The following is a 288,358-nucleotide window of genomic DNA, read 5'->3' as shown; positions in this document are numbered from 1 at the left end:
TCATGCTCAGTCTCTATGCTTCTTTTTTATTCTAGTTTTCTGTAGCTCTCTTGCCCCTGTGGTTCCAATGCAAATAAAATTTCCTATATCCTTAACCAATTCTGTATCTGAGAATCTTCTGTGTGCCCTCATAGGCATTTCAAACTCAACATGGCCAACAATGAGCTTCTAGTATCCTTTTGCCCATGCCACCCCTGTAAACATGTGTCTCTGCCATTGACTGGTTCAGTTGGTGATACTGCCACCCATCCAGCTGACTACCCTTCTCCCTCATCCAACATCTTACCTATCAAATCCTGTAGGATTTACTCTCAAAATACTGCATGTGTCAGAAGAGAAGGCATGAGAATTTAAAATAGAGCCCCCTGGCTTTTTCAACTGGGAGATGATCTTCCCTCAAACTCAACCATTTTTTGAGGGGGGCAAATTTAATAGTCAAATGTCTATATTTAAATTATTAATTTAATTGCACATGTATATTTAAAATAGCACTTAAGATATAAGATATTAATTTAGAAACTAACATCCTCACTCATATTTCCTGAAAGAGTTTTATTCAAACTCCTCACGTGCAATTTTGACATCAGGGTTTCTTTCCTCGCTGGAGTATAGAATTAAGATGGTTTTCTAGAGAAAAAATCATGGTTAATTTTGTGTTGTTTGAGTCACAGCATTTTTAGAATCTGAATGTGGTTCTGTCGCTGGAAACATTTCCTAAAGTCACAAGAACCCATCAAACAGCTGGGTTTTTTTCAACTGTGTATTGTAATCCTCACTATGTAATCACTTAATATATTCATTTAAAAGTAATCTTTCAAATGCTTGTTTATAACACCATGCAACACTTGTAATTCTGAAGTCATTGTCCCAGGAAAAATTATTGCATCTCAATTAATTGCCTTTGCTCTTTTTTTTTTTTGACTGAATCAGTCAGGAGGCCTCTCTAACACCCCAAACCAGCATTAACTCAAGCCATCTCAGGCCAGTGTGCCTTCTCCAAACATAGGGTGAACATATGCTCAGTTGGCCGGGGGCAGTCCTGGTTTACCAGGTTGTCCCTGTGTAATTATCAATAGGACCATCTCAAAAGTGCCTCAGCTTTGACCACTAGTCATATCAAGTACCAGTCTGTTGTTCCAACTAAAGTAATTGAAAGAACTCCCTAGTAAGGATTTATAAAAATTCAAATATAAGGTCCGTTTATCTTTTCTGTAGGATTTTGTGGTGATGGGGAAGCACTTTGTCTAATATTTAAGCATAAGCAGTGTTTCCCATCAATCTTCACAGGAGCTTCCCAAGTGGTTTCTCTGCTTCCAGCAAGGGTGCCCCTTGGTCCAGCTTCTGCTGCGCTGTCTCTCCCCTGCTTATGATCCTTCAATGGCTCCCCACTGACTACAGGATTATAGCCAAGCTCCTCGCATGGCTTACAGTACCCTCTTTTTCTGGATTGCCTTTCTCTTCCTAAAACTCATTTCCTGCTTTTCCCTATGTGATAGACTGAGTCACAGCCTCCCAAGTATGTTCACATCTGAATCCCTGGAACCTGTCAATATTATCTTATAAAAAGGGACTTTGCAGCTGTGATTAAATTAAATCTCGAGATGGGGAGATTATCCTAAAATTTCCTGGGTGGATCTGATCTACTTACAGTGGTCCTTATGAGAGGGAGGCAAGAAGGTCAACGGGGAAGTAGGGAAAGGGAGGGAAGGCAGAATCACAGAAAAAGGCGGTATGATAACAGAAGCAGAGATTGGAGTCATTGAAGATGGACAAAGAAGGAGCCACAAGCCAAGGAATGCAGACCAACAGCAGACAGTGAAAAGGACAAGGGAGCAGGTTCTCTCCTGAGCTTCCAGAAGGGATCAGTCCTGCCGACACCTAGACATTAGTCCTGTGAGACTGAATTTAGACTTCTGACCTCCAAAGCTGTAAACGAAACAAATTTATGTTGTTTTAAGCCACTGCGTTTGTGGCACTGTGTCACAGCAGCCATAGGAAACACTACATCCTACTTAGTGCTTTACGTTCCAGCAACTCCAGTCTGTCTGATGCTCACCACCCACATCAAGCTCTTTCCTGCTTCTGCTGTTTTGCTGCCATCCCTCCTGCCTGGAATACCCTTTCCCTCCCACCCATGTTTCTTTTTCACTCCAGCCCCTATTTGCTTGGTTAAATCCTACCTACCTATATGACTCAGGGTGGGTATTCCCATCACTGACCTCCACACCTACATCCACCTAGGTGGGGTCAGCACCCTTCCTCTGGCTCCCATGATTCATTCACATTCCTCTAGCATTTATTTTTCCATAGTTCCTTAAAACTGTATATCTGACTGTGCTCTCCAACACTTCCAAGAAACGGCTGTGTGAAGATAGTGTGTCATATTTATTTTTCTATCTCCATATTCAGTAGGTGCTCAATAATTTTTTTTTTTTTAATTTTTGGCTGCCTTGGGTCTTTGTCGCTGCAGGCGGTCTTTCTGTAGTTGTGGCGAGCAGGGGCTACTCTTCGTTACGGTACACAGCCTTCTCCTTACGGTGGCTTCTCTTGTTGTAGAGCATGGGCTCTAGGCTTGTGAAGGCTTCAGTACTTGCAACATGCAGGCTCAGTAGTTGTGGGACACAGGCTTAGTTGCTCTGCGGCACGTGGGATCTTCCTGGATCAGGGATCGAAATCATGTCCCCCGCACTGGCATGCGGATTCTTAACCACTGCGCCACCAGGGAAGTCCCAATAATTGTTTGCTGAATAATTGAAAAAAAGAATTTAAAGAACTTAACGAATATTTCTTATAAGAAATATTGGGTTCTTCTTTGCCCATTTCCAAGTGATTTGAGGAAGACCTACCTATGTTCGATATTCTATTAGGTACCATCCTAGAAGAAATTGTGATTGCTGCCAACTGGAGAAATTCTAGGGATCAAAATGGAAGAGTTCCAGGTCTCTTTCAGCCCTCACAGAGAGGGCTGTCTGGAATCCTGGCCCAGGGATAGATGTTTAGTGTATCAGAGGAAGCTTTCCCCTCAGATGAACTTGTTCGTCAGGGTCCACGGGCCCAGTCTCTAAGCTCCGTTGGGTAATGGGGGCCTCAGTTTAAATGGCTCAGTGCCAGAAATGTCTCCTCCCACACTTTAGCCCAATGGGACTGCGCTTCTCCTTGGGCAGGTCTTTCCATCTCTACACATTTTCTTACTCTATTTCTCCTCTTGGAATGCTCTTCTCTCTCACGTTTCATGTTTCCATATTTCAACCTACTCATCCATTGATGTTCAGCTTCTAAATCGATCCCAACTCCTAGTTGGCCATTTCGCAGTTCAGATGAGAAAGTATGAATAATTCAGCCCAATCCATCACTACCAATAAAGATGAAGATCAAGTTTCTCTAAGATGGAGCCAACAACATCTTTCCCTACTAAAGAGAGCACATTTTCAGAGGAAAGCAAGCATATCTTTCCAATGGTGGCAAAATCTGCCATATAGGCCTCTGAGCATCCTCTTGTGTATATTCTGTGGCCCATTACGGTAATTTCCTCTCCTCTTTACCTTCCTTGTAACTGGACGATTATACGGCAGATCCCTGGGTGTTATCATTTGCATTGCAATATGAGGCTCCATTTGATGCTTGCAAATTATGGGCCCAGGGCTGAAGCTCTGATGTGGGACTTGCTTCCACGTAAGTCAGAAGAAGTTGTGTATACATGAGTGTGGCTCTGGGAATAAAGAACCTTTCTTCATCATCACAATTTAATATTTAAAAATAAAATCTCAGTTACAGAAAAATAATAGGAGCAGGCCCACCATAAAAGGAGCAGGAGAACTGAAATGAAGTACTCTCATAAAAGTTTCATAAAATACAACCACACACATATGACACACTTGGGAGAAATGCCATAAAATTTCTACACATAAAGAGGCAATGTTCCCTTGATCTCCTTTGCTGCTCAACAAGGATTTGTTCTGAATTCTGAAATCCCTACAGGTAAGTGTTCACAGGCATGGCAGCATTTCGGAGGAAAAAAGTTACAATCACTGGGTTGGGAAGATGGGAAAAGAGAAATGAGCTCCATCCAGGGAAATAACAGGGTATTGGTACCAGAGGACAAGGATTTTCATACAGATGTGTTCTTCCTAATTCAGGTTTTACAAGAAATACGTAGTTTCTGTTTTTGTAGAATTCAGGAGAATTCAACAAAAAGAAAACATGGAGAAGGAAAACGTGGTGTGTTGAGGAAGAGCAGTTTCCCTCAAGGTAAGAAAACCTGAGTTCCAGTCTCATTTCACCTTCTAACCCTTTACAAGACCTTAGTTTCTTCTTCTATTTGTCATGGAGGTTGAATGAGGATATTTTCAAGGTTCCTTCTACTGTAATGTTTTAGTTCTTGTAGTTGAATATTCTATTTCTGTCACCCAGTGGTCATTGGTGTGTGAGGGCTAGTTTAATGAGGGTCACAGTCTATAGCCACTGAGGCAAAATCTTTTCCTGGAGAATGTTTTTCCCAGCATTTATCTACATAAAGAACTTAGTGAGACACCAGATCTAGAGGCTGGTAATTGACTCCTGTCTGTTTTGTTGATCTGAGAAAAACACATTCTATTCTGCCCCAAATATCTTCTATGCAGAGTTAGTTTCTCTGTAGAAGACGTGTGTGTGTGTGTGTGTGTGTGTGTGTGTGTGTGTGTGTGTGTGTGTGTAAGAGACAGAGACAGAGGAAGAGAGAGATAGAGAGCTGTGCTCTGAGAAGCACAATGTTGAAAGGTTACATGCACCCCAATGTTCATTGCAGTGTTGTTTACAATTGCCAATACATGCAAGCAGCCTAAATGTCCCTCAACAGAGGAATGGATAAAGATGTGGTACACACAGTGGAATATTACTCAGCCATTAAAAAGAGAGAAATAATGCCATTTGCAGCAACATGGGTGGACCTGGAGATTATCATACTAGGTGAAGTAAGTCAGACAGAGAAAGACAAATATCATATGATATCCCTTATATGTGAAATCTACAAAAGGTGATACGAAATGAACTTATTTACAAAACAGAAACAGACTTATAGACTTAGAGAATGAACTTATGGTTACTAAAGGGGAAACATGGGGTGGGGATAAATCAGGAGCTCAGGATGAACACACACACACACTGCTATATGTAAGATAGATAACCAACAAGGACCTACTGTACAGCACAGGGAACTCTGCTCAACCTAAATGGGAAAAGAATTTGAAAAAGAATAGATACAAGTATATGTACAATTGAATCACTTTGCTGTACACCTGAAGCTAACACAACAATGTTAATCAACTATACTCCAATATAAAATAAAATTTTTAAAAAAGAGCAGAAGAAGAATTTCATGGAATTGACAAAATCATGGATGGAGAAGTGAGGCAGTCCTGAGCCAGAGTCTGCAAGCAGAAAAATAGCAACAGAAAAGTATCCTTAATCGTAAATGATACTCAAATTATACTCTATCCTCTGCTTTAGCTATAGCTCTGTGTTTAAATGAGATTTATATGGAGTAAAGCAATTTCGGGCCCTAAGAAATTTATTAAATGAAATTATTTATTCGTTTAAAAATTGCATATGATAAAATCCTCCCATTTTCAATTAAGGTCTACTTATTTCAAAAAATAGCCAACATAATAAATTATGACACAAATTCCAAGGTTCTCTTGAATTTCATTATTATAAAATTTGACCCATTTGGAGTTTTACATAAAATAAACTGGTGGAAACTATCTACAATAACAATTCTGAACTTAAATCTTCTTTTTCTAGCCATTTGACCTATTTGGAGGCAGCATGGTAGAAGGCAAAGAGTTCAGGTTTTGGAGTCAGGCAATTCTTGGCTCAAATCCTGGCATTGCCACTTCTGTGTGACCTTGGGTGAGTTCTACCATCTGTCTAAACTTCAGTTTCCTCATCTATCAAATAGAAATAGTATCTTAGGGAATGGTTGTGCAAATTGGAGATAATATATTTAAGTACACAGTGACTAGTGTTTGATAGGAGCTCAGTAACAGTAGTTACTGTTATTCCATTTAATGGACCTGGCCTGTTATAACACTCCCAGCTGCAGTCTGCATGCAGGATGAGAAAGCACCCATATATCCAGGATGTGGACAGGAGAGCAGGCTCACTACTCACTGAGATAAAGGATCCTGGAGGAAGCCCTGTTAATACAAACATATGTGAAAACTACTCTCAGGCAGTCACACCCTGATTTCCCATTGTCATGGCGACAGGGGTAGGATGGGCTCCCTCACTCCTTTTCTAGCCACACTATCGCTGTAAATGTCCTCCTCCCCCACAACTTTTTGTACCCTCATTGAATGGCCCCTTTTGAGGGAACTTCTTACTGCATGAAATGGGAAGCTGGACTGTAGGTGTCTAGGGTCACCTCAAGCAACACATAGAATTTACAGAGAGCCCAGCCTGGAAGAAGTGCTAACAAAATGTGCCATTGCAAAAGCCCTGGCAGCTAAAAAGAGGAGCTGTCTCTCCCTGGCTCAGAAACACTCCAACAGCCTGGCATCATTAACAAACAACAACAACACAACAGAACAGAGAGAGAAATGAACATGCCTCCGTATAGTCTATACAGTCCGACAGGATCTAGCCCCTGCCATGGTATTTCCCACCGTTTTCTCCTCACTCTGCTTTGGCTCCACTGGTCCTGCTCGGATCTTTGCACGGCTAACTCCCTTGCTACCTTCAGGCGTCTGTTCAAGGAGGCCTCCTGGGCAGCTCCGGGTAATAGAGCACCCCCCATCCTTCTTCCTTTCCTCCTTCTCTGTCTCTACCTCCTTCCCTTTCCCCCTATCTCTGCCTCCTATTCTGCTGCTGCTTCTTCTCTGCACTTACCGCTCCTGGACATTTATTTATTTATTTTTCCTTATTTTCTCATCTTTCCTGCCCACTAGAATTTAGTGACATGAGAGTGAGGGATTTGTGTGTCTTGTTCATTACTGCATCTCAAGTGTTTACAACAGTGCCTGGCATGTGGCAGGTGCTCAATCAATATTTGCTATGTGAGTGAATAAATAAACAGAGGAGCAAGAGAAGGAAGAGACTCGATTTTCTCTCTTACTAGGTGATGACTTTCCACCTCTAAGAGGCTGCGAATATTTTCCAAGTACAGTTAGAGCTGGAGTTTGAATGAATTTCTGTTTTCAGTCTACACAAGGACATGAGCACTTAAACCAGTTCCTTTTTAGAAGCAGTATAGTCATTTAGTAGTAATATGTTTTCTTCTAATTGAAGGTGCTCTAGTCTTAAAGCAAGTGTATCTTTAGGTTGGTGGTAAAATCGTCATATAGGTCTCTTTGTATATTCTCTTGTGTATTTTCTGTGGCCATTATGGTCACATCTTCTCTTTACCTTTTTTTTTTTTTGGCTATACCATGTGCCTTTTGGCATCTTAATTCTCTGACCAAAGATCGAACCCATGCCCCCTGCAGTGGAAGTGTGGACTCCTAACCACTGGACTGCCGGGGAATTCCCTCTTTACCTTCTTCATAGCTGGGTGAGTCTTAAAACTGCCGAAGTACTTGCGTTGTCTACTGCAATAAAACCAGCAGCCCTGTGAATAAGGGATATTTAAGCCCAAGACTGTACCCTCAAGAAGGACAGGAACCATGTCTGTTTCTCAGCACAGTGCTTGGCACATAATTTGTTGAGAAACTTAACAGATGTGACTAACTAAATAGACGTAACTCTTGTTTTTCTTGGACGCTTTAGCATTGTAGACAACGAATGAGACTATTGTTGCCTTAACCTTTGCATCTAAGTACCCACCTAGTAAAATTACTAAGGCACTGATTCCTGATTACCTGCTCTTCTTCCCTTGATGGGATGGATCTTCACTCTCCCTGGTAGCCATTAAATTTTTCCTGCTGTCTTCATGCTTGGTGGCTTCGTTCAGTGGATGTTGCTTCTACAGCTCCCACTGTTTGTGTCTTTGTCCCCATCTGCTGCTACTTTGTGCTTGAGGTTTGACTCTAATCTCCACAAGCACCTCTGATGATGGAGGATGCTTACGTCTCAACTCATGGACCAAGCTTTCTCAGCCCATCCCTAGATGGCACTGCCTCATGGTAACCTGAGATCTTTGTCAAGTGTCCCATACGTAGTCCGAACCTTCAATGTGACAGCACTCCTTTGAGGACTCAGAGTAACTTATCCAAGACTGTACGAGAAGATGAATGAAGGCACCACATGACTCATCCTGACTTCACTAAGTATCCCCCAAAACGCACGTCATTTGATTCTCTCCTACCTTAGGGTGATTTCACTGTCTCCCTGATCTGGGACGTCCCTATCCTACCACAGGTGCTGGGCAACCTTATCCTCCCATCCTGGTCTTAAAAGTTCTCTTTAACATCTATTCTTAATGCCCTAGAGGCAGTCTCCTGCAAATAAGACCACTATAGATCTGGAGTTAGAGGCAGGTATAGATTAATTCCCTACTTAGATTTTTCTTATGAACTATACTTTGTTGACCAATATCTAAATAGGAAAAAGTCAAAAGTGGAGAACTTTACTACAGTTCTAGCAATTGTTTTCCAAACCTTTCTAAGTCAATATTTACTTACTTAAAAATACTTTCAGGCTCTCCTCTCCTTAAAGGAGTAACAAGCCAAAGTAAATTTTGCTTTATTACCGTTTGCTTTATGTATCATCGAAACTCTGAAATTCAAGGAGGGGCCTTGATTTTTACTTTATTTAATGTTTTCCTTATTTAGCGTAAGAGTTCAATGACTTCTGAATGATATTCCACAATAGCCATATTCCTGAACTTACCTGCCTCTCTGAAGGTAAGAATTGCCATCACTGCTTCAAAAAGTCATTCTCGGCTAAGAACATCTCTCTATCCACCAGCAGACACCCACTCATGAGCAGAAGACCCAAGTTCTTTATAGAATATGGGCTTTTAACTCATCTTTTTATTATGCAGGACCAAATAGAAAATTTTATTATTAACATATAAGCTAAATTTTTTCCAGCCCGGGATAAAAAGTGGACTTCATGGGAAAAAAATAGATCATATGGGCCCTAAAATATTTTAATAGAAAAATATTTGTTTATTGAGTGCCTACTGTGTGCCAGAGAGTGTAAGTATTGTCGATTCAAAGACAATTAACTATGTTCTATGCCCTTAAGGAGTGCAGAGTCTAGTAGAATAGACAGGATTAGTTATGTTAGGTTTAAAGGAATAATTTCCTGCTGAATATAATTGATTTGTTTCAGACCTCTAATGGAACTGGGAGGATGGAAGGGCCTCCTTGCTTGCTCTGGTCTGTGGGAGGGACCAGACATCCTTAGGGGAGATGGATCAGACATTGAGAATCAAGAGAGAGCACTTCCCTACCCACTCCTCCTCCCTTCCATCTTTTCTTCTTTCCTTCTTTCCTTCCTTCCTTCTTTCCTCACAAAACCCCTCCTTTGCCCTCTGCCAACCCTTTCTTCCCATCTCCCCACCAATGTCTACTCTTCATTTTCTTTCTCAAGCCGGTGGTGTAAGGGAGGGAAGACTCTTCTTTGGAACTTTTGTCCCCAAATAGAAAAAATAACACCCAAGTCTCTCAGCTTCTTTAAGCTATTTGGTCTCAAAAGCATTTTTACAACAGCCCTTCCAAGGGCCACTCCCCTGCCTGCTGAAGGTAAGTGATGCTCAGGAGCTGAGACGCCCTTCTTTGCCACAGGAGGAGAGGGGATTGTTTTTCACACACTTGGAGGACTGCCAGTGTGTTTGTGGAGTTTATGGCAAGCCTGCTTTCGGGTACTGTTGGCTCATTAAACTCAGTTTCATAATGTACAAGAAACTTGATAAGACCTGATAAGACCATCTGGACTATATTAGAGGCAATGCTAGCTCTTGATACCTCCAAATTACCTACACTTTAAAATAAAATGGCCAGTTTCACTGTGACTAATTAAGTCATATCTCCACCAGGAAATAGGCAAAACAGTTTCTTAGTAGTTTCCTGATCTCCTTTTGCACTGTTGGCCATGAAACATGATAGTCTTAGATTTTTATATCATATATTTATACAAAGTAACTTAAAACTGTAACTGATATTTATGTTAATAAAATCAACTATATACTGATTACCTGGTTTGAGCCATTAGTACATTCTAAGTGCATTATAGCCATTTTATACACATCATTTTCATTTCAAACTACAGCCATGCAAGACAGGCAGTATTATCAGAAAAGGTAAGTATCTTTCTCAAAGCCATACAGCTAGTAAGTGGCAAAGCCAAGATTTAAGCATAGATGTGTATATTAACACTATCATATGTATATATTTACATGTGTCAGTAAATTATATGATAAATCACCTTCATGTTTATCTTTTCAAGAATGGTTATAATTAAAATACAAGCGTTTCCTTTTCCATTTAAAAAGCTGGTTTTGGGGAGAGGAGATGACAATTGATAACAGGTCAACAAATGTTTAGAACTGAGAAAGGAGGTTTTATTTGTCATAAAATGTGAACACAGAATATTTATTTAATTAATAACAATGTAATAAAACTGGATTAGGATGATAGGAGATAGACAATGTCTGGAGGATAAGGAGAGGCCTACTTCCTCATCACCCACAGTAGAAAGTCAATAGAAAAAAATGGGAATATCAAGAAAAAGTTTAAACCCAAGTTAGAACCATGGAGATAAATATCAGAAGACACAAAGAGTTGAAAGTAGTCACTCGTGTAGCAGGAGTTGAGGGTGGGGAGGATTGGAGACATAGTATACTTGACTTTTGAAATTAAAGTTGAGTATTATCCTGAAGCAAAATCAAATAAAGCAAATGCATGCACATTGTAGATAACTTAGAAAATATAGGTTAATACAGGAAGAACAAAGATCGTCTCTGAATAATTTCAGCACTCACTCAACCATTATTAGTGTGTTGTCCCTCAATAAATGTGTTTGTACAAACTGAATATATTTAAATATGTTCACACACATATTAAGAAGAATTGTGCTTTTAAAATACTTAGTATAAGAGTATTCTTTTATGTGATAAAAATTGTTTTCCTAATTTTTTCGCATGATATTCAGTTGTTTGAACCTTATGTAATTAGCCATTTTCTTGCTGTTGAACATTTAACTTTTAAAATGGATCACTTCATTTAGTCATTACAATAGCATTTTGAGTTACTTATTATAATCTTTTTCTTTTTTTAAAAAAAAAGACCTTGAAAATGTTACATAATGTTATGTTGAAGTCCTAATCCTCAGTACCTCAGAATGTGACCGTATTTGGAGAGAAGACCTTTAATAAGGTAATTAAATTAAGATGAAGTCATTAGGGAAGGCTCTAGTCCAATATGACTGGTGTCCTTATAAAAGGAAATTAGGACACAAACAGGTGCAGAGGGAAGTCCACGTGAAGGCACAGGGAAAATAATGGTCATCTACAAGGCCTCAAAAGAAACCAGCTCTGATAACCCTTTGATCTTGGACTTCTAGCCTCCAAAGGTGTGAGAAAATAAATTTCTGTTAGTTCAGCCACCCAGTCTGTGATGTTTTATTTTGGCAGCCCTAGCAAACTAACACATGTACTGTGGTCATGTCCCCAGAGAAAGCTAAAGCTGGGTTTAAAATACAGGTGTTTTGAATCCAGATAATTAGATCCCAAGCTCATTGCCTCATACTCTGCACACATGCACACACGCACCTACATATGGACACACGTGCATTAGGCTTCCCTGAAACTTACCATCTATCTCACCGCACACAAGTTGATGCTGCCATTTTCTCTCTTTGCTTTTATTTCCATTTTTCTCTTTGTCTCTTCGTGTAATGTTTCCATTTTCTCCTTCTCCTTCTTCCTTTCTTTCTATGGAAATGTTTGGGCAGTTTGTTTTTTTTTTTCATTGTAAACATCTGTTTTGGAATAGCCACAGATCTTTTTATATCCTGACTTGCATGTCTGTAACCATCTTATGCTCTGTTTCCTCAATTTATTCTTCAAGGCACATCTGGTTAGAACATGATGTCACCCAGGGCTCTCAGGTGTGAATTGGGATTGACACAGCAACAGACTCCACAGTGTGATGTAATCTGTGATATGAACTGAGATTTGATGGGATCAAAGGAAAAGAATACAGTCATTGGCTTGGGATATTCTTGATTTGCAACTACCATAGTTTTACCTAGTTTCTCCTGTCACACTCTCAGGGCATTATTTCCTCCTCCCTCTAAAATCCCACCTTCTTCTCGAGGATCCTATGATCAACAAAAATAAGCAACATTCTTTGTTTGGAGCAATTCTTGTCTTTATTTGAGCAGGTGCTAAATAATTATAGACACACTTAGCATTTAAAGGGTGTATTTTCTTTTAAGTCCTTAAAGCACATGTTCACATTCATGTTTCCAATGTAAAAACAAATTTCAAACAGAAGAAACAAACAGAACAATAAAATTTGAAAATCTCAAATCTTGACTAGTTCTGCTAAATAGAAATAGGACAGGTGGTTTCATTTTCCTAAAATCAGTATTCTATTCTCGAAAGAATGGAAGTCATTCTGGCTTAGAACCCCTTTAGAAATGATGAGGGCTTTGAGTTCTTTTTTTTTTTTACAGTGCAAATATGAGTTATGTATAGTTTCTGGGGAGTCATGCAATTGGCAAATGTGTTGACATCCACAGACTCGTTGTGTCATGAATCTATTTTCCAGGCTCACAGATTTAAAATATCTTGACAATGACAATGAGAGTTGATGATGCAGGTTGCTAGACACTGAAGTTTTTTTGGAGTTATTATTTTTATGTCCTAGAATCTACTTTCTTGAAAGTTTTTAAAAATTTGATAGCATCTCATATTTCCCCACTTCTGCCTAAAGGCAGAGAAATGGATTTAAGTGGCCTTTCAAGTATCCTTCGAGCCCTATTGGGTCTGCGTTTGCCACCTGTCCTGCAGGCCACCAGATGGTGTTAACCATTAACCACAGGAAGTTCTATGGCCCCATGAAAATAGTAATTAATGAGAGGCGTACCTAAAGTTGTTATGGGATAAGTTCATCTTTTTTTTTCATAAGATACCTTAAATGTGTTAGAATCAAGTTGAAGGATGCCTATACTATCCAGAGAATGGATCCACGAATGCTCTAAAGAGGATATCATTATTCTCTCATCTCTTCAGTTGTACAATTTCTAGTGAAGGTAAGTCTGTGGAGATTCATTGATGTGATCTAAAGAGCTGTAAATGCAGGAACTTAAACCTTCTTAATCTCAAGTATGAGTAAAAAACCACCACCAAATTAGGAGAGTGCCATTCTCCTTCTTTTAGCTGTATAGACAAAATGTAATCCAGTAGACTTTTCCTTAGTACCCGTCTGGATGCACAGGAAAAGTAATATGAAACACCCAAAATGTGCATGGGTATATAAAATAATGAGCATGTTTTGATGTGTTTCAATGAAGTTAAATTTTTCACTCCATGTGTGTGAAAGTAAATTTTGACCTGGAAAATATTTCTGGATTATATTAGGACTGCCTTTTTTTTTTTTTTTTCTGATAAGGCTCCATCTTTTAAAAAATTGCAATTGTATAAAGGTGCAGAGAATTGAAATTTGCATTGCAGTAAATCTGAGCAATTGTATGATTAAACAGTTTCCTCCTTCTCTAAAGACATGTGAATAATAAAAATAGCCCTTGGAATCATTTAATGTAACCTTTGTTCATTCAGACATTCAATTGTGGTTGAGTTTGTTAACATATTATTTATGCTATCCTAATTTTACTTCCACCTTTAGGTTGTAAGTATTATATGAACAATTAAAAGCTTACGGAAGTACTATTTGTGAAATTTAAAGTAAACTCTCTTCTAACATTTTTAAAATAAAGCACAAAGTTGTACTATTTTAACATTTTATTCTCCTGTTGTTCTATTTGCTATCATTTTTATCCACATGACCTCAAGTCCACACTGTGTGGGTAAAAGGTAATTCAACATCCTCGGACATTCTCTTTGTATTGAACTTCATGTTAGAGTACCTAGAGGGGATACAGATGATGTTGAAAGCCCTCTAGTGCTTACCAGTTGGCCAAAATTAATTTTATTCTGTATGTTTCTGGTTTGGATATATTGAGTTTTCAGTGGGCAAAAAAGTGTTGGTAATACTCAAGGTTTGGGCTTCCTAGGTGGTGCAGTGGTTAAGAATCTGCCTGCCAATGCAGGGGACACAGGTTCCATCCCTGCTCCAGGAAGATCCCACATGCCACGGAGCAACTAAGCCCGTGTGCCAAACAAACAAACAAACAAACAAAATACTCAAGGTTTTACATTTTATTCTCTAGGCTGGTCCAGTTTAGAAAATGGAATCCTCTAATGTAGTAAGTGGAGATGCAAAAGCTTTCAGTTGCCTCTATGTTATTGAAATCTTGAGATAAAATACCATAATTCTGCCTTTTGATTATGTTCTCTTAAACCCTTGTGTTTCATGTGTGTCAAGCCTTGTCCTCTCTATAAACTTGAACATTTGAGGTCAGAGATTTGCCTCCTGTTTCTTTTGTGTTCTTCTCTTTAAGTCCCTAATAGGTGTCCAAAAATACTCAAATGACATAAACTATTAATATTTAATGGCAATTACCACTGTCAAACAGTTGGGTATTAGAGTTAGTGACACTGAGTCATCTTGACCATCTGTACCTCCCTAAAGCAATTCCTGAAACCCCAAAGCAATTCCTAAAGCCCCTAATTATTTTATGTGGTAAGGCAATTCATTCAATTGCTCTCAAGCAATTCACTTTTAGTTTTTTAAATCAAGTAGAACTCTATATTTGTCTTATTTTCTCTATGTTCGCAATTCTTCCCAAATCTCTGTCTGTATCTTTGTATACATCTACATCTTCTCGAACTTCTGTATTCCAAACTTCCCTATCTTCCCAAATATTTGAACCTTTGACCTTCAGAGGGTATTGCCTTCATTCCTCCAAAACAGTTGCTGAGTACTGTGTACTCATTTGTCTGGAGTTCCTGAGCACGATGAAGCCACTTGGATTTGTCTTGAACGCCTAGTGGCCCAGATCAACGTGATTATTATCTTTATTCCCACCTGAGTATACCTTGCGGAGGTGAGAATTGGGGGACTATATTCATCCTCATGTGTATTCAGTAAAATCAGAGAAATTGCTGCTGAACTTCGCCTGATCAAAAAGGGGAAATTATTGGAAGGACCCAGGACAGGTTTCAGAGAGGAAGAACTGTGTAAACCAGGAGTCAGATTACTCCTGGGGTATCAGGTCTAGAATCAGGGGCTCGGTAACATCGGGTACCCTCTCCTTCCCACATTTTTTCTCCATTTCCTTTCTACATGAGTTTAATTCTTCCCTTCTATCTACAGGCTTTCGACATGTAGTAAAAACACGTGATAAAAATATGGCTGTTTCAGATTCATAGCCTTCCAGTAGTATAAACGGCAAGATCCTGCTCTTAAAAAGTTAGAACCCAGAGAGGGAAACCCTAGTGGCTTAATTTGATGTAGTTGTTCATCTGTGGGCTAATTACTAGTGTCAGAGGGATGGAGTACTATCACAGGCCCCGCCTTGGTCACATGTCCACTCCTATGGCCAGGGCAGGTCGTGCAGCCCTGTGATAGACAGACCCCACCAGAACCGCAGGGTGAGAGCGAGGGAGCAGTTCTGCCCTCAAACAGGGATTAACGGACTGAATTGTGTCCTCCTCAAATGCATAATTTGAAGCTCTGTTCCCTAATGTGACTGTATTTGGACATAGGGCCTTTAAAAAAGTAATAAAGGTAAATGAGATTGTAAGGGTGACCCTAATCCAATATGACTGGTGTCCTTAGACTAAAAGAGAGAGAAATACCAGGGATGCGAGCACACAGGAAAAAGGCCACGTGAAGATGCAGCCAGAAGGTAGTGATGGCAGCGCTAGCAGACTAATACACTGTCCCAGCTTAACAAACAGTACCCACTACGTGGTACCTACCATACCCAGCTCCACCTCACTCTGAAATTGTCTTACAAAAGGAAGGTCTGGGCTCAGGAAATTAGTCAGCTAGCATTATAAAGAGATGCTCACAGATTGGATGAGGTAGTCACCTGACCCAAGGGCCGCCGGCTCCTAGGCTGGCTGGGAACCCTGTGTGTGTATGTGTGTGTGTGGGGCAAGGGGAGGGGTTGGGCAAAGATTATTAGCTAAATCATTCAGATTAGCTCTTCCTAAAATTTGGATCCTTTACTCCTAGCAAGAAGACAGCAGAGAAGACTCTTCTGAAGAGAAAGAATTGCCATGAAACAGAGAAATGGAGAGTAACAACTTTCTCCCGTGACCTCAGATCCTGACAGCTTTCCACTGGGGGTGACCAACTTGTCTGAGTTTTCCTGGCACTTCCCTGGTTTTGACTCTGAGAGTCCCATGTCCTGGTGGGTTTTCTAGTTTCTTATGGTGGCTAAGTCAGCCTCTCTTCTTTGAACACTAAATCCAATTATGATTACACCTGTTAAAGTTTTTTCTGACTGTTATCCTGGGGAAATTGATTATAAGATTTTTGTTTAAAACAAAATAGTGTTCTCTGTGAGTGAGTGAACTTGATGGTATCTAACCCTGGAGAAGCAGAGGAGGAGAGGAGAGGAGAGGAGAGGAGAGGAGAGAAGCACAGGATGTGAATGCACGGCCATGTGTGGTGGTGGGGGTGGGGCGGGGTGGGGTGAGGTGTTTGTGGTGGGGGAGACCAGTGAGGGAGTGGGAGTTGGTGATGTAGAGCGAGATATGATTAGAGAGAAGAAATATAAAATGGAATTAGAGGCCAAAATGAGCTCTTTGAATATCGCCCCAGCGTTCAGTGTCTGTGGGTAAACATGGGGGCTAGTTTGCCATAGCTGTGGACCAGTGGGTACAGAAGAGTCACCTGCCTCTCTTTCCCCTGGATTCACCCTTACTTAATTCAAAAAGAAATTCAGATTAAATAAAATCATCTTCTACATATGGCTACATAAAATTTCTTTTGTCACCCTGTGTTTCAGTTTTGTTAAACTTTTCATCTTTAAAAGATGTCTATAGTTGTTACACTTATTTTTAAAAAATCTACTTCTTGACTCTTTTCCGTCTAGCTTCTCCTTTCACCAACACCTCTGAAATCATCTTGCCTGTCTTTATGATGACCTCCTAATTAGTAATTTGTACAGTTCCTTCTCCAACTGATCTTCCTTTCATCATCCTTTCTAAGATTTCACACTGCTGTTTTCACATTTTTGAAACTCGCTCTTCCTGTGGCTTCTAAGATACCACTTTCTCATGGTCCTCTCTCTGTGTGCCTTTGGTGACTCCTTTCTCCTCTTTCCTGTAAATATTGACACTGTCAAGGGTCTTTTGATCTTTTTCTTTTGACATTCTCTAGATTCTATTTGAGTGAACTCACCTTTACTCTTAAATCACAATGATTTCCAAATATTCAGCTCTAGGATATTTTTTTGCTCCTGCTCTTCAGATCCATTTTTTCAACAACCATTGGACAACTGCATTTTTATAGTCTCTAACCCCTGAAATTTGACATGACACAAACCAAGTTCTTTCTCTTTGTCTCCACGTCTTCCTTCTTTCCTATCTGGTTCAGTGACAGCATCATCCAATGATCAGAGGGGCAGAGCTGCTGCTGTCTCCCATTATCTATTCTCCCTTCCTTCCATGGTAATACAATTCCATATTTCCAGCTGGATGAAAGGCCATTCAGAATAAAGTCTACTTCCCCAATCTCTCTGTAGCTAAATTTTGGCTGAAGGAAAATGCAAATTGATGTCATGTGGCAGCTTTTGGAAACCTTTAAAATATTGGCAGCATCTTTCCTTTGCCCTTATCTTCTTTGTCCCTTCCTCCATCCTGCTACCTGAAATGTGAATGTGATGACTGGCACTTGATCTGCCATCTTGGACCACAAAACGGAGGTCACACCTTAGAAATACTGAAGTTTGTGCAGGAAGGAGCCTGGGTCTCTGAGGGCTTCAAGGAGCCGAGCTGTTCTAATCCTACGTTGACAACTTCTGTACTTACACATGAAATTAAGCATCGGTTTTCTCTAGACTTTGCTATTTTTGTCTTTATTACTCACAGCCAAGCCTACTCCTGATATATAGCCAAACCAAAATCCTAGAGTAATGTTAGACTATCCCCTCTCCTCCAAGACCCACATCCAATCAGTCATCAAGTCCTGTTGAGTCTACCCCTCTGGTATCTTTCTCTCTTCTTGTAAGCCTTTATTTTTCCAATCCTATCCTTCATCCTTATCCAGCATATGCTCCACACTGCCACTGCAATGATCTTTCTAAAATAGATCAAATCCCTGATTAATCTCCTGCAATTATTGCATTTATTCCACTGTCTATAATCTTTAGGATGGAAAACGCTTCATGATCTGTGTGTCTCACAATTCATTTCCCACTGCTCCGCCATGTTCATGATCTCCAAACTATTTATAGTGCAGGACCATTCCACCCTATTTCATATCTCTGTGCCTTTACATGTGCTGATTCTACCATTGGGCATGTCTAGTCCTTTTTCTCCCTCAGCATTCATCTAGAACCTTTATAAAAATCTTTCCTAATTCCCAAAGAGAAGAAGGAGACGGACAACTTCTCCCTTTGTGGCAGGAATGAGCCTTACATGTACATCCCTATTGCAGTGTTTACTCCCTTCTATAATTACTTGTTTGTATGTTTCTCTCTTTTAGACTGTGTGCTTTTTGATGATAGGAACCATATCTTTTCTCCTTTCATCATCAGCATCTAACCCAGTGTCTGGCACACAGTAAGTGCCTGGTGATTAAACTATCTGCTTCCTCCTTTGCATCACATCTCTATTAGTTTCTTATTGCTGCTACAATAAATTAGCACAAGCTTAGTGGCTTCAAATAAAACAAATTTATGATCTCATTTCTGGAGATGAGAAATCTAAAATATGTTGGAAGGATGCATTCCTTTTAGAGGTTCTAGGAAAGAGTCCATTTCCTTGCCCTTTCCAGCTTCTGAGCTGCCTGATTTCTTGGCTCACGGCCCCCTTCCATCCTCAAAGCCAGCAATGATGGTCAAGTCTTTGACATTGCCTCACCCTTGACTCTCCTGTCTCCCTCTTTCACTTATAATAAGGATTCTTGTGGTTACATTGGGACTACCCAGATGATCCACGATAACCTCTCTATTTCTTCCCAACTGACTAGCAACCTTAATTCCATTTGCAACCTTAATTCCCTTTTGCCAGGTGACATAGCATATTCAAATGTTCCATGGACATTACTCTGCCCGCCACACCATGTCAAGTCTAGTCTTACCACAGCAGCCTCAGAATGGTCCATTAAAAACATATGTTAAGTAACATCACAGCTCTGCTTGAAACCTGCCCAAAACTTCTGATCTCATTTGGGGTCTATCTAGATCCTCGTGATAATACCTCCTGTGCCTACATCATGTGACCCTCTTCTTTCTCCTGGATCTCTGAACATACCAAGGAAAATCTTGCCTAGGGGCTTTTTCCTCAGATATTCACATGGCTAACTCCCCCACCAACTGCAGAAATCTGATCAGACCTCAATTTAGTGAATTTCTTGACAAAATTATATAAGATAGCAATTCCCATTCTTCTGACAATTCCTCTCACCTTATTCTATTTTCCCTACAATCCTTATCTTTATATGACCTACTATGTATTCACTGCTGTCCTTTTTAACTTTGTCTTACCCATGTCATCCAGGATGAGAGTAGGATTTGTTGGTGTTGTTCACTGTTGTATATCCAGATCTTAGAAAAGTGCCTGGCACATAGAGAACTTTCAGTAACTATTTAGTGAATGAAATCAATGGATGCATGCATGAAGCACTCTTGCTCATTCCATGGCTACAGAGGTTTATGAGGTGAAAGAAAATGGAAGACTGCTGTTAGAGTGCATGGATTTATCACAAATCTATCTATCTATCTATCATCTATCTATCTATCTATCTATCTATCTATCTATCTATCTATCTATCTATCATCTATCTATTTATCATCTATCTATCTAGCTATCTATTGCCATGCTGCACAGCTTGCAAGATCTTATTTCCCAAGCCAGGGATTGAACCTGGGCCACCGCAGTGAAAGCACCGAGTCCTAACCACTGGACTGCCAGAGAATTCTCACAAACCTACTTAAATAAATAAATAAATAAATAAATAAATAAATAAATAAATTTATTTATTTTTTATTCATTTTTGGCTGCATTGGGTCTTTGTTGCTGTGGGCAGGCTTTCTCTAGTTGCAGTGAGCGGGGGCTCCTCTTCGTTGCAGTGTGCAGGCTTCTCATTGAGGTGGCTTCTCTTGCTGCAGAGCATGGGTTCTAGGTATGTCAGCTTCAGTAGTTGTGGCATGCAGGCTCAGTAGTTGTGGCTCTCAGGCTCTAGAGCACAGGCTCTGTAGTTGTGGTGCACGGGCTTAGTTGCTCTGAGGCATGTGGGAACTTCCCGGACCAGGGATTGAACTCGTGTCTCCTGCATTGACAGGCAGATTCTCAACCTCTGCACCACCAAGGAAGCCCCAAACCTATTTTTTAATGAATGGAATTTTCTCATCTTTATCAATAAATGAAAAGGCCCACATCAGCCTCTAAAGACAGTTCCTAAGTCAACATGACTAGTTTTTCAGGAAGTTATAAGAAGTTGCTTTAAAAGTACTTCAGGAGATGAGGGCATCCCACAGACACACTCTGTGAGCCTCAGAGCCCACACAAGAGAGGATAATGTCTGAAGACTGGTATATATATATTTGGCTGCACCATACTGCATGCGGGATCTTAGTTCCCCGACCAGAGATGGAACCCGTGCACCCTGCAGTGGAAGCATGGAGTCTTAACCACTGGACCACCAGGGAAGTCCCAAGACTGATATATTTTAAATGCTCCCCCATTAACTTTTTTTTTCAGTAGCTTTCTCTCTTTTTCCCTGAAATCTTGAAAATAGCTTACCCCACTGGATTAGCACATCAATGTTCCTGACAGAAATCCTACGTAATACAGATATTTAAGTGGTAAAATCTATAGAATCAAAAAACCCCCCAAAGAAATAGTTTATTCAGAAAGTCTTAATCTCAAGTGAAATATGCAGGGTCAATAGAATTTTCCAAGTGGAAGCCTAGTAGTAATTTATTGAAAGTAGCCCAAATTTCATGCACAATGTGTCCTGATGTTGGTTGACAGCTCTTCCTGAGGCACAGTGAAGACCCTGGTGCAGAAACTACCTTCTCCTTTTCTGGGCCCCAAATCATTTTCTATGTCTGAATCTATTTCTTACTTCCATCCCTTCTAAAACTTTCACCTTAGCTGTAAGTTTCTTTATATAATGTTGAAATTGGAAAGGAAAAACACCCAAAGAACCAAAAAAGGTGTAAAGTTTTGTTTTTCTGCATTTTTATCCTTGAAGCAGAAAAAGAAACAGCTGATACAATCTAGTGTCCTTTAATGTTTATCCAGCATCTGTTTTTCAGGTGCACTAATTTTATATATAACTTTCTGAGTGGTGGATGTGCTCACTTTCTTATTCTGGTCATGGTTTCAAGGTAGATGCAAATGTCAAAACATCAAAATGTGCACTTTAAACATATGCAATTTATTAATAATTTTTTTTTTACCAATTATACCTCAATAAAGGTGTTTAAAAATGTTTTTTAAATGCACACACATGCATGCCTGCATGCACATACAGCTCTACTTTTTTTTTAAGAACTTTTATTGAGATACAGTTAACAGACAAGAAACAGCATATATTTAGAGTGTACAATTTGGTATCCCAATCTCCCAGTTCATTCCCCCACAACCCTCCCTGCTTTCCCCGCTTGGTGTCCATATGTTTGTTCTCTACATCTGTGTCTCTATTTCTGCCTTGCATTTCCTCTTTCATAGTTGTTAGCATTTGCCTTATGGATTGAGGTGCTCCTATATTGGGTGCATATATATTTATAATTGTTATCTCCTCTTCTTGGATGGATCCCTTGATCTTTATGTAGTGTCCTTTCTTGTCTCTTGTAACACTTTTTATTTTAAAGTCTATTTTATCTGATATGAGTATTGCTACTCCAGCTTTCTTTTGATTTCCATTTGCATGGAATATCTTTTTCCATCCCCTCACTTTCAGTCTATATGTGTCTCTAGGTCTGAAGTGGGTCTCTTGTAGACAGCATATATATGGGTCTTATTTTGTTATCCATTCAGCCAGTCTGTGTCTTTTGGTTGGTGCATTTAGTCCATTCACATTCAAGGTAATTATCGATATGTATGTCCCTATTACCATTTTCTTAATTGTTTTGTTGTTGTTTTTGTAGGTCTTTTTCTTCTCTTCTGTTTCCTGCTTAGAGAAGTTCCTTTAGCATTTGTTGTAGGGCTGGTTTGGTGGTGCTGAATTCTCTTAGCTGTTGCTTGTCTGGAAAGCTTTTGATTTCTCCATCAAATCTGAATGAGATCCTTGCTGGGTAGAGTATTCTTGTTTGTGGGTTCTTCCCTGTCATCCCTTGAAATATATCATGCCACTCCCTCCTGGCTTGCAGAGTTTCTGCTGAGAAATCAGCTGTTACCCTTATGGGAGTTCCCTTGTATGTTGTTTGTCATTTTTCCCTTGTTGCTTTTAATAACATTTCTTGTCTTTAATTTTTGTCAATTTAACTACTATATGTCTTGGCATGTTTCTCCTTGGGTTTATCCTGCCTGGGACTCTCTGCACTCCCTGAACTTGGGTAGCTGTTTCCTTTCCCATGTTAGGGAAGTTTTCAACTAGAATCTCTTCCAATATTTTCTCAGGTCCTTTCTCTCTCTCTTCTCCTTCTGGGACCCCTATAATGCGAATGTTGGTGTGTTTAACATTGTCCCAGAGGCCTCTTAGGCTGTCTTCAGTTCTTTTCATTCTTTTTTCTTTATTCTTTTCCACATCAGTGATTATCACCATTCTGTCTTCTAGGTCACTTATTCACCTTTCTGCCTCAGTTAATCTGCTATTGGTTCCTTCTAGTGTATTTTTCATTTCAGTTATTGTGTTGCATATCTCTGTTTGCTTGCTCTTTAATTCTTTTAGGTCTTTGGTAAACTTTTCAATCTTTGCATCCAGTCTTTTTTCAAAGTCCTAGATCATCTTCACCATCATTATTCTGAATTCTTTTTCTGGCAGGGTGCCTATCTCCTCCTCATTTAGTTGTTTTTCTGGGGGTTTTATCCTGTCCCTTCATCTGGTACAAAGTCCTCTGCTTTTTCATTTTCTCTATCTTTCTGTGGCTGTGGTTTTCAGTTCCACAAGATGAAATACTGCTGATACTGCCTGATACTGCTGTCTGTTCTCTTGTGGAGGAAGCTGTCTAGGACTCTCGTGCATGTTTCCTGATGGGAGGGACTGATGATGGGTAGGGCTGGGTGGGCGGAGCTCAGTAAAACTTTAATCTGCTTGTCTGCTAATGGGTGGGGCTGTGTTCACACGTTGTGGTTGTTTGGCCTGAGGCTGCCTAGCACTGGAGACTACAGGCTCTTTGGTGGGGCTAATGGTGGACTCTGGGAGGGCTCACGCCAATGCACACTTCCCAGAACCCTTGCTGCCAGTGTCCCTGTCTCCTTGGTGAGCCACAGCTGCCCCCCACCTCTGCAGGCAACCCTCTAATACCAGCAGGTAAGTCTGGTTCAGTCTCCTATGTGGTCACTGCTCCTTCCCTCTGCGTCCTGGTGAGCACAATATTTTGTGTGCCCTCCAAAAGTGGAGTTTCTGTTTCTCCTAGTCCTGTGGAGGTCCTGCAATCAAATCCCTCTGGCTTTCAAAGTCTGATTCTCTGGGGATTCCTCCTCCAGTTGCTGGACTTCCAGGTTGGGAAGCCTGATGTGGGGCTCAGAACCCTCACTTCAGTGGGTGGACTTCTGCAGTATAACTATTCTCCAGTTTGTGAGTCACCCACCGAGCATTTATGGGATTTGATTTTAACGTGATTGCGCCCCTCCTACTGTCTCACTGTGGCTTCTCCTTTGTCTCTGGATGTGGGGTGTGTTTTTTGGTGAGTTCCAGTGTCTTTCTGTCAATGATTATTCAGCAGTTAGTTGTAATTCTGGTGTTCTTGCAAGAGGGAGTGAGCACACTCTACAACTCTACTTCTAAAGCTACACTGTCTAATAAACTCCCTTGCCTATTTCAGTTAATTAAAATGAAAGAAAATTAGAAATACAATTCCTTAGTTGCACTAGACTCATTTCAAGTGCTCAGGAGCCACATATGGCTAGTGGCTCCCACACCAGACAGTGTAGACATAAAACATTGCCATCATGGCAGAAAGTTCTCCTGGACGGCATTGCTGTAAATAATTCTCCCGTTCACCCCTCATTCTCATATCCATGCCCTACCTTCCTTATTTTACCAGGGCAGTGGTCTCGTGCTTTCAGCCTCCACCCTGAAACTAAGGTAACCTTTTAAAAATGCAAATCTGCTCACTACTCCCCTTTGAAATCCAAGGTCCTGTGAATGGAGGCTCTGGAAAGACCCTCCATCCTCATTTCTTACCTTCTCTCTCTCCCTCCCTCTTTATGTGCCTGGCTCTGAGAAACATTGGTTCATTTACCCCCTTTGTCTAGAAAGTTCTCTGTTTGCATCTCTACTTGGTATGTTTATGCTTATATTTGTAAGTTTAAAACAGTGATCATATCTGTGAATTTTTCCAGCTAATTTGGACAAACAGGTAGCTACTATTTTTTTTGCCTCTAGCCTATTTGTTTTAGGGATTTATGGAGACTTTTTTCAGTGGGTTAATATATAGTTGATTCTATCAGTGTTGTATATGGGCTTGAAAAAGAGGGTAAAACCTTTTTTTGTAGAAAGTTTGATATGTATATTTTATATCAACCATATTGATGGCATTTTGCAATATGAACTGCATTTTATCTGCTCATACCTAGTCTAGAATATAATATACATTTATATATATAGATATATAATATGATTATATTTTTAATAAAATATTTTTAAGGCTTTAAACCTAAATTTCTTTGACTGTCATAATAAATTGTATATATGAACCCCCTCAATTAGAGATAAAGAATTCAATACAGTTTTTCTCTCATTCTCACCCAAACACTTTACTGTTTTTTAATCTCAGGGTTCAGGTCAGGTAATTATGTGATTTATTCTGTCTGTCTCTGTGTGTATGTATGTGTGTGTATGTGTGTGTATGTGTGTGTATATGTGTGTGTGTGTGTGTATATGTATGTGTGTAGAGTGTCTATCTACCTATCATCTATCTATCTATCTATCTATCTATCTATCTATCTATCTATCATCTATCTATCTATCTGTCTATCTATCTATCTATCTATCATCTAGCTATCTCTCATGGGGTGGAGCCCTCATGAATAGGATTAGCGCCCTTCTAAGAAGAGACATGGGAATCCTCCCTATGTTCTCCACTATGTGAGGATACAATGAGAACATGGCCTTCTGCAAGCCAGGAAGAGCACTCTCAACAGACACTGGATCTGTCAACACCTTGATCTTAGACCTCCCAGCTTCCAGAACTGAGAGAAATAAAAGCTTGTGGTGTAAGCCATGGTATTTGTTATAGCAGCCTGAATAAGATAATTGTGGAGAGGGCCATGGGACTAACTAAAACTATGTATCTATGTACAGTACACACACACACACACACACACATACACACACAAAACTAGAAATCCTGAATGCTGAGACACTCCTCCTCCACCACTCATCTTCCTTGTTTGACTCCCAGAGCACTGGCAGTTAAGCTTACAGGCAGGAGCTTGAAAGGGTCTTCTCAGGGCATCTAATCAGTCAAAGAAGAACGACCTACAGATGGTGAAATTGGAGAGCATCAAGCTGTCCAGATAAATCCTCAAATGGATTGACAATCCTCCCCACCTTCTTAGATATACAAATTGACTTTTTAACATCTCTCTCATAAACATGAATGGACAACCAAGAACTTTCTTGCTTCTGGGGAAAGCTCTAAAATGAAAGAGAGACAACCAAATAAAAAAGCAGCAAATGCAGCATGTAGTCAACAAAAACTATATAGAAAGGAATAATATACTTAAAGCATTATCAATAACCTCAAGAAATAAGAGAAGAGATTGCATCCAGAAAATAAAAAATAAGATGCTATAAAATAGAAATATTCAGGAAACATAAAAAGAGCTTTTGGAAATTAAAAACATGTTAGCAGTTGAAAGGCTCAATTGAAGGGTTGGAAGATAAAATAAGCAAATTCCCAAGAAAGTAGGGCAAACAAAAACGCAAAGAGATAAATGATTAGAGGAAAGATTGGTGAATTAGAGGACTGGTCCAGACTGTCCAACATCTGAATAACAGGATTTCCAGACACAAAGAACAGGGGAAAATGAAGGGAATAAATTACCAATAAATAATTCACAATATTCTCTAGGCCTGAAAAACATCAGTATCTTGATTAAAAGGGATTTGAAAGGACTCTCTGCCAAGCATTATAAATGAAAAAGATGCATTCCAAGGCATGTCACAATAGAATTTAGCAATATTGAGGATGAAAAAAAGATTCTACAAATAGAGGATCTCTGATGTGTGTCAGACACAAAGTATCAGGAGTCAGAAAGGTTTTGGACTTCTCAAAGCAACAATGAGGCTAAAAGACAGTAGACCTAGAAGATGATAGAATTCTGAAGGAAAATTCTTTCTGACCCAGAATTCTATGCTGACTCAGGCTATTCACTCAAATGTGAAGATAAAATAAAATTTCTGCTTGCAGATGTACAAGGTCTCAAAACATTTCCACTTATCATATCTTATGAAGCTAGTAGAAGATACAGCAATTACAAAATGGGAGCAAACCAAGAAAAAAGAACTATGGGATATGGTAGAAGAAATGGAAGATCCAGCGCTGGAGAGGCAGGGTGGGGTGGGGGGGTGCCCCTCAGGACACGAGGCAAGGGTACTCAGCAGCGGGTGTGACTCAGGAGACTGGCGTCACCATGACACCTTAGTCCATTGTCTGTATGTTTAATCTGATAATGCCAGAGTGCACCAGTCCGGATTCTGATTTGCATTTGGCTTGTCTGAATCATGGGCTGATGAGTTTTCTCTCTTCTTTCCATGTTCTGCTTCTGGATCAGCTGAGGATTCTCTTTCCTCCACTTTGAATTACTCCCTGCAGCTAGAGATTGGCCATGGTAGAATCAGAGAGTACAGAGAGGCCCCAGCATCTGGTTTACACTAGACCCCTGCCGGATGCTCTGATTACGATTAACCTCATTTTTTCCAGAACTTCCTAATGGCCATGCCCACTGAGTGCCCCATAAGGGCCTCTTCGATTTGCTCAAAGAAGCTGACATCTATGGCCTAGAGACTCTTGAGCCTCATTTTTTTTTTTTTTTTTTGGCACACGGGCTTAGTTGTTCCGCGGCATGTGGGATCTTCCTGGAGCTGGGATAGAACCCGTGACCTCTGCATTGGCAGGCGGATTCTTAACCACTGCGCCACCTAGGAAGCCCTTGAGTCTCATTTTACAATGCAATATAATTGGCTTTTTCCTTACACAGCTAAGTTTGTGCTTTTGCTACTCTTTTTTATTAATCTAATTTCAGTTTTATTAATATGTATAATTATTAAGAGTAAAATATTTGAGGGGAAAAATAATTTTTTTGTCCTTGGGCCTTGATTGGTTCTTGCAGGCAACACAAAAGCTGAGGACATAGTTGTATGGAGGGATCAAAAAGATGGCCTTGACTTGTAGATGATTAGACTGAAGACCACCTGAAAGAGATGGACGATAGAAGTGGATATGGTCAGTGGCTGGCTATCGCTGAGAGTTGTCTAAGATCATGAGGCTGAGGCGAGCATCCTTGTGAACTTCTCCACAATTATCTTATTCAGAGCTCATTCCAGTTTTCCCTTTGATAGGATTCCGATAGCTATTAGGGCAGAAGGTTAAGATGCAGGCCAATTTCAAATGTAGTCACAGACTTTGTCCTCCTGAATGTAATTTTCCACTATCTCTGAACTTTAAGGGTGATAAAGACAATACCGGAATGGCTGTACATAAACAATTTTGATTTCTTAAAGTTCAGCAAATGTTCTGTGTCCTTTACAGCATCTTGAATCCTTTCTCAGTGTTCATAAATGTCTCGTCTCTTACAATGGCTACTGTCTATAACATTGGTCTTTTCCTGAACTATATTGTTATTTATCTTTTCTTCATGTTTTTCTTTGATTAGACTGTGAGCTCCTGAAGGGCAGCAAATGCCTTTCACTTCTAATTAACTCTTTAGTGTCTGCCACATTTCATTGGGAAAGTAGGACGGCCTTGCATCTCTTGAGTCCTTGTTACAAGCTAGGTCAAGCCCGTTATAACTGTCTCAGTGCATGTGTACAGCAGCTCAGTGAGGAAGAGCAGATTATCATCCGCCCAGATGAGAACACTGAGGCTTAGAGGGCTGAATAAAGAGGTCCTTCAGCGAGGGAACGGCCCAGCTGGGAACCAAAGCCGCGCCTGTCCGATTCTGCAGCTTGAGAGCCTAGGCACTATGCTATTGGAGCTCACCATTCATTTCCTTTTTGTTTCAGACAGAATAGTTTTCTTTCAGTCTTAGGAAGGTAAACTCGGGAATTTGTCACAAAAGGCCATGAATGTTGTTTTTCTGTTCATTTCTGCCCTTTCTTTTCTATTACAATTGTTCCTTTTCACTAACTGAAGGGGCCGTGGCTGGGACAGCGACAGAAATGAGGGAATGCCGAAGGATCTTGGGGAGATCCAGAGTTTGGGGTCTGTGGCAACAATCAATATGCTAATCCCTTAACAATCCCCAAAGAATTTACCAGGAGTACGTCCAGCGTCCTGGGACCCCCACCCTTTCCATCTCTATTCCCACGCGGTGGGGGACACAAAAGCACTGTGTTCAGGTTAGCAGGGGGCCTGGCAGAATCCCAGCCCCACTCCGTCCCCACATCCACACCCTCGTCTCAGGCCCCCTCGCCTGTCTTTTTTTTGGATAAAAGGGAACAAGCCTCCCAGTGGTGGGGAATGCTCACCACTCCCTGTTGAGGTTGTGAAATCTGCTGTCTCAAGGAAGGATAAAGAACGAAAGTTGCTGGGGCGGGGGGCAATGTGGACAGGAATAAAGAGAAGGGGCTGAAGGCTGATAAATGGGCAAAAATAATGAGCTAAGAAATGGCCTTGCTAGCAAATGGTCAGAAATCTGGGAAAAGGAGGAGGAGGGTCCCTGTGGAGAATGGGGGTGGGCCAGAGACAGGAGAGAAGGAATGGGCCACAGCCACCTCCAAATTATTTTTCCTATATCATTGTTTTAAATGTTTAAATATTTGATACATACAGGGGAATATGTAAATATCCCAGGTTATTTTTAACTGTTAGAATTTTCATGTCTCAATAAAGTGTGAGAAAGCACACAGTAGGTAAAACAAGTTCTATTCCTGGGTGAGAATGCAAGAAGGGGACATATGTCTTTACCTAGAGTGGAACATTGAAAAATTTCTCCTTAACTGCTTGAAAGAGTAAATTGCAGGGGAAAAAAAAAGTATTTTTAGGGAAGCAAACAGCTTTGCCCTGTTTTCAGGGCTCCCATTAACATCCCCTCCACAGCTGAATTGGAGAGATGTTTTACATTCAAGCCCTCCTGCAGGGAAACTCTCTTTTCTCTTAGTCGTAGTCTTAATTGATATTAAAATAACTCTTCTTAAAATTTAGATCCTGTGACAAGAGGTTAACTCAGGGAATAATGTTGCAAAATTCCAGTAACTCTAAAACTTAGAACATCTGTCAAGATCAATTTGCCTGAAAATAATCCTGACTAGGATTTGCCCCCACTGGGTGATGGTTCCTCATGGGTGACAACCCAAGTGTTTTCTGCTCTTATTTATCGGATTTCTTCCCCTGATCTCTGGGACTCTTTGCTCCAGCCCAGATAACAAAAATGGAAGCACACAGGAAGCTAAGAATAAGAATGTCAAGTTCTTGGTTTCTATGTGCAAACATCCTCAGCCCAAATATGAGATAGGAGTGGTTTGGGAGAAGATGCAGTTGGGCATCACTAGTCCCTGTCATAAGCAGATGAAGAACCTCTAAGCTGGAGAAGGGGAGAGAGTTTAAGAAAGATCGAGAAAGTTAGATCCCAGAACTGGGGGCCTTGCAGCCTGCGTCCCGGGTTGAGCCAAGTCATTGGTGAGATAGTGGAGGATGAGAGAAAAGCCCAGGAATTCAGAGGTTGCTCCAGGGGAGACATCCCAATGTCTGGCTTTTGTTCTGGAATTCTCTCCAGCAGGAATATACTCATTAATGCAATGGATTTAAACAGAAACACGCCATTTTTGTTCCTTTTTAATGGGGATTGTGGAAGTAGAATTTGGAATGATCTCTGTGTTCATGTGACGAAACCATACAGATAGCACATCTGTATGTGAAGGTGCATGTTTTACAAATCCTAATATGATAATGTGACTCATTTGACTACGTTAGAGAAAAAAGTAACTAGTAATCTAGGCTCTTCATTGAAAAATATCACAAAAACCAAATGTGAGTCAAAAAAGGCAAGGAAAAAGTAGCATAGAGGTGATGTGGGCAATTAATGACTAAGAATATGTGTTACTTTTCCAGATTTTCTGTGTGTGGTATTTGTCAGCTTTGTAAAATTAGCGATTTACTGTGAATAAATGTTCATGTTTGTATCTGATTTTTAGTGTGTAATTTTGTATTGCATACTTTTTCTTAAAAAGGGCCTCCAGGGACTTCCTTCCAATGCAGGGGACATGTGTTCGATTCCTGGTCCGGGAAGATCCCACATGCCTTGAAGCAACTAAGCCAGTATTGAGCCTGCGCTCTAGAGCCCGTGAGTCACAACTACTGAGCCTGTGTGCTGCAACTACTGAAGCCCATGTGCCTCGAGCCTGTGCTCCACAACAAGAGAAGTGCAACAAGCCACCGCAATGAGGAGCCTGCACACCACAATGAAGAGTAGCCCCCTGCTTGCTGCAACTAGAGAAAGGCTGTGTGCAGCAATAAAGACCCAATGCAGCCAAAAATAAATAAATAAATAAATAAATAAATATTTTTTAAAAAAGGGCCTTCAGTCTGCTGTCCCACATAATTGTATTTGTTCCTGATTCACTTATGGGGGAAAAATAAGGAATAGCAATCTTTGCACAGTGAACTCATGACTCCAAAATATACTCATGAGCATCTCAATATACAAAATAAATGTTATTTTGCTGTTAGTGGAAATAGTGTTTAAAATTTTTCTTACTCTTTTTCTAACAGTGTTAAATGCAGTTTCCCTCAATGAAATTAGCTATTCTTTCCAGAAGACACTGTGGTATGAGGAAAGAAATGTGGTCTGGAGACAGACAGGAAAATATTTGGATCCCAGCTCTGCTGCTGACCAGGGGCGGGTCCTTGAGAATGTTCCTGGTCTTCCCTGAGCCTCAGTTCTGGAATGAGGCATAGTTAAGCACACAATCATGAATTGGCCCATCTCCAGGACCCGGGCTCTCTATTTCAGAAGGCTCTGTCACCCAAATCCTTCTGCCAGACACAAAATGCTTTCAAGAATGGATATTTAATTTTGTCAAATTTGTTTCCTGCATCTATTCAGATTATCACACCATTTTCTCTTCTATTTGGCTAAAATGGTGAATTGATGGATTTTTTTAATGTTAAACAAACCTTGTATTACTGGAGTTAAACTCCATTGAATCGTGATGCATTATCTTTTTTATAAATTGCTTGATTTAGCTTGCTAATGTTCTGTAAAGAATTTTTGTCTTTAAGATCTTGAGGGATACTGGTCTGTAAGTTTCTTTTGTGTGATGTGTTTGGTTTGGTATTAGCAGGAGGGCCCCTAGATTATGTGAAGCTCCAGGCAATTTTTTTTTTGCCAGGCCTTGGTCTACATAAACAATTTGATTAAAAATATATTACAAAATCCATGGGCCTGTGTGAGGCGTAGGTAGAAAAGAGGTGTTCATGTATTTGTTTATTGCCTAATTGGTGTACATAGAGTTTCTTTGTGGCATCCACCTCTTCCTATTTAAGTCCAGGAACTGTTTCTTTCAGTTCTTTATTATCAAATGCAACATTTCTGGCTTCTTATCTTGCAACCAGAGATGATGTAGCAATGCTAGCATTACTCATAAAACTGAAATCTGTTTGCACTGTTTGCAAAATTACCTCTGCAATTCTCTACTACTTTTGATTTAATGCTGATCACACCATTACTCATGATGTCACATTGCTCATCTGCCACGCATGAGTACTGGCTTCCAATGAGACATAACAGAAATTGTTACTATGCTTTCTTGATGTGACTGCGAAGCCACGTCTCAACCCAAGTGTGCAGGGAAATGTGAATATTTCTTTTTCTGTTCATGTTCAATGTACTGTTTGGAATTTTAGAGTGTGGATGTAGAAGTCTTTAGACTATAATCACTGCATTTCTAGCATGCAATTTTTCTTAACGTTGATCACACCGCTGCTTTCCAGACACTACTGCTGGCCAGGAAAAGACATGGGAGCTTGTGAGAGCATGAAGGGCAGTCCCATTTGTACAAGGAATGTCCCTGACCATTTGGCATGACTTAAAACCATCCTTGGATAGCACGGCCACACCAATCAGAGGCGAGAGGGAAAAATCAATCAGAAAGGCAATGAGTGTGCTGAGCATTGATTTTAAAGCCCCCAGAGGGGACAGGCACAATCACTTTCAGGGGACTGCCTGACGTGGCATATGGAGACTGCAGAAGGGTTTGGGTGACCAACCTGGAGGCCAGAGTGGGCAGTGAGAAAGGTAAAGCATTCTTGCCACCACAGGGAAAAGATGCCTGCTGCCTTCAGGGGCTGGGCTCGTGGGCAGCACAGCTGTCAGAACGTAGTGGGTGAGAGTCAAGGCATGGGTCCAAATACGTGGTTCAAATCCAGGGGTTGGCAGTGAACTCTGAGCAGCCCAGAGACCTAAACTTGGTATGTGTCTGACGTAAGTCACTCAAAATCAGCACATCAGGTCCATGCTAGAGGCCCAATCTTTCGTGACCCCTCAAAAGCAATGTTGTGTTAGTCAGAGAGAGCAATCTGCTTGACAGGCCTCCTTCCTGGAACTGGAAACTTGCCTTGGGGTCTTGGGTTGACCCTGCTTTCTTGAGCAAACAGAGGCACGTGGTTGAGCCCAGGTGAAGGATAGAGGGTCAGATAAGAAAGAATATGGGACCAGGACTTACGAGGGTCCCAGTCCAAACTCAAGGCACCCTGCTCAGATGTCATTGCTAGCCTCAACTCATCCCAGGCACCAGAGGAGACAAAGAAAACCTTAAGGCGTGCACTCCAAGTACGGGCCTCCCTGAGGCTTAAGGGTCCAGAGTGAGGACCCTGCTTACTTGGGTCTAAGGCAGTATTGCCCATGAGGGTGATGCTGGCCTCACAGAATGAGCTGGGAAGTGTTCCTCCCTCCTTTGTGGTCTATAAGTGTTAATGCAGGATTGGTATTATTTCTTCTTTAAATATTTTCCCCCAGTTTTATTAAGATATAATTGACATATAACACTATGAGTTTAAGGTGTACAGCATAATGATATGATATATGTATATACTGCAGAATAACTAGCATAAGTTAATATCCACCACCACACAGAATTACAACTTTCTTATAATAAGAACTTTGAAGATTTACTCTCTTAACTTTCAAATATACAAGAGTATTGTTAACTATAGCTACCATGTTGTACATTACCTCCCCCAAACTGATCTTAAAACTGGAAGTTGGTAACTTTCGCCCACTTTCACCTATTTCCTGCACCCCCCTCTCCCCACTTCTGGCAACCCCCACTCTGTGAGAGACACCCCCCTGACTTTAGTGCCTTCGTTATATGATTTAGTACCCCAAACATCCCCTTCATGCGTTGGCGTTCTTGATCCTCTCCAGGCTCAATGTCATTGTCTATAATCCTTCCTTACCTGGTGCAGGGGGTGGGGGGGGGGGGGAGGGGGGGTTCCTTCATGTTCCCAATTTATACCTTCATTCATTCTTCCCTACAACAAATATTAAAGCTGCCTCGTGCCAGGCACGCTAAGGACCCCAGGACACAGTCAAAACACGGTGGATGCAGCCCGGCCTTCCAGGAGGACATTGAACCACTAAACACAGAGCTACCCCACTTTTAGCCCTACTGTGCGGGCCAGTGAGGACCCACGCGGTGCCCCGCTCGCTGAGGCAGCTCCCTGGGCCTTCGCCAGCTCCTGGTCCCACACAGGGACAGGGTTGCCCACCGGGACTGCCCAAGGCTCGGGGTCGCACCACCCACGTGTCAAGCAAAGCTGGTTCCGCTCCTTGCGAGGGGGCCCTGGGTGTAGCCGGAGATTTTGGAGGTGGTTTGGCCACAGCCCCAGGCTCCCCAGCTGCTCAGCTCACCGCCTGCGCCCGGTGGATGCGGGCAGGTTTCCCCGTCCTGGCGGCCCGTGCCCCACCCCGGGCCGGAACTGTGTGAGAGGCTTCTTGAAAGCAGGCATTGCATTATTTCTTAAGTGTTTCATAGAATTTTCCAGTGACGTCTTCTGGGCCTGGAATTATCTTAGTGAGAGTTGAATTAGGAATTAAATGTATTCAATTTTCATAGGGTGTTCAGGTTTTCTCTTTCTTCTTGAGCCCATTTTGGTAATTTTTGCTTTTCAAGGAATTTGTCTATTTTATCTAAACTTAAATTATTAGCATAAATTTGTTCATAATACTCTCTTATGACCCTTTTAATGTCTGTAGGATTTCTACTGTAGTGTAGAATTTCCCTTCTTTCTTTCCTAATATTGGTGAATATATATCTAATTTTTTTTCTTGATCAGTTTAGCTAGAAGTTTATCAATTTTATTGATAATTTCAAAGAACCATTTTTGGTTTCTTTGACTTTATTGTTTGTTCATTTCCTGTTTTGTTGATTTTTGTTCTTATTATTTCCTTCTGTCTTGGACTTCAGGTTTGTTTTGATTTCTTCATCTGCCTGTTAAGGTAGAATATTAGAACATTGGTTTTAGACTTTTTTTTTCCTAAAATAAGTACCAGTAGCTATAAATTTTCTCCTAAGCACTATTTTAGTTGTAGCACACAAATTTTGATATGTCGAATTTTCAATGTCAGTTCATTTTAATCCCATTGTAGCTGAAGTATATACTTTAGATGATTTCAATGCTTTTAAGTAGTTGACATTGTATTGCTCAGTATATGGTCTGCTTTGTTGTATGTCCTGTGTGTACTTGAAAAGAATGTGTATCCTGCAGTTGTTACTAGGAGTGGTCTCTAATTGTCAATTAGGTTAAGTTGGTTTATAGTATTACTTAAGTTTCTATATCTTTACTGATATCTTGTTTAATTATTCTATCAATTACTGAGTATTGGACTATCCAATTACAATTATGGATTTGCCAATTTCTTTTTCGAAGCTATGAGTTTTTTCCTTATATATTTTGAAACAATTGTTAGTTGCACATTTAGGATTGTTATGTCTTTTTGATGAATTAGTTCTTTTATCATTATAACATGTTCTTTATTATGGTAGTATTCTTTGTCGTGAAGTTTATTTTGTCTGTTATTAATTTAGCTATCCCAGCTTTCTTATGACTAGTGGTGCATGGTATATATTTTTAAACCTTTTAATTTTAACCCATAACTTTATTTTAAAAATGAATTTCTTATAGGCAGAATACAGTTTGGTCTTGCCTTTCTACTCAGCCAGAAGATTCCTGTCTCTTATTGAAATATTTAGATTCATGTAATTATTGAATGGTTGAGTTTAAATCTAAAATCTTATAATTTATTTTCTATTTGTTCCATGTGTTTTATGGTTCTTCTCCCCTTTTCTTGCTTTCCATTAGATTATTTTCACAAACTTTATTGAGAAATAATTCATGTACAATAAATTGCATTCTCTTAAAATGTAAATTTGAGGAGTTTTGATAGTTGTATACACATATTGAATCACTGTGACAATCAAGATGCAGAACACTTCAATAATCGGGCATTTTTTTTTTAAAGATTTATTATTTTATTTATTTATTTATTTTATTTTTGTCTGTGTTGGGTCTTTGTTGCTGTGCTCTGGCTTCCTCTAGTTGTGGTGAGCTTGAGCTACTTTTCCTTGCAGTGCACAGGCTTCTCAGTGCAGTGGCTTCTCTTGTGGAGCACAGGCTCTAGGTGTGCCGGTTTCAGCAGTTGCAGCATGTGGGCTCAGTAGTTGTGGCATATGGGCTTGGTTGCTCTGCAGCATGTGGGATCTTCCCAGACCAGGGATTGAACCCATGTCTCCTGCATTGGCAGGCGGATTCTTTACCACCAGGGAAGTCCCTATAATTGGGCATTTTTAGTATTCCATTTTATCTCCACAATTGATTTATTAGCCATATCTCCCATTTTTAGTAGTTGCTTTTGGATTTACAAATTACATCTTTAATTTATGACAGTTTGTTTTCAAAAAAACTACCAATTTCTGAATTATGGGAGAACTTTACAAAGTTTCCTCCTCCCATTCTTTGTTTTACAAGTTTTCATACATTTTACTCCTACGTGTTTTAAACCTCACAAGGTACTGTTTTATTTTTGCTTTAAACATTCATTATATTTTAAAGAGATAATCACATGAGAAAAATGACATATACTTACCCACAAATTTACCATTTTTAAGGTTCTTCATTCTGTATGGACACCCAAGTTCCCATCCGGTTTCATCTGCCTTCCGTCCGTACTGCAGGTGTAGAGCTGATGAAAGGGTCTCTCAATTTTTGTTTGTCTCAAAAAAATCTCTATTTAGCTTTAATTTTGGAAATACATTTCTCTGGGTACGTAACTTTAGGTTGACAGTTATTTTCTCTCAGTACTTTAACGATGTCATTACATTTCTTTGGACTTGCATAATTTCTGAGAAGAAATCTATGATTCTTACCTTTATCCATTTTCATATAATCTGTCTTTTTTCTATGGACAGTTTTAAGATTTTCTCTTTATGACTTGCTTTCAGTAAGATGATTATTATTTCTCTTGATGTAATTTTCTTTGTTTTTATCCTGCATAGGATCTGTTGAGCTCAGATTTGTGGATTTATAGTTTTCAACAAATTTGGAAAATTTTCTGCGATTATGCATTCAAATATTATTTTTTGCCTCCTCCCCTTCTCTTTTTTTTAAAGAAAAAATAGGACTCCAATTACATGTGTATTGTTCCACAAGTCCCTGAGACTGTGTTCCATTTTAACCCCCAGTCTTTCTATTCTCTATATTTCAGGGTAGATAATTTCTATTGCAATGTCTTCACATTCACAGATCCTTTCCTCCTACGTTCTCTAATCTTCTGTTAATCCCACTCAGTATATTATTCATATGTAAAGGTTTTGTTTGCATTTTTAACATCTTCCCTTTGTCTCCCAGTCATGTTAACTTTCCCTCTGCCTTCTTGACATATGAAGTATATTTATAATAGTTGCCTTAATGTCCTTTTCAGTTAATTTCATCTCTTTATCTTGATCAGTTTTGAGTCTGTTTTTATTGACTGACTTTTCCTTTGGTTTTGGGTCAAGTTCTCCTGCATCTTGGCAGGTCTAGAAATTTTGGTTGGACACCAGGCATGATGAATTTTGTCTTCAGTGCTAGGTTTTTATTTTGTTTTGTTCTTTCTTAAACTTTTTCTCTCAGGCAGTGAAGTTTCTGAGGATCAGTTTAATAATTTTGAAGCTACTTTTAAAGAGTGGGACTTGAGTAACCTTTACTCAAGAACTGTGACTCATACCTGACCCTTTGTGCTCTTTCTGTTCAGTGAGGTCTCTTTACTCTGGCTAGTGGGAACATGAACTATTCCTGGCCTTAAATGGGCTCTTGGATTTATTCAGTTTATAGACCTAAGTAATTGTTCTTTTCCTCAAACTGTAGAGCTTCATCCTATTCATATGAAGACAGATATTCAGCCAAAGACTAGAAGGGGCTCTATGCAGATTTTTGGAGCCCCTTCTCTTCAGAGCTCCCTTACGTCCAGTACTCTCTCCGCAGATTCTCCCTCAACTCTGGGCTCCTTAACTCAGTGAGACTCCCAGGGCTTTGTTTGAGGTTCCCCTCCCAGTGCTATGGTCTGGGAATTGCCTCCAGGCAGAAAGCCAAGGCAAGCGCAAGCACACATAGTTAATTCCCCTTTCTTTAGAGATCACAGCCTTCAGCAGCTCTGTTGACCAATGTCTGAAAAGTAGTACTTTTATTATAGTTTAACAATTTTTTTTCTAGTTTACAGTTGTGGGGGAGATAGTTCCAGACATTATCACTTCTTCATGGCAGAAGTGGCAATTCCCTAGACACAATATACTTTCTTTCAACTTTTCCTTAACATTCTACTTTGAGTGCAGAACACATGCTGCAAATTGTCAGGTTCTAAGTCACAGGTTCTCAAGTGCAAACTCTATTTATTCTTGGACTTCCTCCCCTCATCCCTACCACCCTCAGTTCTTAGAAACGTTTATCCCAGACTTTCAACTAGGCTTTTGAAATCGATATAAGAACTTCCTAAATTATAACTGACTAATGCCAAGATTATAGTCTCAAGTTGAGCCAGTTTAAGTGGAAAACTCACTGCTTAGAGGTACAATGTTTTAAGGGGTCTGTCTTTGGAAAACCATTTTGTAATATAAAAATTCCAAAATTACTGATATATACATATAAAATTCTTTATATATATAAAATATATATAAAAAGAGTGGTAAAATGGTGACAAAAGACATTTGTGCTTCCTTGGAACTGCCAACCAGAATCCGTGGTTCAGGATAAAGCCTGCCAACTATATCACTTTTTCAGTTCAAAGAACTGCCTTCTTGATGCCAGTCCCACATTGTGAGATTTGCTAACAGAAGGAATCCAGCAGAACCAGTTTCTTAAACCCCACTACTTTGGTCTTTATAGAATAAAGAACACAGAGGGGGCAATGGTATTAGACCTCTGAAGAAAGGTTCATGAAATATTAACAATGCCTTTTCCTTCCTTCCCTTGCTGGAGAGCCTGGGAGTCAGAAAGCAGGGAAATTCCTATTTGTTCCACCCTTTTCTGTTGATATCTGTGTTTCCCAAGCTCCCTCCACCCTCAGTAGGAGCTGTGGGGTTGGGGGTAGGGTTGTGTGTCACGGAGCTGACAGAGCATTTGGTGCTCTGCTGATGGAGCTGTAAGAGAGGATGCCCTAGGGCAGCCTGGGTTTGCACACTTGGCTTGGCAAGGATTGAAGAGTGCCTGCCATGGAGGGTAGCCGGGGCTGGACAGAAGCAGAGACTTCTGGGTGGATTTCTTGTTGCCTTGGAAATAGGGGAGCAGAGGACAGGGGAACTGTGAGAGGGTGGGCCCTCATGGAGCTCCCTAAAGAGCTAACAATTTCATCCCTACTCAAAAGCCAGAGCCAACACTTGATTCCAGCCCCTTGGTGTTGGCCTGAGAGGCAGAGAAGGGACTTGCCAGCTCTGATGTCATTTGCTGTGTAAGCAGAGGTCCTTCCCCTCTTCCCTAGGCACAGGGAAGGGGGGGGAGGGGAAGTTTTGACATTTTGGGTTTCAGAAAGCACAGAATTAAAGATTAAACCTGAGTGGGACGAAGAAATAAGGTGTCTGGCTCAGGCAGGATGTAGGGTTGAGGGCCCAGAATATTTAGCACTGCTTGAAAATGAATGAATTTCATTCTTGCAAATATCTGTGTTGAAACTATTTTATCAAACTTATTAATGTGCTTGTGCGTGTATGTAAAACTGGAGATAGCAGTAAAAAAGCTTTTACGTTGTGTTTGATTTTACACACTTGCAAAATTCCCTTGAGAGAATATTACTGCATGGGTTGATTTGGCTGGGGCTTTAAAAATGTATATTTTCAATAAGGCTTGGACATAAGATGGCTACCCCTCTCTCCCTGTCAGATCTCCCTGTAGCAAACATAGGTGTTTGTTATTACTCCAAAATCCTTTGAATTGTACTTGAAATTAGGGTCACCTGTCTCAAAAATTTTCATTGCTTAGTTGATGAGGAGGCAAAGCTTCCAAATGTCTTTGGATGTTTCCATGGGGACTTCTTCAATGATCCTCAGCACTTCCATTTCAATAAATCAGAGTCTGAATGACTTTGACAGGCTTGTCAGCACTGGGTAATTGGTTTGGCTTAGTGAAGGACAACAGTGTTGGTCACTCAGTGATTAGAAAGTCACAAATATGGGTTTTAGATATTACTGTGTGGCTGTTACCCTGTGTGTGTGTGTGTGTGTGTGTGTGTGTGTGTGTGTAGCATAGTACCAGACTAGCCCACATAAACATATAAAAATGCTTAATGATAACATATGTTTATTATTGCTGTTGTAAAAAATTATCACAACTTAGTGGCTTAAAACTCAAATTTATTACCTAACAGTTCTGGAGGTCAGAAGTCCTAAAGTCTAGGTGCTAATAAGGATAGTATTGAGGCTCTGGGGGAGAGTCTGTTTCTTTGCCTTTTTAAGCCTCTAGAGGCTACCTGCAATCTTTGGCTTGTGGTGTCTCCCTTGTATCACTCCGACTTCTGTTACCATGGTCACAGGTCTTGCAATCACTGTGAGACTCCTGCTCCCTCTTACGAGGACCTTTGTAATTACACTGGATACACTGGATAATCCAGGGTAACTCCCACATCTCAAAATCCTTACTTTAATTCTATGTCAAAGTCCCCTTTGCCATGAAAGGTAAGACACTCAAAGGCTCTGGTGATTAGAGGACGTGGACATCTTTGGGGGATATTACTACCACATCATATTAACTAAAAAAGCAAAAAATCGTATGATCCCATGCACCCGTAAAATGTTAAATTCCAACAGTTAATTTACAATCACGACTTACTGTCTATTGCCCCCTCATTTCACTGTCTTCCAGCCTTACTGAGACTGCCAATTTCTGGACCGTTTTACTGTGTGTTCCAATGTTGGTCCTTTGTCTTTCTTTCCCTCTCAGTTCCTTCGAGACCCCAGGGTTCATCCTTCCAACAGTCTTGCCAATGCCCTTGGCTCTCACCTGCTCATTCTTTTGTGGCACCTACTCTTGTAAACCAAACTTTCAACTTCTTTATGATGCCTGGCCTGTTGAAGACTCTGGAGGAATTTACCTTGTTATCACCAAGGTCAATTTCTGATCTTCGGGGGCCCTCAGTGTGAGCTTGAAAGCTTTCTATGCTTTCATAGCCTAGGCTACTCTTTTCAGGGTACAGTATAAACTCCAACCCCATTCTCTGTTCTCTCACTCTCTTCAGACAATTCTTTGAGGAAAAAATTGCAGCCATCAAAGCCACCAAAAAGAAGTCCATGAACTTTGCCCTTTGTCCTGCAAACTCACTTTCAAGGGTTTTTGTCTCTTTCCTCTTTTTTGTGACAGTGGGAAAGGTGTTTCCTCCTAAGGCTAACCCGGAATAGTTACAAACCAGGAATACCCACAATAGATTCCTATTCTTCTCTCAGACTATGTTCTATAGGTATAAGTTCTGCTTTCAAAATGGCATTCCTGGGACTTCCCTGGAGACCCAGTGATTAAGACTCTGCGCTTCCGCTGTAGGGGGCACAGCTTTGGTCCCTGCTTGGGGAACTAAGGTCCTGCATGCCGCAGGGCAAGGCCAAAAAAAAAAAAAAAATGGCATTCTGTAATTGCTAGCTCTACTTCATTACCATCCACTAATGCCAGTGACTCCTCAATTCTCTGGAGTCTAGATTCTGTCCCTACAGTTTTGCTGAATTGGCACCTGAGCTACATACAGAAAAATCCAAACTCAAGTTCATCATCAAACCCAGACCAGCCTAATTCTTCTCCAGGCTTCTTATTTAAGGAAATGGTGCTCTCATTATCTTGATAGCATCTTAGATGGTATTCTCTCAATTACCCCACAGTATATCAACTTTAAGACCTGAAGATCTAATTTTTTAATATATATGATATATTCAATTTCCTCATATATATTATATATAATATTCAATTTCCTAATATCTATATTATGCATCAATACTTTATACATTATTATACATATAATATACATGTTATATATAGCATATACATACTTTTTCCATACCTCTATTGAAGGATCAGATGCTCATCTATATTTTCTTACATTTTTTACACCTTTTAAAAAATTTCATTGTTTAATCTATCTGAAATTATATGTGTGTACGTTTTGTGTGTCTGTGTGTGTGTTTTAAGGGAGGAATCTAGCTTTTTTCTTTTTTTACTGAATGGTTATTCATTTGTTGCAGCACCTTTCAATCATTTATTATGCCCTCCCTGATTTGAAGTGCTATCTTTATTATTTACTAAATGTATATGTATACTAGGATCTGTTTCTGGGTTTGCTTTCTATTTTGTTGATATTTCTCTCTATTCTTGAGCCATACCACACTAATTTAATTATTGCATTTCTATAATATGTTTTAACAGCACAAGTATGCTTTAATTGTGTGTCCTTTTCAAGAATTTTCAGTTGTTTTTACTTGTTTATTCTTCTGTTAAATGAAAAAAATATTTGTCAACTTTAGAATGGAATTATATGGTACTTAGGAATTATTTGGAGGAAGAAATAACCTTTTTTAAGAATAGAGTCTTCTGGACTTCCTAGGTGGTGCAGTGGTTAAGAATCTGCCTGCCGATGCAGGGGACACGGGTTCGAGCCTGCTCTGGGAAGATTCCACATGCTGTGGAGCAGCTAAGCCCATGTGCCACAACTGTTGAGCCTGTGCTCTAGAGCCTGTGAGCCACAACTATTGAGCCTGTGTGCTGCAACTATTGAAGCCCACGCGCATAGAGCCCGTGCTCTGCATCGAGACGCCAGTACAATGAGGAGCCAGTGCACCACAATGAAGAGTAGCCCCTGCTCGCAGCAACTAGAGGAAGCCCATGTGAAGCAACGAAAACCCGATGCAGCCAATAAATAAATAAAATAAATGAATAAATTAAAAAAAAAAAGAATTGAGTCTTCTTTTCCAGAATTTAGCCTGTCTTTCCATCTTTTTGTCTTTTTAAAAGGTTCCTCAGGAGAAAAATCTACATCATTTGGTCATGAAAAATTACTGTTTTATTATAGTGTTAGATTTAGGTTGCTAGTATTTTATCTATGAAAAGCAAAATTTTGTGCTTTTTTGGTTTTATTTTGAGGGGGTATTAAGTCTGAAAAATAATTTGAGAAGCTTTTCATTGTTCTGCATTTTGGGTACAGTTTCTTGTTAAATGTTTGCCTATTAATTTGCATTAGTTAATTATTAATTTTCTTGTTCCAGAAGTGGAGCTAGAAGCACGTTCCTCCTCCCCACCCTCCTCCTCGAGAATGTGGATGGTGGTTTGGCCTTTACACTGGCACACAGAGCAGAGGGTAAAGCATGACGATCCTCTTGAGCACCAGTGGGGTTAAGCCGGAGGTTCCAAACCAAAGGGAGAAACTGCAGGTAATTTTTTTCTCACCACTCGGTGATTATAGAGCAAATAGGAGAGTCATCCCGGTGGATTCTGCTCCAGGGCAAGCCTGGAGTTTCTGCAAAGGGTCAGTGGGTGCCTTGGCAGCACCTGGGCTGGGTGGGCGTGTTTTAGCACATTCCCTGTCTCTGGAGAGACAGCCCTGGGCATCTTGCCAGAAGTGTGGCCAGAGTTCAGGGCCTGGGGTTCCCAAAGCAGAAATGATCCACCATGGGAAAACCAAACCAAACCCCAAATCTGATTGCATAATCGTATTTCAAACCTAGCAGTGATGTATAAATCCAACATGCTGCAATGTGAGTTGAATCAGCCTTAGGTCTAAAGTCCCACAAGCGTCAACTTCTTTAGGTGGTGGTTTGGTGGTTAGTTAAAAAGTAAAGTGTTATTTGCTAAAGAAGAGGGGTAGCAACAGGGCTTCACAGGAATTGTCCCAGAAAGTCCTTAAAAATATTCCTTTCCTTGAGGTTTCTTCATTCTGAGAGTCAACTGGAGAAATAGTTTACTTTTAAATGGTGGTTTTGCTCCTTTCCTGTTTTTTTTTTTTTACACAACATTTAATTTTCTTTTCTGTTAATATTATCAATTCTATAGTTACATAAGACTTTTTTAAAAACATAAAACGTTTTCAGTTCAGGTCAAAATATAACTTATTTGATGCTAGATAAAACACACAAACACCTCAGAAAAATAACAGTAACACTGTCATAGACATCTTTATCTGATTTCTGACCTTAAAATGTAATACCTTTGGTATTTGAGACGACTATTCCCTCTCGTGATATGAGATATTTTTATATTACTAATGGTATTATCAGAAATAAATGTTAAAATTTCTCAAATGCCTTAGAGCAACTATAAGAGAATCATATGATTTTTCTTTGTGCACTGATATAATGTTTTTAACAAAAATCCTAGTATGAGGCCATTCTTGAATTTTTAGGAATAAATCTTAGTTTTAAAAAATGATTTCTATAGTGTTGGGTTTTTGTTGCTGATATTTTATTTTATTAATTTTTTTATTTTTATTTTTTTCTTTTAAAAAGGGTTTTATTGAGATATAATTGACATACAATAAACCACATATATTTAAAGTGTATGTTGCTGATATTTTAGTTAAAGCAAGTAAAAAAAATTTTTTTGCTATGTTGGCTTTGTTTTGAAGGTTTTATTAAGTTTGAAAAATAATTTGGGAAGTGTTTCATCATTCTGTAATCTTGGAACAATTTAATAAACATGAAAATTGTTACTTGAAAGTTTTCAAAACTTGCTCATAAAATACTCTGGACCCAACTCCTCTTTTGGAGATAGTTAGTTGAACATTAAAAAAAATGTCTTTCTTGGATATCAATCTATTACAGTCTTCTAATTCTTATTGAATCTGTTTCCCTTGAAAATTGCACATTTCATTGGGTTCTAAGAATTTGTTGCCATAGAGCTATAAAACATATTTTTATAATTAAAAATTTGTTCACATCTGTGCTTGTATTGCCAAGTATTTTGTATTTGTCTCTTTTCAGTTAACATATCAGTAGTTTGCAAATTTTAATGCTATTTGTATACATGAGATACTGCATTTATTAATTTATTTATCAATTCTGCTATTTTTTTCTCACTGCCTTACTTAATGTCTGCTTTTATTTTTATTTGCTCCTTCCTTATATTTCTCTAAGATTTATCTGTATGCCTTTTCTACTACCTATTTGGCATCAGTATTATTTAAAAATCATTATGGTCAAAGACTTTATAAATTAGCTTTTTTTTCCCAACAAAATTATTCTTTTTGGATTTATCAAAAAGATACATATTTTTAAATTTAAAAACTTGCAAGAACCAGGCTCAGTAAACCCATTTTCAACAGGTAATAGAAACAAAATGAGAAAGGAAACACCAGTGTTGTTAGGGTTTTGAGATGCACATCAGGCTAGGGGTTGCTTGCTCTTTATTAAAGTTATAGTTTGCATCTAGGGAATGTTTCACAAGATTAAATCATGAGATCCAAATACATTCAGGGTTTTAACTAAATCAATGCAATCACTACTAATATTGCCTGTTTCAGGCAACTGTGACATTATTGCAATAGGGAACACCCATCTCCTTTCCTCCAGGCTTATGCTTACATTATTCAGCCTTCTGTCTGACTAAATACGTACACGAATGCTTTGCTTCACATCTGCTCCTTTGATTTTCACATATTTCTCAACAAGAGACACAATAGGATTCTATTCTTCCTTGATTAAATGGAATTACAATTGCAAAAATTAAAATCCAAACACCAATTTTAGTTTTAAAAACTAGAAGAGGCAAAAAAATAAGACAAAAGGATTTCATTATCAGTAATGAATTTGGAAAGAATTCTTTAAAACACAATTGAGGGTAAGTAATTTTGGAAATATCTGTATTCTATTCTTATATATATTTCCCCATAAAAGGTGTTCCTTCCCACGGAGGCAGGGAGGTGGAGGTGGATTCCACTGCTTTCCTTGAAGCTTCCCCTCCTGTATTACCAATGCCCAGGGGGTAAGAGTCTTCACTGGTGGTTCCATCCTGCTCTTCCGTTCAGACTTAGATCTCATTCCAATTTAGGCTTCTCTTTCTCTTCTTCCATACCTAGAAATACAGGCAAAGTACTTTATTTGGATATCAGATTAAACTAGGAGCAGGTTTACCAAAGCTGCTTTAAAAGAACTCTCATCTCTGCACACTTCTCCCCACCTACCCTCCACTCCCATCCCTTTTCTCCTAGCTAAGAAGGAAAGTCATTTACAACTTTCTCCAGAAACTTCTTCAGTGACCTCCCTCCCCACTTTTCCCCCAAATCAGGACATAACATCTCTGAGACACACCCAGCTCTTACGGCCTCTGGGAGTGAGGGACGCAAGTTAGTTCTTGACTCATTGAGTTTGCACAGAAATCCCAACCAGACTGCCTTGTAACCAGCTTCTAGCAACAGGAGGTGTGGAGCTGATGAGTTTCAAAGAGACCTCATTTATTTTTATTTTACTCCTGTCCCTTTCCAAGGCAAGGACTCTGGATTTTCAAAAGTCAAATCTTTTTTTGTTTGTTTTTTTGTTTGTGTTGTTTTTAAGGCTCGTAGAGAGCTTATTAGCCACAAGAACTATTTATTTCCATACCTGTGGTGCTTAAACTCAAATTCTCCCCCTGTTCAACCCAAGTCTGGTAGAACTATGTTTTCCTTCCTGAGAGACTCATGTGTACCAGACTGGTAAGACCTCGCCTGTTGTCTATAATGAATAGTTAGTGATATTTCCTTTTCCTGAAGATGAAAATGTTTAAGTCATTCTCATAAATTAAAGTTAAACCTGGCAAATGCTCCCCACTTCTTTTTTCTTTTGCTTCTGCTTAAACACTTTTCTCCCAACACCAAATTCTCACAGCCATTTCGCTGGGAGAACCCCAGATATTGCATTGCGGGTTCTGTTGATATTCTTTTGTAAGTTGCAGGCTCTCTGAGGGCAGAGCCCTTAACTGTTTTGTTCTCGATTACATCCCGAGCACCTAACACAGGGCCTGTCTCACGGTAGGAGCTCAGTTAATCTTTGTGGAATACATTAATACACAATGAATACAGAGCAGGCTGAACTAGTGGAAAAGCAGTAGAATGAACCATGGAGGGTCATCATGACAGGGCTTACAGCAGGAGAGACACCCCCCACCCGCCCCTTCCCAGCTCCTAGCACCATGTGTTTGTGTGGTCAGGGCGGTGGCAGTGGAATGCGGGTAACATGCTCAGAACAGGTGTCCTTAGACAGTCTTTAAGGTTTGGTTTTCCTGACTAAGGAACTGGCAGAGATCTATAACACTTTTTCCAAAGTATTTCTCAGAAATCATGTTAAGGAAAACTTCAAATTGAAGAGGAAGGACGTCTGAAGGGAGGAGGAATAGGGTTGAGGGGGAGAAGGCAGGAGATGGCTTAGTTGTTGGGTAACCAAGGCAAAGGCAGAAAAACACAACATAGATTCTGTTCAAACAGCACACATGACTTGGTCCCAACTCTGTCCCATAGTCCCTCTCCTGTGGAGAAGCTAATAACTGCTTGCTTTTCTTTTCAAAGTCTCTCCCCTCCTAAGTGTTCTCCTGCAGATGGGTTCCGTTGGCAGCAACAGTGGAATCTTCAAAAGCGGGGGTGGAGAACAGGGGGTGTTCATTGACCCAGACAGGGAAAACGGCTCCCCACCTACTTTCGTTTGGCAGCTTTGAGGCGGAGGGAAAAAATTAGACAGCTGTAAATAATATCTGGAAGAACCAGAGGTATAATTTCCACACAACGAGCAGAAAGAAACCTGTCACAAAGCTGAGGCAGGATGTTCTTTCAGAAATGTAGAGGAAGAGCTGATTGATCCTGAGAGAGTCAGTCACACGTGGTTCCCCAGGCTGGGAGAGGGGCCTGGAGGGCAGCCCTGGGACCCGGGAGGCCTGAGTGGGCCTGTGTGGGACCTGAGCTGGACGGCAAGCTGGGGGAGAAGAAAGGTGGAGGTTTCTGTCCCATGGGCCTGGCTCTAACCTCTCTCTTTTTCTCTTTCACCTGCTTTCTCCTCCTTCACCCCAAACTTTCACTTTTGGACACTTTCAATTCTCACTGTATAAAAGTTGACTTTAATAAGACTGGTCACCCCAGTCAGACACGCTGGAATTAGAAGAACGTTTTAGCTTAATAAGCACAGAATGTTTCAGCTGTTACAAGCTGAATTGTGTCTGCCTCAAATACGTATGTAGAAGTCCTAATGCCCAGGACCTGAGAATGTGAGAGAAGGTCAAGGGTGTTTCTGGACAGCCACTTGCTAAAGAGATAAGACATGTGACCCATGGATCCAATTAACCACCTCAGCAGGAGCCAGGAAAGACCTGCGGGGGACCCTCTCATCGGATGAAGTGGACCCCCACGAATTACATGGGAGAATTTTGTACCAGCAGAAACATAGCCAGCCTGGACTGAAAGGGACAGAGACAGGAGGAAATGAAGGAAGGATGACTCTGAAGGTGGTGCAGGGGTCGGCTCCTCCTTGGCCCCAGGGGGCTGGCTGCCACCCCGTGCCAAGAGGGCAGCGCCGCAGCCCCTTCCTGATGACTCCTGAGGGCGCAGCGTTTGGCCCAAGAGGATTATTCTCGAGCTTTAAACGCGCATGCAATGTGCCCTGCTAGCTGTCAAGCGTGGTTGAGAACTGTGACCCCTTTCTCCCTATGATGCTCCTTTTTGGAAAGGGGGTGCATGGTCTATGCCTGGTCCACCACTGTATTTTGGAAGTAGATAAATTTCTGTCTGGTTTCACAGGTTTACAACTGGAGAGCAGTTTTGTGTCAAGACGAATCATCCCCTGGGTCTTACCCATACCTGATTTAGATGATATTTAAGATGAGATTTTGAGATTTGGGACTTGAGTTAATGCTGGAAATACTCTGGGGGTTGTTGGGAATGTATTTTGCATGAATGAAGGACACGAACATTGGGGGGCAGAAAGCAGAATGTTATGGGGTAAATTGTGTCTTCCCAAACCTAACCCCTCGTGCCTCAGAACGTGATTGTATTTGGAGATGGGGTCTTTTCTAAGTTCAAGTGAAGTTGTCAGGGTGAGCCCTAATCAAATATGGTTGCTGTCTTTATAAAAAGCCTTACATGTAGGGGAGAATGCCATGAGAACATGAAGACAGCCATCTACAAGCCAAGGAGAGAAGCCTGGGACAGATCCTCCCACACAGTCCTCAGAAGCAATCAATCCTGCCAATCCCCCGATTTTGGACTTCTGGCCTCCAAAACTGTGGGACATTACATTTCTATTGTTTAAGCTGACTAGTTAATGGTCCTTTATTGTAGCTGCCCCAGCAAACCAATATAACATCCACAAAGCCATCTTGAGTTACTTTCTTTTAAAAAGAACAAATGCTTCATTATTAATTTAGCCTATTTTAAGGGCGTTTTATTCACAGTTCATATCAGGTTGATCTATTTTGTTATTTTATGAGCTAGATCCGTGATTCTGAGTGACGTTTCTGAGCTCTCATGAGTCTGGGTTTCCAGTGGTGACATTCTGATGGTTTACTAGAAATAACAATGAATTGAACATCAGGCAGAAGGTGTTGACTCTGCAACCACCTATTTTTGTGGGTCACTTATTTCTGGGCTTCAGCTGCCTCATAGTAAAAAAAAAAAATGGCTTAGATGATTTCTAATCTAATTTTTGATTCTAGGATTCTGTAATAATGTGATTTTTATTTTGAAGTTGAAGCCAACATAACCAAGTAGAGGAACCTGAGCCATTAAAAATCCATAATGATGGATCCAAGGCAGGGGGCTCAAAGGTGGTGTTCCTGTTCCTGGTGGTGGTGGGGGGGGCTTGTGTGGAGTGTGGTAAACATCCTCAGGATTGGAATACTCTACTTGGTTGTACGCAATTCCTTCTAATACACACACACACACACACACACACAACTGCTTTTAATCAACAGTTTCAAACTCAACTACCTACAGAACCAGGCTGCTGTGAGGGAGCAAAATGGCCCAGTGAGAACTGGGGAAATTAAAGGGCCATCTAACAGGGGCAACTGATATTCAGTTCTAATCCGTTGTTGCCAGAACAGTGGGCTTGGTGTGGCCAGATGTTAAAATACCTGATTAGTTGAGAAATCTGGCCTTTATGTGAAATCTGCCAATTTTTAAATGTTGGTTCAAAAACAAAAGTCCTATGTAGGCCTAACAACTTTTTGGTAGGTAAAATTTGGAGGAGGCCATCAGTGTGCAATCACTCTCATAAACAAAAAGATGCCCACTTGACACAAAACATCTGCCTCTGGGGAATTAACTAGATGGTTCCATGTAGATAAAATTAATCTCTGCATCTGGAATGCGTTACAGAATATTAGTCAACCTTAACTCATGTTACTTAAGAGAATGGCGCAAATTAAATTGGATAGATCATTAAAAAAAACAACAACCACCTTAGCTTCACTATTCGTTTTTAACTTCTAACTTAAAGCTGCTAATAAGCACTATTCTATTAATCTAGACTGGATTTTTTCTCTCCTCATTTTCAGGCCATCTTCTCTTAGAAGTAGTAGAACAATGGCCAAATGAAGGTTGGAATCGAGATAATCAAGGGGAAACAGGAGTCATACGTACTTCCTGAATAACAGAGATTGGACACATTAGCTTAAATTTAAACATGGCCTTTCTCCCAAGAAGCTGAGAAAAATTTATATTTTGTTTTCAAAATATTTTTATAAGTTACTAAATATTTTTATAAGTTATCTAATAGAGAAAGATTATAATTCCTATTGAACAGAGAAGAAAATTATTAAAAGATTAATTTCTGGGCCCCCAAGGTGTATCCTGAACTGAATAAAAATATTTGACACTTTTTCTCATAGACCACTGCCTACAATCAAGCCAGCTGCTGCAAAAGGAAACCCTCACATTCCTCTGGGCCATTTAACATTGGCTAGCACCTTGACGCGTACAGTCTTAGAAGATCCACGCACAAAAGAAGTCCAATTCAATAAGGCGCAATGAATGCGTTTTATTTGTCTAATTAAATCAACTTCCTGGCATAGTATTTGGCAGAAGGTAGGGTGCTCAATGTTTGTGAAACAGAGATCATTTACAGGTGACGTCTACAATGTTGTGACTGTATCAGAGGAGATGCCCAGAGCTCTCTAAAATCGTCAAACCATCTTGCCTTTTGATGTATTTTCATGCAGGACTCAGATCACTACATATCTGTGCTGTCATTTTTTCCACCTTCTCATTTTTACGTTATCTGACATACACTTTGGACAAGTTTTGCACAGCTGGGGTAAGATTATGTGCCTGGCCAAGATGGAGGCTCTGCCATAAATAGAAACGAGAGAAATCAAACCATAAGTTAAGAGAGTATTTGGAGCTATGAAATATTACCCTTTACTGCCCATCCCTCTTTGCCACTTTCAAGTCTTGACTATGACAGTCACTGGTGAATCACACTTGCCAGAGGCATTCTGCACTGCTGGGTGTTCTAGCAGAATGGTGGCAAGACCTCCTGGAAGCTCCGGCACCCACGCAAAGGATGACGTAAAAAGTGGAGATCTAGGTGATTTCTAATGAGGCTGTTTGGTTACATCGAATCATTTGCCTATTTCATCGGGGGTCCCTTTAGCTAAGGCAGGATTTTGTTAATCAGAGTGAACTTCCTGAATTTTTTTTTCTGCTAACACTACATTTCTCCCTATAAAATTTTATAGACATGCTTCTTTTCTCTTAGATTTGGATGTTTTACTAGCTAATATGACAAAGTGAGTAATAAACCTTTCAGGTAACTGCCAGCAGCTCTTAAATTAATATGGTAGTTACAAAAATGAAACTCTTCATAAGGGATCCTGTGCTACAGTGGAATTTTCCATCTGTCTCTGCACACGCTCTTTTAGGCAGCAATTCTTTCATTTTATGCTCCCCTAAACAATACTTACTTCTCTGTGTATCCCAGATATAGCTGTTCAGAACTTCTCCCAGCAGGTACAAAAAGTTCATTAAGATGGTTGTAGACCCAAAGAAGAGGATTCTGGCTCCTGGGCCAATGTGTTCCAGGAAAGGGTACACCCACATCCCGGTTACATGATGCACCCAACACACCCTGCAGTGGAATTGGAAAGGAAACAGAGACAGGAGTTACTCTTGTGTCAGATCTTAAAGCTGCTGATATTACAAATACAGACCCCCTAATCCAATCATTTTTCAGCAATGCCAGTCACTGTTTGCTTCTGACACTCAGCAGCTACCAGAACTTTGATGTTGTTGTTTGTTTGTTTCCTTTTACTTTTTATTTGAAAATAATTTTAGGCTCATAGGAGAGTTGCAAATATGGTACCAAGAATTCCAGTATGCCCTTTCCTTAGCTTCCCTGAATCTTAGCATCTTGTCTAACCATGGTGCGGTTGCTAAAATGAAGCAGTTAACATTGGTACAGTACTACTAACCAAACTGCAGACTTTATTTGGAATTCACCAGTTTTCCCATTAATGTTCTTTATCTGGTTCAGGATTCCATGTTGTACTTAGTGGTCATGTCTCTTTAGTCTCCTACAATCTGGCACTTTCTCATTCTCTCCTTGTCTCTCCTGACACTTGAAGGGTCTGGTCAGGTATTTGAAACTGCTGTTTTTCTAAGTAATGTTATGTAATTGTCTTAATCTCTTCTTTATGTAATGAAACAACACAGCATTAGGTAATGACACTATCATAACACCTAGGTGAGAATGTTCCAGGAATCTTGCCATATTGCCTTCCAACTAGGTACCAATATGTATTCCATATGCTGACAGAACCATCCAGTAACCTCACTGACACTTGGCTTCCCACAACCTGATCTTTGGACCACTTTTTGTTTCTTTATCTTTTTTTTATTCCTGTTTTACATAATCTTTGCTTGTAATTATTCTATTTGTGTTTTGGAGATATTTTAGGCTCAGTGGGAATACATCATTAATCTCCACCATTTTCAAAAGTTTAGTTAGAATATCTGCTTCATTAGTTTGGTCCTTACACAACTGCTGAGAGCTATTTTCCAAAACGCTCTTGGGTTCATTACTTTATCAACTGTTGTCAATTTTGAAGACCAAATAAAATACAAGTTACTTTATTGTATGGGGAATAAAAATTACTTTAAACATTTATGCGTTTGGGGTCATTTTCCTTATCATCCATGGCTTCCGTCCTCTTTAAGCAGTTTATCTATGTGTATATATTACCTACCCATAAACCTCACCTGAGACAAGAAACCTCCCTTTACCTTAGAGCTTGTAGTCTCATTGAGGGTGCTATTACTCCCCCCTCAAGGAAGTAAAGATTGGTTCTGCAAGAGTGGCGAAGAAATATTACACTTTTAATGTATAAAGTAGAGCTACATATATATACTGAACATAAACAGATATATGGGACTTTCCTGGTGGCACAGTGGTCAAGAACCTACCTGCCAATGCAGGGGACATGGGTTCGATCCCTGGGCCAGGAAGATCCCACATGCCTCGGAGCAACTAAGCCTGTGCGACACAACTACTGAGCCTGTGCTCTAGAGCCTGTGAGCCACAACTACTGAGCTTGCATGCCACAACTACTGAAGCCCATGTGCCTAGAGCCTGTGCTCCACAACAAGAGAAGCCACCGCAATGAGAGGCTGTGCACGTCGCAGTGAAGAGTAGCCCCCCTCGCCGCAACTAGAGAAAGCCCACGTGCAACAAGGAAGACCCAACACAGCCAAGAACAAACAAACAAACAAACAAAAACCCAGAAAACAAACAAACAAAAACATGCCTCTTCTCACAAAAAGCAAAAAACCAAAACCCCCCCGATATACAGTTTATCTGTGGTATTAAAGTTTCCATGGGCCCAGCAATTCCACTCCTAGGTATATATCTAAAGGAACTGAAGCAGGGACACAAACAGATATTTGTACACCAATGTTCATAGCAGCATTATTCACCACAGACAAAAGGTGGAAACATCCCAAGTGTCCGTCAGCAATAAATGGATGAACAGAATGCTGTGTACACGTAAAATGGAATATTATTCAGCCGTGAAGGGGAATGAAATTTTGATACATGCTACAACATGGACGAGCCTTGAAAACATGATGCTAAGTGAAATAAGCCAGACACAGAAGGATAAATATTGAATGATTCTATTTATATAAGATATATAAGCAAATTCATAGGGACGAAATGTAGAACAGAGGTTACCAGGGGCTGGGGGTTGGGGAATAGGGTATGATTATATATGGTTCAGAGCTTAAGTTGGGAATAATGAAAATATTTTGGGTATAGACAGTGGTGATGATTATATAACATTGAGAATGGATTCAGTGACACTCAACTGTACACTTATAAACGGTTAAAATGATAAACATTATGTTATGCTATGCATATTTTACCCCAATAAAACATTTTCATGGAGTGGAAGTTAGGAAAAAAATACCTAAAAAGGTTCGTTGGTGGAAGGAGTCAATAATGAAAGATGGAGAAACATTGCCTTAAAGGAAAGGGGTGCTCATTAAGCCCATCTAGGTCAGCCTGAATAACAGTCTAAACGAAAAGATTTTTACCAAAAGAGGAAGCCAAGCTAGTCACAATTTTTAAAAGAGAACTGAAGCTTTTGTGACAATCAGCAGAAATTAAATTGTTTGAACTAACCTACGGGATTTTGATGCATCGTATTTTGTCTGTTCACATGTTACAGGCAGTTTTATTTTCCTAATCTTGTCTTAACTAGTGTAAGGAGGTGTCATGCGCCCATCAAAGGGCTTATTAATTTCTATGGAGATAATATGCAATATCCCCAAAATGTAATATCGTAGAGCTGTAATTGATTTTGCAAACCAACGTAGAAAATTATAATCTGACTCACTGTAAACTGTTTCCTCAATTAGGCAAATTAGGAGCAATTCTAATCATGAATGCTACTTATATTTTTATACTTGTTCCTGGCTTTCTACTTGCTTCTGGTGGAACGAAACTTTCTTTTGCAGCTTTTGGTAATGTCTCTGATGCCAGGCCTCTATTCCTCAGATGTTGTTTGCAGTGCACTTTTGGTCATTGTACTGATTGGTATGGAATCATCCTGTAATACTGAATAGATATAACAACCATAGCCACATCCCATCTGTCTATAGAGGACTCCTAAATTCATGTCTCCAGCCTGGGTCTCGCCTGATCTCCAGAGTTCCATACTCAATTGCCCGCTGCACATCTCCCCTTGGAGGATGCATCTCCGGGTTAACGTTTCCATGGTGTCCTCATCATTCTTGCATCCTATTTCCTGCATATCTGCCCCTCCCTCTGTCATCCAATAGCAAACATATTCCTCCCACATTCTTCATTTCTCAAATCAGTGATGACTACTTTATCCCAGCAGTAGCTTGGGGTAGAAAATATGCTCATTTTTGACTTTTTCTTAAAATCCACATCCAATTAATCCATCCTTAGGTCCTATTGGCTCTACTTCCCAAATATGCCCCAAATATCTACTTCTCACCATTGCCACCACTGCCATCTGGGCTTAAGCCATTATCACTTCTCACCGGCACCACTGCAATCGCTTCCTGACTCGGCTTTCCCCTTGCTTCAATCTATTTTATAGCCCATTCTCATTGGAGCATCCAGGCTGATCTGGTCTAAAGTTAGGTCTTGCCATTACTTTGCTCAAAGTAGCTTTCCTCTTGCTCTTAGAGTAAAAGCAAGTGTCACAGGATGGTTCTTCAAGGCCCTGCCTAAGCTTGCTGGGCCCTTTTCTGACTTTTCTCCTACTAATCTCCCCCTCACTCACTCCACTCCAGCCACAGTGACTCCCTGCTAATCCCTGAGCACACGAACCACGCTGTATTTGTTCCTATGCCCAGAACTTTACTTCTTACCTCTGTCTCCCCCAGTTTTCCCAGGGCTCCCTTGTGTCTTTTTGGTTTTCCTCTATGCCCTTTGTCTGCAAACCTTTTCTGTAAAGAACCAGGTAGTAAATATTCTCAGTTTTGAAGGCCTTACTGTCCCTGTCCCAAATCTCAGCTCTGCCATTGTAGTGTAAGAGCAGCTAGCTGTAGGCTGTATGTAACGAAAGTGTGGTTGTGTTCCAATAAAACTTTATTTATACACATTAAAATTTGAATTTCATATAATTTTTATGTCATGAAATATTCATCTTCTTTTGATTTTTTCCCTAATCATTAAAAAATGTAAAAACTACTCTTAGCTGGGTCATAAAAGAACAAAAAATGAAAAACAGATGGTGGGTGGGCTGGATTTGGCTCATTGGCTATAGTTTGCTGCCCCTAATTTAAGAAGTTCTTTGTATAATGGCCAACAGGCACATGAAGAGGTGCTCAACATCACTAATCATCAGGGAAATGCAAGTTGAAACCACAATGAGATATCATCTCATACCTGTCAGAATGGTTACACTCATGAAGACAAGAAATAATAAGTGTTGTTGAAAATGTAGCGAAAAGAGAGCCCTAGTAGACCACTGGTGGGAATGCAAGTTGGTGCAGCCACTATGGAAAACAGTATGGCAATTCCTCAAGAAATTAAAAATAGAACTACAATATGATCCAGCAATGCCACTCTGAGTATATACCTGAAAAAGTGAAAACACTAATTCATAGAGGTATATGCACCCCAATGTACAAAGTGGCATTATTTGCAAGATATGAAAACAATCTTCAGTGTACATCAGCAGTTGAATGGATAAAAAGAAGATGCAGTATATTTACACAATTAACAATTACTCAGCCATAAAAAAGAATGAAATTTTACCATTCGCAGCAACATGGATGGACCTGGAGGGTATTATGCTTAGTATCAGACAGAGAAAGACAAATACTGCATGCTATCACGCATATGTGCAATCTAAAAAATAAAACAAATGAATGAATATAATCAAACAGAGAGAGACTCACAGAGCACGAACTAGTGGCTACCAGAGGGGAGAAGGGTGAGGGGAGAGGAAAGACAGGTGAAGGGGATTAAGAGGTACAAATTACTAGGTAGGAAATAAACTACAAGGATGTAATGTAAAACATAGGGAATGTAGCCACTATTTTATAAGACGTTTATATAGAATGTGATCTATAAAAATATTGAGTCACTATGTTGTACATCTGAAACTAATGTAATATTGTAAGTCCACTATACTTCAGTTAAAAAAAAAAAAGCAGTTCTTCTTATTTCACGAAGGACCTTCACGCACATAATCTTATTTAGTCTTGTCAGCAATCCCAGACATAGCATGTCATCCTTGTCCTACTGAGGTAAAAATCTGAATTTATAGAGTATAATGAGACTTCCTCAGAACTGACGATGGAAATGTAAAATTCTCAGGTTGGGGAAGTGGATAGCTATTCTGAGTATGGTGCTCTGCTATGGTATGTAATCCCCTTACCTTATTCAACCACCCTCTGAGGTATGAACATCCCCATTTCACAGATACAGAAACTGAGGCTGGATTAAATAATTTATCTTTAAAAATGGCAAAGCCAGGAAAGGAATGCACATCTGATTTCTCTTCTCCTGCATGGACTTGCTTCCTTATATGAGGCATTTAATATTGTTTCCAAATCAAAGAGAAGGTTTTCTTTTTTTTTTTTTTTAAGTTTTTTGACTTAGTAGGTCATCAAACCATCTCAGATATAGGAGTCTTGTTATGTGGGGTTTCACCCAGATTGGTGTGAATGATGCATCCACTTGTCCTAACAGGTTGTGTGCTTTCACCATTTGTTTCCTTGATATAATCAGGGCTCATTTTTCTGCACAAAAATGACTCATGGCCTTGCTCATCTATTTGGAGAGCTCTCAGTTCTTGGTTGACTTTTAATTTCTATCTCATTCTAGGGCCTTCTTGTCTTAGTGCCCAAACCACTTATGCTTAAGGTAATGATGCCAATTTAAATCTTAGTCTAAAAAAATTGATAACCACTGTGTGTGTTTGCGTGTGTGCATATATATATCTGCATATGCTATAGTATTGTGAGACTTCTGGGAGTGACTATTTTATTAAATGTAATTCCAATTTCATTCACTTGAATGTGCAATTAAGAATGACATTTATTAATGCCTCCTATCTGAATATTGTGTGGCACACTAGGGACACAGAAGCAAACAAGGCAAAGGTGATTCTTGTTCTCATGCAGTAACGAGGCGCACAGATATTCACGGAGAAACTACAAGTGTGGTCAGAATTAGGGTAAGTGTAGGAGTGTCACGGGTGCAAGGGATCATTCTCTGCTTTTCTGTGATGCTTACACTTCCTATTAGGCTTTCTTCCTCACCTGTCTTCACCTTTCTTCAAACCAATTTTTTCATACCTGATGAATATGCCCAAACGCTTTTCAATCAAACACAATCAAAAAGTTTCCATCAATTTCACAAATACTGCTCGATCTCTCTTTCTCTTCAAAGACAAACTTCTCCAGTGAATCTACACTCATTGAGCCCAGATCTGTACTTTACACTCTTCCTCCACCAACAGTCTGGCTTTTTTTCTTAATACTCCACCAAAATATACTGGTTCTTTGATCTCAGTTTCTCCTGTTTTCTTCCTACCTTTTTGGCTGCTCTTCTTGGTTTCCTTCCTAAGTTCACCCTTTACTCCAGCCATTAAATTTTGAATTTCCTTAAGGACTGGTTTTTAAACCTTCTTCTCATATTTTGTCTTCTCAGTTGATGAGTTCTCTCTTGTTCAGTGCTGCATGTCTGCTACCTATACAGATATTCCACAAATCTATGTCCTAATCCAGATCTCTCCACTGTTCCAGAACAGTTTATCAAATAGTCCTCAACACATCTCATTTTACACATCTTAAAGGTACCTCAAACTCGATATAGCTACATCCAAAGTCATGTTTTTTTTCAATAAACCTGGTCCTCCTCGGTTATTCCATTCTGTGAAGGGCACTATCATTCATTTAGTTTTGTAACTCAAGCCTGGGGGTCATCTTTGCTGTGTCCATCTCTTTCACCACATGTAGTCAGTCCATATCTTGTCTTGTTAAGATTATCTCACACTTCTCTCTAATAGGTCGATTTTTCCCCCATTTCCATGACCAACATCTTTTTCTTTTTACAACATAAAAATCAAGTTTCTTTATTTTTTTTGCAAAAAATAGAAAATTATAAGCATGGCAAATAGAACAAGTCCCCTACATACGAATCTTCAAGTTGCAAACTTTCAAAGATGCAAATGTGCATTCACATGTCCAATCACATAAGTTAGTTCACATGTCTGGTGTACATTACCACGTGCGTGTATTCTCTACAAGTGGTTGTGCTTTTGTGTACTTTACTGTGCAGTACTGTATAGTATACAGTAGCATAGTATCTTTATTTCAGTATGACTAACATCTTAATTTGTGTAATGATCATCTCTGTTTGGAGTAGTGTAATAGTTTCTAATCTATCTCCATATTTACTTTTGCCGCCTTCCAATTCATCCTCATAACTGCCAGAGTGAATGTTTCAAACCAGAAATCTGAACACATTATATCCCCACTTCAGATATGTCAATGGCCTTCCACTGTCCTTTTTCAAAGACCCCAATTTTTAATGAAGTCTAGAGTACCCTTCATAGAGTTGGCTTCTACCTGTCTCATACCCCTACCTCCTATGTTGCTTCTGTTACACTGGCTTTCATTTGGTTCCTTGATTTTACCATGTTCCTTCCTGCCATGTGGATTTACACACGCTTCTGTTTCTGCCTATGCTGTTAGTTACTCACCTCTTAGACTCATTACATTTCTCCTTTATATCTTGGCTCAACTATTACAACTAACCAGTCATCACACAGGAAAGTTTTCCCTGATCTACTAGAGTAGGTCAGATTTTATACACTCTTATAGGACCATGAATCGCTTTTCTTTTTAAGCTCTTCTTTTATTAGTATTTAAATTTGAATCTTTTTGTTTGCATAATACTTCTCCCCCTCTAGCAATCTAAGTTACGTGAGGTGAGGGACTGCATCTATTACTACATATCACTGTATCCTCAGCACTTACCATAATGCCTGTTACATAGTAGCAGAAGGAATAAATGAATAAGGTAGCATTTAAGCTGTGATGGGAAGGATGAGTAAGAGTCAGCTGAACAAAGATTGGGAGGCAAGAACTTTCCAGCCAAATGGAACAGTATGTTCAAAGACATGAAAACAAGGGAGAACTCCCAGATGTTCAAGAAGAAACCATTCTTATTGAAATCAAGGGAGAGGGCATGAGGGGCAGACAGGTGCCGAACTGTGGGTGACTTTTTAAGCCATGGTAGGAATTGTAGACTCTGTCCTACTGTGGACAACAGGAAGTCTTTGAAGGGTATTAAATAAATACAAAACAGATCAGATTGACCTGGAAACCAGTTGTATCAGAAATGGTGGTGGCCAGGTCTGGAGTGGTAGCGCTGGGAATGGAAATTAGTTGGTAGATTTAAGAGCTATTACAACCAGTGTCCATCAAAAACTGTAGGTCACAAGAAATTGCATGCTGTATATAGTCAGGAGAGCTGGTATCTTTAGGATGTTTGCAAGCTTGTTGGTTGGTGGCTTAAATTCAACCATAGTGGGAGTATTTATACCAAAAACTGTCAAATGCTACACATCAGGCTCCCTTCTCTCGCCTCCAGAAGAGCTGGTTGTTAAACGCTTGCCAGTAACCCACTGGTTACTAGCATTTTAAAATGCAACAACAGAAGAAAATATAACAGAAAATATCAGAAAGCCTTGCCTATAACGATGATAAAAATTTTTTTGTGAAATTTCTATTTCACTTGTGTGTGTGTGCGTGCACCCATGATGCAAAAGATGTTTCATTTATTTACAGTAAAATTAGTTTGAAAGGCACTGATTTAGGAAATAGAATTAAGAGAACTTGGCGATTGATTGGATTTAGGCAATGAGGGAGCTGAGATGAGTTAAGGATTAATCATAGATTCCTGGCTTGATTAACTGGGTGGAGAGTGCTGCCATTTCCTGAGATAGGGAACGCTGTCAGGGGGCTGGTTTGAGGGGATGGCGAGTTCAGTTTGGACACATTGAGTTTGAGGCATCAGTAAGATATCCAAGTGGAGATATCCTGAAGGCAGTCACATGGGTTTGGGTTGTAGAGAAAGGACTGATGTGGCAATACAGATATTGGGCTCATTGGCAAAAAGATGGTGGTTGAGGCCATCAGAAGAGATTAAGGTAGCATTCACAGTATGAAGACAGTAAGTCCATAAGAGAGCCCTGAAAAAGCTCAAGATTTAACGGGTAGTTCAAGGAGGATGCATCTAAAAAAGAGACCGAAAAAGGTGGGCTAAAGACATGGAAGAAAGACAGAAGTGTAGTGTCTTGAAGCCAACGGACTAGTGGTTCCAGAGTAGAGTAGACATCTATTAGCACAGTATCTTTGAAAACTGAGAATAATTAGAAAACTGACTTTCCATCTACAAAGAAGAAGCAAGAAAATTTTCAGATTCCAAGTGGTATGTGTATCATTCAAATCTACTTTGGATGTTGACTGGGTATAAATGGTAAATAGTAAGTAAAGAAAGATTGACCTTGTTAAGCTCAGTAGCTCTTTCTTCCCCATGGCCAAATTTCATCCTATCACATAAACCATGAATGGTAGTGGCCACTGGAGCCCTTGAGGAGCTGTAGTAAGGGAGAAATATCATCCTTTCCTTTTTGGCTCTGTCACGCTTGGTTATCCTAGATCAACACATGTACCTATCTTACTGTTGATAACTTTTCACTTCTTAAGATTAGTTTATTTTAAATAGGATTTAAAAACTGATTTTATTATTCACATTTAGATAAGGAGCAAGGCTTTTTGACAGCTCAGCTACTGGCTCAAGAGACACAGGACATTTGGTAGTGTATATGTTTAAATTCAGCTGATTCACTTTGTTGTACAGCAGAAACTGGCACAACAGTTTCCAATATAGAGCTCAAAAAAAAATTATACTCCAATAAAGAGCTCAAAAAAAAATAAAAATAAAAAAAAAAGACAACACAGACTCATACACAGTAACAGCTAATAGCTAACGGTGTTGAATTCTTAATGACAGGCATGGTGCTAAATGTTTTATGGGAGCAACTCTTTGGGGAAGGGATTATATTAGCACCATTTTATAGATGAAGACACCGAAGCCCTGAGGGGGTCAATAAGTGGAGAAGCAGAGATATCCACTTGAGCCGTTTAGCGCTTAGCCTGTATGCCAGGCTCCTCTAGTGCTCTGACGACTAGGATACGATGGACGGGAACAGCTGTTAATGTACTCGGAACCAAAAAAATGATCCAAGTTTGAACTCTTTGTGTAAATTTTCTTCTTTTTTTTCCCCCACTGACTACAAAAGCAACTCATGCTCAGAGTAGAAAATGTGTGAGATATAGACATTTTACAAGATGTAAGATAAATCAGTTTTGGTGAAGTTTTAACACAAGACTGAGTCTTTTATAGAACTCAGAAATCGAATTTTACAACTTCTCCTAAGGGGAGAAAAGCCACTGCAGGGATAAAGTGATAAACACTTCCTTCAGAGACGGCTTTGACTTACCTCTTAATAAATAGTCATATCACACGTGTGGTTAGCCTACTGGAATTTGCGACTCTGCTTGGCAGGCAATGAGCCTATGCCCCAAGGTCGGGCTGAGACAATGTGCATCAGCTTCTTGCCCAGTGGATTCTGTGCGTCTCACATGGTACCTCCAAACTGATGCTTCTGGAGGACTTTTCAAGCACAGTTTTGACTTTTGGCTCAAATGCTGTCTTTAGACTTAGCCCTCTCTTTAGATCTAATTGTCTCATTTTAGGGCCATTCTAAAGGCTCCTTGGACATCTCCTGAGTATTGATTGCATGGAGACTGGTTCTTGCTACATTTCTGAGAATCCAGAATTCTGAAGTGTTCTGGAGTTCGTGTCCTCACTCATTTATTCAACAAACATTTCTTGAGTCCCTACTGTGTGCCAGGTGGGGCGAGCAGCAGTGGAGGTGCAAAGGTGTGCCCTTGAGGAGATCAATGTGGAGGGCTGCCAAGTTTTCCACTGAAAAGGCTCTAGGTTCCAGGGAGTATGACAAAGGACATTTGTCTACAAGAGAACAGGGCTCTGAAAACAGTTCTCCACGGTGACGTGTAGAGCAGTGCTAGAGAAATAATGCATCAATTCACAGGCAATAGCAAATGCAAGCAGCCCATCTGAAGCAGTGTTGAAACAGCTTCTAGGTCAGTTGCAGAGATAATTTTAGAAGTTACTGATATAACTATATAATTCTTCATTTACTTCATTTAATAGAGTATTCTTCAAGGCAAGCTTTTAAGGTACAGTCATAATTTAAGATTCATCAAAGTCTTCTCAATTTTTTCATTAGCGCTAGCCCAAATATATAGAACCTGGGATGTATCTATACACGGGGCCAGTGTTATGGGCGCAGTCACATGGGGCCCTGTGCTCAGAAGGGCCTCACAGTTGGCTTAATGCTCTGCTGTCACCATCTTGAAATTCATAATAATTTTTGAACAAGGGGTTCTACACTTTTATTTTGCTCTGGGCCCCACAAATTATGTAGCGGGTCCTGTTTATGTAGTTGTGTCATTTATACTTCAGATCGTGTGGTAGTTAGGTCACCTTGGATATTATTGACCTTCTTGAGCCTCGGTTTCCCCTTTGGTAAAGGGGTATAAAGAGTGCTGCCTCCTTTAGAGATGTAGTCATCAGCTAATACAAAGTTCTTCGCACAGTCAACTTGGGTTAGACACAAAAACAAGCAAACAAAACAAACAGGTAAGCTTTCCACTGCTTCTCTTTACGGAGAAATATATAATATTTTCCTGTACTTCTCATACACAAAGATGTTTTCAAGGTTGCTAGTTCCTCCACCCATTCCTGAGGAAAGAGGCAAATTGTGTGTGCCTCCCAAAATGAATTCCTGCAATGCGCTAATGAGAGGATGTGTTTTCTTCCCGATTCTAAGTCACAGATATCAGAGTAATTTATCCACAAAGGCAGGTCAATAATCTACTTCAGAATATTTTCCCCCAACACACATCCTGGCACAGGTCTAAACTGGTTTCAAATGACTGGCTTCCTTTGGGTTCCACTTTCTGTAGCCTACCTGGTCTTATGGTGATGTTGCCCTGAGGAGAATTCAATTCAAATTTCCCTTAATAAAATGCATGACTGGTTTTGCTTAATTTTAATCATTTGGATGGACCTTCTCAAAGCATACAGGTGCCAAACATCAAGTTAACACATTTCTGAACACTGTGGGGAACATGCGTTCCTTCCAGAGGGAGGTGCGAAGTGTGGTCAGCAAGGGAGTGCTATGGCCCAAGCACGCATCAGCACTGGCTGCAGGACTAAGAAATCCATGCGTTTCAACGGCTACCTCTGGAAAAGGAGGAGGAAGAACATCCTAAATCCCACAAGGAAAACCATAATTTTCCATATTTTGCAGGAATGATCTCTAGTGTCTCTCTAGCACATTTGATGCATCTCCCTCTGCTAGATTCTTATTTTTAGGATTACAAACAACGTGAGGGTTATCCCTGCCATAATCACCTCTTCTTTGATCCTCCTTGGATGACCAGCCTCTCTCTAATTGCCAACCTTCTTTAATAAACAGCGACATCTCCAGATGTTTCTTGAGCTCTTGCTCTGTGCCAGTGCCCAGTGTCACGCGACACTGAGCTATCTCTGTATTATTTGTCACATTTGTCCTCTGTGTGCTGCTTCTACAACTGCTAGATGTTCCTTTTATGTTTTTCATTCAGCTAATACGTATCAGTGCCTAGAATGTCAGACATGTGAATATAGCAGGATGTGAAGTAGATGTGGTTCCTGCCCTTGTGATGGGTCCCCAGTCTAACAAGTAATACAGACATTAGATAACACCTTAGCATTACGCCCTTACTAGTGCGAGGGAGAAGTAATGGAGTCAATCACTATTTTTTTCAAGTTGAGTTGTAGGGTTCATTTTTCAACTTCATTTTCATTTTTATCCAAATTAAACCATCAAAAGTTCTGTAAAGCTTAAGTTGAAAAAGCAGAAACTCCCTGCCCCATCCAACTTCAGCCCTTAGTGTCCTTCCCATGCCCCATTCGGCTCCCCGGAGGAAGTCACATTCAATAATATCAGCTGTTTCATTTATCTTTTATATCCATGTTTCTTAAAAATACCCACATATTGTTGTTTCTTGATTTATTAGTTTTAGTTATCTCCTGACTTCCTAAGATGAAAGATACGGGTTCAGCTCTCTTACAACCTCTTTTCTCTTTTTTTCCTATCACTTACCCAATAAATACATTTGTAACATATTTTGGGAAGCTTAGTAAATTTTCAGGATTTTTTCGCTTATGCTTTGGTGTTGTATCTAAAACCCAAATTCCGTGTGTTTTCTTCTGGGAGTTGATGGTATTGAGTTTTACATTTAGATTATGATGCATTTTGAGTTTTTTTTTGTGAAAGGTATACGGTTTGTGTCTAGATTCATTTTTTTTTCCCATAAGGACTTCCAATTGTTTCAGTACCATTTGTTGAAAAGATATCATTTCTTCATTGAATTACCTTTGCTCCTTTGTCAAGTATCAGTTGCCTATATTTCTACTTCTGGGCTCTCTATTCTGTTTCATTGATCTCTGTGTATATTCTTTCACCAAGACCACAGTGTCTTGATTACTGTAGCTTTATGTTAAGTCTTGACATCGGGTGGTGTCAGTTCTCCAATTTTCTTCTTTTTCAACATTGCATTGGCTATTCTGGGTCTTTTGGCTTTCAATATAAACTTTAGATTCAGTTTGTTATATCCACAAAATAACTTGCTGGGATTTTAACTGGGCTTGTGTTGAATCTATAGGTCAAGCTGGTAAGAACTGACATCTTAACAATATTGGGTCTTCCGATTCATGAACACAGACTCTCCCTCTGCTTATTTATATCTTATTTACTTCTTTCACAAGTGTTTTATAGTTTTTGTATATAGATGTTGTACTTATTTTGTTAGATTTTTATCTAAGTATTGCACTTTTTTCTGATGCTATTGTAAATGGTATTGTTTTCAATTTCAAATACCAATTGTTCATTGCTGGTATACGGGAAATCAATGGACTTTCGTATATTAACCTTGTATTCAGTGACTAATTAGTTCCAGGAGTTTCTTTTCCATTAATTCTTTGGGATTGTTTACATAGACCATGATGTCACCTGTGAATGAAAACAGTTTTTATTCTTTCCCTTAATCTATATCTACTTTCTACCTTACTTTCTTATTGCTCTAGCTAGGAACGATGCACCAGGACTTCAGGAATGATGGGAGGAGACATCCTTGCCTTGTTCCCAATATTAAAGAGAAAGCATCCAGTTTTTCACCATTAAGTATGATGTTAGCTGTGGGTTTTTTGATAGAGGTTCTTTATCAACCTCAGAAAATTCTCTATTCATACTTAGGTGAGTTTTCTCTTCCTTTTTCTTTTTCTTTCTTTCTTTCTTTCTTTCTTTCTTTCTTTCTTTCTTTCTTCTTTTTCTTTCTTTTCTTTCAAATCATGAATGGGTGTTGGGCTTTGTCGAATTCTTTTTCTGCATCTATTAATTTTTCCTGTTTAGTCTGTTGATGTGGTGGATTACATTAATTGATTTTTCAATGTTGACTGCCCTTGCATATCTGGAATAAATTCCACTGGGTCTTGATGAATAAATCTTTTAATACACGGTTAGATTGGATTTGCTATTATTTTTTGAGAAGTTCTGCATCTATATTCAAGAGAGATATGTGTCTGTAAGTTTCCTTCTTGCAATGTTTTTCTCTAGTATTGCTATTGATGGCCTCACAGAATGAGTTAGAGGGTGTTTGCTTCTATTTTCTGAAAGAGATTGTGAAGAATTGGTATCATTTCCTCCTTAAATGTTTGTAGAATTCACCAGTAAAAACCCTTTGGGCCTGAAGCCTTCTGTTTTAGAAGGTTACTAAAAATTGATTTAATTTCTTTAATAGATATAGGCCTATTCAGATTGTCCATTTTTCCTGTGTGAGTTTTGGTAAATTGGTCTATTTCATCTAGTTATTATCAAGTTTGTGGGCACAAAGCTGTTCTTAATACTCCTTAATTATTCTTTTAATGTCCATGGGATCAGTAGTGAGACTCCTCTTCTATTTCTTTTTTTTTTTTTTTTTTTTTTTTTTAATTTTAACCTTCTGTTGAAAGCATTTATTTGTTCTCAGAACATTACTCTCGCAGGATCTGGTATTTGCCCTTCTGATTCCCCGGTACCACCAGTACCTAAAGCAAACATTGTACTTGTTTAAAAGATAACCTAAACTATTATTTCCCTGTCGCTGCCAGATCAAAAACTTTGGACCTTAAAATAGTACTCCATCCTGCTGACAATTTCCGGTTAAGGCCACTCTCCAGCTTTCCAATGGCAAGTACAAACACCACTGTATGTCATGGCCAACTAATATTCTAAAATTCTTAGAAATTTACAAACCACGTGCTTCCGTTGGTTGTTCCTGAAGAAATGTTCTTGCCTGTGTGGAAGAATTCAAGGTGCTGAGTAAGTGTCACTTTAGGGTCTGGTACCACACTGCAGCATGTCACCTGTTCCCAAAGGACGGTGGCTCCTTCCAAGAGAGACCTCCAGACTGCAGACGGAATCATCTAACACCTGAATATGAAGATTTTGGGGATTTTCAATCCCTATACTCATGCCTAGAGCTCTGATAAGACCCCAGGCCAGGTACATATTCATGTTTTAAGCAGTCTTTAACAACATCTGCAATAGACATATATCTTCACATATAAACTTAAAAAAATACTTTAACATAATACACTGTACTGCACAAAACTAGAATTCAACATATTACAGTGCTACAATAGTCATAAATATCACATATGGATGGATTCACTGCACTAGAAAAATTCACCTATTAGGCTATTAAAGACCAGTATCAGCAAAGCCCAAAGAAAAACCACTTTAACAGTAGGAAAACTAAATAACTATGAGGTTTATATGCAAGTGGTGGGAAAGAGAACAGGCACAATCTGAAATACAGGTTTACGTTTGCAGTGTATAAAAATACTTTTCAAAACAATACTTTTGATAGGTATAGTACCACTTTAAAAAAAACCCAGCTGTGTAGTTATTCCATTTGAGGACCTACCAAAACAATTCAATTTACTGCTCTCAGCAAGCTCTGCGAGCACCAGCCTACAAAACAAGTTCCTCACACATGGAGGGAGGCACACCACACACACACAGGCGCACACACACACACAGCCTCCTACATCTCTGGTGAATACTGATGAGTCTCTGATAAGCATCGATCTCACACAAGGCATGAAATGATGTCTGGAGCTTGTTTCAGTTCCAGGTTTGGCATGGATGAGCAAGGAGGCCAAAGTAAGGTGGATTCTGTGTGTATCTGGTTTCTCTTCCACTTGTGGGCACACTCCAGAAGCCGAGTTTAATCTGGCATGTCAATATTTAACTTGGGAGGTGGGGGAACATATTTCCCAGGGCTCTGGGTTATCACCACCCTGGCCTTCTTTCCAAACATCGGAGCGATTTTAGGAGCTTCTGGAGCCGATGTTTCTTCAACATCTTCACTATCTTCATGATGTAGATCATAGGAAATGTTCCCATATTCTCTTAAAAATGGGAAAATTTCGAGCAGAAACTGACAGAAATCTCTGCGAATACCAAACCACCAATGGTTGCCCCCTTTCCGCCTAAAGGTTGTGGCCATCAATGTGATTAACGAGAGCCAAAGGGGGACGAATATGGAGATGTAGGAGAAGGCGTTATGGCCATCCAGCCTGTGCACCAGCAGAACCTCAAAGGTGAGTAGGGGCACCACGATGGTAATCCAGCTGATGGCCATGGTCACGTGCGTTCTTCGTTGTTCAGCAACCACATCCAGGGAGCGCAGGAACAGGAGGGACCAGACAATGTAACAGAGGACCACCAGGCAGAGGAACGACATGAGGATCCAGAGCGGCACAAACACCACCAGCCACGGCCAGTGGATGATCCGGTCCAGCCTCAGGGCGATGAAGATGAATTGCAGGATGTTGACGGAGCACAGGATCTCCAGCTCCAGGGACCGGTCGTGTCGGAAGCCCCACACACAGGCAGCCACGGACACGGGGGACACGAAGAAGAGCGGCATGAAGACCAGCAGCCAGAAGTGGGTCCCCCGCTCCACTCTGTCGCAGACCAGGACCTCGAACATGAGCAGCAGCAGGTGGATGCCCACGGCGATCAGCATGGCCTTGAACTCCACGCAGGCCTCCCCCTCGGTGCGGTAGCGCGGGTTCCGCGCCCAAACGCCCGCGCCCACCGAGGCGCCCGCGAGGACCAGGAGCTTCCACAGCCAGATGGGGGCGAACACGGCCCAGTAGCTCCAATGGATGACGCCGTCCAGGCGGAGGGGCAGCAGCACGGAGAAGAGCAGCAGGCAGGCGTAGATGAGAAACTTACTCGGGTTGAAGTCCTGGAACAGGCCCCTGGGGTTCATGGCGAGGCCGCTGTCTGCCCCCCGGCGCGCGCCGCTTCCGCCCCCTCCCCGGGCCCGCTGCCTCCCAGGCCAGCCCGCGGCGACTCTCAGTGAGCAGCAGCCGGGCGCCGGTCAGAGTAACTTCCGGCCAGCGGCGCTGAGGCCGGAACACGTGCGCGCGCGGTCACGTGACCCGCCGGAAGCGCGGTGGGCCGGGATGCGGGGAGTCTGCGAGTGGGGGCGCCGGGTCCGCCCTGTCGCCCGCCTTCACTCCGTACCCATTTGGAAAGGAGCTACTCCATGTGGCGCCGGGAAGGTCGGGGCGGGCGACTCAGGCTGGGTGCCTGGCGAGCTGCCGTCTCCCCGGCTGGCCAGTTGTCAGCGAGCGGGCCGCGACCTCAGGCGGACACTTCCTGGCGGCGGCGGGAGCAGGGAGGCGAGAGTGAGCTCACATCCTCCAGGCCGGCTGGGGGCGGGGCCCAGGCAGGAGGCCTCCTCTTCTATTTCTAATATTAGTAATGTATGTCTTCTCTGTTCTTTTCCTGGTTAGCCTGGCTAGAGCTTAATCAATTTTACTGATCTTTTCAAAGAATTAGTTTTTGGTTTTATCAACTTCCTGTTTTCAATTTCATTGATTTCTGCTCTAATTTTTATTATTTTCTTTCTTATGCTTGATTTTGGTTTAAATTGCTCTTCTTTCTCTAGTCTCTAAAAGCGGAAACTTAGATTATTGGTTTTAGATCTATTTCTTTTCTAACATATGCATTTAATTAACCTCTGAAGACTGCATTCTCTGAATTCTATAAATTTTGATAAGTTGTATCTTCATTTTCTTTCATTTCAAAATATTTTAAATTTCTCTTGATACTTCTTTGAGCTGTGTAATTTATTAGCATGTTAATTAAACTCCAAATATTTTGGGATCTTTTAGATATCTTTCTGTTTTTAATTTCTAGTTTAATTCCACTGTGAACTATGAACATATTTTGTATGATTTCTATTCTTCTAAATTTAAGGTGTGTTTTATGGCTCAGAATATTATCTGTCTTGGTGAATGTTCCATGGGAGCTTGAGTAGAATGTGTACTCTGCTCTTGTTGAATAGAGTATTCTATACATGCCAATTAGATCAAGTTGATTGATGGTGCTGTTCAGGCCAACTATATCTTTACTAAATTTTGCCTGCTTGATCTATCAATTACTGAAAAACAGTTGTAATCTCCAACTATAATAGCGGATTTGAATCTGTCTTCTTGTAGTTCTATCAGTTTTTCCCTCACATAGTTTGATGTGCTGTTGTTAGAAGCACACACTAAAGGTCATTATGTCTTCCTGGAGAATTAATCCCTTTATCATTATATAATGATTCTCTTTATCTGCGATGATATTGTTTGTTTTGAACTGTGCTTTGCCTGAAATATAGCTAAATCATTTTAATTTTGGTTAATATTAGCCTATTAAATCTTTCTCTATCCCTTTACACTTGGCCTATCTGTCTTTATATTTAAGTGGGTTTCTTGTAGGTAATACATATTTGGTTATTGTTATTTTATATTTGTGACAATCTTTGTCTTTTAATTGATGGATTTAAACTATTTACTTTTTTAAAAATAAATTTATTTATTTATTTATTTTATTGGCTGTGTTGGGTCTTTGTTGCTGCACACGGGCTTTCTCCAGTTGCGGCGAGCGGGGGCTACTCTTCGTTGTGGTGCATGGGCTTCTCATTGCGGTGGTCTTTCTTGTTGCAGAGCATGGGCTCTAGGCACGTGGGCTTCAGTAGTTGCGGCACATGGGCTCAATAGTTGTGGCTCATGGGCTCTAGAGTGCAAGCTCAATAGTTGTGGTGCACGGGCTTAGTTGCTTTGCAGCATGTGGTATCTTCCTGGGGCAGGGCTCGAACCCATGTCCCTTGCATTGGCAGGTGGATTCTTACCCATTGCGCCACCTAGGAAGTCCCTAAATCATTTACATTTAAAGTGATTATTGATATAGTTGGACTAGTAACTGTTTACAGTATCCATTTATTTGTACTTATTTTTTGTTTCTTTTTTTCTTCTCCCTCTTTTCTGTTTCCTCTGGTTTTAATTAAGTATTTTATATGCTTCCATTTTCTCTTCTTTCTTAGAATATCAATTGTACTTCTTTTAGCAAATTTTTTCTAGTGTTTCCCTAAAGTTGTAATACATGTTCGTAACTAAGTCCACTTTCAAATACTGATTCATAGGTAGTGCAGATACCTAATAACAGGGTATTCTCACTTCCTCCTTTTCTTCCATTATAACTTCATTGCCATCCATTTCATCTATCCACATACACTGTTACTATTTATCATTTATCTACATACTTTGTTACTATTGTAATTTTGAAGAACACTTCTCTAACAGATCAATAAAGAATAAGAAAAATAAAATATTTTTTTTCCATCTTTACTCTTTTTACTACATTATTCCTTTCTTTATGTAGATCCAAGTTTCTGACCTTTATGATTTTCTTTCTCCCTAAAGAATATCTTTTAATATTTCTTCTAGGGCAGGTTTGCAGACAATGAATTCCCTCAGGTTTTTTTCTGTCCAAGAAAATCTTTATTTTTCCTTCATATTTGAAGGATAATTTTGCTGGATAAAGAATTCTAGGTTGATGGTTCTTCCTTTGACACTTTGTAAACTAAATGAATTCTAAATAAATCAACAGAAACTACAGATAAATGAACACAGACCTCAAAATTTTTTTCTATTGCAAAACCTTAGCTGCCTGCCCCAGCTTCTTCTCCTTCTGTTATTCAGTAAGTACCCCCAGTTTCTAGTCCTGCTGACTTTGAATCTCTCCCTTGGACTCATTCTTGTCCATCCATTGGGGAAGCTGACATTTCCTCCATCATCTACCCCATCTGAAAGGTAAATGGATGCTTCCCAACAACTTCAAGTTGGAAACCTTCAACCCTTGATGCAGTTTAAATTTCTTCCATCTCAGTCCTGGGTCCTTTCCATTTCTCTCTCACCAGCCACATTCTTATCTAATTCTCTAGTAATTTCTGTTCTCCATCTCACTGAAGTTTTCTTTTTAAAATATTTTAAGGGGCTTCCTAGGTGGCGCAGTGGTTGAGAATCTACCTGCCAATGCAGGGGACACGGGTTCGATCCCTGCTCCAGGAAGATCCCACATGCTGCAGAGCAACTAAGCCTGTGTGCCACAACTACTGAGCCTGCACTTTAGAGGCTGTGAGTCACAACTACTGAGCCCATGTGCTGCAACTACTGAAGCCCACGCACCTAGAGCCCGTGCTCCGCAACAAGAGAGGCCACGACAATGAGGAGCCTGCACACCACAACAAAGAGTAGCCCCCGCTCACTGCAACTAAAAAGAAAGCCCACGCGCAGCAAAAAAGACCCAACACAGCCAATAAAATAAATAAATAAATAAATTTATAAAAAAAATAAAGTATTTTAAAATATTTTTAATGTCTGGCATAACTTTACATACCTCCACGTATTTTACACTTACTTGAGCCATTTATGATGAAAGGCTAGTACTACAAGGGAAAGCCTTACTGTGTCCTGTGGAGATTTCATGAATTAAAGAAGCTAAAATTGAAGTACTCATGTCTTACCAGTTCATAAACATTTTCGGATCTCCTAGCCTCGGGGAAGGAGAAAAATAAATTAAGAGTTACAGTTTTTACTCTCTCTTGGGTAAGTGGCAGAAATGATGTTTTGGGAGGACTGAACAGAAACATAATGTTAGGCCTTAGTAAATTCTTCTCTCTATTTGAATGACTGAGTACCAGTTGACTTCTCTGGCGATCTCTGTTAGAACCAGCCAGGCTGCATCACAGAACTTCCATGTGCTGCTGTGAGCTCCAATAATTGATTAACAACCAATGGGAATGACACTTTCCAGCTACATTTATTTTTAGATAACAAAGGCAACGGGCAAATGCAGGTGTTGAGTCACTAGGAAAGATGAAGAACTACAAGAACACAACAAAAATCCGAAAGTGATTCTTTCCTCAGTGTTATCCTCTATATGTTGAAAAGTTGATTTTTTTTTCTTCCCATTGCACTCTTAGGTACAATCACGAACTTGTCTTTCGTAAGATTCAGCACTATCCTAGTCATCCTTTAGCTCTATTTGTCCCTAGAGCAATGCTATGAGGCTACTGAAGGTCATTAATAGAACATAATATAATAAGATCAAAGGGACACTAGTCCCGCTTCGTAGACAGCTGCTTAAAAGAAAACCTGAGGGGACAGCATGTCCTCTTTTGGTGTTGCGCCCAAAGACCAGCTTCCTGATTCTACTGGCATTATCAATATTCTATTTCTTTTCATTAAGCAGTGACACGGTGAGTATTTGGATACTGTCTATGTTACAAATTGGAATAACCAAAGAAGGGTTGCTACCATGGAAACCCACCTGATGGCCTTTGTGGTGAGCTCCTTGTTACTTGAATACAAGCAAACTCCACACAATAAAGGGCCGATCAACATTAGGCATAAAGCTTCTATGCAAGAGCACTGATTATTAACTTTAATGAATGCCTTGAACATTGCAATCCGAGGCAGTATTACTCTTGTCCAACCTCATTATTAGATAAGCACAGGGGAACTTGCATTAAGATATACTTTGGATTGCAAAGCAAGAGTCAATTTAAGGTCATCTCCCACTATTTGTCTCTTGTAAAAACAAGCTACATAGTTAGTTCAAAGATGTATGCACTTAGAAATAAACTATTAAAAGCAAACTAAGAAGCTGGATCGTTGCCAGCTATATTTCAATAGATCAACCCTACTTAATTCGTATGTGCCAGATATTGCTTCCTCTGCACAGTGCCTTCCTCAAAGGAAAATTAACTCAAAGGCTTGGCGCGTACAGTGTTTTAAATGTAGCTGAATTTTATATGTGTAGATATTTTAAAGGGTTTATTCATTAAGTTCAGGGACTATTCCTATTAACTCAATGTGCTAGTAAAATTTTTAATTTTCCATAATATTTAATATTTTTGGGGGGTATACATAGCCGAAACTTTGAGTTAAAAGCAATAAAAAATTAAGTCCATCAACAGATGAATGGATAAGGACGTGGCACATGTATACAATGGCATATTACTCAGCCATAAGAAGGAACAAAACTGAGTTATTTGTAGTGAGGTGGATGGACCTAGAGTCTGTCCTACAGAGTGAAGTATGTCAGAAAGAGAAAAACAAATATTGTATGCTAATGCATATATATGGAATCTAGAAAAACGGTACAGATGAACCTAGTGGCAGGACAGGAATAAAGATGCAGACATAAAAAATGGACTTGAGGACATGGCAGGGGAAGAGGAAGCTGGGACGAAATGAAATCGTAGCACTGACATATATACACTACGAAATGTAAAAGGGATGGCTAGTGGGAAGCTGCTGCATAGCACAGGGAGATTAGCTTGGTGCTTTGTGAGGACTGGGAGGGGTGGGATAGGGAGGAGGGTGGGAGGAGGTTCAAGAGGGAGGGGATATGCAGATATATGTATAAATACAGCTGATTCACTTTGTTACACAGCAGAAACTAACACAATATTGTAAAGCAATTATATTCCAATAAAGATCTGAAAAAGAATTGATTTAACAAAACTGATGGTAGTAGGTGGCATATCACTAGTAGCTGTCTTTCTTTTGAAAAAGCACTTTCACCCTCTCCAGTATCAATTAAGAGTCTAGCTCTCTAATGCTAGATTCCATTTGAAATCCTGGCTAGTATTCTATTCTTCTTTACCTGTTTCCACCTGGGTAAACAGCCTCTTGCCACTTTCGATTTATATTCTAGAAACTTTCACTCAAGAATGGAATACCAAATGTAGACAAAGAAAGAAAATAGAAGAATTGATGAGCTATTTCTGAAATATTTATTTTCAACTTTAATGGAAAACTTGTTCAGAAATACAAATAAATATGTTTTGAAAACCATTAATCATTCTAGTTCTCACTTATCAAGAGTGTGAAAATTTATCTCTGAGGAATTGCAACCATCAGTGTGTTGGAAAGACAGCCACATTACTATCCTATCCTAGTTCTTAGCATCTTTGACTCTCGTGGATTCATGGTTTGGGAAGTATGCATCACTCATTCATTCATTTATTCCTTCAAAATGTACTCAGCCCTGATTATGTACCAGGCATTGCCTCAGGCACTGGGGATCACATGGAGAATGTCATAGTAGTTACTGCCCACCAGCCTGGCAGTGTGCAGGGATGAGATTGCAGAGCAGTGCTGTGAGTGCTTTGATGGGTGACTGAGGGATACCATGGGAGGACTGGAAAGGGGCACCTAACACCAACCCAGAGGGTCAGGGATGGTTTGCTGGAGGAAGTGACATCTGATCTGACTCAAAATAGACTGCATGTGGGAGTGAAGCTTGGAATAAAATGGTCCCCATGGAGAGAATACTGCAAATGCCAGAGGGAAAAGAGATTAAGGGAGGTTTGGGGAACTCCAAGAAGATTAGTAGAACTGGCAGGTACAGTTTTGGAGAAGAGGCAGAGCTCATATTTAAAGGATTTTGTGTGTCGTAAAGTTACCTGCCTGTGCAGCATTATTTTTAGTCTCAATTCAAACGGGCCCTCTCTGTGGCCTGACATCCTTCTGCTTCCCTGTTAGCTCTCTCCCTTTAACTATGTGGATATTTTATACCTTCACATTTCCATCTTCAGTCAAAAAAGTGGAAATCATCTAAAAATGTCCATCACTTGGTAAATGGATAAATGAATTCTGGTATATCCATACAATGACATATTATTTGGCTAAAAAAAAAAATGTTTGAAGTATGGGGATTTCCCTGGTGGTGCAGTGGTTAAGAATCCACCTGCCAATGCAGGGGACCTGGGTTCGATCCCTGGTCCGGGAAGACCCCACATGCCGCAGAGCAACAAAGCCTGTGTGCCACAACCACTAAGCCTGAGCCTGCGAGCTCATAACTACTGTCTGAGTGCCACAAGTACGGAAGCCCGCGCACCTAGAGGCCGTGCTCTGCAGTAAGGGAAGCCACCACAATGAGAAGCCTGTGCACCGCAACGAAGAGTAGCCCTGGCTCGCCGCAAATAGAGAAAGCCCATGCAGAGCAATGAAGACCCAACGCAGCCAGAAAAAGAAAAGAAAAGAAAAGAAAAGGTTTGAAGCATGAATTCATACTACAGCATGGATGAACCTTGAAGTCATTATAAGTGAAAGAAACCAGCATATAAGATCACATATTGTATGATACCATTTACATGAAATGTCCAGAACAGGCAAATGCATATAGACGGAAAGTAGGTGAGTCACTGCCTGGGTCTGGGGGAAGAGGGGACAGGACAGTGATTGCTTAAAGGGTACAGGGATTCTTTTGGGGGTAATAAAAATGTTCCGGAATTAGGGTAACGGTTGCACAACTTTGTGAATATTCTAAAAATCGCTGGATTGTACACTTTAAAAGGGTGAATTCTACAGTATGTAAATTATATCTCTGTAAAAAAACAAGGTAGAGGTGTAGGTGAAACAAGTTTGGCAATATATTGATAATTGTTGAAGCTAGGTGATGGATAAGAGGGGTATATTATATTATTCTTTCTTTAGAAAACAAAACGAAACAAAACAAAAAACCCCTTCCACGTCACTCACATCACAAAGAAAACAGAAATCAAGAGATAACTTAATCAGCTTGCGGTCACCAAACCTCTGTAACATTTGCTTACAGCCTCTCCTCACTAATTCATTTCTGTGTTTGACAAATGCTTTGTACAAACATTCTGCTAGGAGGTGGGGATACAGAAATGAACAGAAGAGGCCTAGTTCCCACCCTCAGGACATCTCCATCCAGTAGGAAAGCCAAATATTCAAGGAGTCATTCCAAATAAGCAAGAAGCAGGAAGGAAGAAGCAGCACAGACCTCAACTAGATGAGGAATCAGGGAAGGTTTCTTGGAAGAAGTGATGTTTAAGGTAAAAATCCAAGGGCGGGTAGGTAATCTATCAGTAGGTTAAGGGGTTGGGTTGGAAATCAAGTGACTAGTGAGGGAAGAGCATGTGTGAATGTCTTGAGCCAAGAAATAGCATGGCTGCTCTGAGGGATGGAAAGAAGGAGAGTGTGGCTGGAGGGCAGAGGGTGAGTGGCAAGGAGGGGAGGAGAAGGTAGCACATGTAGCCAGGGGCAAGTTATTACAGGGCCTCTAGAGAAGTCCAAAAATTTTCAGTAGTGCTCTATTCAGATCTGATCAGGCCCCAGAGGGGTGAACAGCTCTCAAGAAATTGTTGGTTGGCTGAAGAGCCATCAGATCAGGCCAAGTCCCCTCCATAGACACCTAGTGTCCCTTGGTTACACAAGATCTCCAACCAGTTGTGCTAAACGTCAATTCAAACGTATGTACAGAATTTTAGAAAACGTTATAAATAGTTAACTTGAGTATCGTGTGAAATGGTGCTATCACTGCTCACGGTCAGTTCTTCTCCATCTATATCTGTGGAAATTAAAGTCACAGGAAGAATCAGGAAATCACTGCTCTTCCCCTCAACAATGGCTCAGGCATGAGCAAAGGGGTCTCTGCTGGGAACGATCACCCCTGGGCCTGGTTGCCTTCTGTTATTTATTGCCCAAGATCACAGGACTCATGGTAGGTATGGGGCAGGAGGAGAACCGTACGGATGATGAACCCAGAACAAGAGAGGTGTCTGTCGGAGAAGAAGGCTGTTGCACGTGGCTCTGTCCCTACTGGGTGAGGTAGAGAATCTGGCGTCACACCTGCCTGCTGCTCTTGAGAAACACCAGGTTCTCCTTAGTGAAGCTCCCTTGAACCTCAAGGCCACCTGTCACAGCTCCTGTTTGACCCCTTCAGTAGCCAGCCACGCATGCTGCTCTTCCAGCCGTGCTGTCCCCGGGTGCCTCTGGTCATACACTGCTGGGTGTATAGACGTGGACGATGCTCTCACCCACACCGCACCCATCTATGAGGGTTACCCATGCTCCATGTTCCCTTATTTCTGGACCCAGCTAGCTCACACTGGGAAGAATATTTCTAAACGTTGTGAGAAAGAGATGTTACAGCTTCACCACCACAGCAGACATTGTACAACATCAAGGAGAAGAGGTGCCACCCTATCCTGGATGTCAAACAGGAGCTAGTGCGGCTTACCGTCCTCCCTGGAGAAGAGAGCTGAGCTCCCTGACGTCGGCTGCGGCTCTCCGGCAGTGAGAGGCTCTTAGGTCTGGGACCTCTCTCCAGCCATTCTTCTTAGGCGTGCAACCCTGGCATTCACGGGAACACGTCCAACTCAACCTTAAGATGTGATGCTGATATTGGAAAGGACCTATATGCCGACACGGTGTGCACCGTGTGATCTGGTGGCATCACCAAGTGTCCTGGTGTTACCAACTTTAGAACACAATCAGATGCACAGCCCCGGAACCAACCACAATGACAGTTAAGACGATCACTCCTTTGAACGCAAATACAGTGCCTGGCTATTCCAGCTGATGTGGACTAGCAAGCAGGACTCTGATGAGTTTGGCCTGTCCATTGGCCACTGCAAATACTTTTAAATGGAATGCTGGCAGATATACTGACTTTCTGTATGAGTTAGTTCACAAGTACAAGTTCACCCTGGCAGAGGTACACATCTTATGTTAGACTCATCTACCTGAACATACCTTTTTTAAAAAGATACCTGTCCTTGCTTGATAGGCAGGCAAATAGCACCTTTCCATATTGTACTCAAGTTAACTATTTAGAACATGTTTTCTGAAATCCTGTACATACGTTTGGCGTTTGGTTTAAAGCTTAGTATATCTGGTTGGAGGTTTTGGGTAACCAAGGGAGGCCAGGGGTAATGTGTCTATGGAAAGGACTTGGCCTGAGGTGATGGCTCTTCAGCCGACTGACAATTTCTTGTGAGCTGTGCACCCCTCTGGGGCCTAATCAGATCTAAACAGAGCACTAATGACACTTTCTGGGTTTCTCTAGAGGCTGGCAAGAATTTATGAATGAATTGTGACTTCTTTCTTGCAGTCTTCCATCACAGCTAAGAAATATAGCTAATCCAAGCCTTCAGACTCCATTTTCTTTCTTATCCAATGTTTTTCCAGCAGAATATCACGGGGCTAAATTACTCACTGTAGTCGCAAAATGATTTGTATTTGTACCTGCAAATTTATGCACTGTTTTAATTTATGTAAGATTCTTGTACGTAATTCTCAGCTTTTAAGGATGACTTACACATCTTGTTTTTCTGCTGTCAGGTGAGAATATCATGGCCCAAGGATACGTCATGGTATAAGGAAAAATAAAAGTGCTACCAAAAAAGAAAAAAAAAAAAAAAAACCCTCCCAAATTGGGAAAAAACAAACTCCTGAAGAGTTTTAAGGAGAAGGATTGACATGATCAAATTTGCATTTTAAAATAATCTCTGGTCAAGAAGTAGAAAGTGGATGGGAGGCCGTGGGAGAAAGCTTGCTCAGAGGGCTTGAGTGTTAGGGAGTGAGCAGATGAATGCGGCTGGCCAAGGAGGCTGAGACGGAGCAGCCCCAGACAGCCTAGCATCTTAGGAAATGGGCACATCCATCAACCAACCAACCAACCAACCAAACAAAAACCCAATTCAAAGAAGGATGTTGTGGAGAGGTAAAATAAAAGAAGTTTTGGTAGGGAGGGTAGAGATAGTGATTGGAGTTGGGAAAATGTCCATGGTTCCAGATGCACTGAACTTCTTTCACTGCCTGACTGTGATTTGCTCTTTCTTGCCTCCAGGCCATCTCCTTTCTCTGCCCGGACACCCTTACCCTGGACCTTCACATGGCTAACTCTTATTCACCCTCGAAGACCAGCTTACATGTCACTTCCTCAGAGAAGCCATCCACGACCCTGTAAGTCTGGGATAGGGAATGTTCCTCTGGACTCTGAGAGCCTCCTGTAAGCTCAACTCTGGTGCAGATATCTCCTCATCTGAATTGTTTATTTTCAGTTGGTTTTTGTTTCGCGTCTCCTGGGAGCCCAGCACTGCTGGGTGCTATGGGAGACACAGTACTTGGGAAGTACGCTCTGCCTGGGTATCACAGGTTGTGGAACCCGCCTGCTGAAGGCGGGGCGGGCAGAACAGGAATCACTGTAAAGAGGTTTACATAATCCCACACATGCAACCACCAGAGAGCATGTTCTGAGCCTTCAATAGACTCTTGTATTCTCAAAGACATCAAGAAGGCTCCCCTCAGGGAAATGGAGACGCTATACTCTGGCTAATAAATGGAGCTTTCCTCTACCTGGAAGTTTTTTATTGCCTGAATTGAGTCATCTTGCCTACAGGATGTCACTCTGGGGAGGAGCACAGTCTTTGAGGTTCCTCCTACAAGTCTATTCGCTTCAGACGGCAATGTGTTTGTTTGTTTGTTTGTTTATTTCTGCACCGCACAGCTTGTGGGATCTTAGTTGCCCGACCAGGGATCGAACCCGGGCCCTCGGCAGTGAAAGCGCCGAATCCTAACCACTGGACAACCAGGGAATTCCCCACAGGTGGCAATTTAAATGAACCAGGAAGGTGGGAGCAGAGGCAATAAAGCTGAAATTCAATGTCAGAGGAATAGATGGTAGGAGTGCTGTAAACACTTTCTATGGTTATTACTGAGCTAAGAGTAAGGTAGGTGTAAAACATACATAATTTAAAATTTTCTCCTTGCTTTATCTGCTTGTATTTAAAACTCACATACTATCGCAATTTCTCCTATTAAGCAATCTATCTTATGCATGGCTTCTCTGACATTTTGATTGATGTGATGTCTAAAGAGAATGGGTTTGTATAAACCCTTAGAAAACTGTAGACAAGGAAACTCTTTATTTTCTTTAAGATCTATTCAACTGCTCATTGTTCTCTTGCTCTAGATAGTGAGGGGAGGGGATTTGGGTGGCAGACTGAAAAAAATTAACCAAATAACTACATAACTACGGCTGTTTTTTTCAACTTCCTAGATGGAAATGAAGAGGTGACTATAGTAATGCACCACGGAGGGGCTGAGCCACGTCCTGGGAATCAGAGGTCTCCCGAGAAAGAGAGATTCCAGCTAATACCTGAAGGATGAGTAGAATTTGGAACGGATAATTGTGGGTGATGTGACTGACGGAGAGGTGGAGTTGGATGGTGGTGTGGGGAGGTGAAAGCTTTGAAGCTGGAAGGAACGTATTGCTCTTGACAATCAGTGAGAAGGTCACGGTGGCTGGAGCTAATAAGTAAAGGGGGAAGAGGAAGATGAGGCCACAGAGGTTGGTAGGGTCAGATAATGCAGCTCCCCTAAGCCACGTAAAGGAATTTTGGACATACCCCTAGAAGCAATGGGAAGTCATCCACATTCTCTGAGCAAGGGAGTAGCATGATCATACATGTTTTTAAAACACAGTGCAGGGATCCTACGTGTAGACGGTGTGGTGGTAGGGAAATGCCAGCTCTATGCAGTGGTTCAGGAGAGAGATGACTGCAGCTTGGACTATGGTGTTGGCAGTAGAAAAGGGGCAAAGTGCAAGGATTCTAAAAGCACTTCAGAGGTAAAGAAGCCAGAAGTTGGTGAATGATTCTCTGTAGTAGCCCAAGAGAGACAGGCTGAGGAGAGTTTATAGATTCCTGGCACGAAAAACTGGGTGGATGGCAATGCCAAGGGGACATAGGTTTGGGGGTGTGACTGGGAAGGCACGCACTGCGTGAGTTTGGTTTGCAGTTGTTAAATGTGACAGGCTTATGAGCAGACATCAGGAGAGAGCTCTGAGCTGGAGATCTGAGATGGAGGTAGTTGCAGATATGGAGTACGTGGTTTTATATAGGGAGAAGACGTATTAAAGGAAGAGGACCTAGGTTACAAGGGTAGATCTCAAGTTAAGTGTTCTTGCCACAAAAAAAAGATGAAAAATAATAAATGAAAAGAGAAGAAGACCTAGGGCTGAGTGCCAAAGAACTCCAGCACTGAAGTTGGGGTAGAGTGAGAAGAGCCAGCAAATGCTGCTGAGAGAACAGGGAAGAAATTAAGGAGGTTGTTCTATCATCTAAGTCAGGGAAGAGAGACATTCTGGAAGGGGGATGTTTTAGTATCAAAACTGCTGAAAAATTAATTGAAAGCAGTTTTGATACTACAAAGCATTCAATGGATTTATCAAAATAGAAGTTTCTGGTGACATCAGCAAAGCTTTTACCAAAGTAATGAAGCTTCAGCCACATTGGAGTGGCTTATAATCATAATTACCTAGTACACACTCTGTGCTAGGTACTGTCCTACAGGCTTTACACACACTAAAAATTAATAGTACTTTAGTCATCGCAACAACGTTATGAGGTAAGTTCTCTTTTTATACCATTGGACAGATGAGGAAATGAAGGCATGGAGAGGACATGCGATTTACCCAAGGTCATAGGGCAGAAGCAGAATCCTGGTTCAGGCAGCCTGGCTCACAAACCTGGCTCACAAGCCGACACATTCTCTTGTCAGCTTCACTGCCTTGTCTCCTAAGTCTGTAAATGGGAGTAGAAACAGGGTAGACAACTTTTTGGAGAAACTCGGCTGTGAGTAGGGAGATAGCACAGTAGTTAGATGTAAAAGGGGGTGGTTCCAGGAGGGTAATTTTTTTTTAAGGCGTAGACTAGGACAGGAGTATGTTCAAGTACGGATTGGAAGCATCTGGTAGCGAGACTGAAGTTACGGGAGAATGAAGTGATGATTTTTGGATGGGAGAGCTGGGGGAGGGCAGAGTACAGAGGGAAGGGTTACTTGTTGGAAGGTGCAGAAACTTCCCCTACTGTCACAAGAGACAAGGAAAGGGTGAGTACAGAAAGGATGTTTGCAGGAAGAACTCGAACGTGTTCCTGTTTAAAGTCTTTTATAGTCTCTGTGATGCTAAAGACCAGGCCATCTGCTGAGAGAGGACAGGGGCGAGTGAGGTGGAGGGGGAGGGGGATGGGCAGAGCTGGCTGGAGAAATACGAAGCAGAATTGCCAACAGCATCAAAGGCACGAGCAGTCTCCAAACGGCGATTCCAGAAGACGGCAGGGGAAAGAACTAGTAGTGTTGGTGTGGATGGAGGCTAGGGGTGTTGAGGAGTGGGGGAAGGGTCATAACCACATACAAGGTGGTCTTGGTGAGGGGCCTGCTTGATAGCCTGGGAGGAATCCTAGTTCTTCACGTACACCCAGGATGTCTCAGAGCCAGCTGTTGGGGGTGAGAGAAGACGAAACTCCGAACAATAAACATTGGGTACTGAGATGGATAATACACAGAAGCCTTTTCTGTCCAGGAGCTGATCTAAAACACTGATTCAACCAGCACCCAAGCGGACACTCTGAGAAGCCCCGTACAAGCCACACTCTCACGTGGCAAGCCCTCAGCTGTCTAGAGAGACGTCTCCTCTTTAGAAGGTAAGAAAACAGTAACTGCCGCTACACAAACCGTTCGTGAAAACAAACAGATTAGAACAATGGGAAAGCAATGACATTTTCAATTCTCAGGGGAAAAAGACAGCTTGGGGGAATATGCTTAGTATATTTAGTGTAAGAAATTTTCAGAAAACTCTTTAGCATTCTTAATAGGCAGCAAGGAGACATAAACCCCACCAAGCAGGACCAAAATCCTTAAGAAGAACAGAGGATAAAATGAAAATAAGGATGGTGGGGAAGAGAGAAAGAGAGAAATGAGACTTTCTCATAGAGGCTCAGACACTCAGGACTTTTGTCGCCTGGGAGGAAGGAAAGACACTATCATCTCTTGAGTGATCCAAGTGCTTGTCCATCTCTAACGGGAGATAATGTACAGGCATTACTTCCCACTTTAAAGGTGGTAAAAGTGAGGCTAAGAGAGGATAAGTAATGTGCTCAAAGCCTGTAGGAAGAGGGGATCTGAACAAGGACTGTCTGACTTCAAAGATCCGGATCTCTGCCTCCCAAAGTAGCATGACAGGTTAATGAGTGAAGAAACATGCAGAAAGGGGCCGATTCAGGCTTCCTAAGGACTGAGTATTCTTAGTATAAACACAGATCAACAATGGATACTGTACTGAGTGCCAATCACGTGGCAGGCATTTTGTACCTACCCATTTTTCTGGTTTGCACAGCAATCCTGCCTAAGTACCATCACCCTCTTTTTTGGGGGGCGGGGGGGGGTTGGAATTGAGATCTGCAGAGACTAAGCAACTTGCTCACATGTATGGGTTGTCTATTGTTACTGTAACACATTACCACAAGCTCTGTGGCTTGAAACAACACAAATTTCTCTTCTCATTCTGTAGGTTAGAAATCCAACACAGGTCTCATGGGACTAATAGTAAGACGTTGGTGGGGCTGTATCCTTTTCTGGAGGCTCTAGAGGAGAATCTGTTTCCCTTGACTTTTCTAGCTTCTACAGACAATCCACATTCCTTGGTTCATAGTCTCTTCCTCCATCTTCAAAGCCAGCAGATGTCATTGAGCCCTTTTCTTAGCACATCTGTCTGACTGTTCTCTCAGTCACATCCTTCTCTAACAACTGGGAAAGAGTCTCTCCTTTTAAGATTAGATTGTGCCCCCTTGGATAAAACAAGCTAATCTCCTCAGGTCAACATCTTTAATGTAATCACATCTGCAAAGTCTCTTTCATCATGCGAAGTGATTTGTTCACAGGTTCCGGGGATTAGGATGTGGACATCTTTGGGGATCATTATTCTGCCTACCACACACCAAGGTTAAAAAGTATTAAAGGGGTTTGAGTCTGGAGTTTAATTCAGATGTGATCTAAATTCAACAGGAAATACAGTTTATTCTACGTTCAAAATATATTCATAATCCTAGTACTTCTCACACTGCCATTTCTACTACCTTGGTCCAAACCACATCATCTTCCTACAGAATTTCTTCCGTAGCCTCTTAGCTGTTCTCTTGCTCCATCCTTGCCCCCATCCATTCTTAACACAGTAGCCAAAGCAAACTTTTAAAAATGAATAAGATGATGTCAATTCTCTGTTCAGCACTTTCCAGTGACTCTCAATTTCATTGTGAATTAAGGACACCGTTATTACAATGGTCTACGAGGTCCACATGACCCTCCCTCCACCCCGGGAGTCTCTGTTCACTCTCCCTCTTTCTCTGCTCCAACACACTGGCCTTCTGCTTTCCTGAACACACCAGGATTATCCCTGGAGACCTGAGTGGGAGGGAGATCTACATTTTCATGCTGCCCTCCACTCCAGTATCTTGAAGTAGAAGGGGAGGGTAAATCCTCATTCTGGGATGTCTCTTCTCCATCCAGGAAGTGAAATGGGAGGGTGAACACTTTCTGCCTTCATTGCCCATAGCTGTACAAGTGGTTGCCTCTGCTCCTCTGCCTAATACCAAATTCCCACTGATTCAGGCCATGAGGCTGATGCTCGGCTGCTGACTGGTGCTTGGGGTACATATGTGGGAGGTTCGCAGGGGTCTCTGAAGTGCTTCACTGCTGCAGATGTTGTGGGAGATTGGTTGGCTCCAGCTCGTCCTCTTCAACACCTCTTGGCTCCTGCCCATGGCAGAACCTTTTTGTATTCTGCCCCGGCCTTCTTGAGTAGACAGTTCGAGCCTAGTGACCTCCCTTGATGTCAAACCAGATCCACAAGAAACTCACCCATCTATCTTTGCCACTTGAGATGGTAGGATCTGGGCTGCTCTACAGCTGCCCCTCCCTTCACCCTGCCATATCCTTCCGATGCCCTTTGCTTCACTCAGGTCGGAGGCATAAGGAAGGTTAACAAGTCTGATTCCTAAATTAGATTCCTGGATACCCTGGATATTTACCAGGGCTTCCTTTGGAGCTTCTTACAACTGGCTTTGGCAAGTGTGGGGAGACACTTCCTTTCCCAGTGGCTCCCCTAGACCCCAATCTCAATAATGCAAAGACCCTCTCCCTCTTTCCCAGTCAGGCTGAGGAAGTAGGGTGGGAAGGTGGGTACGGCAAAGAGTGTGGATGACTTTGGGGATGGGCTAAGGAAGCAGGGTCCTCTGGCTGTCTCTTGTGAGACCCAAGAAAGGTATCCCTCTTCAGAATGAGAGGCACTTATTACGTGACTGTTTCAGCTTGGTCCCAGTTTTCTGATGCCAGGAAATTAGGAAAACATCCACATACTATCCCAGATGTAAAAGTCAACAGAGCAGGCAGTTATGGTCGAGTGAAAGGTTCAAGTTGATGCTGGTCATCTACTGGTCAAAGAACAACTCCATACTGGTCAGATTTATTTAACTGGTGAAGAAGCATCCAGTTAAACAGGTAACTTAATGTGGTCCCAAATTTAATTTTCTTAATGAAACAAGTGTAAATTTTATGCAAAAAATTTTTACTTGTTCATGGCTTAATATTCTTTCCAAGACCTAATTAGAGTACGCTCTTTATTTTTAAGAATTTTTTTCTCTACTTGAAAAATAATGTATGTTTCCAGCAAAAACTTGAGGAAATATTGAAAAGTTTCAACAAGAAAACAAACACACACAAAAATCTGCTATTGCACGGCTGGCTGAGGGATAATTCAGTTTGGTGGTGATATGATTCTGATTTGGGACAATTTAGGTTTATATCATAAAGGAAAGATCGCACCACTATGATTTTACTTTTTAAAATTTTCTAGGTTGGAAAGTTGTATAACAGACACATTTGGGGTAATACGATTTGGAATGTGGAATTTATCAAAAACATTAGTGACCCAAGACAACAGAAATCTTTATTTTGCTTTATATAAGTTCACTGTGGTGCTAGGAAATGTTTATTCATAAGAATAAACGTCCAGGACCCATTTTCTCCCCTTCACTAATGCCTTCTTGCTTTTGACTGTGCTCTGCATTTGGTGGTCAGCCTGTACTATGCATGGCCCCTGAGACCTCAGGTGGGCTCTAGCTGAATGAGAACCACCGTGGGAGGGGATGATGGCCAGAGGCGGGAAGAAGACTCCTCAGCACAGAGGAGGCCCACTGTTGAACGGTTGGGGATGTCAGTTTCCTAGGATCTGGGGCTGCTTCCTTTCTGTGTCCTGCAGAGCTGTAGCAGCAGCTATATGGCAGGGAGACAAGGACGTGAGGTGCTTGGGGGAGGAAGGAGGGGCGCCACATCCAAGGAACAGACTGGCCATCAGGAGCCCTGCACCGGGTGGTGTGAGGACATCTTTTCTTGTAGAATTTGTCAACTGGAGGGTGACAGCAGTTAGCATCCTATGATCTTAAAGTTCTCTGTTTTACCCAGCCCCACCACTTCAAGATTTTCTGATGGTCCTTTTAAACTTAAAATCAAAGTTGTATTTTCATATCCTTTATTGTTTTGGATTTTTAAAGTGAAGAGTGTATGAGTGATTGACAATGAGTGAAAGGAGAGGAAGGACTTGAGGCACTGTAACTAAAATTCTGAAACTCTTGAGAAGAAAACACGTGCTCTTGCTAATATCTGCTGAGGAGCTTCTCAGAACAGCAAATGTAGAAATAATAATAATATAATAATAGCAAATATAGAAACTTTTTACTGTGTGCCAGGCATAGTTCTACAGGCTCTACATCTAGTAACTGAGTCCTCACCCTAGCCCATGAGGTACATACCGTGCCTGTCCCTATTTTATGTCTGAATAAGTTAAAGCCCGGAAGGTTATGTGGAAGAGCTGGAATTCAAACCCAGGAACTGGCCTTAACGGCTAGGCATGGCTGCTTCTGATGTACTGCTTCAAATCAAAAACAAAGCTAAAAACTCACTTAACTTGTTCACCCAGAGAGTTACTCTTCACGCAGTCAGAGGACGTGAAGAGTATGGTTCACGTGTAGACTCCGCAGCCACACCCCAGGGCTTGCACCACACAGTCGACCCTTGAACAGCATGGGTTTGAACCGTGATGGTCCACTTAGACGCAGATTTTTTTTTTCAGTAAATACTTACGACAGTACCACATGATCTGAGTGTGACTGAATCCACAGATGTGGGACCTCAGATACGAAGGAATTGCAGATACAGAGGAACCATGTATACGCAGCTGACTGTAAAATTAGACTCGGATTTCCCACTGCGGGGAGGGTCAGCGCCCCTAACCCCCGCATTGTTCAAGGGTCAACTGTAGTTCTGGCAACAACAAAAAACAGTGTCTTTCCCTTGGGCAAGCCATATCACCTCTCTGAGATTTGGTTTCCTTATCTGTAAAATGAGCCAGAGAATGCTTACCTCAAAGGGTTATTTGGGGAACTAAATACGATAATATTTAAAAATCACTTGGCACAGCAGTCAAAATCACGGTATCCATTACAATTCCTGATAATTCCTGTTGCATTAGAAACCAAGGGGACTCTTCTGTCGTATCCTGCCTAAGAGAATATGGATCCTCTCCCTCACTAGGGGAAATCTCACAAGTGATGTGCAGAGAAATGTGCGGAGGAGCGACAGGGGAGGAGCGGTGTGCGGGATGCAGTTAGGAGCCCACCATCAACGGTCAGGGGATGTGTCCGTCCCAGACCCTGGGTAAGTGGAAAGGCAGGTGGAGGTGGGCACGGGAAGGGTCTGGGATGACTTCAGATGCTAAGCTTGGACTGGACGGAGATGGGGGCTGGGAAATGGGGCCACGGAGCGTGGGAGAACAGTGGGCTTCAGTCCATGAGGGAAAACTCCAGTATCCCTCGCTTTCTCAGCTCTCGCGATCCAAATCTAGGAAAACAGCTGATTCAGACGGGGAAGGAGACTTGTGAGGCTGGGCAGCAAGCTAGAATCAGAGCCAAGCAGACAGGCAGGCTGGCCAGCAGCCTCGGGGGTATAGATTCAGCTCAACCACACAGAGGATTGTAAGGGAGATCTACTTAGCATGCGACAGGAGGAGTGCTTTCTTACATTTTGGCATAAGGTTCTGGAATGTCCAGTTACAATCCTGGTGTGTGGTATGGTAAAGATTTCACTTCCTGGACCCTTCGCTGTTGTGTCACGGGTACGTCGTATCTGAGATAGTCTGGAAGGGAGTAAAAGCCAGTACTTTTTTCACAACAATTAAAATCCTTGGGTTTATGTAATGTGACATGATGTGAGGGGCATTATTTAGCTCTTGGCATAGCTGTGAATGCCTAGGGCAAAACACCAAAGGAAAGAGTCTACTTTGAAAGCGTTCTCAGAACATATCTGGGAGAATGTGCTGGTTAATGTAGATATGTGTTCAAACAAGCGCTGGTTTGCTCAGGGGGTTGGAGAGCATGAGTAATGATTCATTTTAATGAGGGATCTCAGGGGTCTCTCATGAAGACTATGTGGTATTTCCCACGTGTCTCTTTGGAACGTGGACTGATTGTATCCACAGGGGAAGAAAAGCCATCAGAAAGTATGTAGTTCCTAAAACCTCTGGAGCTCTACAAGATTCAGATAATTTAATGGCGTGTAAATGAATTCACAGAAATACACCCAGAGTTCCCAGAGTAAAAATCTTCCCTTCCCACAGGTAAGTAAGTACGAGTGCAAAGTAATGAGACTGTGTTTTAGGGGGAGACAGGAAGGGCATTTGATTTTTAAACTAAAGTTACAGGCAGTTCCAGAAGTGTTGTAAACTTTGTAGCATCCCTGGAATAACTGTTAGCTTTCAGAAAGAGAAGAGTCATTTGAACATCAAGTTCATATGTATAAAGGAAGTACATTCCTTCTAAAGATATAATTTTAAGATATAATTTCACATTTGAACCTTTTCTTTCAGTAAAAGCCAATACTTAACATTTTGGGTGGAAAAAAAAAATCTAAAAAGTGACTAGGAAAACAAACGTTCCCCAGTCCTTGTGAACAGTCATTGACTAGCCCATGAAGTGGCAGATGGAATTGAACATGACTGTATGTTTGTTCTGGGGTCTGCAGTCTGGATGTCCCCTTAGATCCAGCCACAGGGTGTGACTTCCGAAAATTCCCTTTTTGTTCAGATCTGGAGCACTGTGCGATCATTCAGGCAAAGTATGTGAAGTACGGTACTGACCTTTATTTTATATTTCTGGACTGGCTGGAGCAAAGCACTCCATGGAGACTGGACCTTCCAAAGTGCTCCAGGATTTTGGTAGGATTAAGTGCAGTTCTGGGGTGTTTGGAAGAACCTGATTTGGTCCTGAAGGCTTACAGGAAGGGACGGTGACCCAGAACTCAGGACAAGAGAGTCCCAAGAGGCAGAAAGTGCTGAGGGGAGAGACCTCTTCTGTGCATGCTACTATATCAAAGAGGATTTGGAATTATACAGAGAAATAAGAAATTCTCTATCTTTAGATAAATAATTTTGAAATGTTAAAACATGGTTAGAACTGAAATTAAAGTGAAGTAAACTCATCAGGCAAAAGTTTTTTTATCAGATAAATGTGGCACCTCCTACTTGGGACTTATTAACGGCCAAGAGACCAAGTGGAGATTTCCTGCAATTTATTTACCCCAACTTTTCAAAACAAAACCATTAAGTGCATGCTATATGTAATAATGAATTCTGGAAAAGGTTTTAAACGGACTCAGCAAAATGTACATTTTCACTTGTTTCACTTAAAGGATAGCAGTCACTCCTCTAAGAGGTCATTTCTTCTGTCCTCATTTGCATTTGCTGCAACTCCCTCACTCCCAACAAGAGCAACAACAACAAAAAATCCCAAGCAAAAAAGCCCTTAAGCAATAAAACTGATGTCCAAGAAAAACATTTAGTTTGAAAAAGAGTTGAAAAATGTAGCCTTGGAAGAACCACTGCTTACATGGGATTGTTCAACAAATTCCTGTTGTGTGAGGTTTGGCATATACTTTCTAAAAATATAAGCATCTGGGGAAATGAGACAAAGCCCAGGTCTTGGACCAAATGAGGCACGCAGTGTGAATCTGTTAGTGATTATATCCATAATGAAATATGTGCCCAAATTTAGCAGTGCAAAATCTAATACAATACAAAAGCCCAGCAGGCACTGTCCTTACCATAATATATAGCCAACAGAGAAGGTACATATGGCGGCCAGTCCGCTGCTCCTGCTGGGATACGCATGGTGTGATGTCCTCATCTCGATTAATATAAAGGGCAAAACCGTCGTGTGCTGAAAAAGAACAGAGACCAGGTGACACAAGTTCTTATCATCACTCCTAAATAGCTGTTTTGTCTTCAGTAGGAGAATGGATAGTGTAAATTCCTAGCAAAAGAGCCACAGCAGAGAGCAGTATATGGCTTGCCTAAGAGGTAGAATGGATGTGAAAACATGCAGTCCATTAATTGCTCCTCTGGTTTTTCTTCTGTATCTTAATTTTTAAAATTGTATTTTCTTTATGCCTGTTACAGGAAATTACAGAAATTATAGAAAGATGTACAGGAAAAATCTGGAACATAAGAAAGTAATAAAAATAACTACTGTTAATATTTTGCTAGATGTCCTTTCCTCCTCCACTCTTTGTTCATATTATTTACACATAATATTTACAGTATTAAGATCATACTGTACATGCAGTTTTGTTTGGGATTATATTATGAGACTTTTTGATATGCCATTTTAGAAGTTCTTCTAGAATATAAGTTCTTCTAGAATTTAAGCAGATCCTGACCAGAGCTGCTTAAAACTCCGTTTTATGGATGCACCAACATTTATTTGTTTGTTTGTTTGTTTGTTTGTTTATGGCCTTGCTGCACAGCTTGTGGGATCTTAGTTCCCTGACCAGGGATCAAACTTGGGCCCTGGGAGTGAAAGTGCTGCATCCTAACCACTGAACCTCCAGGGAACTCCATTAAGTAGTAAAAGATTTTCAATTTTTAATTTATTAAAAATATCATGACAACTCCACTTTGCTGTACAGTAGAAACTAACACAACACTGTAAAACAGCTATATACCAATAAAAAATAAAAATACATAAAAAAATAAACTAAGAAAAAAATAAGCTCTTGAAAAAAAATCATGATAATATCTTTTGTAGAAGTCTTTGAATGTTAAATTATTTTTTTTAATTTATTTTAAATTTTTAATTGAAGTATTGGTAATTTACAATATTATATTAGTGTCAGGTATACAACATAGTGATTTAAATTATTTTCTTGTAGTTAAAGGCTATGAAGATTTTATGCCAAATTATGTGTGAACCAGCAGCAGGTTAGAAAATAAAGCTAAATTAGCTTCCAGAATGGATGAACTGGCTTGTACCAGCAGTGAATGGATTTAAATACTATGTTGGAAGATAGATTCCAAAGAAGTTGTATAGAACATTCCCACTTGTTTCTTGAACCCAGTGGCCACTCTAGATACTCAGTTCAGCAGGCCAGGATGGCAATAAAATTTATTCCCGCCACATGGTAAGAAGAAAGGAAAGTCAAGTACTCTTGATATTGAAATCTGGTGGACAGTTATTAAAGGTAAAAGAGCTTCTTAGGTAAAACTGGCTCAGGATACAGATTTACCTTCCAACACTGGAGAGTTTCCCAAGAATAAGAAGATGGCAGAACTGAGAACTGAACCATCAGTAAGTTTGGAATAGCCACGAAAGAATCTTTGTTCTGCTCTTGCTGTATAGTTTGCATATTCAAGGAAAAGGCAGGAAATTGAATGCTGTGATTTTCAAACTTTAATAAGTATTGTAGTGAAATGGAACCGCAAAACAGGTAGGCCTTGGCAGCAAAAGACATGGTGGGGATATCAAATTGAACATCTTTGGAGCAACTTGTTGTTTATATTCATAGAAAAAATAGACAGGATGTTGTAAGAAATAGTAAGACCCTGGAAATTCTTTGCCTTAAACTTTCTCCTCTACATAACTGTTCTGGCTACAAATACATGGTAATTAGACTATGGTATGTCTAGAATGTCAGGTGAGTGATTCCACAGTTGGGTAGCTTTATATTTCCTTATCCTTTGCTTCTCTGCTATTGTTTTAAAACAGTATAATTAGCTCTGAAGGGAACCACACAAAATGTACATGTGTGTTAATACAGAGACAGTATGTATTTTAAAGATCAATTTTATTGGTTTTTTTTCACTATAATCCAGTCACCTCAGATAACACTGGCCTGGAATTTCACCGATAATTTGAGATGCCAACAATAGTTTTACAATAGTACATTCACGTAAAATTTAAATACTGAGTTAGCAGCAAGGCCAAGATGTATCAAATCCTACCTAGAAAAAAAATCCCTGCAAATCATACGTTTACACTGAAGATAATCATGACTCAGCCTCTGTGGGTTATAGAGTGATGATATTATTCTTGACTTGTTAATATTAAAAAAAATTCTGAGCCCAACCTCCTCTTCCTTCATTGCTCCAAACTGAGTAAAAAATCATCCATTTTTCTATAAAGTTGTGCAAGTTCAAATAATTAATCTGGATACTCTTCTCCAGTTATCCAGTTAACATCATCTTACCTGCCTACTTGCTGACCATCAGATGTCATACCTGGAAGGATAAGGATGTGCTTTGGTGATGTCAGGCCAAAAAAACGTCTCTTTGAAAAATGAAAATCTCTCTAGATCACTTCATTTCTGGCATCATCACCACTAAAAAGAAGCTACCTGTTCCATAAGCAAGGACAAAAGATATTCTTGTGGCTAGCCTAGCTGTTTGCCCCAAACAGGTGGCAAATTCTATACGAGGGTAATAACAGCTTATCATTTAGAATTTTCAGGCACTAAAGAATGTATATTCCCCTTTCTAAAATTTTATAATTGCAAATTAGATTTACTGATAAACATTACATATTAACAAAAGTAAAAATAGTGCAAAATATTTATAGCAAATACAAATGTTTCCCTACAAGTAGCTAAAGTTTCATGAACTAAAAAAAAGTAAAAAATCTACAGACGTTCTTGCTGACTCTCTAAGTAACTTTTGGCAGCTAATCGTGACTCAAAATCTGTAGCAGCAAGGATAATTATTTTAGAACTAGGAGTACAAGAAATGCAGTTCTAATCCATTCCCAGGCCTAACTCTGCTTCAATGACTGAAGAACCAGGAAGGAAATATTCAACTCCATTTAAGACCATCAGCTGCACAAGAATGGTGAGCTTATATTTTGTTCACTGTGGTATTTGTAGCACTTAAAAAAGAGCCTGGCACATAGGAGGGGCTCAATAAATATTTGTGGAGATAACTTAATCTTAAACAAAATCTTATGTGGGAGTTACTAACTCTATCCTGCAGCCGAGATAAACAAAGACTGAGAAAAGGTAATGGTCCTGCCCAAGATCACACCCACAAAAAAAGTCCAAGATCAGTTCTTTCTGTCTCCAAATCCCATGCTCTGTTTTCTATATCAGAACTATGTCTTTAAAACATATCAGAATTAAATAATCTTTGCTTCAAAAAACCTGTGGGAGTACATGATTTCAGATCACTTATGTTGTCTCTCAACAGACAGACCAGAACTATTTTTTCGTTGTCTCAATATAAACAAAAAGATTTTCACTGTGAAAAACGTATTTTACTGAGTTCTTTCCTGTGGCATATAAGCATTCTGAACAATATTGTATGGAGGAAAGGACCCACAAATGTAAAGTGCCCACAAAAGTCAAAAGCCCTAATGCAATATATGGAATCTAGAAAAATGGTACTGATGAATCTAGTGGCAGAGCAGGAATAAAGACGCAGATGCAGAGAACAGACTTGAGGACACAGGATGGGAAGGGGAACCTGGGACGTAGTGAGACAGTAGCATTGACATATATATACTACCAAATGTAAAACAGCTAGTGAGAAGCTGCTGTACAGCACAGGGAGATCAGCTCGGTGCTTTGTGATTGCCTAGAGGGGTGGGATAGGGAGCGTGGAAGGGAGACTCAAAAGGGGGGGGATATGGGAATATATGTATACATATAACTGATTCACTTTTGTTGTAAAGCAGAAACACAAGATTGTAAAGCATTTATACTCCAATAAAGACGTATTTAAAAAAAAAGTCCTAATGCAGTCCTGTCTCATGCTACCTGATTTTTTTTAAAAAATTATTTTCTTAATTCATATTTTTTCTTAAATTATATAAAGGAAAACTTATGAGACATAAACTCATAAATGGAATACATTAATAGACAATAACCACATAAACAAATACAATGAAAACTAATTGATTTCATGTTAATTTCATTTTTATTTTTTTTAAGCTCTTTATTGGAATATAATTGCTTTACAGTTTTGTACCAGCTTTTGAGGTACACCAAAGTGAATCAGCTGTATTTATACATATATCCCCACCCTCCCACGACTCCCTCCCAGTCTCCCTGTCCTGGCCCTCTAAGGCATCACCCATCATCGAGTTGATCTCCCTTTGTTATACAGCAACTTCCCACTAGCTCTCTATTTTACAGTTAGCAGTGTATATATGTCTGTGCTACTCTCTCACTTCATCCCAGCTTCCCCTTCACCCCCCACACCCCCAGTCCTGTGTCCTCCAGTCCATTCTCTGCATCTGCATTCTTATTCTTGCCCTGTCACTGAGTTCATCAGTACCTTTTTTTTTCAGATTCCATATATATGAGTTAGCATACGATATTTGTTTTTCTCTTTCTGGCTTACTTCACTCTGTAGGACAGACTCTAGGTCTATCCACCTCATTACATATAGCTCCATTTCATTCCGTTTTATGGCTGAGTAATATTCCACCGTATCTATGTGCTACACCTTCTTTATCTATTCATCTGTTGATGGGCATTTAGGTTGCTTGCATGTCCTGGCTATTGTAAATAGTGCTGCAATGAACATTATAGTCCATGTTTCTTTTTGGATTATGGTTTTCTGTGAGTATATGCCCAGGAGTGGGATTACTGGATCATATGGTAGTTCTGTTTTCAGTTTTTTAAGGAACCTCCAAATTGTTTTCCATAGTGGCTGTACCAACTTACATTCCCACCAACAGTGCAGGAGACTTCCCTTTTCTCCACACCCTCTCCAACATTTATTGATTCTAGATTTTTTGATGATGGCTATTCTGACCAGAGTAAGGTGATACCTCATTGTGGCTTTGACTTGCATTTCTCTAATGATTAGTGATGTTGAGCATCTTTTCATGTGTTTGTTGGCCATATGTATGTCTTCTATGGAGAAATGTCTATTTAGGTCTTCCGTCCATTTGTGGATTGGGTTATTTGCTTTTTTGGTATTAAGCTGCATGAGCTGCTTGTATATTTTGGAGATTAATCCTTTGTCCATTGCTTCGTTGGCAAGTATTTTCTCCCATTCTGAGGGTTGTCTTCTAGTCTTGTTTATGGTTTCTTTCGCTGTGCAAAAGCTTTTAAGTTTCATGAGGTCCCATTTGTCTTGATTTTATTTCCATTATTCTAGGAGGTGGGTCAAAAGGGATCTTGCTTTGATGTATGTCATAGAGTGTTCTGCCCATGTTTTCCTCTAGGAGTTTTATAGTGTCTGGCCTTACATGTAGGTCTTTAATCCATTTGGAGTTTATTTTTGTGTATGGTGTTAGGAAGTGTTCTAATTTCATTCTTTTACATGTAGCTGTCCAATTTTCCAGGCACCACTTATTGAAGAGGCTGTCTTTTTTCCATCGTATATTCTTGCCTCCTTTGGCAAAGATAAGGTGCTCATACGTGCTTGGGTTTGCCTCTGGGTTCTCTATTCTGTTCCATTGATCTATATTTCTGTTTTTGTGCCAGTACCATACTGTCTTGATTACTGTGGCCTTGTAGTATAGTTTGAAGTCAGGAAGCCTAATTCCACCAATTCCATCTTTCCTTCTCAAGATTGCTTTGGCTATTCGGGGTCTTTTGTGTTTCCATACAAATTGTAAGATTTCTTTTTCCAGTTCTGTGAAACATGCCCTTGGTAATTTGATAGGGATTGTGTTGAATCTGTAAATTGCTTTGGGTAGTATAGTCATTTTCACAATGTTGATTCTTCCAATCCAAGAACATCATATGTCTCTCCATCTGTTTGTATCGCCTTTGATTTCTTTCATCAGTGTCTTATAGTTTTCTGTTACAGGTCTTTTGCCTCCTTAGGCAGGTTTCTTCCTAGGTATTTTATTCTTTCTGTTGCAATGATAAATGGGAGAGTTTCCTTAATTTCTCTTTCTGCTTTTTCGTTGTTAGTGTATAGGAATGCAAGAGATTTCTGCACATTAATTTTGTATCCTGCTACTTTACTAAATTCATCAATTAATGCTAGCAGTTTTCTGGTAGAGTTTTTCGGATTTTCTATGTATAATATCATGTCATCTGCAAAGAGTAACAATTTTACTTCCTCTTTTCCAATTTGGATTCCTTTTATTTCATTTTCTTCTCTGACTGCTGTGGCTAAAACTTCCAAATCTATGTTGAATAATAATGGTGAGAGTGGACACCCTTGTCTTGTTCTTAGAGGGAATGCTTTCAGTTTTTCACCATTTAGAATGATGTTGACTTTTGGTTTCTCATATATGGCTTTTATTATGTTGAGGTAATTTCCTTCTATGCCCATTTTCTGGAGAGCTTTTATCATAAATGGATGTTGAATTTTGTCAAAAACTTTTTCTGCATCTATTGAGATGATCATATGGTTTTTATCCTTCAATTTGTTGATATGATGTATCACATTGATTTGCATATATTGAAGAATCCTTGCATTCCAGGGATAAACCCCACTTGATCATGATGTATGATCTTTTTAATGTGCTGTTGGATTCTGTTAGCTAGTATTTTGTTGAGGATTTTTGCATCTATATTAATCAGTGATATTGGCCTGTAATGTTCTTTTTTTGTGACATCTTTGCCTGGTTTTGGTATCAGGGTGATGGTGACCTTGTAGAATGAGTTTGGGAGTGTTCTTCCTTCTGCTATATTTTGGAAGAGTTTGAGAAGGATAGGTGTTAGCTCTTCTTGAAATGTTTGATAGAATTTGCCTGTGAAGCCATCTGGCCCTGGGCTTTTGTTTGTTGGGAGATTTGTAATCCCTGCATCAATTTCCGTACTTGTGATTGGTCTGTTCATAGTTTCTATTTCTTCCTGGTTCAGTCCTGGAAGATTGTACTTTTCTAAGAATTTATCCATTTCTTCCAGGTTATCCAATTTATTGGCATATAGTTGCTTGTAGTAGTCTCTCATGATCTTTTGTATTTCTGTGGTGTCTGCTGTTACTTCTCCTTTTTCATTTCTAATTCTGTTGATTTGCATCTTCTCCCCTTTTTTCCTGACGAGTCTGGCTAATGGTTTATCAATTTTGTTTATCTTCTCAAAGAATCAGCTTTTAGTTTCACTGATCTTTGCTATTGTTTTCTTCATTTCTTTTTCATTTATTTCTGCTCTGATCTTTATGATTTCTTTCCTTCTGCTTAGTTTGGGGTTTTTTTGTTCTTCTTTCTCTAATTGTTTTAGGTGTACAGTTAGGTTGTTTATTCAATACTTTTCTTGTTTCTTGAGGTAGGACTGTACTGCTATAAACTTCCCTCTTAGAACTGCTTTTGCTGCATCCCATAGGTTTTGGGTTGTTGTGTTTTCATTGTCATTTGTTTCTAGATATTTTTTGATTTCCCCTTTGATTTCTTTAGTGATTTCTTGGTTGTTTAATAGTGAGTGTATTGTTTAGCCTCCATGTGTTTGTATTTTTTGCAGTTTTTTTCCTGTCATTGATATCTAGTCTCATGGCATTGTGGTCAGAGAAGATGCTTGATATGATTTCAATTTTCTTGAATTTACTGAGGCTTGATTTGTGACCCAAGATGTGCTCTATCCTGGAGAATTTTCCATGTACACTTGAGAAGAAAGTGTATTCTGTAGTTTTTGGATGGAATGTCCTATAAATATCGATTAAGTCGAGATGGTCTAATGTGTCATTTAAAGCTTGTGTGTCATTATTTATTTTCTGTTTGGGTGACCTCTCCATTGATGTAAGTGGGGTGTTAAAAGTCTCCTACTATTATTGTGTTACTATCGATGTCCCCTTTTATGGCTGTTAGCATCTGCCTTATGTATTGAGGTGCTCCTATGTTGGGTGCATAGATATTTACCATTGTGATATGTTTTTCTTGGATGGATCCCTTGATCATTATGTAGTGACCTTCCTTGTCTCTTGTAATAGTCTTTATTTTAAAGTCTAATTTGTATGATATGAATATTGCTACTCCAGCTTTCTTTTGACTTCCAATTGCATGGAATATCTTTTTCCATCCCTTTACTTTCAGTCTATATGTGTCCCTTGGTCTGAAGTGGGTTTTTTGTAGGCAGCAGATATATGGGTCTTGTTTTTGTGTCCATTCAGCCAGTCTGTGTCTTTTGGTTGGAGCATTTAATCCATTTACATTTAAGGTGATTATTGACATCTGTGTTCCTATTACCATTTTCTTAATTGTTTTGGGCTTGTATTTGTAGGTGTTTTCCTTCTCTTGTGTTTCCTGCTTAGAAAAGTTCCTTAAGCAATTGTTGTAAGGCTGGTTTGGTGGGGCTGAATTCTCTTAACTTTTGCTTGTCTGGGAAGCTTTTGATTTCTCCATCAAATCTGAATGAGATTCTTGCTGGGTAGAGTATTCGTGGCTGTAGGTTTTTCTCTTTCAGGACTTTCAGTATATCCTGCCATTCCCTTCTGGCCTGCAGAGTTTCTGCAGAAAGATCAGCTGTTATCCTTATGGGTTTTCCCTTATATGTTATTTGTTGCTTTTCCCTTCCTACTTTAAATATTTTTTCTTTGTGTTTAATTTTCGTTACTGTGATTAACATGTGCCTTGGTGTATTTCTCCTTGGGTTTATTCTGTATGGGACTCTCTGTGCTTCTTGGACTTGATTAATTATTTCCCTTCCCATGTTAGGGAAGTTTTCCACTATAATCTCTTCAAATATTTTCTCAGGCACTTTCTTTTTTTCTTCTTCTGGGGTGCCTATGATTCGAATGTTGGTGTGCTTAATGTTGTCACCAAGTTCTCTGAGACTGTCTTCCATTCTTTTTATTCTTTTTTCTCTTTCCTGCTCTGTGGCAGTTATTTCCCCCATTCTATCTTCCAACTCACTTATTCGTTCTTCTGCCTCAGTTATTCTGCTGTTTATACCATCTAGAGTATTTTTAATTCAGTTATTTTGTTCTCCATTACTGTTTGTTTGCTCTTTAGTTCTTCTGAGTCCTTATTAACTGTTTCTTGTATTTTCTCTATTTTGTTGTTGAGATTTTGGATCATCTTTACTATCATTATGCTGAATTCTTTTTCAGGCATTTTTCCTATTTCCTCTTCATTTATTTGGTCTTGTGGTGTTTTTTCCTGCTCCTTTGCCTGCATGGTGTTTCTGTTTTCTCATTTTGACTAATTTATAGGATTTGCTGTCTCCTTTCCATATGCTGCCTCCTTTACATATGCTGCCTAGTAGTAATTCCTCTCATTTCTGCTCTCTGCCCCCTGTGGTGGGGTTTGTCCAGTGTGTTGAGTAAGCTTGGTGGGGGGGACTGGTGCCTGCTTTCTGGTGTGTGGCTCTCTGTCTTTTCTCTCTGATGAGCAGGACCATGTCAGGTGGTGCGTTTTAGGGTTTCTGTGAGGTTAATATGGCTTTAGGTAGCTGTGTGCTGATGGGTGGGTTTGGGTTCCTGTCTTGTTTGTAGTTTGGTGTGAGGTGTCTAGCACTGGCAGTTGCAGACAGTTGGATGAAGCCGGGTTTTAGACTCTGATACAGGGCTCCATGAGAGTTCTCTGCAGTTAATCTTCCCTGTTTCTGAGGACTCCCTAGTAGTCTAGCATTCTGGATTCAGTACTCCCTCCCCAGAGCCTCCTACTTGACTTCTAATGGAGTAGTCCAGACTTCAGAGGTTGCTTGTCCTGGCAGTAAAGGGGTTTAAAGAAGACTGTCCAAGCCCCAGACTAATGGCAGAGTGATGAGTTAAACAAATACTAAATCAAGGAAACACATACATGTATAAGACACACAAATACTGAATCCACTAAAACATAAGGCACTAGAAAGACCTGACAGAAGAACCCCAGTATGCAATCAGACAAACAAAGAGAAAACCAACAGAAATTCAAAACAAAACAAAGCAAAACAAACAAACAAAAAACACCACACACACACAAACACAAATCCAGGGAGATTTTGAAAGCTAGGATCAAATATAATAAAGAGCAAGAGTACCACTAGACAGACTGAAGATTCTTAGAATGAAATCAGATAATTATACTTAGAACTAAGATAAAGACAAAACCTAATAATAAAAACCAAAGCAGTGTGTCATCTGGAGAATAAAGCAAGGAAATAGAGTAGACTGATAATATCACTTCTAAGTATATTAAGATAAAATAAACTAAAAAAGGACAGAAGAAAGGGCAACAGAAGAGCATAGTGTGACTAGAAACATGAAAAGAAAAAGGAAAGAGAGAAAAAAATAGAAATGTATAAAAGATACAGAAGGAAAGAAGGTAGGAGTGATAAAGTTAGCACTACAAAAAACTTAGCTAGAAATAGAAATATGTAAAAAGTCTAAAAATAAAAATAGAAGAAAAAATAGAATAAAAGAATAAAAAAGTATCTTATAATACATGTAGATCCCTTAGGACTAAGATCATAATTAATTAAAACAAAAACAAAAACAAAAACAAACCATACACACACAAACACACATCCAGGGAAACTTTGAAAGCTAGGATCAAATATAATAAAAAGCGAGAGTACAGACTGACTGAAGAGTCCCAAAACAAAATCAAACAATTATAATCAGAACTAAGATAAAAACCAAACCTAATAATAAAAACCAAAGCAGTGTGTCACCTGGAGAATAAAGCAAGGAAACAGAGCTGAGCAATAATATTGATTATAAGTATATTAAGATAAAAGAAACTAAAAAAGGATAGATATAAGAAACTAAAAAAGGATAGAAGACAGGGCAACAGAAGAGCATAGTGTGACTGGAAATATGAAAAGAAAAACAAAAAAAATGTATAAAAGATAGAGATGAAAAGAAGGTAGGAGAGATACAGTCAGCACTAACAAAAACCTAGCTAGAAATAGAAATATATGAAAAGGCTAAAAATAAAAATAGACTAAAAAATAGAATAAAAAATGTTATAAAATGTGTAGATCCCTTAGGATTAAGATCATAATTAATTAAAAAAAAAAAGCTAGAACTGACCCTAGAATGGACCAGATCAATAGAATTAATAATAATATTTCTGTTTCCTTGGGGTCTCACATGTAAGTGTTCTTCTACCCACCTTGGGCTTTTTGTATTACTCTACGACCAGCAGAGCTTCCTTTATTGTTCGTCTGTAAGCACCAGTGTGTAGGGAGAGAGAGGATACAATAGTGGCTCCTTCCCCTGGGAGTGAGTGAGCAGTGGTGCCCTGCCTGGGTCGCAGTGGCTCGGGTGGCTTGGGTGGTGCCTGTTGCAGCGGGACACTGGTGGCTCAGGCTGAGAGAGTGACTCCAATCGTGGCTCCTCCCCAGTGCTACGACTCTGCCGGGGTGCCCTCCCTGGGTCATGGTGGCTGAGTCGGCTGTTGCGGTACCTGTTGCAGAGGGATGCCAGTGGCTCAGGTGTAAACAAAATGTCTCCAGAGCTGTGCCACTCTGCAGACTCTTGGCTCTCGGCTGCAGGTGCTCTAGGCCAGCCCTGCCCGGGGGCCTTTGCTATCCCTGAGTGCGTTAGCCTGGCCCAGAGGGGTCCTTCCTTTGTCCATCCCAGGCACCGAGAGAGAGGCTCCACCCGCGGCTCCACCCCTCTGCTTGTGAGTCAGCAGTATCGAGCTGTTGCCATGGCCGCCCAGTGTTCTGTGGTAGGCACTCTCCACTGTGGATTTCTTCCCTCCTGTCCTCTCAGTCTGTCTCCCCACTGCCAACAATGTTTCTCACCCTGAATCAGTTCTCTGGTTTCCACGTTCCAGCTCCCAGACCCCTGTTCAGCTGTGAACCCATGTCTCAGTCTGGGCACGCTGAGCCGTGGTATGGACCCTCCATGTGTTTCTCACTCTTTCCTGTCTGCCACAGCTCAGCTGCTTCACCCTCTTTGAACAGTCCCAAATGCCTCCCTTCTGACCCAGGGAAATTCCCCGTTGGAGAAAGGGTTTCCCCATCAGATAAGGGACGTTTCCCCGAATTTGGCAATCTCCCCTCTGTTTCAGATCCTCCCACCCCAGGGTGTGGGACCCATCCCTTTCCTTTCTTTTCCTCCTCTTTCTCCTTCTTTTTCTTCCCCTCTGTCCTACCCAGTTATGTCGGGATCTTTGTGGTCCTTTCTGGTGTCCGAGGTCATCGGCTGGTGTTCAGCTGGTTCTTGGTGGGAATTATTGCATCTTTTGATGTATTCCTGACATCTGTGGAGAGGGATGCATTTCATGTCCTTCTACTTCACCACCATCTTTCTTCCCTCACGTTTTTATTTTTTTTAAAAGCTTGATTTTTTAAAATTTGTTTATTGGCTGCGTTGGGTCTTCATTCCTGTGCTTTCTCTAGTTGTGACGAGCAGGGGCTACTCTTCATTATGGTGCATGGGTTTCTCATTGTGGTGGCTTTTCTTGTTGCAGAGCATGGGCTCTAGGTGCGCGGGCTTCAGTAGTTGTGACACATGGGCTCAGTAGTTGTGGCACATGGGCTTAGTTGCTCCATGCTACGTGGGATCTTCCCGGACCAGGGATTGAATCCATGTCCCCTGCGTTGGCAGGCGGATTCTTAGCCACTGCACCACCAGGGAAGTCCCACTAACTGATTTTAATAAAAGTTCAACAGACATGTTTGCCTGTTTGATTCTGAGGCCTGCTCTATATGCATTAAGTAGGGACATCTGAGGGTCATTAAAGACACACTAGAATGAAATAGAGACTCTTCTAAATGAAATCAGAAGGACTCAAAGATAATTGAGAGGGAATTACCTTTCCATCAGGTGCCACGAAAATTATCTCGCATACCATCTGAGCCACACACCCGTGCACTGGAGCCAGTTACCCATAAATTGTACCTGTGCCTTCTAACTGCTCAATTGTTTGATTTATGAACAGGTGTTCTTTTGGCAGAAACATGGAGAGACAGATGAGTAGGGAGTTTAGGTACTGATAGAGGAACTTAATGGTATTTAAAAAGATTAAAGAAATGAATTTACAAGACACAAGAAGGATCTGGACTTGCTATGGGGAAAATATTTTCATTATCTGTGATGGCATTCAGCAGCCTACAAACTAAAGGGAAGTTTTAGAACAAACCTTGCTATGGAATAAATAGAAGGATAAAAAATATATGCTGTGTGATAGTATGGATTCAGGCAAGTAGAGCAAACGAATAAGGGAGCGCACCAGATGACTTCACAGCGCTAGCATCTGTGGTCGTGGTCAGAGTGTACAATACAAAAAACATTAAATGAGATTTGAGGACTCTGTTCACCTGCCATTTCTCTGGTCTTTGTCTTTGTCTCCAAAATACATATATATTTTAAGTAGAAGAGTAATGCTTCCATACCATATGAACACAGATTAAAAACCATTTCAATGAACTCTGGGGTATCTTTTCGAATAGCCAGGACATGGTAGGAACCTAAATGTCCATCGATGGAAGAATGGATAAAGAAGATGTGGTATGTATATGTGATGGAATATTACTCAGCCATAAAAAAGAATGAAATAATGCCATTTGCATGACATGGATGGGCCTAGAGACTGTCATACTGCGTGAAATAAGTCAGACAGAGAAAGACAAATATATGATATTGCTTACATGTGGAATCTAAAAAAAGGTACAAATGAACCTGTTTACAAAACAGAAATAGAGTCACAAACATAGAAAACAAATTTATGATTACAAAGGGGGAAGGTGGGAGGGATAAATTGGGGGACTGGGATTGACATATACACACTACTATATATTAAATAGATAACTAATAAGGACCTACTGTATATAGCACAGGGTACTCTACTCTACTCTGTAATGACCTATATGGGAATAGAATCTAAAAAAGAGTGGCTATATGTATATGTATAACTGACTCACTTTGCTGTATGGCAAAAAATTAACACAACATTGTAAATCAACTCTACTCCAATAAAAATTAATTTTTAAAAAAGACAAAAAAAAATGTTTCTTCCTTGGAAGCAAAAGCAGCTTTTGAACATGAGGTGTGCCAGACATGCCCCTGACTAGCTGGATGATGAGAGCCGGCAACCATGTGTCCACTTATTTGCACCTGTAGGGCACAGGCAGACCTCTGGAAATGTTCTCAAAGCAATGGATGCATCAAATTGCCAGGTGGGCTTATTAAAAATGAGACTGCTGGGCCTGGCTCCCGGGGCATCTGGTTGACTGGATTCCAGTGGAGCAGTGCTCACGGTGGTCCCCACGTAGGTAGACCAGTTCTTACCCTCATGGTTGTCAGGATACCTAGTTTGTCCTATATCCTACAACAACTTTTGATTGTAAATAAAAAGTTGAAGGATGGCTCTGTGCATGTGTGTGTGTGTGTACATGTTCAGAGCACCTGCATTCTTGTGGGTACCTGGCTGCAGGCAGGGCTAGAGATGTGGCCAGACTTGCCTAGGAGGATGGGGTGAAGGAGAGTCCTTATGATGTCCTAACAATTGACAGGTATATCATAAATAAAAATAATATGGAGAACTGCTCTAGATACAGAAAGGTGTACACTCCATATTGTAACATGAATATTTTGTTCTTTTGCTCTCCCCACCCCTTAACCACCTCTAGAATAAAAGGGGATTAAAACAGAAATTTCTGTGTTGTAATAAGGCAAGAAGGAATTTCCAAGTTTGAAGATAAAGCCCATTGCATTAGCAAAACATGATTTAAAATGACAGAAAAGGGGACATGAGAAAGACTGGCAAAAAAGATCACAAAACACTGACTGATCCTAACCTTTGCAAAGCTTCTGGGCTCTCCAAATAAGGCAAAAGTTTGACAAACGCAGGGAAAAGCAGTGTTGGGTGGGGCATGTGCAGAACTGGGGAGGGGCTTCCTCTGGAGCAACCGTAAATTCAGTGTCAGAGGACGTGGGGAGATGGCAATGTCATCGCAGGCAGCTTGGAAACAAAGCTGATGCAGGCTCTAAAAAAGCCCTACATTTTTAACTCTGAAAACCTAGCCAAATGTTTTCTGCTGCCACCAGAAACTGTCATTATTAATTTTATTAACTGGTCAGCTCAAAATTCGCCACCTTCCCTCACTCTCTTCACAATAGGGGTATTTTAGTGCTTTGAGTGACAGAAAACTTCCCCTTTTAACCTCAGTAGTTTCCAGTCTCCAGGAGTCAAATGGAACTTTCCCATGTCATGGGTTTCCCTCTCCTAACGGCCGAGATGCTGGTTTTAATGTGGTGATGCCGGTACAGTATGACATAGAATCTCCCCAGAAACTGCCAGAGCCTTTTTTTTTCTTTTTTTTTGTTTGTTTTTTTGTTTTTAAGCTTTTTATTGGAATATAATTGCTTTATACTCTTGTACCAGCTTTTGAGGTACACCAAGTGATTCAGCTGTATTTATACACATATCCCCATATCCCCTCCCTCACACGACTCCCTCCCCCTGTTCCCGTCCCAGCCCTTCAAGGCATCACCCATCATCGAGTTGATCTCCCTTTGTTATACAGCAACTTCCCACTAGCTATCTATTTTACAGTTGGTACTATATATATGTCTATGCTACTCTCTCACTTTGTCCTAGCTTCCCCTTCGCCTCCCATCCCCCCAACCCCATGTCCTCCAGTCCATTCTCTGCCACAGCCTTTTAAATCATGCCTTTTCTGTGTGGTGTTGGATGCCCATTCTTGCTGGCTGTCAGATCGGTCCGAGATGCGCTTACACAGGCATCTCAGAATGAGGTTAGAAAAGTGACCCAGGCTCAGAAACTTAGATTCAGATGGAACCAATATTTATTAAGTGCCAGTATGTTCCAGACACTTCCAAAACACTTTATGGACTCAGTGCTAAATTTGGGACTCATCCAGTTCTAACATTAGCCCCAACAACTCTCAGGATATGGTTTTAATAATTAGGCCAAATAAACAAAATAGTGCCACGCATATCTTTGCAATTAAGAGCAAGTGATGCATCATAGAAACAATTACACTAGGACAGTGGGCACCATTTTATTGGGCTATTATTTTTGCATTTAAAATGCATTTTTAATATGACTTGAGGGAAGTTAATATCTCTTGCTGAATCTTCCTAATGAAGGTATCCACAAGGTGCTAAAGGTCTGTGGTATTATTAGGGGGTTCCGGAGTGGTGCCTTCTTTTCAGCCCAGCAGCCTGTGGGCCACCAAAAGGAATTCTTCTTTTTGTGAATGTGATTCCAGAAATAACCCACGTTGTACCTTAAAGTATAACAGTGACTTTAATGTGACCTAATACTCACTTCTTCCATGAACATTTCACAATTAGTGTTTGTGGTTCTCACAGAATAGCACCTCTAATTACTGCCCTCATACGATCAAGTGATGACAGTATGATGAGCTATATGCAGATGTGCAGACTCGTGACGATGCTATGGCCAGCGTGATCTGGTCTGCTGGGGCGGGGGAAGGGACGGGCTCACGCAGCAGGAGACATTTCAACTGGGTTCTTATGTGTGACTAGGACTTCACAAGCAGAAGAAAGGGTAAAGGAAGACATTCATTCACAAGGCCAAGAAGAAGAAATAGTGTGTAAAGCACAATACAGACCGCTGAGGGACTGTCACCATCATAGGACATGAAGAAGCAAGAAGAGTTAAGTCTGGACAGGTGAGGCAGGCAGAAGCCAAGTCACGGGAGACATGTATATGGACTGTGACCTGTAAGAAGCAGAGATCGCTCTATAGGCTTAGACTCCCCCATAGCATTGAAGGGATACAGATGTAGGAGAAACATATTTGGGTATTAATAGTAGAAAGAGCCAGCTGGAGGCAGGGTGTAGGACAGACTGCACACATGCTCCTCTCTCCTTCCTCCCCTCCTTCCTTCTCACTTTTTCCTCAAGGAAGGGACTAGATTGTCTCCATGACTTTCTTCTATGTCTTCCTCAGCCTCTGCTCTCCCCTACCTCTTCGTAGCCTCCTCACCTACAATTTCCCCCTTTTTACTCTTTTCTCTTTTACTTTAATAATTACCATAATACTGAAAACAGCATAGGGGAAAGACTGAAAAAGAAAGCTGGTCTTAATTCTGGCAAACATATACATGATAGGTAAACATATCAGTGATTTTGTTCAGCCCTCTGTGTCTTCTGTTGTTTCCCCTGTCGTTCATTTATATACAGAAATACTGAATGCATAGTGAATACGGAATGGCTACCATTTCCTGAGCTTCTAATACAAGCTCAGTTTTATACTAAATATTTCCCACCAACATCATATTTAATTCCTACAGCAACTCTAATGAAATAGGTATTTTCGCCTTCATTTTATAAATGAAGAAATTCAGGAACAGGATTAACTTGTCAGACGTCACATAGAACTAGCAAATGGTATAGCCAGCCTTAGACCTCAGATCAAACAGACTCCAAACCTGTGTTTTACTGTAACACACACTGCTCCCCAAGCTTCCTTGTTTGTTCATTCATTCAATAGATGCTGACTGTGCTCCTGCCATGTGCTACTCATGATTTCAGGCATTTAAATATATCCCAGAACAGAGCAGACAAAGATCCTTGCCCCAATAGATGACTGCTCTTGGGAGTGCATTTCAATTAGGCTACTACAAATGTGGAGTCCCTCAACTCAGAAAAGACCAAGTTCATTAGGGCTGCATGAGGGTTATATGAGATTCTATAGTAAAAGTGGCTTGTACAATACATGCAAAAATTAACTGAAGTTATTTTGTGAGCTCTCTCACTTAAGACAAATTGCTAAGTAATACTGTCTAATATCTACTGTGTGCCAGTCCTCTATAAGGATTAAAGTCATTTATGTCTCACAATGATCCTCTGAGGCATAGGTTAACATCAATTCCGTTTTACAAAAACCAAGGCACAGAGAAGTTGAGGAAGTTGCTCGAGATTACCAGCTGGAAGGTAGTGGGTTTGGGCTTAGACTTGGGCAGTGTGGCTTCGGAGCTTATCCTTTAACTGTGATGCTCTATTGCCTGTGAAGCGCTTGTGAAGACCTGAGGATGGAGAATGGTCAGTAGAAGAATGGGTTCGTGGAAGGGATGCTCTCGGTCTCATGGCTGTGCCTGGGAGAAGGAGCCTGGTCCTTCCCTCACACACCCATTCACTTCGGGGGAACTCAGGAGCTGAGGGAGGAGTGGCCTCTACGCCCAAGTTTAAAAGGGTCAAGACTATCAGACCAGACTTTCTGCTCGAGTTTGGGGGTAAATCTCATGGGCACGGGCTTCCTAGGTGGTGCAGTGGTTGAGAATCCACCTGCCAACACAGGGGACATGGGTTCGATCCCTGCTCCAGGAAGATCCCACATGCCGTGGAGCAACTAAACCCGTGCGCCACAACTACTGAGCCTGTGCTTTAGGGTCCGTGAGTCACAACTATTGAGCCCATGTGCTGCAACTACTGAAGCCCACGTGCCTAGAGCCCGTGCTCTGCAACAAAAGAAGCCACCTCAATGAGGAGCCTGTGCATTGCAACGAAGAGTAGCCCCACTCACCACAACTAAAAAGAAAGCCCGCGCACAGCAAAAAAAAAAAGACCCAACACAGCCAATAAAATAAATAAATAAATAAATAAATTTATTTTTAAAAAAATCCCATGGGTACTAAGGGCCTCAGCTAGGCAAAGTGGCAGGAATAAGGATAACCCCAATCCACTGACATAGACAGGGCCTCTCTGAGATGCTACTGGTGCTAGTTTCTTGTCTTTTCTTTGGCCTACTCTCCTTAAAAGTATTTGGAAAGCATTTTAGTGGGTGGGTTGAACAGGTCTAGAAGGAAGAGCAATGGGAGATATATTAGAGGTAGAAGGTGAGGGAAAGGAAACTTAATCAAGTGTTCCTGTCATCAGTAAAATTTACAGCATTCTTCAAGGTTGTGACACACTGTCATGTTCAGGGAGCAAGTATAGAAAAATGAAACATTGTGAGGAGTGCTGTGAAATTAAAAAAGAAACTGAAAAAAGTAGAAACTAGGATTTTAATGTTATTCATATGCTTATCAAAAATTATTTTGAGCTCCATAGAATGCACTCACCCATGTACATCAGCATCCTCCACTGTCAAAATATTATTCTGACCACTTGATTCCCTTCTCTAAAACCTTCTCCCTATCTTCAGAACAAAGCCCAAGTTTCTTAGCATTGCCTTCAGAGATGCATACTGTCTTCTCGGACTCAGCCTGCTTTTTTAGATAATCTCATACCATTCTGTACTGGCGACTTCACTGTTCCACCAGAAGGCATTCCATGCTCTTCTCTCTGATTATAATCCCCTTGATATTTAGGACCTTCTCTTTAGAGCACACTTATGGCAGGGTCCTTTTCTGCTCATTGGAGAATCATCCCTCACAGATCTCTGCCCCTTCACAGTTAGGTGGGGCCACTGGGACTAGTTCTGGTCAATGGGCTATTATTAACAGGAGTGATGCGGACACTATTCTAGGACGATGCTGGTGTAAAGATATTGAATATTAATATGCCACACAATGCTACAGTTAACATGAAGGAAGGGGACCCTGAGGCATGGGGAACACTTATTTAGGGAGAAGAAACAAGCTTTACAGACCACCGTACACTCAGCTCTCTGCTCTGTGCAGGCAACTTAAAAGGGTCTCAACAAACTTTTGTTCAAAGACCATGATAGTATGACCTCCCCTTAGGCAAGCCCTATTTTCCATTAGTTTTTTTTCTCTTCAGATCTTTATTGGAGTATAATTGCTTTACAATGTTGTGCCAGTTTCTGCTTTACAACAAAGTGAATCAGCTGTATTTATACATATATCCCCATATTCCCACCCTCTTGAGCCTCCCTCCCACTCTCCCTATCCCACCCCTCTAGGTCATCACCACATTAGTTTTATAACTAAAAAAAAAACTCTGGCAATTTAAGATGAATAAATAAAATAAGTTCCTGGATGCAGTATATAAGTAAATAAAAAATTACCTTCATCTTGAAGGTACCAAAATTATAATTTTCTATTACAGAAAGGAATGGGACTACCTTGCCCCAAACCCCAAGTCTCCCAGCTGAAGCTACATAGTCACAAAATATAAAGAGGCATTAATTTTTTTAAGTGAGAGAATAGTAACACATTTCCATCAACTTTGGTAATTTTCCCACACTCCTCCACAGCAGTGCACAGACAGATTTCAACGATCCTAAAGAAGCTTCTTCACTGAGTCTTCAAATACAACGACTTCAAATGGTTTTAATTTAGCTTTGTTTATGATAAAATAAATGTTATTCTGATTGACTGGCAAACTTCTATTGATTGCAGCAATAAGAGCAATTATACTTGGCACAAAGATGTTATAAAATCTATAACCCAAACCTTTAAAGCCCGATTTGAAATGTCAAATTTGACTTATGGGAACCAGTTATAACCCTGCTTCATGCAAAAAGCATTAAGTTAATGCTGGAGCAAAGTACTGTAGCCAAGTGTGCGCTGGCATAATTAATCAGGGATATTTCAGAAAAGAATCGTCTCCAAGAGGTTATTGATTTACTGTCACGACACGTTTTTCTTAAGGCTGCAATGGTGCTCTGGAGCTGGGATGCACTGGCATGCATTTTTCAGTGACTAAGGCTTGATCTGTCCTCCTGGATTCCTGCCATCCTCACTGACATCTGCAAACACTCACAACTGACAGCCTCATGCCTGAGCCGGGTGGCTTCCAAGTTGATTAGGATTAGTTCAGAGGGGTTTTGGACTAGACTGAGTGTAATCGAAAGCAGAGAGCCGTGAGTCCCCAGAGAGTGACATGCACCCTGCCAGTGGCATCATGTTAATAGAGAATGTGCATATGCAAACACAACCACGCCAACACTCACCCATGCACACACACATGCAAACACATCCATGAATACAGGCATACATACACACACATACCCATGCAAACACACATATCCACGCAAACATATCCATGCATGTACCCCCATACATGCAAACACATCCACGCCAACACACAGCCACACACATACCCACGCAAACACACACACGCACCCCCATGCATATACACGTGCAAGTGCACACACACAGACAAACCAACATACTTAAGGAATGCGGAAGGTTTCATTTTTAATTTTGAAGTTCATCTCTATTGCCTAAACTAAAGCTTTTACAGAAGCACTGTTTAACATATACAAAAGCAGCTATAACTTAGCTCTTTTTCACAGTGATCCCATGACATAAGGTAATACTGTCAGAAGGAATTTACAGCACAAAGTATTCAAATGTTCTCCCAAAGGTTACGGGGGAAAGTCAAGGGAAAAAGAGGCAATTTAGCTCAAAGCTCAAAACTTTTTCTCTGTAGTCTCTTAATTTGGCTTTGCAAACAGAAAAGGACACACTTTTTACCTAAAGCTATGTTGGTTGCTATTGATGTGTGGATGGGCAGACAGGTACTGGGTGCAGGGAGGTCTCTAAGAAACAGATAACATCTCTGTTACCCTGGGCATCGCACATCAAGCTCAATGCTCCTTCTAGATCTTTGTTCAAGCAGCATTTCCTTGCACATTCTCATCTTTCTTAGGCTGCACTGATGATTATGTGGCCAGCACTGAGTCCAGACTCTAGTGACTGCACAGGCTCTGCTCGCTGTTGAGAGGTGGAGGGAAGGTAGGGCCAGGAAGTCGTTCACCATTAGCTGGCTACATAACTTTGAGCCCACTGAGGCCCTTCTGGACCTCAGGCTCCTCACCTGTAAGAGTCGGTAGCAGCTGACGGCAGGGATCCTGTGCAGGTCAAGTTCCCTGTGGAGCGGACTCTGAGATGGGAACCAGTGTGCAGAGGCTTTTTAGGGAGTTTCTGAAGATCGGTGCCTGTCGGGGGAAAAGAAGGGCAATATGGCAGAGGGAGGAGTGTGCCTGCGATGCGGTCTCAACGAGGGCCTTAGCTGACCCCACCAGGAGCTCTGAAGCTGGGCTGGCCCTTCCGTGTTGCCCCAAATTGGGGTAAGTGGTCCAGGTCTTTATACCAAGCATGGCCCAGTGATGGCATGTGGCTGCCCCTGGAAAGGGGGCCTGACCTTTATCAAGACAGCTTGGTTCAGGTGATAGTGGCTCCTGGAGAGGACCTCCAGTGAGGGGTTGAAGAGGCAGCACCCCCAGGTGCTGGGGAAGTAAGTCCTTCAATCTCCAAAGGGGACCTGCCTAGCACATCACAGCATCATGCATGCACACCCGCAGTCATCACGCAGCCAGCTCCAACCTCTGTGTGTGAAACTCATCAAGTGAATATGTACAATGATGGGAGCCTGACAGCTCACCACTGCACTGCAGGACGATGACTACACTGACATCGTATGACTTACTGTTTTAGGAGACAAGAAACTGGTCAGGACACAGTAAATTCCTCTCTACTGCTTAATTTGGGGGCTATAAAGACAGCTACTGTAATTTTATATATGGTCATGCGTGACTAATAAGCCTCCTTGACATGTAACTGGGTTTCTTATTAACCAAGGCATAGTTGGCACTTAACGCTCTTTAAAATTTGTTATCAATCTGTTGCTATTCAACAACTTATTCAGCTGAGTAAGGTTGAATAAGGCACATGCTAGACCACTTAGTTTTGGTCCCTGTGAATTTGAGACTCTAGGAACAATGCCAGCCATACAGATGTCGTAAAGCTCTTATTCCCTTGTGAGACAGTGCATTTGGGAGGGGTTGCTGGAAGAAAAAAATGCTTCACGCTACTTATCTAGATCACACAAAAGATGTTTGGTTGTATTTTTCCTTATGGCCTTATGTCTTATTATTTGCACCCACAGACCAATATTTTAAATGACTTTATTTGCCAAAACATATATTTCAAGTCCTAATCCTCCCCATTTTAATATAATTAATCAAAGACATATATTTTGGCCCGCTTCGTTTAGCTCGGTATGAGATCAACAGTATTAACTACACTGTTCTCACAGTTCAGCCAAATCAAAGAAACCTGACATTTTCATTAGCCTCCCTAGACTAATCAAGGGTAGAGATACATTTTTGTAAGCTTACATGCAGCTTGTGGACTCTTCTCCACACCTATTTTTGTGGACCCCTTAGGAGTCAGGTCCCCATCCTGTGAATATCTTAGGTAAAAAGAAGAATCCCCATGTATATGGTGATGAGTGGAATATATGACGTGTCACCAGGAGCCTTCCTCATTAGTGGATAGTGGACTTTTAAGGGCTGTTCATCACTTTTTGTCTGCAGGTCAACCCCTTGCTCCAGCCAACATATCTCCCTGACCCCATATTCCTCTGACTTTGATAGTCATAAATCTAAACTTTATGGGAGCCACTAAAGAAGGAAGCAGGATGAGGTCCGAGCTCACTTGGAGCCTTGAAATCTTTTCAGTTTCAAGAATTGAAGAGGATGAAGGGAGAACGGATGAGAGAAAGACTGTTCAGAAGGTACGAAATGAGGACTGTCATGGGTTGTGTGAACTAGATATGACAGCCAGCTCCCAGAATACTGGGGCTAGGAATAAAGTGAGCTGAGGAATATAAAAAGCTGTGTGCTGTGTCGTATGAGCGGCAGCTTATGGGTTATGAAAGTGGAGCGGACTGAAAGTATAAATTGATTCAGTAAATGTTTTGGTAAATTTGTATGATCAGTGAATAAAGGATTACTAGGACAGGCTAGGGTGCATTAAGAATATCAAGTGTCTTTAGAGTTAAGGAAAGACAAATAAGTCCATCTCCAGCGTGGCCTCAGAGGATCCTTTCCTCTGGCCTTAAGTGACCTGGGGTCTGACCCTCTGAGGTGATTGCCCCAGTCCAGGGGAAACAGGATGACTTCCAGTGTTTGAGCAAAGATGTTGGAATCCGTTAAGTTCTTGAGCAGGAACATAGATGAGGAACAGGGAAGGGAAAGAGACAGAAGCCCTGGCAAGAGCCCGGGCTGCTTTTCTGAGTCATGTGCATATTCTCTGAGGTCAAGTTCTTTGGTTCTATCTGAGCTGGCCCTTGGTCATATTATTGCTTTTGATCAATTTCTGACAGATCATCTCAAGTGATTTCCCTTTAATGCTTGCCATGAATGGGCCATGTCTTATCCTTATTTCCCTTTAATTCCTCACCTACGGAGCAGTACAGACAAGTAGGATTCTGAATCAGAGTAATGAAGAGAAATGTCACTGAACAACATCTGGGTGCCCCTGATGTGGTAAGGGCTAGAGAAGAAGCAGACAAAATGCACACTGTAAGAAGCTCCAACTTCACAGCCTTGCGGGGACAGCTGGGAGGGAACATGCACACGGGGTTTTCAGATAGCAGGCGCCGAAGACATTTCTGTGGAATGAGGGACTGGGGGAGGATTCTGCAGAAACCCTGTGGATGCTGAAGGCATGACACGGTTACTTTCTGTCATTGACAGTTCACAGGGAGGATGAAGAGGTCTTTCTGTAAGGGACTCTCTCACAAGGCTTTCTCCTGAGTGAGGTACACTGTGTCCAACTCTTGCCAAACTTAAATTGCATCCATGTTAAAGAAGAAAAAAGGCTTTAGCACATTCCTTTGGGGAATGGAAACAATTTATTTTGTTTGTTTCTAATGGAGAGGGTTAGCTCCAGAATCTCACTGTGAGGTCTGAGAATCTGGGTTGAGGACCGCCAGGCAGTCAGAGGGAGAGGGAGAAAGGGAGAGAGAGTCACCCAGACCTTATCAGGTGATTGAAACAGCAGGAAAAGCCAGCTATACAGGCAATGCATAAAACAGAGTTCCTGGATCTAGGTCAGAAACACATATTTAGCTAAATATTAGATAAACTGATGTTCTTTCACGATTCTTTACTTCTTAAAAATACCTGTTTGAAAATTAAAACCTTCCTCTGCGGCTCAGCACAAGCAACTACAATATCTTTTTCGGGGGAGGGGGGAGGTAGTGAGTGGGAAGGATGGTTTCTGTTTGTCTTTCCTCCTTGATATTCACAAAATGAAATTGTCAGGCTTCCAGTTCACCTTTCTCTGGAGCAGGAAAGTGGACAGGCATAGATGTAAATGACCTGGATGATAACAAGTAAGGAGCGTTTGGAAAGATTCTCAGATTTCTCAATGTCAACTGGATGATGAGAAACATAAGCACAACCTCTCATCTGCTGCTGTCCCCTGAAAGCTTATTTTATAATAGAATTTATTTCCAAAGGGGGGGCTTAGTCTCCTAACAAGAGTGGAGTGTTGTCACTGCCAAGCTGCAAGTGTCAGGAGACAGCCTCAAGGTTAACATGGGTGGCATAAATAACAAGGACAACGCACCCTGCTCAGAGTTCCCAAGCCTGTAATAAGACTGCTGGTGTGTTCAGTGATATATGGGCTCTTTTTCTTTTCGGCAGAGAGCAGTACGCGTTGGGTCTTCGAGGTACAGAAACCAATCAATAACACACAGGTAAAGTTTTCTGCAAGGCACATAAATCCTAGCATGGGGAGACCAGCTGTTGTGAGGTTCTGGATTGGTGCCAGTTTCCAACTGGGGAGTCTCAAGGAAATGATCCTGAATCTGGGGCTTTGTTTGGATTTCAATGCAACATAATCGGGCGACATCTGGTCCCCCACCTTGTGCTGGCTTGGCCACGCTTCCTCCGCTGTGGCTCTGGGCACCTCCTGCAGGGCTTCCTGTGAGTGCCAAGCACCAGTGCCCTGCCCGTCACCAGCTGCCAATCAGTTTTTCACAGTGGGGGACAAAAAAAGAACTTAGGGCCTTGAAAACGCCTGCTGAGAACGACTCATAAAAATGATCTTAAAATGCAATTTGGGTCCCACTGCCCCACAAGTTACTGGACACGAGACAAAAGAGAATTACAAAATTAACTTTGGGGGTTGGAAAAGTGAGCAGAAGGGACTGAGGATACGCATAGGAAATTAGCATGTGGGCACAAGGTGATGGAAAGGGAAAGAAGGGGTGAAAGACCTAACAAATAAGGGCTAATAATAAACGAATTCATGGAAATGCACGCACCCTTTCTAATAAGCAGTTTCATTCAAAAGAAGAACGATTTTCACATGTTATATTAGCAAACCTTTCTTTTAAAATAATACTTAATGTTGCAAGAATGAGGTGAAAAACACACACCCATGAACACCGGACAAAGAATACATTGCAAATACTGTTTTGAAAGCAAATTGACCTTATTATCAAGGTGTCCAAACCCTTTCCCAAAGACTATAATTGAACTTCTGGGATCTATGCTAAAGAAATAATAATCAACCTAAATAAAACAAACACAAGATTAAAAACACACCCTTCTTTGGCTTAGTAAACAAGGATATATTCCCTAATACTATTTACTAGCAAAATAATTAAAAATTACCCTAATGATCTATAATGAGGGAACGGTTTTTAAACTAAGATATATCCACTCAATAGAATATTATGTGGCCATTAAAACATATTAAGAAAAACACTTATCATATTTAGGCATCAAAGAACAACAAAGACTACTTTTACTATCAAACATAGTTTAAAAAATCTTGTTTGTAATTCTAAAAACACATTATAATGTTAACAGTGACTTCCTTTGTCTGAAGAACCAGGAGTCATCTTCTTTCTTATTTCTATATTTTTCTATTTTCTCAAATGTTCTTTAATTTGCATGTATTACTTTATTATTAAAGACAACTTCATTTAAATGTTTAAAAGGATACATGAAAGAGAAATGTGGCATATATATAGGAAAATATGAGAACATAGCATTTCCAAGAAAAAAGAAATGTGAAGAGAGAAGGCACAGCTTATAGTATAAGCTGAGAAGACGAACAGGAGAAAGGGCAAATGAGCAAGTTCCAGATACTGGAAATAAAACAGAGTGAGGAGGAGGGAGAAGCTTAATTGAGCGATAAGTAAGGAAGAAAACCTGGCAAAATACCAGGACATAGAAAAGGAAAAGGTACCAAATAAAAGTTGTAGAGCTGAACAGTAGACCCCTTTTGGTCGGCTAGAGGACCATTTAAAAATGCTTGGTCACCGTAAGTATTGATAACATTGACTTTACAAACAGAAAAGTCAAAGATGGTTGGGCCAAGTGAAGGAGAGGCACTAATCTGATTTTCCTTAAACATAGTCATGGCCAAGAGTCACGTTTTAGGTTTCAAGTTTTCAAGTCGGTCCACTGGGACCTAATTGTCCTGACGAATATTCCTTGTGGCTTTCCCCTGCCAACTGGATTAGCATCCCTCTGTTTATCTCTGGTGTTAATTTCATTTGTAATATTTCAGGATAGCTAAGCAGATTTGTTTGAAGAGGGATGTAACCGGGAGAATATTAGAAAGGATTGTAGTAACAATGCACACTGAATACTTCTGAAAAATTGGCCACAATGTTTAGGCAGAAAAGTGTAAATTGCATGACTCTCATCTGTGGTCCCCCTAATGATTTTCTTTCCCTGGATTGGCCCTCCGGGAAACTGCAGTGAACAGCGTAATTGTTATGCATCTTTCTAAGATCTTCCACTTGCTAGATTGTAAACCTTAAAAAAAAGTCCTCAGTTTTTAGCTCTGTTTGATGTATACTGGCTGCCTCCATCTTTTTCTAATCATGTGTAAAATCCCCTCCTTCATTCTAGAAATCCTTAGGAATCCTATTTCTTAAAACCCATATATGATCAAGTAGTAAGTTAATGTGATTCTTGGCAGCAGTTTTCTCCATTTGAAGGCCATCGATTCCCAGAATTTCCTTATTTTCTCTACCTCTGCTCCCCTTTATGTTTTGCAGCTTGAAAACATAATGAGATAAAACACGGCAGTTCTTGTTTTCCAGCGGCACCGTAAACATTAGGCAGGGCTGTGAGTATGTTAGACTTATCTCCCACAGTGAATAATTCTTCCTATCTCTTACTGGTGGATGGAGCCTTCAACTTCCTAAAGAAAAAAGTGCCTTGCCAATGACATCACCTTGTTTTAACAACATGAAGTATTTAATATTTCCTATGCTATTTGGATTATATAAACCCATTTCCCTTCCCCGGTACACTTTAAATTTGCAAGTAGAGTTAATATAGAGATGTTTTTGCTGAGCCACAGTATGAAAACACTTCCTTTTGTGAATTCTTAGACTGCCTTCGGTTATTTATTTCACTGAAATACCCATGTCTGCGCACAGCAATTGCTGAAAGCCTCTTAGCAGCAGCACCTAGAACCTGTCATCCAATTCTCTTTTTCAATAGCAGGATGAATTAGGTACTCCCATTCTCTCTCATAACTCACACATTTTCTGAAAGATAATCATTCAGAGAAATTGACCATAAACTAACCATTTGCTTTTCCCAGAGCCCAAGGATTACCAGCCAACTTAAATTTAATGCACTAACATCAAGGAGGGAAAAGAACTTCAAGAAGTTCCTTAAATCACTGTGAGGTTGGAGCTGTTTGCTTAGCTCTTTGCTCTCTTGGAGGTGTGCTGAACTAGATTTCTTTTCTTTTCATGAGGCAATGATAGCTCTAAGTTAACGGGGTTTCTTCTAACTTTCCATTTTTGTAAACTCAACCCACTGAGTTATGGTTAGTTTGGTGGTGATTCTATTTTTCCAGCTGTGTTGAAAACTTGAGACTCAAGCATTAAAAAAATTTTTATATGAAGGAAAGGTAACAGTTACAATTTGCCTATGTTCTTCTTCTTTTTTTTTAAATAGCTTTATTTTTCCCCCCTATTAATTCTGACCTTTAACCAAAGCTACTTTTCAGGGGGAAACTTATCTGCTTAGGTCAAGGCGACCAGTAGTCACATGCCACCCAGAATCCAGCCTTGCATGGGTTGCAAGATGCCAACTTGAAGAGTAAACCATGCTTTCTTCCCTCCTTCCCTGTTTTTCTGCAGATCATCCTCCATGTGTGGGATATGGTAAGGTTCTCAGGTTATCTCCAGGGGACTCTCATTTTTAATTTTTCTATCCTTTCCCTTCAAGTAAGGAGCTGAAGTTAAAGAGAAAGTCATGCTTTTGGTTTGTGTGTTAACTTTAATGAGCAAAAGGAAGAATGAGGCCAATGGTAGGCTTCTTCATGCAAAATATACTGATCAATGAATGGTAACTTTTGCAGGTGTGGAATGGAACGTATAGTGGTTAAGGGAAGGGCTCTTAATTTAGACCTGGGTGGAATTCTAGCTTTTCACTCACTAGCTTTGTGACCTTGGAGGAGATGGTTAACTTATTTAAACCTCAGTTCACACATCTCTAAAATGGGGTTAAAGAGAATAACTAGATGGTGTTGTGCAGGAGTAAACCTGACAACATATAGAAAGCATTCATCATAGTACCTGGCATAGAGTAAGTGCTCAATAAATGTTTGTGTTATCACAGTATAACTGTTGTATGATTAAGGATAAATGAATGAACAAATGAACAGATTAAGTTTACTGGTCCCCAAAGAAAAGCAGACGATAGAAGTAAATTGCAACTATTTAATAAACACTGACTACAGTCATGTGTAATGAACTGACGCAGTGGGTGGGGAGAGCTGTCTTTAAGAAGTAGAAGACCCTCTCTGTCTCCATTTATCGCCTTCTCCCACACAACTTCAACCCACATATTCTACAGACATTGCTCAGTTGGCCTCCGGGTCACTATAGCCAAGTCTTACTGAACAGAAATGTGCTGCAAAGCAGCAAGTCCGAAACAAAACTCATTGTCAACCGTCTCTCCATGTCATCGCTCTTCTAGTGTCTCCATTCATTATCTAAACAATTGCTCAAAAAAGACACTGTGTACATTCCCAGCTTCGGCTATGAGCATGTCAGATATGTGGAGCCTTTATGATATGTTCAAGTTCATGTGGGTCTAGATCTTGGGAAAGAATCCTTAGCTAGGTGGTAGGTGAAGCCATTGTGTAGACAAGCTCACTTAAGAGAAAGGTATATATTAAGACCAGAAGAAAGCCTGAGAACAAGCCTTGAAGAACTCCATGTTTAAAACTGGATGGCAGAAGATGAGCCTGCAATGCACTGTAGAGGAAGCAGCCAGAGAAAGAAAAGGAAAGCCAGAAAAGGCGGTATTGTGGAAGCCAAGGGGAGGAAGATACGAGAATGGAGCAATCGATTGAATTTAATGGCACTGAGAAGGCAAAATGAGGACCAAAAATGTCTACTGATGTTCTGGCAAACGGAGATCAACAGAGACCCTGGTAAAACCTGTGTCAGTAGCTGCTGGGGGGCAGAAGACAAGGTGCAGGAGATCCTGATAATCCATATTATCCAATCTAAACTCTTGATTCTAAAATTTAAAACCTTTCCTTCGTTGTTTCTCAAGTTGTTTTCACCTTAAGCTTTCATTTGGAATTTCCAAAGCACCTCTTTGCCTCAGCTATGCCAGTCCCTCTACAAGTTTCTTTTTTCTTTCTCTTTACATGTCCCTCTTTGATTCTCCCTGCCAATTAAGTCTATGAAAGACCTTCATTGGCTGCAGGGTAAGAAGCATTTGAGAGAAGAAAAATCTTTAAACAAATGTTTTATGAGTTTTTCGAAAGGGTGTGGGTAAGAATGGAAGATACTACTCTCTTTATTGTCAACAATGGTGAGGAAGAAAACTTTGACTGGCATGCCATGTAATTCAGCACTGCTGAGTCAGCGTGAATATTAACGCTATTGATGACTTGAGGCTTAATTTGCTGGCAGCTGTTCACAACTCATGAAGAGGCTGAATGAACACAAGCTCAACTGAATTTGTTCAGCATGTTCAATACTCTTCCATTTTATGATAGATTAAACAAGGTGGGAGACTTTTGTCTTTATTTTACCGGTGAGGAAATTGAGGGCTTCTCTAGCAATTATGTAGAAATGGTTCAGTCTAGTGGGAAACATCTGCCCTTTGCCCTTAGAGAAACCTAGATTCAAATACTGCTGATGTCAGGGATTAAGCTGGAGGACCTTGGACATCTACTTGGCTTTTCTGATTCTTATGCTCCATCTGTTACATGGGGATAATAATAATATTGTCATGAAGATCAAATTATATACACCCGCAGCTGGGCATAAACAGGCATTCAACAGTTATTAGTTTCCTTTCCCTTCCCTTCTTAACTTTCAAAATTCCAATAGAAAAAGCACCACCAGCTGCACATGGATATGCTTAACGTTGAGGGCTAGCAGGAAGTGATGAACGGTAAGGGGGACTCAGCCTCTCACCAAAATGCACGCTTTTGGAACTGTCTCTGTCTTTCACAGACAGTATTTGGCACAAGTAAAAATTAGAACTCATGAAGAGGTTATCCTGGCCCATTGGACTGACTGAGTTTATGAAGTCTAGGCACATGTGAGGAGACAGGCCATGACTTACGTTTCTGTGTCCTCATGGCCCCTAGTACAGTATCAGAACCTACCAGATATCCTAAGAAACAGAGGATGGTGTGTTGGCTAGTTAAGGCGGATTAAAAAATCCTGGCTGAAAAAAAAATCTCAATTTAGTTTTGATACGAACTCTGCATGACTTGGGGGCAAATTACATAAAACATTGCAACTTTATTTCTTTGCTGAGCCATTTTGAGCCAAAATGTTGTGAGAACAAAAACAAAACCAAAAAACCCAACCTAAAGTGAACCAAAAGAAAGCAAACCAAACTAAACAAAAACCAACCAAACAAAAACCAAAAAAGCAAGCCTAAAACTTTCTGTAAAAATACAAATGCTTAACTATAACAGTTCACCACATACACACATGCAAGGATTCAGAGTGCATTTCCATGGAAAACCCCAAAGACTCACAAGTGTTGCATCTGTACTAATTTCAGAGGTTTAATTTTTTTTTTTAAAAAAGAGTTCCTCAATTCTTTGTGAAGGTCAGTGAATGAAGTTTTGTACTTTTTTTTGTTTTTATATTTTTTATTAAAAAATTGGAAATATTCAAACTCTCTCTAATAGTAAATAGCACATTTCAAACTTCATTTTATTTTAGTGATCCAGGTGTTATTGACTTTAGGACCAGAATGGATGGGACCCAGGAGCTTGGAGCACGCCCTAAAAGCCATCAGGCATGGATCAAGGCAGTGAGCTGCCAGATGTCTTTGATACTGACACAGACTTCAGCAAAAATGACCTGGGGGCTTTGAAAGGATTCTTTCCAAAATAGCCATTCACCAGAAAGTCATAGGATGTCTTTACGTGTTTAGTTTCTATGACTCCAGCTGCATGCTTTAGGAGCAAATGAGACCAAAGGTTGAAAATGTTTCCAAAGCCAATTATATGACTTAGGATTTCCAGTCCCCTCCCACCATCACTGTCCTAAGTGAGGAAAGGGAAGTGAGCACTGTCTTAATTTTCCCATCCACTACTGACATTTTTACAAGAGGCTGCAGTCAGAGGAAATAAATACATCCCAGCTGATTTTATTCTTTTTTTAAAAAAACAAACTGGGAACATAATTTTCTTTGTTTTTTCTGACATTTTAACATTAGAGAGTGCTAAGCAAAGAAAGGAATAATATGTCAACACTATGGACAGTTGATGGGTTGGGAAATTCACATAGAGTAGACTTTGGACAACGGAGATATCATATTGGTAATATGTTTTTATTTCAGCAGGACCCCTTTCTCTCCCTCTTTCAGCTATAAGTTATGTTTTCATCCACTTGGCATCCATGGAAGATTTTGTATGGATTTAGCGTTTCCATAACTAAAAAATAAAATAAAATAAAATAAATTAAAAACCACTGGGCATGAAAAATTTCTAAACCTATCAAACCGAAATTTATTGATGGCAAATGAAAATCCAAAGTTCAGGTTTAAAAAGTCAGTAGCACATATATGCAATAAAAAGAGCAGTCCCAGAGACCAGCATATGATAGGACCCAAATAAAGGCGCAGGCCTGCAAGAGAGGGAGAGAAAGTAATGGGTAGGGGTAACTTTCGAAGTATCAGTCATACTCTATTTTCCATTTAAAAGTTTCTAATTTCTTTAGGTTTTTATCATATGGCCTATTTTCCCATCACTTGTTTTCACTGCTTTCCTCTGCACATTACAGAGGCATAAACAACACTGCTATAACTGGGAAGTTCAACTTTATTTTTGCATTATTAAACCTATGTCCTAAATTCATAATTGCTTTTTTATTGCCATTCTCTTTAACTTTCTCAGATATCTGATTTACAAAACTATATATTTTCTGAAGCACCTAAGCCACCACTTACAAAGGAAGACACTCTAAAACTGAATAATAATGAAAAAATGCAACATCATCATTTTAGTCATCTCAGCAGGGTAAGAAAACATGTTCTCCAACTATTTCCTAATCTTTGGACACAGTAATGATTTGAGGTTAAACAGAGTATTTCAAAATCCACAGAGAATGGAACAACAGGGTTAATAGAATCACAGAATCTTTGTAAAGGATCAGCATATATCATTCCAACTAGAAAAATAATTAGGGAAGTTGATATAAAGCAGCGTGTCCTATCTGTTAGCATTCTTTGAAATTCCTATGAAAGGCGTGAACTTTCTCCCCAGAAAAATCCACAAATGCACACACACACATATTTTCACAAACTATTTATGACCTCCAATCCACCTATGGGCATTATGGGTAACCCCATGTTAATGGACTGAATTATGTTCTCCCAAAATTCATATGTTGAAGCCCTAACCCCCAATGTGACTATCTGAAAATAGGGTCTTCAAAGAAGTAATTGAGGTTAAATGAGATCATAAAGGTGGAGCCCTAATTCAGTAGGACTAGTGTCCTTATAAGCAGAGGAAGAGACAATAGCGTGTGATCACACAGAGAAAAAGCCATGTGAGGACACAGTGAGAAGACAGCCATCTGCAAACCATGGAGAGAGGCCTCAGGAGAAACCAACCCTGTCAACACCTTGATCTTGGACTTCCAGCCTCCAGAACTGTGAGTAATAATTTTCTGTTGTTTAAGCCACCCAGTCCATGGTATTTTGTTAAGGCAGCCCTAGCACATCAATACACCCCATTATCAGATATGAAGGAAAGTGTGGTTTGATTAGTGTTTGATTAGTGGCTTCAGTATTGCCACTGCTGTTTAATACCTGAACTATTCTGCATCAGGCAGCAATTTAAGGAGCTATTCTACGTCATGCTGGCTGATGCTCCTACCTGATAGTTTACCTAAGATCACATAATCAGAGACTTCTAGAATGGGAAGGACCTACTTTTAAGTGTCTTGCAAGCTAACACAACTCTAGTAGCATCTTCCTTAGAAAACAAAACAGAAAATACTTCACTAGAGCTAAAATTGTACATATGTAAGTTAGTGACTTAAACTGGACAAAGCAAATAAAAGAAAAAGCTCAACAGAATCAACCCATAACTAGTCCATGAGTTCATTAGTCAATATCTAAGAAAAAGAAAAATTCTCAAGAATTTTCAGCTTCAGGTTATGTTTACAGATGAAACAAGATGTCTAGGACTTTGCCTCATAACAAGGTTTAGCTGTTAAGGTATCTGGGGAAGATTCTCACTCAGACAACTGCAGTTGTTTTAAATTTGGATTTTGCCATGTATAACAGCTCTGGGAGGTCCACCTGGGCCAAAATTTCCACCTAAGGATGGGCCACTTTAAATGTCCATCCCCTGCTTCATGCAAGCTACAGAAGTTGCAGCACAGTGGAGAATAAGGCATATTAAATACCCTGTCTTCCATGTAATACTGCAGAGTGGCTTTCCTTCCATTTCCCCATTTTCTCTGGATTTCTCTGTAATTTCTAAGACCCGCTACTGCTGCTTATTATTGTTTTTGTTTATTTCTGTTTACACCAACAGACTCACGTAAGGCAGGAACCCACTACTTTCAAAAGGCATTTTCTTCCTACATGGAAGGGATGAAGCCTTTGAAGAGGAAACAAGGTCAGTGGGAGTTGAGTTCAAAGCACCCCCAATGGCTAAGAAGCAAGAGAAAACTTCAAAAAGGGAAAGGGCCAGTCTTTGATGAAGCTGAAAATTCAAAAGAAATTTTCTGCTGGCCTAACGGGGAGATTCTCCCACATCGACCTGTAGCGAGAGGAGGCAGTATCATTACTAAACCCCGAGATCTAGTGTAAACAAACCGGGACCAGGAAATTCAGCATAGGGGCTTCAGTATTGCCACGGTGGAAGTTTTCGTTCAGTCTTAAGAATTTAAAAATGATTTGAAATGGTTCCTTGAAATATACTTTCTGAAAGACTTTGAAAATGATTTCCTCTCCCTGTTGAAAGATTCAGATTTTCAGTACAAATATTGAGGACTTCAGAGAATGAGTATACAGTAAATGCATCACTGATGATCAGCTTATGGAGAAATATTTTGCTTGGGGATCATCTGTTCACACACATAGTGTGAAATAATTAACGAGTTCCTGATGGCAGAGGTATAGAATTCCTAACTTCCCTACATGGCTGTGCTAAAGATTTGCTAATTGGAGAATTTGCCCCAGCATCCCAACTTGATGTTTGGAAAGCATATTCTCATAAAATACCAAAGGCATAAATAAATGTAGGTTAGAGTAGTTTGATTAGCATACCCCTTGGTCTACTCTGGGTAAAATGGCCCTAATCTGGAGGTAAGCCCAAGAATTTAACTCCATTGTTTTCATAAAGAAATTTTATATTCCAATAAAGATCTTGGGAAAAAAAAGATTATGAATGAGATTTAAAAAAAGAAAAAAAAGGAAATCTTACTGAATTCTTAGTTCCAACTGAGAAGAAACAAATTTTGGAACATGATCCTTTCAACATACTTAGGGAATGCCTATGGTACTTACCAGACATGGCAGACAAATTCTAAGATGCATTTTCAATGATACCAACTTCCTGGTATCTATGACTTTGTTTGAAGGTAGGCAGTGATTTGCTTCTAACCCATGGTATTTAGTGAAGTTGATGAGATATCACCTCTACGATCAGTTTAGGTAAGACTGTGGGTTCTGTTTTGCTAGCAGGCTACTTTCCTTACCTGCTTTGATGAGGCATGTTAGCTGTGTTGCGGAGGCTCACGTAGCAAGACCTAAGGGAGCATCCTCTGGCCAACAGCTGGTGAGAAACTGAGGCTCTCAGTCCAGCAACCCTTAAAGAAATGAATCCTGCCAACATCCATGTGCACTTACAAGGAGATCCTTCCCCACTCAGTCCTTCCAATAAGACCCCTACCATGGCTGACACTTTGTGTCTTGTGAGAGGCCCTGTAGCAAAAGACCCAGCTAAAGCATGTTTAGACCCCTGATCTTCAGAAACTGAGATGATAAATATGTGCTGTTTTAGGCTGCTAAGTTTGTACTAATTTGTTATGGAGCAATAGAAAAAAAATAAGAAACCAAGTATAGATTCATCTAACTATTCTGACCTTACTCATCCAAGTTCAGACCAGCCCACCACCATTTCAACTGGGCCTTCAATGATGTCTCAAACTAATTTTACTTACCTTCTTAACCTCCGAGCACATTAAGAATTTTATTGCAAAATTTCTCTACTCTTGTTGAACCTCCCCAATTCTCCCTCATTTTCCTTCTATTCAATTCTTTAGTATTTGTTGGGTTCCTATACTGTTAGCTATTCCTATAATATACACTAAGAGAAAGATAAAGTGGAGGGTATGAACACTCTAAAGTCTGGCAGAAAGGATGGTATTCACATAAATATCTGGTTTCCAAGAGAGAAATAAGTGACATAGGAAAGGGATAAGGTGGCATGAAAATTCCAAAGAGGAGAAATTTTTATCTGGGGGGGCTGGGGGGGGGGAGAGCCTGGGGACAGAGTTTGATTAAGCTTTGGAGATGGAGAAATGAAGAGCAGAAATGGAAAGAAGATACACAGGCATACCTCGGAAATATTGCAAGTTCAATTCTAGACCACATTGCAAATATTGCAGTAAATCTAGTCACACAAATTTTTGGTTTCCCTGCGCAAATTAAAGTTATGTTTGCATTATAATGTAGTCTATTGACTGTGCAATAGCATTATGTCTAAAAAAAGTACATACCTTAATTAAAAAATACTTCATTGCTAAAAATAACTATTACCTGAGCCTTCAGTGAGTCATAAAAGTAACATCAAAGATCACTGATGGCAGATCACCAAAACAAATATAATAATTATGAAAAAGTCTGAAATGTTCTGAGAATTACCAAAATATGACACAGAGACATGATGTGAGCAAGTGTTGTTAGGAAGACGGAGCCAATAAACTTGTTCAATGCAGGGTTGCCACAAACCTTCAATTTGTAAACAACACGATATCTGCAAAATGCAGTGAAGCAAAATGCAATAAAACAAGGTCTGTTTGTAATGAGGTTTATTTCAGAAATAACAGTTTGCTTGATTTAAAGGGAACAAAAGGAAGGGCAGAATGCCATTCTTATCCAGAGTGTGTATGTAGGTGGTGAATGCAAGAACAGTGGAAAGAATTGTAAAAGGCCAGGGACTAGGACAGGATGGAGAAAAAGGCCAGAAAAGTCCCGGCTTTAAAGTGCAGTGCCATCTGAGGCCAGAGGAGTCATCTGGGTGCACAGTACCAGAAAATAAAAAATGATTAGAAGGAAAGCAGAGAATGCATTCATTCATTCAACAAATAACACACTTGTAATGTGTAGCCCAGTTCTACTCTCATGAAGCTTGCAGACGAGCTACCTCATCAGACCTAGTCATGGTGCTACCCTGAACCTACAACAGGCCACAATCCACTGTAGTCTGCAAACAAACAGCATCAGATAGGCTGGCTCTCAAGATAAGAACTCTGGAGACTTCCAGGGAATATTTAAGACAGCAGGTATTAGATTCCTAGGGCTTCTATTAAGAGTACCATAAATTGGATAATTTAAAACAACAAAATTTGATTCCTTCATAGTCCTAGAGGCTAGAAATCTGAAATTAAACTGTTGGCAGGGATGCAGTGCTTCCAAAGGCTCTAGAGGAGACTCCTTCCTTGCCTCTTCCAGCATCTTGAGGCTGCGAACATTCCCTGGCTTGTGGCTACATCTCTCCAATCTCTGCTTCTGTGGTCATACTGCCTCCTCCTCTTCTGTGTTCTAATTTCCCTCTGCCTTTCTCACATAAGGACACTCATGATCCAGGATAAGTTCCTTCTTCCTAGATCCTTAACTAATCATATCATTTTGCCATCTAAGTTAGCAATCATTCTTTTGCCATAATAGGTAATATTCACCGGTCCTGGAGATTAAGATGTGGACATAATTTTTGGTCAAAAATGTTTACATTTCAATCTAAACTACTCGTGGAACTCCTCTGAGATGTATAATTTCCTTGATGTTCGGTATTCTTGAGTCAGCCCATACTCAAACCAGAGTAATTAGCAGGAAAGCATTTAAAACAAAAAAGCCATGTGGTTCTTTCAGGGACAGAGGGTAGGGGAAGAATATAAAGAGCTACTTCTTATTGGAGAGCCAGCCTGGGTGGGAAAGCATTCATGGATAAGAGTGATTGAACCTCGGGCCTGAGTTCAGGGCACACAGACAGCTGGACCTGAAAGAGGACCAGCCCAGGGGCTCAACTCGCAGGGGTGCTGACGTGGCTTGCCTTGTTCTGGACTGCCGCAGCGCTTTCTGAGAAGCCCCACGGTGCCTGCCATGCTCACAGTTGCCTTTTTCTAAGGGATTCATTATGCATAGCTTGCCATGCTGTATATCCCATGACTCTCCATTCCTGGCTAAAGCCAGCTGGATGAAGAACCAGTGGAGAACCAGTGGTTGATCCAAAGCCAGCCTTCTGTAGGCAGGCTGTGACCCTCGTGTAACTTGTGTGTTGCGATATGTATTCAATGGTGGTGCGTCATGTGGGATCCTGACTGCTCATTCCAGTCTTTCTTTCAGAGGCTTTAAGCAGGAGACACACAGAGAGCATTAGCAAACAGTAGGGTAGGCTGAAGCAAGAGACACAAGAGGAAGGCAGAAAGCAGAAGCCACGAGATAGTAGAAGCTCTGCGTAAACAGAAGCTATGACATGGGAAGGTTGTCTGTAGCAGCAGCAGAAACCAGAGCTGGTTATGGAATGAGAAGTCCAACCTGGCAGAGGGAGGAACAGAGATGGACGAGCTGAGTATTGAACTTGGGAAGCTATCAGAGTTGCTGCTGGGTTTCTAGAACTACTTTCAGATGAAGGGAGCTACTGTCCAGTCCTGGTCTTAATAATGACCGACATTTGCTTCTCTGTGAGGCCCAGCTGTGAGTTCCCCTGGCTGGTTTTGTCTTCTCTCACTTCTCTGTGCACCCTCCTACTATATGCACGTGAACTTCAGTGAAAGAACTTGAAACCCAGCCTGTATGTCCCACTGGTGTCAATAAATAGTTAATAACTCATTATTCTGCCAGTGTGATACTGACAGTGCACGGAGGAAAGAGCTCCAAACCAACCCTTTGTCCCCAAAGAAGAAACATGAGTCAAGGGACATCTCCACGCCTGGAAGTGGCTTTTGGATTTCCTTTAGCTGTGGGTATTAGCATCCAGTGTGGAAACACTTTAAAAACGGCAATGTATTTGTAAATGACAATTAAATTATTTTGTGGTACACTTGCCCTAATTTTAAAAATATGCATACTATGTAATTACGTGCTTAACTTTCAATTAACACTAACAGCCCCTCTTACAAACCAAAATTAAATGTAAGTGAGGGTTGGTCACTTCATTTCCCTTTAAAGAATGAACCTGCTTTAGATGCTGAAAATGAATATAATATTAGATGATAGGTTGTCCTGTTACACATATTTTGCAAATAAGTTTTTTAACGGTGGCATCATTTCAGATCCATACGCTCTTGATGTCTGCTGCACCTCAGAATCTCTGTGGAACTTTAAAAATATATGTCTTACCCTGGGGATTCTGATTAATGAGGAATTCAAGTAACTGATGGGAGTTGGAGGAAGTGGGTGGTGGGTTACACCTACTTTTTGCCTTGATTTAAGTTCAATCGACTGAACTCACACAGCTTGACCCCTGAGTTGGTGATGAGCAGGCCATGTACATCAGCACAGCTGATCTGTGGGTGGGAGATGCCCTCCCCTTAGGTTTTCATCAATGATCCCTCTCTGTTTGCAGTGGTTACTAAGAAAAGCTCTTCTATGAGGGTGATGGGTATGGCTCTCCTCCCACTGCTCCCCTCAAAACCCTCCAGGCCTGACAAACAACTGAGATAGGGTTTTTAAGGAACAAGCTTTAGCCTGGTATCTATAATTATACCCTAAATTTCAGAATACTAGAGACATCAAACTGTGCTTTCAAGAATACGTGAAGAAGGGACTTCCCTGGTGGTCCAGTGGGTAAGACTCATGCTCCTAATGCAGGGGGCCCAGGTTTGATCTCTGGTCAGGGAACTAGTTCCCGCATGCCACAACTAAGAAGTACATATACTGCCACTAAAAGATCCCACATACTGCTACGAAGATCCTGTGTGCCACGATGAAGACCTGGCGTAGCCCAAACAAATTAAAAAAAAAAAAAAAGAGAATATGTGAGGAAGCATGGTCTCACATGTGCCACTGTGATGCACATGCGCAAATAGGCGGCTCTAACACTGCTTTCATGAAAACAGAGCACATGACTAAAATACCTTCTCTTGGCTCTAAACTTACATGCATATGTTGGTAAGTACTGGTAGCACTTTTTTTTTTCCTGTAGAAATAATATAGAATCATTAGCTTCATAGATAATATTATTTTTAGGGCTCATAAAAACTCCATTGACTCTTTATAGTCATAAGACTGTCCCAGGAAACCACTAAGGAGCACTTTCCTTCTGAGCCAGGCACTCATGTTCACCATAGCTCACTCGATATGCCAGACAAAGAACCCAGGGAGGGTTGCTAGCAACTTCACCTGCTTTCAAGGGCACAAGAAGCCAAAGAAGAGTCTTTTAGACAGTGGTCAGTGGGGTTCTCATGTTTTTGCAAGGAAAAGCCAGAGGAACGCATAAAGACCAAGAGCTTTTGAATTAGATGCACCCAAGTTAAAATTCAGATCCTACCATCTATCAGCAGTCTGATCTCAGTAGAGTCAATGAACACAGCAATATGCAGCAAGGGGTAATGTTCACAGATTCCAGGGAAAAACTGCTTAGATTTGAATCCGGCTCTCCCACTCACAGCGAGGAGCTCTTAGGCCAGTTTCTTAACCTCTCTGCGTTTCAGTTTCTTCATCTATGAGATGGGAATATTCGTAATGAAGAATTAACCTATCCAAAGAGAGGTCTGGTCTTTGCTCTCAGCTGCTAGGGGGTGCTCTCTAGATCCTTGGAATATCCTGCCTGATGGGGAGTATCTTTGTTTGCCTGGGAGCTTTTTGGCCACCAGCCAAACTAAGAATGTGATTTTATGATGAGGGCTTTGGGCCACGTGGCACCATTTCTGCCCTCAGGAAGGACTGGAGACCGAAGGTCAGCCATGCAGGCAGTATGTGATTGAGCCCCAGTAAAATTCTGGATACCAAAGGCTCAGGTGAGCTTCCCTGGTTGGCTGTACTCTGTGCACAGGGTCACACATCCTCACCTGGAGGAATAAATGCTGTTCAACTAAAAGCTCCATCTGTGGCTCCATCCTGGACTCTGTTCTTTGCCTATTCCCTTGGCTGATTTTATCTGTATCCTTTTCCTGTAATAAACCGTAAGCAGGAGTGTAGCAGCATTCAGTGAGTGCTATGAGTCTTTTTAGTGGGTTTTTGAACCTGAGGATGGTTTGGAGAACTCCTGAACTTGATACTGGTGTCAGTAGTGAGGCTGGTCTTGTAGTAATTTTGTAGTTGGCGAACTCTCATTGTGGGCTGAACCTTTTGCATTCCCTCATATAGTTGTTGAGAGGATTACTCGAGTTTTGACATGCAAAACATGTAGTATATAAATTGCTCAATAACTGTTGGCTATTATTTTATAAACTCCACACATTTACAAATCATTTTTTAAATGAACACATACTATGTGTCCGTTTCTGTGTTGAATGGCTCAAATGGATTATCTCATTTATTTCCTGACTCTAGGAGGAAATTGAATGAAACTTACAGGGGTCACCTAGGTTAGGTCAGTTAGTGAGCAGAAGCCAGGACTCCAACCCTGATCTTTGTGACTTGAACACAGACCCATATTTTATGAAAGCTTATGCTTCTCGCTGATAAGCTAGACTGTCCCCTAAGATACCTCTGTTGAGGGTATACATGGACTACAACGCTTTGATTACAGATGATGTTTGCAAGCCCTCACGCAAAGTGATCAATAAATGGGAGCCACAGGTGTCAAATTCCCAGGGTTTGTCCTTCCGGCATAGAAATACGCAAGTGATGTTGCAGGAAAAATCTGGAAGAAGAGCCCCACTTTTGAAACTGCTTCATTGGCCGATAGCAAAGAACAGCACCCTCATCGCAACTTGTTTATTTCTTTCCCAAGCAATTATCATTCTGTACGATGGTAGCTTTGGGAGGGGCAATCTTTATTCTTGATTGGATTTTGTACTGACATATGAAATGAATAAACATCTTAGTTTCTGAATTAGAGTTATCAAATTCCATTATAGTATCAATAAAATGAAAGAAGCAGTAAATTTCGTGTAGACCCCTCAGGGGAAAAAATCAAATCACCATGAAACGCCACACTCTTGAAATCTCTAGAAGATGTGTTTCTCTCCCCCACCCCAACCCCCTTTTTTCTTTTTACTACTTTTGTATAAATAGATGCCATTTCAGTACACTTTGCTGCTGCACATATCAAAATGCTGTCTAGAAAAAGAACTGACAACAAATCCTGCCATTCCTCTCCTTTGATGGATGGCACTGATGACACACCCGTTATTTCACCTCTCCTTGGCAACTAGCACCCCAGCCCCTTTCTCCTTCCCAGTCTTGTTCATTTCAACTTCCTTCCCTTTTCTTCAGTTTCTTAAAAATTTGACTTCGTTTTTCATGCTTTCCAGGGTACACTCTGTGCTTATGAAAATGTGCTATTAATAGCAATGTTTCAAATTGGGATAATTCCTCAGATTGCATGCTTCCTGGTTGCCATGGGACTTGATTTTTTATTAGGCTCACCTGGTTCATCTTTGGGGTGCCTACTCACCTTGAAAAGTATGAAAGGGCTTCTATAAACCCTGCGTAACCCTGCTATGATTAACTGACATGGGGTGAGAAAGGGCCCGTACACTTAATTGTCCCCAAATTCTCCCTGAAGATAATTATTTAATCCTGTTTCATTCCGTTTATATACATATTTGTTCGAAAAAATATCCAGACCTAGGATCATGGCAATACTTACCACTAAACTAGGTTTAATAATACCTTTCCATTTACCATGAATGGTTATTGTGAGCTTTGAATGATATAACGTACATCAGAGAAAGTGCTTTGCCAACCGTCCTACACAAATGTGAGAGATTATTATAATGTTGACTTGGGTAATGAGAACCAGCTTATGTTCAATATTTTGACGAATAAACCAAAAGGTTTGTTCATTCGCTGGGTTTTGAGAGGTGAGACCCCCCAACTAAAAATAATAATGGTTACTGATCCTTAATGCTGCTAATTTAGTGATAACGTTACAGATTGTTTCTTCTTTCAGGAAGAATCTTAGATTAATGGCTGAGCATCTTTCCTTTATAGAGTATTTATTTAAATATAATAACTTCTTTTTTTTTTTTTTTTTATATTATTTTTAAATATAATAACTTCTTAAAGAATGAACCTAAGTTCAAGTACTCTGGGTTATCAGGGAAAGGCTTTAGAGGTAACATATGCTATGAGCTTGTGAACCCAAACTGAATTTATGTATTTGTTTAAAAAAGAAAGGAGAACTGACCTGTAAAATATCATAAAAGCACCTGAGTAGATGTCCAGGACTCTTCTAAGCTCTTCATATTTTCCCAGCTTGCACAAGTAGTGTATTTTTACCATTAGAATGATTCTCCAAGTCGGAACCTCTATGCTCACAGTGTTTGGTTGGTGGACTTCAGATTAAACTGTTGAGGATGAAAGCCTTCTCTCCCCTGTATCTTCTGCTCCAAGCACACTGTGCCTTCTTAGCAGTGACATTAGGAGTACACGCCCATGTGACACATTTACTGTTACGGGAGGCTACTCAGTGTGCTGTGAATTCATGGAGCCCCTGTAATAATTTCATGCCCCAAGGGGGTCACATGCAGCAGAAGCGTAATTTTTCTACAAGAAAAATCCTTAACATCTTACCTGGTGATCAAGGAGGGACAGCTCTTGACCTGCCCCCTGCCCCTACAGCCTCGCCACTCCCCCACTCAGACCCGAGGCTGAGAAAGCACTGTCACAGATCAAGCTATTCAGAGCCCCCATGCCTATCCCATCTGACTGAGAAGTGAATTCTCTCCTCCTTCTGGCTCGTTCACGTTCATTTCCTCCAGGAAGCACTCCTTTAGGAACAGACAGTGACGTTTCCTTCTGTGTGGCCACGCCATTGAATATGTAATTCTATCATTTCATCTCGAAGTACTGTCAGTCACTGTTGCCAGATCTGTTTCCCTCAGGAGTTTGTGAGCTGTTTGAGGTCAGGTGCTATGTCTTATTCATGTGTGCATCACCAGTGCTGACTGAGAAAGTGAACAGCTTTCAATTCATGTGCCAACCGTCATGGCACTTGAGAGGAGCTGCCTGGAGCACTGGGGTGAGGAGGATTTTGATGCCAAATCCTGGCGTGGCAGGGAAGAGAGCTGTGATTGATTAGCTATGTCTGTGCTGAGAGCAGGCTAGGAGAGTTGAGAGCTTTCCCATAGAGGTGTGAGCTTGATAACGTCTGTGCGTGGATGGAGAATGCTTTCTGGTTCAAACTGAATGGACATCTAGTCACAGATGCCCCACACCACATGGGATTTCTTTTCCTACTCCACCCTCGGTGATAGTAAGGCAGTAGTCCAGGGCAATACTTCTGAACCATAGCCAGGTGGCAACATAGAATTATTTCTCTTCTTAAACAAGTTACAGAAAGTCTCCTTCCTCCACTGTCCTGTATCAGTATTTTAACAATACCTATGTCACCAAATAAAATGTACAGGTTGATCTGGGGTGACTTAACATCAGATATCTTGAAAGATGAGACTTCACCTGGTCAAAAGACTCCTGGCATTTTGGAATCTAGGATACTTTATCTGGTTATTTTTAACTGGGAGGTAATTCAAAGAGAGATAAGATTAGGGTACCAAACAAGTATATAATTATGGGGAAGCAGCTTGTCAATTCCAAGAATGCATTCCCTTTCTCTTTCTTTCTTTCTTTCTTTCTTTCTCTTTCTCTCTTTCTTTCTCTTTCTTTCTTTCTTTCTTTCTTTCTTTCTTTCTTTCTTTCTTTCTTTCTTTCTTTCTTTCTCTTTCTTCTTTCTTTCTTTTCTTTTGAAATGCCTATCAATGCTATTTTCACATTTCACTTGGCATTCCAAGGATATCACTCCAGACAAACCATCCTGGAATTATTTGGCTTTTATTACCTTCTTGAATTGCTTTAGATAAATCATGAATATCCTAGCTAGAATTCCAATTCTGCACTCAGTAAGGCTTTAGCATCTACATATGCAACTGCAAATGTTCCCACACAATCAACTGATTGTTTATCAAAGACTGAAGAGAAGTTGGACCAAAGATTACTGTAAACGGAAGGGAATGAATTTATACAAGCCCCGTGGGGTCATGAAAACACCCTCTGGTCTAGTTTCAGGGACCAGCTCTATCTGCCAACAAACTCTATGTGGATCTAGGATGGAAATAACCTTGGCAGAACCCCAGACCTCCAGTGGGTCATCCATCCAGGGCATCAGATGAGCGTCAGGCTCAGTAATACTTCACCTTCCACAGACCACACGCAACCTGGTGTGAGAGACAGATCCTCCCAGAGTTTCATTGAGGTCGTGAGGGGCACATGTTCTCAGCCATCGTGTGGGTTATTCCTCTTGCAAGATGTCTGAGACATTACCACTTCTTGGAAGTAGAAGTGTTCTGTTTCTAGTTAGTGGGGGCTAGATTTATCTTTCTTGGATTTTTCCAATGGAAAACAAACAGCTGGTTTAGATTTATCTGTGGGTGCCATAGTTCTGAGACCTCTTGGGCACATAATGACTGGACACACAGACGTACCCTTCCCCCTTCCCCCAATGACCTATGATTTGGAGTCAAGATAAAACTGGATAGGAATTCTGGCTCTGCCGATCAGTGCTGTGAGATTATGAGCAAGTAATTGTACCTCTTTCCCCTTTATTAACTTTCTTATCTGAAAAATGGGGATAATACTGTTTTTCTCAGGATTACAAAATGAAACAAAGTTACATACCTAAGCTTCCATGGAATATGCAAAACAGCACAGCCATTTTATTACTGTTATTGCTACAGATGTATTACCATGTCCTTTGATGTGAGTTTGGTTATGACATACATGCGATTTTGGTTCTGTTTTCTCATATTACATCCCAACCCTACTACTCAGACTGAAGTTTGTTTTCTCTTACGGTGACTAGAATCCCTTTTTGTTATTTCTGAGATGTGGCTGCTTTCTCATGCCAGAAGCCTTGCTTCTCCTGGACTGAGGCTCAATTCTCCTCACACTGCTGTTACTCCCACTCATTCTATTCTTTTTTTAATCTTTATTGGAGTATAATTGCTTTACACTATTGTGTCAATTTCTGCTGTACAACAAAGTGAAAGAGCCACATGTATACATCTATCCCCATATCCCCTCCCTCTTGAGCCTCCCTCCCAACCTCCCTATCCCACCCCTTTAAATCTTCAAAAAACATCAAGCTGGTCCCCCTGTGCTCTGTATTAGCTTCCCACTAGCCATCTATTTTACATTTGGCAGTGTGTATATGTCCATGCTACTCTCTCACTATGTGACAGTTTCCCCTCCCCCCGGTGTCTTCCCTCTACTTTCCTTTTTAACCCCAGATGAGGAGATACATTCACACGGATAAAAACCTAGCTGTGTGAGTCTGAGATATTGCTTAAATGTTCTGTGCTTTAGTTTCCTCATCAATGAAACAGGGAGGGTAACAGAACCTACCTCATAAAATTAACGTGAGGAATTTGTTTGCAAATTCCTTAGGACAGTGCCTGACACACAGTAAGCAAGGCGAAAATATCTGTTAAACAAAAATAAAAGGAAATGAAATAGTGGAAATTTTGAATGGAGGTATAACAGCAGGGTTGCATGGGAATAAGCTCCCTTTGCCCGGCTCCTTTCTTTCTGTTTGTCTTTTAACAACTCATCCCAGAAGTGGGAAGATGGTGACACCTAAATTTGGGTTTGGACCTGACGGAAAAGCGGTCAAGCAAGTTTGGCTTGAGTCAGGGGTATAGGCTGAGGGCTAAAAGGGCACCACATAACCCTAACATGGCTCAGTCTCATTCATGAGGGCTGGGCTTCACGGGGGATGTGCACTAATTCTGGGCTACAACAGGGTTTCTGAGTCCTCCCAGGGCCTGTCTCTTTCAGCAGCTCTCTTGACTCTGCTAAAAGTGACTTTAACATTTATCTTGTGCCCAGCACAGGATCAACTGTAGAGGCTGTGGGGTTTTGTTTTTGTTTTCTTCAGAAAACATTTTTCTCATGCCCTGTGAGGACGGACAGAAGTTCTCCAGGTGGCCTTGCAAACATCAGGTCAATCAATGTCTGTATAGGAAAATCTACAGAGATCTGAGGGACACTGCCAGAGAAGAGCAAACAGGGATGTATGGTATTCCTGCCTAAGGAATCACTAGCTCCTCATGGAAGTCCTTTCCATCAGACACTCAGAGTGTAGTCTGTGCACCAAGGCTGGCTGTTGGTAGAGATCCCTGGAGAGATAAGTGCAGGAATTGAGAATAAGCACCAAAAAAAAGTACCACATTAGGGAGAAAGGCTTATTCTCCTATGGTTCCTATTCTGCTCTGGACACCATTATAAGAAGATAATTCTGGAAACAAACAACAGGAACCATCCTGTAACCACGAGGCATTAACTTTGAAGAGGAAAGGCCAACACAGTAAGGGTGGCAGATGAGAAACTTAGAAGGAAAAGAGGTCCTTGGTGGCATCATTGAGCAACTGAAATAACACCATAAATGCTTACCCTCTGACTTCTTTTATGTGAGAAAATAAATGCCTATATTTTCAAGTCATTGGTCATGTTTTCTGTTCCTTGAAGCCAGAAGCTTTCTGATTCATTCATTTTTGAAGTTTTTTCCTGCTTTTCTCACGAACCTAGACTTACCTCTTTTCTCTTTCCCCACGATTCTAAACCTTAGCCTTTGTGCAAACCTAAGTTCAGTTAGAGTAGAGATCATTTTCCTAGAGCTGGAGGCAACCTTACATGTTAGCTTTTTGGTAGATGAAGAAACCAAAGGAGGGAGAAGTTCGACAATTTGGCCAGAACATACATCATAAATACTGGTGCTGCCACCCAGTTCTTCTGATTCCTAATCCTGGAATTGCAGTTCCCTGAGAATCCCAATATACTGGAAATCTTAACTCTGAGCATCACACAGCTGAGGGATCATATCATTTTTGACTTTATAGGCCCTGTCCCAAGGACAGTGACTCTACACTCTTCCTTACAAAAGTTTGTTAAATAAATACATGTAGCCCCAACTATATTATAAGCTCCATGAGATAAGACTTCTCCATAACTGGCTCCTCAGGGCGGTACATGGCACACAGCAGATGCTCAATAAATATTGATATTTGTTGGGTGGATGAATGAATAGGAATTGCTAATGGATGTGATGCTGTATTTAATGAGTGAGGGATTAATTAGTCAAAGGCACTGATTAAAATTCAAAACATTGGATAATTAGTATCAAGAGAGGGGCAGTACACACACAAGTTAAGCTCTTGCACCCAGGTGTCAGGTGGTGGGGTTCAGATTTATGTATTGTCACTAACTAGCAGAACAGTCATGGGTAAGTCACTTCACCTGTCTGAGCCCCAATTTCCCTACATGCAAAAATAGGGATAGGAACAGTACCTGTTTCATGCTTTTTTTTCCCCTGAGGATAAAACAGAATCACGTGAACATAAAAGATGTAGCACAGTGCCTGAAACCTGAAACGTAGAAAAACATTAATGTATATTCACTACTATTGTCGTCTGTGCTTTTGGTGCAAACAAAACTTCTTAGGGAGGTATGAGAAAGGAATGTGGTGTAGAACAGACAAAGCAGTGGCATTTGGGTTGACTGGATGCAAATGGTTTTTGATGGGGGAGGGGTGCATTTCTGGTGTACGTAGCTCATTTTACTTACACTTTGAAGAGGTTGCAAAAGCTAAGCAGATGGCCCAGTGACACAAAGGACTGCAGCCTACTGTTGCTGGAGCTTGTAAAAATGGAACCCACGGCTGCCAGCTTGGCCCAACTTCAAACAAGTCCCATGAAAAGCGTAACTCGCTCAAGAGGGGGCAGGAACTTGGTGTGAAGCTCTCGAAAGTGCAAAGAACATTATCATTACATTCATGGCAGCTTGACTCAGCGCTGGGGTCTGGTGTGAGACCGGATGGGAAGCTGGTGTCAGAAAAGCACAGTCAGACAGCGACCCCATGGAGGGACTCCAGGGATTGGAAGCCTTTGAAAACCCCTGACTCCAGAATAACGACAAATTACCAACAGATGGCGTGAGTCACGGAAGCGGAGTCTGAGTGAAGCATCTGCAAACTCACGGCCGAGGTCCTGCCCTGCTGGGTTGAGCAGGCAGACGCAGGTCCCGGCCCAGATGGCCATGAAGGTCACCAGGAGGGACACCAGCCGTAACATGCTCCACTCCTGAGAGCTGGCGCAGTCTCTAAAACCCACAGAGGCTTCCCAGGATCAAACAAACCAAAATATCCTGAGCAGGTAAAACTTCACATTTCTTTTAGGGCTTATTGGTTCAAGAAAACAAAAATGTATCAGGGGAGAAGGGAGGAAGATGGAGAGCCTGGGGGAGGCATTTAACAAAAAAAAGCTCCTGTTCTTCAGCTTATCTGAGACATTTCCTTTCTCACACACAGGTTTAGCTTCAAATCAGAAATGTCCTGCAGACATGTATATTTCCCGCATATTTTTCCTGCCATTATTTTATAAAATATAGCCATGTGCAAAACTATGTACAAAAGTATCAAAATAAATTGTAGATTTTTTTCTTCTTCCAACACTATAGAAACAGGTAACATGTGCCCTGACGCAGACATGAAATGATGAAAAGAAAATATTAAATTCTATCAAAAACAATCTTGCACGGAATAAAGTTCTCACAGCACTCCATCTGAAGACAAAGCCTGTCTTCTGGGGTTCCACCTTCCACATGTTCTACCCCCTTACCTTGTCTGTGACCATTCCCTAACCCATTTCTGCTCCTAGAATTTCAGCCCCTCTAAGGTCAACATCATATACCGTTCACTTTTTAATCCCTGACACCACCGACCTACTGACGGATGAGTGAGTGGATAAATGCATGCATACAGGCAATAGAGTAATCATTCTTTTTTTCTCCCCCAGGAAGGGTAGGTAGTGCATTTGAGTTCAGCATGGAATAATCCCCCTGCCATGTTCTCAGACAATCTGACTGAAGTTCATTTCATCCTCACCCCCCAGTTATTTTTCGCTGATGTTATGTGTCATAGAACATTCACCCCCAGTCATGAAGGGCCACGTCCCAAATTCAAGGTCCAAGTATTTCCTTTCCACCTTGTTCTCAATGGTGTTGGTTTAGGCTCTTGAGTCTAATTTGGATCCATTCTTCCCTGATAAAAGGATCCTACTCGGGGTCTGTCTGAGGAATCCTCACTCACTCCAATCCGAAAAGAACATGTGAAGAATCTACCTTAAGGGACAAGAGGATCCTGCAAGGTGACACTGGTTGGATGAATTCTTTTTTCCCCCTTCCTACTATATTTCTCTGGCAATGAACTTTTTATCCCTCCATATAAAGACAAAACCTCCTGCTCAGAGCTCAATCAATTTTTCTTCTCTTTTGAGACAAAGTTCCTGAAAGGCATCAGATGCTCCCAATCAAGTGGGAAAATCTCAAGGATTTTCTCTTTTCTTTGGGAAAACCCCTTAGGGACACTCATCTGATTATCACGAATCACTCTATCTTTGAAAGAAGACAACTGACAAAAGCAACAGGAATAGACCACATGCAGTCTTCCAGAGCATAATTACTTTTTCTTCTTTTATGAGTGAGCACAATGTGTGAAGAGATCATAAAAAGAAATCTTTTACCTTTAAAGAGGCTAAGTGCCTAGTGTTTTATTTTAACAGTGGGAAACACTGTCAAAGCCCAGGTTTTCCTCTCCTCCCTACGACGATATCCACACCCACTAACCCTCTGGCCACCCCAGTCCCTCACGGCTGGGCAGAGGGCAGAGGTGCTGTTTTAGGAGGGCTTTGTTGTGTTCAGAACATCATCCCTGCTGCTCAAGCACCATGGACAGATGCCAGGCAGGCACTGGAGCTGGCTTCCCAGAAGCATCTAACTCAAAATGCAGATTTTTTTTGTTTTTGTTTTTTTAAAGAAAGGAAGAAAGAAAGCCTTTTCTCATGATTTACTAACTCAGCAAACCATGGACATGATAGAGAAAGAACAGCAATTATTCACAACTGGCCCAGCAAAGCTGAGGCGGTTCCCCAAGTACCTAACCAGGATTCACTCCCTACTTCCTCTTTTTTTAAAAATTTTTTATTCACTTATGTTTCAGCTGCATTGGGTCTTTCTTGCTGTGCGCGGGCTTTCTCTAGTTGTGGCGAGCGAGGGCTACTCATTGTTGCGGTGGCCAGGCTTCTCTTGTTGCAGAGCACAGACTCCAGGCACCTGGGTTTCAGTAGCTGTGGCTTGTGGGTTCAGTAGCTGTGTCTCGCAGGCTCTAGAGCACAGGCTCAGTAGTTGTGGCACATGGGCTTAGTTGCTCCATGGCATGTGGGATCTTCCTGGACCAGGGATCGAACGCTTGTCCCCTGCATTGGCAGGCAGATTCTTAACCACTGCGCCATCAGGGAAGTCCCCCTGCCCACCCCCTCACCCCCAGTTCCTCTTTACTATCTCATCAAACTATTATTCTTTCCTGAATTTCCTGGGCTCTCATTTGAGCAAAATAAATCAATCAACCACGGTCATGTAATCCAAGAATTTGGTTTTGAAATTTAAGAAATTGTAGATTTTAAAATTTAGGTTTAAAATATAAGATTTGAGAAATGGTTGTAGTATCGGGGAGAGCCACAGCTATGGTCCAAACTCCAAGGTGACATCAGAATCACCTCAGGCTTCAGCCACTTTCACATGATTTAGTCACATTCTGGTCTTTGGGGACAAGTGGGTTGGATAGTGCCTAAAGAAGGAGGGGGATGTGAGGCTCTTAGACAGCCCTCCCATCAGTGAGGACAACATCTCCCTTTGTTGCTGGCTCCCATTCTTACCAGCTGCTCCATATACATTTTAGTTATTATTATTTGGCTCCGGGGACTAACATAGGCTGGGGAGCTCCCAGGGCATCAGAAAGAGGGCACGTGGTCAGCATATTAATTTGAAAAAACACCATCTTACCTTTCTTTGTTCATTTGCTCTACCCTTCACGCATAAAAATTTACTGATATGCTGGTTTTGGATTAGAAACCAATGGAGCTAAAATGGAGCTGTGGAACAAAATTGTGGAGGGGCAGATGGGAAGAAAAAGAAAGGACCTCATTAAAAAAAAAAAAGAATCCAGGAAGCTTATCTTCCACCGTAAAGGGAAAAGCAAAGCAAGGAAACAAATTATAAACAGGTTATGGTGGTAAAATAAGTAACCTATTGAAGACATTTTTGCCTTTTTTAGAGAAGATGCCTAGGAAAAAAAATCAATTTTCACCCCCAAAGGAAAGCTGTATTACCTAGAATTTAAGGGTAGGAACATCTTGGAAAAGAAAATATTTGGGAGGTGATGGTGGGATATTTCCTTCAATGCATACAGCTTGCTGTAAGGACAGGTGGCCCCCACACACGCGTTGAGTAATGGCACCATGCCTGAACAAAGGAATCTGGTGGAGGGCAGCGTCTGTTTGATTAAGGATTCTTCACCAGGAGCTGCTTAGTCTCAGCCCAACCTTTTCTCTCTTACAACCTGATACTCTTAGTTCTTCTTCCACTTTACACTTAACATTCTCATAAAGGTCCAGAAAAATGATAATAACTCATAAAACACTGAACATTGAGAACAGCTATCCACTACTTGCTATAGTTTATATGAAAGTTTCCTTAAATGGAGAGAAACGCAACAAACTGAGAAACACCACCGGTGTTCTTTGCACTGTACATCCCCAATCAACCCTGCCCACAATTGCCAGCGTAATCTTTCAAAACTTCAAATTTGATCTACATCAAACCTCTCCAAGGCAGCAAAGACTCCTGCATGCCCTCAGGATTAACAGGAGACTCCCCCTCACTTGGCCTCTAAGGCATTCGTGGTCTGGGGTCTGACTGCTTCTCCCTTTCATCCCCCACAGTCACCCACACACACAAGCTTTGCAGTAGGCGTAGCAAAGAACTCCTGGTTTATTCAGTATTCCAGACTCTTCCTCCGCCATCTATGCCTGTGCTGCCAAAGACAGTGGCCTCTACACACACGTGGCTACTGAGCACTTAGGAAATGGTTAGTCAAAACTGACATGTGCTTTACGTGTCAAATCCACACCAGATTTTGAAGACTTAGTATGAAATAAAGAATGCAAAGTATCTCATTAATAGTTGAAAAATACTGGTTATCTGCTAAATGATAATACTTAGGATTTGTTGGATTAAATAAAATATACGATTACAGTTGATTTCAGCTGCTTCTTTGTACTTTTGTTCACTCTGGTTGGAATTTGTGGCTTGCATGATGTTTCTGCTAGGCAGTGCTGGTCTACAGCTAGGCCTACACTCCCTTTTTCACTTCGTCCATCAAGGTGCAACTCCTCATCCTGTAAGACCTGGCTTCAGCATCACCGCTTCTGGGAAGCTTGCCTAGCTGAACTAACGCTCCTCCTCATTATCTGTATTATAAACAACATGAACATGACACCTTACACTGCAATCACCTCTTTAGGTGTTAGTTTCCTTCACTAGATTGACTCTTTGAAGGGAAAAATCCTTCCCCAATATTTCTGCATGAAGCCCTGCCATTCCAGGATCCTCAATGAAATAAATGCTATTCAACCTTGAGCGTCTGTGGTATGCATTCATTTACCCCCCAACACATAGGCAATGAGCACTTGCCATGCACTACGAGAGAGATAAAGATGAAATATTATAATCCTTTATATTTGTATCATTTATTACAGTTTACAAAGTAGTATTATGTCCAGTAACTTTCTTCAAAAAGTCTCTGCTGGGTACAGACCATTTTATTTATATTCCTATTTTAGATGAGGAAACTAAGGCCCAAAGAGTTTAAATCACTTCCCCAAGGTCATGCAACACTAGAACCCAAGAATGGGAGTTTGTCGCATATTTAAAGAGCAACAAATAGTTCTGAGTGGCTGAAATGAAGGGTGGCAAGATAGACAGAAAGCTGGAGACATGCTGAGGAGTCAAACTTTCTCAGTGTTCCTCAAATTTCAGTCAGTCCCTACCATCTTTATGAACTTTGCCACATCTATGAATAAACTGGGCTACTATTTTCTTAGTATTTTAAAAATGGATTCTAGGGACTTCCCTGGTGGCACAGTGGTAAAGAATAAACCTGCCAATGCAGGGGACATGGGTTCGATCCCTGGTCCGGGAAGATCCCACATGCTGCGGAGCAACTAAGCCCGTGAGCCACAACCACTGAGCCCACACGCTGCAACTACTGAAACCTGCGTGCCTAGAGCCTGTGCTCTGCCACAAGAGAAGCCACCACAATGAGAAGGCCGTTGCACTGCAATGAAGATTAGCCCTGCTTGCCACAAGTAGAGAAAAGCCTGCGTGCAGCAACAAAGACCCAACGCAGCCAATAAATAAATAAAAAAAAGATGAATATTTTTTAAATGGATTCTATATTTACTTTTCACATTAAGCAGTAATAACAATGGTTTGATAGATACATGCTATTATTCAAATACAATATATGACAGTATACTATTCTTACCAATGTACGACATATTTTTAATATATTATACTTTCTATGTAATATATTATATATTCTAGTTTTACTTTAATAATATATGTAAAATTAATTAAACAAGGAAGCCATTAGGTGGGGGTGGTTCTAATACTTTGGCAGCCTATATAAGCAAACCAAAACTTAAGCCTGTAAATGCCTCAGGGTTGAGAAATCAAAACCTAAGGACAACAGATCACAAAGAGCCAACTAGGCTTTCCCAAATAAGGCAACTGCTTAAACTACAGCCAATTAAACAATTCCTTACTTTGTTTCCATGTCTTCTCTATAAGAGTCTTGCCCCAGCTCCCACCTGTGGAGTGCTCCTAACCGCTTCTAATTTGGCGCTACTTGATTCAAATTGATTTTTCCTCAAATAAACTCTTAAAAATTTTAATATGCCTCAGTTTAGCTTTAAACATATATATTTATAGTTTTCCTAATAAATAGTAAAATAAATATGTAAGTGGTAAAAATATTCACCAGTATGGCCCTCAAATAATTTCATGCATCATTTGGAATGTCCACACCGTCCATTGGCATCCTTAAAAGGATTTTAAACCTGCAAGTGACATAATCAGGTTGACACTGCAGACTTCTAGAAGCTGATCTCCTAATCTGAGGATGAAAGGAAGGAAGGGTGTCGAGATGGAAATTCTAGCAAATAGTTAAGAGAAGTCATGTGAGCTTGGAACCACATTTTAAATTACATTTAAATAAAACAGACTCTAAGATCATGACATTTCATGTAGAGTCTGATGTAATGTCATTTTCTACCTCTGAGCGAGACCTTGTAAATGGGGCAGGCTGCATATGAAATAGTACCACATAAGCTAGCAAAGTTCTCCCATGACTGTAGTCGAAAATCATTTTTCCAGGAGTCCAAATACCAGAAGATCCAAACAATGAAATTATTATAACGGGGTTAAGAAAAAAAGGAGAGAACTGACACCAGGTTGTGGGACTGCTCTGCTGGGATTCCTAACTTGGGAAACATTAGCCATGGAATGCTTCTTTCACAGCAAGAGAAACCAAGAGGCTAGACAAGTGGAACTCAATTACACCATAAGCTGGTGCCAGAGTCAGAACCTGAGTCTCTTCAGACTTATTCCATTTTGGAGGCAAAGGTCTTCAAATGTGAGTAGTAAGTACAAATAGCTTTTAAGGACTTTGTTCAAATTGCAGGAAATAGAGCTGCTTTCTTCACAGTGCCTTACCGCCAAGTCCAAGGGCACTCCTGCAGTCAGGTCTTCCCTCTGCTGGAAGCCCGGGGCCCATGTAGGGCCACCTTCAGCTTCCTCTGGCTGGGAAGATCACAGTTCCTCCCATCTGGGTTTCTACCGCAGTGCTGGTGTGATGCAACAGCCAAAAAGATCTCGGCCAGACATCCTTCAAAGTAATGTCGCATGTGGCCACAAAACTTTTGACTTTTCCCAGGAATAAGAACCGAACTCTTAAATTGAGAATGAGTTGGTGTTTTACACTTCACATCTTAAAAATGGAAAGGACACATTTTTAAAAAGCTAGCCCCACACCTACGCAAAGAAGCAGACGAAAGTTACCTTTGTTTACCCTGCTCCCCAGACCTCACCCATCAATTTGCTGACAATCATTTCTTTATTGGTGTTGAGCTTCCAATAGTCCCCGGATTGCAGAGCCCTCTGAGCCTCTCTCATCTGTGTAAGAAAAGGAGGTTCAGATCCCACAATGGCTGCCCAGACTCTTTCCTGCTCCTCAGCTGTTCTCTCTTTTTGGCTTATGGCTGCTTGACGCTTCCGTTTTCCACACACTCTGCTGGTTTGGGTGCCGGCAAGGTCCCACCCCCACCGTGCCCTAGACAGCAGTCATGGTGCCCACCCCACACACAGTCCTGGCCCAGGGCCACCATCTTATCCATCCCCAGTGGGAGGGACAGACCCATGTAGCCACCTTTTGCACCCCTTAACCCCACCCCACCTTGGACTCGACTGACTGGATGAATGGTGACCATTTCATTCCAGAACAGTCTGCTCTGTAAATAGACCTAGTGCAAAAAGTCAAGATAGAGCCCATTAGATTCTCTCCTGAAGGACTATAGTGGTTATATTAGCTGATGGGGAAAAATAAACGATGAGATAGCCAAAAAGGGGAGAGTGAAGGTTTTCATAGCATGTTCTGAGGAGTGTGGAGGTAGCACCGGGGCTGAACAGAGAATGAGGGGAGGTTTGAGTGGGAGGGGCCAAGCTCACACCCACTTTATTCAGACTATTTCCACTTTTATCAGCTTTAAATATGTTGCTCGAAGAAAGGTTTTTACTGCTTAAAAGCGTTTGAAAATCATGAAGAAGAGAAAAAACAGAACCAAAGAAGCTTAAGGAAGCTAAAAATAGCTATCTAACAGGTGAAGGAGGGGGCAGTGTGCCCTGGGAGAACGGCTGTTCATGCAGACCACTGACTCCAGAGCCATGCACTGCTGTTCTTCCCGGGTGCTCTGGGCCTGTGCATGTGTACCCTTATAGTAAATGCCCACATTCCACCCCAGCTTCCCCCACCCTGATCCAATCACTTAAGGCAGCTGAGTGAGTGTGTGGTTCTGCATCCAAAGCATCTGTTAAAGGAACCCCAAAATACCCACGAGGGTGCTCCACGTTGAAACAGATTTTAACCCAGAGATCAGAGCTCTTTTGGCTTGTAATTGGAGGACTTGACCTCTGCATCATTATACAGGTATTTTAGGCCCTAAAGTTGGCCTAGTTTTCCCTTTTTTTTTTTCAGTCTCATGATCTCTTAGGTCAAAGAATTTAGAAATCTCCAGATTCCAGATTGGAGGACACGTGTAGGATACCTGTCAGTGTAGCTTTCTGAAGCCCACCTCCTGATGCCAATCGAGTTGGATGGGGGTGCAGGAAGGGCCCAGGGCAGAGGCACTGACACTGTGCTGGCTCCTTTCCACTAGACAGCACGCCCACGGGGCAGGGAGGTGCCTGGCTTCCCTCTGTATCCCAGCACTTAGCCCAATGCCTGGAACATGGCAGGCACTGAATAAACATTTATTGACAGGCTGATTGACTGACTGACTGACTCCAGGTAACATTCTTGCTTTCTGGGACAACCCTCCTGCTGCTGAGGAGTCTATTATCTTTGTTCAAGAGTCTTAACTCAATGATTGAAATTCAGACAGTTATTTATCTACAGGGCATTAGGTTATCTTGGAAATAGGATGCTTGGTGGCCTGTCCTGACATCCCAGAGTTTCCTCAAGGGAATGTGAATTAACTGCCCCTCTGTAATTCCATTAATTTTTAAATGGTTACCGAAGTTAAGTAGTTTTTATGTAATTTTCATAAAATTATGCAAATTCTGAGGCCTAAGCATTTCAAATTCAATGAAAGTTAACCGCCTGTATTTTCATTTCTGAAAACTCATACTGAGATAAAAGTCTTGGGTAAAAATATTCACAGCAGTTGGCAGAATTATTTGAGCAATTATTTAATTCAAAGAAAATGATCTCGAATTAAAAAGTTAATGGAGAATGGGATCTAGAACTGTCGTTTTAAGGTAAACCTGTACAGGTGTGACTTTTTTTCACTACACCAGAGCACTTTTGTAAGTCAAACAAGTGGGTAAATATCAAAACAGAAGTAAGAAAATTATGACTGAGCTCCTCTGTTACCATCATTCCAAATGATCTCTTCTCAGACAAGCCACTTTCTCTCAAAGAGATTTTAAGCAAAAATTAAAAAAAAAAATTTTTTTTTGATAAAACCTATTCTTTCCATTCTTTTAACCACAGGTGCTCCCTTTAAAAATCTGTATGTTTTTATTGATATAAAACAGTTACACAAACAAATGTGCCAAAAGAGATAGTAAAGTCACCTTATCTTAGAATATATATAAATTTGCTTCCCAAATTGGGACAGAACAAGGAAAAAGCAAGACAACATTGTCTCACACATTTTGGAGTTTGGAGAGAGGCAGTCAAAGAGATTGATTTTAGGTATTTTGCAATGTCCAAGTTGTAAGCAGATACCTGGCTTTCACAATATGCATGTGTAAAATTTGCTTTTTTTGCCAAAGATTTTTCAAAAAAATATCAAATAATCTCCTTTTGGGCAAATCAGGCTAACAGGAAACCATGTGAAGAGTCAGGGGAAAGTTATGTGTATTTTTAGAATCTTTACGGGTACCGACCTGATGGTTTTAATCTCCCAGTTCTTAAAAGAAGCGAAATCAATGGGAATATTTGCCATCCAGTTTAAGGAACTTTTGGCTACCTGAGGAGGCAATGGCAGTATTTAGTTATTGGCAGGGCAAAAGTGACGTTCATTCAGTCATTTATCCACTCAAGCAGCACTTATTGAGTTCCTCTTATGTACAAATCATCTAAGGCAAAGAGGCTGGAGCCAGATGTATTTGCTACCTCCCCTCCCCACTCCCTCCTGTGGGATGCCTGAAACATAAACCTGATGAACTTCAATATAAAACAGAGAGCATCCGGGGTTCTAGGACAGGAATGTGAAATTGTTAGAATTTAGGGGGTAAAGGGAGAGCTTCTCACTGGAGAAGGCTTTTTGGAAGAGGTCACCTGTGGCATGAAAGACAAAGTGGATTTCAACAGTTGAGTCAAAAAGGAAGGATGTACAGTCCGGAAGGAACACAGAAGCAAAGGCACAAGGGAAGACGGGGCAACTGGGGAAATGGTTCTTTGCCAAGAACCTGGTATAGATAAAGGGTGGTGTTTGGAATTAAGTCTGAACAAATGGATTGGAGTCCAAACAGGAAGGCTCTTAAATGTGATGCTGGGGAGTTTTACCCCTGTTAAGTGCGCTATGGGACATCGTTAAAGGGTCTTCAGGCAGAGAATGGTTTAAGAGAGGTGGTTCCAGAAGATTAATCTGGCAACAGTACATAGAATACAAGGGAGGTGAGAATTGCCAATCAAGACAGCATTATTGTCCTCCCAGTGACAGGGACTGAAGACAACTTTGGGGGCAGGAGTAAGGACAATGAAAGGAAGATCCAGAAAACACTGAAGGCAAACATCAGGATGGTGGGAAGGAAGGGCAAAGGAACTAGTAATACTCAGTATTACTAGTAATACTACGGGTTACTCTAACACATAACGGTACATGATACAGGATGAACACGTCCTGCTTTTCTTGGCACAGTCTGAGTTTATGCCTTTTTCTCCCTTTCTTTCTTTCTCCCTTCCTTCCTTCCCTCCCTCCCTCCCTTTCTTTTTAATTTCTCTTTGTTTGTTTGTTTGTTTCTTTCTTTCTTTCTTCTTTCCTTCTTTCTTTCTTTCTCATGGAATAATTATTAACAATGGCCTCTCTCATTCTCAATATGTCCTGGTTTGGATAATACATTACACAACCATGTTTTTATATACTTTTCCTTTTTGACTCCTCAAAACAATCCTCCAGGTTACACATGGAGAAGCTGAAGATCTGAGGAGCTGCCTAATGACATGTAGCCAGTGGGTAGCAGAGCCTGGATTTGAACTCAGATCTCCACAGTCCCCAAGCCCAAGAACTTTCTCCTATACCTGCTTTCTTGCCCCCAACTTGTGACAGGATGGGAGGGCAGAGAGCGGGGGGAAGTTCATTAAAAGAATTAGGGGCGTCAGAAAGAGTCAGGTTAGGGAAAAGATGGCGTGTTCTGGTTTGGATGTGTGGTCTGTTAGGTCTTTAAGGTGCTGGAAGGATATTGAAGCAGTTGGAGATATTGGCTGGAATTTGGGAGCAAAATCACACTCTAGTTACAGATTTGTGAGCCTTCCAAATCAACAGATGCAGGACCCTGGGACTGAATGACATCGCCAAGCATGAGACTGCAGGACAAAGGTCATAGCTCGGATGCCTGCAGCGGCCAGGCAGGTAACACACGTGAGTGAGGCAGCAGTGGCAGAAGGGGGTGTTTGTGAGAATTATCTTAATTTCTCCCAGAAAGTATTTGCAATTTTATAGAAACAGTACAGTTATTAAAACAGTCGTCTATTTCTTAATTAAAGCTGGCAACTAGAGCAATTTCCAGTCATTTAATTAAAAAGAAATCACAATTTATTTATAAAAAATAGTAATTTTGTTAACGATAAGACTTACTTAATAGAACACAAAATTATAAATTGTAGTCATTCAATTTTTGTCCACATTTTTATTCTAGGAGAGGCCTCAAATGAGAGTTTTTTAAAAGTGCAACTAATTCTTATCAAAATCACTAGCTACATGTGAGTACGTTAAAACAAACTGCAGTGCCTTTTTACCGTCCTAAATAACAGCCAAGCACTTACGTTACGAAGCTTTACGTGAGGGTTGGGGAGAGGGTAGAGGAAGGCGAGGAGAGAAGAAGCGTGGGGGTAAAGAGTGGGAAGCATTCCCAAAAGTGATAGGCCCAGGTTTCCAATTTACATACCAGTTCATTTGTTAGAAAAAACTTCTTACTTTATTAATGAGAACTTACGTTACTAGTCTTGTCATTGCTTCACACTTTTCATTCAAAGCTAATAAGCACTGTAGCCTTCACGGGCCTCACCAGTGGGTCTCAAACTCTTCCTAGCATGAGATTTCCCTGGATTTGTTTACTGGGAGGACTCCTTATGACATAGACTCTGGGGCCACATCTGAGGACTTTCTGATTCAGTAGCTCTGGGATGGGTTGTGAGAGTCTGCAGCTTTAACCAGTTCCCAGGCGATGCCCATGCTGCTGGTCCGGGGACCACACGTTGAGAACCTCTGGTCTACACACCAGTGAATATGCTAGACCGGGGCTGGCTGGCTTCTGCCCTTTTCAGAATTACCGTGGAGCACAAACATGCACTTAGGCTCTGCTTCTCATGGCACTCTGGAAAATGATTCAACGACATGGCTTCAAACAGAGGTCCAACTTTTTGCCTCATTGTCTGTGTTCTGAATCCAACCTAGTTTAATATTTTGGAAAATGTTACCCTTTTCTGTAGCGAGCAAAGTAAATATTTTGTCAGTTGTTAAGGATGAGCTGCAGAGTAAGACCTAAAGATGTATCCAAGTTCAGCAGGAAGGCTTGGAGCTGCTTTGGAACTTTTTCCAGCTTGTGATTTGTAATGTATTTCAGAAGCCAGCAGAAATACCAACCACTCAATCTATTAAGAAAGGGCTGAATGAAGCTTTTCACAGCAGATTTTTTTTCCACACCAATTCTCATTATGCTTGGCAAAAAAAAGGAGAAAGGAAAGACAAAATGATTTTCTGTCCATAGGATTTCATCTGAGTATTGTTCTCACACAGGGAACTTAATAGCAGAGTTTTAGAATCGGAAGAAATTTTTAATAATCCCTTTTTGACAACTGAAATAACTAAGGCCCAAGAAAGGGAAGTGGCATTTGCCTGCGGACCAGACAGTGGCAGAGCTCGAGGTGGAATTACACTCAAAGGCTCTTGATTCCTGGGCCAGCACTTCTCTTACCACAACATACCGCTTCCATGCAGTAGAATTATAAGAAACTGATTTAAAAAGCAAAGAAAACAATACTACTAATAACGCATGTTACACTGCACTTTCCCTGACAGCTCCTAAACCAATTGGTGACCTATGGCTTCACCTACTAGTGAGAGGGCTGGGGGAGCAGAGAGAAGGCATCCTGGAGGGTGCTCTTCTCACCTTCCTTCCTAAGAATTTCCAGAAGCATCTTCCATTATAGTGCTTTGGGTCTCTTTAACATGGCATATGGGCTAAGACAGAACAAACAGAGCCCTCAATATGGTAAAATTCACATTCTGACAAAGAAATGTGTGGGGGAAGATTTACAGAGGGCAAGGGATCTTAGAGATCATCGGGGTCACACACCTCATGTGTAGATGAGGAAATCAAAGCTCTCAGGAGTCGAGGAACTTGCTGAAGTGCTCAGTCTACTCAAGGCACAGCTGATGCCTGACCCCAGATCTCTTGCCCTATAGTAAGTTGCTATTTCTACCTTATCAACCTGTCTACTGTGGTACGGAGCGCTGCTTTAAGCCAGACTCACATGCTTCACTGTGAGTCCAGATCCAAAAATGCTAAATCTATTCAGCATTAAGAAAGGAATATGGTAATTATAATAGCTAACAACGCCAGGCACCGTTCTAAACACTTTACATGGATTATTGCATCTAATCTGTCATGTCATTGAGGAAGCTAGAATACCACAAGGTTAAGAAATGGAAATGAAGGATGAAATGAAGTAATGAATGTGAAGCACTTAGCACAGAGCCTATGCTGTTTTCCCAGGACACGTGATTGTCTATTAAATGCAATAATCCAAGGTAGGGATTTAGAACAGCTCTTGGCTCACAGAGCTCACTAATACTAGCTGTTATTATCACATTTCCCCCTATTTCTTCATGTGGAACAGACCAAAGAAATTGGATCTAGATGAAAGTTATGAGCCATACAAGATTCAAACATAGGTAATATCCCTGGGAACCAGTTGCCACCAGTGGAGACCACAGAGACCACAGTGTAGCCTGGACCAAAATGCTCTCGAAGGCCAAATGTTGAAGCCAGAGACCACAAAAGAACAGAATTAAACAGGTTTGTATTGGGCACTGGTTTCAAAGAGCTCAGAGGGTTTACCGCCCATCTCCTCATCAGTCTTAACCGCCTTCAAGTTGGAGAGGAAAAGGAACATAGTATGAAGACCTCTTCCATATGAAGGCAGTTTGCAAAGACAAAACTAATCACTCAAAAGCAGTGGTGAGGACTCAATTTCCTTAATAAGAATGTACTGATCTACTGGCTGAGGATAAGAACATCACTATTAATTGAGATGAATCAACAACAACACTACTCATTAAAGCGCTCAAGACAGGTAAACTGCCTTGTAAATTGCACACTTGGGAGTGCTTGGCAAACCAGGTGCTTGCATACTGGCAAGAAAATAGGGAAATCCAGGCAGAGTAATCCAGGCAGAGTCTGCCTTACTGTTATCCACTTTCTCTCCAACCTGGCAATGAGAAAGGATTCATTCTGTTTTTGTTACAGAGGGGTAAATGACGATCAGTGAGTGGAAGTTCCATGAAGGTAGATTTTGGCTCAAGATAAAAGAGAGAACTTAAAAAAAAAAAAAAACTAGAGGTATCCAACAATGACTGTGCTGTGGGCTGAAGTGGTGTGTGCTCTGTGGGTGACCAAGGAGAGGGATGCCCAGGGAACACTCACAGGGTGTACAGATACTGGTATCACAATTTTCATTATCATTGTGACCATTATCTTATTCACCTTCCATCGTAAAGATATGGACATTGATTAGAGTTGAAAATGTTTCCACCAAAAGAGGCCAAAAAACAGGTGAGAGTTTCTCTTAGGCCAAACTTGAGTTTGAATTCAGGTCCTGTTGTTTACTATAGTCATGTGAGTTCTGATGCTCTGAGTTCTGATGCTTTGGAAAGTACCACTTCTATTTAATTAATTTTGAACGGCAATATAGGACCTGTATTCAGTGCCTTGCAGTTCGCAGAGGTTTCCTCAGAAGCAAAAGAAGTGTCAGTTAGGGTTGAGAAGTGAAATTTGAAGGAAGAGGATTAAAGCAGCAACTTCTGAAAAGCTTTTTAAAAAGCTGAATTCCTCTTTCCTGCCTGAGGGAAAACTAAAACTGAAATTGGTAAAAGGGTAAACAGAATCAGAGGTTAGAAAGCACCAGAGGTTTAGGAAAATAAGAAAAGACATGATTTGCAAAATATTGAAACTGAATAAAGGACACTTCAGGATGCCTATTTTTGAGGAATCACTACCTGAGGTAGAGGGAACAGCTTATGTTCTGTTTAGACTCAAATTCTGATGGGCAGGGGGACCACGTGGCTACTTTGAAGCATTGCAAGCAGGTTTAGTGGAAGATAGAAATCCGTAAAGATTTGTAAAGACATATGTCAGACGCCTCCTTCAAGGACAGGAAGTTGGGCGGGAGAGTTGGGTCAAATAGAGGCAAGTTTCCTATTTGGAAGACGATAGTAACAGCGGGGAACGTATGATATTTTATTCTGTTTTGACCATGGAAAGCAATACCAGCATGTAGGAAAGGGTAATTCAAGGTGTTTCCTGGATTGGCTGACAGTAGTCACGGATGCATCGCCCTCTTTGAGTCACTTAATGCTGGCAGCAAAAGCAAGGTGACAGGGGCATGTTCACAGGTTGCAAATTTTCAGAGCTCAAGGTACTCTCTGAAGAAGGCTAACAGGTTTCTATTCAAAGGAGAATAAAGGCGTTCCAAAAAAAATCCCACAACTGGATGGAAAAAAAAACAAAAACAAATGAGGACAATACTAGCAGTAAATATAAGTTAATATCTTCACTCTATACAGAGTTCATTCAAGTTGCTAAAGTAAGTGAAATCACAAACAAGAAAGTGCAATTAGTAAACACACACATGAGAAAATGTTCACACTAAAATCACAATGAGATGTTGTACTTCCTTCTACTGCATGAGTGCTGACAAGGGTGTAGTGAAACTGGTGATCTCATGCATTACAGGGGCCGTTGTAAATCGATACAGCCCTTCCAGAAGGAAAGCAATTTGGCAATATGTATTGAGCCATAAACATGGTCATACCACATGACCAGTAATCCCACTTGTGGAAATCTATCTTAAATTAAAAAAAATATGTGAAAAGCTATACCCATAAAGGTGTTTGTTGGAATAGCGTTTAAAATATTACAAACTTAGAATGGGGAAGGGATTTCAATTCAATCCAACAAATGATAGTTGAATACCTGTAAGTAGCTGGGTATAATAAAGCAGAATTCCTTCCCTCAATAATTCATAACCACAACTTAAAGCCTGAACTTTTTTTAATAGTATAAAACCGGTGGAAAGCAGGCCACAGATAAACATTTTAAGGGATTAAAATGTGTGTGATATATTAAATTTTAAAAGCTGTACACAAGCAGTATATTTACCACAATGTTTAGGAGAAAAAAGCAAATGAAAAAGCCAAAGAAATAAAATGGTAACAATGAAGGAATAAAGGGTCATGGTTTCCTTTTCTTGACTCTAATGTGGTTCTAGAATCTTTAAAATAAAGGCCAATAATAAATGAGAAGAGAAACAGAGAAAAATAAGGTGGATTGAATAAAGGTGAAGATTAATGAGCAAAAGTACTAAGTATAATTTTTATTTATTTAAAAACCACTTTTAGTTGTATATCTTTAGCAATTATTAGTACTAATGATTTGTTAGTTCAGTAAACTGCTTTATTTTAGTAGAAAAATTATGAGGGTTCTAAATTAGAGATTTATTGAATCTCATTCATGGAGGCCTTCAGAATCTCACATAAATAAGAGTTAGTCTGAAGCATGAGCTTACAAAATTCTACCTAAAAATGATAGGCTAAAATTCACTCCAAAGTGGAGCTGTGCAAGGAGGAGAAGCCATGGCCAAGGGCAATGGAGGCCCAAGGGGGCAGGGGTTTCCAGGTATTATGAGTTCCCAAATTAGCTGCTCCAGTTCCCCTGGTCCTGCTCTTTCCAGGAGACCTGAAGACACTGTGAGTTTAACTAACACTGTGATCCAAATAGCCACAGCATCAAACTTTGTGGGCTTTAAAAAAAAAAAAAAAGCTGTTTTGAGGCTACATAAAAGTCTTTTTCCGTGTGCGTTGAAAGTTCTTAGATTTTTCTTTTCTAAAACAATATTTTAATTTTATTGAAGTTTGATTTACAATGTTGGGTTAGTTTCAGGTGTACAGCAAAATGATTCAGTTATACATATACATATACATATATTCATTCGTTTTTAGATTCTTTGCTCATATAGGTTATTAGAAAATTCTTGGATTTTTCTTTACCTTGAACCAAACACATCTGGATTTGAGCTTGTCATTCTACTTCTTGCCTCAGGGCCCTTTAACCCCTCAGATCCTTTCTACTCTTCTATGACAGTGGTCATCCAAAACCTTGCCTTCTCTCCATGATGTCAGGTGAGCACAGGCATTTAATTCATGCACTCACCACTGGTTGCCATGAGCTGTTAGAATCATATTCTGGTTATTAACTAGGACTCCTCTGCATTTTATCTAATCTAGGTTAGATAATTAGTTCCAAATTCTTTCTGTTTCCTGAATATGTTTCCTGAACCCCACTCCCTGGATCAATTTCCATATCAACCATAGTTATTGATTGCAGGCAACTGAAACTGACTCTGATCATCAATAACCCAACAAAAAGCAATTTTTGGAAGGCCATCAGGGGCCACAGGACTAAACAGAATCTGAAGGATCAGGCTCATAAAGTGTCAGGAACGAGAGCTCTAGAGGTACCGTCATGGGAATCAAGCAAGATCTCACTAACAAGCTGATTCAAGTTCTGTGTTAGAAAGAAATTATGAGAAATTAGTGAAAAGTATAAAAAGATCTTAATTAAATATGTGTAGTATTATATAATGAAAGAATCCACTGTTGACTACTAATGTAAAGTGTAAAATGCATGAGTTATTTTACACTTCTGAGCCTTAACATCACCTGCTGTAAATAAAGAACCAGGTTAGAGATGGTTTAAACTACAGCTCTCTTCTAGCTTTCATGATCCTTGAGTCTATTCCAAGAGGGACAGCCTGTCCAAGCCCCTCCTCTCCTGTCCCAAAGCACCTGGGGAAAAACTCTGTTAGGGAAGAAGCAGAGGCCACTTCTGTTAAAACACAATACACCAAATCCTTCTCAATACTCCAGATATCTACTACCCATCAGTTGGAGTTTGCATGTAAGAGGAAATCAATTTGTCATTCCTGGTCTACAGTATATTGTTCTGCTTTCACAGGATGAGCTAAACCAGAAAACCAAGATATCCTAAGAGTATCAGACAAAGTCTTTGCTCAAAAGAATCTTCAAGACCAGCTCTTGTTCCTGCTGCTAAACATCAGTTCAGCTTGTACGATCTCCCTGGTAACAGAGTATAATAAGGTATCATCCCATCAGCCTGAAAGTTTTGTTGTATAGTTCTAACATTTTAGGAGCTCAGCATGGCATTCATCATTCAGTTGTTACAGGCCTTGTCTTTTGTCCTCCATTCTCCTTGTCCACACACCTGATGACTGTCCATTTCTATTCTGCTGAAATCCTCCAAACTGAACATAATGACACTGAGGAAAACCCAGAAAAGCCCCGAGTCCAATTCAGTTGGTCTTAATAGTCAAAAGAGTATGGAAACAGCAATCTCAGAACTTTGCATAATTCAATCAGGAGAAGGTAACGGAGAGAGTCTACTGAAAGAAAACATTTTTAAAAATCAAACAAGAGTCTTGGCAATTTCTCTCTTCCAGATCAAAAGATTCATTTCACCCAACAAGATGTATTAGTTAGGGTTAGGTTTGGCTACACATATCAGAAAGATTCGACATCTCAGTGCCTTAGAGCAGGCATTAGCAAGCTCCAATCCATCCTGCCACTTACTTGCGTAAATTAGAATTTTATTTGAAGACAGTCACTCATCTGTTTATGTGTTGTCTACAGCTGCCGTGGCACGCCAACAGCAGAGTCGAGCAGGTGTGACAGAGATTAAACAGCCCACAAAGCCTAAAACACATACTGTCTGCTCCTTTACAGAAAAAGTGTGCTTACCACTGCCTTAGAGTGTTAGTTTAGTTCTCTCTCATGTAAAAAAGCCAAGAGGCCAGAGGCACAGAGGATTAACAGTGTCATCAGAGAACGGGCTTCTTCCACCTTTCTGCTTTGCCATCTTAACTTTCATTGTCACGGGCACCTCATGACCCAAGTGGCTTCTGAGGCTCTCATTAACATTTCTAAAATTCAGGCCAGAAAAAAGAGGACAAGCAGAAGGTAAAGGGGGACCCCTTTCTGATGAGTCAGATCTTATTAAAAAGCCTTCCTGGAAGTTCCACAAAACACTTCCATTTCCATTTTATTTGTCAGAAGCTCGCCATTTGTCTTGTCTAGTTGCAAAGGGGACTGGGAAATAAAGGGTTGCTGTTTTTGCTTCTTAAAAATTTTTGGTACCCAGCTAAAAATAAGAGTCTATTATTTTTGAGAGAAAAGAGAGAGACGATACTGGGTTAGGCAAGTAGCAGTCTTGGCCATAAAACACCATGACGTGAAATCATGAGTAGTAGCTTCACAGGTAACCCATATCTTTTTCCCATACCTTACAGGGTGGAAATTTTTAAAGAATGAAGAATATGTATTCTGACATCATAAATACTACTTCTTCTGTCTTATGTTTATCATTTGGTATGTATATTAGCCAATTATGTCAGTGATTGTCTTAGTCCATTCGAACCGCTATAACAAAAATAACAAAACTATCATAGACTAGGTGACTTAAACAACAAACATTTATTTCTCATAGTTTCAGAGGCTGTGAAGTCTAAGATCAAAATGCTGGCAAGATTAAATATCTGTTGAGGACCCAGTTCCTGGTTCAGAGCCAGCTTTCTTCTCACTGGGTTCTCCTGTGGTAGAAAGAGAAGAGAAGGCATTCTGGGGTTCCTTTTTTAACGGCACTAATCCCATTCAAGTGGGCTCCACCCTTATGACCTAATCACCTTCCAAGGGCCCTGCCCCCAGTAGCATCAAATATTATTTGAGGGTTAAAATTTCAACATTTGGATTTGGTGTGGACACAATCATTTGGTCCTTCACAGTGACTGATCAATTCATTCATTCAACAAGACTTACTGAGGACCTGCAATGTTCCAGGTATGGTGTGAGGCAAAGGCAAAGTGATGGTCCCCAGTCCCTGCCCTCAAAAATCTGAGTCAGCAAGGGAGACAGATAAGCTTGTGGACAGTGGTATTTCAGGAAGAAAAGTTTCCTGGGGAGGTAGATATTGGCATATGGTGGAAAGCACACAGGAAGCTCTTTAGGCTTGAGCTGAATGTTGAAGAAGTGGAAGCAAGGGCATTCCAATATGAGGCAGCACGTGCAAGGGCATGGAGGAGAAAGAGAGAGAATCAACATGGACAACCCGGCTGAGCACAGGGTGTGCCAGAGGGCACAAGAGATCAGCTGGGGAGGTGGGCACACATCACTCCCAGAACAGAAGGGACCTTGGCACCGAGGCACTGGGTTTCCTCTGGACGGTTATGAGTAGGCACTGAAGGGTACCACTTGGGAGAGTGACTGTGTTTCATGATCAACCTGTGTTTCATAAGGATCATTCTGGTCTTTGTGAGGACAGATCAGAGTGGAGTGAGGAGAAAGGAAGGCAGCAGGAGGCTGCAAAATATTTATATATTTTGCAATTATGCTTATGTTAAAGTATAATCTTGTATTGTTGCATGAGAAGATCCGGTTCACTCAAAAGCTAATTAATTGAGAGATATGATGACTAAAAATAACCTGTATTTCATTTAATCTTCTCAACCCTCCTGTGAAGCCCCACCTTACACATGAGGTAACTGAGGCTCAGAAAGGTTAAGTGGCTTATCTGAAATCTGCAACTAGTAAGTGGCAGAGTGGGGCCAGCATTAAAGTTTTCTGATCCCAACTCCAGTGCTCTTCTTACTGAATGTTGAGAGCAACAAGCATTCCAGACTCAACCTGTCACCCCTAAATCCAGGCCAGGCAGCACTATTTGCATGTCTTGGCAGTAACATATCTTAGCAGCATTAAACGTAGGAAAACATGGAGGCATGTCCCTTCACTTTATGAGGCAAGATATCAAGAGTATTTTATTAGGTTTTGGCAAATTCTCTTAACAGGAAAAATCAACCATATATTTTATTATTCTTTGTTCAGTGCTGTGGCAATTATTCAAACATTCATCAAAGATCTATGCTTCCCTACGGTTCCAACTTTCTATTTGATTATACAGCCCGTCTTTCCTGGTTTATGTGAGGAGCCGTAAGGACTCTCAAAACAGACTTGTTGAAGTCTCAAATCAACAAAATTAAATAATATTTTTACTTTTTAAATTTTCTCATAGATTTCTGTCTTCTCAGAAAGAACTTTCCAGGTAACTGTTCTCATCCCACACTCTGTCAAGACACTTAAAAACCTGCACCGTGGTTGTTAGTTTCCTTGTCTTTTTCTCCACCAGACAGTAAGATCCTTGAGGTCTGCGACAGGGTGTTTGCTTATCTTTATATGGTCTCCAGGCACGGTAACTGACACTCAATAGCCCACAATAACTGTCTGTAGGTTAATTAATAACATGGAGCAACAATGTAACTAAACATACAATTATACTTAAAATGGCACTGTTGTAGAATACTGCACACATTGAAAAAAATCTACTTTCACTGTAATTTTACTGCAAAAAATCAAAAGCTCTAGGGAAAACTTCAGGGGTGTGGAATTCAGAGGGGCTCCACAGGGGTCTACTTTGCTATTTGTTAAGCCTTAGGATCACAATGCCTTTTTAACAAGTTGATCCAGAGATGGCTGCTTCGAGGTTCCTTTCCCCTGCCCCTCCATCACATCGCCCACATGAAGCCTAGGCTTTACAGATTAAGTCTGCTTTTCTTGGTTTAAAAGCAAAGTCTTTCTGCTTTCTTGAGTTGCTGTCTTAGAAGACCAGATGTTATGCTGGGCACATACGCCTTTAAAATTCACTTTGACTCCTATTCTTTGTCTGCTCTTCATGCTGGTACTTTACAGTAAGGAGCCTCTAAAGTTTTGGCCCAAATGGGAGCTAAACACAAGGAACCTCTTGTCCTAGGCATTCAGATCCAAAGCTCTTCTCCACTCTCATGGCTTACCTTCTCTCCTCTAGAGCACAGCAGCCCACGGTACCACGCTTTCATTTTATGATTCAGTTTTGAGGACTGAATAGGTGTAACTACAAAGTAATGAGACATTTTCACCAACAGATCAGAATTCACTATCTGGTCAGTCCCTTGCTCAACACATGTCTGGAAGCCCTTTCAGAACTGCCTCAGACCCTGTCCATATCTGTACCCTCAACCAGTCTCTAACTCTAGAATGTTTTCTTCCACCCTGACCTTTCTCTCTTTCCTTCCATTTGCTTTGTTAAGCTCAATTTTCCTGTTTTCTTCTGCTCTTGAGCCCCCAAACCTTTATACCCTCAGAGCTCAGGGATGCAGAGGGGAAAGTCTATGGGGCAGAGTGAGTGCTTCAAGCCTTGTGTGAAGCAATGGGGAGCTGAGGGCAGACCGACTGCCCTCCACGATGTGATCCTTCCCATCCTAAGGCAGCCAGTGTAGAGGCCAGGGGATGGCCGAATTCAAGAAATGTAACTGCTAAGCTTCTAAGACTGTGCAGGGTTGTTGAGAACAGAGGGTGGCGAAGGGAACAGCCAGAAGCATTAGCCCAGATAGTTGGTCTTCAAGGATGGGTGGAATTGCAATTCTCAGGGAGGCGATGGTAACCAGTTCTTCTCAACCAGGGCGATTTGGGTCTCTGGGGGACATTCAACAATGTCTGGAGACATTTCTGGTTATCGCACTTGGGGGTGGGAGGGGTCCCTGCTAGTGGGAGGAGGCCCGAAACATTGCTAAGCATCTTACAACGCACCCCCTTCCCAACAACAAAGACCTAACTATTTGGCTCAAATATTCAATACTGCTGAGGCTGAGAAACCCTGGGCTAGACAAAAGACATTTAGAGCAGGTGTCATACTATAAGAAGGAAAAAAACGTAGATATTAACTCACTGTCAGAATTTTAAAAAATTATTCAGATCACATCTCATCAACCTCCACCTCACCTAACATTTGCATACAAAGTACTTTTTCACATACAAATTTTCATTTGCTCTTAGTACAGAGTAGTATTAGGATACCTGCAGTGTGACTGGCCCCTGGTGCTCCCGGAACTGGGTCAGTCTACCCTGGTGTTCATTCCTCAGCATCCTGTGCTGTGTCTCCTTCATGGCACCAGGCACCATGAACCTTGTGTCATTCTTATTTGTGATATGCCTCTCCTCCTAGAGTGGAAGCCTCATAAGACCAGGGACTGATGTGCCTCCCATCTATCCCAGGACCCAGCCCACCATCTGGTGGGGGGGATGGGCTGAGGGGAAGCGAAGAGCGTGGACGCTGGAGTCCCACTGCCTGGGCTGAAACCCACACTCCGTCACTAACTCACTGTCTGACCCGAGACAAGTCACTTCACTTTCACAAAGACTCCATGTCCTATCTACAAAAACAGGGACATGTGGTCCTGCCTCATAGGTAGAATTAAATAACTTAATATGTGCAAAGTGCTTCATGAATATTTGTTGATGCGTGAAGCATCAAAAAGCAAGCAAAGATAGGTTAAAAATTGCCTGCAGGATTGGGGGGGAGGGTGGAGGGATAAATTAGGAGTTTGGGATTGACATATACACACTACTATATATAAAATTGATAATCTACAGGGATCTACTGTATAGCATAGGGGGCTATACTCAATACCTTGTAATAACCTACAATGGAAGATAACGTAAAAATAAGAATATATATATATATATATTTATATATGTATAACTGAATCACTTTGGTGTATACCTGAAACTAACACAACATTGAAGATGAACTATATTTCAGTAAAAATTTTAAAGAAAATCTGCCTGTAAACCACCAATGAAGAAAATGAAGAATGAAGAAAAACATATAAAACACCTTGGCTTTTGCCTTGTGGGAGCTTCAAAATGTAAGATTTTTCTTCTTTGTGATGTAATAGATGTGGAAAGCAGTTTGTTAATATTTACGGGCAAAAGCAGTGAAAGCCTTAGCAGGATATACATTTTTGCCATATTGATTTTACTTCACGATAAATGTTCTACCCAGTTTCTCTGCCACATCCAGTTTTCTCACTGTATTTATTGTGATAGGTTAATTTCATTTTCTATTGTCTCCTGCTAAAACCTGATTTACAGCACTATGGTAAGTCAGTCTCAAAATGGGCTTTATCTGTTTTCTGTGGTTGGAGCCTTCTTCCTGTATAAATGCTATTTCTTTCTACAGTCTTACATTCTTCTGTGGCACAGGACTCTCTCAAGCACACAGAGGATTTAAATCTTAATTGTTTTGTAATTGATATTTTCTGCTCTTCATAGCTACTCTCCCTTTGGGTCTCTGATTCCTCACTACTCTTCATTTTTCCTTGGCTATTTCCTATGTAATATATTGTGCAGAAGCTCCAGAGAGAGGCATGATTTCTAATCATTCTTTTATGTACGTAATCTTTCACTTGACACCCAGGAAGCATTTATGGAGTGCCAGTGTATTCCAAGCTCTGCTCCCAGCTCCTGGCTACAGCGTACATTATGTGTACAGCAGTGAACACACAGGTGAGATCTTGCCTTCCTGGAGGGGATGTTCTTGAGCGTGAAGGGTGACCAAGAGAAAACAAAGAAGCAAAGGCAAAAGGTAATTTCTGACACTGTATAAAGGAAATCAATAGCGTGATATCATTGGTTTTCTATGCTGCTATAACAAATTACCACAAACTTGGTGGCTTAAAACAACACAAACATTATCTTACAGTTCTGGAGGTCAGAAATCTGACATGAGTTCCAATGGGCTAAAATCTAGGTGTCGTCAGGGCTGCTGTCCTTCTGAAGGCTCTAGGCAAGAATCCATTTTCTTGCCTTTTCCAGCACCTAGAGGGGGTCCACATTCCTTGGCTAGCGGTCCCTTCTTCCATCTTCAGAGTCAGCAATGGCCAGTTAAGCCTTTCTTAAATCATCTCTCTCTCTGGCATCACCCTTCTGCCTCCCTCTTCCAGGTTTAAAGAACGCTTGCATCCGCCTGGGTAATCCAGGATAATCTCTTTATCTTAAAGTCAACTGATGAGCCATCTACACTCCACCTACAATCTTAACTCCCCTCTCTACCATACTCCCAGGTTTCTGGGATTAGGGCATAGACCTTTTTCGGGGGGCCATTAATCTGCCTAGCACAATGATACAAGGAGGGACTATAATTTTAGTATTCTCTTCTATACCTACACAGACTAGAAGCTTAATAAATTCAATACTTAGTAAATGGATCAGAACTATATATATGTGCTTCTTGTTAAATAACCACAAAAAGAGCTGTGTTTTCTGTACTGCAGAATTGGTGAGGGGTGGGTAGTTTCAGTTAACCTTCCAGGTTAACCCAAAGTTATCCCAAAGCAGAGAGAGGCTCAGGAGCCCCTGCCACATCAGGCTCTGGAAGAGAAGCCCCCTCTGCTTCTCCTCTGGGGCTGGCCCCTGGAGTATCACCAGTACGGGATCCCTGGGGGTGATCGTCCTGCCCCTTCTCCCAGCAGCCTTTCTTTTTGCAGCTTCCTGAGAGCTCCACCACCATGATATCTGTTGGCTGCAGCAATTTTCCTGAATTACAAAATGCAGGTTTGTTTTTTTTTTTTTTTTTTTTTTTAAGGATCCTAGGAGAATGTGTTCCAGATAAGGAAACTGAATTTTAGAATAGCTGAGGGAAATATCTAAAATGATTTAGAAAGACTTTTGCTTGGTGACTCTGAGATTAGACAATTTTAAGCGTTTGCTTTCAGGCAGTATGAATATGGAGAGTTTAATTTTTAATTGCTGCAGTGTTGCTTGATTTTATGATGCCACTATTTTGCTGGATGTATCCAAAGCGTGCAATTCTTCCTCCTCACTAAATTATAGCCTTCGTTCCTCAAAATGTCTCATAAGAATTAAGCCTTGACAATCTAACAAGACGATGCATCAATGACCCTTCCTGTCCCCTGATTATAAAACACAGTTGGCTGAATATGTGCCACTTTCCTTCTTTTATTTGTATTCATCTATTTACTCTGGATGCATGGCTATATTCTCCATGCAACTGTAAGCTCTCAGCAGGAAGGGAGGAAGTGGCACTTCGCAGTTATTTTGCTTGTACTTCTATACAACAGTGACAGAATTCAGTGGCCAAAAGCTGCTGTGAATTATTTTAGTAAAAAGCATTACTTGAAAATGCTGCAGAAAAATATTAATTTTACTTTCCAGCTAAGTTTTACCTCTAGAATTGAACAGACCATGTCTATTAGAAAGATTTGGAAATTAGTTTTTCAGAGAAAACTGGAAACACCAAGCCACATTTGGACACTTGAGGCCAACCCAACTCATCTGAAGATAAAAACCCAGCAGGGCATTCCCTAGCATGGTTCCTCTAAATGTTCTCGTCTTATCTCATGCCGAGTTAGATAGAATTAGAAATGACCATTCATATAAACATTTTTATTTCTCTATAGAACAGCCACTGAAATCTTTGAACTAGAAGATGGTAAAGCAAACCTGAAATCTCCTAAATTAAAGACACGATTCTACCAACTGAAATTCTGAGAGGAAAAAACCTTCTAGGCAAAATAAATATGTAAGGTTTATGCTTAGGAAAATGATCTGTGAAAAACAGAATTTTTTCTATTTTTTCTTTGTTTCCTATTTTTTATTTTCCTTAAGTCTACCCTAATGCTTAAATATCAGTACAAACTCATGTATTTTACATTCTACTCCCAGTGGGAATGGAGAGCAAGAGAAGAATCCACCTTCTATGGTTCAGAATGTGAGTTGCATGACCTTTCATTCTTCTACAGAAACCCAAAGAACTAGTCACATCTCAGATCCATGGACAGAAGAATCTAGCCAATTATACTGTTTTTATAACACATAGGAAGGGTGTGGGTATGTGTGTGTGTGTGTGTGTTGTAGTGCTTACAAGAAATCTAAATTGAAACTTTGCTACATGTAGCTATAATGTTTACTTAGATAACTGCTTTTTTGCAAACAGTTTCTTACAAAGTCTTAGCTTGCTGCTATGGAAGCAATGACATTAACAGAAATAACAGTGGTGCCACAAATCTTCGGGGATTTTTTTTTAATGGAAAGGAAAATTCTAAAACTAAAAATATACTTTTTATTTGCAACTATGGGAATACAAACACCAGAAAAACACAAGAGGACTGTATAATTGGGACATGGGAGGCATTCTAACTGGTGGTTTTAGGGAAAAGGACAGTTATGGGATGGAATCTATGTCTTAGGTCATTACAATTAGGGCAACAGAGAAAAAAAAATCTGCATTAACAAAAGAGATGATATCTGGGAGGGAGTGACAGTTCCTCCACACTCTCCTTGCACCACTTTACAAAGTAGGGGATGCCTGCCCCAATGCTTTCTGGGTTTATATTACTTATGACATCATAGCAGACAGTTTTTAAACACAGATGACCACTCACAACAGAGATACCATCCCCTGTTTTAAATTTTAATTGTCAGTCTTAGTTGATATTTAATTTACAGAATCCACTGGAAAATTTCCACATCTAAAAGTATCCAAATGTAAGAGAAATACCAGCTTCTTTATCTCAGTTGAGACCATCAACGGCAGTTGGTCTTGAAGGCATGTTAAGACCAGTGACCTACCTCATTTCAACTGGCCTCTGTTAGCACTATTAGCCAAGAGTAGGATGGTTTTCTGCATGCTTGAACTTAATGATCTTATGATCATAGCTGTAAGTTATTTGTATCAAAGTGCTGATTCATAAAACTTGCTTATATAAAAATTTTCCTTCCATTAAGGAGCACCATACTTTTTGTTTGTTTGTTCGTTTTCACATCTTTTGCTTTCTTGTGGATCTTAAGAGTTTTAGGAGGTTAAAAGGAGAGATGATACTTTCTGTACTTTACATCTGCTGTAAGGCTAACACAGGTTAACACCAAAAAAAGCAAAAACTTTCCTGTGTTTCTCTTATCAAATAATGTCGGGAAACAACAATACCCCTGGAATCGAAAAAAGAACAGAGTTGGATCTATGCCCTCTGTTTGCAGGCTGCAGAAGCATCTTCAATTTAAAAAGTTGAAGATATTGTATCAAGAATGTTTTTATTCAGTTAAATTTTACATCAGTACATTGATTTAGAAAAATATTATTCCAATTTTTGTGAAAAGAAAGTATGATGGTTAAAGATTGAAAACTACCTTGAGGAACTTCCTAGGTGGTGCAGTGGTTAAGAATCCACCTGCCAATGCAGGGGACACGGGTTCGAGCCCTGCTCTGGGAAGATCCCACATGCCGCGGAGCAATTAAGCCCATGTGCCACAACTATTGAGCCTGCCCTCTAGAGCCCATGAGCCACAACTACTGAGCCCATGTGCTGTAACTACTGAAGCCCACATGCCTAGAGCCCGTGCTCTGCAACAAAAGAAGCCACCTCAATGAGGAGCCTGTGCCTTGCAATGAAGAGTAGCCCCCACTCGTGGCAACCAGAGAAAGCCCATGTACAGCAACGAAGACCCAACACAGCCAATAAAATAAATAAATTGATAAATAAATTTATAAAAAAAAAAAGAAAAACTACCTTGAGAAAGAAAAAATCTAGTTGTTACTTATAATAGGTACAGAAAGACTCCACGCCAGAGTTACATCAGCACTGCAGTGAAGAAAGTTGCCTGCTAGCTATTTACAATGGACAGTGAAGAATTCTAAATTTTGCATTTTGAGCTATGTCGCACATGTGGCTATATCAGCCTTCCCTGAAGTTTTGGATCCAGCAATAACAACTATACAAACACTAGAGCAAGTGGAAACTTAAAAACAAAATGAGAAGTTGTGGAACAACGTGGTCAGATATTTGGATCGTTGAAAAACACAGATACAATAAATAAATAGATATAGACAATGTCTAATCATTTAGAGGAAAGAAATTATATAACAATGACACTGTATTTCCATTGGCAAGTCCACCAAAAGTTGATTCCTCAAGCGCTTGTGCTATCCATAAATTCTCAAGATTGATTTTTTTTTTTTTGCCCTGCAATCTGTACTTTATTAAAAACTTTAGTTTGGGGAGTTCTTTACTGCTGGCTAAAATAACTCATGTATACCCTAGGGTGTTGTAACAGCACATTAATGCAATATTACATTAATCAATGGCACCAGAGACATATACTATTTTAAAAAGAAAACAACAACAAAATCCACATGTGCATTGTCTGGGCAAGTGAGATTCTGACTTGGCAAAATGTTACATTCCAAATTCGGCTATCCTGAAACAAATCCAATTTGTGGACTTTACAACAACAACAGCAAACACTGACTGAGCAAAGGTAATGCATTTATGCATCCATCATTTATCACTGGAATATATAATGTGAAAAGAATGAGACACGATGCCAAAGAGAAACATTCCTGTAAAATTAATTAGCAAGCTTCTTAAGAAACTTATTAGAAGGTTATATACAAGCAAACCTGCATCAATCAACCCAATCCAACCGCTCTGTGCACACAACAGAAGCCAACCCACGACCACTGCCTCTCTGAATACCTGCCAGAATGTCATCCTTGTGTGGCTCTGTTTTTTATCCAGAAGGGGTTTGGAAGAGATTATCTGGATAATTTGTAGAAAAAAGATTTCACGTTTTGCTACTCAAGCCTTGGTTCACAGCTGCTCTGCTCAGTTCCTTAATCATGGAATGGGAATGAAGCCACAGATGGGCTCCCTTTCCAGGTAGTCCGATTCACCTGCCTCACAGGTCTGGACCACTACAGACACTGGTGTACTGGATGGGGTACATGAAGAGCATTGAAAATATGAGCCCCAAATCTTGCAGTCAATGACTACAGACAAAAGTCTGTGTGAGGCATGCCTGGTAAAACCAGTGAAGATTTATTATCAGAATGAGGAAACAACCAAGAGGTAAAATATATGGAAAGTGAGTGGGCAGCATAATTTCCATCAATGTGAAAGTCTTCTTCCACTAGATAGCCTTGGATCACTTGAACTCTGAAAATGACTCCTTCTATGTTCTGTTTTCATCTCAAAATTTCTATCTCCACTCCCTGGAGTCATTTTTCCTGGTCCTTATTGCCAAGGCATACATATCCCCCCACCATTCTAAGGATAGTCCTTCTACCTTTGCTGTCAACTTGAATTCCCCACATGGTTCAGAATATTGAGTAATTTTCTCTATGGGAGATTAAAGATGGCTATAAGTTCTTTGCTACTCCTCTCATTGAGGGGTGGCATCCAATTCCCTTCCCTTTGAATCTAACCTGGCCTTAGGGACTTGACTGACCAATAGGATGCAGCCTAAGTGATGCTTTAAGCTTCTGAGGCTAGGTCTTAAGAAATCTTGCAGTTTTCCTGGACCTCTTGGAACACTTCTCTGGGAGCTGTGAACTGCCATGTAAGAAGTTGGATTATCTAAGAGACAAGTGAGGCCATATGCAGGTGCCCTGGTCAACAGTCCCAGCAGAACACAACCTTCCAGCCATCCTCACCAAGGCACAAGACCGTGTCAGCTGAATACCACTGAGTGACCTCTGTTGATATCAGATGGAACAGAAAAACCACCCAGCTGAGCACTGCCTCAATTCCAGAGCTACAAAATCCTGAGATACAGCACAGTGGTTGTTGTTTAAAGCCACCAAGTCTGGGGGTAGTATGTTATGCAGCTGTAAACACTGACACAGAACTCTAACAATTTTCATGTTTACCAATTCATTACCTTCTCCTAGAAATCTGCTCAATTCTTCCCACTGTTAAAATCTTCCCTCAATCCTACCATATCATACAATAAAGCTCTACTTCCCTCAATGGTAACCAGCTTCAAACAACTAGACCACTACTTCCATGTCCTTCACTCTTTAAATACATAGCAATCGGGTGGTCACAATCTCCATTCTAAAATGGCAGGATTCCAAAGTTGGAAGGGACCTTAAAGGCTGCATCAACCGGCCATATGTTCTCTCCTGAATTCCTTTCCATAAGGTCCCTTCTTAGTAGTAGGAGTCTTGATGATGCTCTAACATCTCAAGGGATGTGGCGCTTGGTACCACTCAAGGATACTCATTCTATCTTTGGATATCTGAGATTACAAGGAAGTTCTCCGATTTTGCACAGAATTCTGTCTCTTTAAAGTTTCCATCTGTTGGTCCTAGTTCTCTTGCTCCTCATTATATACAAAAAGCCTAATCTCTCCAATTTGGAGGCATTGGGCTGTCATCCAGGTAATACATGGATTAGGTGGTGGCAGTAGAGATGGAGAGAAGAGAGTATATCTTACACTTCTTCCAAAGACATCTTAGTGTTATTGAAATATATATGCATCTTAAAATTGATGCTTAATGTCACAGGGTGAATGTCACAATCACCTTTTTTGTTTCTATAATGGAATTTAACTTGGGTCTTGAGCCATCACTCCATTTAGTTACGGGAAACATGGAGACAGTAGAGTATAGAATGATACAGCATAGACGGTGGTAGAATTCTGACTGCAGTTCTTTCTTATCTATGTGACGTTGAGACATTTAGACTCTCAAACTACAGCCATTTCTAGAGATACTCAATCATGTTCAGTTATTTCAGTCAAATTCAGAACTTAAGTAGAGTCAAGTTAGGGTTCTGCCCTTACTTTTCTTTTTTCTGGGTTAGTATCTAAATTCTAAGAAGGCCCATATGTGTCATGGCATCAAGGAAGAGACATCTGGTCCTTTCGTTCCGCCCCCCCCACCCCCCGCAATCCTGCTAATCTCCCCCCCCCAATCCTCCCCCCCCCCCCCCATCAATCCTGCTAATCTTTTCCGGGGACTTCGACCCACAATGCTCTTTCTGCTGATGTTGCTTCTATTTCCACAGCCTCTGGAACATGGAATCCGCATCAAATATGGTTATGGTATTCCTTCCATAGGACACCAAGGCCTTTCGGATCCCCTCCCAGGGCAGCCTCTGAGGGCACAGGGAATATTAAGATACTTTCCATGCTGCGTGGATGTCTCCATCAGCTGCTCTGCTTCCCCTCCACCACTATGCTGCAGCAAGAGATACTATTAGGTGTGCCTCCCCCTAGGACCATGGGTGGACTCTAACCTGGCTCTCCCGTACTGTGGGATTCCCTCAAGTGCTCCTGGGGCTTCCATATTCTCCTCTCTCCAGACGTACTGGGGTGTGGATCACCTTCTAAGGGTCCTTCAGCATCTCAACTGCATAGTCCTCTCCTGCCAACAGCTAAAATGTTATCTCCTTTGGGACCTGATGCTTCTCGGATACCACCCTCCCTTCTCTTCAACCTACTAAGTTGTCAGGCTTTGGCTCTTGATATGCAAAGCAAACCTTGACATTTTTTGAAGTGTAGCTTTTAAAAAATTCTACCCAGTAATTAAACAAAACAAAACAAAACAAAACAAAACACCAATCCTGGCTCCAGACTATCCTTGATGAATCACATGACCCAATCCTGGAAGTCACTCACCAAGAATTTGCCTCTTTGTTTTCTTCAATTAGCTTGTGTATGAGGTAAAAAAGGAATTACCAAGAAGAAAAAAACGTGGGTTAGAATTTGAAAAGACAGTCCTACTATAACGACACTTGATTTGGTAGTGCTTACTTTATTCCTGAAAACTGTTATTAAATTAAAAAGATGGTACATCTGACATCCGTGGCACAACAGCAATGAGCGGGAAATGTAATTCAGAGGTCATTTCTAAGCAGTTTGGTATAACAGAGTGGTTAAGAGGGTGCCAGCTGGAGTCAAATAACCTGAATTTACATCCTGGCTTCACATTAGCTGGGTGTCTTTGAGCAATTTACTATCTTCCTATGTCTCAGTTTTCTCATCTATTAAGTAGGGACAATAGTGACAACTAATTCATAGGTTGTTGTGAGGATCAGAGGAGTTCACAGACGTAAAGCATTAGGACAGTGTCTGGTACAAGGTAAATACTCAAGAAGTGTTATTCACTGTTACGTGTTGGATGTGGAGGGAGGTACAGGAGAGAGGTAAGGACAGCTCTATGAATCAGATTTACAGCTAACTTGCTAGTCCCTGAGGTGGAACTAGAAGCAAGTTCTCTTTCCTCCAAATTACTGTGCTTTCCCGCAGAGAACAGAGATTCATAAGGCAAGGATAAAACACAAGTCGACTTTAATCCATCTTCTTGAGACCTAGAAGGATAGAAAGGAAAGTGTTCCCAGTCCTTCACCAAAGGAAGTAGAGTTACTGTTTCTCACCACTCCGGGCAGAGTAAAGGGTGGTGAAGAGGCCCAGAGCCTATGGATTTCTGATCTGGCTGAGAGAAAAGCATCTCCTGGATGCTCTGTGGGGTCCCATCTACTTATGGGGCCCCTAGGACTAGTCCTGACTACAACCAAGTGAGGTCAGCTCAGAGAGCCTCGCTGCCCAGTATAAGTAGCCCACAAATTCCTTTAAAATATTAGCTTAAAGTCAACCGCAAATTTAAATTTAAAGCTAGCACTGGTGCCTAAATCAAACTGCTGTGTTACAATGAAGCCATGTGGGAGCGCTTTATATTTACAGCTTACACACTTTAGGGAATAGTCTGGGGATCAAAGGACATTTCATAGGGAAGCGGTAGTTGCTTGGCTTCCTGTGGAATCGTCCTGTGCCTTTTCTGCAGACTTCACCCTCTTGAATGGCAAAGGAGATGGTGGAGATATTTACTGAGGTGGACAACAGGTTTGGGAGGGAGGGAGAGGTCCAAATTTCAGTTTGGATCTGTTGCATATGAAATGCCTCTGAGAAATCCGAGTGGAGGTATTAGGTAGGTGCAAAACTCAGATGTGAGAGCTTTGTTGGTTTCTGTTAAGTGAAACCATGGAACAGAGGAAGAAACCCCTCTAGGAGAGATTGTAGGAAAAAAAGAGAGTCCACCATTGGTCCCAAAGCACCACAATACGTAAACGCTCCGGAGAGGAGAAGTCTGCACAGCAAATGAGAAGCAGCAGCCAGGAGAAAACCAGATGCCAAGAAGACAGAGTTTTAAGGAAGAGGGAGTGGCCAGCTTGCTCAAATACTGCGCAGCGAGTCAAGAGAAGTGAGGAGTAAAAAGTGTCGATGGAATTGGTCGACACAGTTTCAGCGGAGTGGTGCGGCAGGCTTCTGACGCAGTGTGGGGTAAAGGGCGAGTGGAAGGCAGGGATGCAGAGGTTCTGTGGGGACGACTCTTTGGAGAAGCCTAAGCTGAAGGAGAGAGGAGAGATAAAGCAGAGATAAGTGGATTCTGGGAGGGAAAGTGCTGAGAACTCAGCGAGGGGGTGGGGAGGGAGGGATACAGATCTTGTCACACCAGAGACTCATTTTGTCTTTAATATCAACTGAAATCATAATGTAGTTTTCACAATGATGTTGTTGTCATAATGCCCAGCCTCTACTCTAATAAAACTAATCTTGAAATAAATCTTTGCTCTCTTCAGTAGTACGTTCATCATCTATCTGCAGTTTCAACTATCCATTTACACAGCTGACGACCCACACTAACCCCTCTCTGTACCCCAGCACCATACTTGGAGATGGACATCTCATCTGGAGTCTCGCCAGGGTCTCAAAGATAACAGGTCTCTACAAAGAACATAAATTCTCTCAGTCGGGTCTTCTTTACTCCCCAATTTCCGTTAATGGAACTTCCAGATACGCAACATTCAAAACCATATCTGCCTTTCCTGTCACCAGGGAACCATCTCACAGTCTCTGGCTTGGAGCCTTTCTCTTGGTGGTCCCCTGCCCGGACCACTCTCCCCACCACTCCCATCTGCCAAAAGCCTACCCTTTTCTTTAAAGCTTACAATATCTGATCCAGGAAACTTTTGCTAATCCTTCCAATTTGCTGTGATCTCCTAACCTTTAAACCTCCTTGTATACGTCTCTTAAATTAGATTTATTTGAGAGACTGTCCTATCTGCTCGATTAGACTTTAAACGCACAGCCTTTATCTTATTCATTTTTGCATTCCTTGCATCACTAGATGCAGCAGGCTGTCACCAAAGTTTTATTTAACTGATTCAAATTATTAATGAATTCTTTACATGAAGTGAATTTTTCCAGTTGTATGCATGCAAAATAAATAATAATTCACTGGAAACTTACGAGTGTACTTAACTGGAGTATAGAAATGAGCTCATATGAATATCAGGGCATTGCCAAAAAGTGCTTTTCTTTCCTGGAACAAGTATTTATTTAACTTTTTATTATGGTATGGAATATTTCAAATATACATAAAAGTAGAAAGAATAGCATAATGAACCCCCATGAACCCATCATCCAGTTTCAACAACTCATAACATTTCCCCAATCTAATTTCATCTATTCACCTACCTTGCTTCCATTTTCTTTTTTCTGGAGTATTTTAAAGCAAACTCCAGACATCATATCATTTCACTTATATATCCCTCAGTAAATATCTCTACCAGATGAGGTTTTGTTTTATAATTCAACCACGTCAGAGCTAATGAAATTGATCCTAATTACTTAAGATGATTTAATATCTAGTCTTTGTTCCTATGTCCTCCATTTGCTGCAATCATTTTATTCAGAGAATGCCTGACTTAATAGCGGTAGCCTGTTTTAAATAACTTAGTGCAAGGCACTAACTCTTGATTCTTTTAGCATATGTGCTGGAAGAGGTGAAACAGAAAGGAGATATTTAATTTCTGAATTACTTAGTTTGCTTGATTCATTTCCTTCCCTTGTCCCACTACTGCCGTTTTGGATCTTTCTCATTAGCATGTTTATCAAAGAGTGCGGAGGGAGAGGAGGTGGGGCAAAAGCCCAGATTTGTCCCACCACACCCCTTGTCCCCTTCTTCTATAAGAGTAGAAGTCTCGGCACAGGCTGAGCACTTAGAGGTGACATTTCCTAGACTCTCTTCCAGTTAGAGAGCCATGAGACCATGCAATGTTTTGAGCAAAAGTTATGTGCGCCATTTCTGGGCCACACCTTTAACTGGAAAGATGTGTGCCCTCTCCTCTCTTACATCCACTTCTTAAGGGTTTATATGTAGATGCCGTGTTGGTAAGCCATCTGCTGACGAAGAACAACCCTAGAGGATCCAAAAGTGATCAGGTGAAAGAGCCTGGGGCCCGAGTTGACCTCAGGGGGAAGAGCTGGCCTGCCACCTTCCAGACCATCAGTTTTTAAACTATGGTTATTTTGCTATCGGTTACAATAGCTGTTCTGAGATCTTAATTAAGATAGAAGGTAAAACTCAACAATATCAGTGTTATAATTTTCTAAAAATCTAAAGAGAGTTTCTGTTGCCAGCATCACAGATAATCCAGTATTCTCTGCATATGTTTCCAATTATTACCAGCTATCACTCTGTCTTGGAGTATGATGATCGACTGACACTGGTGAACTAAATGTACACCATGAAAATCCAGTGTGGCTGGATTTGGTTCCGGCAAACTTTTACTCGAGTCCTCCCCTTGCTACTCCCTAACTATGAAGAAGTTATCAAAACTATATGACACTTTAAAAATCTATAAAACGGGAATAACAGAGTTCCCTAGAAGAGGAATTATAGAGAATAAATAATGCATATTAAAGGAGTGAACATGGTACTCGGCACACAGAAGTATCCAGAAAAAGTTAATTCCATTTCTTTTGGTTTTCTGTGTACATAAATCAGAAGGATCTAATGATGTTTTCCAATTCTCTACTATAGCTGTAGCCATTCAGGTCTTCCAGCACTTGTTCAAAACAGCAAAGTTATCACTGGACACTGATTGGGGGCCCTGGGATTTTCAATGCCAGTTTGTTTCTAAAGGCTGTGGAAGAAGTTTTGGAAAAACTTGTGGATGAAAATCATGGACCATATCCCAAGGATTACATGGCTGCTTAGAAGAAATGTTGAGTAGCAGCATACTAGTTAGGGTACCACGAGTTGATATAGCATATAACCCTCACATCTCAGAGGGTTTGTCTCCTTTCCAAAATAATAGATGTTTCTGGTTGGCAGGGAGGCTTTGCTCCATCTAGTCATTCAAGGGTCCAGATTGGCAGAGTCACCAACCAGCCTGGTAACAAGGGATGGGAGAGTTAAGGGGAGGTACTTATGGGGCAGACTTGGAAGTTGATACACAATTGGAAGTTGAAAAATGATTTCATAACTTCCATCACATTCCACTGTCCCATGAGTGTTATGGTCAGACCTAACTTCAAGGGATGCTGGGAAACGTAGTCAGCTGAGCACCGAGGAAGCAGAGAAATGAATGTGGGGATGAGCCCGGCAGCATCTGCCATGAGCCGCAGTTAGCCTGACAGATAATTCGCTGAACTATTATATTTAGCTTCAACCTGAGTAGTGGGAAAATACACCTGGGAAAACTTGTTCAAAACCACTATTAACAGCATCTCACAAAAACCCTTTTATGATGTAAGAGGCAAATTTAGGAAAGATAACATTTCAAAGAATTGATCAGAAGAAAAATTTCCTGAACACCTCCAAGTGACTTTAGTAAGTAATAATAATTACTTTGAGAAGTTTAAAGTCAGAAAACCTAAATTATTTTAGTTAGAAAAAGACTCAAGCCTTGGACCATTTTCCTCTAGGAAAAAATAAGCACTTTTGTTTAGGGAAGCATTTAAACTTTTAAGGGATTCTCAGAGTCATTAACTTCATGTTGTCTTTTCCTAAACAATGATGTCCTAGTTACTGCATCAATAGCACACAGGTGGCCCAGAAACCACACACACATTCATCACAGCCACGGTCAGAATCCCTGAGATACGAGGTGAAACTTGCTAAGAGGCTGCAGACGATTATGTTTCACTATAATGATATTTCCAGAAATAAAGGGGATTACATATTAATAAAGCAATGAAACTATGCAGGTAACCATGACAACGGCTGCAGATTCAATAACATTTTATACTCCTGAAAATTTTTTTCTTTTCTTTTCTTTTTTTTTTTATTGCCAGAAAGATTAGAGAAATTATGAGAAAGAACTGAGACGTATTTACGTCTCATCTGTACTCTTGCACCTCCAAGGATGCCTTGGGCATGCTTAGCATATTCTAACACCAACTTCATAGCAACCTGAAATGCCCGTCCTGGTTCCTGCTTCCATATTTATCTTGAGAAACGATCAAAGCAGGGAGCATTTCAGTGTCTTCAAAGGACATTGGTCAGTGAACTATTTCTTCGTCAGGTCCAATTTCATCTATTTTCTAAAATTCATTTCTCTTTTTGAATCCTCACCAAAACAAATGGCTTATCTCTAACGGCACGTCCATAGAAATATCTGAAGGCTCTTACATATTTAAATCAGATTTCAGAAACTTTTAAAGACATACAATCTAAATCATTCAGCCTTCCAATTAATCAAATTATGTTTTTGTTTTTCTGGCTTTGGACATGTTGACAAATGCGACGTCACAAATGGGAAGGATTATTTTAAAGTTTCTCTTCCCTACTTCTCAAAAAATGCACAAAACCAGAAAAATCTTTTTATCAACGGTTCCCACATTCTCCTATTTATTTATTCTCCTATTTATCCTTATTATGTATAGATTAACATTCAGATCAATATAGGAAAAAAGTTCTGAATGACAGTACATTAAGTGGTAGAAAGAACACCAAAGGCCATCATCACGTAGCTGGGAAAACTGACCCTGCGGAGGGCATATATCAGAAATAGCACCTCTTACATAGAGAACAAACGTATAGATATCAAGGGGGAAAGGAGGGTGCGGGTTGAATTGGGAGATTGGGATTGACATATATACACTACTATGTATAAAATAGGTAACACATGAGAACTTACTGTATAGCACAGGAAACCACTCAGTGCTCTGTGGTGACCTAAATGGGAAGGAAATCTAAAAAAGAGGGGATATGTGTACACATATGGCTGATTTACTTTGCTGTAGAGCAAAAACTAACACAATATTGTAAAGCAACTATACTCCAGTTAAGAAAGGGAAAAAAAGAAATAGCACCTCTTTCATAAAGAGAAAATGGAGGCTCACAAGTAGGTGAGGCCAGTAAGGGAAGAATTATCTACCCCTCAAATGCTGAGCTGTCCTTGTTTCTGGCTCAAGTGAAAGATGAAGTGATCCATCTCCCCTCACCTAAAGAAATGCCACATCGATGAGATTTTTTAAATTGCTTTTTGCTTTTCAGGCAGGCTATTCTTTTCTCCACTGCTCGTCCCCTTATGGTCATTTTGCCACTCGTCAGCACCCGCTCGGGTTGCTATCCTTGTCTGATCAGACTTCCGTGTGGCCCAGGATGCTGCCCACCTGTCATCTCCGGAAGTGCCCGGCAACATCCAGGAAGTGCTCTCCTCCCCTGGTTCCTCTCCACCTTCTCCCTGAGCTATTCCCCCATCCCTGTGATGGTGCCTTCTCAGTTTTTCCACCCTGTAGAGTGGGCGTTGGCCAAGGCTCCATCCTCAGCCTCTTCCCTTCCCTCCTAAATGCAGGCTGTTCTTGTCAATTCTTCTCCCTCAATCCTAAAGAAGGAAATAATTGTCTGACTCCACTTTCGTTCTAAAATCCTTCAGCCACTCCCCAAAGCCATTAGGATCAAGTTCAGTCTTCTCGGCCAGGACACTGGGTGTTTCTGGCCTGGTCCTGGGTGACCTCCTGGTATCACCAAACTCCTTGCACCTTTTCTGCAGTCGGATTACTCTCCGTGAAGCTTGTCCAACATATGGTGGTTATTTCCTGCCTTTGCATATGCTGTTCCTCCAGCTTGGACACTCTTCCTTTCTTTTCCCATCTGTCTAATGTGTAAATCAAATCATTCTCCCCATGCAAAATTTTACCCTGCTTCTTGTTTCCTAAGAAATAAAACCAAAACTAGTTTTTGGTATGTTGGGCTTTCCCAGATCTGAGCTCCTGCTTATTTCTCTAACCAAACCTCCAGTTATGTGTGTATCTTTGACTTCACTTCCGGACATATCCAATTATTTTGAGTTCCCAAAGCTCAGCATGAAAGGAAATTCTCTCTGTCACTGCATCCACTTTCAACATCAGCTTCTGAAAAATGGACACCAGAGCTCTTTCCTCCTCCATCCTTTCTTGGAGCTTTATTTTTTCTCCCATGATTGGCTGTTCTTTCTCAAGAAGAACACAGCCAGTACCCAGAACAATCCCAGCACAAGAGTGTTAAGTTGCGCAAGTGCCCATGAATGGGTTCATCTCTTACTCTGACTTCTCCTCATTCTCTGGGGGAGGCTCGATCCATCATCCTGCTTCTTCCTCTTTCTGGTGTGTTTCTTTATCCTTCTGCTATGAAGAGCCGCAGAGGTGACCTGAGAACCTTAGCTGCTGCTCCCGGGGCAGTAATGACTGCAAGCATGTTGGGGTCACTATTCAAGAGGCAGAGGGGTTGAGCACACATCCAGACTTTGCAGGGATCCTGAGGTTACAGCAGGCTGGGGGCCCACAGGAAAGTAAGGGCCAGCCCAGAAGGATAAAGACCTAGAGGTCTCTGTCCATACATTAAACTACATAACTTGAAATTATCCAAATAAATACGTGGATTAAAGAAATTTCTAAGATCAGCCTCCCACCAAGTTATGAGCTCCTGATGACAGAATGTCTCATATATAAAAATAGCCATTTGCATGTGACTTCCTTTTTCCTCTTCTTGGTAAACACAGCAGGGGATGGGAGGGAAGAATAATTCCCTTCTAAATCACTTGCAATTCTTCCCAGCCTTCTTCTGCATTTGAATGATCATACCTGAAAGAATTTATTTCTCTTATATAATGCTTTTTTCTTTCCCCACTCTTTCGCTGAATTACCAGGAGAAAGGTTATTTCCCGTTAACCATTTAAATTCTCTAGCCCAGGGGTACCCAACCACCTGGCGGCCGCGGGCCACCACCAGTCCGTGGCCTGTTAGGAATCGGGCAGTACAGCAGGAGGTGCGTGGAGGGCGGGTGAGTGAAGCTTCACCTGCCGTTCCCCATCACTGGCATTACCACCTGAACCATCCCCCACCCCTGTCCGTGGACAAATCGTCTTCCATGAAACTGGTCCACGGTTCCAAAAAGGTTGGGGACCACTGCTCTAGCCCTCAGTTTCTCCTTCTGTGAAATGGGAATAATGATACGGTTGGGAAGATTAAGTAGACAATATCTGTAAAGTGCTTAGCACAGCAGGAGGGGGGCGTGTGGTGTATGCTGGCTGTGATCACTGTCCTTTATATTCCATTTATGAGTGACAAACACAAGACGATGCAAGAGCTAAATCTATTAAGGAAAAGGGTAGTAGTAAGTTTTATGGTGAAGTTACATATATGGCCAGTCATCAACTTCTTCACCCTCTTTAAAATAACCGGGACTGTCCTTCAGAATTGCTATGATCAGTCAGCACTTATTTCTCACTCCTAAGTGCAAGGCCCTATTCTAGGTCATGTGGAGGACATAAAAAAAGAGCACCGAGGAATTCCGGAAGTCATAACTATTTCTTTTCTACTTATGTAATGTATATTCTAACCATTTCTCAAAAGCACAAGGCAGCTTGCAATAAAACACTCAGGGTAGTGGAAATCACCACAAAAATAAAGAATCAGATAAAAAAAATACAGTGGGAAGGAGAGAAAACTGTCCTGGAAGCCACTGGTGAGCTGCCTATGACATGAGAACATGAAGTGTGGCATCAAAGAAGCGGAAAAGGTCACATCAATGAAAACACCAGTAGAGACAGCACTGTTTCCACGATTAAATTCTAGGAGAAGATCTTCGCATGGATACTTATATAAAAAATAGTGAGCTGAGCAAAAGGAAATATCTCCAGAGTCATTTTGCAGAACAGGCAGCTGAGACTGACAGAAAGTGCCTGGAGTCAGACAGGCTTGGTTTGCATCCAGGCTTGGCTGCAGAGTGTCCTACCCTCTTCGACACATTAACTTCTCCGAACCTCAGAAACGGTGATAATGATCCCTGCCCCTAGAGTCACTCTGAGGGTGCAATGAGATAGCACGAGTAAGTGGCTGGCCCGCGGCAAGTATCTAATCAAGACTTGTGTCCCCCACCCCCAGGTGTATCCTATGTGAGCCATTATTCCTTATAAATATGTATGGATTTTAATGCTCATGTATAATTCTTCATAAAAATGGATGAATCGTAAGTCATCTATTTGTAAAATTATTGGATTGTCTCTCCCACTAGTTTACAAGCTCCACAAGGGGAGAGGTACTTCCTGTTTTTTCTTCTGGCCTAAGTGGTAAGGAGCACCTTATACATGGTATGTGCTCCACCAATACTTGCTGCAGGAAGGAAAGAAGGCACTTTCAGTGAGAACTTACTAACATGGTCTAAGTGCATTGCTCTTTGGTGAGTGTACACGTGGCTGCAGAGACCCTCGAGAGAGCCGTTTCTGCCCCCTTTCTGACTGGCGCTATCCACGTGAGATGTTCTAAACATCCTCACGCTCCTCGGGTTAAATCTGCTTTCCCTCCAGCACCAGCATTCAAGTGAAAAGTGTTAAGCAACTCGGCAGTTGATTTCACTATTTTTACGTTCTTTAGATCTACACGCATTCAACAGGATATTCTACTATTCATCACAGAAAGTGTGCAATCAATCAGCTCCCAAACAGAATGAGGCGAGTTCATGAGCTAGCCTCGAAAATGTATTACCACTTATAGAACAAAATTTCTGTGTGAAAATATGATCCCAGTTTCAAATGACTAGCTCATGAATGTACTTTTGAAACCCAAACCCGTTTGTACTACAACATACTGATAGATGCTATGAAAGTTTCAACTTTATAATGCCGTGAAGTTAAAAAATGTAATCTAAAGTAAAATATTTTGTACCTTTCCTTCCTTTTTTCTTTCCTCCTTTCGTCACCCCTTTTCTCTTCCCGTGTTTCCCAAACACAGTTTAAAAAAAATTCCCTATATTCCAAGTTGCATCAGCAGACGAACCTCCAAAAAAGTGTTAACTGTGACTCACCTCATTGTAATTCTCCTTGTAGGATTTATGCAAAAGGAGTGAAATCCAAGAGAATAAAATAAAACTTTAAAAATCCCTTCAAGATTTTCTATTTCCTACAGGATGGACAAGTAAAAATCCATTCTGTAGGAAATAGAGTTATATAAAAGATTTATATTTTGTTTCATATAACTTAGAGGAAACCCATAGTCCCTGTTAACTGCCGTCTCTAATTAGTTGCAGACCACTTAACTCCACAAATATTTTCAAGGATTAATGATAATTGACACGTATTATGCTTTTAATCTTCTAAGTAATGTTAATATTGATTCATTTTTCTTAGAATCTTGGGGTGGTGCCAGACTCTATCCCAGCAGAAACCGAGGCACCTTATGACCAACCCACAATAGTTAAGTTGACCTGGTTATGCATGTTTACCCAGGTTTGTCTCTTTGCCGTGCCCTCCGCTCAGCTCAGCTCCAGCCATCACCATGGTAACTTCCCTCTTTGTGTTCTTCCATCAGCCACTTTCATCAAACCCCAAGGAAGCCTACAGACCCATGAATTCAAGGGCTCTCAAACTTGGCTGTGCCTCAGAACCATGTGAGGGAGCATTAAAAAAAAAAAAGATACAGATGGTGCATGGGTCCCATCACAGACTATGAATCAGCATTGATTGGTTGCTCTCTGAGCACGAGACCTGAGCCAACCTGGCTGACCAATGTTAGTGCAGTTTTAATGGCATGGAAAGAAGAAAGCATTAGTCAGACCTCTACAAAGGGAGTTGTTTTTAAAGGGAAAGAGGGGTTTTCACTGGGGATCTGGAATGGTTAATTTTATGGGTTAATTTTATTGACTGGGCCACGGGGTGTCCAGATATTTGGTTAAACATCATTCCGGGTGTGTCTGTGAGGGTGTTTCTGGATGAGATTAATGTTTGAATGAGTAGGCTCAGTAAAGCAGACTACTCTTCCCAGTGGGGGTAGCTTTCACCTAAATCCACTGAAGGCCTAAATAGAATAAAAGGCTGAGTAGGGTAAGGGAGAACTTGATCTCTCTGCCTGTCTTCTAGCTGGGACATTGGTCTTCTGCCTTTGGACTCAGACTTGGACTAGAACTTCACCATCTGCTCTTCTGGTTCTCAGGCCTTTGAACTTGGACTGAAACTATATGATTGGCTCTCCTGGGCCTCCAGCTTGTCGACTTTAGATCTTAGGACTTTTCACCCTCTGTAGTTACATAAGCCAATTCCTTATTATATACACACATCCTATTGATTCTGTTTCTCTGGAGAACTCTGACCAATATAGGATCATAGTTCTTTCAACTGTGTGTTCTAGTATAAATATATATAAAGGTACACAGAAAATATTTGAGAGAGATTTTGCAATGCTAAGCCATGAAAGCAAAGAGGACAAGGTGTCAGCATGTTAGAATAAAGGTTGAGAAAGTCCCTACTTTTGGAGAGAAGACCCCTGTTCCACTGACGGGATCTATGTGGGAATGCAGAATAAATCAATAAAGTTTTCATAAGAAAATGCTTACATTCGATTCACATACACATAAGTGATCTCCCATGATTCTAAAAAATAGGATGGTGAGATTGTGAGTATAGCTTAAAGGTGAAGGCACTGCCTGACTATATTGAATAATGATAAGCTCCCTGCTTCCTCAGGTCTAAAATGTTTACTGAAAAGATAAATAAAAAATATCATCAGGAGGAGAAAGGCAGGGCTGCATGCTGAAGTCAGCAAGACAACAAGGACACAGAGATTCTCGGGGATCAAAAACTCTTTGGCCTTGGCCTTCTCGTTTTCATTCTGGCTCACGGTCCCTGTGGTCTGTGATCTATGATGTTGACCAGAAGTCACAGTGTTCCTCATGGCTGATGTTCCCTGCTGCATTTCCTTCTCTTTTGATCATTCATCTTTCAGTCTTTTATTCATTTTTTTCATCCCTATTTTAAGAAGTTGAGAGATGTTTTAGGAAATACATTAAAAATCAGTCACATTAATATGAGAGAGCGTTAGATGAGGGATGAGGGCTATTGGGGAAATTATGTTCTCCATTTAAAAACACTTAAAAGTGAAAGAAAAAGTGTAGTAATTGCAATTTAAAGCAAATCATTCTAAATACAGATAAAGCAAATAGGATAAGATAAAGGAATCTTTTTGTGTTCCTATGCCAGATCTTTTCAAGCAAACTTTCCAAATACAGGCAACTGCGGAGAAAAAAATTCACAAGCAAATAATTTAGCATATGACACTTAGCAAAATCTAATGAAAAATCAAATATGATTTCAATATAAACTGAATGCAAAAAAGAAACTTTTGCAAATACATTACTGGTTTTAACATAAGTTGCTATATAAGATGTGTTGCAACAGATATATTCTATAATTTAGACTTTAAGCTTAGTTGCGTGGCTTACTTATGTAACTCTACAAAATGATGAGTCTGGAAGACTTGAGCTTATAAGGAAAAAATGCCTTCATTTTAGTGATTCCAGTTTACACTCACAGAAATATCAAATTACTTATTGAAAAATCCCAGATGAAGTAAGAAGGAATGTTCTGGGAAGTTGCTGTTGACAGTATGTTGCCCTGATCTTATAGATGTATGTTTCCCAGGATTACTTAGTGAGGATTATCAGCATTTTAAAAATGAGACTGGCCAGAGTTCTTTTACAGTCTCCTCAGGGATCTCTAGAGGGGCTGAACGGTCTTTTCTTCTTTTTAAAAAAGAAGCATAGAATCTGATTTTGCATAAAAATCTGAGAGCTGGCTTCAGAGAAGTAATGAAGAATTATGAGAATTAATTAAGAATGAATGAAGAGAAATGACTTGTTCCCCAATGTCCTTCCAACAGCCCACCTTGACTGCCCTGACCTTGGACTGTCACAACTGTCCCATGATGGTCGCGAAGCGAGGTTACAGGAGGAGAAGCTGAGGGGGACCTTTCCAAGTCATACCAATTCAGCAGCCTGATCACTGACTTCCAAATAAGGTTAAAGCACAGCTTCATTATCCAGATCCTGAAATGTCAGCCAACTTCACCAGCATGAGACGTGCAATCAAAAGGAGACGCTGGACACCAACAGAAACACACCACTCAGTAAAATGGAAATCCACGTAGCAACAATTGATGTCAACGTCGCTGAACATTTTTAAACAGCTACAGGAGATTACTCTGCGGGTGCTCATACGGAGATAAAAGAAACGTTCCCTGCCTGGTGTCTAAATCTGATGAAATGGAATCATATCCACTGGGCAGTTTTCAAGCCCAGAGAGTTACTTCTTCCTACCGTCCTTTCTTTATCCACCACCTGCACCTTCACCCCCGTTTGCAGCTTACCCTCCATTTTAAGCTCCCATCTCCCCACTTACAATTGGACCCTTTGAGCATCTTCCTTTCCTTCAGCAAATATTTGAAAAAACACCTAAGAGAAACAACAGTGGGAAGCCAATTTTCACCATTACCTAATTTTTCCAACCTGTTACAAAGTGCAACTAATAAAGTCAAGAGGGAGTAATATTCCTTGTGCACGTTAAACACTCATGATAAACCAACACCAAATGCAGGAGCCGAGTTTTGACAATGTGGTGAATACCCTTCTGGAAACGGCTGGTGAAATGGCACTCCTTGAAGGCCCATATTCCACTAACTTGGCAAAGCTTCACTTCAAGGTCATTTCCAAATGCTCGTCTTGTGCAGAGCAGCCTGCGTGGAGCAGCACTAGCGTGGCACCAGGTCAACCCATTAGTCATTGCTGGAGTGAGCCTTCTGCGGAGAGGCAGCCTGCTTCAGAGTCAGATGGGCTTCAGAAAAGCACGCCAAGAAAACTTTAAGATTTGAGACGTTACAGAAAAAAGGTCGCAGCATCTTTTAATTGCCTACTATCCTTGCAGACGGTGGCTTTTCATATTTTTATGCAAATATTACATCTCTACCCAGTGTGAAAACTGGGTTAAAAAATGTGGTAAGTGAGTTTGTGCATATGTCTTCAATTGAGTACAGTGCTGAGTGCCAAAATTTGACCAAGCTGATCAGACTGTAGGTCTGTGTGAAAGCCTGAAGTGGTGGAATCTAGTTGCTATAGCTGCAAATTAAACAAATAAATGAGACACCATGGAATGCAGCAAAATATCTGTGGTCTGATTAGTTCATATTTGCCATATGTGTGAATATTAGCAGTCAAATTCTGAGTTTAAGCAAAGTTCTTTTCAAGAAGAGCAACTGAGGGCAAATGCTTAAAAATAAAGAAAGATGATTTGAAGTCTATGTCCAAAGATAAATATTTTACATTTTATATGAGCTTTTAAGGAATTTCATTAACTTTTTAGGCTAGGAGTATATACAAATTCCATGTTGCTGAAAACACAAGATTTCCACCGGGGCACTTTCCCTGGAAGCTTTAGACAGAGTTTGCCATAACTTGTTACTTATTATATGATAATAAGTTAAAATCATCTGCCAAGGGACTTATCTTATCATGTCCTATCCTATCCCATCCTATTTTAGAGGACTTACATTTATTTGGCTTACTATGTGGCAGGCACTGGGCTATGTACTTCCATGGCTTCAATCCATCAAATTCCCACAATAAGCTACACATTCCCCACTAGTGGAATTCAGCAGAGAAATTTAGAAAGACTTTTGAGCAGAGAATGCTATTCTGACTAGCCTCTTAAATACACTAAACGGTTTCCATAGAATAATAAAACCAGAGAAAACTACAGAGGTCACTTGGTTCAGTTCCCCTTTCTAGGTGGCTCACAGGTCTGCATCTATTAGAAGTGCGGCATACAGAAACAGAGCAGCTTTCTTCGAGTTAACCTGGCGTGAGAAAGAGAATGGAGCGAAAAAGGCATTCTGTTGTGTGTGCGGTCACGGCAGCAAGGAGGTATAGAAAGGCATGTTTATTACCATCAATCTTTTTACCCTACACATATAGATAGTAGCAATGTGAACAGCAGCACTTGGACATATAAGATAATTAGATCTATTACTTGGTCACACGAATTACAGTACTTGATAAGGATGAAAGAGTTTGCATTAAAGGGAAACATTTCCACCAATCAGGGCTAATCTTTGCACTTAGGTTAAAACAAACCTTACTTAGATCATTAAGTGCAAGCTCCTTCTCTGAATACGGATAGGGCAGAACAATAGGAAAAAAAATCACTCTTGCTTAGATGAAAAGGAAAATAATTTAAAATGCCAGGAATGTTTACCACTTCTTGATGAAGCATGTTTGTGAGCTATAATGACAATTCACGTTGAAATGCATGTCTTTAATTTGATGTTAAAGCTCCACGGAGAGAGGCCCTGGGTACAGTAAGTGCCGTGGGGTCGGGCAGCACAGCATTCTACTCCCAGCTGGTCCACTCACCAGCGCGGGGAGCTTGGACAAGTGGACATCACTCTCAGTAACAGTTACTGCTGCCCGTTCTTCCTGTCTGCCACCACGTATGTCATCTTCATCTAAATATGTCTTGACCTTAGGAATCAACCATCCTCTCCAAGCACAGTTACAACGTGGTTACAATTTTCTGCTCTGAAAAATCAGGTATTTTGTTACTGACTTTACTCAGAGTGTTGTCTCTAAAGCAGCTTCAAATCAATGGCACAAACTTAGGCACCGCAATTCAAAACGAAGAGTGCATCATTTTACTGAACCCCAGTATACCCATTCAATGATCCTCAAGTTCTTAGTTCTGCAGCTTCCCCAGAGCCCATCCCATATTCACACTGCATTTAACCAGCTGGAATTGCCTAGGAATACATCTTACGGTGCTGCATTTTGTGTAAAAACAAAAATAACAGCAACTTTAAATCTTAGCTTAACCACACACAAGGCAGGTAAGAAGGATGTGGAAGTTTTAGTGTAGAGTACAGTGAAACTGCTGAAAAAGTTAATGGAAGCTTGGACAACACTAATAAGCAAGGATGATTGCACTTGCCAAATCATGTGAAACTGTAAAAACAAATTTAGACAAGCCGAAGCCTGGTCAGGGAAGACAGTGTGATGAAGGGTGTGTATACCATTTCTTCAATAAACGTTTACTGAGCGTGCACTTAATCCCAGAGACTACGCTAGGTTTTTTGGAGGAAGGATGAAAAAAAAAAAGTTGCTGTCTTTTATGGCCTCATAACCCATTGGAGGTATAAACAAGTAAATAGAATAGTAACCAAACAATGTGATGAGAGAAGCCATAGGTGTATGAACAAAATGTTATGAGTGCCGGGAGAAGACCTACTCAGATGCCGAGGAGCCTCTGGACCGCTTCACTCACAGTGGTGTCTGAGAAAGAAATGTAGAAAGTGGCCATCAGACCTTCAGTTCTTCTAGAAAAGTAACTGAGGCAGCAATGCGGAGAGAGGTCTGGTGAGGAGACAGTGGGGAGGAGAGAGATGAATTGAGCTTGTTGCCTCAGTTCAGATAAGGGATGATGAAGCCTTGAACTAAAGCAAGGATGGTGGAGGGGAGGAGGCTGGGCAGCCTCGGCAGCTACTTTGGAGGTATATATGATACGGCTTGCCAACTAACTGTGGGGGTGTGGTAGAAAGAGGAGCTTTTAGATGCATCTTGCCATTATTGACATGACGATGCAAGATGGGTTACAAGATTTAGAGAAGGGGTTAATGAGTTCTTTTCAATATGTTTATCTCAAGGTCCTTGTGTCAAATGCAGAGTGAGATGCCCTATAAGAAACTGGACCAGGAAGTACAGACTTGGGAATGACCCTTGTAGGGCAGAGACTGAAGTCATGAGAGAGAGTGAGATCCTCTTGGAAGAGAACATAAGGAGAACAAATAGGACTGATGTTTCCATCATGAATAATGGATGAAGGGACTGGGCAGATCTGGACTTAAATAGGACGGAAGACTCAGTTCCTCATGAGAGTCTTTCCTAAGCTGAAGACGCCACGGTCTTGGTCCACTGTTGAAGCTCCATCAGTGGAGATGCTCAAGCAGAGACTGAATTTGCCAGGATATTGTTCAAGTGATTTAAGTATCACATGGTATAGAGACCAGATGATCTTTAGAGTCACTTCCCGAGTCTAAGATTCTGGGATTCTGTGCCTCTGTGATAGAAAATGCAGCTTTTTTCCACTGCATTTTCTTTGGCCGCGGTCACTGATGCTTGCTGAAGTTGGAGCTTCAATTAAAAGGGAACTGGAAAGGATATAAGGATGGACTTCTGCCAAGGAGTTAGGTCTGTGGCTAATGAATGATCTGTCTGTGGTAGTGAAGAAGGAAGCCAGTTCCTAGGACAATACCTTCCTGCCTGTCCCCACCCCTCCCCCAACTATGAAGAGCTGAGGACAAATGAATGGGAAACATATGAATGAAGTTTACTTTGAAATATCTATGGATTTAAGGATTAGGGGTAAAAAAAACTTGAGTAAACCACACTTTGGGTTGTGCTGACCCCAAAATATCTGAATATAATTTATAGACCTTTTGATGAACTCACACTACTGCTGGGCCATCTATTAAATGTAGCAAGAAAAAGGGCAGAATGTAAGCCAAGTAATATTAGCCTTGAATTCTACCCCAGCATGGAAAATCAGTTCTACAAAGGAATTTGTGATGGCAGGAAGTTGCTTTAAAAAGCCATTGTCTGACTATTACCCTGGAGAAAAAATAACTAATACCCAGATAAAATAATCAATATATGGAAGAGCTTTCAGTGCATCTGATCTGGCCTGTAGCTCTTAGATGTTCCAAGGACCCATGGTGTGTTCTTCAGATGTCAATTCTGGTCTTTTCAGGTAGGAGAAGCAACATATGTACAACCAATAAGCCCTCTGGGGGGACAGCAGGCCATGCATGTAAGATTTGGCTGCAGTGCAGCTGAATTTGAAAAGTGAAGTAAAATGCAAATTAGGAAAAAAGTAAATGGTTTGTGGTTGCATACTTTGTCAACAATTATGGAGGGGAAAAGAAAAAGAGTGGGATAAAAGAGAATAAGAGAACACGTGGACACAGAATATTGATGAAGTCAATTCATTCATGCAATAAATTAGGCACTGTTCTAGGTGCTTGGGATAAATCAGTCACTAAAAGATCCCGGGGACTTCGCTGGCGGCACAGTGGTTAAGAAACCACCTGCCAATGCAGGGGACAAGGGGTCAATTCCTGGTCTGGGAAGATCCCACATGCCGCGGAGAAACTAAGCCCATGCACCACAACTACTGAAGCCCGTGCTCCCTAGAGCCCACGTGCCACAACTACTGAGCCCACGTGCTGCAACTACTGAAGTCCATGTGCCTAGAGCCCGTGCTCTGCAACAAGAAAAGCCACCGCACTGAGAAGCCCACGTACCGCAACGGAGAGCAGCCCCTGCTGGCTGCAACTAAAGAAAGCCTGTGCGCGGCAACGAAGACCCAATGCAGCCAAAAATAAGAAACAAAGATCCCTGCCTTTACAGAAATTATATTCTAGCAGAGGGAGATGGACAATAAGCCATAAATACAACATATAAATAAAACCATATAATATGTCAAGGACACTAAGTGCCATGAGCAGGATAAAGAGCGAGGGGACTCTGGGGGCACGGGGGTGGCTGGAGTGCCGAACATGCTGTTCAGAGGAAGCCTTACTGAGAAAGTGAGAGTGAACAAAGATTTGAGGCAGGTAAGGAAGTGAGTCAAACAGATCTCTTGGGGAGAGCCCTGTAAGACAAGCAGGGTGCTTGGTGTGCTCAACAAACAGAAGGGAGGCCAGCTCAATCTACTAACATCTATTGATTCCTCAAATGATTATTGAGTACCTATAATATGCCAAGCACTATACCAGGCACTACGGAGTCAAAACTTAATCCCCAAAGCTCAAGAAGCCATGAAGGAGATATGGTATGTAAAATGTGTGGTTTGACCTTGCCATTGTGCTTCCTTTACCCTAAAACATTTTTAACTCCCTATCCCCCAGTCTTCCTCTTTCTTACCTTCTTACTCCATCTCCCTCCCTTCTGTGGCCATTTCTCTTCTCACCCATAATGTTCACTCCTTTCCTTTTCTCCTCTCCCTATCTTGTCCCCTAGCCTCTCTCTATCTCCTCTTTTTCTTTCCAGTTCTTTCAGGATTTTTTCTTTATCTTTGACTTTCTGTAGTTTCAAAATAATACGCCTAGGCATAGTTTTTTGTTTTGTTTTTTGGTTTTGTTTTCTGGGGTTTTGTTTGTTTGTTTGGGCATTTATCCTGCTTGGTGTTTGCTGAGCTTCCTGGATTTGTGGTTTGAGGTCTGAAATTAATTTGAGGGAACTTCTCAGTCATATTTCTTCTCTTTCTCTTTCTTCTCCTTCTGGCAATGCCATCCTACATCTGTTATACCTTTCATAGTTATCCCACAGTCCTTGGATATCTGTTCTGTTTTTTCAGTCTTCGTTCTTTCTGCTTTTTGGTTTTTGAGGATTCCATTGCTATATCTTCTAGCTCAGAGATTCTTTCCTCAGCTGTGTCTAGTCTACTAACAAGCCCATCAAAGGCAGCCTTCATTTCTGTTACAGTGTTTTTTATTGCCAGCATTTCTTTTCGATTCTTTCTTAGGATTTTCATCTCTCTGTTTACACTGCCCATCTGTTCTTGCACGATGCCTGCTTGGTCCACTGGAACCCTTAGCACATTACTCATACTTGCTTTAAATCCCCAGTCCGATGATTCCCATATTTCTGCCATGTCTGGTTCTGATGTCTTACTCTGTCTCTTCCAATTGCGTTTGTTGTCTTTTTGGTATGCCATGTGGGTCTGGTTTTGTTTTCTCCTTGATAGCGGGACATACTGTACTCAGCAAAAGCAACTGCTGAATAAAAAAGCACTGGTAACACGGTGGTGAGGTGTCAGGGCAGGGGAACTGTTCTATAGTCCTATGATTAGGACTCAGTCTTTTAGTGAGACTGTGCCTCTGAGCTATGAACTCCCCAAGTGTTTCTCGGATTTTTCTCCCCCTTTAGGTAGGACACGAAGGCTACAGCCAGTTGGAGTCGGGTATAACTCTCCCTGGCCGGGTCAGTTAGGCTCTGATGATACTCCAGCAGGTTAGGCTCTGGTTAACTAGTTTCCCCTGAGGTAAGCCTTGGTAAGAGCTGAGTGTTCTGGTGTATTTCACAATGGTTCCTTTTCTCTTCCCTCTGCTGCAAGCATGAGGGGATGTTTCTCTAAAATTTACTGTGGGAATCTGGTTGAGCTCTTGCAGGTAAATCTCACAATATTGTGGGCCTCTCTCTATGCCTGGGCCACCCTGGAGTTTTTCACTCTCAGGTTGTTCTCACTGAGCCTCCGGTAGTCAGTCCATCAATTACCGTTCAGGTTTCCCTCCCCTGGGGCTGGTCCCCATGGTGGTTTCTGCTCAGGAGACTCTGCTCCAGTTTAGTTGTTATTCTCTGCATTTGCTTGTCTGTTTCTCTAACCTTGGGGTAGCAGTTTGCTCTATGTTCTCCCCTCTCATATAGATCCAAGAAGAGCTGTTGATTTTTCAATCTGTTTAGGTTTTTACTTGTTATGATGGAGCTGCAACTTCCAGGCTCCTCATATGTGGAGCCGGAAAACCCTATCTGTCTCTCTACCCCACAAACTTGTTCAAAGGTTTCTCAAATATTATTTAAAAGAATACATTTTCTCAATTTACAATATTTCTGGTTGAAATAATAAATAAGAAAGAAAATGGACAAAAGCTAAGATAAAATACCTTAAAATCCATTACTGATTTAAAGAGATGTAATCAAATCTTCATGTCAGAATTTAGACTGGCAATATCTAACACAGGAGAATGAGCTCGATAGAACTAATGACCACAAATGAAAATTCACAGTGGAAGAAGCTAAAATCAGTAAAGTTGGATATGAAAAAAGGCTACACACAAGAACAGTATTCAGTAATTCTTAAAGTATCTGCCTCACTGTGGATGTAGCTTTCCTTCCTGTTCTTTGGGGTCTTATTTGTTTTCTTTGGGAGGTCCATTGGGAGTCTTAGAAAGAGGTTCTGGAGAAATTTCTGACCTCTGTTCCAATCTTACTTTCATTTTTGAAAATTTCCAGATATCTTCTAGTTACTTTAGAATATATTGGGGAAATTGAGAAAGATCAGTTTTTTTCATATGAAAAAAGTCTTCTGTCAACCAACAGCTTATTTTATGAAATATCCAATATCAGGGTAGCAGACTCCACAGGTCATGAAATGCATAATCTTTGTATCCCAGAAATGGAAAATTTCCATAAGCTGTATTATTTACCAAAAGAATAACATCAAATTTGAGTTCCTGCAAATCCAATGATCATCCAAGTAGTATTTAATGCCTTCTCTTCTGGGAAAGACAGATGTACAAAAACTTTAGTAATCACTAAATGTCAAAATAATATTGAACAGAATAAACATTTGCCTAAATTAAGGTTCTCTTGAGGATCAGTTACACATAACAACTGACAAATCAAGCATGTTGAGAGGTGGGATTTATTTTTTTGTCTCCTGATAAATTATATGGGGAATGAACTCCTGCTGTGATTATAAGAACATCTAGGTCATGTCTGCTTAAAGATCTGTGGGATAATAATAATATCCTAACCTTCTGCAGTGCTTGGCATTCTCAAAGCACTTTATAAACATTAATTAGGTCTTCAATAAGCTAAGAGACTGTCTTATTGTTGGTTTTTTTCCTGTTATAGCATCACTGAGAGTCTGCAATCTTTCTAGAGTTTAAATATTTATTGATTTATTGCTTTTAATGTATATTTACTCCATTGACAATGCTTTGAAATTATAATCAGCAGAAGAGAAAGGTTCATGGTTCTACTTTTGCAACTAAGAAACAAACCAGAATAACAACAGTGCTTCTCGTTGTTCAAGTGAACACAGCCTATTGGGGATACTCTGTTGGTTTGGGAAACTATTTTCCTACTTCATCCACGCCTTTCCCATCCTTTAAAATTGCATATGTTTTTCTCATCCTATAACTACACAGTGCCTAGCAGAGTGCTTTGCATGTGGTGGGTTTTCAATAAATGTTTGCTAGATTGAATTAAACCAGAGCTCAGCCCCCGTACATGGCCGCCATGCAGAATCCTACCACAACTGTCTGTGACCACTCTCATTACATTTTGGAAACTCTGATTCGTTTGCTGATATCACTTCTGTTTTTCTTTTTTCTGATTATCAGTGGACTGAGAATAAAAGGTGATAGAAAGAAAGAAATGTAAACTTGACATTCTTCTAAGTTCCAAAAGCAAATACACAAACATCCTTTTTATTATTAACACTTAGTGAATGCTTAATGGGCATAATGTGCTGTTTGAATTGCTGAGAATACAAAGATAAATAGACTTGCATGGAGAGAACAATTTTTGATTTTGGATATTGGACTGACTCCATTTAAATGTGCTATACTTTATATGCTTGTATTTTTAGTTGTAATAAATTAAAATTCTTCGTGGGGTGCATGTGCTATTTTAACGGAGTCTGAAGATGATAACCTAGTGTTTACAAAGCAAAGATATACTACCCTTCTATTCACCCATTTCCTCTTCTCTTCTGCAAATAAATTCTAGGATTGCCTGCTGAGAGAAAAGAGGAAGACAATGGAAAAGAAGAGATAGAATATTTTCCTTTAGTTATAATCATGTCTAACTTCTGGCAACTTTAGTGCAAATCAAAATTGAAACCCCTGTGAATTTCAGATCCTATAAGTTTTCTCTTATGCCTGTTTGAATGCTGCAAATTCAAGGCTGACTTGATGATTCTTCTGAAAAGGTGCCATGATAGACATACACTGCATCTCAGTTCTGTGGTGCAGGGCTCTGGATCCCTAGAAATTATGGTGACATTCGTCAAACAATGAACATTCTCTCTTGGAATTCTTGTAGTTATAAAGATCTAAGCAGGCAATAAGAGCAAACAGGTCTAGAGGGCTGTAAACCATTTGCAGAAATATTTGAAAGTTACAAATTAAACCAGACAGTATTAAATAAAATATGTTCTATCTCCTACATTGTTAGATATATTTTCGTAAAACAAAAAAAAAATATGATTGGATGAGTAGTAAAATTTATAAATTACAAATATAAATCTTTAATATAATATAAATATCCCCAAATTTTATTTTCTTGCCTTCATTTCAGCAAATTCAGTAAATATGTTTTTATAATAGAAATTCTAACAAAATTTAACCTCTACTGATAGTATTAATCTACAATATCAATTAAAAATAAAATATAAAGTGTACACAATCTGAATGTTTTCAGCAAAATATGCACATTAAACAAATGTAAACATTTTAATGAATTATTTTCATATTTTTATAATTAAATATTCAAAAGTAGCTATTAAAATTAAAGGCAAATACAAACTATAATTAATTAAATGTAATTTAAGCAAAGCTGAAAATGCTGATTTAATTTTTTGATGTTTCATAAATCATATTACATATTTTATAAAGATTAAATTATTCGTGATTCCAACATTTAATGTTCATATTTTAATTGCCAATCCAAAGAATCAGCACCATGTTTTATGCATGTTGTATTTAAAGTTTTATATATACATATTTAGAGTAATGTAAATTGTTTAATATTGCAGGATATTCCTTACCCACCAAATACAACGTCTTTGTTAGTAATTCTGGAACCATGAATTGGACCATGCAAAAACCCACGAAATGGTTATTCAGCTTTTGTAAGACCAAATTCATTGGGAAAGAAATCTATTGAGCTCATATTATCTGAGAGGACTTGACATGTTCATTAATTTATCTTTTCCCTTTCCTAAATATTTTTGTCATTCAAATCCTCCTTGCATTTCTAAGTAGTGTTTTTCTCCAAGAGTGAGAATCATAACCCATCAAAGCGAATCAAGGGAAAATTAGGAGCGTTCAGCTGAAGTTCTAATAACTGCATACAAACTTAATAAACCATTCATTTGAAATATTAAATACTGCCAGGATCTGCAAAGATTGTGATTTATTCTCTGGCCGGAAGGTAACACTGTACAGTTTAGGGATGTAGACAACAGGCCAGGTTGCCCAGGACTCTATTTCTACAGCACATGATGCAATCATTTGTTCTCAGCTAAGGCCCTTCTGGTGCCAGAAGCTTTCTAAGCCTCAGTTTCTTCATCTGTAAAAGGGATAATAATTTCTTGTTCACAGATCCAGTGTAAAAAAAAGTTATATAGCCTGACACATAGTAGGTTCTTGAAAAATAATAGCTACTAGTATTGACTGGCAAAGAATTATGGGGACTGGCTGTACTGCATTAGTCATCAATCTAATGACTGTGTACTGGTCCTTCTATATGCCAGGTGGCTGGGTAGAGACACAGGATTCGAAGGCTGCCATTTTGCACTAGCTGTATAACACTTTTGTGGGAGATACAGACATGCACGATGGAGATATGAAAGCACCGGGCCAGCACAGCTAACAGCAGAGTGAACCTGGCTTGCGAGAGTGGAGAAAGGCTCCGTGGAGAAGACAGTATACAAGCCTGCAGGATAAGCAAGAGCTTCCCAGTGAAGAATAGGAAGGGCACTGGGGGCAGAGGATTGCAAAGACTGGGAGTTAGGAAAGCATTTTCACATTTAAGAAAAGCAAAAAGTTGGAGAGAGGCAGAGTAACCATGCCAGGCTCCTGAGATGGTTAGATTCAATTGACAAGACCCAACTGATCTGTCTGTAACTAGACCTGAGGTGCCATGTTAATCCTTCTACAGTGTGGCTCTAATCAGACTGAAGGAAAATTCCAGTTCTCTGAGATGTGCTACTTTTGAGGACTTGACTTACAAAAGGTTTGATCAACGCCCCTCAGCACAATAATGTCTGTTTGTTACTACACACCACTTTTCTCAAAATATACCAAGATTGGGGGCAGAAGGGAAACACTTATTTTGGACCTCAGATGTGCGATTTCCAGTTCTTCATTCCCCTGCAATTTCTGTCATGTGTTGCCCTTTTCACTAGAAGCACCCAGGACATACTCTAAGCATTGCTGTAACTAAAAAATGCAGGCTTCTTAGTTAATAACGAAAGAGTACTCAATTCCAGAGATGGAAAGGGAAGACGAAACAAAATTTCTCTGCAGAAAATACACCCTCAAATCTTGTCAAGTGATGTGCAAACCAGCCAAAGTATTTGATTTGAAACTTGTGAAGGTAGCATCATGGCTAAAGCATCTGAAAGAATTAGACTGAGGAGAAGGAAAAGACCTTGCAGCTGCAGGCAAATACCCTGGGATGGGCAGAACCTGACGAGGTGGACAACCACTGCTAAGGACACCTCCCATATCTGTGGCAGCTCTCCCAGGGAAAGTAACAGCCCTGCTGATCCCCAAGGGGAAATTCTCCAAGTACAATGTTACTTTCAACACAATCTCGTTGGTGGGAAGTGGAGGAGGCATGGGTGTCCACAGTGGTGCAGGTGGGAATCAACCCTTAGTCTCCAATAGGGGCCAGGCCTTTGAATGGCACAGAAATTAAATCCGTCCTGGAATGAGCCAATTGTATTACACCTAACACCACTGACACCTCTTATAAACTGTGGATTCGTCTACCACACGGTTTTAATAGTGATGCAGTTTCATGAGAAGACATTTTTTATTTACATTCAGTTTTCTTCTCTAACTGTACTCTCTCATTACAATTTCCATTTCACAGCTATTTAGGTAGATTCTATGGACAGCCTAAATTAGAAAAGAGCTCTTTAGTAGATTTTTTTAAATAAAAGGAAATCATTTGTTTTAGTCCACTTACCATTCCGTGATTCAGCCACCCTGGGATAAAATTATCAAGCAACTTCGGGTAAATCATCTCTCTGTCATAGGCATAAATCATCCAGAACACCGCTACAACGAACTGCAAGGGAAAAGAAATCCTTTATTTCAAAGGCAACAACTGTCCACAGCATACAATTTGTTGGGTATCTATTGTTCAAAGAACTCAACAAAACTGTAATTTATAATGAAAGACAAATCAGTAAGCCAGCTAACAACTGGAAAGACCATTTTAACTTCATCCCATTAGTGGTAACTGTTGGGGTCCCTCCCCTTTCCTTGATCTCTCAACTGTGTTCTCTCAGGCAAAGGGCTCTGTTTGTGAGGCAGAGAGAGACGGTCTGTCTGTCATCTGGAACAGATCCCTTCCAGGACTAATTGGTTGGTTTGATTCCTCTCAAGAGGGTTTAAAAGTTCATTGGTGGTTTTTTGGATCCCATTCCCCACCGTACAGAGTTTGAACACATTCAAGAAGCTGTAGCGTATTTTCCTTGAACCCATCATGTGGTTTAAATTAATCTTCACATTCTCAAGTTTCTATTTCACCACTAACAGCATTGAAATCACTGCTATAAAATGTCCCAAAGTCACATTTCCAGAAAATGTATTAATTTATATAGTCTAAGCAGGGGCTTTAGCCACACTGAGAAGCAGAGTGTACGGAGAGTGAAGGAAGATTCCTAGTTCTCTTGGAATAACTCATAAAGTCATCTGGATTCCAGAGGTTTATTCTGACCTATCAGCAACATCATCAAAAGCGAGGAGAGTACTCAAAGTATTACCTTATCTTTCCTCAAACTAATGGTGAAAGAAGAAGCTCAGATAAAATAAAGAAACAAATGGCCCAAGGTCTTAAACTTCACCATAGAATTTCTTTTTTGAAGTGAATGCTTTTGTAAATAGTCTATAAACGTAGCATAGAAAAGGGAACGAACCATCCCAGAGGGAGGTCTCATAGTCTCTTCAGAGTTATGTCTCAAGATAATAAAAACTACAGAATGATAAAATGCAGCATGAATATTAAACAGAAACAATTTTATCCCATTTCTTGTAAGTCATCCATGCCCTGACATTTTATTAATAATATATATTTTATTGCCACTTTTTATAAAACTCCTGGTGTTTATAGCTCAAGGCTAGTAATCAGAAGGGTTCCAAAGTTCTTTCTGAAGTACGTCGGTTATCACACAGATAATCTTAGCCCCCCCAAAATTCACCCTTAAAACACAGAGTGTTATGAACATTCACTGTTTCATAAAGCACGCTGAATGATAATTACAATAGGCAACTGCAGATGACACACGTCGTTTTAATACCAGATTAGGGTCCCCAGTTATTTATCTAGCTTTTGGGGCAATTATTTTCACTCAGTGGAGAAATGCACAAGTGGAAAAAGAACAGAAAAACATCTACTAGCTTAAGGTTAACTGTCGTCAGGATCTTTCCAAGTACAACAAATAATTTTTGAATTATCCACAATTTGGGTTTGTTCATTCCACTACTAACTTCATGTGTATTGGATATCAGTGTTCCCTGCCCTCAGACCTGGGTGGGCTCCATGCTTTACAGCCTTGTTACTCAAAGTGTGGTCCCACAGATCAGCAGCACCCACGCCACCTGAGAGCTTGTCAGATGTGCAGAATGCCAGGCCCCAGCCTGCTATGTTCTGGTCCTGTATTTCAGTGAGATCCTGAGGTCATTCCTATGCACATAAACGTTTGAAATGTCCTTCCTTGGAAGGCTCTGCTCCAGCCACCTGGAACCTCCTCCCTCCCCGTGGAGTGAGGCAATCCCAGGTCCAAGTGGCTGGTCTGCCCAGAGCCTGAACCCCCTCCTCTTCTAAACCACATCCTGGGAAACCATGACCCTGGAATTTCCTGCCTAAGTAGACACAAGTGTGCCTCAGGGCCTGCCTGGGTTTCCTTCTTGGGTCTGACCCTGGAAGACTGTGCAATAACTGTGTGTATCCCTTTGACCAGAGAGATGGTTAAGAGGTCTTTGTTTCTGTAGGATGAGAACCAAAGTTTTACATGTGGCCTGGGTGTCCATACGCAGGCATGAAACCATTTCAATCCTGGATGGAGCCATAAGTGGAAATCCCTTTACCTTTGCCACATAATGTAATTTAGCCATGACAGCGACATCCCATCACATTCACAAGTCCCCTCACACACTCAAGGGGAGGGACTCACACAGGCTGGTGTAGCAGGGGGCAGAATCTTGGGGCCATCTTAGATTCCTTCTTACCATACGCTTCTTCTCTTCTTTTCCAAAACTGTTCTGGCTATTTAAATCCTTGGCATTTTCATTTAAATTTTGAAATCTCAGCTGGTGAATTTCTACAAAAACATCTCCCTAGAATTCTGATTATGACTATACTGAGTCAACTTATTTGATTTGAGGAGAAATGACATCTTAACAATATTGTCTTCTAACCTATGAACATAATTTATGTCTCCATTTAAGATCTTTAATTTCACAATGTTCGTTGTTTCCATTGTACAGATCTTGCACATATTTTGTTAAATCTATCACTAAGCACTTTATGTTTTTTCTGCTATTGTAGATAGCATTAAATTTCTTTTTTACATTCTCTGCACAGAATATAAAAACACAAATGATTTTTTGTATATTGACATGGCATCCTGTATCTTTGCTAAATTCACTTAGTCATTTGAGTGATTATGTTATAAATTATTTTTGGTTCTTATACGTACACAATCTACAAATGAAGACAGTTTTTCTTCTTTTTTTTTACAATTTGTATGCCTTTTAGTTCTTTTTCTTTTCTTATTGCACAATGTTTGCTAGAAGTGATGAAGAGTGAGCATCTTTGCCTTCTTCCCTAGTTAGGGACAGTGTTCAGTTTCGCAACATTTCAGTTTGATATTAACTGCAGATTTTCTTATCAAGTTGAAGAAAATCTCTGCTATTCTTAAATCATGCAGGTAATGAATGAGTGTTGAATTTTTTCAGGTAGCCCTACTGCATATCTTTAGGTAACCAAATATTTTTTCTCCTTTATTCTATTAATGTGATGAATGATAGCAACTGGTTTTTTAAATAAATTTATTTATTTATTTATTTATTTATTTATTTATTTATTTATTTTATTGGCTGTGTTGGGTCTTTTTTGCTGTGTGCGGGCTTTCTTTTAGTTGCAGTGAGTGGGGGCTACTCTTTGTTGTGATGCGTGGGCTCCTTGTTGCCGTGGCTTCTCTTGTTGCAGAGCACAGGCTCTAGACGTGTGGGCTTCAGTAGTTGCAGCACATGGGCTCAATAGTTGTGGCTCATGGGCTCTAAAGCGCAGGCTCAATAGTTGTGGCACACGGGCTTAGTTGCTCCGTGGCACGTGGGACCTTCCTGGAGCAGGGATCGAACCCGTGTCCCCTGCATTGGCAGGCGGATTCTTAACCACCATGCCACCTGGGAAGCCCAGCAATTGATTTTTAATGTTAAACCAACCTTTAATTCCTGGTCATTACGTATGATCATTTTTATACATTACTGGATTCAACTTGCTGATATTTTGTGAAGGAATTTTTTCCATCTTTATTCATTAAGTACATCAACCCCTAGTCAGTTTTTTGTTGTTTTTCTCAAAACGTCATTTTCCAATTTTGGTTACAGGATAATGCTGGCTGCAAAAAAATAAAATGGGAAGTGTCCCTCCTCTATTTTGTGAAGGACTTTGTACAAGGTTGGTATTATCTCTTCCTTACCTATTTGAAATACTCCTCCAGTGGTTTCATCTAGACTTGTAAGTTTTCCTGTGAGAAGGTTTAATTGTGAATTCAATTTCTTTAATAGATATAGAGTTTTCAGGTTTTCTATTTTTTCTTGAGTTAGTCATTTTTGGCTTTTGTAGAATTTCTCCATTGCATTTAAATTTTTGAATTTATAAAGTTGTTCTTCATATTCCAATGCGGAAATCAGCAAATGCTAGAAATCAGGTGGTTTATCCTTAGAGAGCTGGTTATTAAAGTTTGCCAGCACACCACTGTGGAGAGCTACTTTCTGTTCACCAGGAATGAGCATTCATTATGTCCCTACCGCATATAAAGCATTGGGGTGTCAGTGTGATTTGGCCAGTCCTTTGACCCCCCCATAGATTGAGGGAATTATATGGGTTATTAAAAGCGAAGTGACTTTCAAGAAAGTGTTAGTCACCTTTCTTAGTGTAATACTAGAAGGTCAAGAGGTACAGCTAACTAACTAATCAGCCTTGCAAATAATTCTTGAGATAAAAACACAGCACAGATGGTAGCTTCTTGGCTTCCTGCACTGATATCCTCTTGATGGTATGGTCATCAGCAAACCCAAAATAAGTTTGAACTCTACTACCAGGGCATGGACATGAACAAAAATAGGTTCTCTTGGACAGGCTAAGTGATACTGAAACGTCCTGCTGTTGTGAAGAAGCTTCTCCTCTGGCCAGGACTGGTGGCCAACTGTTCTCAGCACACACCTGCTGCTTCTGTGCTGCCAGGACCAGAATACTGTACTTGAACTGAGCGTGGGAGGAGCACAGTCACTTCCGAGTCCTTCAAGCTTCCCAGACAAAATACTTGTGTTACAGTGGTTACTGAGGCCTCATTTGAACCCCCCGGAAGGATCAGAAATAAACACAAAAGAAAACTGGATTCACACTTCGTCTCTTTTTGTAAGGAGTCTCTCAAATTGAGTCCAATAGAAGCTGAAGCTAATCAGCTTTAGTTCACTTCTAAGAAGAAGTTTTACTGATCAGTGGGAAATTCCTTGGAGTTTAGTAACACCGATTAGAAAGCAAAGGATGTTGCAGAAACATTTGCCCTGAGGAGGCTAAAAAGTCTGTAGGTTGGTCTATGAAGGCCATTTAGCATGATTTCAAACATCCACTGTTGAAGGAGGGAAGGAGGAACTAAACGGATGCATCTTTAAGTTTTCAGCTTCGACATGACATGAGCCTATGAAATTGCTTTCCCTTTTAAAATGAATCTATTAGTACTCAGACTTTACCAATTACTGATTGGAAAACATTTAAATTCTCTTTTGGGCTCTCTTCCTTTGCTTCTAGATTTCCTTTCCATGATTTGCTTTCCCATCGATTCTTTCCAAGGTCATACTGTTGCTGAGAGGTAATCTTTAGACGTGTTTACAGTTGTGATTTCTTTTCCCAAATGCACAAAGCATGAGATAAGTTGTGTGTTCTGGATGCTAGCTGGCTTTGGCCCTGATGGCCCCCACGCAGTGAATGAATGCCTCATTTCAATATGGCCCTGGTCTTCCCACTTTGCACATCCAGGAGATCCTGAGTCCCCAGGTACTCTCCTTCTGGCTGACTTCCCTCAGCCATACCTTTAACTTCAGAAATGCACAGTGAAGCACAGGGCACTCTGAAATTTATAGCATCTTTTGTTCCAGAGTACAATTTGTTTCTAGTACTCATTTCTAGAAGTGTGACATAGAATTCCTCTGCTGTAATGATGAGGTTGTGAGTTACATTATAGATTTTTTATGCTGTACATTCTGCTCAAATTACTTTAAAACCAGAATCTCCATTCAGAGAGTTTGTAAGCTCATGTTGATGTTAAACCTTTTTCATGGCTCTCATCTTTCTGGTTGAATTTATTTCTCCATATTTATCCACACTTAGGTCCTGAACTGTGTTTCCTGACTGAGTAATTAATGTGAAAATAAAAACCTAACTCCTACAAGAGCCTGTATGATTTGATGCCTGCCTTTATCTCCAACCTTTGCTTGTACTGTATTCTTTCTTGTTCCCTAAGCTCCAATTGGCAATTTGATTGTTCCTAAAACTCATTACATGCTTTCCTGCCTCAGAGCCATAGCATCTTCCACTCTATGCCAGGAATGTTCTTCCCTCATTTTCATGTGGTTGGATTCTCTGTTCCTTCAGGTCTAGGTTAGACAGCACCTCTGCGTGGACTCCTCACCGCTGTTCAATTATTTTCTATCAGAGACCCTGATAGAAAATAGGCTCTTTTTGTTGTTGTTCAATTGATCACTGTCTGGCTCTTTGATGAGAAAGTGAAGTCTCAGGAAAGAGGAACTTCTCTGTCTTGTTCACTGCTGTTTCCCCACTGCCTGGCATACAACATGTTTATGGTAAAAATTTGCTGAATAAATGAAATGAATGAATAAAGATATATTGCTGTTTCTTGTATGTGTCAGATCCCATATCTCCCAGAGAAGCAAGTACCCTTTTACCTCTGCAGTTTTCTTCCCACTGACCTAAGACTTCTCTTTTGTTATCCACATTTTTTGTCCTCCTGTCTGTGAGGAGATAAGCCTTTCTTTCCAAGGTTTTTCTTCTAGTCTATCCCTTCTCAAATCTTCTGTCCATTAAGCTCTTCTTTTACCTGTTTAAGTCTTCTAGCATCTTAAAATAATCCTTCCCTGAACTTCTAGATCAAGATGGAAGACTAAAGGCTCTCTTTCTTGAAATCAACCAAGAATAAGGGAAATAAACAGGAAGAAACCAATGGAAGTAGGAAACATCCCTAGTCCCATAATCACTCTTCTCAACAGGCTGCCAAGTATTAGGCAAATTGAACCTGGCCAGGGGGAGACTCTGATGTAAGAAATAAGATCTGAGGGCTCTCTGGTCTAGTGAGCAGAACAGAGAGATCGCTACAGGTGGCACACTGTAAGGGACACTCAGTGACCCTTGCTGGGAACCGGAGGTCTGAGATGCATGGGAGCCCTGGGGAAACGTTCAGAGGTCAGAGGTGATGATGTTCTGTGTGAAAGTGGGTCAGCATGGCATCTCTGCAAGAAGCAAGATGTGGGCATGTAAGGTAAACAAGACAGGATCTAGGGTAACCAACCCGAATGGACCACTCCTGCTCACCCAGGGACGACCAACCTTCCTGTTACCATACAACAGGGCTGTGATACACGTGAGTCAAGGAGAGAAAAATGAGTCAGGCCCAGAAAGAAGCCATTCTCCAGGGGAGGGCGATGGTGGGAAACAGACAGAAATTCAAGCTGCCCTCGCTTAGTTCCTTAGCCTGTCTCTAGGCTAGCCTTTCACAAATAGCTGGCTCAGGAAGAACAAACCGACCTAAGGATGAGCAACCATAAAAAAAGAAATAGCATGGAATGCATTCATAGATACCACAAAAAAAGAAAGCGAGATAAAGCTGAATATGACCAAAAGGGGAGCGAGAAGGCAACTGAACAATACAAACCAGAAAATGAATTAATTTATGATCAAATAGTTCTCCATTAAAGAAAAGCAGTCAAAGATGAAAAATTGAGTCTTAAAGAAGAGAAAGAGTGAGAGAAGAGGATAAAAGTAAATGGACAGAATTTTGGAAAGAAATAAAATATAAAAAATAAACCACATAAAACTGAAAGTCACATTACAAGAAGTAAAAGGAAAAATGCCTTTGGTATAGACAGTGGGGGTTCAGCTCGCCGCAGTCCTGTGGACTAGATACACTGAGAAACTTTCCTGCTGTGAAACACTAGGTGCTAAATAAATTACGACAAATATACTTTCAAATGTATTACTGAGCGGACAAGAAAGGAAGGGAAATCACTAGGAGCCAAAAAACCCATGCAGACAAAAAAAGAACAAGGAAAAGAACCAGAACAGTAGCAAATACAGAAACTGGGACTGCCCTGGAGGCAAATGCCAACACCAGAATCTGAGTGTTCTGTGAATTGTGGCCACAGAGATGTATGACAATGGCCTTGGGCCCATGCAAATTTGTGGACTGGGTCCTGAACCTGAGGGGCCTGGCCCACCTTCAAAGAAAGGATAGGTTAAAGAAAGTATCCTTCATTGGGTTAAATAACTTACTTTCTATTCCTAACTGCTAAGATTGTTTTAATCAAAAAGATTTCATTTCATTGAATTTTGTTCTGCTCTGAGATCATCTCTTTTCCTCTTTTATCTTTGTATTCATGAAAGCTACATGTGGTAATTCAGCAAGGTTTGCAAAGTCAGAAAATAAATTTTATACTTATATCAATTAACTGTAGTGGATATTGTAGTACTTCTCCCAGATCCCCTCTTCAGGGTTCACGCACCCATCCTGCAGATGTTGCAAATATCAGTTGCTGGCCACTGTCCGCTGCATCCCTCATTAGAATTGCCCTCAGCTGCAGGGAACTGCTGTGCTCAAGGCCGTGCCCTTACCCCAGGGGCAGTCTAAATCCAATGACTTACAAATGCAAGGATACAAAGACCCAGCCCCTTTGCCTCAACTTAAGGCAACTGTGAAGGGTCATCCCTGCTCTAGAAGCTCCCAGGATGCCTGCTACAACTGCAATGTGGGTCATCTTCTCCCTCTACCCAGCGCTGTCTTCCTCATGTCTAACAGGTACATCTCCCAAGAGCCCCCTCCTGCACACACTCTCCATACCAGACCTGTTCACAGGGACCCCAATCTAAGACCATGCCATTCATGTCTAAGTGCAACAGACAGAGATTTTTAAATATGAAAATGTTTGTCATAAATCAATCACCGAAAAGAAATACATAAAAATTCTTTGCAATCTCATCCTGCAGTGAGTCACTGCCAAAAGGGTGGGTATATCCTTCAAGATTATTTTCCACGCATGTAAAATGCATTCCATACATTATTTTACAAAATCAGGTCATACTATACCTAGTTTTCGGCAAATTTTTTAATTTAAAAATATTTAAAAGAGATAACCCATTTTTCTGAAGCACCCACAGTACCCCATCGTAGGCTATACACCGTAGTTTATTTAAGCACCCACAGTGAACACGTATAATCGTTCCAATTATTACAATCTCCAGTAACGTTGCAATGGACATGTTGCATGTATGGTTTTTGCATCTATATGAGAACCTCAGGGGAACAAGTGACTAGACATGAAGCTCTTGGGCCCGAGGTCACCACTGCCTGTCAAGCTGGCTTTCACAAAGGCTTCTCTGTTATTCCGCACTCCCAGCACCTGCTGCCTTCACCCCAGCTCTAGGTCCCCACATCCCTGTCCTGGACTACTGTGGTCACCTCTTGTCTAGACCCACTGGCTTCAGTGTCCTCTTAACTCTATTTCTGTTTCATGTTGGCCTCAGAGTTATAAAATGTTTAAATTATAATAACGTTTAAGAATTTCCAGTTTAAAACTTCTCGGAGCTCCCCCTTGCCTGCAGAATGAAATCAAAACTCCCTTTGTGATCTGGCCCCAAATTCTCTTCGCGTCCCTTTCCAGCTTCTCCCAGGAACCCAAGCATCACACTATATGTTGTTTTCCAAACTCACCACACACCTCCAAGTATCCATTCTTTTGTGCTTTTTATAATCATAGCTTAAAATTCATTACAATTTTTTTTCAGAATCCAAGCTCAATCAGTGTTTCTATCATTGTGCAGTTGTTTCCTATCCCCTCCTTCACCCCAATCTCATATCAGGAATCATTATTTCCTTTCCTGATCCATCACAGGCCTCTGCCTATAACACTAGCCCATTTAGCTGTGACTCTTACAAGCCCTTTAACCTGCTGGAGGGCTCCTTCCACTCCCATTCCCCCTCATGCCCTGCTCCCTTTGCCTGGAATGCCTTCCACCACCCCTCCCAGCTCATCCTGACTGTATAGACGGTTCGGAAATGTCATAACCTCCAAGAAGCCTCCCCTGAGTTGCCCAGCCTCGGGCGCCCTTTCCCTGCATTCTCATAGCATATTATGCTTTTCCTTTCTAACACTGGGCGTATTTAGGGTTAGATAATTGATGGTGTAATTAATTGTTTCCCTTCCCGGTGGAATGAAAACTCCATGAAGGCAAGGATCAGTCTGTTCCCTCTTGGTTGCATCATCACATCTCTCTTGGTGCTTTATATATTTTTTTAATAAATTTATTTATTTATTTATTGGTTGCATTGGGTCTTTGTTAAACGTGCCGGCTTTCTCTAGTTGCAGTGAGCGGGGGCTACTCTTCATTGTGGTGCGCAGGCTTCTCATTGCAGTGGCTTCTCTTGTTGCAGAGCACGGGGTTCAGCAGTTGCAGCACGTGGGCTCAGCAGTTGTGGCTCTCGGGCTCTAGACTGCAGGTGTGTGGTGTGTGGGCTTAGCTGCTCCGCGGCATGTGGGATCTTCCTGGCCCAGGGATCAAACCCATGTCTCCTGCATTGGCAGGCAGATTCTTAACCACTGCATCACCAGGGAAGTCCCTTGGTGCTTTATATTTTCTTAACTCTTTATTTTGAAGAAGTTAATACGAAGTCTTAATTTTCATAATCTAAGACTTACATGAAGTTGAAAAATAATACAGAGAGTTCCTACGCATCCTTCACCCAGCTCTCCCCAATGATAACATTTCATATAACCATGGTACATTTTTAAAACCAGAAACTGACATTGGTACAATGCTATTAACTAAACTACAGTCCTTCTTCAGATTCCACCAGTTTTTACATGCACTCTTTTTTAGAGGGTGTACTATACTCTGAAATTTTAAATTTGACCCTGTGTATTCATTTGTGTAACCTCTACCACACTCAGGATTCAGAAGTGTTCCATTCCCATAAAGACATTCCCTAATGTTATCCCTTTAGAATCAGACCCTCCCCGCAATCTTAACCCCTGACAACCACGGATCTGTTCTCTCTCACTATACTTTGTCATTTTGAGAATATCACATGAACAAAATCTTCCCCAGTACTTTATGAAGGATGGCTTACATCTATTTAGTCTCTCTCTATATATAGAGGCTATATACGGACCAGAGGCTTCATGAGCAAGATCTTATTTAAGAATCACAACTACCCTGAGATAGCTACTATTATTATTCTGGTTTTATAGATGAAGAAACTTAGCTTTAGAAAACTTAACTTTCGCAGAGTCACAAAGTTAATACGCTGGCCAGAATGTGAGGCCAGACAGCCGAACCCAGAGCCATTGCTGTTAACCTCCTTAAACACTTTTTGCACATAGTTCATACTTTTGAAGGAATTATACTTGAATGAATGAATAATTAAGTGCTATAGAGGAAAAACTCCGTTTTTTCCTTCCTGAGTAGGGAAAAAATCCAGTTCGTCCCTACTATGTCTTTCTTCCCTGCGTGTCTCCCTTACTTTCACAGAGAATACTCCACTTCTGACGTGTCTGGTCACCAACTGTGTAGAGATTTTTTTCCCTGCCAACCAATTCTCTGACACCAGGTGGGTATCCTACAATTTAACTCAATTCAGATACTGCTACCTGGAGATAGAGCAGATCCTAGAGGTCACAGGCTCAGTCCCGAAAGACAGTCCCTTCCACCCTTCAGATGCGAGGCTGTCACCTGTGCCTCTGGCCTGACTGGATGTAGATTGAGGGTCCAACAATCCCCATCTTGGGTTCGATTAACGTGCTGGAGTGGCTCACAGAACACAGGGAAACATTTACTCACGTTTACTGGTCTATTATACAGGATATGATAAAGGATACGGAGGAACATCCAGGTGGAAGAGATGTACAGGGCAGGTACATGGGAAGAGGTACAGAGCTTCCGTGCCCTCTTGGAGTGCACCACTCCCCCAGCACCTCCAGGTCTTCACCAACCCAGAAGCCCATGACCAATATGATTGGCAGTTTTGAAATCTGCATCATTTACACACAATTGATCATTTACTCCATGTTCAGCCCTTCTCCCTGCTCAAGAGAATGGGAGGTAGGACTGAAAATCCCAAGCTTCTAATCATGGCTTGGTCTTTCTGGTGACCAAGCCCCATTCACGAGCACACCCAGAGTCACCTCATTAAAACAAAAGACATTCCTGGTGCTTTTATCACTTAGGAATTTACAAATGCTTCAGGAGCCCTGTGTCAGTTATGGGGTCAAAGACTAAATATTAGAACAAGAGATGCTAGTAGTGTTCTTATCACTTAGGAAACTGCAAGGGTTTTAGGAGCTCTGTGCCAAGAACTGTGGGCAGAGACCAATATATATACATATTTCTGTTATCTCACAAATGCCAAAGACTACTTCATTTCTCCGTTCTCTAGAAAGGCCTGCATAGGTCAGGAACTCAATGAATGTTTGGTGAGTAAGTACTTGTGGTTAATCATTCTAGAAAAAGGAAAAGGAAAATGGTCAGAGATGGAGAAAAAACACCAAAAATCATGGATCTAACATGGCATACATGCAAAACCATATGACAGTAACATGAAACACAGAACAAGGTGGAAGAATCATTCTTGCCTTCACTAGTAATAAGTGCATTCATGGAATTTCAAGCATCTCAACAAGGATGATTTGACCAGGTACATTTTCCCTCTGGCAAATTCATACCACAGGATAGAGAAACAGTGCTGATTTAGAATATTTGCTGGTCCTAACTGATACTTGGGTCTTGTCTCCCACCATGGAACCCTTCCTTACTCAAAGTTTAGTTAACAGGTTCCTCTCTTATTCTCATGTCATCTTTGAGATGCAAGCCTTTCCCCAGCCTGTGGGGCTAGAGGCTTACGACCTAGAGTCTCCAGACTCTTTGCCCAGGGTCATGCCCTGTGTCATCCCTGTGCCTACGGGCTGCAACTGCACCAATCACGTGGTTTCCCTGATTCTGGCTCTTCCCAGAGTCTCAGGCATCTTTGCCTGGTCTGTTTGAAACATGGAAATGATAGCTTTTATTAAAGTTTGCTTTTCCTTCCCACCAACAGAACCCAAATTGCATGGGGTTGGCGTCTACTGGTGGCAGTCTTCTTTTGTGAAGAGTGATGTTTGAAGGCTTATTACAATGTGCTGAGAGCATCCCAGAGGTGGTGGGCCTGGTTAGTAAGATGGTGTGCACTATGAGAGGACAGGACATGGAAAAGAGAAGGCCCTGAGGGTGGAAACTGTTTATTTTACTTTTCGGTCATCTGCCAAACTACAGAAACAGGGAGAAAACACAAATAACCTTATAATTGTGAAATCAAACCAGAAGTTAAAAATCTTCCCATAAAGAGTATGAGACAGACACAGATGGATCACCAATCGTCTGTCTCCAGGCTCACACTCTTTTGACAACACTTGGTTACCTTATGCCTCACACAGGTGAGATGACCCCATAAGGTGGGTCATTTCAGCATTCTAATGACTAACCCTCCTTTATGGGTTCAAAGTTTTAAATTGATCCACTTTAAACTGAATTCCACACCCAAATAAACTGAGCAAGGCTTCTCTCACTCTCTGTCACGTGACAATAAACAGAATAATTAAACACATCCAGAAACCTCACACAAGACTACCTTATCACATTAGAAAACCATTGCCAATCAACTAGCATTGATAGAAGTTTCTTTTTTGAAAAATAATTTGGACCTTTTGTCATCATAAAATCTCCGAATAATCCAACTCTTGCTGTCTCTCTCTTTTTAATAAAAGGGGACTAGGGTCTGGTTATTTAATATGATTATATTAAAAATGAATATTCACAGGGTAGCTATAACTACATAAGAGAGACATCCAGGTAACCACAACTTAATTTAAAGTTCCACCTGAGAATAAAGAAAAATCTAATGTAATCTAATCTAATAAAAGTTAATTAAGTAAGTAATTAGAGCATCCTTTTGTAGAAGCATCCTATGTTAGGTGGCTATGTGTCAATGATTGTGTATGTTCAGTGCCTTGGGTGTAGTATCAGAATGGCCCGACCAGAATACTACTGTAACAGTGGAAGACGAAGCCTGAACAAATGGATTAGAGCCACCCAAGAAGGATATGTTAACAGGAGAAAACTAGTCATCACAGCGGTTAGACTTATGGGTATTAAAGAACAAGAATGTCTCCAGCTTTGGACCCAAGAGGGTGTCCCCTGGCCACCCAAGGTAGCATAAGAGTCTACCTAGCAAGTCAATTCTTAGGATGCAAAAGGATGGATTAGACCATACTAATGTGACTGTCTGTCACTATTATCATCCAATTACCCATTCCCCTTGTCGTGCCTTGATTTTGAGTTCACGCAGGATTCTTCTGGCTACACTTTGTCTTCTTCAAAGTGTTATGCCTCTAGGAAGAGCTTATAGAGAGTCTAAGTGGCCTGACAATCTTTTTTTTGTAATTTTAAATGACATCTTTCTGAGCTACACTTCGGTCTATAATCTTTTAGTTAGCATGAGTTCATTTACTGAGAGAAGAATTCCCGTAAAATAGACTCACAAAACTGAGAGTCTGGGTCTTTGGTCCCGGGCTATAATGGCATTTGAGTACTATCCCAGTGGGATACCCATAAATGGCCAGCTCACTGCCTTTGAATTGCTATGGAGATAAGAGAAGAAGGAGGTTAAATGTTCCTGTGTTTTGTTTATTTTTAGATTATATGCATAAACATACCAGAAAACCTGTAACAAGTTCTATCCATAGTTTGCAACGGGAAAAGACCTTTTGGAGAAGTTGGTGTGTTTGTTCTTTAGTATCATATCAACAGCGTACCAATGTTCCTTCTTTTCCCCTCTATAGCGGCTCTGATAGCCAGCATGGCAGGAGCTTCCCAGCCTCAGTGCCCCAGTCCTCCTGTTGGCATCACAGTCTATAGGGAGGAGTGAGCTTCCTATTGCCTACTGCCTCTCGTTTTTATAGGATTCCCTAATAGAGCTAGCGAAACTGTGTGAGACCATTTAACATAGTAACGGGTGTACAGCACTCAATAAATGCTAACAATTTGCCAGAAGGTCTATCGAAGGCTTCTCCCCATTTTCCTGGCTTGCCTCATTTTTCAAGATAAAGTACATGAAAAACTTCCTCTGTGTATCCTGCAGCGTAATATAGAAGACACTTATCAAGTAGGCAAGATGATTTACAGGCAGCCTTTGCTGAACGATGCTGAGGCCCAGGAGGCTGGGCCACTTTGATGAACTGATTTGACTCGGACCACCTCCAATCCTTGTCGAAAATAGGAGGCTGGGGGGATAAATTATAAATTTTAAAAGAAAAGAAGATTTGACAGAAAACTCTCTCCTGATAAAGCAGAACAAAATGGCTCTTCGGAATTGGTAGTAAGATCCTTCACTGGGTAGGCATGGTCCGACTTGTTAGGATACTCGTGCAGAATGTATTAGATTATTTCTTGCCAAAAATATTCTTTTGCAACTGTGTATCTGTAAACTATGCCTTCTTAGAAACCCAGAGATGATTTACAGATGATACTAGATACATTTAATATCCATTTTTTTAAAATGTAGCTAATTCTACTGCTAAAACCTTATTTTCACATACTAAAAACAAGCATATTGGGTAAAATACATGGTGGCTTAAATCTGTATTCAATTGTTGAAACAAGAAGACGAGGCAGGAAGATGTTCTTTCTTTGCCAAAAGTTGTACTTTGTAAACTGGCCTGTAAAACTATATGAAACCATTGGCTTCATGGTGCCAGTGAAATAATATAACACAGGGAAACAATAATAAGCACAAATGAACAGGCTTTGGTTAAACAGCCTTAAGGAAAAAAGATAAACAGTGACTTTTGAGCCAGATTCTGCATAAGTCCCTTTCTCATTTTTGATGCGCTGTTCTAAGTGAGAAATTGTGGTCAGCTCAGAGTTCACATATATAGCTGAAAGTGTCTATCAGGTGAATGATGAAAAGCAAAGCTGGGTTTGGTTTGTCAAAAAGTTCAGAGTACTTTTGAAGAGCAAGTGCTCCATTATCAGAATGCTTGGGTATAAGTCCAGGTCGCACCATTTCCTAGCTGTGAACCTCAGGCAAGGGACCTATAACATGGGAACCCTGTCCGCCAAGCTGCACAACAGAAGCATCTCTGTGACGTGGGAATGATGGACATTCCTACCTTTGGGGGTTCTGAAGATTAAATAAACAATCAGAGTACAGCCCTTAGCGCAGTGCCTGGCCCCCAGCAGCATATAGTAGGAGCAAGCTCTCATTCATAGACTTTTCAGGCTCCTGAGTTGAAAAGTGGTGTGTTTTGCCACTGTGGGAAGGGAAATGGCAAGCAGTTTAAGAAGGTGTAAATGGAACGGATCGTCCCCAGGCTGGAAACAGAAAAGAAAGATGGCAGCAAATGCCTCCGGGTGTGTGGTATCTTCTTTACAACTCTAAGATACTCTGAGAGGGAAGGGGATGCAGGTAGAATTTCTGAAGAGAGAGAAAAAAATGCTCCCATATCAATGAAGCTAGGGGTTGTTTTCCTTTGTTGGCTCAGTGCAGATTTTTACAGAATCCCCCGGGCATGCAAGCACTCATGTATTTTCTGGGCATGGGACGCTGAAGCTCATTCTGTGTAGTTATTTGTGCTTATAGGAAGGCAGTCATTCTAATTTTGTAGTTGATTGTTCAGGTGAAGAAAGGGGAGGGGGCCTCCTTAGGATTAAGTGGTGAGGTGATACAGATGGGCACAGAAAACTCCTCTCCGTTCACGCCTTCCTCCCAATTTGGGCACACCACTAATTCATGCTTAGGATTCTTTCCCATTTCACATCCCTCCCCAGTCTCCCCTTGGGGAATAGTGAACAAAGTGGTAGCGAACCCAGAGAAGCATAAAATCAGACTGGGACGGAAGGGCTCCTCTGGTTCCCTCTGCGACACAGCTCCCTTCATCTTCCTCACGTTGCACCAAACTTTTGCCACCACAGCCCAAGCTGATGGTCAATGTTTGTTCCTATGTGTAAAGGAAGCACAGACTTAACCTACGGAATAAAGGAACATTCTAAAGAAGGGAACTTCTTCGAAAAGTTTCTTCGCAGGTGCTTAGGAGACCTCACAGTGAGCACTTGTGAACTGTGGCTACACGTGATCTCTCCCTTCGCCATCCCTCATCTTCTGGTTTTCTCTCCTTCCGGCCTTCCCAACTGTGTTTCCGGGACATGTCCCCGAAAGCCAAAGTCTTGCCTCAACTTTTGAGTTCCTAGGAGGGTTATAAAAAGGCATGATGGATGAAAGTCCATCCAGGACTGGCTCTTTGTGATAAAACAGGCAAATCATTAGCATGGTAATTGCACAACGAAAAGTTAATCCATTTTGTGTAGGAAGAAAGTGCACTAGCTCCTTCCTTGGGGGGACGTGTTCCTTTTGATATTGGCTGATTTAACACAGCACATTTCGATCCGGCTACAACAGGTAAGAGTCACCTCAAAACGCCCACGGGGACTGCAGTAATTTCAGAAACACCCACACAGCAAAGTGTTGTTTCTTTTCTTTCTTACAAAGAAGGAGATGCTTGTGGTAGAAAGTTGCGGGGTGGGGGGGCGCAGAAGTAAGAGAGAAAGAAAGAGGAACAGAGGCAGAGAGGTAAGGAGGGAGGAAAATATGCAGAGAAGGGAGACGTAAAATGAATAGCGTTCCTTATTTCTTTTTCCTTTTTTTCTTTAAAAATCAACAACTAATACTGCATCTTGGTTTTGGTCCCCCAAACAAGAGCGTACGAAAGGTCCTGCTTTTGGGGGGGGGGTCATATTGTTGAGAACAGGAATCATCTACATTATTGTTAATGAGTTAACATTAATTATATGTATTAACAGTAGAATTAATTAACAATTCTACTTTTTCTCATTCACATATTTCAATTCTGAGCTATATTTGTTGCCTTTTTGCCCAGCGAGAGTGGGAACTCTGAGACGGTACACAGGACACGATAATTCTCTACAAGCTCTAGGGAACTATGATTAAAGGCAGATCTGAGTTGCCGGAGTAAAGCAGGGCTACCTCTGCCTCTGACAAATTTCGTATGGAGTTTCAGAAGCTGTACGCGAGCCATTTAGTCAATTGTGTAACATATGTGATTTTCTTTGAGAAGAACTTCTTCCAATGTCAGATTTAGATAGTTGTTCATGACAATACTGCTGAGAATGCACCAAAAACGGTATTGGCAGAGAATGAATGGAGAAAGTCTGCGTTTCTTGGCGAAGACAGAAAATGTCCATGATTAGTCTCATCAGTTTTACAGTATCTATTTTTTATAACAACATGGATAAACAATAAATTACCTGAAATTCTATTAGCTTTTACTTACTTTACATTCAATTATTAGTCTCAAAATTTGTTACTTATAGTATTTCTTGAAACTACTGACTTTGGGCAGCAGTGTGCCTAACTCAAAAGGATAAAGCATAATTAGTTTAAGCCTTCATGGTGACCTCATTTCCTTCTTCTACTTGCTTTCCCAGCATTCCATGCAGCCAGTTCTAGCCCTGGGACAGTCCTAATCAATGAAACCTATGGGAAAGCTGGCTGATGGAGCTTCTGGGGAAGGTTTATGTGTATGACGAAGAGATAAACCCTTGGAGAGAGCTCCCTTAAGAGCGTCTTCCTCTCCCTGCCTTGAACATGGTTGCAAAGCATATGATGTTTGGTGGTTTATCAACCCTCTTGAGATTGTAGGTAGCAAGTTCAAAGACAAAAAGCCAACACTCTGGAGACAGAAAAGTGGAAAATAGAGAATGCATAAGCCTCAAATGATAATACTGAGTAATATTACCCTGAAACTACTTGCTTACACGCTTCTTGTCTTATGAGACATTAAATATCTTTGTTGCTTAAACCACGGATGGTTGGATATTCACTCAAAAAACACTCAATTATTTAGATATTGCTTCTGATGCTTGAGTTATAGCAGTAAATCAAACACACAACCTCTCTAACCTCATAGGGCATGTACCCAGTCAAAGGAGAGATAGAGCAGAAATAAAAGAATAAACATATAAAGTGCCAGGTAGCAGTAACCATGATGGAGAATATAAAGTAAGTTAAGGGGACAGAGATAAAGGTTGTTCATGGAAGCTTTTCTGAAGTGGAATAATTTGAGCAGAGACTTGAACGAAGTGAAAGAATGAGGCAGGTGAATATCTGGGGGGTATTCTGTTACTTGCAGTTGAAAGCATCACTAACTTACACATCCAATACGTTTTTAGTCATTATTCAAAACAGCTCTGATATCATCATTTCTGGGAAGTCTTCCAGGACCACCCACTCACTAAAGTAGGTGGCTACTTCTTCCTCTTGCAGGCTACTTCTGCACCTGCATGTACGATTACACTCTTCATGTCACCTTTTAATATACTTGTTGATACAGCTTATAAAGTCACCTTCTCTAGACTGTGAGACCCTGAAAGGCAAGATCAGTTCTCAGTCACCACTGTTTTGGCTCCTGGCACTCAGAACCTGTTACCTAGTAAGCTCCATGTACCCACAAGTAACTACCGACTTGACTAGAACTTCTGTCCTTTGAATGTTCTGGCTACAAATGTGTGGTTTTCATTGCAGTGTGATTAAAAGTGGGCACCTACAGTAAAATTTTGTTAAAGTGTGGTTATTTTTTGTGCTGAAGAAATTTGTCTTGCAAGCTGACTACTCTGAGTTAGCATGAATGTGTACAAATTAAATAGTTCACCTAGCCAGAAAATCTTTGGTTTTCATTTAGAAGAGAATATATAAGATGCTCAAGAAGCAATCTGCTTCCATATCGGGTACGTCTGTCTAGTCATATTATGTCCTCGGTCTTTTGAAAAGGCTATCAAAAAGGTGGTTGTAAGACAACTCACCTAGGTTAGGTAATGACAGTCTTCTGAGCTTTATTCCTGGAATAGGAGGGAAAGGCTCATTTTGCTTACTGATCGTGAATGAATCCTTATCTCCGAACCTTCCCCCTGGGCAACTCAACTCACACTCATTTCAGTGCAGAGGGAAGCCTATGATTGACTGAACCCCGAATGAACTGGGTTTAACCATAAAATATGACCTAGCAGATCTTCAAAGGTGAAGAGAAAGGAAAAGGGCATTTGAAAAAACTTAAAACATCGATGAAGGCTTAAAGAAAATAAAAAAGGGTTTGATTTTAGGTACCTGTGTGAAAATTTAATAAAGAGAGGATCAGGAGATATTAAGTGTATTAAATCCCAAGTTTCCCCTTAATATCAAAACAGAAGGAAAGGCATCTGCTTTTATTTACAATCTCAACTAGAATCAAATTCCCTTCCTTTGTGTGTTACGTTAACAGACATTAATATTAGTAACTAATATTCATTAATAAGTTTGCTTTCCATTTAAGCCATTCTCTTAACCTCCAACAATCAAAAATGAAAATAATGATTTATTAAATTGTAGAGGTATGACGATCTAAATTCATATGCATCACAAAATTTTTCTGAAGGATGGCTTAGAGTTAGCTAGTATATCAATAAGTGAGTACTTTGAAGAATCTCTTTTTGAAAATAATTGCTAGATACTTTTTCTTGGAGCATGCATTTGAAATTTCAAATTCCATTTTCCATGTTTCCCAAGGAAGCAGGCACCATACAGTTCTCACCACAAGCAAAAATGAGTTTTAAAGGATTCTAGACTAGGTTGTTCCATGGAAAATCCTCTCAAAGTCTTTACAAGAACATGATGATAACGCCAAAAAGAGTTACTTAACAGACAGTTTGAGACTAAACTCAGATGAAAAGCTCAAATTCCAGAAAAGTTCATCCTGGCACATGCTGGCTTGCTCAGGACACCCTAGCTCCCATCCTAGGTTAGAACAGATCCAAATTTCCAAGGAGCTTCTCAGACTGCTCCCTATTTATGGAGACAGGTACATCCTCATCTTCACCCATCAGGCAAGGTTAGTTAAGCAGCAACCCTGCATCTGGTCTACAGCAACCCAAGTGAGCCCAGGGACCAATGTGTCCTGGGGAGGTGGTGAGAGCTGATCACGCGCATCATACAAACTGAGTAGCTGGGGCTGAATGGGAGGCACAGACTCGAATTAATGCAAAATATATGATTGTTCTTCGTCATTAAACAGGTGGCTTAGGAAATGGAGACATTTAGGATGACTGAAAGAAGCAATTTCATACTCATCATACTCATTTTTTTGCTACTCTTTCTCTTTTCTTCTTCCACTTTTTTTTCTTTTTGGTTGAAAGCCTTAGCTTTATTTTCTTAACTAGAAGAGTATCTGCCAGCACAAAAGTCAATGAACTCACAGGAGACAAAAGACATTCTTGGTCTGATTGCTCCCAATAAACTTCAGTGCTTCCAGACCACATAATGTCATAGAATTATTTGTGATGCTTCTTTAAAAGGGTGACAGGGTTCAGAAATGAACTGCACATGGTAAGAAGAGCCTCCCAGGGGTTATCCCTGCAAAAATGAGCTGCAAGGCTTTGGGAGTGGTGGTGGTTTCCGGCCATTAGCGTTACTAATCAAGACCAGCTTTGCATTTATGGGAATCCACACAGATCGGGATGATACATGCTATGTTCACGCAAGCAATCCTCCCTGATTTCTTCAAGGTTATGCTGAAACAAAGCTCTACGCCAATTATCTTGGTTTGGAACGCTTCATTATTTTTATATATCCTTGAGAGAGAGTGCATGAAGGAGACACGTCAGGTCCATGGGTCACAAAATCATATTTAGTGCTTCATGCCCATATAGAGCAATTACTGTCAGCTCTCAGTTAACCTCGTTATTGGAGGAGGCATTAGTGGAAAAAATACAAATCCTAGATAACCTACCCAGGTCTCTCTTGCTGCCATAGTTGCAGCTGAGGTGAGAGAGGGAGGTAATGGGAGTGCCAGGAAAAGCTCGGGGCTAAGAGGTCTCTATGGGAAACTTTGGGCAGAGGTGATACATTCAGGGGCTTTCTGCTTTTTTTCTTGCTTTCTTTTTTTTATTCCCGTTGTCTTTTTTCCCTGTGCCAGGAAGCAAAAACAACACTGCTTTCCCCTGCAAACTTGTGGTAGACAAAAGGCATGGAGTTGAGGAAGCGAGGAGGAAGTAGCAGAGGAAGTCCTCTGTGAAGTGGGCAGTCACCTGGCAGTCAGAGCCTGGAGGCCTCTGGGGACCGACCACAGGCTTCTAAGTGGAGCCCCTGCACCTTCCTCCTTAGGATGCTTGAGCCACACGCCAGGCTCTCTGGGCACAGTTTGCCTTTTAGGATTTTGACTGTGTCAACCAACATGGTACAAGGTGTTTAATTACAAATGTTATAACCAATCATTTGCACACATAGGCATTCTTATATTACAGATCCTACGGGTCCTGGGCAGTCACTACTATTCCCATCCTTCTGACGGAATGAACCTTTGGGCTGGGCACCTCCCTCCCAGGCCAGAAGCCACAGGAAGAGTAAAGATGACACTTCTCTAAGTGATTCCTAGTGGCATTGCTTCAGGAAGGGTTCACATTTTAACCAGGAAGAAAATCTTAAGTGATAAAACTACCATGGAATTCCAGATCCTAGTGAGCAGCTGGGGGAGATGGGGGAGATACGGAAGTCGCAGCAAAGATTAGGGCTCATTGGAAAGGAAAGCTGGGAAATAACTTTGGGGAAAGACAGGTGAAAAATCATTAAACTGTATGTTTTAATGAAAAAATAATTTTTGGATAAAAACATTATAAAGGGCCAAATTCATATCCTCTGTAAATATGACTTCACAATAAAATTAATGGGGTCTAGGAAGAAGGTATTTATCAGTTTTTTTCCCTCAGAATGAAGTTCTGTGCATTAGAGTGAGAAATCAGGTAAATAGAGAGAAAAAGTCAAATGACAGAGTAAGAAACAATGGAAAAATGTAAGGAGATTATGGGCCAGGATTCTTCCTAATATTAAAGAGTGAGACAGAAAGAGAAAAAGAGAGGGGAAGAAGGGCGGGGGGGGGGGGGTTCCAAAAAGTTCAGGAAAAATAAAAGGCTAATGACTATAAAAGGGAAAGTGACTCATAACAACAGGGAAAATTATGAAAAACATAAATATTGAGTATAAAATATCAATGGGCAAGAAAAAATGAGTTAAAGCACTCAGTGAAACCATACATCTCTGATTCATTGTTTATTCTTGAAATTCTTCTGTGAAGTTCATCAGCTAGGAAAGGTGCTTACATTATGAAATGAAAATACAATATTATGATTTTTGGCTTAAAAAAAAGGGATGAAATTAAAGGCATTATTACTATTCTTCCCTCTTTCAAAACACAGAGAAAACAACAAAAATAGTGAAACACGGAGGAAAATATTAGGTGTAATCAAACAAACAAGCAAACAAAAAGACTCCCATTCTTTTTACAAATCATGAGGCATACATACAAGAACCAAATTCAGGAAGGATACTGAAAGCTGGCAAGTATCTCAAGTCTCAAGCAGGAGCAAAAAGTTTTCTGCTAAGTAATGTCATAAATTACATTTATGGCATTAAAGGGCATATGCAATGGGCCTTTGATGAGAGTGAAAACACATACAGCTGAAGCTCATAGAGACACAGTTTGACACCACATAACAGAAGAGGGGGCGGAGCTTAAAGAAAAGGTTAATATTGTAATCCTATTTACCTTTATATTTTGTTACTATTGTATCCCTTCTAGCCAAGGAAGACTTCAGAGGCAGTGACATGTCATTAGAAATTCCCAGGGAGTAAGCTGGGAAAAAGAAACAAAAATTATATAGATTTGGATTTTCTAGATAATTTTTTCATGCAGAATGTATAGGTCTTTACAGTTTATGCCAAACGGAAATTTTCTCTTAGATGAGTATTGTGATAGAAAGTGTTTGAATTTTTAAGGCAAGTCCAAAGAAGGAAATATTAAATAATATGTAAAGTATTTAACTCCATTATGTTAAGCAACAGAGTTTGAGAGATTTGTTAGATGGCTTGATTGTGGGCATCCATCTAGGTTTTCAGAGGGTAGGGATGAGGGAAAGAGCAGAGAAGTCTGACCAGATTATAGTACGCTCATTGTGTTGTCAAGAGCTAGGGCTACTTCATCCAAGAAAACAGAACTCCGTACGTAGAAAAAGCAATTCAACGATAGTCTAGGTGCCCACTAACTGGTCTTAGGGTAAGCATGCAGAGGCTTCTGCCAGGTATAAATCTGCAAATATGAAGAAGAGCCACTGGAAGGATTTAAAAAATAACTTTCTGACTCTGCCTACAAAGGACCTTGGACTTGGTGAATTAGATAAACACTCTTACTTGTTCTCACAATTTACAAGCATTCTCTCATTCTTCTCCTGGCTCTACACAGGTTATAATCTATAGAATCTCGTGGGGGCCCCAGCCCTTTAAAGCAACATGGTTTATGTGCAGACGATGGATGATTAACAGACCCGTGAAGGAAGTTAAGCTAGGGAGGCAATCTAACCGAAAACAATGAAAATCAATGAAGCCAGAACAGACCCAAACATTAAGCAGCATTTACTTAAGTGATATTAGCTAATGGCACCACTGGGTAAGTGAAGAAGTATGAGCTAATTCTGACTTCCTTTCTTAAGTTCAAAAGTACTAGAATGGTCACAGACCCACAGAGCATACATTTCAAGTTTGGGCTGCTTAAGAAAGAGTTATGAGTTGAACTGTGTTCCCCTAAAATTCATATGATGAAGTCCTAAAGCCTGGTATCTCGGAATGTGACTGTGTTCAGAGACAGGGTCTTTCACAAGGCAACTGAGATTGAATGAGGTCACTGAGGGGCCCTGATCCAGTATGACTAACGTCCTTATAAGAAGGGAAGATTGGGACAGGGGCACACACAGAGGGAAAAGCGTGTGAAGACACAGGAGAAGGAGGCCATTTACAAGCTAAGGAGAGAGGCCTCAGAAGAAATCAACCCTGCGGACACCTGGATCTCAGATGTCCAGCCTCCAGAACTGTGAGAAAATAAACTTCTGTTGTTTAAGCCACTCAGTCTGTGGTGCTTTGTTATAGCAGCCCCAATACAGAAGTCTATAATGAGCCCTTTTTTCCCTCTTAGAAGTCTGATATGAAATCCCAGTTTCTTTTGCGGTTAAATGCATTTTACATCATACTCACAACCCCAACAGGAAAAGCCAAGACAGCCAGCATCCAGTCCCGGAGAGAGATGAGCTTCTTGAGCTGCCTCTCTTGTTCTTGGTTCCCACTTCCTCTAGTCAGAAGACTGGAAAGATCAGTCAGCACACAGATGCCAAAAAAGACAGCTTGGATAACCTGGAGGGAGACAATGACTGGTATAAGTCAATAAGATCGAAGAGACCCAAGCTGTAGGACAGCAAACAAGCTACACCTTTGCAACATGACACAGCATGAGAGCGGATCAGAAGCACATTTAAAGAGCTGGGTCTACAGAAAGAAAAAGAGTCAGATATTTACAACTTGCTATCGTAGGTGAGAAAATTCATCTGAAAAACACTACTTCCATTTTTGCTCACCTAAGGACAAATGCAAAACATGCACGGGCAGAAAGCGGTATCAGTTCTCAAAATGACATGTCCCTTATTGTAAAACATCACACCTGTGGTTTAGTACTATTGACTAGTGCGATTTAACAAACATCTAAAAAGTGCAAAGAAAAAGAAAAAAAAAGATCAATAATAAACGAAACAATTTAGTTTGAATGTGAAGAAACCTTTCTATGATTTAATCTCTTAGAAGTAAAGTTTTTTCTATCAAAGGAAGTGGTAGAAAGCTTCTAGTCTTTGAGTCACAGAGAAATCAACTGAATGCAATAATCAAGACTGAAATGGAGCAATTTTCTGTTGTCAAACTTGAACTAAATGACCTCCTCAGGTTTTCAATCTTTATGAAATAAAATTTTTCCAAAGTAATGTAAACTTGGATGCCCATACCATTTTCCCCCAAAATGTACAACAACCACTTGTACATTCCTAAATCAATTACGAATTGGATTACTTACATCAGCTATGTTTACTTGGTCTATTGCAGAGAGAGAATATTGAAACGCTAGAGCCTGGTTATTTGTGAAATTCCTAAACTGGGGGTAAAAGTACTGATGATCCCCAGCCTCGAGTGGAGGCAGGCAGCATACTGTAATACAGCTTGGCAGATGATAATTCAGGTCATGGAAAGGGCAGAAAATATATTCCCTGGGCCCAAAGTCACAACCATTTAGCACCAAGAATAGATTCAAGGGAATTTTTCTGGTTCTGTTTACAGGAAGTAATTTACTGATGATGTATTTGTAAAAGATACACTTTTACTCATTATGTTCAGAAAACATAAAATAATTTTTTTAGTGAATTACCATCTTGGCAGTGGAAGGAATCTGTGAAAGCTCTGTTCTTCATTGAGGCACAGAACAAAGGGAAGAAGGACCATCAAAATTTCCCTTAGCAAAGCACTGAGACGCTCAGATTGTTAATCATTGTGTTTAAACTCTTATCTTAGCCAGTTTGAAAATTCCCAATAATGGAGATTCCGTCACCAGGTTTAGTCAAAGAAACAAAAACCCTACAGTATTTTTTACATGTAATACACCAGGCTCTTTTGAACTCACCAAATCCTGCTATTATTAGTCATTCTTAGACAGAGTAAAGTTCTATTCTTCTTCATAACTTAGCCTATCTTTTGCCTTCAATGGCTTAAGGTTTCTTGCTTTTCTACAACCAGATAAACCAGAGTAGGAGAAGCTAAGATTGCCACATTGAGCATGGCACAATTGAAGTGTTGGCAAGAATCATGCTGTGATGACCAGAAATGATTTAAATGACTCAGGGAATAATTTCCTACTTGGGGAAATTTTCCATAGCACATCTTATCACTTTAGATGTTAGATCTTCATGTCAACCCTAATGGGGTCTGAGAAATTGGAGAGGCCATACTGGGGAATAATAATCTGTATGACAATCTGGCAGTGAACATATTAAAAGGTAACTAGGGAAATTCAAATATAGATCACAATGAGATAGCATTGCTCATCCATGTAACTACTCACAATTTAATTCTGACAGTACCAAGGGTTATAAGGATGGAGAGCAACCAGAATCCTTATGGTGGGAGTGCAAACTGGGAAAACCACTTTGAAGAATGATTGGCAATATCTAGTAATTTAAAGATGCATATACTCTTACCTAGTGACTTCACTATGAAGTCACATCTACATGAAAGTTAACTTCAGCATTTATTGCTTCAAAAAAATTGACACAATCTAAGAATCTCTTAATAGTTGACTAGATAAATAAATAGTGCTACAGTCACAAACAGAATTCTAAGCACACATTAATTTTTCATTCTCACAACAAAACACTAAACAAACAAAAGAGGAAACAAAAAAATGCTGCATACTGACACCATTAAAATAAATTTCAAAAGATGCAAAGATAAATTTAAAGATGCATGTATATGAAGTAATATATGAAGAAACACATGGAATGAGTTACCTAATGTGAAATTTAGGTAACTCTACAAGGAGGATGAGATTGAGAGAAGGACACAAGGGCCTCAACTATGTCAGTATTTTATTTCTTAAGTTGATTAGTGGGTATACATAAGTTTATTATAGTATTCTTTATATATTTCATTATTATGAAATATTTCCAAATAACTTAAAAATAAATGGTAAAAAAGAATGGTTTTCATACTTTTGGAATATAGTTAACTTGTCTCTTTCAATTCCTTCCTTCCAAATCAGTTTCCTCTAGTTTTGAAGATCAGCTAATAATAGCAGGATTTAGTGAGCTCCAAATTAAGTGAATTAAGTGAATTTTAAAATTCCATGATCAAGTAACTAGTATGATTTGCCTCCCCACCGTAAACAACTAGACATTTGTACTAAAGACATAAATCAGTTTTTCATATATTGGCCTTTTCCCTCTGTAATCAGCCAGAGAAATCTCTTTTTTTTAAAGGGCTCACCAGATGAGGTCCTGCTAACCTTGGATAATTCTCCTTTGCCATATAAAGCAATGTAATCAAAGGAGTGATCATATTCATAGCATCTTCCAAAACCAGTGGGAAGAGATTACCCAAATGTGAGTATCACTGAGAGCCATTTGAGAATTCTACCTACCACAAGCTTATAGGTTAAACAAATTCTCAGAGCTCACTCAGGATGGAGAGGTATTCAAGTTCTGACCAAACAGAGAGGCCTTGTTGACTACAACAGGCATTCAGTACCCAAGACACTTCATACCTAAACAGTGGTGCTGAAATGGCCCTGGAATAAAGGCAACTCCAGATCTAACCCAACAATACTTAAAAACAAGCCTCAAAAAAACAAAAAAATCAAGCTTATCTATGCGTAACGTAAATGCCTACAGATACAAAATGCTATATTCTTTAAAGGAGGACAACAAAATCCAAACATTTAACAATATCCAACATCCAATCAAAAATTACTAGACATGTCAAGAAGCAGGAAATCCCTTAACCAGGAGAAAATGCATTAACTAAAAAGAGATATAGAAGGACTTCCCTGGTGGTCCCGTGGTTAAGACCCTGCACTTCCACTGCAGGGGGCATGGGATCGATCCCTGGTCAGGGAACTAAGATCCCACATGTGGTGGGGTGTGGCCAAAAAAGAAAAAACAAACAGATATAGAAATGAGAGGAAATATTGGAATTAGAAGATAAGAACATTAAACAACTAAATTAAAAAGTCCAGAAGTTAAATGCAAATAATGAGAGAAAAAAATTTTAAAGAACCAAACAGAACATTTAAAAATTAAAAAGATATTACCCAAAATTAAAAAGTCATCGTATGCAAAAGAAAAAAGTCACTGTATGCAAATAACAGAAGACCAGCCACTACAGAAGAAAAGATTTAAAAACCGAACACATAGCAATATTAACTAACCAAAATGAATCAAAGAAAAAAAAATTTTAAAAATTAACAGAACCTCAGTGAACTGTGAGAAAATATCAAGCAGTCTAATGTACGTGTATTAGAGCCCTAAAGGAACAGGGGGTCATGTTGAAAGAGTATTTGAAGAAATAATGGCTGAAGTTTTTCCAAATTTATTGAAAACTATAAACCCACAGGCCCAAGAACCTAAACAATGGAGCATACACAAAGAAAACTACATCAGGTACAGTGCAATCAAGTGCTGAAAATCTGTGAAAAAAGGAAATCTTCAAAGTCACTACAGAATAAGACATCATGTACCAAAAAATGATGGCCCCCTCCATATTCAAATCCAACAACAGAATATTAAATACTCTTTATGCTTCAGATCTCTCTGACTCTTCTGCTCTCCTCTTCTGGCCTGAAAAAGCTTTCTGATTTTAAGGGCTCATGTGATAATATCAAGACCACATGGATAATGTCTCTTTCTTAAGGTTAACTGTGCATATATCATAGTGTAATCAGAGCAGTTATAGCTCTTTCATTCACAGGTTTTCAGGATAAGAGTGGAACATCTTTGTGTGCCAATTTAGAAATTGCTATAACAGCTAATAAACTAATACGGGAAATAAAATGGAACACTAACAATATCAAAGTAATCCAAAAGAAGTTGGAAATTGGGAAAAAGGAACAAAGAATAGATGACACAGAGAAAAAAATATCAGACTTTAATCCAACAATACCTATAATTACATTAAATACAAATGGTTTAAACTCTCCAATTAAAAGGCAGAGATTGACAGATTGCATTTAAAAAACAAATAGCACTTCAAGTATAAAGATACAGATTTGTTAAAAGTAAATGGATAGGAACACTAATCATAAGAAAGGTGGAATAGCCACATTTATATTAAAAAGTAGGTTTCAAGATAAGGAATATTGGACTTCCTAGGTGGTGCAGTGGTTAAGAATCCCCCTGCCAATGCAGGGAGCATAGGTTCGATCCTTGCCCCAGGAAGATACCACATGCTGCGGAGCAACTAAGGCCATGCACCGCAGCTACTGAGCCTGCACTCTAGAGCCCATGAGTCACAACTACTGAGCCCATGTGCTGCAACTACTGAAGCCCACGTGCCTAGAGCTCATGCTCTGCAACAAGAGAAGACACCACAATGAGGAGCCTGTGCACCACAACGAAGAGTAGCCCCTACTTGCTGCAACTAGAGAAAGCCCATGTGCAGCAACAAAGACCCAACACAGCCAATAAATAAATAAATAAATAAATTTATTTTAAAAAAAACCAAAAAGATAAGGAATATTACCAAAAATACAGAAGAACATTTCATAATGATAAAGGATTCCATTCACTATGAAGGCATAGTGATCTTAAATGTGTAGTACCATAACTGAGCTTCAAAATAGAGGAAGCAAAAACTGATTTAACAAGGGTTTAAATTACTCGATGTGTCTGTTAAATAAATAAATGATTCACTGGTTCTTGGGAAACAAATGCTTTTATGAAAATTTGAAATGTAAATGAAAGGGGAGAAACAGAATCTCATATTATAGCAGAGAAAAACAAAAGAATTTCTGCAAATATAAATGCAATAGTCTAAACAACATTTTGCCAAATTTAAGAGATTAATGGTATTATGAAATCTTATACTTCTCTACAGCTGATTCCTCTTTTTATCCACTGGTGTCATCTAACACAGCAGTCCCCTCACTATCACCTGGCAGCTACCCTGTCACAATCTGTAGGTCTGTCCATTGGCCCTCCACTGCACATGACCACAGTATGGCCGCCATGCCTGAATTGCTGTGGAAGACTTCCCCAAAGTGAGTATGTGGAAATGAAAGAAAGGAGGTACCAAAGCCAATTTTCTCCTGATTTCCAAACATCAGAAGACAGAGAGGAAACTGTTGGGTTTGGTTAGTTTTTTTTTTCTTTATTTTGTTGTTGTTTGTTTGTTTTTAACTCACACTGGCTACTCCTCAAAAGATAATACCTAAGAATTATGGAACAGGCCATCATTCCCTGCAGAGAAGCAAGGATTGGCTTTTGGTTATTTGCTTATTTAAGAAGCAGTTGGCCAATACTGTTAAACCAGTTTAGATTTCTGCTACTTTGTTAAAATTTGATTGGAGCTGACAGCTAACAAATCACATTAGACACATTTTACTCTATTGGCTATGTGTATCATGTGGTCCATTGCACCTTAAAATTCATTGTTAAGAATGTAGAAAGTCACATGGAGATGCACAAGTGAATCTTAAAGTAGGATTACCTTGAAGCATTATTCGGCTCCAGCCATTCTGCAGAGCTGGCATTTCCAAACCATCAACTCAGCATGACACACATATACACCATCTGGCTTTGAGTTCTTAGCAGGCTGGTTGCTCTTATTATTTTGTATCATGTGTAGAAATGAAGCGGTCAAATGTACTATATCTCTCCAAGAAATATAAATAGACATCTATCAGTATGAAAAAAAAAATCCCAGGATATTTTGGAGTCATTCTAGCATTTGTTCCTCTAGAATGTTCTCTACTGTTTAATTCGTTCTGCATCTTCTCTCCACCCCCTCAACTCTCCCTGTCAGGAAATCCAACTTATTTACTGAGTCATTTTAGGTTTAGGATTCATTTCCACAAGTCTGGAAATGTACCCAAATTCCATTCATATCTTTATCTTTTTTTTACACATGAGTGGTTTTATTAAATTAATTTAAGATTATTTTCCTTTTTTCCTCTGGAATGCACTAAACTATTATTATTCTGTTTGTACTAGAAGGCAAATTCATTAGATTTTAACATTTATTCCCAAACATATATAATATGGTTTATCCAGAATGGGTTTGATTTTATTTCACTAGGTCATCTTCAATATCCTCAATTATATATAATTGCACCAAAGCTATACTCTATATATCAGGTTATGTCATTACTTCAGTTGCTAATTTTTACATTTCAGCCTAATTGGCCAAACTCAGGAAAGAACTAAGGATGCACCAAAAAAGGAAAAGCAGCACCCTGAGTAAGAAATGGAATGATTATTTGTATGAGTTTTAAAAGACCAGTATAGCTATCTTGACCTTTGGGAGTAAGATTTCCAATAACTTGTATCTATTATGTACTGCATTTTGATTATATTGTACTTTCATAAGATTAACACAAAGGGTACTACAATGTCTGTTTTGACGACTTCACTTATTTTAAAGTTAATTTTAGACACGGCAGTCAGAGGAAACAAGAAGACGGAACTCTGGAGGTGGCAATGAAACTGGAGTGATATGGATCATGGAATGAAGGAAAACTGTGGAGAGAACAGATGGGAAGAAGGCAGTGAGATTTATAGGTGTCATAAGGGAAGGCCTGGAGGAGTCCTCTACATGAGGACAAGAGCATTAATTAAAGGGGAGATGATAAAGAAGAAATGAAAAATCTATATAAACTCTTTTGTAATTAGAGAACACATTATTATGTAACCTTTAGTAAATGTATACGTAACCCAGGAAGGAATAGTAGAATAGAAAGAAGAAGGAAAGAAAGGGAGGAAAGATGACACATGCCTATATAACGTACATGGTATGTGCTTTTATCTGTGTAATTTCTTCTATGCAGATGGGTGAATAACACGTTTGGACAAATGGTGTGAGCTGGAGGCCTCCGTGTATCTCACCCAGTCATATATCATGCGGCACTGTAGAGCATAAACAGTTATTTTGCTTTCAATTCATAAAACTTTCAATGCAGTTCTTGCCCAAAACCAATCCATGGCAATACCTGTGTTCATGAAGAGTAAATCTGACTGAAGGAGGTAAATACCATGCTGAAAGAATACAAGAGTTACAAAATAGCAGTACCATAAAACACAATCTTCTAAGGGACTCCCTCTCCATTCCACAAACGTCTTACTTTTTAATAGTGCATAACTCCTTCTTATTATCAAGAGTGAATGCCAAAAGTATTTCGACACCAAGGGACAGTGACTCAGTATGAAATCGGATGAGTAAATTCTGCAAGGATTCCTTTGTATTCGCTTCCAGTGCCTTCTTTGCCTGAGATATATGAACACCTGTAGCAATTCTACAGTATGGAGTCCATCAGTTGCATGGAACCCTAATTTGTTACATGTGTGCATGCTACTCTGTAGAGAAATCAATGTACCACAGGCTCTCTCTGCCTCCTTCATCCACTGAGACTATACCCATCAGATGCACCGCCCAGAGATTTTTCCACGGCTACCCTTGGAGAAAGTTAGCCTGAACAAGCCAATATGGTTCTCTCACTCTAATGACTGTAACTCTATTTTTCTAAATCCGCCATTTAAGTGATGTGCTTTAAGCCCAAGCATTTTCAAGGAATCTTCACCACAAACATTTTTGAGGAGATGAACTCATTGCATCATCAAGCCCGTGGTTTTCAGAATGTGATTTAAAGCCCTTGCCCGTGTACACAGACATTTACCTCATACTGCTCTATCTCATTACTGAAAATCGATGAAGTCAGCCATAAGTCACCACTGGCAAGCAATCCATTCAGACAGACAGAAAGAAAAATAAGCTTCTTAGTAAGAAATAACGCACTTAGATAAGCAGCTTTGGAAAGGAAAGCTTGTCCACAAAATTCGTTACAATATCACAGAATCACTTTCAATATCTAGCAAGTAGCAAGGAGGACAGTCATCTAAAGAAAGCATTTGGATGTGCTTCACAAAGTAATGGGTGCAATCATGCCATGTTCCAGCATCATTCTGATAAGAGCACTGCAGGGATCTTCCCAGAGGTTCTATTCTAATCTGCAAATAACAACAAAAAATTCCCCTCGGGTGTTGTCACTGCACTACACTGACATTAGAAGCCACTCAAAACTCTTATAGGCTAAAAGATTTTTTTAACAATTAACATTAGCATGAATCCTTTTGAATACTGAATTAAACACACCGTTGATTTATTTAACAAATATTTATTGATTAACTATCACATACAAAACACTTGGTGAACTACCAACGCAGAAACACAGACTATTAAACAATTATATGTTGTGTGGCAAATGTGAACATACTTAGAAGTGTTTAACCTCTAATTTAGTGGCACCTGCACTTGCTAAATGCACAGTGGTGAAAAATTATTTAAAAACAAAGATGTTGTATCTTGAATAATACACATCTGTTCTGAAGTGCATTAAATTTTCTAACACTGTAAAAATCTATTTTATCTGACTAAATTTTTACTTATGGTAACAATTTACTGCAGCAGAAGATGATTTAAGTGCCAAGTATAATAATTAGTTAAAGAGTTAGATAAATCTGAAACCTAAATAAAAAAGGGCCTGAATTAAGACCAAATCAGATCTTAAGTGAGGAGTTGACACAGAATTCAATAATCATACACAACCCATGCACAATCTATACATAACAAACTAAACTATATGTATCAAGAGCATATACATCTGCAGGTAAAGTTGTATTAATAAAGTCGATTAGAAAATATGGCCCCTGTCCACAGACGTTTCGATTTTAAATATTCATGAATCTATTGATTTTGGTCTAGCATTGAGTCTACATAAAGACTATGTCTGCATAACTGCAGATAAGTACTTGGCAGGGAACTGAATGGTTAAAATACTTACGAAAGCAGTTCCCTGTTTGCAGATGCTCATTTCTCCCTTCAGAAACAGGGTCTTCCACCCAAAAGCTTCTGGATGGGCTCTGAAAGGTCTCACTCCCTATTAGACAATATTTTCTGTTTTAAACTTAAACTGGCCATTGTAATACCACATTAACTTCTTTAATATATCATTTCGAAGTTTACTGGTACAGAGCCTAAAAGGTATAAGATGAACCATTCTTTTCATTTCTATTCTCCACTAGTTCATCTATGACTCCATAATATTTTACCTCTAGATTAAGAGTATTTATAAAATCCCAGGGTTCTTATAGTTTGAGAAAGTATGAAGCTAGTGTTGGAAGGATTAGAAAAAAATGAAAGGTCCCTAAGACACTTTATAACTTCATTAATGATAAAGAAAATCTGATAATACCAAATGTGGAAGATGATGTGGAATAATGCTAGAGGGAGTATATTTTGGTTCAATTGCTTCGGAAAATAATGGCGTTATCTAGTAAAGTTGAGGATGCATATACCTATGAATGGCCTTATGTATGTCTCCTGGTACCTAGAGTACATAACGTGCAATGAGATTGGAGTTTTAGGTATATGCTTCTGTCCTTTAGGTGATTATGAAAGAAAAAAAATTAGAAGTGGTACTGTTATTTACTACATTAGGAAACTAAAAAATACATTACAGTTCTCAAGTACTTAGGTAACAAAGTAAATACGACCATTACTTTCTTCACAAAGTTATCCCCTTAAGTTTCTATTAAGAAACAAGCTTGAACAACACGGGTTTGAACTCCACGGGTCCACTTACACACGGATTTTTTCAATGGTAAATACTACATACTACATGATCTGCAGTTGAATGAATCCATAGACGAGGAACCCTGTATACAAAGGGCCGACTGTAAAGTTATACACGGATTTTTTTATTGCATGCAGGTCGGCGGCTCTCCTACCTTATTCAAGGGCCAACTGTAACTTAATGGACATAATTTTGAATCATAACTAAATTGTAAAATGATTTTCTCGCACTTTAATAGCTAGTGACATTTAGAACACTGATGAGTAAGTTTATGCCAGGTTTTAGATTTTTCACTGACTTCTTTTTAAGCAGGGTAAGTTTAATATAAAGAACGATCAGGCTATCATAGGAGAGTATTAGATATAAAGAGAATGCTAGAGTGTGTGCTGGGGCTCAGGGAGATTACCCAAGGAAAGAAGAACTTGGAAGCAGCCCCCTCCCCGAGGATGGGCTTCAGACCTCACTGGAGAAGGTGTGCTTGCAGCCAGTTGGATGGTGGAGAAATTCTCCACCATGAAGTAGCCCTCCCAGCTACAGGTGAGCCTCTGCTGATGGGCAGGTGCACAGAAGGAGTTGAGTGCCCACTGTAGGCAGGAGGCCTGGCGCAGGTGGTACCCTTGTTGGGAGGGCTGCAGGGACTGCACGTCCCCTGCCTGTGGCTGGGGCAGAGCAATACTAAATGTCCTCGTACCCACACAGCTGACCACTGGGGCAGCAGCTGGAATGAGTAAGTGGAGTCTCATCCTCCTGTGATGTCCCTTCAGCGTCCTTTACTGAGAAAGCTCAACACTATCCTTAACGTGAAGGAGAAATACTCAAAAAGAGCATGAGGTTTTTTTTTGGGGGGGCGGTGGTGAGCGGTCACAGGTCTGGTGGGAGTGCACAAACTGAATGATGGGAGCCTGTGATTCAAGAATGTGCCAGAGGTCAAGCCGTTCTCAATGACCATGAGACCCAGGGGTGCCCGGGCAGGAAGCTCCTAGGTGGCTGCGACAAAAGTCAGGGGAGTTGAGGAGAAAAAAAAATTACTGTGAGGAGTGAATTTCATATACTAATGTGACTGTAAATTCCTGGGAGCAAAAAAAAAGAAAATTAAAAAAGAAATTGGAACCAAAATACACAGAAGCACAGGTTCTTAAAAAAATCAGAGATATACTAGAAACCTATCAATTAAGTGTATCAATATAAAATGTATGTTGATAAAGCAACAAATAGTAACTGAGTGCCTTGCATCAACAGAAATATAAACAATGGCATTTTCCTTTCAGTTACATTAAAGTAATGCATCTTCTTTTGACCCTGCCACATTTCTGTTCTCATAAACATACAAAGTATGTGTCAAAAGCTAATAAACAGCAAAAACGCATCAGTAGCCAAGGCTGTACATGGACAGAACAACAACAAAAATAATGAATGTACCCCATAAAGGGGTAAAGACAGTCTTATCACTTTTATTCTGGGTGGGATAATGAAGGAAAATCCAAAATCCTCTCAAGTTCCAACAGGTATTAAAAATACACATTTCTTCTTCTAAACACAGTGTTCATCTGGAAAATTCTCCTGAGAGATTCTAATTCAATACCACCTATTAAGAAATCAAAATAAATTTAAAGTGTAAAATAAAGAAGAAACAACCTGAGTTCTAAAAATGCAGAAAACAGAAAATACATATTTTATGTTGCTTCATAAAGTACATTAACTTTGAAAGCTAGCAATTAACTTCCTCACCGGAATAACAAATAAATGAAAATAATCTGTTGTTGGTTAGAAATCAGAAAGTATACTAAATTTTATATCAGGAAGCATACTAAAATTTATACCAAATTTTAAAGATAGCTGGGAAAAACAACTTTATGAAAAACTGTCTTGCTTAGTTATAGCATATTAAATTTAGCATAAAAAACCTGTTTATAAATTTCTAAGTGATTCCAAATAAGATTTTTCTGAGAAGTAGTTTTAAAAATCAGAACCATTAACAATAACTTTATTTGAAATAATTACCACAGGGCTTTAGGAAAATCAAATGCTTACTTATGGTTTCTAAGAGTTAATATGTAAACAGTGCAGAATTCGACCACTTGCCAGTGAGAAAGCCCTAGGGTGGACCACACTGGGAGTTGACCCTAAGAAAGTGCCTTAACTTAATAGCTTCTTCAAATAACTAGTAGTGATATTTTAACGGCAATTTTGGTAGGTAAAGAAGGAAGAGAAGGAGAGAAGAAAGGAGGGTGGGAAATAAAGGGAAAGGAAAATACGTTAAATGATCTTTGGGAAAAAAGCTTTATGCAATGTTGTCTTACTCCATCTGGGCTCTGTAATAGAAATACCATACACTGGGTGGTTTATAAACTAGGAAATTTATTTCTTACAGTTCTGGAGGCTGGGAAGTCCGAGATCAAGGTGCTGGCAGATTTGGCGTCTGGTGAAGACCTGCTTTCTGGTTCATAGATGGCTGTCTTTTTGGTGCTTCCTTACATGGCAGAAGGGCCAAAAGACCTCTGTGGGGTCTCTTTTCTAAGGGCACTAATCTCATTCACTAGGGCTGCATTATCACGACCTAATCAACCCAAAGTTTCACCTCCTAATACCATTACCTTGAGGGTTATGATTTCAACATACAAATTTCAGCGGAGGGGGACACAAAAATTTAGTCCATAGAAAACATCAAGTTGTAACATGCTCACACGTTCTGAAGGAAAAAATATATATACACTTCACTCAATATTACATCGATGTTCAACTTACAGTCAGTAACTCTCTTGATCAGAATATAGCAGCTGATGGTTGATGTTTCAAACTGGTAAATGCTATTGATAGAAGGAATCACATAGTTGAGAATACGGTGGGCAAATAAGAGCTAATCTAGCAGTTTTTTCTATCGTAGCTGACATCAGATGCTAGAACTGAATTGAAAATAGTATCTAGAGATGTTCATCAAATTATGTCACATTTACAGATTGACCACGAGGAAGCTTATATACAGTATATATAACATCTGCCTCAGCTTTTTGAAAAGAAAATCCATTACTGACATTAAGCCCAGGACAGAATATACTTTTGAGACAACAAAATATTATGAATGAAATCTCCTCAAATGCCAAACTAGAAAAATCTTTCTTTTTAGTGACCTTTTTTTCCTTTGTTATGCTGTAATCACACCAATCAGTATACCCAACAGGGTTTACAGATAGGGACAAAGGCCTCTGCCCAAGACTCTTTATCCAGGTAGAAGCCCCAAATCCCAAACACTGGCGGAAGAAGCGATAAGCCACTAAGATAACTGAGTCCAAGGGGTTCATGAGCTACTAAAACATATAATTTTTTTTCTTTATCTTAAGTGAAGCCTCCACAGTTTTGTAAAGCTCGCCTTCCTCTGGGAGTATAGGAAGCCTAGTGCTTCAGTGCTCGTCTCCTCTACCCACAGTATGTGCATCTATTATGGTCAGGACTAGCTGCCGGTAAGCTTTTGGACTAGTGGTTTTTACCCATGCACAGAAGTGGATTTTACTCCACTTAACTCAAGTATTGCTCTAGAGATGGATACCTCTTGAGAGGGAAGCATATTATGAAAATTATTCCATACTTTTGAATTGCTTAGTCTTCAAAAATCTTGGATTTAAAGATATATGTGGCAAAGTTTATGATGTGTTTGATATTTAAATTGAGCACATATGGGCAAAAATCTAAGCTGGTCTGTGGCCAGAATGCTCCCAGACATGAGCTTAGAAATGTGTTACTAAATGATGAAGAGAAAGTACCAAGAAAATTCTTTCTTAGGAACACTCTCCAGGAGCTCCGTATAGGAGTGGCATTGGCAGTGTTTTTATTTAGATCTCTCAATTCCCTCTTTGTTGTAAAACTCTTAATAGGATATTATGATTTAGTTACTTATTAACATTACCAATCATAATGCAACATAAATCATAGGTCTTGGGGTTATGTCACTAAATTAATTTCTTTGTTTAATACATTTTTATTTTTTATGTTGTTACAGTAAGAACACAACATGAAGTCTACCCTCTTATCAAATTTTACGTGTACCATACAGTATTATTAACTGAGGCACAATGCTGTAAAACAGGTCTCTAGAACTTATTCGCCTTCCATAACTGAAACTTCCTACCCGTTGATTAGCCACGGCTCATTCCCCACTCTGCCCACCCCCTAGCAACCACCATTCTACTCTGTCCTATGACTGTGATTATTTCAGATACCTCGTATAAGTGGGATCGCGCAGTATTTGTCGGTGACTGGCTTATTTCACTTAGCATAATGTGTCAAGCTACTAAACTAAGTTCTTTAAATTGAATATAGTCAGCATGTGAAAAAGCTCTCTACAGATAAATGACAACAGAAGCATGCTTACATAAACTATTTTCTGGAAGGTGTCTTTTATGTAGAAAAACTGGCCCCTGTCTGAAGTCCAATCATCAGGTCTGTCTTACCTCAATGTTGAAAGCATACTGTAAATAATGTATACATCTATTTTACTGTTATAATCTCTGTGGACCCAAATTCCTTTGGTGTGTTTCTAAATCAGTATGTTTTTAGGTAGTAAATTTAGAGGCTGAGATGACTATTTCTATTTGAACATAATCATGAAACATTCTGCATAGGACTGCACGTAACCAGCTCCAGTGATGCCCGAATCATCTTTGTGCCTAAATCAATCCCTGATAGGGAAATTCTTTAAATCTTTCAGGTCATGAGGACAACATTTACTAAAAATATATATGTGTGAGTGTATGTGTGTGTGTTCACCAGTCACCACAGTGAACAGGTTGTAAAGGCTATACATGAAATACACCCCAATCAAATTTTACACTCAAAATCATGAGATGGTACATTTTTCCAAAAGCGTGCTATATTAATAAAATGATCATCTATATGGTAGTCTATGACATGTAATGTGCTTTTATATAGCTGTTCTGCAAGTTGACCTCTCCCCCTTTCCCACTGAATAGTCCTTTTGTCTCTTTGCTGGTTCCTCCCTAACTTTTCAACCTCTAAACTCTGCGTACCCCAGGGCTCAGACATCGGACCGCTTCTCTTTTCCAGCCACATTCACTACTCCGAAGCTCTGATCCAGTCTCCTGACTTTGAATACCATCTCTGTGATAAGGACTCCTATCCACATTTACATCTCTAGCCCAGACCTCTCTCCCTTGAATTCCGACTATCTATTCGACATCCTCATTTGAACATTTCAAGTAGGAATCTGAAACTTCACCATCAAATAGGTCCAACATCAAACTCCTTGTGTGCCCCGACAAATCTGCTCCTCCCACAGTCATCCTCATCTCCATGTATGGCAACTCTGACTTCACAGTAACACACCCCCCAAGCTCATGTAAGTCATTAGCAGATCCTGATGGCTCTATTTTTAAAAATCGTCTCCAGAATCTGATGCTTTGTACCACTTCTACTGCTACCTCCACGGTCCGTGTCACCACCAACTCTCCCCTAGATTGCTAGAAAAGCTCCCATCTGACCACCTTGCTTTTCTGCTCTTCTCCACTCTATGCAGCAGCCAGAATGAGGCTGTGACACTCTAGACAGTGCCATACAGAGTGAAGTAAGTCAGAAAGAGAAAATTAAATATCATATAATAACACATACATGTGGAATCTAGAAAAATGGTATAAATGATCTTATTTGCAAAGCAGAAACAGAGACACAGACAGGGAACAAATGCATGGATACCAAGGGGGAAAGGGGTGGGGAGGGAGGAATTGGGAGACTGGTATTGACACATACACATTACTGATACTATGTATAAAATAGACAACTGAGGGGAACATACTGTACAGCACAGGGAACTCACTGTGGTGACCTAAGTGGGAGGGAAGTCCACAAGGGAGGGGATGTCTGTATGTGTGAGGCTGATTCATTTTGTTGTGCAGTGGAGGCTAACACAACTTGTAGAGCAACCATACTCCAATAAAAATTAATAAAAAAAAGAATGAGGCTGTGAAAAGTCAGGCCATGTCACTCTGCTCAAAGTCCTTCAAAGCTTCCTATCTCATGTGCAGGAAAAGCCAAAGTCTTCAACTGCATGTCTCACAAGGCCCTTCCCTGTTTCCTGCCACTGGCCCCCTCTCGCACCCTGCTCCAGGCCCCCTCATCTCCTCTTTGGGGACTCTAAACGTGCTGTTGCCTTGAACCACTTCCTCACTGTCTCCATTCAAATATTAGCTTGTAGTGAGGCCTTCCCTGCAACTCTCTGTAAAATGGCCACCCCTCCTCCCCAGGGACACTCCCTAGCTCCCTTCACTGCATTTTTTTTTTCTTCACAAGAAACAAGTTTTTTTATATCCTCCCCTTTCTCCCACTAGAATCTGATCTCCACGAGGGCTAGGATGTGTTGTATATGTTATTCCCTGGTGCTCAGTAAACACTTCCCAAATGAATGAATGAATGATCAAATGTTAACACTTTTTATCTTCTTGCTTAGAATACAGGGGCCTGTCCTGCTCAAAATCATTCAACAAGTATGTTTTTTAAAGGCTGACTGTAAACCCAGGTCTTTTGATGGAAAGCCAATCCTCTTTCTACCAAGCCTTGCTAATTAACTTGAAATACCACATTCTTACCATCTCAGGGGGTGGGCCTGGTTTTCTTATTACTCACTTTTAACCCCAAATATCTACTAGTGCATGTCTCAGCAGAAGAGCATAAAAAATGTTCACTAAAAGCACAGAGAAGAATTTTACCCAGAAAAGATGGTAACCACTTCCTGTCTAGACCCTGAACCCATTAGGACAAAGGTTACATTTTATTCCTTCCCAAATCACCAGTGCTTGGTTCAGTGCGTGGAGCAAGGCTGGAGCTAAATGTACGTTCCATCAAGGCAGAGAAAGGCTGGAGCTAAATGTACGTTCAATCAAGGCAGAGAACCACATCAAGCTAACCCTAACCAGGACCATGGAAATGCTGACAGTACAGCTGACAGGTGTCACGGCGTTCTGCCCCTTGCTCATTCACGGAGCAGCCAGGACACCTGATGGAAACTGCTACTTTACGAATCTACAGATGTGATAAATGAAGGCTGTAGGCTTGCTCTTCAGCAAAAATTATATTCTTGGTCAATGACACTGTGGTCAACAACAGGTGCTTTGTGCCAAGACCTTTGCCTGGTTTTTAACAATCTTGTGTCTAACTACCACAAGAGTCCTTTGAGATAGATACTGTATCACCATTTTACAAACTGTAACTATATCACAATGAGAGGTGGAGTGACTTCCTCAAGCTTGCATACATTCCTGGACCAGTCAGTCTTGGAATTAGACCTCTTGACTTCTACACAATGCTTTATTTGCTCACACAAAAGCTTCTTTTAAATATGAAAGGCAACAGACATTATGATGTATTTGCCTTGCCTCCCAAGGTATTAATGAGTGCAAACATTCTGGTTCTGAAACTTACAGCTTTCTATGACATTTCTCCACATTCTTTCACATTTACTTAATTCTCACTTCAACATTGTAATAGTAATGGGCACTTCCAAGTGTACAACCTTTCAGGGATGTAATCTGAACAGACGAATCAAAAGTCTTTAAAAAACGCTTTTATAAATCATCTTACTGGGTCACAGAAACTTATGGGTGAGAATGTTTCTTTCACTGGAGTTTATACTATTAACAAGCTGGAAATTGTTAAACTGACCAACATGACATATTTAAAACTTGAAAGAATGATGGGATGTTGAACAATAGTTAACAACTTGAGAAAATACGCATATAATCAAGCGTGAGAAACGAATAACAAAAAATAACCGCAGACAACTGTAGTTAGTAATACTGTATTGCTTATTTGAAAGTTGCAAAGATAAGGATCTCAAAAGTTCTCACCCCCCCCCCCCCCCCACACACACACACAAAGTAACCATAAGCACAACGGCAACAACTAATATAAATGAATGCTGATTGTGTGCCAGGCACTGAGCTGGGCTCTCTACTAACCCATCTCATTTAATCCTCACAATAACCCCAGGAGCCCGGGACGCCAATAATCTCGATTTTACAGATGGAGGAATACAGGCCCAGAAAAGTATTTTATATAGAGTATGATCTCAAGTTTACATAATAAAACATACAAAGAAATAATGAATACAGCTTTTAGCCAGGATTCTTGAAGCAACTGATGGACATGACAGTCTAAGGGTGTCAGTAAACCAGGATACTATGTTCTAGTGATCGACTACCAGTAAGCTGACATCCACTGAAAATTTTACCATAGTGTAACCGACTTTTTCAAGTGGAAAAATACACACAGCCTGAACATTTTATTCAAATTATAACTCACTATGTCTAATCGGGAATAAAATAAAAATAACGCTGGCCTCATATGTGCTTGTATTCTCTTTCTCTCCCTGCCACCACTTCCACCCTTGTGCATTTTCTTTCCCACACATTTTAAAGTGGAATTAGAGAAGTTTTTCCATTCATATTTCTGAGAACTTGTTGAAAATTTGTACCAAAAACAGCAAGCTAAAGCATAAACTAATTATGTCAAAGGTTCTCGCAGTGTTTCCCCTTAGGAATTACCTAGCTTTGTTTTAAAGTAGTTATACTGTTTTTCAGGAGAAAAAAAACGGGCACTAAATTTACTATCCCTATAAGAGTTTTGAAAACAGATAAGTTTTGATAACTCAGCTTGAAGATATACTTTCTATGAACTTTCCTGCTATTCAGGGACATGAAGTAGATGAAGCAGTTATCTGTGTGTTTGGGTTAATTGTTAGGTTGGGATTTGGACTGTACTCAGATTAAGTTACGAAAATGTTTACAGTGAGTCTCTGTCCTAAGAGGACTCACAGAATTGACAAGTTGTGCCAGTACTTACAGTGTGACAGACACACTGACTGAATTAGCCTTGGGGGAAAAAGATCTTAAAAAAGCATTTAAAATTGTGGCTACCTGTATAGCCTGGGCTACTTTCTGGAAGGGAAATGTAGATTTCTTAATATATGTGGAAATACATAGGGCAGAACCTGGTTCTCCAACTTATCTCTTTCTAAGCTCTGATATTTATTTATTTATGTGCTCACCATCCCAAATCACTACCATTTTATCACAAGCAGAAGACTAGCTCACACTGTTTGGCAAATGCTTTTACATCAACTTGGTATGCATTTTAATTCCAGTCCACCTAGTCGACTATTACTCATCCTTCAAGACCCACTCCTCTCTCCCCTTGATAAGGCACAGCGGGAGGGATGACATACACCTTGGTGCCAAGATTTTATATCATATATTGGTCTATCCTTGAATTTATGTCACTGTATTTAGGTGCTTGTTTCTGTCTGGCTGCCCTAGAAGACTGTGAGCTTTTCCTGAAGAGGAGCATAATGTTTCATTCATTTCCTTTTTTTAAATTTTTATTATAAAATTTATTTATTTATTTATTTATTTATTTATTTATTTATTTATTTTAAGCTCTTTATTGGAATATAATTGCTTTACACTGTTGTGCCAGTTTTTTTTCTGTACACCAAAGTGAATCAGCTGTATTTATACATATATCCCCATATGCCCTCCCTCCCGTGACTCCCTCCCACCTTCCCTATCCCAGCCCTCTAAGTCATCTCCCATCTTCGAGTGGATCTCCCTATGTTATGCAGCAACTTCCCACTAGCTATTTTACATTTGGTAGTGTATATATCAATGCTATTCTCTCACTTCATCCCAGCGAGATTCATAGGTCCAGTTCATCTGCTTGAGTACTCAGCTGACCTTAGGAAAGTTCTTTTTATACTCTAAACTTCAGTTTCCTCTTCTGTAAAATGGTCATAAGAATATATACCACACAGATTTACCGTGAAGAGTCAATGAGATCTTGCACATGGAAGTGCCTGCAACCTAGGCTCTCAATGACTGCTGACTTGAATTGCTACAACACACATCAAAATAGTAAGTCTTCACTGAGCAAAATGCCCAAGACTTAGATCCTCAATACCTGTTATCAAATGAGTAAATATAATAAACAGAAACCAACGGGTGTAGACCAGCCGTTCTCTCAGTTACAAGAACTTTAAGGATATAATGAAAGCTATGGCTTTTCTCCCCCCTGTGCACACATACTCAATTCTGTGTGGAATTTCAGGGAATCTCCAAAGCCCCTAAAGTTCAGTCATGGTCCCTTAACTATACAGACATCAGAACAAGGCCCTACCGTAGACAGTCCTGTATACACACCAAATAACCTTGGTCCAGATAATTCACTTTCCTTCTCTGACTGCTACAGTGTCAGTTCACCCTAAACTGCACAAGACTCTGGCCACCCTTCAGGCTGGGTAAAACATCTATGAAAGACTCTCAACTGTGAAGTGTCCTCTCCTGGGATGCGGACAGAGGGAAACCAAAACGCAAAGATCCTGCTTTGCTGGATTGTTTTCTGGGATTTAACAGTATGTCTGAAAACAGAACTAGATTGAACCTGTCAACTTTAGGTTCTTCTCATTCATTGTAAAGGCAAATATTTACAAAATCAGGGTGGACTTTTGTCTCAAGCAGGGTTAGGATTTTGGTCAGAGAGCTCCTGGACACACAAAATAAGATGCTAATTCTTTCAAGTCTCCTCTAAGTTTGATGCACATATCTCTCTGGTCAAAATACAGCTTAATGCATTTATCACTCCATCCAAACCTCATAATGCTTATTTACATGTTCCGATATCAACTATAAATATTTTAACTCCCATACAGTTCTCTGCCTCTGGAGATCTGAGGGACAATCTCAGGAGAGCAATTGGTAACACTGGCTTCAGGGTTGCCAGGAATTTACCTGGAGATGATCTTTACTCTGCGGATTATTTCTCCACACATTATTTCTCTAGAGTTCCCTTGCATACACTTTAACAGCCCTCTCTCAGACCCAGAGTCAGGTGCTGCTGCTTCCCTGTTTTAAAAACACTTGTAATATGGTGCTCATCAAATCACACAGTAATTATCTGTTTCGCCATCTAAACTGTGAGAGGCCCATGGGCAGAGATGATGTCTTATTCATCTTTGCATCCTCAGGGCCTAACACAGTGCCCATTTATAAAAGCAACCGTGGAGAGAGAACACAAATGTTAAAGGCATGTTTCTTGCCTTCAAGAAGTTCAGAGAGGGGGGATCAAAATAGATAAACACAATGCAACATAACAGAGTCTAGACTGGCCCGGAAGGATGAGATAAGGTCTCCCTAGAGTGTGTCCTTATCTGAGTTGAGTTCTGGAGAATGAGTATGAGGCAGTCCCCAGAAGGAGGCTGACGGGTGAGGGGAGGGGTGTGCCTGTTCTGGGCAGAAGCAGCAGCACTTCTGGAGGGAGGGTAGAGTGATGGAAGGAACTGCAAGCAGTTCTGGAGAAGTAACATTGAGGGATAAGAGAAGCAGAGACAGGCTCCAGCATGACTAGGTTTAGAAAACCATGGTGAGGAGTTTGGCTTTTATGTTAAAGGAAAAATAGAAACACTGTGCAATTTTAAATAGAGGAGCAGCACATTTAGGAGAGCTCACCTTGAGAGCAGACAACAGATTGGAGTCAGAATATTGAAGGCCAGAGGAGCCAGAGAGGAGGTTGTTTAAGAAGGCTAGGTGTGAGGCAATAGGGGAACAGAAAGAAAAAAAAGCAGTGGATACAGAGAGGAAGACTGAGACTGGAAAATATTAAGGAGGAAGACTAGCCAGAATGTTGTTACTGGACACAGGAGGAGAAAGGAGAAAGAAGAGTCAATAACCACCTCCCGGTTTCAGGCCTACTGGAAAGGGTGCCACTCACCAAAATGCAGAGCCTGTTACAAAGTATCCGTTTTTGACATATTAATTTTAAGGTGTCATTGGGGCACTTAAAGGAGCTAGACAGAGGTGTTTGTAGCATAGGATATTTCAAGACAGCCTTCGAAAACCTCAGAATACTGATTTATCAATGAAGCTACAGAGGTGAATGAGTTCCACTAGAATGAGAGTTCACAATGAGAAAACAAGACTGAAAACAAGGCTGGCCATGTGCAATACCAACATTTACGGGACAAAGAAAGCCTGGAAAATGGCCTGAGGAAGAGTGTCAGAGAGGGAAGAGAAAGACCAGGAGAGGATGGTGAACATCAAGGAAGCCATGACAGAAAAGCTCCACAGAGAAGGAGTATTTCAATAACCTCAGACGTTGAAAAGAAGCTGGAGAAGTACAAATGTTTTCACTGAATCTGACAATGAGGAGGTTTTGTGTCTTGATGAGAAGAGCAATTTCAATAGACTTCAGGAGTCAGGAGCCAGTATGAGAAGTGAGTTATAGCTGAGACACTGAAGTCAGTGAATAAGAAATATTCTGTCCCAAAGCATCTCTGGGGAAGGGAAAAAAAATAGACGAGTAATTAAAGGGAATTCCAAGAGACTTCTGAAACTCTGAAACAGTATGCTCTCACTGACTCATGCATGATTTACTAAATTTTGAAGATTTTTAAAAAATTTAACGGGAAACCCACTTGATGGTAAATCCAACAAATTTGTCGCTTAGTCACCGGGATAATATTTTGATCATTACTTGTAAAATTTTCAGTCTCTGGCGATTGCTGAAGCTAAGTTAAAGATATAGGAAGGTAGGTCCAGGATATAATTTATTTGTTTAGAAATGCACTTTTACTTCATGTCAATGAATGCAGTTCAGATACTTAAAATACACATTGGTTTCTTCATTCAACTATGCAGTTACCCAAGGCAGTAAGTCAGCCTGCTTCTCAATATTCTCTGTCATTCCTCCCACACCCATCTGCTGCTTTTAAGATTTCCAGAGATTCCATCTGGACAAGACATACTGCACCTCACCTACCTCAAACCACCAACCAAAAAAACCCCACACCTCCTCCTCAAGGCACAAGGGCACTTCCTCTCTTCAGCTTCAAAATAGTTTCTCCGTAACATTTTGTTTAAGGTTGTGAGTCTAAAGGAAGATTTTGCTTCTATACAAACTAGAAGCAGCTCTCTAACTAAAAGAAGGGCACATAACTAGGAATAAAGCTAATGAAAGGTGTGCAAGACCACCACAGAGAAAACCACTAAACTTTACTGAGATAAGGTCAAAGGAGTCCTAAAGAAATGGAGGAATATACTATGTTCCTGGAAGGTACTATATTGTAAAATGTGAATTCTCCCTAAATTGATAACATTCAATGTTATTTCAATTATTAACCTAATTTTTGTGTTAAAAATGGCAAGCTGATTCTAAAATTAAATGGAAATGCAAAAGGCCAAGAGGAATAAAAACAATCTTGAAGAATAAAGTTGGAGGACTTACACTACCAGATATCAAGAATTAATTTATAGTTACCATAATTATAAGTGTGTGGCATTGGTGCAAGAATAAGTAGACCAATGGAACAGAAGAGAATCCAGACACAAGCCAACACACAAACAGTCCCCTGATCTATAACAAAGTTGCCATTGCCATTCTTTGGGCAAAAGAACAGATATCCATATGAGAGAAAATGATCTTTGACCCCTACCTCACACCACACACAAAAAGCACTACCAGATGGATCATAAATGTGAAAGGTGAAATGACAAAACTTCTAGAATATAGCAGAGGGGAATATCTTCATGATCGAGGATTACATAACTATTTCTTAAAAGGAGAAACGAAAGCATGTATGGTAGTGGAAAAGATTAATAAATTAAGCTTCACTGAAAGTAAGAACTTCAGTTGATCAAAAGACACCATGAAGAGTGAAGACAATTTATTCTGAAAGAAAATGTATTTGTAATATACATACTTGTGAAATAGGACTATATATATGTGTGTGTGTATATGTATATAAATATGCATATATATATATATTTTAAAAGCCTCCTGCAAATCATGAAAGAAGACTACCCAAATTTTTTTAAATGACAGGACTTTAATGGGAACTGCATAAAAGAGGATATTCAAATGGCCAATAAGCAAATAAAAAATTGTAACATTATTAGTGATTAGAGAAATATAAATTAAAACACAATGAAGTATTAATGTATAACCCCAAGAATAGCTAAATTAAAATAATAAAAGAAAATAAATTTAAAAAAATTGACACTATAAAGTGTTAGTGAAGATATAGAATAACTGGAACTTTTAAACACTGCTAGCAGCAATGTAAAATTTTAAAGCCACTGTGGAAAACTGTTTGGCAGTATCTACCAGGCTAAACATAGGTGTAGTCTATATTAACCCAGCAATGCTACTCCTAGGCAGACATACACGTGCAACAAACACATACACCAGCATGTTCATAGATGCATTGTTCTTAATAGCTTAAAACTGAATCTAACCCAAAAGTGTATCAGCAATAGAACAGATAGTAAATTTTAAAATACACAAAATAGAATTGTACACAGCAATGAAAAAGAAGAAATTACTGCTACATGCAAACACATGGATGAACCACACAGATACAATACTGAGCAAAAGAAGCTGAACCGAAAAAAACAGCACAAAAGCATGATTCCATTTCTACAGAAACCAAGAACAGGCAGCATGAGTCTATAGTGATAGAGGCCATAAGAGAGGTTACCTTTGAGGGGGTGATGATATGGAGGGGCCAAGGATGGCTTCTGGGGTGCCAGTATTTGATATCTTGATCTGGGTGGTGGTTACACAGATATGTTCCCTTTGTAAATGTTTTTTGAGCTACTCATGTAAGATCCGTGCACTTAGTATTTCATTGTCTTGGAAAATAAACAAACAAACAAACAAAACAAATGAGTGAGTGAGTGAATAAATTTATAAATAAATGGGACACAGTAACAAGGTATGGTCAAGTGTATGGAATCATGGCATTCCACACTAACACACCTATAGTCCAGAGGTTTAAAAGGTATTACTAACAGTAAATATCTTAGAAAGTTAAGTACCTATGTGTACACCACATACATGTGTCTGTTTGAAACTGGCAAAGGCAAGTGTTAATATCCTCATGTATAGTTAAAAGTGTAATTTTATACACCTGAACCAGGTTCTGGGTCCCAACCACCTGAAGTTGTTAAGTGAGAATTCTCTGAGCTGCAAACTGCCCTTCTGCTTTGTATTCCTAAAAACAGAGGTTAGATCAGGGAAAAGGAAAAGCAAGGAGTTCTATTTCGCTTGTTGCACTACCAAACAGACACCACAAATGACCATCACAGAGAGAAGATGTTTTCCCTTCCAGGTATTTTCGCTTGGTTTTAGGTTTCTCAAGACACTGTCTTAAATTGAGTAAATTTTTCTTGAATGCTATGTAGCAAGTAGGAAATCTTACTTTCATTTTACCATTATTAGTAGACTAAACCTGGAATGTTCTCAAACCAGGTTTGAGTCTAGAGCCTCTAATTCACTTTACAATAATCTTATGCAGTAAAGACAGTAGAGCAAAGCCACCACGGAGTCACCTCTGACCACATAGGATATGATCTTCCCTGTACTCTGAAAACACTTTTTACTTAACTGTAAACTCATAGATGTAATTCAGCATGAAAGCTTTTGTGCAGCCATTCTGACAAGTCTACACGTTTAAGCAAAACATATAACTCCAGTTAAAACAACAATTCAAAGCAAATAAATTTCCAGAGGGAAGTTTTCTGTAAAACCATGCTGTCCATCATCTATTTAACCAGATCGTGAATTTAATGAAAGTGTTTGTCCTTCATTTCCCTCCTTCAGAAGAAACATAACCAACCAAACACAAAGAACCACAGGAACCAAAACACACAAAAGATGTTAGGATAAAAGCGTTTCCAAGTTATCACAGTGTAAGGATACTTTAGTGATTTCCAAGTTTTCAGAAAAGACTTGTAACTCATAGGTTCTGAGAACCAGTACTACAGAAAATATCCCTCCCACCTCTGATTCAGAATTCTTCTCCCCTTCCTTGTGTCCTTCTGAGTCATCTTGTCCCCTTTGGAGTCTTCAGTAAGGCCCCTTCCCTCTGCTTTTCAGCCACTTGGAACAAAGGCTAAATGGTAAGTAAACAAATGCTGAGGTTTCCACATACGGCCAATTGGCATATTTAACTGCTTGCACTTGGAGGTGGGGAAGTTTTCCAATTTACTTTTAAGGACCCACATTTTCACTTCTAGTTTGAAAATATCTCAGTTCACTCATAATATCACTAGGATGTTGTATAGCTGGTTCCCACAATCCAGATGGTAGATGCCTGAGTCTATGGCAATGTTTTAGATAAGTTATCACTTTGCTCTGTCCAAATAAATTGTCCACTTAGGTTATTTACTCATGACACATTTCTACAATGTGTAGGCATCTTTATATTGAAATGAATCTTTGACTGTATTTGTTCATCAATAAAAAATTGCTTTTTTCCCCCTCAAAAAAATCTTAACTGAATGTACAGATTTTATTGTCAAGGAAGGCTTTCCTAGAACAGTGATATAAATTTTCACTTGCCTGTAGATACCATGAAAATTGTTATGTTTGATACAACCTATACAAATTTTATTGTAAACGAAGGCTTTCCTAGAACAGTGGTATAAAATTTTCACTTGTCTGTAGATACTATGAAAATTGTTACATTCAACGTTTTAAATACAAAAGTGCCTGAATGAAGGGCAGTGGTAGGATCTGGGGAGAAGAAGCAGTAATCAAAGGAAGCCACCCTGAACCTAAGCCAGGGTCAAAAATCACTAAACTGGAATAAGTTTGAGAATTGGGGGAATAAAATAAATGCTTTCCTAATTGAGAGATATCCAAGTGTTTACTGGTAGAAAACAGCATATTTACTTATTTATTCAATAAATATTTTGAGCCCTCCCTAAGTGTGCTGCTACACACTGTTTTATGGGATGAGGCTTTGGAAATGACCAGGATGTAGTCTCCGACCTCACTGAATGCAGGGTGAATTGGAAGAGACAGACAAGAAACAATAATACGTACGTTCGTTTTCTAGCACCCAAAACTGAAAGCCCTAAACAGCAAAAATACATTGTCTCATGATTCTGAAGGCTAGCAGTCTGAGGTCGAGGTTTCAGCTGACTGGTTGCTTCTGAGAGCTGTGAGAGGAAAGCTGTACCATGCTTCCCCCCGCCCAGCTTAGGGTGGTTTCCTGACAATCTTTGGTGTTCCTTGCTTGTAGAAGCATCACCCCAATCTCTGCCTTCATCTGCACACAGCACTCTCCCTGTGTGTGTCTGTGCCAAATTTTCCTTTCTTATAAGGATGCCAGTCATGCTGGATTAGGGGCCCACCCTGTGCCATTATGATTTCATCTTAACTAATCACATCCGCCATGACCCTATTTCTAAATAGGGTTTCATTCTTAGGTAGCGGACATCAGGATCTTGACGTAAGAATCTGGGGGGGACACAATTCAATCCATCACAGGTCAGAAAGAAAGGCATTCAGCGTCACTGGACTCATTCACCAGACTTTGGGAATCTTTGTAGAAAAGCTACCGTTTCCTTAATGGCCTCCATTCCTGCCACCTGTTTCCAGAAGTCAGTCCCCTGCTCCTGCCATCTGCCCCATTTGGAGGCTGGCTGCCCGCAAAACTAAAATCTCAGGAACGGCAGCTACTGCAGCGGAGTGCGCCCGAGAGCTGGAAAGCTGTGTGAAGGTCCTCGTGTTCTACTTTACTTCCAAAGCAAAGCCGTATGTCTGAACCCAGGCTACTGAAGCTTCAAAAAACAAACCAGGGAACTCAGTAACACGTTCCCCTACAGAAAACGATCCATTTCACTTGCGTTGCCAATTCAAGGATAGAATTGTGCTTGTGGACACATATTTTTTCTGGAGCTGTGGAAAGAATACTGACATCGTTCGACACTTTTTTTCTCAGTAAAACTTACACTTTATGGTGTTTATAGGCAACCCGAGGAATCACGCCAGCTATCAACTCCCAGGCAAATATTTTAGACTTAAGGATGTAAGTAACATGAAAATTACAATACACAACAGATCTCTGTGCTTCCTGATTTCTTCTCTCTGAAGTTCTGTGCTGTGTTTGCTCACCCCCACAGCTTCCTCAGCACCCTCACCTTGAGGAGGATTCGCACCCTGAGCCCCTTCTGAATGCCATGCAGGGCTCTGCCTTTTCCCCTCAAGTGCTGCTCAGTACTTCTCACGCTTCGTGCTGCCTTGAGTTCTCTCTTTGGTGGGTCAGATTCCTTCAGTTTATCTGCCTTTCTTGGCCTGGGATGCTTCACGAACCATTTATGTTACCCTAGCTTGACCACACCCTCAGGATTCTGCTATGGTCTTGTTTGCCTGTGCCATGGGCTCTTATTTTAAAAATTTTGTAAAAATATAGAAATGTGGCCATGACCTGAGAGGCACAGTGAGATTCCTATCTTAGCTGAGCTAAACTGCTAATACGCCATTTTCTGCCCAGGATAAACATCCCCAGTTCTGGAGTTTACTTCCTGGCCTACTAGCTAGAGCTGTGGGGCACACTCAGGATCTTCTCTGGCTTCTCTGGTTTCCTCTCTGATGCAGCACAGAAAAACAAAAACAGAAGAGCTCACACCTGGGACAGGCTAAAAAGTCCTTGGTGAACCAAATGTCACACACCCCAAGGTCTTTAGAACTACAGAGTACTCAGCTAAGACAAAGGACCACTGTCCTTCTGCACAGATGGCATCTTCAGGATGGAAACAGAGGCCTTCATGGAGAAAAGAATTCCTCACGAAAATGAGGTCAGAGGGAAGCTCCACCCTCAGTATGAAGAGAGGCCAGAGTCGTTCATTTATCACTGTGAAGGGATTAGAGGAATATAAGGCAAAAGCCTTTATATAGCAGGGCTGTAAGCACTATAACTTTTCAATGTTTGTATTTTTTATTTTGGAATCTTGTCTGTTTCCATGGAATGATTAGTTGAAAAACTCTTAAATTAAAAAAAAAAAAAAAAAAGTCCCAAGGAGGTACTAGAAAGGCAACAAAAAGGATTCCCAGAAACCACCACAGACCAATCCTCACCTTCACGTTTGCTTATCTCATGGCTTCTCAGGGATACCTCCAGGGTGGATGAAAATAAGAACAGAAATCTCTTGCCATCTTCCCCACCACTGTCACCAGCAGCAACAGCAGCAGCAACAACAGTCAGAAGCACTGTCAATTCCTTCCATGTAGGGCAGAAAAGGAGGGCAAAATATTTTAATGGGGCAAGTACTTTTCACTCAGTTTTTCATGAGTCCTGGCTAGTGACCAAACCCCTTCCAAGGCCCCAGTAATTCTCCTTTAGTGAATAATTTGGGGTTAGGACGTATCGGAAAAAAAGGACGTTCAGTAGCTCATTTTTGAAAACTTCTATATTTATCATATCTCCCCTGTTGGTGCTATAAATGAGACCTCAATGTGCTAAAACAGAGTACTTCTAAATACGGCCATAGACTTCTCCAGGCAGAGGCAGAATGAGTATATACATTCTACCAAGCAGTGTGGTTCCCCATGTGGATGGACTTTATTTAGCTTATCAGGGTCATCTTAGAATCCAACCGTGACTTTTAGGAGTAGAGCTTTCAGTCATCTATGACATCCTATACATCTTTCAGGATACTTCCATATTGTTTTATAAGTGTCTGGGTCTGACGCTGCCGTTAAGATTGCATCACTTCTGAAGGCAGGGGCTGGGTATTACTTATCACTATATTACCATAACCTAGCAGAGTAACACATAGCAGGTGTTCAGGAAGTGTTTGCGGGGTCAGTCCGTCAACTCATAAAAATGGCCATTTTTCATCGCCTTTGCATTGATTTTAAATGTATACTCCAGCAACACTCTCCAAAAGTACAGATTCACTAGTAACAGCGTCAGTCATATTTGAATGCCAGATACTTGTGCCTAAGGTGTACACAAGTCTTCAGGACTCTGGGACATTATAAAAAATAAAATGATAATCGGATGTATGGAGTTTTTGGTTTGTTTCTTTGTTTTAGTTTGGTTTGGGCTTTGATGAAAATATAAATAACAACTTTGGCATGTCTACATCTGTCTCTACTCAAAACTAACTTTTGTATTTTATTAAGTCAGATATCTGTTAACTAGAACAGAAAGTAAAGATGTATGATGGTGATGAAAAATAATATCAAGCAGACATTTATACATGCAGGTCCCAAATGTTAAAATCAATGCAATAATGAACAATGAATGTAATCTCCCATTAGGTATGTTCTGTGTATGAGCTTTAAAACATATCCAAAGAGATTTGCAATAATGACATTTCCAACTAACATCTCCTGGATGTTTTAAGCCATTCTTCTGACTGAAAATGTTTGCTCCGACATTAATTCAGGAGTCAGAGTAGATGATTTCTATGGTGGTCTTGTCTGACAAGCCATTTTGGATTCTTTCTCCCTGATTTTCAGGGCCCCGCCTTTCATGTGTCCTCCAACAGACACCAACCCCTGCAGACCTGTCCCTATTCCAGGCTCCATTCATGCCCTTGAGCATGGTCTTCCTCTCGCCAAGCCTTCCAACTTGCTCCTCTTTCCTCCAACCAGCAATTCCCTAGAAATCAGACTATGATGCTAGGATGCAAACAATGTGATAACCTAATGAGAGTCATTCACACAATGTCAGGCACTATTGATATGTACCACTCTTGTGGGCTACTTGTACTTTAGTTGATAGAATGTGCTCCTTGGGATTTCTGAGCATTGGGTACAGATGCCTCTAGATGTGCCATCTCACTAGCATATTTTCTCACCTTATTCCACTAAAACAGAAACTTGAAGAATGAAAGCCATCAACCTGACATCTCAGTTTTATAAACTTTATCTATGTCTGCTACTTACAGCAGTTTGACATCAGTACAAGTAAAAATGAGTTATAAGAAAAATAAAAGCTTCTCAGATACGCATATAAAAATGATACAAAATAAAATTCTAGTTTTTATACCAGCGACCTTAAATTAATTATTTAAGGCAATAAACTTTAAGTATGACCATATTATTCTATTCTCCATTAGCATCTTATAAAATCTTTATGGGGGTATGTATATATCGCTTGTCTTTTGAAACAAAGGTTAAAAAGATCAGAATATTAAGGGAGCCATATTAAAAATAGGAAGCTTTAACTAACATTTTTATAATATTGACTCCTGTTATTTCCTAAAGTAAACGAATTCTTTTTTTATTCTGCAGATTAAAATTATGGCCAAATGTCAAGTTTCTTCTTTTTGTGCTTTCTTTATAAAAATAATTGACTGCATTTTCCATTCAAATCACATTGAGACAAAATACTGAATTCAAAAGAATATTTTTAATGAAAACAAAACTCCAACCATCTCTGAGACCAAAGTAAACAACCTGGGTCAATGAGCAGTACACGTAGTTTTCTCTGCAAAAAGGAGACATCTTTACAGAAATCTTATGGTTCAGAGGCTCCACTTGGCAGCTGACATTGGAAGAACAGAAAGTCCTAGCACAAGCAGTAGCAAAAACTAAGCTAGTGTAGTCAACGAGTGGGTGATATCAGGATCCGTGGGTTATATCCAAGTGGGCTGAAAGTTGCAACATTGCTGATCGAAGTATAGGAAAGATAAATCCATTTCAAAATCAATATGACACCACTGGCAAACAAACAAAATGGTACTTGAACCGAATTCAACTTTGGCTGAATTTTCTTAAAAAGCTGGCCACAGGTCTGCCCGTGACACACATGTTTCAATTTGGCACTGGGCCTCCCAAACAACAAAGCAGGTGAAATTCTTCAAATATACGCATCTAATAAATCATTCTGTCAGTTAGACAGTAACATTTACTATCACCCTTCCAATTCCTAATTGGCTAATCAGTTGCAAGACCAAATTACACAGTACTGAGGCAATAAGAAACACAGGCATGTAAACAATATCACAATGGCTCATTGTACGGTCAAGTTTACCCTACTTAAACATGCCATTTCTATTTGGATGAAGAAAGCCTCCATAATGATACCATTTCTATGAAGGCTCTAAGCAAGCAAAACTAACCAACACAATACGTTGTTTAGGAGTACATACTATCTTTTAAAAGGGGGGATGATAAACACAAAACTCAGATGGCAGCTACCTCTAGGCCAGAGGCAGAAATATGGATGGGAATGGAACATGAAAAGCAACAATAGGAAAATCGATTTTATAATTATGCTTAAAAATTTTTGCACATATCTATTACACTATTTTATGTTTATCATTTTTTTCCCCCCATGATTGACTTTTGAAAAGTCTCTATCTTTCCTAGAATATGGAGTCCTCTATGTCACAGAGCATTTGCAAGCCTGGGTTATGCAGGGTACCTATATTTATTGTTAGTAAGAAATCCCTTTGAAAGCTCTTTGATCTTTGCAATACTTCTGGCTGAAAAGCAAATAAAGTTTTCTTCAGTAGTAGCATATAAAAAGAGCTAATCATGCACTTTAGTTCTTTGATATTTGTGCTTCTTTTAAAATCAGGCCTTTATTTTTTTATTTTTATTTGCAGTTTAGGCTTTTTTATTATTTTAAATAAAATTAGAATTTTATTATAAATTTACACTAAGCCTTTGACACTCTGGATTGAGTCTTTTTTTTTTTAGATTGTACAGTTTGGTATTTTTTTTCTTATTAGTAATGTATATATGGCAATCCCAATCTCCCAAATTAGGACTTTATATTTTTAATTTCTATTTTATATTGGAGTATAGTTGATTAACAATGTTGTGTTAGTTTCGGGTGTACAGTAAAGTGATTCAGTTATATGTATACATGTATCTATTCTTTTTAAATTCTTTTCCCATTTAGGTTATTACAGAATACTGAGCAGAGTTCCCTGTGCTATACAGTAGGTCCTTATTGCTCATCCATTTTAAATACAGCGGTGTGTACATGTCAATCCTAAACTCCCAATCTATCCCTCCCTCCACTCTTCCGCCTCGTAACCATAAGTTCGTTCTCTAAGTATGAGTCTGTTTCTGTTTTGCAAGTAAGTTCATTTGTGTCACTTCTTTTAGATTCCGCATATAAGCAATAACATGTGATACTTGTCTTTCTCTGTCTGACTTATTTCAATTAGTAAGATAATCTCCAGGTCCATCCATGTTGTTGCAAATGCCATTACTTCATTCTTTTTAATGTATAATATTACACTGTATATATACATTCCACATCTTCTTTATCCATTCATCTGTCAGTGGACATTTAGGTTGCTTCCATGTCCTGGCTATTGTAAGTAGTGCTGCAATCAACACTGGGGTGCATGTATTCTTTTGAACCATGTTTTTCTCTGGATAAATGCCCAGCAGCAGGACTGCTGGATCATATGGTAGCTCTATTTTTAGTTTTTTAAGGAACCTCCATACAGCTCTCCACAGTGGCTATACAATTTACATTCCCATCAACAGTGTAGGAGGGTTCCCTTTTCTCCACATTCTCTCCAGCATCTACTGTTTGCAGATTTCTTGATGATGGCCATTCTGACTGATGTGAAGTGATATTTCACTGTAGTTTTGATTTGCATTTCTCTAATAATTAGTGATGTTGAGCATCTTTTCATGTGCCTCTTGTCCATCTGTATGTCTTCTTCGGAGAAATGTCTCTTTAGGTCTTCTGCCCATTTTTTGATTGGGTTGTTTGGTTTTTTGATACTGAGCCACATAAGATGTTCATAAATTTTGGAGACTAATCCCTTGTCTGTTGCACCGTTGCAAATATTTTCCCCATTCTGTGGGTTGTCTTTTCGTTTTGTTTATGGTTTCATTTGCTGTGCAAAAGCTTTTGAGTTTAATTAGATCCCATTTGTTTATTTTTGTTTTTATTTCCATTACTCTATGAGACGGCTTGAAAATGATATTGCTGCGATTTATGTCAAAGAGTGTTCTGCCTATGTTTTCCTCTAAGGGTTTTATAGTATCCGGTCTTACATTTAGGTCTTTAATCCATTTCGAGTTTATTTTTGTGTATGGTGTTAAAGGAAGTTCTAATTTCATTTTTTTTGTTTTTACACAGAGCTATCCAGTTTTCCCAGCACCATTTCTTGATGAGACTGTCCTTCCTCCATTGTATAGTCTTGCCTCCTTTGTTGTAGATTAATTAACCATAGGTGCATGGGTTTATTTCTGGGCTTTCTATCCTGTTACACTGATCTATATTTCTGTTTTTGTGCCAGTACCATACTGTTAAGATGACTGTAGCATTATCGTGTAGTCTGAAGTCAGGGAGCCTAATTTCTCTAGATGTGCTTTTTTTTTTTTTTAAGTGCAGTTTTAGGTTCACTCAAATTGAGGGTAATGTGCAGAGATTTCCCATATACCCTCTGCCCCTCCTCCACAAGTTCCCACATTCTCAACATTCCTCATGAGAGCAGTACATTTGTTAAACCTGATGAACCAACACTGACACATCATTATCACCTGAAGTCCATAGTTTAACTTAGGGTTCACTCTTGGTGTATAAATTATATAGGTTTGGACAAAAATATAATGGCATGTACCCATCATTATGGCAGAATATTTTTACTGCCCTAAAAATCCTCTATGCTCTGCCTATTCATTCTCCCATCCCTCAACTCCTGGCAACCACTGATCTTTTTATTGTATCCATAGTTTTGCCTTTTTCCCAGTGTCCTATAGTTGTAATCCTACAGTATGTAGCCTTTTCAGATTGATTTCTTTCACTTAGTAACACACATTTAAGATTCCTCCATATCTTTTCAGGGCTTGATAGCTCATTTCTTCCTAGTGCTGAATAACATTCCATTGTCTGGATGTACCACAGTTTATTTATCCATTCACCTTCTAAAAACATCTTGGCTGCTTCCAAGTTTTCGCAATTACAAATAAAGTCACAATAAATATCCATGTGCAGGTTCATTTGTGGATATAAGTTTTCACTTACTCTGGGTAAATATCAAGGAGCACAACTGCTGGATCATATGGCAAGAGTATATGTAGTTCTGTAAGAGATAGCCAAACTGTCTTCCAAAGTGGCTGTACCTTTTCCAGCAATGAATGAGAGTTCCTGTTGCTTCACATCAAAATTTGGTGTCATCAGTGTCCTGGATTTTGGCCATTGTAATAAGTGTGTAGTGATATCTCATTTTAATTTTTATTTCACTGATAACATATGATGTGGAGCATCTTTTCATGTGCTTATTTTCCATCCATATATCTTCTTTGGTGAGGTGTCTGTTAAGGTTTTTGGCCCATTTCTTAACTGGATTGTTTTTTTATTGTTGAGGTTTATGAGTTCTTTGTATATTTTGGACAGCAGGTTTTTTATCAGATACACTTTTGCAAATACTTTTTTCCCAGTATGTGGCTTATCTTCTTTTCTTTTGCAGAGCAGACATTTTTAATTTTAATAAAGTCCATCTTATCAATTGTTTCTTTCACTGATCATGCCTTTAGTGTTGTACCTGAAAAGTCATCACCATACCAAAAGTTATCTAGGTTTTCTCCTATATTATCTTCTAGGAGTTTTATAGTCTGGCATTTTACACTTAGGCCTGTGATCCATTTTGAGTTAATTTTTGTGAAGAGTGTAAGGTCTACATCTGGATTCATTTTTTGCATGTAGACATCCAGTTGTTCCAACAAAGACTACCTTTACTCCACTGTTTTGTCTTTGCTCCTTTATCAAAGATTAGTAGTCTATGTTTATTTGGGTCTATTTCTGGGCTCTATTTTCTTCAATTGATTTATCCATCTATTCTTTCATCAGTGCCACACTGCCTTAATTATACTACAGCTTTATAGCAAGTCTTGAAGTTGGGTACAGTCAGCCCTCCAAATTTGTTCTTCTTCAATCTTCTGTTGGCTTTCTGGGTCTTTTGCCAGAATCAGTGTTTTGATATCCACAAACTAACTTTCTGGGAATTTTGATTGGTATTGCATTGAATCAAGATGGGAGAACACAGGGAGAAGGCGTCTTCTATGAGGAAGCAGGCCCTAACCAGACTCCAAATCTGGGGGTACCAAGATCATGGACTTCTCAGCCTCCAGAATGTTCTTGAATGTGCCAAGAGTTAAAAGCAGCTGTGGCCCTGGTAGCATTATTTACAACTTGCTATTCACTTATGAGTCATTGGTCCTACTTGCAAAGCAACTCATGGGAGGAAGGTGGTGCAGTAGTTAAGAATCACCTGCCAATGCAGGGGACATGGGTTTGATCTCTGCTCCAGGAAGATCCCACGTGCTGTGGAGCAACTAAGCCCGTGCACCACAGCTACTGAGCCTGTGCTCTAGAGCTCATGAGCCAAACTGTTGAGCCCGTGTGCCATTACTACTGAAGCCTGTGCACCTAGAGCCTGTGCTCCAAACCAAGAGAAGCCACCACAATGAGAAGCCCACACAACCACAATGAAGAGTAGCCCCCACTCTCCACAACTAGAGAAAGCCGGCATGCAGCAACGAAGACCCAATGCAGTCAATAAATAAATAAATAAATTTATTTTTAAAAAAAGACGGGAGGAATAGAGATGTTGAGTCTTCCTGTTCACGAACATAGAATCTCTCTCCATTTATTTAGTTCTTCTTTGGTTTCATTATCAAAATTTTGTAGTTTTTCTCATATAGATCCTCTACAGATTATTTTAGATTTATACCTAAGTATTCCATTTTGGGGCATCCTAATGTAATTGGTATTTTTTTTAAATTTCAAATTTCATTTGTTTACTGCTAGTATAAGGAAAGCGAGTGTATCCTGCAACCTTGCTATAATCACTTATTAATTCCAGTAGTGTTTTTGGTCAATTTTTTTTCAGATTTTCTACATAATTTTTATCACTTTTTAGTCAAAAACAAATGTGGCCATCTTTGGTCAAATCAAAAAATGATTTATGGTTATTTTCCTAAACATTAGATAAAAACTGATTTTTTCAGCTTTATCGAGGTATAATTGACAAAGTTGTATATATTTAAGATTTATGATTTGATATTTCAATATATGTGTACATTGTGAAATCATTACCACAATCAAACTCATTAACATATCCATCACTTCACACAGTTATCACTTGCTTTCCCTCCCTCCTTTTCTTCCTTCCTTCCTGCCTTCCTTTCTCTTTCTTTCAAGATGCTTAAGATCTACCCTCTTAGAGATTTTCAAGCATAGAATATAGTACTGCTTCAGAACTTATTCATCTTGTATAACTGAAATTTTGCATGCTTTGATAAACATCTCCCTATTTTCCCCTTCTCTCAGTTCCTGGCAAGCACCATTCTAGTCTCTGCTTCTATGAGTTTGACTATTTTAGATTCTACATACTAGTGAGATCATGAAGTATCTGTCTCTCTGTGTCTGGCTTATCTGACTTGGCATAACACTACCCAGGTTCATCCCAGTTGTTGCAAATGGTAGAATTTCCTTCTTTTTTTTAAGGCTGAATAATATTCCATTCTTTCTTTCTATTTATCTGCCTATCTATCTATCTATCTATCTCATGTTCTTTATTTGTTTATCCACTGACAGACATTTAGGTTGTTTTCATATCTTGGCAATTGTGAATAATGCTGCAGTGAACATGGGAATGCAGATATCTGTTCAAGAGAGTGAATTCATTTCCTCTGGATATATATCTAGAAGTGGGATTGCGAGGTCATATGGCAGTTCTATTCTTAATTTTTTAGGAACCTCCATACTGTTTTCTATAATGGCTACACAAATTTACATTCCCACCAACAGTGTACAAGCATTCCCTTTTCTCCACATCCTTGCCAATACTTGTCATCTCTTGTCTTTTTTACAAGATCCATCCTAACAGGTGTGAGGTGATATTTCATTGTGCTTTTGATTTGCATTTCCCTGACGATTAGTGATGTTTTGCACATTTTCACACAGCTGGAGGCCATTTCTATGTCTTCTTTTGAAAAACGTCTTACCCATTTTTTTTTAAATTTATACAATTTTAAAAGGTTACTTTCAATTTACAGTTATCACAAAATATTTGCTACTTCCCTAAACACTAGGTAAAAACTGATTTTTTAAAAACCAAAAACCCTTTGCTAAAAAGTCTCCAGGACATAAAACTGGTTAAAAGATTTTGGGGGGCATTATCAGTGTGCTTTGACTGGCATGAAGATTATTCCTTGATTTACAGCAATTTCTCTAACAAAGGGATATTTGTTGATCATTTTCATCATATTATTAATATAGTAGCTGCCCAATTAGGTTAAAAGTTTCAAGAGTTAGATACTGATGCTTGTTTACATTTTTAAGCCTATTTTGAATAAATGAGATGCCCAGTGGGGAAAACACACAGAAGATGCAAATAAAAATTCAGTTAATTCACAGGAACAATGCAACCTTGATTTGTACAACACCCCAGTCCTGGGTGTGATGTTTACTGAAACAGAGAACAATGAGGTAAAAACAGGTTTCAAAGATGAAACTAACAATTGTTTTTTAACATAAGTTTGAAATACACATTAATCCTCTAAGCAGAGTCACAAAGCAGGCAGTGGGATATAAGAATAAGGAGCTCAGGAGAGATTCGCGCTCAAGATATAAATCAGGAGGATTATCATCACATAGAATATATTTAAAGTCATGATGCTAAATGAGTTCCCCACGGGGGTGAGCATGGACTATCCAGGGAAGAGGAGCTAGGACTGATTTCTGAGTGTGAACTATACAGGGAAGAGGATCTAGGACTGATTTCTGGGGCATTCAAAACTGAAAGGTTAAGAAGAGGATGAGAATTACGAAAGGAAGACTAAGAAGAAACAGCCAGAAATGTAGGTGGAAAGTCAGGAGAGTTTATTTTCCCAGAAGCCAAGTTTTAAGAAAGTGTCTCAAGAAAGAGAAAGTGACTGACTGGATCAAATGTTCCTGAGAGTTTAAGTTAACTGAAGACTCAGAATTGGCCATTATATTTGTCAATGTAGTGGTCACTGGTGACCTTAATCAGAATGGAGTGGATTTAAGAGAGAATGGGGGGAGAGGAAGTGGAAACTGGAAGTGTAGACAGCTTTCAAAGAGCTTTGCTGGAAACAGAACAAGAAACATAGGGTGGCACTAAAAGAGTCAAGACAATGACAAATTTTATTGTTTTGTTTACGATAAGAGATGGCAAAGTATGTTTGTAGATTGATGGACATGAAGCAGTTGAAATGGAAAATTGTATAATACAGGAAGGAGAGGAAATAATCTCAGTAATGGAATGCTCAAGTAGGCAAGAAGTTTTGGAGTCCAATGCGCACTGCAAGAGTTGTCCTTAGAAGTAAGTGCAGTTCACCCATCCTAACAGAGGGAACATGGACTACAGGTTTGGATGAAGGTATATTGGCAGATTTGATGGTAGGAGAACGAAGAAGTTTCTTCTGATAGCTTTTGTTTTCTAGTTGAAACAAACAGCAAGTTCACCATGCTCTTTGGCTTATATGAAGATTGTTCTCTGAGTGAGAGGATAAGGGAAGGGATGTCCTAGATTTGAGGACAGAGGAAAATAGGTGAAAGAGGCTCTGTGAGAATAGGGAATTCAAATGATTAGGGAAATGTAGTGTATTGCTGGGCGGTACTAAGGGCCCATGTGATATCCGTGGTCATAAACATGAAGGAAGACCAAACAGCATGTTTCCATGATTTTCTTTAATCATTCTCAGCTGCTCAGGTGAAAGAATTGAGTAGGTAGTAGTTGGGTTTAATCAGAATTACAGATTTTCTAGGTCAACAAAGACTGAAAGTAGAAAAGGATGTGGCAGTTGATGGTGTGCAAGGGTGTGAAAATGTTGGACCACGGAATCTAAGCTAAAAAAATGAGGAAATGAAGTGGAACATAAGGACTGGGAAAGGGGCTACAGCAGAATATCTCTGAGAAATTCTCCCTCTACAAAATAATAGAGTAATCCCCATTTCAGCAAAAAGCAAGGGAGATTACATCTGACAGGCATTCTTCTCGAAAAAAAAAATCTCACTTTTTCCTTTATAGTTTAGATCTTCTGGTACAGTTCTGCTCCCTTTCTATTTATGCCTAAGATCATTAATGGCAATTTTTAAAATAGCAAATTAGGTCACATTATAATGGCTCTCTGTGACAAACAGAAATTGGCTCAGATTATGTTTAGTAGTCAAGTCATCAGTTTAACTTCTGTTAACATATGGAGAAATTTTAAATACTAGAAGGAAAAATTCATTTAAAATGATAATTCTAGGTTGCCCTTCAGTAAAAATGTAAAGTAGGAATAGAGCAATTGTAATTGTATTACAGTATCTATGGTATACTCCTGTTAATTTCTAACATATTTGATAGAGACCCATGTCTAGATTGAAGGATACTCTTTTTTTAAAATTACTTTTTCAAAGACAGAGAAGTCATCAAGAAAACTTCTAATCAGTATTATCATATAGTATTTATGCACCATCATATAGTATTTATAGCACTATGGTGGCATACGCATAAGTGAAGTCTTAGTTCAAGGAAATTCACATCGTGAGGTTTCAAGATGGTCTTATTTAATCCTCTTAGAACTCTTCCTGCAGGCAGTGAGTTTTCCATGACATCAATTCCCTCTTCCCTCTTGAGCCGTGACCCCAAGTGACAACACAAGGTTCTTCTTCTTTTTTTAATTCTATGCTGTTTGAAATCATAATTTAAGGCAAAGAGAGGAGCAGTCTAGCCAGGTGAAGTCTCTCATTTTAGACTGGACTAAACAAGACTATAATTTGCCTTTGAAACTGACCAATGATAAAAGCATTCTAATAGATTAGAAAAGGTGATTTAGCCAGTTTTGGTAAATCAATTTATACTCATCCATGTAAACAGCAATGGAAGCAGCAAAACCAACACTGCTCAGATTAGTACTTTCAGGTGCTAATTACAAATAATTCTTATGTACTCATTAAAGTAGTATCTCTGCTAGAAAATATTTGTCCAAATTAGTTCTGAGTAACTTTAATCAAGAAAACAGCATTAGAAAAATATATAATTCAGACCTCACTAACTCAGCTAGATGTCTGGCCAATAGTCTCCCTTAGCGACATTTTAGTTTTTAACTATTCCACTATTTCTTGCAAGCTAAAAAAAAAAAAACTAACAGATTCTTTAGACTTTATAATTCATCATTTCCATGGACAACACAAGTTTTATACTATGTCTACTTCATTCCTGAATTTTACACTTTAACTCCTCTCAGCTTGTTCAGTTAAAAGGCAGTAATAAGTAGAATTTTTTTTAAAAAAGAGGTAAATATGAGTGGGATTCTGTGAAACCTGACATAACTGGTAATAAATGTCAATTACCTGAACTCAAAAAGATAACTTGGTTGAATATAAAATTTTAGATCACATCATTTTCTCCTCAAAATTCTGTAGGTATTGCTCTATTACTTTCTTTAATTTGGAGTCTAAATGATAGATACTAAATTTAGATGACTCAGAGTATTGTAATATTTGCTCCTTAGCAGGTAATCTGCTAAAGTGCTCTTTGTTTATGTCATATTTTGTTTTTCATGCATGGAGACTTACATGATAGCTAATGATTATTCTAAATCACAAACTTTGCCAGGATGAGTCCAGATGTGTATCATTTCTTATTTATTTTGCCTGAGAGATAATGAACCTTTTCACTCCATATAGCCAGATCTTTTTCCCCTCCAACACTGGGATTTTTTTCAATTTTGTTTTGATTATTATTTCTGTTCTAACTGCTATAGTTTATTTTTCAGAAATAATAATTGTTATTGAATTTCCATTCTCTTTACCTTATGGCTTCATTTTCATTATTTTAGTTCCTTTTCCTTTTTCTTTTGATTTCTTTAGCTTGTTCTCCATCACACTGATCTGATTTTCCACAGTATCGATTTTAGTTTTTACGGGCCCCACTGTGGATTTTAACTTTGCTACTGCATTTTTAGAGCCTTGCAGTTAATGTCCTCTCACCCGCCTTCCTTTTCATCTCATCCTGTTGCCTTTTCACTTCTCTATTCTCAACTTGCAACACTGTACTCCATTTCTTAGATGCCATTCATTCTAATATATGACAATTTTAAACAGTTTTCTAAAATTTTTTGGTTTCCTAGTGTAAATAATCTTTATTAGCATGCTCTTCTTGTGAGTTTTTAGGATGATATTCCATTTCCTTTGTTATTCAGTAATTTCCAAGAGTTGCATATAGTTGGGTTTTATTCTATTTACTCAGCTCAGAACAAAAAATGATTTATCTAAGACTAGTATTTTTCCAAAAGATAGGATATGTAGATTGATCTGGAGGTAACTCTTTTACTTCAGTGCTGCTCTAGTCCAGAACTATGGATGAATAATAATTTATATGTACAATTTTAGCTCAATTTAGTAGTATTTTGCAAGCTTTCCAGGTAATGAGCATTTGCCCTGTTAAGAAGGTATTCTGTCCCACTCACAGGTTGGTTCTTCATCACTCTGAAGTAACGAAGTACATTAGAAAGCAACTATAAATCCCAGAGTACACTACTACTTATTAGTAGAACTCTACAACACTTTGTATGTGTATATTACGTTTCTCAGGATGCAAGGCACTTCTGTTAGCTCTCTTCCTACTTCCCTTTGCCTAGTTGTTTTCTGGGTTTTACAGACACCAGTTAGGCAACACATTGGCTGCCTCCCAGATCTATGCCCCTGGAATAAAGAAGTCTTTCCAGACACTTTACCCCTAAATTAGAAACAGGAAAAGAGCTTCAGTACCATCATCTCAGATTTTAGACCAGCACACATGGAGGGCTGTTAGTTACATATCTGGAAACAATTTTACTAGCCCTGGCTTTCGTGGGACTATCCTTTCAGATTCTGAAACCAGGCTGACTGTAAATTCTAAATTTTTTACATTATTGTGAATTTTCATCCTCTTTATTTATATAAATATTTCTATCATCCTCAATTTTCAGATGAAGAAACTAGGTCACAGAGCAGATAAGTGGCTTGTCCAAGGAAATAGTCAGAGGCAAGACTAGCCTGCCAACTCAGGAGATTTTACTCCAGAGCCTGTGGACTTAGTCATTGAACTCTCTACCCTTTCTGAACACTATACTTAAACAATTAGTTTCATCCTTTAATGACCACAGTCCTCTCAAATCATGGTTCTTGTCTCTGTTGACAGGTATATATGTAACAATTAGAAGAATAGTAGATAACATTTATTACTACTTGATATGGGCCAGGCATTGGATTATGCAATTAATATACATTATCACATTTAATCCTCACAACTCTATGTGATAGACATTATCATTATTCCCATTTAAAAAATTAAAAACAACAGCAATAACAACATTAGGCCTTAGAGATGGTAATAAATTTACCCAAAGTCAGATAACTGGTAGATGGAAAGGCTGGGATTCAAATTCATTCTGACTTCTAAACCCAAGTGCCCACCTTTTATGCTATAAAGCCTCTATTTAATAGGTATAATATGTTGAATATAATTCTACAATAAATTGAGAGTATATTTTGCTAAAAATCTCATATGTTAAATATTGTTTTATATATTCAACGATAAATACCTTCTGAAACAAAAATTTTCCTTCATCATATACAAATGGTTGCAAATTAGCCAGAGACTTCTGAATGTGTTTGTGGTAGAGGATTTAAATTCATAATTTTTCCTATGCTCACTTTGGTAGATCTCTGTGCACTGCATGAAGAGGCTTTCTTACCCTCTGACTTCCTGTAGGGTTTAACCAAGGAGGAGTACTGGCAGGAAATCAGACAGAGGAAGGAAAGGACCCTTGGGGTATTTGTTTTGTTCCCTCAATCCCTGAGGGTCCTTGCATGCCAGATAAGCACAGAAGGTCACTGCTCAGGCCTCACGGTGATAACCTGGCCCTGTTACTAGCCCACAACTTTTGCGCTATATCTTATGAGTTCTCTACACCCTGTCCACCCTTGTAAGTCATTCCTTCACTAAATTCACTCAAATTACCCAATTTAGGTGTGCCATCTCTCTTCTATGCAAGGACCTGGGCTGATACAGAAGTGATCTGTTCTGGCATAGAACAAATTTCTTAATATTTCAGAAAAGGATATTTTCCCATACTATACGCATTCTTAATGTTCATATGTCTTTTTAGAAATAGCAAAAATGTGTACGTGTAATTACAAAGAAAAGGATGGGTAATATTAGAGCAAACACACTTTCATCGGACTCCTAATGTTGACTTTTCAAATTGGATCTAATATAAATCACTCATGACTCAGCTAATGTACATTTTTAACGCAAAATGAATGGAATGCACAAGCAAACCCATGATTACTGTGCACAAAAAACTATTTTGCTCACTTCAGCCATGTCAATTCCATCCTAATTGGGGTGTTTTGGGCACTTAAAGATTAGGTTTGCCTGAAGTATTTATGAGCCCAAACTAAATGTGCTTAATACCACTGGTTTTATAAACAGTCAAAGATAGCTAATCACTTATATTTATGAGATATGTGGTGAAGTATTCGCATAGCATGTCCTGGACAGGAAACTGTGGGGTTGAAGCACCTTGAGTGATCAGGAATATTAAGAAATAAGTATTCTAAATATTGGAGAGAATGTAAATTTACTGACAAAGTTTAAGATACTCTTTTAAAGACTTCATATAGCAATTCTATCTCTAACTATTTATCCTAAGAATAATCACAGATGTGTGTAAAAATTTATTTATCCATTTGTTCACTAAGACAATCAATATAAACACTCAGATAAAGGAATATGCAGTCATTAAAAATGATGCTATGGAAGAATGTATAATGGCATGGAAAAATATTTACAAAATATTCTAGGTGGAAAAAGCAGGTATTAAAATGATATGTAAGTGACATTTGGAACCAGTCAAGATGAAGAAAGCTGACTGCAGCCTATCATTCCCACTGAATACAACTAAAACTTCCAACAGAATACATAAACCAACCACCTGAGCACATTGAAAAGTACACATACCAAGTGTATTGGGAGTTAAAGTGAAAACTTGAATAAGGATCCATAATGGGTGAGGTTCATGGACTTTTATTTTCCTTTTTCTCTTTAGAATTGACTTGAGGGCAAGCTGAATCCTGGAATTGTGCAGCAAGCACGGATGGCAAAAACTCCAGGAGAAAAACCTTCCTCCCAGCCAGAGGTCTGGGAAAAAGACTCCTGTGTGCTGCAGATTTTGAAGGAGACTCTTTTTTTTTTCCACCTTTCATTTCTTTCCCAACCTTGCTTTGAGGCCAGGCCCAGTCAGAGCTGCACTGGAAACAGCACAAGTATCTAAAAACCCAAGAAAAACCCATCCTTCTAGACAGAGGAATTAGGAAAAGGCCTTCTTACAGAGGATTTTTTTTCTCTTGCTGCTTCTCTGTGAAGGATGCTCCAATTGTGTAGGACTGCATGACAGCATAGGAGGCTAAAATTCTGAGAGGAATCCATCTTTCTGGCCAGCAGAACCAATAAAAAGAGTGTCTAAGAGCTGGAGGGTATGGCAGAGATCATGCAGAGTAGAGAGCTGAAAAGAAGCAACTCCTAAGTCTGTGTTATAAATTGACATAAGCCCTGGACGTGCCTGGAACAAACCTAAAGAGGCATAGCAGAGGTGTCAAGACCTCAACTACCATAGAAAACATTACCGTAGTTCTAGACTAACACCTGAGTGGTGTAAGCTACAGTAAGATCCAAAAAGCATGGCAAAAATCTTTGAAAGTTCAGCTGACATCAGAACCACTATGAGACAGAGCATGAAGTCTAAACCTAACCTGGTTGACTGCCTCTTAATCTAACAGAAAAGCAAGTCAACATTTTCTAAAGGGCTTTAACAAGACCCAAAGTCTAACAACATAATATTCCAAGTGTTGAGGGTACATTCCAAAATAATTTGACATACAAAGAGCCAGAAATCTGATAAATACTCAAGAAAAAAGAAAATTAACAAACTCCAGTTCCAGGATGGCCCAGATGTTGGAATTATCAGGCAAGGTCTTTAGGGCAGCTCTTCAACAATCCCCCATAAGGTAAAAGGTGAACACTGCTTAAAAGAAGAAAGATAGACATGCTCAGTTGAGAAGCAGAAGCTATGAAGAAAATGGAAATTTTAGAACTGAAAAAGACAAAAGCTGAAATTTAAAAACTCACTGGATGTACTTAATAGCAGAATGCAGATAACAAAGGAAAGAGACAGTGAATTTGGAGACAGATCAATAGAAATTATACAACCTAAAGAACAAAGAGAAAAAAAAAAAACTGGGGAAAAAAAAAACAAACAACCCAAGTCCTCAGAAATCTGTGGGACAATAATCAAAAGGTCTGATATGAGTATCAATGGAGTCCCAAAAGAAGAGATAAAAGAGATAGATGGGTGCAGAAAGAACATTTGAAGAAATAATGACTGAAAATTTCTCAAATTGAATGAAAAATATCAGATTGCAAATTCAAGAGGTTCAGAAAATCCCTAACAGAATAAACTGATAAAAACATAGCCAGACACATCATAATCGAAATGTTGAAAACTAAAGATAAAGGGAAAAACTTAAAGAAAGTGAAAGGAAAACAACACATTACATTCAAAGCAGCAATGCTTTCCGAATAGGATCAAGATGGCGGAGCAGGAGGACGTGCACTCACTCCCTCCCTCTTGTGGGAGCACTGGAGTTACAACTGACTGCTGAACAATCATTGACAGAGGGACACTGGAACTCACCAAAAAAGACACCCCACATCCAGAGACAAGGGAGAAGCCGCAATGAGACAGTAGGAGGGGTGCAATCACGTTAAAATCAAATCCCGTAAATGCTGGGTGGGTGACTCACAAAATGGAGAATAGTTATACTGCAGAAGCCCACCCACTAAAGTGAGGGTTCTGAGCCCCAGGTCAGGCTTCCCAACCTGGGAGGCCAGCAACGGGGAGGAGGTATCCTCAGAAAATCAGACTTTGAAAGCCAGCGGAATTTGATTGCAGGACCTCCACAGGACTGGGGGAAACGGAGACTCCACTCTTGGAGGGCACACAAAAAGGTGTGCTCACCAAGACCCAGGAGGAAGGAGCAGTGACCCCATAAGAGACTGAACCAGACCTACCTGCTGGTGTTGGAGGGTTGCCTGCAGAGGTGGGGGGCAGCTGTGGCTCACCAAGGGGATGGGGACACTGGGGGCAGGGGTTCTGGGAAGTGCTCATGGGCGTGAGCCCTCCCAGAGTCCACCATTAGCCCCACCAAAGAGCCTGTAAGCTCCAGTGCTGGGTAGTCTCAGGCCAAACAACCAACAGGGTGGGAACACAGCCCCACCCTTTGGCAGACAAGCAGATTAAAGTTTTACTGAGCTCCGCCCACCAAATCACATTAAAGTTTTACTGACTCCCACCCACCCAGCCCTACCCACCATCAGTCCCTCCCATCAGGAAGCACCCACCAGTCTTCTAGATAGCTTCCTCCACAGGAGGGCAGACAGCAGGATCAAGCAGTGTCAGCAGTATTTAGTCTTGCAGAACTGAAAACCACAGCTACAGAAAGATAGAGAAAATGAAAAAGCAGAGGACTTTGTACCAGATGAAGGGACAGGAAAAACCCCCAGAAAAACAACTAAATGAAGAGGAGATAGGCACCCTGCCAGAAAAAGAATTCAGAATAATGATGGTGAAGATGATCCAGGACTTTGAAAAAAAACTGGATGCAAAGATCAAAAAGTTTACCAAAGACCTAGAAGAATTAAAGAGCAAACAAACAGAGATATGCAATACAATAACTGAAATGAAAAATACACTAGAAGGAACCAGTAGCAGATTAACTGAGGCAGAAGGGTGAATAAGTGACCTGGAAGACAGAATGGTGATAATCACTGAGGTGGAAAAGAATAAGGAAAAAAGAATGAAAAGAACTGAAGACAGCCTAAGAGACCTCTGGGATGATGTTAAACACACCAACATTCGCATTATAGGGGTCCCAGAAGGAGAAGAGAGAGAGAAAGGACCTGAGAAAATATTGGAAGAGATTATAGTTGAAAACTTCCCTAACATGGGAAAGGAAATAGCTACCCAAGTCCAGGAAGTACAGAGAGTCCCAGGCAGGATAAACCCAAGGAGAAACACACCAAGACATATAGTAGTCAAATTGACAAAAATTCAAGACAGAGAAAAGTTATTAAAAGCAACAAGGGAAAAATGACAAATAACATACAAGGGAACTCCCGTAAGGGTAACAGCTGATTTCTCAGCAGAAACTCTGCAAGCCAGAAGGGAGTGGCAAGATATATTTCAAGTGATGAAAAGGAAGAAACTACAATCAAGAACACTCTACCCAGCAAGGATCTCATTCAGATTTGACGGAGACATCAAAAGCTTTACAGACAAGCAACAGCTAAGACAATTCAGCACCACCAAACCAGCCCTACAACAAATGCTAAAGGAACTTCTCTAAGTGGGAAACATAAGAGAAGAAAAGGACCTACAAAAACAAAAACAAAACAATTAAGAAAATGGTAATAGGAACATACATATCGATAATTACCTTGAATGTAAATGGACTAATTGTACCAACCAAAAGACACAGACTGGCTGAATGGATAAAAAACAAGAGCCATATATATGCTGTCTCCAAGAGACCCACTTCAGACCTAGGCACACATACAGACTGAAAGTGAGGGGATGGAAAAAGATATTCCATGCAAATGGAAATCAAAAGAAAGCTGGAGTAGCAATACTCATATCAGATAAAACAGACTTTAAAATAAAAAATGTTACAAGAGACAAGAAAAGACATTACATAAAGATCAAGGGATCCATCCAAGAAGAGGAGATAACAATTATAAATATATATGCACCCAATATAGGAGCCCCTCAATACATAAGGCAAATGCTAACAACTATGAAAGAGGAAATGCAAGGCAGAAATAGAGACACAGATGTAGAGAACAAACATATGGACACCAAATGGGGAAAGCGGGGAGGGTTGGGGGGATGAACTGGGAGATTGGGATACCAAATTGTACACTCTAAATATATGCTGTTTATTGTCTGTTAACTGTATCTCAATAAAAGTTCTTTAAAAAAAATAAAAAGGCAGCAGTGCTTTGGATGACTGCAGATTTCTCAACAAAAATCACAGAGGCCAGATGACAGTGACACAACATCTTTTAAATGATAAAAGAGTTATTAACCAGAATTTTATACCTAGTGAAAATATCTTTCAGGACGGAAGGCAAAACAGAGGAACTCTTTGATTAAGGAAAGCTAAAGGAATTTATTGCCAGTAGATCTGTCCTTAAAGAAATGCTAAAAAAAAGTTCTCAGACTTATAGGAAATGGTATCAGAGGGAAATATGGACACAAGCACTGAAGGAAGAACAACAGAAATGATAAATATCTGGGTAAAAAATAATAGACTATTTTACTCTACTAAGTTATTTAAAATATGTGACTTGATAGCAAAACTTATAATATTGTCTTTGGAGTTCTCAAGTTATATGGATGTACTTAACATGACAACTATCACATAAAGTGGGGAGAGTAAAGTGATAAGGTTTGTATGTTTTAATTGAAGTGGTAAACTATTCACAGTACATTGTGTAAAGTGAGCTGTGTATATGGTAATCCCCAGAACAGCTACTAAAATAATAACACAAAGAGATAATCCAAATAGCCAGTAGTTAAATTAAAATGAATACTAAAAAATACTCAAATAATCCAGAAGAAGGCAGGAAATGAGGAATGAGGGGACAAAAACGGGTAAGAAAAAGAAAACAAATAATAAATGGCAGACCTAGTCCAACCATTTCAATAATTAAATTAAATGTAAATGGTACCCACTAAAGTATAGAGATTATCAAATGAAATTTAAAAACAAAGCTCAGTATGCTGTCAACAAAAAAAAATCCACTTTAAATACATCACTATAGATAAGACAAAAAAAAGATGAAAAAATATATAATCCAAATACTTATCAAAAGAAAGCTGGAGAAGTTATGTTAATATCAAGCAAAGCAGACTTTGGAACAAAGAAAATTATCAAGGAAATGGAAGTATATTTATAATCATAAAACAAACAATTCATCAAGGTATATTGCATTCCTAAATGTGTATGTACTTAATAATGTATATGCCCCAAGATATGTGAAGTAAAACTGATAAAACTGAAATGAGAAATAGACAAACCCACAATTATACTTGGAGACTTTAATGTTCCTCTCTAAGTTAATGAGAGAGCAAGCAGACAGAAAAATCAGCAAGATATAGGAGACTTGATCAACATTATTCAGTAACTTAATGTAATTGACATTTAAGGAACACTCCACCCAACAGGAGAAGAATATATATTTTTTTCAAGTGTACATGAAATATTAAACATGAGAGCCCATATTCTAGGCCATAAAGACAAACTTAACAAATTTAAAAGGACTGAAATCATGCAGATAATGATCTCTGATCATAATGGACTTAAACTAGAAACAAATGACAGAAAAATATTTGAGATATAGCCAAAAATGGGTAAATTAAACACCACATGTTTAAATAACCCACTGTAAAATAGAAAGACTCTGGTGGAGGCAAGGGTTATATGGGAAATCTCTCTACATTTCCCTCAATTTTGCTGTGAACCTAAAACTGCTCAAAAAAAAAAAAATCTTAATAATTTTAAATAGAAAGACTCAAAGGAAATTTAAAAACATTTTGAAGTGAATGACATTTGATAATCATTCACAAGTTTTAGTACAATTGATTATCAAATGTACTAAAACTTGTGAGATGCAACTAAAGTAGTACTTAGTATTAAATGTTTTAAAAGGAAAGATCTGATTTAATAAACAATCTGTTTCCACATTAAGAAACTAATAAAAGAAGAACCAACTAAACCCAAAACAAACAGAAGGGGAAAGTAATAAAGTTTAAAAACAGAAATCAATGAAAATGAAAACACAATAACAACAGGAAAAAAACAATGAAACCAAAAACTGATCGTTGAAAAAAATAAATAAAATTGAGACATCTTTAGCCACATTGATGAAGGAAAAAGAGATAAGACACAGATTCCCAATATCAGGAATGAAATGTGGTTATTACTACAGACCTAACAACAATAAAAGAAAGGTAAGGAGAGAATGTTGATATTAGATGAAATGGATCAACTCCTTGAAAGATATAAACTACCAAATCTCAATGAAAAAGAAAGAAATAATCTGAATAGCCCTATACCTTGAAATCAACCAAACTGAATTTTCAACAAAGAAAACTCCAGACCCAGTGGGTTTCATTTGTAAATTCTAACACAAATTTCAGGAAGAGGTAATAGCAATTCTACTCAATCTCTTCCAGAACATTGAGGAGGAATAAGGCTAGCATTACACTAATATCAAAGTCAGGCAAAGAGGGAAAAAAACCCAAAAACCTACAGACAAATATTCCTCATTAACACAGAGGTAAAATCAACAAAATGTCTGCAAATCAAATTCAGCAATACATAAAAAGGACAATATACCACAATCAAGTGCATTCACTCCAAGAATGTAAGACTAACATAATATCCAAAAATCAATCAATGTAATTCATTATATTAAGAGGGAAAAAAGCCATATGAACATATCAATAGATGCAATTAAAATCATATAACAAAATTCAACATCCATTCATGACATTTTTTTTAGAAAAGCTTCTCACTAAACAAGAAATAGAAGAAAATGTACTCAAACTGATAAAGGGAATATGCATAGCTAATATTATACTTAATTGCAAAAAAAGTTTCCCCTAAGAAAGAAATGACAAGAATATTTACTCTCATCACTTATGTTCAGTATCATCTTAGAAGTCTTAACCAATGCAATAAAACATGAAAAAGAAATAAAAGGCATGATGATTAGAAAAGAAGAAAACTGTCTATTAGCAGATGATATAATTATCTACATAAAAAAAGAAAACTTCAAGAAATCCACAACAAAGCTCCTAGAATGAATAAGTGAGTTAGCAAAATCATAGGATACAAGGTCAATATGCAAAAATCAAATGTATCTCTGTATAACAATAAACAACCAGAAAGTAAAATTTAACAAAACAATACTATTTGTTTCACTGAAGAGGATATACACATGGCAAGGAAGACATGAAAAGATGTGCAAGATTATTAGCCATTTGAGAGATGCAAATTATAACCACAATGAGATAGCATTACACACCAATCAAAATGGCTGAAATTTTAAAATACTGACAACATCAAATAACTGGCCATATGAGAGGAAACTGTATCATTCACATATTGCTGGTGGAAATGTAAAATGGTATAGCCATTCTGTGGTCCTGGACAGTTTCTTTTAAAACTATAATTGCAACCACCATACAACCCAGCAACTGCCCTCTTGGATATGTATGCCAGAGAAATAAAAACTTAGGTTCACATAAAAACCTGTATATGAATGTTCATAGCAGCTTTATTCACAATAGCTCAAAAGTGGACACTATCCAGCTGACTTTCAATGGATGAGTGGTAAAACAAAGTGTGGTACATCCAGACCATGAAATACCACTCGACAATGAAAAGGAACAAACTACTGACACATGTAACAACCTAAGTGAATCTCCAGGGACTTGTTTTGAGTAAAAAAAAGAGATAACTCCCAAAAGTCACATATATGATTCTATTTATATAATATTATTGACATAACAAAATCATAAAAATAGAAAACAAATTAATGGTTGCTAGAAGTCAGGAATCAGGCAAAGGGGGAAGGTAGATGTGGCCATAAAAGGGCTATGTGAAGTATCCTTGTGGTGATGAAACTGTTAAGTATCTTGACTGTTCCAATGTCAATATCCTGGTTGCAATATTATACTACAGCTATGCAACATGTTCCCATTGGGAGAAACTGAATAAAGCCCACACAGGTCTTCCTGTATTATTTCTTACAACTGACGTGACTCTACAATTATCTCAATAAAAGTGTCAGTTAAATATAAAAGTTTTAAAAAAAGGCTAGTTTCTAAAAGTACCATTTATAATAGCGCTAATAAAAAGAAAACACTTAGGTATAAATCTAACAAAATATGTACAGAAGCTATATGCTGAAAACTACAAAACACTGATGAAAGAAATCAAAACCTAAATAAATGGAGAGATATATCATGTTCATGAACTGGAAGAGTAAATATTAAGCTCTCAATTTTCCCCAAATTGTTCTATAGATTCAGTGAAATCCCACTCAAAAATCCCAGTAGGATTATTTACGGATATTGACAAGAGCATTCTAAAATTTGAACAGAAGCAAAGTATAGAATAGCCTAAACAAATTTTGAAAAAGAGCAAAGTTGGAGGACTCTACTTGCTTTTAAGACTTATGATGAAACTGCAATAATCAATACAGTGTGGTACTTGTGAAAAGACCCATTGGTGGAACAGAATGCAGTCCAGAAACAGTCCCACAATGCAGTCAATTGATTTCCAACAGGAGTGCAAAAGCAACTGAATGGTGAAAGAACAGTCTTTTCAAGAAATGGTGCTGGAACAACCGTACATCGATATCCAGAGAGAGAGAGAGAGACACTCAGCTCTACCTCACATCTTATACAAATAACTCAAAATGGATGACAGACCTAAATGTAAAACCTAAAATTATAAAACTTATAAAAGGAAATAGAGGAGAAACTCCTTGTGACCTTGGGTTAGGTAAAAGTTCTTAGGTAAACATTAACGGCACATTCCATAAAAGAAAAAAATTAACTGGATGTCATCAAAATCATAAACTTTTGCTCTGCAAAAGACAGTAGAGAACTTCCTCAATTTACCATGGCGTCACATCCTGATAAATTCATGGTAAGGTGAAAATATTGCCTAAGTTGAAGATGCGTTTAATACACACAACCTACTGAACATCATAGCTTAGCCTAGCCTGCCTTAAACGTGCTCAGAATACTTACATTAGCCTACAGCTGGGCAAAATCATCTAATCCAAAGCCTATTTTATAATAAAGTGTTGACTATCTCATGTAATTTACTGAATACTCTACTGAAAGTGAAAAACAGAATGGTTGTAAGTGTATTGGTTGTTTACCCTCCTGAATGCATCGCTGACTGGGAGCTGGGGCTCGCTGCCCTGCCCAGCATCACAACAGCATATCGTACTGCATATCACCAACACAAGAAGAGACCAAAATTCAACACTGGAAGTACACCTTCTACTGAATGTGTATCGCTTTCATACCATCAAAAAGTCGAAAAATCATAAAGTCAAACCACTGTAAATTGGGGCCTGTTTATACTAACAAAATGTAAAGATACCCTAGACAGGGAGAAAATGTTTGCAAATCACGTATTTGACAAAGAACTATTTGGCATACACAAAAACTCTCAAAGCGTAACAATAAGAAAACAAGAAATGGGCAGAAGATTTGAACAGGCCCTTCGTAAAGAAGATACATGTATGATGAGAATGCACGCGAAAAGAGGCTTAATATCATTAGTCATGAGGAAAATGCAATGAGATACCACTGCACACCTATTAGAATAGCTAAAGTAGAAGAAAAACTGACAGTGCCACACACTGACGAGGACTCAGAGCAACTGGAACTCTCACACATTGCCAATGGCAGTGCAACACAGCATAGCCACACTAGGAAACAGTGGGGCTGTTTCTTATCAAGTTAAACCTATATTTGCTGTGTAACCAAGCGATCCCACTCCCAGGAAAAATAAAAACTCATGTTCATACAGAAACTTGTATGCAAATATTTACAGCAGCTTTTCTCATAATCACCCCAAACTAGAAAAATCTCAAATGCACTTCAGTTTATGAGTCAATCAACAAAGTGACACATCAATACCATAAAATACTACTCAGCATTAAAATGGAACAAACTGTGGATACACACAGCAACAGGGAGGAACGCGAAATGTATTATGCTAAACGAAAAGGGCCAGACTCAAAGGCCGTATGCTTTATAATATTTTTCTAGAAAAGGCAAAACTCTAAGGACAGAAAACAAACCTCTGGTTGTTAAGATTCAGGGGAGGGTTTGACTATAAAGGGACAGCACAACGGAATATTTTAATATTTGTAGGTGACTGTGGTGGTGGCCACCATGCATCTGTCAAAACTCAGAACTGCACACCAAAAAGAGTGCATTTTGGTGTATATTAATTTAAAAAGACAAATTTACACAAAGCATGTGTATATATTGAATTTTTGTTTTAAAGAAAAGTATATACATGGCTCAAAAGGCAAATGCCAAAATACTAACATTGGTCTCTCTTTTAATTTAAATACAATTTAAAAATAATTTTTATAAAGAATATGATTTCTCTGAAATCTGAACATATAAATGTGCACACACATATATACATATATATATGCAGTCTGACTTTCCACCTATGTGTGTTTCTGTGTGTTCATGAAGTTCTGAAGTAAATACTATCTTTAAGCACTAAAATGTTACGATGCACAGAAAATTAGGGATAATTAAGATGGAATATATTTGCTTCCCTATGGTTTCCGGTACTGTACAAATGTGCTGGAATTCTATGTATTGCTCTTGAAATTAAATTTTTAAGTTATAACACAGCCTGACAGGTCTAAATATAAGTCAATATGAAAGGGCTAGACCACTGTCTCACTGACTTCCTCGAATTCCATGCTACTAAAGCACTGTCATGAACACATGCCATTTGCTCAAGGTTCAAAATGACAGCATTCTTGCCACTTGGTGAATTCAAGCAATTTCTCTGGTGATTCCTGATTCGTCTGTCTTGATCCAGCCTGTCGAAGCAACACTGCATACCCTGCGGCCCTCCATGATGGTGCTGATCCAGAGGCCTCTCACGTGCAGAGAGAGGTCTGTGCTCACTGTCCTCTGGCAGGACTAGCCTGCAGGTGAGACAGGGCCCCTTTAACCGTCTAGCCACAGACAGCTAGACACAAAAGAAAGCTACGTTGTTATGGAATCCTAAGCAGTAAGATATTTCCAAGCATGCCTGGATCACAGGAACATGTGATTCAATATGGAAAATTGTACTCTTGTTCACACTTCCAGAGAAACAAATGACATTTCAGGAGAACACAGAGAAACAAATGAAAGCCTCAAGAGCAGCTACCAATTTTGCTAAATGTTATACCAGACATGGGGGATGGCAGAGATGGGAAAAGAAGTGACCTCAACATGGTCAGATGACTCTGTAATTTCAATAACATTTGCAACTAAGAAAGGGAATGAGTGATTATATCATCAACTATTTTCCCGACTTTGACAAAACCAGGCCCCTATTTTATGTTTGATCCAAAAGGAACACTTTCAGAGAGGGGGAAGACGACTCTATGCAAAGCATTATACTCAAAATTCTTCTCCCAGGTTAGGGAAAAGCATAATTTAATCCTTAAAGTTATGTGCATTTTAGGCTCAAGTCTGATTATACTGAAAAAAAATCTGCAGTTTCACCCTCTTTGTATAATATCCAAGAAAAAAAAAATCCATAAAAAACACCATCTAATTTTGTTCAGACTACTCAATGAACTACTGGCCTTCACATGGCACTCTGTGGTTTTGCCTGGCAAAACCATAGTTACATAATGGTATATAGAATCTCTTCTCAAGATATTTTATTTCCTATTTAAAATTAAGCCATGGACTGGAGTCAAGAATATTTTAAGTATATAAGTAAATATAAGACAAACTCAAATGCATCATTTAGTATACTTACACAACTTATTCTTTTAAACATTTTTAAAGGTCAAAAATTCTTAGTGTGTCTAAAAGCAAAAAATGTATCCTCCAGGTATACTTGACCATTTCCTGCTCTTTGAACACCCCAAGCTTTTCAACATCTGAGCCCTTATTTATCCTGCTCACTCTGTGGTTTTCTCAAATTCTTTTGCAAAATGGATTTAGATAACAGAAATAAGTACCCATATTATATTATCTTAAGCCTCTGCCAAAATGCCTTCACCCAGTCAAAACAGAAGACCATGCCTTTGGCTTTCATAAAATCATAATGTAAAAAAACATCAACTATAAGAATATTTCTATAGATAACCTGCTAGAAAACAATCAATGGCATTATCTGCTATGGTACCGATATCATTTATATGACTAGCTGAGTGATAAATAACATGGCAAAGTCAGTGCCTGGAAAGAACTGTATTTTTCCTGACAAATTGTTATGCTTCCTTTATTCCAACAGTAGAGACAACACAATGAAATGTGTATTCTCTTTCACCTGATTTCCCTGAAGATTAGCCAAACCTGTTTCTCAATTACAACAAATAGCCTTGGTGCCAAAAAATAGTATCGGCGCCAAATACATATTTTTCTCTTTTATTTTAAAGTTCTATTTTTTTACAACATGTTTTTAACTATGTCATGGTAAAAGTGACATAATTAAATATATTTTGAAATATGTTTAAATATGTTTTAAATATAGAAGGCAGAATTAATATATGAAGGCTGTGTCCTACAAGCTATCTCATGTTAAATTACAAAACAAAAACAGCATGGCCCACAACGGCATTTTTCAAAGTAAAATGTGCAAAAGAATCACCTGGTGACCTTATTAACAGGTAGATTCTTATTCAGAAGGTCTGGGGTGAAGCTGGAGGTTCCATATTTCTACCAGGCTCCCAGATAAGATCGCTGCTGGTCCCCACATCACTCTTTGAGGAGGCAGGGCCTCACTAATGCTCTGCCCATGCATGAGTGGAAAGTCAGTATAGGAGGAACAATGAACATAATGGAGCCCTAAGATATGATAACCCTCAAAATGGCGAGGGCCGCAAACTAGAGCAAATGGGATCATCACATTTCCATTTCAACCTTTAAAAATCAAAGTGTTTTAAATCCAAAATCAACATTAATTTTTTATAACAAATGTCCAGTTCACGTTTTTCAAAGAAGTTGATTCTTACTCGTGTGTTAGACATTCTACCATACAGAGCTGAATAAAATTCTGGTTGATATATTTCAAACAAACAAAAAAAAACACCATAGTATTTAGAATGGTTTTAGGAGGAATGGGACAAGAAAAGAATACTCATTGAACATTTGGAAAGTTTCCATTTATTCAAATGCTTACTAAAAGCCCATTGTATTCTAGTACTACTTTGAGGCCTCAACCTCCAGTTCCTTTCTTCTTTTAATTTATTTATGTTGGTTTGATTCTGATTCTTCATTTCTATTATTTGGGAGGACAATTATTATATAACAGGAAATTTATCTGATTAGTGAACAAATGAATGAATCTGCATCATTTGAAGAAAATTCATCAGCTCTGATACTGGTTAAGAAAATATTTCAACATCAGTCAGTTTAATTTTTTTTTTCCTTTCCAGCTTATCTCCAGTTAAGAGTATTCCTCCTGGCATGGCGTGTTGCACAATGATAATTTCTAAAATACCTCACAGTAAAGAAAAGGCCTAGTTTTCCCAAAGGTATTCAGTTTTTGTAGATTCTCATACTGCCCATTGTCATGTCTCCTCAGCGTAGTTTCATGGATGCAGGAGGCAAAATCCTGTATTTTGGCTAAAACTAAAATTAACCAGTTATCTAATACACATAAAGAACTAGCTGAGTCACCACATAAGTACAACATTTAAGGGTTTTTTCTAGGTCACAGGATTTAGAGCCAAGTGTACTAGTTTTCTATTGCTGTTGCAACGAATTACCATAAATTTAGTGGTTTAAACACAAATTTATTATTTTATAGTTCTGGAGGTCAGAAGTCGAAAATGGGTCTCACTGGGCTAAAATTAAGGTGTCAGCAGAGCTGTGTTCCTTCTGGAGGCTCTAGAGGACAATTTATTTCCTTGCCCTTTCCAGCTTGTAGACACCTCCCACATTCCTTGGCTCTTGGCCCCTTCCTCCATCTTCAAAGCCAGAAATGTTGCATCTCTCTGACTTTCTTCTACCATCACATCTTCCTCCAAATGACTCTCCTCTTCTGCCTCCCTCCACTTTTAAGAAACCTTGTGGTAACATGGATGATCTGGGCAAATCTCCCTATTTGAAGGTCAGTTGATTAGCAACTTTAACTCCTTTGCCATGTAACCTAACATACTCACAGGTTCCAGGGCTCAGGATGTAGACATTCTTCGGGGGCCTATTATTCTACCTATCATGCCAAGACAGTATTCCATTTCCATTTACTAAGTAGAATTTTCCTGAAGCACTTTTAGTTCTCTTACAATTCTTAGATTCTAGGAAAAGAAGCTCTTGGGGAATAACAATAACAGGATAAGATTACTGATAGCAATTACTTGCATTTCAGTTTTTAACCAAGAGCTCTGACTCTATTGGGATGATTCTCATACTCTTAGAAAGATACAGATATATCTCGAATGGCCCCTGCCACAGAACCATATGCTCCTGGATACATGTTGCCTGAGATTCCTGAGCTACATTCCGGTAAACTGATGCCACGGATCATAGAGTCAGACTGTGGCCACCAGGATAAACGTCCTGACTTTATTCGAGTTGGCTAGAAAAAGGGCCTTCTCACTGAAATTTTGAGAGGCTAAACCCTCTTCCAAAATTGCTCTAATGAACTTACAATCACTAAAAGTGTCCAAAGCACTAAGTAATAAAGTTTTGTCAATTTATTTTTTAACACACAAAAAATGAAAAGTTAAATGGGTAACTTACAGTAGTCTCATCTTTTCATGCCAATAGTAGGGATGGACAGGCTAGTTGTTTTAACAGCTGTACAATGCTTAAGCTCCAAAGACTCTAAATCTCTAATAACAAAAAGAATAACTCTCTGCTTGAGTGTTTCTCTGAATATATTCTAGACATACTTTCTCACAGGAACCCTCGATGAAAGGTTTATTATATTTCAATCAGAAGCCACAGAGATAAAAAGTTTGAATGACTGGCTGAAGGCCCTATACAAACTGAATCTAAATATGAAACAAAGTTAAAGTTTCAAACTTGAATTTATGGCCTGAATTCTGATAGACAAAAATATATTTGTGGTGATTATTATCTAAAATAGGCAGGTCCAACCACCATATGCTAAGATATAAAGTGTATGACAGATTAAGTGGAGTCAGACTGGCTCTGCTACAGTTTCATGTCACTCAAAGGTTATGAGAGGTACACTGTTTCTCCAGAGTCTTGTTTTATAACACACAGTAAGCAATGCCAATGTGAGAAGTTGTCACCTCTCCCGTGGGTTAACGATACCCTACACTTCTACCCCTCTCACCTGCTGATCCCCTCCCTTACACCCGCAAAACTGTATCTAATGCAACGGTGCTTCTGAGAACTGTTCATCGTTCCTATGGTTCTCGTGGGGTTTCCATCAGTATTTCAGCACAGTGCTGTTTCTTGACAACACTCAAATGGGCCAGGTCAAAGTGAGATCGGGAGGACAGGATAAGGTAGTGATCCAAAAGAAGTTTTGTTCACATAGCCAGTAAAAGAATTCTCAAAATCTATGCACATAGTTTAAAATAACATCCAAATATTTTTAATGTAAGTTTGAACAGTTGAAAAGGGGACATGATTTCTAACGTTCTGATATATATTTATAAGAACCTCAGGGCTGCAGGTTTCACTCAGTCGATGGACATCCACATAACATAAAATGTAGAGCCAATCTTCAATGACGAGCCAATCAACCCAAGAAGGCTATTTGTCAAGATAATCCTGACTTTGTTTTTCAATCAAATATGAAGATAGTTCTAGTGACAATCGTCTATCTTCTGGATGCTAAGAGGAACAGACAAATATAGCACAGAGCCTTGCCACGTGCTTGTCCCTTGGATGAACGGGACAGAAAAAAGGAGAACTGGCAGGCAACACTCGCGTTCAGAGACAGACCAGTTTCAAGAAAGAGCTGGAAGTTGAGGAACTGAAAATTGAACCCCCTGAAACACCCTATGTCCTGGTCAGTCTTGATGCCCAGTTTGGAGAGTGCTGGGAAAAAGGACTTAAATTCCTCTCTGACAGTATCTAACATGATACAAATTTAAAATGGTATTTCTTTACAAAAAACCCTCTGACTGCGTATCTCTGAAGGATCCTAAGCCCTTGGAAATATCTTAAAACAGTATCAAGTTCTCTTCATCAAAATGAAAAGTCAACACTTAGAGATTACAATCTTGCTTGTGTAGCCACTCTCATGCATAATCTTGGATGGGCAAGTTCTGGCGATCCATTTTCTCTAGTCCTTAGAACTCCTGGCTTTTGTTTTAATTCTCTGTCCATACTCGACAATCTTTTAAGTGTGTGTTTGAGTCAGGCTTAGTCACCTTTCACCCTCAAGTTCCTAGGTTCCACCTCATGTCCTTACTGGGTCTTATGCTCACGCTGTGCTTCTCTGGCCCTTTTAGTGCCAGAAGTGGACACGCTGTTAAAAAACAAAGCAAAGAGAAAACGTGCAATTGCCAAGGCCATCATGTTGTGACAATAGAGGAACTGCTTATGCAAACTACTGCAAACTTTTATACGGGAAGATAGGGAAAAGTATAAGGTCACACTGCAAATGCATTTTGAAAATCTCTCTCTTCTAATGTTTCGGGAGGAAAGGTTGGAAGTAAATTACTGACAATGGGCAAAAAACAGATGCAAAGAAGACAACTTTATTAGGTGATTTCTCTTCTTTATGAGGAGCTTTCTCTTCTTTGTTAGGAGGACAGTCCTTTCAGAGGAAGCTCCAAGTAATTCGACAACACCCAGCTTCCTTCAGCCGCTGCAACTTGATCCCACGGTGGGTGCTCTGCGAAGCACCTTGGGGGCGAACGGGGCTGAGGCCGCTCAGGATCAAGGTCCTCCGATCCATTTGCTAAGTTGAGAATCTTCCCGTGTCACCTCTTAGAAGCAGGTGTGTGTTCCCCTCCAAAGAGCCCACCACCTGGCTTCGCCCCACCGCCACTCGTGCCCCAGCTACCAGGTAATGTTGGGAGCTTCAGAAGGTGCTGCTGCCGAGGCAGCCGGGCCTTTAGACGCAGTCACTGGGGAAGAGGCGAGGAACAGGGGTGGGTGCTGGAGGCACGCGCGCAGGTGCCCGGTGCACCCACGAATACACGCAGGCTCCGGGGTGGGGGAGGACAGCGGAGGGGGAGGGGGCATGGCCTTACCAGATCAATGAACGTCAGGAATTTCCAGCTCCCTCCGTAGGTCTGGTGCGAGGGCATTTCGATGGCCTTGTAGTTGCACAGGATAGAGCAGTAGGACAGCAGGATGGCCACCCGCAGCACCTGGCAGGGGACAAGCGCCATGTTCGCGAGAGGCCTGGACGGGCTCGGCGGCGAGGAGGGCGGGCGGCGCTGGGCTCGGGCGGGCGCCGTGAGAACTTCGGCCGCGGGCGGGGCGAGGGGAGGCGGGACGCGCCCCGCGGGGTTGGCAGGACCGCGAGTGCGCGGGCGACCGCGCGGGCGGGGCGGGGCGGCGTGTGCGGGCACCGGCGGCGGCCGGGTGGGCGGCGTGGCGTCAGCTCTTTCGTCATCTCCGTCATTCTGCTCTTGCCTTCGCGGGCCGCCGACACCCGGCCGGGGGCGACCCCTCACAGTCCCGGGAGCGGAGGGGCGGCCTCTGAGGGCCACCGGGGCTCGGGGAGCGCGCGCCGGGCTCCGGGAGCCGCCGCCGGTGGCATCTGCCGGGCGAGGGGGCGCGCGCGGGGCTGGGCACCGGGGGCCGGGGACCCGCACGGAGGGAGGGGGACCCCCGTGCGGGCGAACGGTCCAGCCCGGGGGCTTGCTGGCCGAGTGGCACCGGTGGGGGCGCGCTCGTGGGGTGTAAACCCGTGAACCGGGGCCCCCCGAGGGACTTGCTTTATTTTGGGTCCAGTTGGGATTTTAGTGTTAGACTTACTGTTAATAACTATGAAATTCGCTTATTCTATTCCAGTGGGGAGACTGCCCTGCCATTTCCACAGGAGATTTATAAATATCTTATCACTGTATAACAAGACGTACTATGAACTGTGGACAAGAGATTTAGAAATAAAACGTTATAAAGAAAAGAGTGTCAGATAACAGTTTTTATTACAAGACTGCCTTCAGCTTGAAAGCAAATCATTCTGAGTCTGGATGTAAAACTCGTGTGTGTGATTTAACACGAATCTTTTGAGGGTTAAACTGGTTTTGCCCTTTTCCTTATTTATTTTTTTCCTACACTACAATACCAGGACTTAATGGAAGGAAAATGAATATAAATTTGATTCCCTCCGCCTTCCAGTAAATGTCACGTTAAAGTTGCTTCAGTCTGTGGGCAGCATCGCATTTCAGCTAACCAGATGCAGGGTCAGATCATGAAAAGACAACATGGGTATTTCCTGTGGACCCAGTTAAAACAGGTGTCTTCTGCAAATAGTCTCTGAGTCAAGGAATATGGAGTGAGGAGGCAGGGAAAGCAGAGTGTTAAGAGGTAAAGTAGCAACTCATGAATGTTTTCCTGAATTTTTCCAGCTAAGCTCTTAACCAAAATAAACTCAGTAGATATTTTCTAATTGGCCTTATAATTATACTAATAGAAATTAACGTACCCCAAATCAAGATAGTTCCAAGAAGATTTTACTAGCATAAAACTATTCATTATTGGTGATTTCTAGTTTTATCTTCATGTAAAAGTTGGGTGCATTTTTAAAAATTGTGTGTCCATACTACATGTTAATAAGACTGCAAAATTAAAAAGTTAGATCTACTGAAGATCTATCTTACTAAGTCCTTAATAAAGTTTTGAATTCATGTGATATCCTTAAAATTTGATATACCTTCCTACCTTGCGATTTAGAAAGTCATAAATAAGACTCCCCATCCCAGCTTTAAAAAATATAATATTTGTATGAAGCCATTTAAAATTTTATTCTGTAGTCAGTTTCTTTTTGAGTGACTATAACACTCAGAAGTGTTTTGAACCTATTCTAATGGGCTTGCTTTTGTTATTTGTTATTTGCTAACCACAATAAGATAATGAGTTTTGTGGGCTTTAAAAAAAAATGAAACATTTGCATAAACATTGACTCGAATATTTTATGAATATGTCAGTCTACAATTTTTGGAACATCTTGATAATTATTTATGAACATGTCCAGGTTGCTTTTTTTTCTTTTTAGACCATTATCTAGTAATCTTAGATATGTTTCACGTTTGTGAAAAAAAATTAACCTACACACAGATTGTGTTTTTATAGTGTAAATAATTCAGTGCAGTATTGCATTTAAAACTTC

General features: G+C 40.1%; 2 protein-coding genes across 2 annotated transcripts; both read right to left on the bottom strand.

Annotated features, from left to right (window-relative positions):
• Positions 1-45,377: 45,377 nt before the first annotated feature.
• On the bottom strand, positions 45,378-286,636 carry AIG1 (androgen induced 1). The gene is given in 7 exon segments (XM_057738026.1): positions 45,378-46,062; positions 51,910-52,073; positions 91,329-91,444; positions 199,535-199,636; positions 224,241-224,396; positions 286,269-286,546; positions 286,549-286,636. Coding segments are annotated over 7 exon segments (942 nt in total). The 3' UTR covers positions 45,378-46,024.
• LOC130855093 (transmembrane protein 185B-like) lies at positions 68,402-69,454 on the bottom strand. Its single transcript, XM_057738025.1, has one exon. It carries the CDS (start codon positions 69,452-69,454, stop codon positions 68,402-68,404), a length of 1,053 nt encoding a protein of 350 aa, XP_057594008.1.
• Positions 286,637-288,358: the final 1,722 nt, after the last annotated feature.

This window comes from Hippopotamus amphibius, chromosome 6, assembly GCF_030028045.1.
Source record: "Hippopotamus amphibius kiboko isolate mHipAmp2 chromosome 6, mHipAmp2.hap2, whole genome shotgun sequence".
Taxonomy (NCBI): Eukaryota; Metazoa; Chordata; class Mammalia; order Artiodactyla; family Hippopotamidae; genus Hippopotamus; species Hippopotamus amphibius.
This window is presented reverse-complemented; position numbering and strand designations above follow the sequence as displayed.

Bases quoted from the DNA above. Each gene is read 5' to 3' on its own strand.
- LOC130855093 (XM_057738025.1), bottom strand. From the start codon at position 69,454: ATGAACCCCAGGGGCCTGTTCCAGGACTTCAACCCGAGTAAGTTTCTC.